Here is a 288,358-nt window from a genome sequence, read left to right on the forward strand (position 1 = left end):
TCAGTTCTGCGGGTCTGCTAAACTCGATCCAAACAGGGGATTTCAAACCGTCGTGATCTATGGATAGTGTCAAGCGATCGTCTTCTTTGGCTTGACATTGTCGCTTGAGTGCGGTGAGCAAAGAATCCCACATCTCGGTGATAAACCCTTCTGCTTTCTCCAAGGGTACGTCGGACTTGAAATCTTTAAACTTCACCGTGTAGGTGTAAGCCGTGGTTCTAAATTTTCTAGAGGAGCGCTTTTCCGTCTCTCGAATGGAATAGTACTTTTCAGGGTTGACTAAGGGTGGTGAACTTGGTTTAGAGGGTTCGGATTCTGGTTCACTCATGTCCTCTTCAAAATCACTGGCATGAATTTGTGCCAAGATTTCAGCCCTGGTACGAGGCGATAGATCACGTTTCTGCCTCTTACTTTCTTCTTCTTCTTTCTTCTCGAATGAATGGGATCGTTTCATCTTGAGTGCAAAACGTCAAATGACTCAAGTTTAAACACCATAGACTAATTTATAGTCTTGGCAAACCAGCGTATATAAAAAGGGTGTGTGTCTTGTCCTTTCACTATTCATTTCACTCTCAAGCTGAGCACAACGATGGAAGAGACTACCCAGATGGAACGTTTCGTCAGAGCTTTGCGAGGGGTCATTAGAAAATTCTCTTCAGACCAGCCGACAGACTACTCTCCTTCCTTTCGAGATAAAAGTCAAGATACTTGCTATATCTGTCAGAAGAAAGGGCATTGGTCTTCAGAGTGTCCAGACCGTCAAAAAAGAACAAAAACAGGGGCTAAAAAAGACAAAAGTCAAGATACCTGTTATTATTGTAAAGAAAAAGGACATTGGTCTCCAGATTGCCCAAAAAAGAAACAAGAGGAGTCAGAAGAAAAGAAGGATTCTTCAAAAGAAGAGAGGGATTCTTCGGAAGAAGAGAGGGATTCTTCAGAGGAAGAAGAGGAAGAAAGAAGACAATTCTATTTAAAAGAGGCAAAGAAACAGGAGAAGAAAAGAAGAAGGGAACAAAATGAGGAAAAAACGGTGAAGAAATTAAAAAAAACAGAGAGACTAAATAATGAAAAAGAAGAAGTGTACGAACTTTTTAAAGTGTTCTGTGGTGAATTGTGAATTGGATTGTAAAAAAATGGATAAAAGAATACATGAATGATATAAGGTAAGTGTCTTTGAGTTTTGATTTTAAAATAAGAAGCTACACTCACGCACTCATACACAGACACGTACTATAAGGGTAAAATGGGTGGGTTTATTTTTGAGTTATTGGCAAATTGAAATTGTATTTCTTTTCGAGAAATATGGCTGGCCCTGAAAAGGGCCTTTTTCTTTATGGTGTAGGAGTGAGTTTAACCAATCAACTTTAACTGCCTTAAGCCTTTGCCACGGCCAAGGCCTACTTCTGATGATTGGGTTGAAATCACTAAGGGTGGTACGACAGGCTTAGTCACAGGGTTGGCGTGTTTAGCTCGGGAAGGTCGTATTCTCTTCGGTCGTGATAAAGAAGTCTGATACATTTGTTTCAGACTTCTTAACTCCGCTAAAATGTCCAACAGTACCGTAACCGTTTGATTTTCACCCTCTTGTTTCTTTGCTGCTACTTCTTCTTGCTGTTGTTGCTGTTGTTTTTTTCTTACCTCTTCTTGTTGCTGTTGCTGTTGCTGTAGGAGAAAAACTTGTTCCGCTTCCTTTTGTCGTTGCATAAATTTCTCCAATTCTTCTTTCTGTCTCTGTCTAAAATTCTCCACTTGCGGTAATGAAGAAGGTAACGAAGGTTCCGGAACAAATTCTTGCGAGGTAAGAAAATCCACAAAATCCCAATGTACCTCTTCTGAAAGTAAGTCCGGGTTCCCTTGGGCAGTCTCCCCTGCTGGTGCACCCCAATGGATCGTTTTCTGAGTTTCCGTCATGTTGAATCACTGTCGCATAGATTGACTGCACGCAAGCGCTAGCGAATCTATATAGACCAACTGACGTCACAGACTACTCTCTTCCGATTGGATGTGGGCTGACTGAATTTTGTAACGCGTGTTTGGATTGGTGAATGAACTCAATCCGTTTCAATCCTGCCTCTACCTATAAATAAGCGCAGTTCAGTGCATTGATTCACCTGTTCTCGTCGCTTCAAGATGTGGACCGATGTGCAATCTTCTACGCTTGTGTCTTCCATGATGTTCCGGACGGACATACCCATGTATGTCCGATCCAAGTGGGCCGTTGTCCACAGGACAAACACCAGCCTGTGGATACGTAGGATCTACGTAGAAAGACAAGGATGCCTGAAAAGAGTGCTGATTTACGGACCAACAGTGAGACGTAGCCTAAGGACAAGAAGAAGACCAATGCGGTACCATTTATGTTAATGAATACATTAACATAAACCCAAAGGCCCTTTTCAGGGCCAGCCATATTTCTCGAAAAGAGATAGCTTTTCCATTGCCTACCCCTTTTTTTAAATTTAAATTTAAATTTAAATTTCAAAAAACTTTAAAAAAAAAAAAAAAAAAATCCCAAAAGCCCAAACTCTATTCCCCATGTTAATTTCCCTTGTCCCTAGACAGACCCAAACTCTATGTTAAATTCCCATTGTCCCTAGAGTTGCCCACGATTTTTCTCCATGTTAAATTTCCCTTGACGCTAGAGTTGCCCAAGGGGTCTTGTAATGCTAATTCCCATTGACGGTAAAGTGGCCCACTTAACTACTAATATATAATTAATAAAGCAATATTTTAGCATGGGTGTGTAGGTACAGATGTACAAAGGCAATAGCTTAAGAAATACATTGCTTAAGAAATATTTTTTCATAAATAACATGTAAATGTATCTGCCAAATGGAAATTTAATATTGATCGCAGTGTTATATGTATTCAATGTCTAGTATCCTATCTGACTTAACTGAGCCTATGCCCGACTTCATACAAATTATCAAAAGCTTGAAACTTTAGACAGATCCGGAAAAAACATGTATTGGTTACGGCCATTGTGTAACCCTATTGCCCAGAGGAAATAAAACAAAACCCTCATATTTTAGTAATGTTGAATAAATGAAACTTTCCAATTAAGGACGGGGAGAGATTGTATGGACTGGTTAACCGTAATGTTTATCTTGCAGGATGGGTACAGCTTTTTAATGTCGACATTCATTTATGCAAACATTTGCACGTTTCAGTTGCATCCACTGATCAAACTGATCATGAATCATAAATCATATATTAATCAAAATTACCTTGAAAGATGAACTCATAATGAAGTTCTTGTCATAGGTTTTTGAACATTGGTTTGAGAGGCTGGAAGCAATGAGAAATGTGCAATTGATCACATATTTCTCTTCCGGATCAGCACCAATGATTTATTACTCACTGTGCACTGTAGCCAAACAACACACAGCCAACTACAACATAATGATCATATTCTAAAGGATAATCAGTTACCTTTATATCAGTACCTCTTATGCCTAAATCGAACTATTTTAGCACCATCAAAATTAAATTAGAGAGTGAAAACTGCCCTGAAACAAGCTGTGACTACGTTAGGACTGGACTAGATGTAATAAACTTTACCTCTATATGGTTATAACATTCCCCTTCTTCTGACAGGTTATGAGAGATTTGGTTACTCGCATCGTCAGGTTTACAGTCAGCTCAGCAGATGCTAGGTCAAGACCTCATGGCAATCCTGCCCTTTCGTTTTCAAAATATGCCGGTCTTCTTGTCAGTACGCTGACAGTAGGCATATGCCGCACTTGTCATATGATGCTAAATCATGAAGTTTTCACAAACTTAGCTCACTAACTTTGACACGAGTGGTTATGGTATTTCACATTATTTCTTAGAACAATTTAATATGTAACAATTATGATAATGATAAATAAAAACGTTCTAAAACGCACCAGAGCGTTGTAAATATATACCAGGTCAACATAGTTATATGCACAGAAAACGTGATGTAGCAAATGTTTGCATACGCTGTAAAAAAACGGAACAATTTACTAATTCGTTCTAATAAAGGTGGTTTGCAAAAAAAATTCAACCTTTCAATCATGGCATTCATGCTCATGAAACAGCTGACGAATTTAGCTAATAGCAATCATGGTTGGAAATACGGTTATTTTATTGGATGACATTAAACATTTCCTCCGGGAGACAGTAATGTGTCAGTTGATGTCTAGGTAACGTGTATATCATTGCATTAAGTTGGACATGTACTTTGATAATCATTGCAAAGTCGAAAACAGTCTCATTACTGTATGCATAAGTACAAAGATCTCACCATTTATAGCCCATTAGTACATTTTCTGTGATCCAGAACTGTAATATAATGTGTTTAATGACACCATCACGTGTCTTGAAGAACCATGCAGTTAGAGTGCTCCGACACAATCCTGTTAGTAGTCTTTTGAAATGTTCATGAAAACAGAATCATGACTTAGATGAACTGTCAATATATTAAAATATTTTAATTACCTCTTGCTGGTTCGTCATTTCGCTTAGTTTCTATTCCACGGTAATTTTCATACGCCAGTACGTGAATGTCTGACAGTTTAGGTTCAGTGTACAAGAAGCTAACCATGTTTGTAGTGCACAACTTTTTTTCAAAAAAACTATAGATCTTGTTTAAATCATGAGTGTGTCTTATATTGATTTAATAAATGTGAATAAAAATAGAAACTCAAAAATAAAAAGCAATCGATTTATCAATTTGTATATGTGATTGTAAACAACAAGAAAAATCGTAGAACTATATTTTGTAGCGGGCATACTCGCAGGGATATGTGGAGTTCATTCACTCGGTCAATACACGGTTATCAGGAGTATATCATAACTCCATTCAAAGTGTAAATATGTGTATTTGTATGTGATATAAATAAAATATATGTATAGTATGTACGCCGTATCAATGATATACCAATCGTGTATATATTTTTCATTAAAAGGAAACTCGGCAAGCCCCGTTTCCTTTTGATGAAAAATATATATATTTCGTGGTATATCATTAATACAGCGTACATACCATTTATTAATTCCGATTTGGATTTTTCACATTATTTCAGTCTTAATGTCATTTTATAGCGAGACCAGTTTTCAAAAATTCCGATTTACAATGTAAAAATCATCCTATGATTTTGACACACATTGGGAATAAACTCCTGCATTTATCTAGTTTATTCATTCATCTTGAGGGTACCCCCATTGTTTGGAAGGGTACAATATGAATATATATTATTCGAGGTCTGTTCATTTATGTATTCCACTATAGATAGGATCTAGTTTGTCTGTTTACTGGAACTCCGATCATTTATAAACATCATATGATCAATTTAGACACAATTAAGAGCATAAAATATAAACCTTCCACCCCTACCTTGAATATATACGTACTGAAAAGATAAATCTTCCTATTTGTTGGTCTGCATGCACTTGTTTTTCATATCAGTATATAAATCAACTGTGCCGAGATCTAATTAGACTGACACAATAATACTTTAAAGTGACCTTCATTATTATTATGAGTAGAAGTAGTAAAAATAAAAATAATATTTTCCGATTTTGAATTTTGTAGGATTGGGAGATTCATTTAGTACAAAACACAATAATCATTTTTACTATTTACTTATCCCTAATCTGTCTTACGGGTGGTAGCTAACGATCTTTGTTGAGTTTATGTTCCAATTTTAATATGCGGTTTTCAGACACATTGCACTTTTTGCTTGTTTCTTTCTTTTCTTTAATAACAAACTCATCAGCTTACAAAATAATTATGTAGTGTCCTTTTGATAGGTAATATATTTGCTTCGAGTTTGCGGAATGTTTTAAAATCTGCTATATTAATATACACTTTATAATTAAACAATGTTCCTATGAAGCTACGACCATTGTGTTTGCTATAGAGAGTATAGCGCACATGAATAGTATGATTGGTGTCAACTGAATACATTTTCGTGGTTTCAATCAATCAACAAACGTTTATACCAACCCTAAAAGGTATTATATTTTAAAAGGAAAAAGTTAGTCACACTCGCAGAAATAGCCCCATATTTCTTGGCACAAGCTATGATCTGATAAATTTGTATCATAAAATAAAGGCTACTTTACAACAGATGAGTATGCAAGTAAAATGGAGAGGATACGTCGAAAACAGCAGAAAAAAATCATTAAGCTAAATTAAATAGTAGAATCACAATACATATTTACAAGCGAAACTAAATGGTCTGATCACAATATATATGCACCAGTATCAAAGAGAATGAAGATTCTAAGTGTTTAAAAGACAGTCAGTTTCTGGAATGTGACACATGTGGTAAAAACAGTGCATTAGAAAAAGAGGGCGTTAAAACGTACGTCATGCGAATGTGCACTGATAAAACCGTTAGAAAGGGAAATTAAATTACCTTCACATCCACCCCCGGTTTAACAATAAAATGGTAAAAATGAAAAACGTGATAATAAGACGACTGAAGTGTAAGCAGCGTTCGGCTTGGTAATAAACAACATCACATAAAAAATGAAAAGAGGTAAGTTAGAAATATGACGTCGATTTACAATATACTTGTAACCAGAGATAAAAAAAATAATACCATGTATAAGATTGCAATCTGGCCTCCATGATTTTGAACAACATAGTGAACAAAGAGAATCACATAGACGTTGATTCAAGCATTAAAACATTTATATTTCTTTCAAATGTCCTTCAAATAACTCATAGCAGTGATTCACACCAGTGCTAGAGCAAATATGCCTTTTCCCTGGACAAAGTATGTGCCAATTTCCGATTTCACACATTCATAAAACATTCAGTCATGAAAAATTACCCAAAAGATCAACCAAAATGAGTTGATATGTAAAATAAATTATGTGCCTTTTTGATAAAGTAACAACCAATACAACAACTGTAACAGTATGTGGATATACTGATTTTGAAGATTGTTTTGTCACAGACACGCAGTAATTAAATTCAATTATTCAGATAAATGGTTCAATCAATTGCAATTGCAGTAAACCCTGTCGGCAGGGAACATCTGTAAAATGGAAAATACATAAACAGGAAATGGATATACGAGATACAAAATACAAGGGATGAAAAGATTCAGCGACAGTAACAAGATTAACTTGGTATTGCAGTGAGGGAAAACAGTAAAGAGATATTCCACTCTATTTGCACAAGAAAAGCCAATTTCATAGCTAAGTTTGGATTAACAAAGCGAACGTTTGTATGGTAGATAAATTGACTCACTATCGGAAAATAAAATCAAGCCAGTACAGCACTTTACCAATAATCCCCAACTCGGTTTATCGCATTAAAGTGGTTGACTCACCATAATCAAGTAAGTCAAATGAATTTAGCGAGATAACAATTATTATTCGAAAACATTTTTTTTAGAAGAAGCTATGAAACACTTTTCAAAAGTACACTTCAAACTATTGTAGTGCTGAAAGGAATTGTATGACTTTGCCGCTTAGTGACAAATACCATCCCATAGGGATGCCAACAGACAAGGAAGAACGGACAGGTGGGATATATTGCTTTCTGCAAGATAGCACTGCTCTAACAAGTATTCAAGATCGAAAGAAAGCATTAGATCATTTGTATTATGTATTTTTGGTGCTGAGTTTCAAAACAGGAGATCTAATAAACAGTTAGTTTGCACGGTATCAGATAGCTAATCGATTTGTTAATTTAAGGACAGCAATGCTATGATACAGACGAAAACGTTATAAAATTTCGGTAATATACAAAATATGTAAAAGTGAAAATGTACTATGCTTTTAGTGGTAATGATGTTTTTTGTTACCGCGGTGTCATTGTACTGAAAATGGATAATATCGTCGCATAAACAACAATTTCCACAAATGCAGGGGCTTGTTTAAACTGGGATCAAATCCTAACATTAATACGGAGGTAGTAAAAATGGGTATTTCAAAGGATGAAAAACAATCTGTGACAGTAGGAGAAGAAAGGGCGGAGGACAACAGAAAAGGATATAAATGGATAAAGAATATGTGGAGAAAAAGTACATATCTGTGCGAAAATGCTTGTCCAGCTTTACTGGTGTTCGTCGGATCACCTAGCTTTTCGTATTGTTTTGAAGCATTACGACTCATTCCTACTGCAACAAGTCTCCGATTTCTTTTCAGAACCAAGCCATTCCAATGGTCAGGTCTGTCAATTGTGTCGTGTCTCCAATAAGCATATTGTATCTTACACGATGGCACGCAGTAATCAGAAAGTGAGAAAAAGTTCGATTTAGAAACGCCAAGTCCCCCAGAAAACAATCTCGAGCATGAAATAAGGAAATAAACAAAACTGAATTGAGCACGGACATTTTGCATCAAAATTATTAGATTGCTTGTAAAAAGAAATAATAGATCAAATAGATAAAAACTAAAGGTTGTTTGATGAAAAGATTAAACTAATGCAGGACTATAATTTGCATTGTACATAGTGAGGAGTATCATCGAGGTATTGAGTTAATTACATACTGAAAAGGGGACACAAAATTGTACCCGTAGTCTCTTCATGCCATTTAATATGAAAGTGAAAGTGTATGCTAACAATGACGTTGAAAACAAGTTAGGTAGATTGCTCGTGAATAATATCATTGTATCATAGAGAAGCTAGTTACTTGGCTTCAATATATTCATGGAATACAAAAGATTTGTAGTTACTTATTTCTGTTAGAGCAAATATTATTGATAAATTAACAAAGTTGAAATAAGGAGCCGCTAATGCGCAGAACACAGGTACAGGTTTTGGTACATGGAAAGAAGTTTAGAATACCACTCAACTTCCATATATTAACAAAACATTGTCAATTACATTCCTGTGCTCTTACTATGTGTCTCAGATTTTCAACATTACACTTGTTAAAGCAGCTGAAGCGACAGAATGAGAAAATTATGAATGTGAACTTGAAAATATTTGCCAACAGTACGATACTATTATTTCCCAATAATTGTATGAAAAGTACAGCGATGAACTCGATTTATATTATTACTACGTCACTACGGAGATTAATCAACGTAATATGTTTAAGAAACCTCATTATTGACTTTCTGAGAGTGAGCCTAAAAGATAAGAAGATTGAAATAAGCGATCCTGAAAAGCTTGACAATATAGCAATAGAAAAGATTTCGGTGCCGATAGTTCGTTCAGACAATTTATTCCCAGATGTTTTTAAATGATACATTTTACAGAAGTCGCTAGATATTTTTTCGACTAGCATTACAATCACACAGACACTAGGAGTCGACTAGCATTACAATCACACATACACTAGGAGCACGAGTCTTAACTTCTTCCCTGATATTCATTGCAGCTTGTGTAAGAAGTATGCATGATAACAGATTCCATGGTAGTGAGCATCAACTTGTTAACATACAACAAGGTAGTCATATTAGCGTCAGCAGAAAAGAAAATGTACATGATTACAAAATGCATATTTATTTCGTGATGATCAGGTCAGCATTCAAACAATCAGCCCAAAACATTTGTTTTAGCCGTGCATAAATCTATTTGAAAGAATTACATGATCATTTGTAGAGTGACTAATTTCGGAAAACATGGTTTGCACTAAGTCTGCTACAGACTGAATACAAAGACTTTTTAATTACATTACATCTGCACAAACTCTTTATAGAACAAAACATACAGCAGTAAGTGGTCATCCACAGATTAATCGGTTATCATGATACATCCCTATCCCCAGATATTAAACTGGATAAGTGGTTAGAACTACTAGTTGACATGTACAAAGTAATGAATATTTTGGCTTATGATTGATGACTGTGGAAATCTTTAGGACATAACATAAGAAAGAAACTCCATTAACGAAACAAGCTTTTAGTGGTAGACATTGTGAAATATCAGCATTGGTGAAATTCAGACGTACAGTTCTGTAATCTTAAGGCTCACGAAAATGTATGGCTGATGGAAGTCTTATTTAGCAAAAGCAATTAAACGATGGAAACGGTTTTTAAAGGGAATCATTTAGAAAGACGAAATGAAAAGTGAAATTATAATTGCTTTCAAACAAAATTAAAGAAACAAACTTTTGATCAAGCTCAGTTCTCCTTGTTCTGCTGAAGGTACTAAAATAACCGTAAGGAAACGTGTTAACTTTGTCAAACAAAAATGTTTTTCCATCATGCCTAGACACCAATACATTGTACCATCATGCCTAGACACCAATAAGTTTTACCATAATGCCTAGACACAAATACGTTGTACCATCATGCCTAGACACAAATACATTTTACCATCATGTCTAGACACAAATGCGTTTTACCATCATGCCTGGACACAAATACATTTTACCATCATGCCTAGACACAAATACGTTTTACCATCATACCTAGGCACAAATACGTTGTGTATAATGCCTAGACACCAATACGTTTTACCGTCATGCCTAGACACTGTTATGTGTTTACTATGATGACGTAACTCTGAAGATTCTTGGCAAATGCATTTCCAGGTAATATTCTTTATGCTCACAAAGACAATTTCGAATTTGAAATCTGCATTTGCAAGCTTTATTTGTCATTGATATCAAGTTAAGTTTTGCCCTTAACTCACACTACTCTCTGAATGACGTGACATTTAATTCGTCCTTGAAAAGTCCGGGAACTCTATAGTTCAAATTCCATTGTCTTCTGTATATTAACTATTGTCATAGACCTTGATGTAATCCTTCATGCCTCTGTAAATGGCTTCATTCATAATATAGATACACAATGAATCTGTCTCAGTCACGAGTAGACTTATTCTACCACCGTATTCGTTTTTATTTCTTCTTTCAAACTTGCTCTAATAGAATTCATACATAAACCATCTGGATAGGTCTAACACTGTATAACAACTATCTAACTTCACTACTGGCCCTTATCTGGCATTTCTTTAGCAAACATAATTCTGATAAAATGGGAAATATACATCACATGGCATTAAATGTGGTGTTTGATTACTTTATTAATTAATATGGCTCACTTTTAAGAAAAGGAAACTTTCAAGTTAAAGATATATGGCTACTGAAGTGTACAAGATACTGCACAAGGAAACACCTAATCATTAGACTAATCTGGTAACATTCATCTATAGATACAAAAATCGGGCAACATTAAAAGACCTTCTAATACATACCACTGATATGTTCATACCAATGATATGTTCATACCACTGATATATTCATACCACTGATATGTTCATACCACTGATATTTTCATACCAATGATATGTTCATACCACTGATATTTTCATACCACTGATATGTTCATACCAATGATATGTTCATACCACTGATATGTTCATACCACTGATATGTTCATACGTATTGGTATCACTTTTAACTGTGACATGCTACATGTGTCTTTTTCCGTGATGTGTTAAATATGTTAAAACACTAAAATAAAAAAATAAACATAACAAAATAAAAAATAAAAAATAAAAATATTTCATACTAAACACTTGTCGTGCAATCTAGTGTTAAAGTTGGCATTGTCCATTTCTTTTAAAAACTCAGTCTTCATATATTGTACATTAATTTTTTAATGTATTCCATTCTGTGTCGCGTTCATTAACTTCATACGTGTATCTTAAAGTTAGCATTGTGCGTGTTATGACAATACAATGTTCATATTTCTTACCTAAATTATTAAATGAACATCTATCTATAACGTGTTAAATATGTTCATACATTTTAATTGGCCGTTCCCCTTTGGCATTGAAATGTTTAGATGTGTATTATTTTATTGTAAATATGTACTATCTCTGTACATGTCTGATACATTAAGGAATATTTTTGTTATATCATGATGGTAAAATAGCTCGCTCAAAGCTAGTGTTCAATGCATTTTACTCAGACTACCTACGTTAAATACAATTTATTGTATCTTGTATCTCTCTTGGTATTCAGATCCATATATGTTTTAGACAAGATAATTTTGTGTATTGTTTTCAGTTTTAGATGAAATTCATTTCCATGTTTAATGTTCAAGCGGACAGTCCTTGAAATATTCGCGAAAAAGTGTTGATATCTCCACTTTTAAAATCCACCCTTTATCACGAACATCTGATAGTTTGAGTAGGTTTTCTTCAACCATGAAAGTAAATTGACGATTCGCTTCTAGTAATTTAATGTGCCCCCTCGCTAATCTGAAATATTTAACTGCTATGTATGTCACATATCGTTATTGTTTCCTTTTTTGACTTAGTTGTCGTGAACGTCAATTTAAATTTAACGTAGACACCGTATACATATTGACGATCATCGTCTGATATGTTAGAATTACTCAGACATCTCTGAAACGTTTAGTGTTACAAGTATTGTCTCAACGAATTGCATCGTTTAAATATTTAGCCAGCTGATCTTTAGATTGGTCAGAAATCGAAAGCTATTGACGAATGTAACGGTTCTCTTTACAGTTATTTCCTTACCACATTTTATAATCTATCGGTGACTCATTATCTGGTCATTTTTCACAAGCGTTTTGATGAACGGATGGCTGTCATAACTGGACACGTTTGACTTCATCTCTGAATGCAATAGGTCTCACATTAATCAGTTCTTGTACGTAGTCTCGCTCTCTTATCCAAACAGTAATAAAACACGTGAATGCAATTATTACCTCTAGTAACTATTGGCCTCAGGCATGTATGAGTTAACTTTTGAGGTAAAAAGCAGAAACAAACTTAAGGAATATGCTTATTTGTTTTGACTGGCATTGCACCATTGGTTAAAACTGTCATCGTCGCAACAGGACGAGTCGAACTGAGTTATATAAAAACTCATGGAATATGCTTATCAGAATTATTTGTAAAGGCCGTCATCGGGACAAAGATACAGTCCTGGATTGTGATGATGTTCATGCTTCATCTGTTTTTACCAGTACACTTTCAAAGTCACTGTAAATGAGATATGGTACTTCTAACCGATAATTTGCAAATTTGACAACTGATCCGTCTTCACTAAAACTGTTACAGTCTTATGTCATTTGATAGCATGTCTAATGTATTAATAAAATTTAAGTATTTGTTGCAGATATATTTTTTGCACCTGACCTTTGATAGCATAATATGTTTCCATGCCATAAAAACGAATCGGCATCTTAATATGCATGTCTTGCTATTTTTCCTGCCAGTCTAAATGGTCCAATTTATTTGTCCTCACTTTTTTTCAGTCAGATTTACCGAGACATGAACTTTTCCGGTAGAGATGCTACACAATGCATCCTAAAGTTTGGGATATAGTTTATTTGTATAGGACACCTGTCAAACCAGTGGTTGCATAAAGCCAAACCGTATTTGATTGTATCTAATCAAACTATATTTCATGGTCTATCTACGTAAACACTTGGTGCATTTAGTATAGATAGTTTCGAACGCATAGAAAAAACATCTGTTATCCGTTGTTTTGTTTTTTACATTGATTGAAGCAATTTTGTGTTCAAACCGTTCAGGCAAATCTACACGAGTTTCCTTTTAGTGATTGACGCTTATATACGTACAATGTTAAATATTCAATCCTGCCAAGCAGCCATCTAGTGCTTTCGCATACCTACTGTTCAGGTTTGATATGTAAATTATCAAATAAACATTTAATGATAAATTCCATGTCATCTCTGATCATAATGATTAGTAGTATTACATTTGGATTAAATGTTCTGTACCCAGCTTTCTCTATTTCCTGTGTCTCTTTGTAAGTCTGATCGTTAAGTCGAGCTGCACAAAAACTGAACCAGATTATCAAATGATTTTGTAAAACAATGTTTCCATGTCATTGATACAAACCTTGACGGTTACGGGTATATATGTACTCATTCTACTTTCCTCTTAAATAAATCTCAGAATCCTTTAGTGATCATTCTGTTTAGCTTATTTAGACGTATCGGTACTTTCCTAATGGGAGGACTATTAACTGAATTTTCAGTTTTTAAAAATTGTTGTGAAATGGATAAATCAAGAATCATTTTCTTCGTCACTGATTTATTTAAGAAGCAAAATTTTAATATTTATCTTAAACAGGTATTTGAACAAAATAATTACATTATTTTACTTATTTGATAAATTTGTAGCAAGACCCTAGGCTATGGGTGCTTGGTCCTGCTAAAAAAGTTTCTCAGCAGATAACAGATAAAGAACATGACCGAATCAGTAATATACGCTTCTCACCCTGTCGCAAGTGTGAACGAATTCTTAGGCGGGTCTACCTGTGACCTTTTCGAGTCGTTGTGACCACTGAGGCCCTGTCCGCAATGCACGCTAAGCGGAAGCCTCTAACTGTATGCGAAATTTCACCAAGACAAGACATGTGACCAACCCAAAAAACCGCCAGAAACATTTCTCTCTCTCTCTCTCTCTCTCTCTCTCTCTCTCTCTCTCTCTCTCTATATATATATATATATATATATATATATATATATATATATATATATATATATATATATATATATATATATATGCAGTTAAGTATTTCACAATTGTTTGCAATCTACTACGCATCATTCCATTTATTGTGTACTAGCAGCACACTAGTGTTGATATTAGCACGACTGTACTGATGATCGGCAGCTCCATGGTCAAGGAACTCGAGAGTATTTGTTTTGTTTTCACGCAGTAGTACTAAAATTGTTGCAGCTCTGAATGCCACTTTGGTTCAAAAACATCGGAGAGCAATGTAGAGCAGTAATGAAAAGCTGGCACTTGAATCCGTCAGTAGATCATTTTTATTTTACTGTGGTTCCAACATTTAACCATGGTCCAGCTCTCTTCTCAGATGCTTCGTCTATTATAATTTGTTACATGTAATTTAATGGAAGAAAGATCTTATTTTAGGACTCTTGATGGCCAAAAGTGACTGACTATAGTTTTAGCTGTACCTTGTTAGCCAGTGCATCGGAAAGGTAAGTAAATACAGGTGTAGCGACCGCATCATTAAATGTAGGGGTTGTGATCCGGCAGCAGGATAATCCCACCCATACTTAATTTTCAAGTAGCATAATTCTTTAAGTGTGAATAAATAACTAATGCGAAAAGAAGCAATTTGATTTGTAGATATATGTGTAACTGTAGTCAGATAGAACTTGCTCGTTTCATTTGTCGGACTGATGTGAGTTATGTAAAATGTGATTTCTTCTATGCAAGGATATGTTTGGTGTGTGTGTGTGTGTGTGTGTGTGAATGCAAGGAGCTGACAAACCTACCATATCAAGCATTTCATTTCGATTACCGTCGGCTTATGTACCGATCACGGTCATCGCAAGGTTCAACATGGTAGATTCTGGCCTTGTTTGACCTAAAATTGGCCAAAGCAAATAGAAGTGTCATTGTGGAATAAATTACTTTTTACTTGGTTAAAATCGACGGAGAAATACCATATAGCTAGTCTCAAATGCCTAAAAACCGGAATCGTGCAACTCTGCTGAAAATGTATATGCATTTGACAACGGCTCTGTGTCCCTCACCACCTCTATAGCTTGGGATTTATAGAGCTGTGGTCAGTTATTGCATTTGATGCTTGTCAAAAAATATAACGAGTAGGTGAAGCATTCTCCATTCTTGCGGTAGGTTTAATGACAAAGCAACAATTTTCGTAAATGTTTTAGTTACAACAAAAGCGCACGACAAATGTTACCATAGTACCCACCCACCTACCTACTCGACTCTAAAGAGTAATATATTTACTGTACAAAATACATTTAGCAGTATTAACTTCATAGTGGTTCAAAATACTTCTGTTTTCGTATATTTCAGATGTGTAACTAGGTGACCGTCGAAGGAGTGAAAGCATCGGAAGCTTCTTCGTTTTAAGCGTTTACAAGGCATACTTTTAACAATGAATTTAGAAAAAATATACTCGAGAAGACGTTTTATTTGCTTAACATTCATGGGGGGCAGGGGGAAATCAGTTTCGACTCCACCCCACCCCTCCCACCCTTCTTAGATCCACCCTATTTAATAGTTAATACAGAATTAAAAGGAATATGAAAATAATGATTTTTTAAATAAAAAAAGCCTATTGTGGATATTTTCTAAATATTCTTTGTTTATGAACATAAAGTTTTTGAACTTCCACCATAGATGTAGGTGGTTCTCAGGGCCTAGCCAAGTGCAACGCAAAAGGCAATGGTCCTAAAAGATATCATTTAATTTGATCAAATCGATATCTCAGAAGATCCGACAAACATCGGTTCAATTTTATGGTTTGCTGACGTTTTGAAATTCCCTATCCACCTTTTTGCAGCCTATCCGATAAAGCACTGCATTTCACGTAGGAGAGTTATCGTTGGCAACGACATATTCCGAATGATATTTTTCTCTTTTAGCACTACAGAAGCTGTAATTTGGTTGGTGAAACGAAAAGTCAACATAACATTACCTCTTAGCATTGCCTATCATATCTACATATTGCTAAGTGGAACTCGATTTTCATGATATATCTCTAAAAGCAAAACATGACCGTGGAGTACAACGAAGATAAACATGAACAGTTCTGATATAAAACTACATCTTCAGTATTTCGTATTGTAAAAAAAAAATATTGTTGACAAAAATACATTTTGGAATCTTTTTATTTTTTTTATTCCTGAAATGTTTGATATAAAAGCGAATCATGTTTCCATTTATATTCACTAATGTGAAACTTCCTTTTGAATGCTTTTTATGTATTATTTTTTGTGTAGCCCTAGATTATCTTCAATAGTGTCATGGCCCGAATGTTGTAAGTTAGATTAGTAAATCAAAATATATAGCAGTCAACATAACGCACCAACAAACTAATACTGGTATGTAACAATCAACAAATTACATTTAAAGAGCGTGATATACATAATATAAGCATTGTTCATATTAAAGAATTTATAAACTGATGTACTATCTTATCCAACAAAAATCGCGATAGAGTGAAGTGAATGAGTGTACTGTCTGAATTCAAGTAGGTAAAGAATTTGTTCGTTCTTAACCTAATGCACCGGTATGAAAGTCAAGGTCAGACACATCACTTCCAAGTTACTAGCACTTGAGCATTTAAACAGGCTAAGACATTTGATGTGATGTCTGAACATTCGTCGTCAAATTATGTAAATATTTACTTTAATCTACATAATGTATCTTTCAATATGACCTTTAACCCATCGTTTCGTGATGAAGTATAATTTTGCACTAAAACAAAGAACACATCCAAACCAATGTACGCGTGCACACTCTCGAGCATGGACTGATAAACGTAATATATGTTACAGTTAATGCGATTACACCTTTACATTGTAAGATCATCATTGGTATGAATGTACGGGAAGATACACTCAAGTGCTGCAAAAGCACACATATTCATAACCCAATAGAATTATTAGCAGCGCAATATATTTTTCACCAACGACACATACCAGACAAACCACGCTGCACAAGTCTACTGATTTGTGAACACTAAACAAATAATAATGGATGTTTCTGCCGAAAATAAAATTTACCGGTGATAATGCACCATTTCCAAGATAGTGAAAAATTCTCACCAAAAAAAAGAAGAAAAAAAAAAGTAACCCAAATGACATTCCCGAAGCTGAATTGCTGCAATCCACTGTGATGGCGTAAAGCGACAGGTATATATTGAGCGTCCTTTTGGAAGTTCCATCATGTGACATTTTCCTGGTTTAGAAATGGTGCATCTTAGGGTAGACTAGATCACAGACCTTTCATAATAAATATGGAACAGGAACGAGCAGATTGTCAAACATAGTGACAAGCGATCCACAGAAGCGGCAGAATCAGATCCATGGGCACCCACATTCTGACGATCTGAAAATGTCAAAATGTAACTTTCATTTATTTAAATGATTGTTAATGAAATGATATATAGAGCAGAGCAGATTAAAAATAATATAAAAGTAGGTAAATACTCTTTAATAATGTTAAATTATTTAAATATTACCGAAAATATGTATATGAGAATCACAATTTAACGTGCAGTTCAAGAAGTAAAATTTTCTTCCCATTTTGAAAACTATAAGAAAGAATATGTATAGCTTAAACGGTACAATTAGAGCATTTCGTATATGTTATCTTTTCACGACTACGACAATAGTTGTCAAAAAGACAAGGTAGCACAAAAAACGGTAGCAAACCCTTATATTAAGTAACCATAACTTGCTTTTTTATGTCTAGATAATGTGTTTATGTAACGAAATTTATTTGAAAGTTATAACCAAAGCAGTTTGAAAACAGTGGATGTTAAAGTTGGAATTACCCGTGCTGCGGTAAGTACCAAAAACATTTTCTGCAATTCTGTAATGTTCTTTTAGCTCTGACATCTTTATTCTCCTATCCCGCAACGTTGTTGTGGTGAGATATCATACCGAGAAAAACGTTCGCAAATTAATTTCTTTTCGTTTGGTCAAGGAAATACACTGAAAACATTTTTCAGCAATTGCCTCGGCAAATTATTATCAGGAATAATAGACCAGTTTACAATTCTCAATTGTGCATACTCTGGACGATGATCTATGACATTCGAAAAAGAGACAGTCTAAAGATGCAAGTGAAGAAAGAGTTGTAGAATTTCGTTAATTGTATCTAAGTAATGCATTCTTCATTTATACTTCCTTTCCTTAACTCTTTTATCTCTGAAAAAAGGAAATAAAGATTGGTGATGATGTAAGGCATGATCAAGGCGAAAGTGTAAACTTGTATAATCCTTTGCAGATGCTGACAACAAAACACACCGTACAATTTGCCACGTCTGCATAATGCTTCGCCCACTCGTAGGCTTTATCTATTACATTTGACATCTGAAAAGTAAGCCAAATAAATTGTAAATATTATATAATGTGCTTCAAGTTGCCATGTGAATTTAAAACTATTGGGCACTTACTAGCTCCAAATGGGCCATCGAGAGCTCTAATATAAACTCGTAACAACTTGGTTCACTGTAGAAGGTCGATGTAAATACAGAACGTTAATTCGCGTAATAATTTCGTTAATGACTGTTTCAAAATAACATATGATCACTTTGTAACTGTAGTTCTCTCTCTCTCTCTCTCTCTCTCTCTCTCTCTCTCTCTCTCTCTCTCTCTCTCACACACACACACACACACACACACACACACACATCTATCTATCTATCTATCTATCTCTTTCTCTATCTATCTATCTTCGTTCGTTCGTTCATTCGTTATATCCATCTTACCTGGTAATATACTATTGTGCCCGTTTGGTTGCAGAGGGCGCATTTTGTTCTTGTTGATAGGGATACAGTTTGGACCGGAAATATCAACATTAACCTTGCTGATTGGTGGTCTCGTATGTATCACTTGGACTTCCAAAGATCGTGTAGCGATTGGCAGGTACAAATAAGCATATATTATCTCGTACACGGTATAAATATGTGCCTTATTTGTTTGGATACAACACAATATTATACTTTGAATGCCTTTTCCTCGTAATGAATTTGAAGATATTACAAATTTGTGTTCATACAATATTGAATATCTACAAACAAAAAAGAATCTACACAAGAACCACGAGACTAAAGAAAATGTCGTGAGTGTGAGACAGAAAGACAGTCTTACATAAGACTTCAACCTTCATATGGCGGGCAACTGCTGGTTCTATACCGTTGTATGCCTCACATTCGTATATTCCACCACATTCACGAGTAATATTATGGATTAACAAAACCTCTCCCGGTGTACCGATTTCTGAAGAAAAAATAAAATAACAAATGATCAGCTCTGTCATACTTGTACTTTCTAATTCAACAGGACAAAAACTCCGAAACTAGCATTTTAAAAATTGGTTTTGGTGTTTGCAAAAGATTGTGCGGAATAAATATGTATAAACTCAATCAAGGATAGAAACTATTATACAACGAAGAGAATTTCTTCCGCTGTCGATAAACTACAAAATATGTTGACTTGAGCAGAACAAATCGTCACTTTGAACGAGAGTTATGGTTCAAAACGCAAAAAAAAAAATATTATAAAAATCCAGTTTAACTGGCTCGCTGATGATTAATTTTCAGTTGATCTTCCACACCGTGTAACCATAATTTCAGACATATAATAATGTTTACTAAAAGTCTACATTACTAGAAGTAGAGCCACAGACGTGTTTTCATGCTCTACCATTCCCCAGTAAACACTGATGTGTGGTGTGATTGAAGCATAATTTAAACGATTCATTTACCCTGCAAAATGGAAGCGTATATTGAGAAGGTTTAAACTATGTTCATTTTAAGTCGGTCATAAAGTTCACAGGATGAGAATGGTGGTCTGCACCACCGGCCTGGAAATCTTGCGGTTTCCTGGTGGTATAGTTTGATCCTGCAAGTTCGTGCAACTAACACAGCTTACTCTAGCAATCAGCAGATCAGAAGAAATATGAGGTTATCACTGAGGTAGCGGAAAAAGGAAAACCAAAAGGAAATCACATATTTACATTGGGCGACGACTAGACTGCTTCCCTGTCTCTGTTGTTATAAAGTAAAAACTGTTACACAAGCAAACAACAGGTCAAGGGTCATACTCCTTACTATGGGTTATCTCACCTTGTTACGATAATACCACCGCACAATACTGTACATATGGTGTAAAACATCACAGGGAGAAACGTTTACTTATCTGTTAACATGACGACACTTAACTCAGATTATATTTACTGTCTTTATTTGCTCTTTTACGTCTTTGGCGCAGAATCTGAAGATTTTGTATAACAAGTTGGAGCAAAAATTCATTTGATTTATTATTTTCCATGATGAAATAGAAGGCCGATACCTTATAAGGTTGCACATGACCAGACCTCGTGATATATCAAACACGTCACAATGTAACAAGTCTGAACCGCAACATTGAGTCTGGTTCCTTGATATACTTCAGTGGCTGTATTGGGAACAACAAAATAAAGACGAGCCGAGCTTCCTGTGTACTTATCCACAGGGACAACGAACTCTGGCTTTGACGGACAGCGTGAGCTCCGCGGCATTTTCCTTCGCACGCAGGAGTATGACCTTGGATGTAAATAGTGGATAATTTTAAACTGCCTTCAATCCAGAAGTTGTTAATACTGATAACTGATTGATATCCATGCTATTTTCAACATTTATCATTTTTAAGGATCTATTCTACACACATGTAGCCGGATGTTCGTCCGCCAAAAAATTACCAATTTCTGAAATATCACTACGATTAACCCCAGTCTGTTTCAGTCTTGGCCTGCTGTGCCCAGACTGCAGGTGCATAAAAAAATTGGACATATCAGTATGGGGAAAATACGGTAAATTTACCCTCCCTTGTTTACATCATGGGGATACGTTTAGATTTTATCACATTATTATAATGATGCCTGAAATGGCACAAGGCAATTACGCAACTAGATTGGTATTAAAGCATTCTTTCTGACTGACATATACGTTAGTTGCACTTACCTTGGAAGTGTGTATTGACAAGCGTCGTTTTCATTATTAAATTACATTAAATGTCCTTTGGTTTAAACTCACTGCGCCGTCAAGCGCCCCAAAATTAGTTAAGTCGTAGATGATTTGAAAGCCGTGATGTGGTTGGAAGTACAGTATTCCAGTCTATAAACACCTCACCCAAAAGTGAATACAAAACGACGTTTAATAATTGGTTTAACAGACTGAGAAGGTGTGTAGATGCGTACTTTGAGGGGATGCACTGATGTACTATTCACTAACAGCGCTTTGTTGCATATTAGTAACAGCTGGAATTTGCTAACTTGATACAGTATAGTCCGATATATGACGACCACCCACCACCCAAATCTGTATTGATTCTGATGGACAATATGTGGGCTTGATGTCCGCTGTTAATTAAAATGTGCAATTTTGCATGCAAATCTGTCCGGAACAGGGTAATTAGTAACAGCCGGAATTTGCTAACTTGATACAGTGTAGTCCGATAAATGACCACCCCCTCCCAAATCTGCATTGATATGTGGGCCTGATGTCCGCTGTTGATTAAAATGTGCAATTTTGCATGCAAATCTTTCCGGAACAGGGTAATCAGTAACAGCCATATCAAGCACGAAATTCAAAATGTCCATAGGACCGATGGTTGTGCTATTCCACATGGATTTACAAGTCACCAAAAAATAAGATTTGCTCCGGAAATATAATGCACATATCACCAAAAGAACCTTTTAGCCGACGATAGCTCCACAGCCGCGAGAAATACCGGTAAGTGTATACAATGTACACCGATGTGTACAGCCAAAATTTTCTGCATATTTTTGCAGCTTTTAATGAATAGGCGATATCAGCCCCTAAACCGAAAATCAATATCATCACAGGGGAGGGGCTGGCTTGTCGGCCTAGATGCAGTGCAAAGTGAAGAAATAAAAATGTTAAGGACGAAGACGATCAAAGCTGTTTTGTTAATTTAACCGGCGGGAAAACCTGACTTTATTTTATTAACAAAATCGAAAAAATTATTCCTTATGTATATGACCGACCCCAAATTTTTATCCTTTAATACGATTTTTTTTTTACTGCACAAATTGAGGATATTGATTTTTATTTATTCATTGTCAACATTGTCAGTACGGTGACTAGGCCGGCGCTGATTTCTTTTTTCATGACAAGCGGATCTCCAGAATGAGGGGAGCGTAAAATACAAGATACCTATCCCTATATATAATCATGAAACGATGCTAGATTTTGCTTTTATGAGAAATTCGCACTTAATTTATATATTTGTTTCCCCGATTCTTTACTTCATATAAAATGACTTGCAAATTAAAGACTGCCCACCATAAATATCGTAGCACGTATTTTATATTACCAAACCTTTGTACTTCAAAATAAAACAAAATGGCGTCGAAATTGAAATTGACTGCTGATATTTGTCTGACAGTATGACATTTGTCTTCTAGTAAATGTTCGAACACAGAACTAAGACTCGAAAAGAACTACACGTCTTTTAATAATACTAGATTAAATTATTAAACAGGGAGATGAACAACCTTCAATACAAATGACAAATGCCATGTAAATATCAGTTAGCTTTAAAGAAAAAGAAAAATGACATTTTTGTGATAGTGTGACGTAGATTTTCCAGAGGGATTTGGCGACAAAGATTTCAAAAGATAAACTGAGAACACTGCCTTCATATTTTACGCTCGCTATGTATGAGCTCCAATGAAAACAGGTAAGAAATTGTTATATGTGTCAGATGGTTACATACAAAAACACGTATGAAATATGTATACGTGTCAGATGGTTACAAACAAGAACGCGTATGAAATATATATATATATATATATATATATATATATATATATATATATATATATATATATATATATATATATATATATATATATATATATATATATATATATATATCATATGTTTACAAACGAGAACACTTAAGAAATCTACATATGTGTTACATGGTTACAAAAAGTATCGTCGGGAAAAATCAAACACGTTCTCCAATGCGCTGGTGGGTTTTTTTCAGGGGTGGTGGTGGTGGTTTTGAGGAATTTTAAGATGCGGAAATCTGGTATAATTTGATATATTGTAAGAACGCACGTATATTTAGGAAGAAAATTAACTATTCATGCCTCAGTGTCTCATTATCTATCATATGCATTTATGCTGCAGTAGGCATGTATTGATAACGGTATAAAATATTCTTACACATTAATTTATAGCTAATTTGGTGGATAGAATCGGACCTTATCCAACTTTGTTCTTTAATAGCTCCTAATCACTTCACTGTTTCCAAGGCTCACGTCGCAGATTTTATCTGCCCATTGGTACCGATTTGAAACAATAATGATATTTTATCTTCCAAAGTGTTTTTGGCCCGTGGTGTTCAGCACACTTCCATTAAGATCCATTAAAAATGAGACATATTCTCGATCTTCATTTTTCGTTAATGCCACATTTTTGTGTTAAATGCTTGTACAGAGCTGAACCTAAATAGTATTAGATTAATTACTATTAATTAAATTTATATTTGAAAAGTTGGCTTTAAAATTTCTAAAATTCCATGGTAGCAACAAGCCTAGTGACAGTCAGTTCTGTATAGAAAAAAATATAACACAGAAAAAATTACACAGCTTTACTAAATTTTTATTGTCCTCATTTGTTTCTTTTTTTACCTTTCTTTCCACTGTAATTACGATGTTATAATCCCCGTTTTTATTTTGGTAACGTCTAACAACTGCGTGTTATGCACACGTGAATGCGCACAGTGGACGTGTGCATTTCTGTCGACGTGGACGTCGACAGAAATTTTTCGGGGACGGGGGATGGGGCGAAGTCCAAATCAAAGGGATGAGCCTTCAAAGCGATACCAATAGGGTCATGAGGAGATACAACTTCCCATAGTGGGATTTGGTTGGTTTAATATTCGGGGACTTTGTTTAACATTCTTTTCAGGTAAAATATGCTTCTTTTTATATTCTAATCTATGTATATTTTGCAGAATCCAAATTTCTTGTTGAATTATTCCTGTATAAGCACGTTTTCGAGGTGATGTAACAAGCGACTGTATTTTACTTGCGGGTGGAAAGAACTATCATAGAAATATTAATACAGCTCCGCTAAAACAAAAAAAAAAAAAAAACAATCAGCGTGAAGGGAAAAACTCAGTTGCGGTACTACACTGTAGTTAATGAGGCAGTACACTACAGAGTAACCTTTCTAAAGCGCCACCAAATGGACTGAAAAAATAGTGTATGGTTAAAACGGGTAACTCTTGAGAAAAGGTTTAACATTGAAAAGAAACTCACTTGATACGAGAGGTGTTAGTCCAAGGGAGATAACTGTTACAGTACATTGCACTGCCAGAAAAGTAGCGAGAAAATTAAAATCCTTGCAATATGACGTTATGCTTTTTGACAGCTTCGTCAAAATGCTACAAGTCAGGTGCTCTGCAGAACTACTTACTGATATTTGTGATATCAGTAAATTGGCCAACAAGAAAGATGAAATTGTTCATCATGTCAACAACATGGTTTGTTCCGAGGTTATCTGCAGCAGCAGGGAGGGCGAACAGACCATTTTGTAGGAACGTCCAAATGTTGAAAATAAGCCTTCCTACGAATAATCGAAATATAAAAAAACGTCGACAGATTTTTTAAAAAGCGTTGATACTTTACTGAGAAAATCTCTATGAAATTTCCAATTAATATTACTCCATTGTCGTTGGTGATTTTTTCTAGTTTATTATGCACGCGCTTTACGCAATTAAGTTTTCGCGAGGTCCCGCCCCCCTTGCTGCTATATTAATTAAATCATTATGTCATAATAAAATGGTATATCCGGAATCTCATACTGCAAGGATAGCTCGAGAACGATTAGAACCAATCAAAAAATTTCTTCCTGTCAGAGATTCATTTAGAAGACACTGAAAAACTATTTAAAACCGTCACTACAGCTACTAAGAAAGCTGCAGCGGCTGTTGAAAAAACTATATGGGGAGATATGACGGAGGATGATGAGAAGAGGAAAAAGGGTATTTTTCCAGTATTAGAACAAACTGCAGTGCAGACTGAAAAAATAGCAAGAAGAACCAAACAAACAAAAAAGATTTTACGAGATCTTCCAAATGATATAGCTGCGAATCAACCTCCACCTGCTGGTGAAGATATTGGAAAACTTCGTACTGAAGTCGCCGACGTGAGAAAAGAACTTGCATCTGAACCCAAACCAGTAGGAGAAAACTTAGAATTAATTGCAAAATTTAACGAAGGGTTTATCGAAGATATTAGAGACACTCAAAAAGTTGATTTACCTGAAATAATGTTATTTGGTATATTTAATAAATCTAATATTTTAAAATCCCGTCATAAAAAAGCAAGTAATGATAATCTTATTAGATGGATATATCGCGTATATAGAAACAAAAAACAAGCTAGAGGTACAGAATACAAAAATATTGATAAAGAAGTAAAAAGACTTTATAAAGAGAGAATGAAACAACTAGAGCAAGAACAACTTTCCCAGCAGGAACCTTAATATCAACTTCCTCCACCGCAGCAGGAACCTTCATATCAGCTTCCTCCACCTTTACAACGTAGAACAATTTCTGCGCCGGTAATGACATTTACACCGACAGATTCACCACATGGATTTCGAAGTGATTCACCTGACACACCCCCGGTCACCACTGAATCATTTTCTCCGGTAATGCAACCACCAGTATTTAAAACACCTCAAGATGAACCTACAAAAGGTTCTGGTTTATGTCCTGATAATATCCTCAATGATGTGTCACGGTTAGAAGTTCTCATAGGGGGAAAACGTGCCGGAAATAACTCACCAGAAATAACCAATGAAGCAGCTGATATTTGTCGGCGATTATTTCAGGGTGGTATCATGGATATCGGTGTTTACCGATTACTTATCGATGAACTTGTTGATGATTACAGTGACTAGTTGTTAGATAAATGATAAATAAGATAACATGATCATACACAATAATCATCGTAAATCCGTACAGGTCAGAGCGGTAAACTCACGATTACCAATCCATAGAGCAATTTACGGAGATGGACTTGGTGATGTTATTCAGGGATTATTTACAAGGTTAGCCCCAAAAGCAGCGCCTATTGCAAAACAATTATCGATGAAAGCTATTGATATTTTTCGTGAAAAAGCTCCTGGTGCAACTGTCAATGTTGCTGGTAAGGCGCTCTCGGCGATCAAAGATAGACTAGCACGATTAATAAGACGAAAATGACAACCAGTAAAATTACCAAGTACTGAAATTATGCCCGCAGATGTCAGTAAAATAATTAATCAAGCTGCAAATCAAAAACTAGCAGCGTTAGCAGATCGGGGACTCAGTGAATCGGGAAATAATATTTCAAGTTTAATATCAGGAAGTGGAACTTCCCGAAGTGGAATTTTCCGAACGCGGTAATCAACGTGTTAGACGAAAATAATTACAATAAAATGTTCAAGCGCGTATCCGACACAGCATTTGACATGGAAGCACCTGTCCTTAAAGATGAGTCTGTACGCGATTATCAGTTTTATTCTTATGACGCACGATCACCAGATCAACGTGGATGAAGAATTGGACTACAAGTTCATGACACAAGTAGATATTTTCTACCCGCTGAGGCTTTTATTGAGGTAGAAGGTACAATTGTAAGAACAAACGATGCTAATTACGCAGATGCAGTAAAAGTTGGTTTTGTCAACAACGGGATCATGGCATTGTTTAGTAACGCCACATACATGATTGATGGAAAAAATATTGAATCGATTGAGAATAATGTCGACGTTGCTACAACAATAATAGGATTAGCGAGATAGTATGATGATTATATAAGATCAGCAGGTCCCACAATGATGTTTGTAAAAGATAGTTCTAGTCACCCTGAAAGCGATCCGTATAATATAAGACGACCAAGAAATTTTGCCGGAAACGCTTATGCTGATGTGATGCCAGTAGTTCATGGTGCTAATCCAGATTTCAACCTGGGATTTTCAACACGTAAAAATATGTTGCTAGGAGCCGATAGAAGTTTTTCATGTACAATTCCACTATCGCATATTTTTGGATTTTGTAGGAATGTTGAAAAGGTTATTTTTGGAGCTAGACACACGGTTGTTCTTGTAAGAAAGGGTGATGATAACGATGCTCTGTGGAGACCCGCTGGTGATGCTGGTAAAGTAGTATTATCGAAACTTTCACTGTGGATGCCGGTAATGACTCCAACGATCGCAGAAGAACAGCGATTAATTTCTTTCATGGACACAGGTGGTAAATGCTTGTTGTCATGGTTAACAACAAGCACAGATAGTATACAAACTGGTATTAACGATCAGTTTACATGGCATATAGCATCACAACAAGGTGTTTCTGCACCAAGGCATATTTTTATTGCGTTTCAGAACTATGATCGTATAGGTAATCAAGAACGTACTCATATGATATTTGATAAACTAGGTATCACAAATATTTCCTTACGGATAAAGGGACAACAAGAACCAACAGAGAATATACAACTAAATTATGAACAAAATCATATAGGACGTGTATATCATCGTTTGATGTCATTCATGGGATGTGATCAAAATGTAGATACTGGGTTGCAAATATCACAGCATGATTTCAGAACTTTGTATCCGATTTATTATTTTTCACTGGAGCATCTTGATCTATCAAAACAATCTGTCATTGATATACATCTTAAAGCAATGTTAAATACAGGTGGTGTTGATTATAGAGCAATCGCGGTTATACTCAGCGATAAAGCAATGTTACTTGAAGGTGGTAGTGGTCGAATGAGAGTCGTTGATGCACCAGTGGAAAATCTTTAATCATTATTTGGAACGTGGTAAGTATTTATCATAAAATGTCATACAGTCATGTTAATGTTGTTCTGACTCCCGGTCAGGTAAAAAAATTACAATAAAAAAACGCCAGCAAATGCGGAACAAAAATATCACTAAAGCGAGATCAGATTTCTAGTGGCGGTCCAAACAAATTATCGTTGACAAATGACCAGATTAAACATCTTAATAAAGCCCTAGAATCAAAAACCGGGGTTCAATTTCATCTTTCTCCGAGCGCCATCAAGGACATGGTTAAAACAGGTGGTACTTTTCCACTTCTCGCGGCTATTCCAGCGTTAATAGCTGCTGCCGCTCCAGCCGTAGCAAAAGCAGCCGCGTTAGGTGCTGTTGGAACAGCTGCTGGAATGGCTCTAAAGAAAGCAACAGGAAAGGGACACAAAAAAAGGGCGCGGCGTAAGATTGCCAGGATCTCGTTGGGGAAGACGTCTGAGGCTTCCAGGAATACGTTAGACGTTCCAGCATCAAATTTTGATTTACCTGATGCTGCTAAACGATTAAAAATAAAAAACCTCAGAGGTGTTTTTATGCGAGATCAATTACCGAAACAACCGAACAAACTCGAAACAGGTATTATTAATCTTGAATCGAATTCAGGACCTGGTACTCATTGGGTATCATAACCGGTTGATCCACGTGGAATCGTTTATTTTGATTCATACGGGTTAGCTCCACCCATTGAATTTATCAAGTATGTCGAGCCACTTCACGCGCAAGTTTGGTATTCAACGCTACCCACACAAACAATGACAGATCCACTAATATCCGGCCGTGAGGTAATTAATGTACTTAACGCTATATCAAAATCATCCAAACCACCAAATAAAGTCGTGCATGATTATACAAGCAACCGCTTCGTTGCGCGTAAAGCGTTTTAAACAGATCTTAGATCTTATATAATGGTTGATATTTACGGAAGAAGATCTTCCCGCGTTAAGAAAAAACCCGGCGACGTTGATCTCTCGAAGTACGCGACTAAAGATGAACTCGCTGCTATTATGAACCTGGCTGGAGTTGACCCAGATGAGGTTGTTATTTTTCAGGATCGACATGGTAAACTAAAAACCAGCAATATCAAATGGAATGATATAATTCGACGAGTACTAGGTGCGGTCACGGATAATATCCCTGTTTTTACTGACAGCAGAAAAATCAGGGATTCGAGTATATCGTTTACAACCATCAGAGATCAAATTACAGCAAGTGTCGCTAATCGCGTGAAAAATACCGGTGACACAATGATGGGAGAACTCAACATGAACGGGAATAAGATAGTAGTTTTAGCGGATCCAACATCCGACGAAGACGCAGCAACAAAAAAGTACGTTGACGTCAACTACAACACCGCAGATGGTAAATTATCCACGTTGCGGGCCGAGTATGACGTTCACGTACACGCGTTCACAAGATTTCGAAGAAACCATAAAAAAAACCGATGAATCCATAGATAAATTCTTCGGTACTCCGCATACCGTTGACGTAAAACTCGTTGATATCAAGACGAACATCGACACGATCAGACAAACACAGCAAAACATCGTAGCGGGGATTCCTGAGATCGTTAATAAAACCAGTTTGATTAAAATTCCCAGCGGTGTTACTCCCGGGCATGTTACCAACATAGCATACACAGTATCATCTGGATTCGCAACATGGCGTCATTCAACTGATAAGTTTTCTGGAGTTGTATCTGTTGCATTAAATAGCGGAAACGAAGAAACATTTATTCTGGAAGCAGCTGATAAGAAATTAACCGCAACATCTTACTGGTGGTGTTTGGAATTTGTAGCTGAAACACCTCAATTGGTTACTGCATAAAATATAATGAGTGCCTCAATCGACGTTCAGAAATTTAGGTATAACCAAACGTGTGAATGGCAGGCATCGTTAAAAGATCGAGTCGAACAATATACGATAAAAGTAAAGAAATATCGACTACGACTAGTTATCTTTGACGTGATCGTTTATTCAGTATCCGCTGTTGATGCTGAAACCGGTGTGATATTATCAGCGGTGACAATGATGGCACCAGTAGCCGTAACTGTTTGTATTTCAGCAGCAACAACTATTGCAGGTATGCTTAATATCATTACAAAAAAAAATATGCACCTGCATGAATGAAAAATTATCCGATTACATGATACAATTACACACAGCGACGGTCGCATACTCGAAGTTATCTTCGTTGTTATCAGCAAGTCTCAGTGGTGGAATTATATCTGATTTTGAGTTTTCAGAGATGATTAAAATATACAACTGCGCTGGTATTAAAGGTACGAGTATTAATAATGACGGAATTACTCCAGCAGATCGTGACAAACACAACCCCGCACAAGACCACGATGATCTCGGTAAGCTCGACTAATCCCGAATTTAGTGTTAATTTTCCAACTGCGATTCGCGCGAATGAAATCGCGTTAGCACAATTACAAGTACATTACAGCTGGCCAAACATCAAATCGAAATCATTTGATGGTACACCAGCAAATAATTCACTTGTATTTGCTAATAAAAACAAACCAGATGGAACACCTGACTGGAACGTTGTTGGAATACCAACTGGTAGTTATGAGATTGAAGAGATCAGTGAGGAATTTCAACGTAGAATAAAATCAATAACAGAAAAGAATCAAAAATATCGATCAATGTTCATGAGCCGACGCTATATTCTGCGGTTGAAATAAACTCGCCTGATTACGTCGTTGATATTTATCAGTCCAGGATAAGATTCTTACTAAGTTGGCCTGATATTGCTCCAGTGCATGAAGGACCACCAGAACCAAAATTAAATGAATTTCTCACTGACGATGCCAAGTTTATAGCAACTCCAGAATACCGAAATTCGTATCCATGGATTGGTAGGGATATTTACACTGAAAAAGATGGTAAAACATATCCTATGGTACCGTTTCCTATCATTGATCTTGATATAAAAACTTCAACTAATATTGTTTATGAAATAATTTTTAAATCATCAGCTAACGAAATTAAAACCGAATACACAACTACATTAACGACATTAGCACGTTTATTTAAAAACTATATCCTGGAGTATCCAAATATCAATCTAAAACATCAGGTCATTGCAACGATACAACATTTAAATCAAATTGTATTAGATCTTACATATTTTAATCAGACTATTATTGAAGTAATAAATGCTAGTACTTATATAGATACAGGAGACAAAAATAGTATCAAACAAACATATATTGATCATTATAAAATAACTGAAACAGATTTATTAAAATTTACACTATCAGGATTTGAAACCGGCGAATTAATAAGATCACTCAACGATAGTATCAATAAAAACTTTCATGAAATATTAGCTGTGTGGAGAAAAATAGCCCCACCAGCAACCGTTTTTAGATATAATAATGATCCATATGGAAGCGGCAGGCATGTATCCCCCGGAATCGTTAATATAACATCGACAATCGCGGTTAATCTTGCTTGTGACGTAATCAATGGCAGCTATCAAATAAATCTGAGAAAATCAAATCAGGCTCAACAAGGATACATCTTATACACGTTCACACCACAAGTTCCCCCTGGCGATTTGATCGTGCAAGTACCAACCAATCCTGTTTATCTACGTACACATAATCAGTATTTGTCACGAATAAATTTCAAACTCACAGACCACATAGGACGATTAATTGACCTGCGTAATGAGGATTTGATTGTCAATGTACATGTAAGATCTTAAATGCTTTTATCGTAATGATTTTTGATCATAGATCATTGATCAGAAACACTTTATTTTATCATAGATCTTTGATCTTAATATTTTATTTTTTCTGAAATATTTTTACTTTTCTGACATATTTTTATTTTATCATAAATCTTTGATCTTAATATTTTATTTTTTCTGAAAATTTGATCATTTTACATAGTTCTGAGTACCAACTAGCCCATCAAAATTACGAAAAAATAAAATAAAGATCAAAGATCTAAGATAAAATAAAAATATTTCAGAAACAATAAAATATTTCTGATAAAATAAAGATCAAAGATCTAAATGTTTCTGAAAATTTGATCATTTTACATAGTTCTGAGTACCAACTAGCCCATCAAAATTATGAAATTGATTGGTTTGCATGATTCTGAGCACCAACTAACCCATCAAAATTACAAAATTGATTGGTTTGCATGATTCTGAGTACCAACTAACTCATCAAAATTACGAAATTGATCATTTTACATGATTCTGAGTGCCAACTAGCCCATAAATTTCAGAAAAAATAAAATATTTCAGAATAAATATATAATATTTCAGAAAAAATAAAATATTTCAGAAAAATAAAATATTTCAGAATAAATATAATTTCAGAATAAATAAAATATTAAGATCAAAGATCTCCACGTGGTCAGCGTTGACAGGGACCCCAGTTACCGAAACTTTCATTTTCACCAGAATTATTTTGTACTGCTTCACCAACAATGTTACTCGCTAACATAATTTGTCTTAATTGTTTTATACAAGTACAAATTATTTTTTGCCTCGTATTCGTGGGATAACTCCAATCTATTTTTTTCTACTGCGGCAGAGAGAGGGACTAGTTCCTTCACTTGATCTTCTTCTACGTTAGCTAGCGACTGAAACATCGCCGCTTGAATCTGTTTCATAATCTTGTATTCAGATGATAGTGTGTGTATTCCCTGGTTCCTGCGTTCTTGTAAAATTTCAAAATCAGAAACTACTTTTTCAAGATTTAGTTCATTAGATATATTAATTCCATCTTTTTCCAATTTTTTAATAGCAACAATTACATCATTAATATTTTCGTAGTTCATTATTTAGCATATATTTATTTAAATAAAAAAATATATCCTCGTGTTAGCCCCAAATCGAGTATTTTAGCGAGCTCACGAGGATGTTTCAAGGACAGCACAAACATATATGGTGAATGATTGAACTTCTATTCGAGTGTTTTAGCAAGTTCAGTAAGTATACAATGAATGAATGACAGCAGAAATATATACAATGAATGACGACCTATGAACTTCTATTCGAGTGTTTTAGCAAGTTCAGTAAGTATACAATGAATTAAGGACGGCACAAACATATACAATAAATAAATGAAATTAAATATATACAATGAATGAAATATTAATTAAGGACGGCACAAACATATATGAGGACATTTTCTACGCATAACAGAACACCCCCCCCCAATAATCAGCCCGTGGGTGATACAAAACATGTATCAACCACCAGTGACGTGGTTGGAGGGGTTCTGTTATGCGTAGAAGGGCTGGCGGTGCCCCAATTAATTATAAAAATCGCTAATATGCGTAACCACCGACGGTTGTCAGTCATGAGATTCGATCCTGATACCGTGAGTATCACGGCCAGATACGTTATCAATTGAGCTATCAAACCATTTTAACAACATACGTTTCATAAGTTATTATATAGCTACAGATCGGTTTCTGAATAGATTGTAAATATTTCTGCATTAAAACAGCGGTTCGTAAATATGTAAATGAGAGCAGCGTGTCCTGCCAAGATTTATCGTAATAAATTGTAAATATCTGCATTAAAACAGCGTGTTCTGCCTATTTACAATACTACCACGGCACCATCAAACGTTTTACCACCTGCAGATCGGTTTAAATATTTCTGTATTATAACAGATTGTAAATATCTGCATTAAAAATAGCGTGTTTTGCCTCGATTTCTCATAACAGGTTTAAAAATAGCTCGCTATATTGTAAGATGGGAAATACGTTTATTTTTTTATTTTGTTAGTTAGAAACCATAAATATCTTTCTTTGGCATTAATTACGACGTAGATGATTAATTAACTAATTACGACCATAAAAATCGGAAATCTACGAAGAAAACTATATATAACAGAAGTAATCTCCCTTTCGCATGATCGAAAAATGAGTAGTATAAAAATGGTAATTTCTGCCTAAAAGGATAAATAATTAAAAAATAGTTAATAAATATAATTCTACGTAATTACTTCATAGTGATGATAGTTTATCTCACTAACAATATTGGAATATGATTTTCTGTTCATATTTACTGGAAAAAGCGAATTTGGTTATATTTTCCGCGACGAATTTTACCACACGAGAGTTAATATCAAAGAATTTGGCGCTGAATACATCGATTGAAACGTTTTTTCTTCGCCAGTTTCTATGTTTGTGGATTTTACAGCCCTCCTTACAATTGTTCTGTCAAATTTACCAGTGTGTAACAGCTTGAAGATTAGATAAATTATTGTCAATTTTCACCCCGTTGATATGATCGATCACAAGACCGTCTTTGATCAACCCAAAGAAACACTCGTATGTGAAACGATGACAAAGATAAGTTTTCTTCCTAACAGTAACTTTAGATATCCAGTATTACTAATAATACCAACTGATTTCTTCAACCTGCAATTTCTAATCATACCATCAATATTTGATTCGTAGTCTGTTATTATAGGATGCGGGACAAATCTATTTTGCTCCATTATATAATAATATCATTTGTTTAAATCATAATTTGTCTAAAAACTTAGTTAGATAATCCTCCATGGATTTTATAGCTCCGTCAATGACATCATTTTTTTATCATAATATCTTTTAAGCTCTCTATATTGTTTACCACCACAACACGCACACAACTCTGTTTTACCTCGTACTCCAACACCACATCGCAGACATGGTATTGGTCCTAAGCTTCCACGGTGAACGTTTTGCATGTGTTGTCCGCAAAATTCCCTTTTACAGGATTTATTGCAACGAGTCAATGAACCCACCATGAGCCATTTGCATCGAGACATTGTATACATAATATTTTAATTTAAATACTTGTTTGAAATATAATATTTTAATTTAAATACTTGTTTGAAATATAATATGAACGAATTTGATAGATTATCCCGAATAAAGCCCCTGAGCGCAGATAAATTTAATCTCGACAGAATATCTCCTGATTTACCAATAAAACATCTAGTTGATAAGAAAAACAAAAGTTTGATTAATAAAATTCACGACGCCAAGAAAGAATTTCACGCAGATGGTGCATCTCATATCTGGTCAACGTTCAAGATTATACGCGACAAAAATATCATCGACGCTACGATGAATGACAAACGAGCAGCAATTATCATTAACTATCTTGATAATCGCAAATATCTTGTCAGAATAAAATTCGTCGTGTTGACAGAAACAGATGATTGGATTATCCGTGACAAATATGATCCTGTCCACGGTGATAAAAAGACTGTCATACTAAGTAGAGATTCCAAACCAGGTCTCGTGACCGGTATTGACAAACCGTATTATGAACGAGCATATCCTGTGTCCGTGGTTATTTATGGAATCTATGTGATAAATGAAAAACCTAACGTTGATAAACTGGCGCCGATGAAATTTTCGAAAATAAATTGTGTGGCTGAACGAGTAATAGAACATTTTACAAACGCGGCCGAAGGAAACGGTCTAACGGATAAAAGACGTAAAATAATAAACACGTGGGGAGAAACGGTTAAAGATACCGGGTGGTCTATTAAAGATGTCGCTGAGTTAGGAAAAAGATTAAAATTTCCAATAACCGTAACGACGATAACAGGAGAGATTTTGTATGAATCGAAATATAAATCAAAAGCAGCTTCGATCGAAATTATTGATCATAACGCACACGCGTGGACTAACGCAGTAACAGTGTTTCCACGAGATCGAACTGTTAAATATTATCCCATAGACAATTCTGATGGAGGTATGTTTGATTTTATTAACGAAATAAGTAAAATCGATCCTGTGTCAGTATGGTTATTTCAGAGTTTTAGCGACGAATCATGCATAGAGGAAAAGAATAAATTTGATCAGTTTGTAAGACCAAATGGTGTTATTTATCGAACAGATCTTCTCCACGAAAAAATGAAAAATCTTGCACTGCAATATACTGATGACACTGACGAACTACTGAGCAACTGTTTTACTATTCCGTCAGTTGCGGCTCATTTTGCTAGAAAGAAAAATTTGTGGAAGCCAACTCGGTCTGATTTTCTCAATGACATAATATCTAGTTGTGTCGAATACGGACACGGCGGACTACGATCATAAAGATGTTATTTCAGTTGATATGGTTGCATGTTATCCGGGAAGTTTTCTTGGATACAGAGATTGTTCTGTGTACTTTGAGCGATTCGGTCATCCGACGCACGAGATGACACGACTATAGATAAATGGACCATTACCGGATTTTGACCTAACTGGATTTGCTTGTATCGAGTCATTTGAAATGTCTAAAGAGCTCCATACGATTTGTTATACCTGGTTTGGAAAACATTTTTCAGAAAAAATGTGGGCACCAATAGTACTGTTACGGTATATGCTCGATTGTGCGATGTTAACACGGTTGATTGTAAGTGAAGCAATTATATCATACCGGAAACAAACCGAAGTTTGGTTACCACATTCGGATGAAACCGATTACGAGAATAAAATTACAAAAGATCTTGGTAGAAAAATAATTAGCAAGTTTACCCAAGGAGGAGCATATGATCACAGACGACATTGTACAAGATTGATCATGGACGATGCTGAATTAGATTTTATAATCGCTGACACAACGAACAGAAATACGTTTATAAGTCGAGAAATAGCTTTCTTGTCAAATGGAACTAAATTAGGTACAATTGTAAGTTACATGGACGGTGAGTCACCTGAGTATACTCATTTAAAATCATCGATGCTCGCGTACGTTTCGATAAACCTATTATCGATGATAAAGTTTCTGCACTCGCTGTCAGAGTTGCTACTGATTCGTTTTATATAAGTAAAAATTATTCAATACTGTTAGAAAAATTAAGCATAGGCACTTGTGCATCGTGGGGTTCGTGGAGAATAAAAAAGGAATATATACTCGATTATTCCGAATCCGCTGATGTTGCGGTTAAAGATATTTACCTGATAAAATCAGGCAGAAATAATCAGATATCTTCTGCACCATCGGTATACGATCCAATAACTAGACACAAAACAGTTTATCTAAACGGACCTGACGGTTCTAGTAAAACCACTCGAGCTCTCGAACTATTTCAGAATTCAGATATGATTGTGCTGACACCTACACACAGACTCGCGCGAGAAATGAAACAGCGAGGAGTACAATCGTGTACTTATCATAGCTTCTTCCGATGGAAGGGTGATGCATGGACATCTTTAAAGATGGGCGAGAAATACATTACAAGGATTATAATATGGGTGAAATATGCACGGTGCCGTTAGAAACATTACAAACGTTTCTAGATTGGTTGTTAACAAGAAATACTGCTGTGATAATGTGCGGCGATCACGGTCAACCACCACCGTTTGTTGGACCATCTCTACATGATTGGGTGAAAAATTTCGCTGATTACTATGAAGAAGTATCTGATGATCATAGAGCACTTGATGCAACGTTGAAGGAGTTTAAAAAATTAATCAGACTACAACCGAATAAAATTCAGCGTGAAGTAATGCGTGGAATAATTCCAGAAACACCCATGAACGACTTTCTACAAACGTGGCGACCAAATGATCTGGTAGTTGCAAGTAGAAAGATAGTTCGTGATACACTTCAACAAGAGTTATTTCAGTTACAATGAGAAAAGTTTCCGACGCTGCCAGTGTCGTTGTGTTATCGACCAGCTGATACACGGCGGCAAAATATTGACGTTGATATACCAGGACAGACCGAGAAACAGAATTTAGTATTAAATAATAGTATCACAGTTGATGTTGATGTTGTTGAAGATGCATTATCGTTGAACAAATCTCCGTGGACACTAGGATATGCAATGACAATACATTCATCTCAGGGATTAACTATTACCGATACAGTTGTTTTGGATTATAGATGATCGTATCGAGTGGTCAAACTTAGTTTATCTCGCAGTGTCTAGAGTCAGAAAAATATCTCAGTTGAGACGAATTGTCCTGGACGAATCAATGACTAGTGATGATGTTGACGGTGACATAATAAGAAAAAAATTAGCTGGTTATAAACAGTGCGATAAAAAAAATAATTGAGAAATTGATCTAGAAACTGACGTTGTCATTGCGCTGAAACAACAACAGAATAATAATTGTGCAAGTTGTAATTGTGTGATGTTATGGAGATATTCGAGTAATAATCCAAGTCAATTTACCGTAGATAGAAAAGATAACAGTCGCGGTCATGCACGCGAAAATATCATGTTGACCTGTCTTGAGTGTAATAGACGTAGAGGAGCTAGTTAAGTGATCGCGGTGGTAATTGCGTGTCCTCGGGAATTACTTGTAATTGTTCACGTACAAATCCACGTTGAGGAGCAGTTGAATCTAATCTGTAGATTGCGGGTCTACCTGAGGATCTTGTTATGTTAGATATCTTATGTGTGGTAACACTCCAAATAGGATCAGTCGCTCTTTTTTTACCGCCTTCAAGTTCACCGGGCTCGTATAAATACCTGACAGTGATGTTACCTAATACTGGTTGCGCTGAAAAATCACGCCGTTGTGTAGTTATACTTTTTTTGTGACTGCGTTAATAGGTTTCATATTGGTTGTTCGAGTAATCTCATTATTTAATGCAGTTATCACACTTGGTAATCTTGCAACCCATTCACGAGATCTCGTATCCTGAATAAATTCCTTCGCATATTGATATCCAAATAACCGCTCAGCGAGTGTTCGATTAAATCGTTCAACAATTGCCTGATCACGATGAATCGCAGTATGTCCTCGTCGTATTTTGGTATTATGTTGTTTCATCAGCGATGATACTGGACCAAGAAATTCCTTGCCAGGATCAACCTGTAGCAGCTGTGGCCATCGTAAACCACCTCGTTGATAAATTCGTTTAAAAGCATCGGCTACCTCAGATGCTGTTTTCGTTGATAGCGGTTCTGCATCTTTGTATCTACTTACAACGTCAATGACAGTTAACGCGTATTTGTACGTTTTTCTACGTACAGTATCATGTGGTAAAAACAGAATATCAGCTTGATGAACTTCATTTGGAACACTGACACTGAAATGTGCAAATCGAATTTGCTTAGGTGGCGGTAGGTAATTTGCTATATTGCCTGTTTGGATAACCACGCTTTAGCAGTAGAATATTTAACCGCTGCTGCATCAGCGAGTTTACTAATTGCTGCTTTACCCTTCCAGTATCCAATTGGTGAATAATAAATCGATTCCATTTATATATTACCAGCCCCTAGTGCTAATTTACCTTTCATCGCGGATCTTACTAACCAATTAGCTAATTTTTCTTTGATATTTTTATTTTTTATGGAATTTAACGCATGAATTAATTTCACATCTGCAATATGCCTACGTTGTAGATCATTACTTTTATACGCAACATCATGAGCATGACATGCTTTATCAATAGCATTTATTGGTTCCTCGCCTGGTTTTGGTTGATCTTGATTATCAAGCCTGATATCGAGTCGAGTACTAGGACCGCAATAATTATATCCTGGTAGATGTTTTTCTCCTGGGTATTTAGCCCACGGAGTTCCCGGTAATTGTGTTAATTTTGCTGCAATATCACCTCCTCGTTGCTTTTTTTTTATCGTTGACTTTGCCCCTGAATTATCACCAGGAATAAATTTAAACTTCTTTGTACCACACCGCGTACACTTACCCGTAACCGCTGATCTATTATTTTTTGTGGTAATAGTTGTTAGTGTATCCGTCGGGGTACGCGTCCTGCACTTCACACAATATAAATCCATGGATATTTTATACAGCATGGATATAATTGATTTCTCAGCGACAAGAAAACGAGAACCTGTCAAGCACCATCCTGCGTTACCGAATTCCATCAGAATGATAATAATAGGACCATCTGGAAGTGGAAAGACACAGTTGTTACTCAATCTTATAATGAGATGGTTCAAGTGGGATAAATTGTATTTGGTAGCCCCGTCAGTTGATGATCAACGATGTTATAATGTGCTTAAGGATTTTAATGAAAACGCGCAAATAGATAAATATAACGATGTTATCGAGTTTATAACCGATATTGATGAAGCACCATCAGCAGATTCCATAGACGGATTTATTAATAATTTAGTTGTATATGATGATGTAATGCTGGACAAACAATCAAATAAAGCCAGGATTTTTTCTCGAGGTAGACATAAAACACCGATGTTATTTATGTTACTCAACGATACACACAAAATACCAAAAGTGATCAGAGATAACTGTAATATTTTAGTTGTGTTTAATGGAGTTGATACACATACGTTGCGAATATTCATCAAACTTGGTGTAGCGGTGACATGGATATAATTAAATTTAAAAACTTCTTTTCACAAGCGCAAGCTACTCCGCATGGATTTATAACAATAAATTTGCACGATCCTAGAACAAGATATCGTATTGGACTTGATAAAATATTTGGATAAATTAATATAGCAGCAGGGAGGGCGGGACCTCGCGAAGACGTAATTGCGTAAAGCGCGTGCATAATAAACTAGAAAAAATCACCAACGACAATGGAGTAATATTAATTGGAATTTCCGTAGAGATTTTCTCGGTAAAGTATCAACGCTTTTTTTAAATCTGTCGACGTTTTTTATATTTCGATTGTTCGTAGGAAGGCTTATTTTCAATATTTGGACGTTCCTACAAAATGGTCTGTTCGCCCTCCCTGCTGCTTCTGCCATTAAGTGAAGAAAATTTACAAATTCTATTGAACGTCATTTATCCTGCAGTTTTTCTCATCAAGGTTTTAAAGCCATTTATGTTTTGAATTATCTATGTCTATGAGATAATATTAGAGTATACAGTATGCACTGTAACAACTCTACCGTTGATTTTCTTCACTGTATCCCAGTCATAACAAGTTGAGACGAAAATTATGAGTTTGAGAAGTCAATGTTCTCTTATTACATACATTTCAGTGTAACTTTCAACTTTGCTGCAGACGTAAACCTAAGTAAGCGTCTAGCTTGTATAGACTGTTAGATACAGGCCCCGCCAAATTTAAACTAATTCTCAACTGTTATTAAAAATTTAAACTAAAGTTTTATTTATATGGATATGAAAGAGTACACACTCTTTTAGGTATTTTCTTGTTGCAGTTTTCTTGTTTTCCAGTTCTTACCCATTTTTTACCTAACATAATAATTTTCTGCGTATTCCATACTTTGACTGGTTTTGAACAAATTATAAAATGTTGCTTTGTTAACGAGTAGAGCTCAGGATCAGTCTAATTCATTCCGTTCCTTACACAGAAAAAAAAACCTCAAGCGTGTTCCAATTACACAACACAATTCCGTTTAGCGAATATTTTTCAGAACATATACTATCTATGGAAAAAATGTATATTTATACCCGTTATCGTAGCAGCTTTACTTATAGAGATATGGCGACAAGTGGAACGCATCCGAGATATTCCTGGCCCTTCTGCGAGCAGAGAAACACGTATTTTATTTCATTCAATGAGATCTGGTGTATTCCCAAACTGGTAAATTGCTAAGTAATACATTATGTGAAATTTAAATTACTATCGACTGTGAGGTCTTAATCTTTAGCAAAAAAGCCCCCACTCCCGAAAAACAATATCTTATGGGAAAACGAAGCTTTAAATGCTATAAATTAAATTGTACAAAATTTGAAACTGGTGTATATGGTCTTCAATTTTATTCGATATATTTTCGAACATTATTTATATAGCTACACTGTGACGTTTTGGGAAAAGACAAAAAGAAAGAATGATCTCGCTGCAGACTAGACTATCGACGGCGGTAATTGACACGTACACACACACACACACACTAACGCGTGTGAAAACTTAAAGTTGAACAGTGCCTTCCGGAGATGCGTGTGTTTAGAAGAAAAAAATCAAATCCCAAATTATCCACATAAATAATTACCGGGTATATGCAGACATGTCTGCTGCGTGAAAATAAGACATAAGAAATGTAAATAATATGAATCGGTAACAGGGGAAAAAGGCACATTTTAAAAAATTTCAAAAAGAAAAAATCTTAATCACCATCTGAAGAACAAGCATTTCCTACCATTTCATCATTATTATTACAAGTAATGTCCATGGCGAAATGGAGCAGCAAAATCACAAAATAGATGTAATACTGATACTGCAATTCACTGCAATTTATATATATGTATGCATAAATTCCAAAGACTATTGACATCTATGCTGTGAACTGTTTTTTTTAATTTCTTCTAACCAGAGTCACCTCTTTGTCCTTACATATGAATAGAGGAAAATCCGTTGTTCCTATTCTTACGTGAAGTTCTGTTGACGCCTTTTCTGGACTTAAAAGAAGAAAACCTATTTGAAAAATGCAAGCAATTTTTTAAAAAAAATATTTATAAAATGTACTGTTCTGTGAATTTAGTGTGCGCCTTCATTGCGGATAATATTTGAGTGGTAAATACAAACCCTTAGTCCTGTCATGTAATCATACAGTGGCACACAAAACGATCTATCATACTATTATAGACGATGGCCATTCACGAGTTTGGTTAAAATTTGAAAACCAACTAACCAACTCTCTCTCTCTCTCTCTCTCTCTCTCTCTCTCTCAGCTGTAATGATTTTTAATCTCTTGGCGAAAAGTATCGTTCCATGTAAAGAAATAATATATCCTACTAGGCGAAAAATGCGTTTCATAATACATCATTTCAGACAATACAAGTCGAAACGATGCACTTGTCTTCATATGAAAAAGATCTTGACATGATACGTGTTTGTTGATCCAATTAAGATGTCGAGAGCAATGTCCTCTGAGAATTAGAGTTGCATAAATGCCGATATAAACTATAATATGAAATGGAAAACTATAGATTTGTTATATGTCTCCTATATATCGTCTGGGTAATGTTGACCACAAGGTCTGACAGATGCTTTGAGGTTTTCTAGCTACATGTATTATGAGCTGTGAGTGGGGGTGGGGTGAATATAATCCATCTTATGCATCAGTGTGGGATAGGAACATTCCGCCAGAGAGTAGAATTTGGATTCTTGATGTGAAATGTTCCTGTCCGATACTGAAGCATTATGAATGATCCCTTTTCTCTCATTTCTGAACAAAAAATGATGGTCGAAGTCAAAATGGCATTTCGTGAATACTGATTAAAGTTTCAACAGAAAATATCCACTGAAAATTCCTTTACCTTAAGATGGAGCATAAAATGTTAGCAATAATATAACAAAAAACATTTACAACAATGGCGTTTTTCTTTTAAAACTCGAAACTTCTAGTTTTAGTCCGTAAATGTGTTACATATCATGTTTATCTTAATTATTGCGAATGAATGATAAGTGAGGATGGAATTCGGGAAGCTTTTGCTAATTTGTGTGCACTATGCTCGCAGTAGAAGGTTAAAAATAGTTACACTGAAGTTAAGATAGAGCTATCCTGCACCGGTGTTCTGCCCTGGAAAACACAAGTATAAACATAATCGGAATGCGAGAAAAGGTCAGCTTTACTTTTCTACCTATTGTCTTATTTTGTTTTGAAAACTTCCAGATTGGTGATATATACAAAAAATGTAAGCATTGGGAAACTTATTTTTTAAATATGTATGTATGTATGTATGTATGTATGTATGTATGCATGCATGCATGCATACATGTATGTATGTATGTATGTATGTATATATGTATGTATGCATGCATGTATGTATGTATGTATGAACCAACTTTGTTCAGAGATGGGTATACAAAATATGGCAGCCTACCACAGTGCTTAGTTCACCCGATTGTAAAGACAAGCTATCTAATGGTATCGATCATCATTCATATTACGTTGTCCGTCTGCCAAAATTTGCTGTTATCAGAATTTTCTTAAAACTGACTTTTCAAAGTTAATCTAAATTATGCAGGTAGCATTTTGGCATCAAGGCTTTTTACTTTGTTCAAATGATACCCCGCTGCCATAAAATAAAACGACAGCTTTTACTGTATAAATTTTTTTTAAAAACTTTAACATAACTTCTTTTCTAGAACTGCGCGATCAGTAACATAACAACATTTAAGATATAGCATCCTGACCTTTGAAACAACAACTAATGCCGATCGCTCTCAAATATGACCGGTCTTGCTAGACTTTGGAAAAATAAAAACAGCATTTGAAATGAAGTATTTTCCTAACGCATGACACCATTCTGAACCAAATTTGACGCAAAACTTTCTAAAGTCAAAACGCGGATTATAGTACAAGCCACATGGGTCATATATGTGCATTTACTCATTTTAAATCAAATATAAATTGTTCTTTTAAAATCTAACACTAATTTTCTTTAACGAAAGTCTATCCAATCCTGATTATTGAATCTCTGCACCTTAACTGTCACGAGGAAACTTCCTGATTATTGAATCTCTGCACCTTAACTGTCACAAAGAAACTTCCAGACGAAAAATATCTATCGCTATGGTGGCCATGTACTAAACTTGGGTCAAAACAAGAGCGCGTCGAGTAGAATCGTTACAACTGAGGGTAGTATGAATTTGTTTATCAATAAGCGTAGCTTTCATTGTGACATCACAACGCCCGATATTCGGATTGCACTGGATCACACCTTTAGGTTCATTTCGTCCAAAACTATCTACGTACTTTAACATCGATTTTGCGGTATCGGGGAGTCTAAATAATGACCTTCCAAAGGAATATGAATGTATACGAACCAAAAGGAAGTGAATACTTGCCACTTAAAGGTATGTAGAACCAAATTCTAAAAAACGACACCCATTATTAAAAGAGTCGATGTTGAGTACCTACATGACTCGTGTGACTTGTACTATAAAAGAAATCCATTTAAACGACTTCTTGTTCTGGACCATTCCGCAAATTTAAGCTCAGTCCAGCATCACAATCCTCTAAGTTTCTGTAAATGATGATGATTCGCTATCAAATATAGCACGTTGTACGTCAAATAAATATAAAAACATATACATGACGACTTCCTCAACATCCCTCCACTAATTTAGACCAACTTTGAGGAGAAGCTTCCGAGTCTCAGCACATTTTAATTTCTTACACGTGATGGCCATCTACAATATAGCATGTGTTTATATTATATATATATATATATATATATATATATATATATATATATATATATATATATATATATATATATATATATATCCAAACAGAGCTTTATTGCTGCATAAATACTTACGCTGTCTTGTCCTATTTTGATTTGACAAGTCGTTTAAAATCTTGTACCATGTGATTTCAGGGGGAGGTACTCCAGTTGCATTGCAGGTCAATGCCACCTTCTCGTTCTCTCGAACACTGACATCCCCACTAGAATATTCCTCTATTATTCTTGGTGGCACTGTGAAAGTGAAGATATAAAAACCGATATAGAAATAAAAAATGTAAAAGGATCGCAAGGTCTTTGCACCTAAGTAAGATGTTGTAAAGGAGACTGGAGTCATCGAACACATAGGTATCAAAATGGAAGCAAATACAAAACAATTTGGGAAGGCACACTGATGATACTTACTGGAAAAGGGCGTCAAAAACGAATGTCCTTAAGGATGATTGTTGTGAAATTACGGAGTACTTAACATTAAAAGAAATGAAAGCATAGTAGTAGTTAATGGGGATCTTATAGGGTCAATGGGATTTATCATTACAAACACCCTTGGGAACATATAGGGTCTATGTAAATTTAACATGGAGAAAAATCGTGGGAACATATAGGGTCTATGGGAATTAACATGGCCAAAAACCCTGGGACAATATAGGGTCTATGTAAATTTAACATGGTCAAAAAACCTTTGGGACTGTATAGGGTCTATGTAAAATTGAAACAGGGAGGGTCTCTATTTTTTTTTTAAAAAATAAAAAAATAAAATAAAAAAGGGGTAGGCAATTCAAAGACTATCTCTTTTCGAGAAATATGGCTGGCCCTGAAAAGGGCCTTTGGTTTATGTTAATATGCCCTTAACATAAAGGGCATTTGCGACATCTTCTTGTCCTCAAACTTCGTCTTACAGCAGGGCCATACATCAGAGTCCTCTTGAGGCAACCTTGTCTCTCTATATAGACTCTTCTTATCCACAGGCTGCTGCTGGTCCTGTGGACAACGGTCCACTTGGATCGGACATACATGAGCATGTCCGTCCTGAACATCATTGTTGACACAAGGGTTGAAGATTCAACGTCGGTCCACATGTTGAGGCTCCTACAATAGGTGAATCAATGCAGTGAACTGCGCTTATTTATAGGGACAGAAAGGATTGAAACGGATTGAGTTCATTCACCAATCCGAACACGCGTTACAGAATTCAGTCAGCCCGCATCCAATCCGAAGAGAGCAGTCTGTGACGTCACGTAGTCTATATAGATTCGCTAGCGCTTGTGTACAGTCAATCTATGCGACAGTGATTCAACATGACGGAAACTCAGAAAACGATCCAATGGGGTGCACCAGCAGGGGAGACCGCCCAAGGGAACCCGGACTTACTTTCAGAAGAGGTGAATTGGGATTTTGTCGATTTTCTCTCCTCGCAAGAATTTGTTCCGGAACCTTCGTTACCTTCTTCATTACCGCAAGTGGAGAATTTTAGACAGAGACAGAAAGAAGAATTGGAGAAATTTATACAACGACAAAAGGAAGCGGAACAGGCTTTTCTCTTACAGCAACAGCAACAAGAAGAAGAGGTAAGAAAAAAACAACAGCAAGAAGAAGTAGCAGCAAAGAAACAAGAGGGTGAAAATCAAACGGTCACGGTACTGTTGGACATTTTAGCGGAGTTAAGAAGTCTGAAACAAATGTATCAGACTTCTTTATCACGACCGAAGAGAATACGACCTTCCCGAGCTAAACACGTCAACCCTGTGACTAAGCCTACCGTACCACCCTTAGTGATTTCAACCCAATCATTATCATCATTACGCAGTCCAGAAGTAGGCCTTGGCCGTGGCAAAGGCTTAAGGCAGTTAAAATTGATTGCTTAAACTCACCCCTGCACCATAAAGAAAAAAGGCCCTTTTCAGGGCCACCCACATTTCTCGAAAAGAAATACAATTTCAATTTGCCAATAACTCAAAAATAAACCCCACCCATTTTTACCCTTATAGTACGTGTCTGTGTATGAGTGCATGAGTGTAGCTTCTTATTTTAAAATCAAAACTCAAAGACTCTTACCTTATATCATTCATTTATTCTTTTCTCCATTTTTTACAATCCAATTCACAATTCACAATTCACAACACTTTAATAAAAAGTTCATTGATTTCTTCTTTTCTCCTTGTTTAGTCTCTCTGTTTTTTGAATTTCTTCACCGTCACACTCTTTTCCTCTTCTTCCTCCTCGCTTTCTTCCCTTCTTCTTTTTATCTCCTGTTTCTTTTTCTTCACCTGTCTTCTTTCTTCCTCAGAAGAATCCCTCTCTTCCTCTGAAGAATCCCTCTCTTCTTCTGAAGAATCCTTCTTTTCTTCTGACTCCTCTTGTTTCTTTTTTGGGCAATCTGGAGACCAATGTCCTTTTTCTTTACAATAATAACAGGTATCTTTACTTTTGTCTTTTTTAGCTCCTGTTTTTTGACGGTCTGGACACTCTGAAGACCAATGCCCTTTCTTCTGACAGATATAGCAAGTATCTTGACTTTTATCTCGAAAGGAAGGAGAGTAGTCCGTAGGCTGGTCTGAAGAGAATTTTCTAATGACCCCTCGCAAAGCTCTGACGAAACGTTCCATCTGGTTAGTCTCTTCCATCGTTGTGCTCGGCTTGAGAGTGAAATGAATAGTGAAAGGACAAGACACACACCCTTTTATATACGCTGGTCTGCTATGACTATAAAGTAGTTCATGGTGTTTGAACTTGAGTCATTTGACTTTTTGCTTTCAAGATGAAACGATCCCATTCATTCGAGAAGAAAGAAGAAGAAAGTAAGAGGCAGAAACGTGATCTATCGCCTCGTACCAGGGCTGAAATATTGGCACAAATTCATGCCAGTGATTTTGAAGAGGACATGAGTGAACCAGAATCCGAACCCTCTAAACCAAGTCCACCACCCTTTGTCAACCCTGAAAAGTACTATTCCATTCGAGAGACGGAAAAGCGCTCCTCTAGAAAATTTAGAACCACGGCTTACAAATACACGGTGAAGTTTAAAGATTTCAAGTCCGAAGTACCGTTAGAGAAAGCAGAAGGGTTCATCACCGGAGTGTGGGATTCTCTGCTCACTGCACTCAAGCGACAATGTCAACCCAAAGAAGACGATCGCTTGAGACTTTCCATACAACACGATGGTTTGAAATCCCCTGTTTGGATCGAGTTTAGCACCCCTGCAGAATTGACCGCTTCCAAAGTCATGGACAAGATTCAACACGTGCAACAATCTAATGACCAGTTTGACATCACCGATGGAAAAGCCACATTGGACATGACCCACGTCTCTCCTCCTCAAGGGACCGGACGCAAAAAGATGTTATTGGTGAACGACCTTCGCAGCATTAAGCGTAGCCTTGTCCAAATTCACAATCCTCATGACCAGATGTGTTTAGCCCGTGCCATCGTGGTGGGACGAACCTATGCCAACAAGAACGACACGGTAGAATGGAAAAGAGACTGGGAGAACATTCGACAATCGGACCGAGCCAAACAACGAAGTGAAGCAGAACTCCTGTTACGAAAAGCTGGCATGTCCAAAGACACACCCTGTGGCATTCCTGAGATGCAAAAATTGCAAGATGCCCTAGCTCCACGATACACTTTGAAAGTGCACCCTCAAGAAGTGCGCGGGTCTCTGTTGTTTCGAGGGCAAGATTTTAAGGACGGAAAATACATTCATGTTTATCATCACGATGACCATTTCGATACCATTACCAGTATCACCGGATTCCTGGGATACGGTTATTACTGTGAGAAATGTGACCATGGTTATAATAATCGAGAGCAACACAAGCATTGTGGATCGAAATGCTCAGGATGTTTGGCCTCTTCACCCTGTCTGAGCGAAGAACCAGTGCCTTGTTCAACTTGTCTGCGCACGTTTGTCAGCCCTACCTGTTACCAACAACATCTGAAAACGCAAGGTTCACAGAAGAAATGTGCTTGTCAACTCCTGAGATTGTGCCCTACGTGTGGACAAGGCATACGTACCAATAGTACCAAGGCACACGTATGTTCAGGAAAAAAGAAATGTCACATTTGTCACCACATCGTGGACTTGGAACACCAATGTTACGTGCAAAAATACCAACCCCCACCAGAGAAAGAGGACGGTCACAAGAAGAAAGGCAATTTCATCTTTTTCGATTTCGAATGCATGCAAGAGACTGGCATTCACATTCCTAATTTCTGCGTGGCTCATCGAGCGTGCGAGACGTGCATTCAAGAACCTATCTTCAGTCATTGCCCTCACTGCAGCAAGATTCCTGGAGGGCGTGAAAAAATCTTTCGGGGGCCAAACACGTTAGCCGATTTTGCCCAATGGGTCTTAGACCCCATCGACAAGACGTGGAGCCAAGAGGACATCGGACTTTACGGAGATTGTCATCGTCATGCCACGGTGATGGCTCACAATTTCTCCGGATACGATGGACAGTTTCTTCTCAGATACTATACGGAACATGGCACAAAACGTCCTAAAGTGACTTTGAACGGAGCCAAAATCATTTTCATGCAAGTGGGACAAGTGCAGTTTAAAGATTCGATGAGTTACTTGGCCATGCCTTTGAGTCGAATGCCTAAAACGTTTGGAATGACAGAAATGGCTAAAGGGTACTTTCCACACTTTTTCAATACGGAAGCCAATCAACATGCCGTTCTACCCCATTTGCCTGAGTCTCACTATTACGACCCCGACAACATGCGTACCGAACAACGAGAAGCTTTCTACGCTTGGTACCAGGCTCATGCCTCTGACCCCTTCGACTTTCAGGAAGAAATGCTAAAGTATTGTCGTTCCGACGTGGACATTTTACGGCGTTGCTGTGGAAAATTTCGAGAACTGTTCATGGAACACGGAGGGGTCGATCCTTTGAAAGAAGCTTGCACCATTGCCAAAGCGTGTTCCTTAGTGTATCGACAACGATTCATGCCTGAAAACACCGTGGCTGTCATCAGTCCTCAAACGACCCACTATGTCAAGCGTCAATACTCGGTCAAAGCCCTACGTTGGTTACATTACTTGTGCGACAAGGAAGACAAGTGGATTCAGCATGCCCGCAACGGAGGGGGCGAAAAGACCATCGGAACGTATTCGGTCGATGGCTGGGACTTAGAAAACCCCAAGATCGTGTACGAGTTTAACGGTTGCTTATTTCACGGATGTCCCGTTTGTTATCCTGACCGTGGCACTAAAAATCAGTTTTTGCAACGAACCATGGAAGACTTGTACCAGGACACTTGTCAGCGACGCCTAAAGTTAGAACAGCAAGGATACCAAGTGGTGGAAATGTGGGAACACGAGTACGATCACCGTATGAAAACCGATCCCGAGTTTAAACGCCTCGTGGAAAGTTACCAGTTCATGGACCCGCTGAACCCGAGGGATAGTTTGTACGGAGGAAGGACCAATGCCACCTGTTTGCTGTACCAAGCCGACGAAGAGAACGGAGAAGAAATCAAATACTTGGACGTGTGTTCGCTGTATCCCTACGTGTGCAAATATTGTCGCTTTCCTGTAGGGCACCCGCAATTGTTCACGGAACACATCGACCTGGTCAACATTCGACAATACGAAGGCTTGATCAAGTGTAAAGTTTTGCCTCCCACGAACCTATACCATCCCGTCTTACCTCACCATTGTCAAGGCAAACTGATGTTTCCTTTGTGCCGTACTTGTGCCGAAACGTGCAACCAAGACCAGCCTTGTCATCACAGCCAGGAAGAACGGGTCTTGACGGGAACCTGGGTCAGCGTAGAATTGTTCAAAGCTATGGACATGGGATACCAACTGTTAGAAGTGTACGAAATTTGCCACTTTCCCAAGACACAACAATACCACAAGGGTGACCCTACTCAGAAAAGCATTTTCGCCGACTACGTGGATGCCTTTTTGAAACTGAAGCAAGAAGCCAGCGGCTATCCTTCCTGGTGTCACACTCCCGAAGACCAAATACAATTCAAAGAGAAATACTACGAACAAGAAGGCATCACTTTAGGCCACATCGAGAAAAACGAAGGCAGGCGATCGTTTGCCAAAGTGATGTTAAATTGCTTGTGGGGTAAAATGGCACAACGCCCGTGTTTACCCAAGACGGAATATTTGACAGAACCTTCCCGCTACTTTCAGATGATTCACGACAAAACCAAATTCATGAAACACGTGGACGTCGTTCGCGAGGATTTGATCTTAGTCAATTACGAAGAAGATCTGGACTTTGTACAAGACGACCCCTTTGGAAATGTCATCATTGCGGCTTACGTGACAGCCCATGCTCGCTTAAAATTGTACGAAGCTTTAGAACTGTTAGAAGAACGCGTCCTGTACTTTGACACGGACAGTTGCATTTACATCCATCACCCGATTCAACATCACCCTGACATCGAAGGAGACCGTTTAGGAGCCTGGACAGACGAGCATCCCGACGACAAGATTCTAAGTTTCGTCAGTGGCGGTCCCAAAAATTACGGCTACGAATACCGGGACAAACAAGGAGAAGTGCACACGACGTGCAAAGTGAAAGGACTGACTCTGAATCATCGTACCAGTCGTGTGGTCAACTTTGGGGTATTGAAAGAAGCCTTGCAATTGGAAGAGGATGGAAACTTTAAAGTGACCACTTACCAACCGAACAAGATTGTACGTTTACCCACTCACCACATCGTCAGTCGACCTTTGGAAAAAGTTTATCAAATCGTGTACCAGAAGCGAGTTCGACTTCCCAATCATTTCACCTTACCGTACGGTCACGTCGGTATTGGTCTGTATATAAAAAGGAACCCTAGGCAAGATCGATAGTTCATTGTGACTACCAAGACCGAGCAAACAAGATGAATACTTTGAAAGAGACATCGTTCCAGTTTGGGGATTGTAAAAAAGTTGTATCTTCCTCTAGTGTGACTAATATTGGATGGATAAGACCCAGGCATTGCGACGGAAAATGTCCGGAAGGAAACTGCGATTGTCCATGTGGTTACCATTGTAATTGCGTAACGGAGTTTGCAGACGAGTGCGATTGTGAGCCTTGCGATGGATACGATGCTGTACGTTGTGACCTGAGCGATGCCGTAAAGCATCATGGGAACTTTAGTGCCCCTACCCCTATCATGGAAAGTGATGCTGTGCGTGTCAAACCTGTCGGATGCGAAAGTGATGCCGCTCGTCCTCTTGGACATTTTACTGGGTTTCGTTTTAAAGGGGAATGTTCACCTTCACGTCTACCCCCCTACGGATGTCATCCAGCCTTGAGCAAACTCCTACCCATGTCACTCAACCCTCATCGAAACGAACCTGTGAAAAACGAATATTCGTTTCCTGTGCGTTTGTCGGAATACTGCGACTTTGAAAATCGTCTTCAATCGTTCAAAGGAAAATGGCCAAAGTATCTGGGAGGACCGACCCCCGAAGAATTAGCCAGAGCCGGATTTTTCTACTTGGGCGAAGGAGATAAAGTCAGGTGCTTCAGTTGCGATGTGACACTTCACCACTGGGAACCGCAAGATTCGGCCTACGTAGAACATGCTCGATGGTCACCGAATTGTCATTACTTACCCTTAGTGGGACCGAGACATTGAAGTAACTTCTTACCATAATAATCTGTTCATGGATACTTTACAAGAGAACATTCGTGCTTTGCCTGTGGAGTTGAGAGAACGCATTTACCGAGAGCTGGTCAAAATACAAGTGAAACGTAAAGAACAATTGCATCCGTTACGTCACCGGTGTTTGAACCACTGGTACCTGAAGGCTATACAAGGATTGATTCAATTGAAAGTGTTCCATCGGACAGACATTGATCAACGATCCTCTAGTTTTAAAAAGGATTGGTTTGGTATGGACGATTCTACCTACATCATTGTAAACGTACTGCATCGAATTCCAGAGGAAGAGTTAACGAATTACCAACATCTTGAACACAATGTCAACTTAGTGGAAGAGGAAACTTCTGAACGAATTGTAATGTGTAGATTAGTGACTCAACGATTTAAATTTGACACTGAAGTGAAACCATGTTTGTGCAAAGAGTACATTTCTTGTGTCAGACCAAAGAGGATTTAGTATGACCTATTCATGGATACTTTGCTAGAGAACATTCGTGCTTTGCCTGTGGAGTTGAGAGAACGCATTTACCGAGAGCTGGTGAAAATACAAGTCAAACGTAAAGAACAATTGCATCCGTTACGTCACCAGATCTTTAACCACTGGTACCTGAATGGTATAAGAGAACTGATTCGTCAGAAATTGTTTCAGTGGTCAGACCTTGTTCAACACTTTGAGTTAGTGAATGATCGAAATGTTCATTATTTTGGTTACTTCGAGATTCACCTACAGCAATACATTGAGGAAGACAAGTTAAAGGATTATCAACATATTTTACGTGGAATCTACTTAGAGGAAGAGGAAACTTCTAAACGAACTCTGAAGTTTCGGTTACAGTATGCAAGATTTAGATTCCCTACTGGAGAACGAAGATCTCTGGCTAGAAAGTACGTGTATTGTTTCCGAAACAAAGAGACTATAAAAACAGGCTGCCATGCCACGACTTATGTCACATGTCATCCAACAGATTCCGTGGAAGGAACTCGATGACCATATTCAAACCGTGGATCATTACCATCGATTATTACAAGAACTGTATCCATTCAATTTGGGACGACAAGTGGTGTGTGTCTTAGTGACTTGTTTTTTGGGATTTCGTTTACCAGCCGATTCTTTGTGGACTCTTTACGATCAGTACTTACCACCTCCATGGCCTTAAATGGTCACGAAAAACTCCTTTTGCTCAAAGCCTTGCGTTTTCATCTGGATACTTCTCGACCTCTACGGGAAAAAAAGATTCGTCAACTTTTAGCTACCCAAGACGTGTATGACGATGTGTGTGTAGCTTGTGACTTACATCCCCATTGGACAGATGTCCGTGCCTGGAAAGAATGGGATTTTGAGGCTTGGACCCAAGAAGTGGCCCAGTATGCACGAGAGTTGTTCAAGGAAAAAAGTTACTTTTCAACCCGTGTTAGTGACGATGCCAGAAGAACCCGTCACCCAGGACAGGACTGTCGTGGACAGACCTGAAAGACCCTTTCGAGAGGACACTTGTGTGACCTTACCCCCTGTTGAACTGGTTAGAACATTACCCAAAAGATGTGATTGTTGTACAGACACTTGTGTTTATTCCACGTTCATCGTTATCATGTGCCTTTTATCCTTGTACTTAAGCCTTTGGCTTTTATCTATTTTTGTCTTTCGTATTCATGTTTGATAAAAAAACATGCAATAAACGTGTTCTGAAAAAGTATATAAACTCTTGTCTTGTTCGTTTTCGTGTCACAAGTGACATTTCTCACACCATGGCTACCTCTGCTGTCTCTGCTCCCTCTTCCTCTACTGTCAAAGTCATCGACGAACACTTAGATCGTGCCAGTTGGGAGGCTTTGTATCTTCGTCATCCCTTTAACATGCTCATTGCTGGACCTAGCGGTTCAGGCAAAACCGAATTCGTCAAACGTTTGATCGAACATAAACATCATTTGATCGATCGGCCACCTCAACGGATCGTGTGGTGTTACAAAGAGTGGCAATCGGCGTACAGCCTCTTGCGAGAAAGTCAAGGCGATTCCATCGTGTTTGTGGAAGGCATTCCTAAAGAAGACGACGGCATCGTCTCTGACTCCCGTCAAACCCATTTGGTCATTTTCGACGACATGTTAGGAGAAGACGAAGAAGAAATTAAATTGTGGTTCACGCGCAAAGGGCATCACCGTAATGCCAGTGTCATTTACATCACCCAAAATTTGTTTCAACAAAGTAAAGCCCATCGCACCATCAGTCTCAATGCGCATTACGTGGTCTTGTTTAAAAGCCCTCGAGATAAATCGCAAGTGCAAGTCTTAGCCAAACAGTTAGGAACGCCTTGGCTGACTCAGGCGTACGACGATGCCACTCAAACGCCACACGCCTATTTACTCGTCGATTTGAAACCTACGACCCCCGAGGATTTGCGATTTCGTACCCACTTGTTTCACCACTGGTGCCAAGACGGAGGGCCTGTCCTGTACACGTCTCCGTCCTCGACTTCATTTCACTCCCCATCAAAAAATCTATAAAAACCTCAGACCCTTTTTCGTCTGTCTCACACAGTGTGAACATGACGTCCCTTCAGTCGCATCTTCCCGTCAAATTGATTCGTGCCTTGTATGGCATCAGTCGAGAAAAAGATCCACAAACACGAGCCCGTGTCTTAGAAGCTAGTCTCAAAGAAGTCTTACGATGGTTCACGGTGACGGCACGTCAATTACTCCAAGGAATCATTCAGATTCCTCATCAAACCCAACGCTTTTTCGATCGAAACAAAGTCGCTTTGGTCCAACTGGCCGATCCCCGCATCGACACTCAAACCAAAAAACAAATCATTTTGAAACCTGGAGGGAGCGGTACTCTAGAAGGGGTCATCATTCGCTCACTCTTAAGATGGGATCCTAATGCCCCCAAAGTTATCCCCAAGACAAAAGTCCAACGAAGCCCCAAAAAGAAAAAGAAAAAGACCAGGTCCCCAAGAAGAATAACTTCTCCAGTGGCAGGACCCTCCTCTTACCAGACACCACCACCCCGGAAAAAGAAAAGAAGCCCCCAGAAAAAGAAACAGAGAAAAAGTCCCCAGAAAAAGAAAAGTCCACAGAAGAAAACTAGTCGCAAGAGAGGCACTTCGGCCAGGACGCAACCTTACACTCGCAAACCACGACCTGCCACGGCAGTGACTGCGTCTCCGGCATCCTCACGTTCATCCACTTCTCCGTTGATGACACCCAGAACTGAAGAGTACTTGGAGACGTTGATCACACCAAGAACATCTCCGTTGATGACCCCCAAAAGAACTTCCCCAGTGGCAGGACCCTCCAATTTAGTGGCAGTGGCTGCTGCTCACAAAGTACCTTCTCCCAAAATCAAAGTCCAAGAAAGATCGGGCATGTTACAAAGTTTACTGGATTTGTCCAAGCAAGAACTGGCTCGATTTAGTCCGTTGCGTACCCCTGCACGACGTGTCATGCCTGTCCTCAAACTGATAAAACGTAAAGACAATCAGTGGCGACGCGTTCCAGTATAAAAAGAGCCTGTGACCAAGTCGGGGTATCAGTGAACTTGTAAAAGATGTCACCTCCAAGAAGCCACAAAAGAAAGAGACAAAGGCAGACGCGTCATCCGACAAAGCGCTTAGCCAAGCATCGACATTACCCTAAGAAAAGACACAGTCGTTCCAAGAAAAAGAGGCGTCAACAAAGGGGAGGATTCCTTGGTGATTTTGGGAAAAACATTGTCACCTTTATGACAAAGCGATAGTCCCAAAAAAAAGATAAAAGGGTGTGCGTTAAGTCATCGACGTTAGTGTCTGTTCGGTGAATGTCCCGGAACCCACAAGCAAAAATGTCACCCTCCAGAAAACCCCAAGGAAAGAAAAGGAAAGGACTGCCACCACGTTTAGCCAAACATGGGGACATGTTATCTGTCCTGTCCAAAGCTTCTTCACCCCTACGAAAAAAACTCATTCAAACGGCCTCCAAAGAGGTCATCGATACCGTGTGCGAATGTTGTTTGAACGTTTTGAAAGGCACGATCCCTTTGTCCAAACACCAGAAACAATGCTTAGGCAAACATCGTCACGTTCTTCGCCAAATGGTTCGAAAGAAAATTCCCATTCGTCAAAAAAAGAAGATGTTGGTCCAACGTGGAGGCATTTTACCTCTCTTGTTAGGCCCCATACTGAAAGGAGTCTTGGGAACCATGTTGGGAGGACTGGTGGGAGCAAGATAAAAAGGCCTCGGAAGTTCCAAGATCTCAGAATCGACCCCTGACAACCCCATGGAAGGACGAAAACTAGCTTTAGTGCCTTACAAACGATGGATGGAATACCATCGGTGGCAAGAACAACGCACCCCGCATTTACCTCCCAATCCCAATTTGAGCGAGATGTCCCAGTTACAACACGAATTGCAATCCTTGATGGATCGCCAAGATTTGTCCGAAACAGAAAAATCGCAAAAGTACGGTCAACTCTTGCAAAGACTGCAACTCTTTCACCAGAAAGCTTTAGACGAAACAGCTTTACCCACTCTAAAAGATTTTAAGACCTTGATGAAAAGTCCAGCACCATCATCATCATTACCACCACCACTACCATCCCCATGGGTCACCAGAGATGCTACCCCACAAAGACCTGAGGAAGAAGAGATGCGCGAAGTGTTTCAAACACCGTCAGCAGCTCCCATTTCGAGTAAGATTGCAGCATCCTTGTTGACCCCGTCCCCCACACCCCAACGAGAAGAAATGAAAGCTTGGGTTAAAAAGATGATGTCCACGCCTCCTTCGACAGAAGTGAAAAAGAAAGAAGGGAAACCAGAAGCGAAAAAAGAAAAGAAAACCAAAGCCATTCCATTGCCTCCTCCACCTCCACCACCACTACCTTCGACTTCTACTCCCGTAGCCCATCGGACACGTAAATCCGTTTCCAAACCACCCTTTCGTCCCACCCAAAGTAGCATCACCGAAGAGTGGGTGACTTATTAACACACAAAAAAATGGAAAAAGTCTTAGCCAGCATTTACTACGATCCCTCCCATCCTGCAGGTTACGCAGGAGTTCAAAAATTGTATCGTGCTGCCAAAACGCAACTGAAAAGTCTCCGTTTACCTCAAGTGCAACGATGGTTACAAGAACAAGCTACCTACACTTTACACAAACCCATTCGACGCAAGTTTGCCAGAAGTCGCACCCGAGTGGAAGGCATCGATCATCAATGGCAAGCCGATTTAGCCGATGTCTCTCATTTGGCCAGCTACAATCGTGGCTACAAATATTTGTTTTGTGTCATCGACGTCTTTTCCAAATTTGCCTCGGTCGTGCCCTTGACTTCGAAATCGAGCAGCGAGTTAGTGCGAGCCCTGCAACGGGTGTTGAAACAAAGCGGTCGTCACCCTCTTCGATGGCAAACGGACAAAGGCACCGAATTTCTGAACCAAGCTTTCCAAAAAGAATTAAAGAAACGTGACATTCATTTTTTTACCACCGAGAATCCCGAAACCAAAGCCAACATCGTGGAACGTTTTCAACGCACTTTGAAAGAACGCATGTGGAAATATTTTACGCATCACCACACTCTGAAGTACATCGACATCTTACCGCACCTGGTGCAAGCGTACAACCAATCTTACCATCGAAGCATCGGACGTGCCCCGCAAGACGTGACTCCCGACAACGAAGTGCTGGTGTTTGAGCGCCTGTTCGGTACGTCCCCGACGAGGGCTGTCCCCAAGAAAAGTGGAGAGTTGGTCGTAGGAGATTGGGTGCGCATTGGCAAAACCAAAAGCACTTTCGACAAAGGTTACTTACCTAACTGGACGACCGAATTGTTTCGCGTCACTGGACGAGTGCATGGCCGTCATCCTGCCGTCTATAAATTGGAAGACATGAACGGAGAAGTACTCAAAGGAACGTTTTATTTGCCCGAGTTACAACGTGTCACCAAAAAAGAAGACGACGTGTACGACATCGAAAGCATTCTCGAACGCAGAACCCGTAAAGTGGGCAAACGACGTGTCAAAGAAGTCAAAGTACGTTGGAAAGGATATCCACCCAGTTTCGATTCTTGGATCGACGCTTCGCAAGTCATCGACTATAAAAAGAAGTGACCATCATGCCCTTTCACACAGCAGACGCAGCTACGTCGACCACTCCTCCTTCTTCACCCAGTTCTTCTGTGCAAGATTTACAAAAACAACCCTTGTGGGTGTGGTGTGGAGAACGTGTGCCTAAAACGCAAATCGTCTTTTTCTGCCAAATCTTCGTGGTGTATTGTGTCATCGGGGCAGCCATCGCCAATTTGAGTTTGCAACAAGGAGACAAACAATTGTGGACCATTTTATTGAGCAGTTGCATCGGTTACCTGCTTCCCAATCCCTCCCTGAAATTCTCCTCGAACGGGAACGTTGTGTCCAGTGCCAGTGCCAGTCACCACTCCAACAACAACCACAACCAGAACCCCATTTTGGGCGGAGACACGCCTCTGACGTTCACTAACCCCTCGGACAGCCACAGAACTCTGGAATTATGAGTCACCAAAACCAATTTTACTTAACCTTACCCAGTGACAGTTCCATGGAGGTGTTTCCCAATAACACGTTGTGCTGTTACACGGCTAAATTACCTCAGGCCATCCCCTTAGATCACGAAGCCCATTGGGAAGTGGCTTTAGTAGAAATGATTCACCCTACACAAATCCAAAACATCACCGAAAAACAAAACTTTTTTGAGGTCGAAATCCTGAACGAACAATTACAAAAGACCATAAATGAAATCGGCGGGTTTTCAGGGATCACAACACAAGCCAGCAATCCAGCCTTCAAAATCTACACCTTGAAAATTCCACCAGGGTTTTATTTTAGTGGCCAACATTTGGTGGACACTATTGCGGACAGGTTCGAGTTAGCCTTTGGCAAAGCCCTGAACAAAGTAAATAAACGTGTCATCCTGGAGTACCATAAAGTGGCTCGTCGCTTACTGATGAAATTTCAGGACACCCAAATATTGTCCCTCAGGTTCAATGGTAGTTTGTTTGAAATTTTGGGTGGACATCCAACAATGGTCGCAAACAATTGGAGCCCCAAGATCAACAGTAATATGGATTTTTACAGAGCTTTTGGAAACCCGGTAGAACTGAACCAAGGACTGAATTTGATCTTTGTGTACTCCGATGTGGTGGAGTACAACGTGGTGGGACACACCTCTGTGCCATTACTGCGTGTCATTCCTTTCAAAGTGGATTCTACTACGAACACTGACGAGGAAGGTGGAAACACTTACCACGTCCACCGCGAATTTGTACATCCTCATTATTTACCCGTCAGCAAGTCGTATTTGGACACGGTCAACATTACTATAAAAGGAGATTTGGGACAAAATATTCCATTCACCAAAGGAAAAGTCACGGTGAAACTCCATTTTCGAAAACGGTTCTCTCACGACTCGTAAGTAAGTCATGTATCCAGTGTACCAAGGGGTTGCTCGACAGCGAGGACACGGTTTAGGAGATATGTTAAAATCGGCCTTTCGTTCGGTGGTCCCGGTGTTGAAACCGATGGTGACACGCGGATTGCACGCCTTGAAAGATGCGGCACTGACGCAAGGCAAAGAATTTCTCCAAAATGTCATCATCGACAAACAAAACCCTAAAGAAGCCTTCATGAGGGCAGGCAAAAATGTCTTGCTGCAAACGGGCAAAGACATTTTGGGCCGACGAGACACACCTATAAATGCCCTGCACGCTACCGAATCAGGCATTCAGCAAGGACAAGGCAGAAAGAGACGACGACGAAGAAAACACCCTTTCACCAGACTTCAAGCTAGAAAGGCCAAGAAAAGAAGAACCGTTCGAGACTTAGACGTTTTCGATTATTGAGACACAGCAACAAAAAAATGATGCACCGAGAGTCTTGCGCTTGTTCCAAGACGGAACTGGATATGTTTGCCATGCCCCCCACCATGATGACCATGCAAGAATCCCAGTGGGTGGAATTTCATCCCGTCTCCTCATTGACCGATTCCGCTCCCATCGAGTTTGAAATCAAAGGACAGCCCGAAGATTACATCGATCTGAATAGCAGTTATTTGTACTTGAAAGTCAAAGTAACCGAAGTGGACGGTGACCCTCTCATTGATACGTCCAGAGTAGCTCCCGTCAACAATTTCATGCATTCCTTGTTCAGTGGAGTGGACTTGTATTTAAATAACAAACTTGTCAGCAGCAGCATGGATACTTACCCTTACCGAGCGTACTTGGAAAATCTCTTGACGTACGGAAAAGAAGCCAAAAACACTCATCTGGATGCTTGCGTAGTATGGAAGCCTGACGCATTAGGTGCAAAGTTCGACAGCAATACAATTGATGGGGATGCTCAAAATTTATCGGGATTCATAGAACGAAGAAAGAAAATTGCACTAAGTCGTAGTTTAGAACTGATGGATCGTTTACATTTGGACATGTGGTTGCAAGAAAAGTATTTGCTGAACGGAGTGGATGTCCGCTTGAGACTGAATCGCAGCAGTGCCGCTTTCCATCTGTTGTCTAATACTAACGATTACAAAACTGTCATCCAAGAAGCCAGACTCTACGTGCGACGTGTGGAAGTGTTACCTAAAGTAGGTAACGACATCAGTCAGACGTTGAGCAGAACGACCGCCAAGTATCCGATCCGACGAGTGGAAGTGAAAACCTTCACCATTCCTAGGGGACAGCGATCTATGATCGAAGATCATCTGTTCCAAGGACAGCTACCCAAACGTTTGATCCTTGGTATCGTGGAGAATACAGCCTTCAACGGAGCTGTCGATAAAAATCCTTTCAACTTTCGACACTTTGGCGTGTCCAAGATCGAAGTCAGTCGCGATGGCAAGACCTTGTGTACCCGACCTTTCGAGCCTAACTTTACCCAGAACAATTACTTGAGATCGTACTTGTCCCTGTACGAAGCCACGGGACAGTTAGGGACCAACACCAGTCACGGCATTACGTACGACGATTATGCAGGAGGCTATGCTTTGTGGGCTTTCGATTTCACTCCAGACCAAGGCAGCGACGAGGGACATTTCCACCCTATAAAATCCGGCCAGATTCGTGTGGAAATTCAATTTGCAAACCGAATCCCTGATGAAACGGTGAACGTCCTCCTGTATGCAGAATTCGATAATACCATAGAAATCAACAGTTTGAGAGAAGTCATTCTAGATTACTAGAAGCCATGGAAGACTGTTATCCCTCTTTACCTAGTGGAGAAACTTTGGACATGAAATGTGAGGAGACCATGGAAGGAGAATCTCAAGACAAAGACGAAGAAGTTGTCATAATGAAATCGAGATGGCCAGAACAAGAAGCCCATTTAGTCTCCTGTTTTGCCAAACACTTGATCGACAAAATGACGGAATTGATCAAGAAAAATTGTTATGGATGTCAAAACGATCATCCCAGTCAAATTCAACACGATAAATGCCTGATGTTGAGTCAAGAAGAAAAATTGGACGAGTATCTGGACGAAGCTTGGAGTCTCATCTCGAACAAAGACGTGTTGCACCAGTGGTATAAAGACTTGCGTGAATATTCTTGTCCACCATTAACCACTCAAGAGATCCATCGTATCGAAGCTCTCCTGAATCAGAGTGAGGAAACAGAACGAATAACCGTTTATTCGTCAGACATTTTCAAGCAAAAAGTCAGGATCGAATTGACGACTTATTATTACCTGTGAAGAAGAAAAAAACACAAATCAATGGATACCTGGGAACTTTATTACCTTTTGAACCATAGTTCGTATACGGCTTCTTGGAATCCTGTCGTCTGTGCTAAAGATGAACTCCCTCATCGCAAACCTAAAGACCATCAAGCTTACGTGATCAACACGGACGACAGTCATCTCCCAGGAACCCACTGGGTAGCCGTCTACTTTCCTCAAGAAGGATGTGTGGAATATTTCGATTCGTACGGATTGCCCCCTTTGGAAGACGATATCATCGACTTTATGAGAAGAAATGCTCAAACCACCCGATTCAATAACGTGAAATTACAAGGCACAGATTCCTTGGTGTGTGGACAGTACTGTGTGTATTTTCTGCATCATCGCAGCCTGGGCTATTCCTTAGAACATTTAGTGACTCATTTCGATCCTCGTTCTTCTGCTAGAAACGATGTGAAAGTAGATCGATGGTTTTGTGACCATTATGCTTATCTTTTGTCTCAAGCTAGGAAACGTAGTGTCCATCAATGGCCTAATGATTTCCAACAGTGGAAATCACAATTTCATTCACAACGTTGTCAGCCCTGTTTAAAGTAGATTGTCCATTGAGAAAAAAAATGTTTGTGATTTGAAAAAATTGTTTGATGTTATAGTGTTGGATTATTGTTAAAAATGTTAGAGTTGTTGTTTAGTGTTAAGTGATTTTTGAATAAAAAATGTTGTGTTTTGAAAAAATTGTTTGATGTTATAGTGTTGGATTATTGTTAAAAATGTTAGAGTTGTTGTTTAGTGTTAAGTGATTTTTGAATAAAAAATGTTGTGTTTTGAAAAAATGCTTTTGTCTTTTGTTTAGCTATAAGAAATGTTGAATTGATGCTCTTTCATTTCTTACTATCCCTCTCATGACAATCACTGAACGTTGCGAATCGAAAACCGTGTGGGGGATGTTTTCCTTCACGTCGCGCTTTCACTATAATAACCGGGGTTGTTTCCAGTCTAGCCATCCATTGTCGACTCATCCTCCTAAGAAGATGTGCTCCAAACTAGCTAAGCTCAACGAAGCCTACGTGAATTTGCATAGGGTCAGACACAGTCTGATACCGAAGCCTGAAGAAATAGAGAATGTGAGAATGTTAAAAATCACTGAAGACCTGATAGAAGAGCTCTTCAGAGAAGAAGTGAACAGGGAAAAAGAAGAATGGACGGAAAAGTACAGACTTCAGAGACAGCAGCAACAGCAGCAACAACATCAACAGCAGCAACAACCTGAAGCTGACAGAGGCTTTGTCGATTGTCGTATCGACACCAAAGAGTTCTTCTTCTCTTTCCGAAGAAGCAGACCTATCGCCAGAAAGTCTATCCTCAGAGGACATCGCATTCTTAGAAACTAAAAAAGAATGCCATAGCAAACAAAAAAAACAGCCCTTTTCAGGGCTACCCCAATACTCTAGAAAAGAAGTAACGATCGATTTGCCAATGTGTGTAGGTAGAGTAGTGTGAAAATAAACACTAACTCTTTTTTAAAATGTGAGGGTATGTGTTGGTGTGTTTGTGTTTGTAAGAGCTCAAGTAAGTTGGTGTGGATAGTAGATTAAAATGATATCTTTTCTTAGTGTTTGAGGTGTAAATTTGGAGTTAGATTGAATTGCTTTGCGTATGTGGATAGTCTATTGAAGTGATTTATAAAAAAATTTTAAAATAGTGATGGGTAGCATAAAAAGTGAGTGAGTGTTTCTTTTAGGTCCGCGCGTTGTTGTTTTTTTTGGTCATGATCTAGGTAAGATGAATTTTATGTTATTAGGGGGATGTTTTCCTTCACGTCCGCGCTTTCAGTATAAATTGAAACTCGTTCGGCAGTCCAGCTACCCTTGTTGATTGATCAACACCAAAAAATGAACACGAGACTTGAGAAACTGTTGGAGCTTCATGTGCATCTGGAATATGCCAGGCGCATATTAAATGAACTGGCCGCGGAAGCCATTGTTGAGGAGGGAAGGATAAGAGAGGAGGAAAGAAGAAACAAAGAAGAGGAGGAGAGAAGATATAAAGAAGAAGAAGAAAGAAGATATAAAGAGGAAAGAAGAAACAAAGAAGAGGAGGAGGAAAAGGAGAGAAGAAATTTCAAAATCCCAGAGAGCGAAAATTGGGATTCTGAAGCGACATATCCTGCCTCTGCTCTCTCCCCCCAAAAGGTAAAAAGTAACTGGGGGATAAGATGTGTATGTGGCGCTAGGCCTGGAAGGTGCCACCATTAACCAGGTGTCCATGAAGTTCCAAACAAAACAGCCCTTTTCAGGGCTACCCAATACTCTAGAAAAGAAATAACGATCGATTTGCCAATGTGTGTAGGTAGAGTAGTGTGAAAATAAACACTAACTCTTTATTAATAGTGGAAGTGTATGTGATTGTGTGTTTGTGTTAGTAACTAATAAAGTAAGTTTGTGTGAATAGTAGATTATGGGTTTCTTTATTGTTTCTTAGCGTACGTGGAGAGTATAGTTTGGGTTATATTATATGAAATGAGAAAAGTGGGGATGTTTTCCTTCACGTTCGCGCGTTGTTGGGTCATGATCTAGGTAAGATCCATTTTATGTTTTTTAGGGGGATGTTTTCCATCACGTCCGCGCTTTCACTATAAGAACCCACAGTGTTCGTTGTTCAAACCATTCTGCAAAGAATAAAAAGAAGATGGCGTCAAACCAAATCGACAAAATACAAACCTTGCAAGACGTTTTAGACAACTTAGGAATAATGGAACAGATGCTATTAAGACTGGTTGAAGACCATTATTCCTATAGTCCCCATCGTGTGAAGATGGAAATTAATAACTTAAGGAAAGCAAAGGACAAGATTAGTGGTGTCATGAAAGAGATCAAGGAGGAGAAGGAGGATGAAGAGGAAAGAATAAGAATACGCAATTGGAACGAAAAAATTGAAAAAGAAGAAGAAAATGAAAAGAGGAAGAAAGAAGAGGAGGAAGAGAAGAAGAAGAAAGAAGAGGAGAAGAAAAAAAAGAAAGAGAAGAAGAGTGTAGGAGATAAAATAAGAACTTGGTGGAGGAAAAGAAGAAATTAGAAGAAGAAGAAGAAAACCCAAAGGCCCTTTTCAGGGCCAGCCATATTTCTCGAAAAGAGATAGTCTTTGAATTGCCTACCCCTTTTTTATTTTATTTTTTTATTTTTTAAAAAAAAAATAGAGACCCTCCCTGTTTCAATTTTACATAGACCCTATACAGTCCCAAGGGTTTTTTGACCATGTTAAATTTACATAGACCCTATATTGTCCCAGGGTTTTTGGCCATGTTAATTCCCATAGACCCTATATGTTCCCACGATTTTTCTCCATGTTAAATTTACATAGACCCTATATGTTCCCAAGGGTGTTTGTAATGATAAATCCCATTGACCCTATAAGATCCCCATTAACTACTCATAGTTGAGGTTAAGGTGATTCAAATATTCTCAAACATATATCAGGTTGGTTTGCATTATATTTTGCTATTCCTGGTAAATCTTTCAACAAGGGGATAGGGGAACAAGTATGCTGACACTAACTGTAATAAAAACAGCTGTATGACTGTTTACAAAATCATCAAGTTTTCAAACATTGAAGGTCATAGACTTCTCTTATCAAATGCACAACAGAGGTATGTTGGTCAGATACGATCTCTTATCAAATGCACAACAAGTGTATGTTAGTCGGAACAGTTGCATCAGCACCACATAATTACTGAGCTCGCATCGATTTTCCTTAAAAGGAAGCAAAGGAAGCCGATTTACGTCAGGTCGCAATCGCTAAGGATTTCCTTCGGTCTCATATACTTTTCGTTGACTTAATCATTTTCTTTCACAGATGTGTCACTGCATATATGATGAATGCAAATCATATGGAGAATAACAATCCTTTCAAGTGCACTGCATCCAGTAAGGGATCACGTGTGTCCGGGATTGATTAAGATAAATGCAATAAACTGACAGCAAACAGTGCGAAACTAGTATCTAACTAGCTTGAGCGCTTTCGACTCGTTAATGAGTTTTTTCAAAGGCAAATACAAAACTTAGATAAGACATACAAATAGAACAGAAAAAACGGTTATGTTTGCAAAACTTCATATGGCTTTTACTACAGGAAATAAACCTTTAAATTTATTATGTTTCAACTAGTTTATTTCAACTTGTTGCTGATACTGGACAATATTTTTATTGACCTAGAAATCGATGAGCCATAACAACATCTGTTATTTTATGTAAATGTATGCAAGCGCAAATTATATCCCGGATATTTCATTGTTATAGTAGTCATTATAGGATATGAAGCAAATTTAGAGAATTATTTTTTTTAAAAATGTGTCGGCTACAAAAGATAATTGTATTTGCGCATGGCCGTCTTTATCTAGTCTTCTTGGTTTAAACCACTTGGTTTCAGTGCTCTAAGGTGGCGTATCCAGTAAGATTCCTTTTCGTTATTGGTTTGAAGAGAAAAATATTTGGAGGTGTGGGTATTTAAACCGAAAAGGCTGATGTCATACATTTGTCATCTACATGGAAGGACCCAACAGGTAATATGCATGTAAAATAGAATTACGGTTCATCAGAATATTTTATTAAAGTTATTTCCATTTCAGTGGGAATAACGGGACCTATCGTCTAGCTTTAATGCACCAAAGCCCTAATCCACTAGGTCATAAGCTCATCCCCAATAATAGAAGGGATTAAGGGTGAATATATCGATTCCAGGTACACGAGAAACCACTTGCAATGCAAGCGGAATTTACCACTTATCTATATGCAGCTATCAACACTTTATCAAAGCGAGAAATATTCATTCAGTTTTTTTTAGAAATTATAATTTATGTGCCAAAAGGAGAGGAACCGGCTTATTTCTGAATTCCACATTTTGTGTCCAGAGATATAAATAATATATAAGGACATATGAACTCTTCTTTTTATGTAGAAAGTGAACTAGTGAGAAACATGAATTTTATTTACCATGTACGGTTAAAGAGACGGCTTTCGTCTTGAGTGGTGTTGTGTTGATTTGACAAATGTATTTTCCGGTATCATTGTAGGTGACCTTCCTGATATGTAGGTTCCAGTCCTTGATGAAGGGCCTCTCAACACTGAAGCGATCATCGTCTATAATTCGTCTGTCCTCCAGTGTCAGAATGAAGGTGTCGGCTCTTCTCCACAAGACCTACATCAAAAGTGGACGCAGAAGTTATATTACTCACATCATCATAATTTACATCATCGTCACTGTAATTATTATTAACAATAATTATAGTCGTCATCGTCATCTTTCTTGTCCTCCCCCTCATCATAATCCTCATTTTACATCACCACAAACATTACGAACTTATAAAATATTTTAAAAAACATTGTTATTCATTTTAACTGATAAGACATTGTAATTCATTTTAACTGATAGGACATTGTAATTCATTTTAACTGATAGGACATTGTAATTCATTTTAACTGATAGGACATTGTTATTCATTTTAACTGACAGGACATGGTAATTCATTTTAACTGATAGGACATGGTAATTCATTTTAACTGATAGGACATTGTAATTCATTTTAACTGATAGGACATTGTTATTCATTTTAACTGATAGGACATTGTTATTCATTTTAACTGACAGGACATGGTAATTCATTTTAACTGATAGGACATTGTAATTCATTTTAACTGATAGGACATTGTAATTCATTTTAACTGATAGGACATTGTTATTCATTTTAACTGATAGGACATTGTAATTCATTTTAACTGATAGGACATTGTAACTCATTTTAACTGATAGGACATTGTTATTCATTTTAACTGACAGGACATTGTAATTCATTTTAACTGATAGGACATTGTTATTCATTTTAACTGACAGGACATGGTAATTCATTTTAACTGATAGGACATTGTAATTCATTTTAACTGATAGGACATTGTTATTCATTTTAACTGATAGGACATTGTTATTCATTTTAACTGACAGGACATGGTAATTCATTTTAACTGATAGGACATTGTAATTCATTTTAACTGATAGGACATTGTAATTCATTTTAACTGATAGGACATTGTTATTCATTTTAACTGATAGGACATTGTAATTCATTTTAACTGATAGGACATTGTAACTCATTTTAACTGATAGGACATTGTTATTCATTTTAACTGACAGAATATTGTAATTCATTTTAACTGATAGGACATTGTTATTCATTTTAACTGACAGGACATGGTAATTCATTTTAACTGATAGGACATTGTAATTCATTTTAACTGATAGGACATTGTAATTCATTTTAACTGATAGGGCATTGTTATTCATTTTAACTGATAGGACATTGTTATTCATTTTAACTGATAGGACATTGTAATTCATTTTAACTGATAGGACATTGTAATTCATTTTAACTGATAGGACTTTGTTTTTCATTTTAACTGTTAGAATACCTAGATTACAGTATTGCAATATATACAAATAAATACAAACATTTAATAAACTGCCACTTAAACAATGAAATGCACTTTTTTAGTTTTTAAACCTTCGCTAAAAATGACAGTTGACAACGTATCAAATCTATTTCAAACATCCCCTATACACATGAACGGCGTTTGGGGGTGGCAAGTGGAGCGACCGCCCCAGGCCCCGCTCTTGAGGGGGCCCTGCGCTTCAGGCCTAAGGTCGTCCTTATGAGTTTGTCAAGCTATATTCTCCGCCACATCGCGAAAGTTGATCTAGTCAAGACATAATCAGTGTTTGCAGTAGCATACCAATCGAGATACCGATACTCTGGCCCCGCGCGGTCATGGTCGGTCCTAGGCCCCGCGTACTCCTAACGCCGCCTCTGCCTATACATTTCTATGAGAGCACATAAACAGGTGTCTTTACACGGCAGTGTTCATTATTTATGGAGGAGGATTTTCGCCATAATTATATGCGTGTGTTTTCTAATCTTCCTTGATAAATTATTGTAAATGGCTGCTTGCAAGTGCTACATTCATAATTCTAGTCATGAATTTTCTATTCATCATTGATGCAAGCTGTAAATGGCTGCTTGCAAGTTCTTTGATCTACTTTCCTTCTGCGTCATTGTATCTTGCAAATTGCCAATTACTGAATGGATTCTGTAGTTTGTCGTATTGCAAATGCTGTCAGTTATTACAAGTTTTAATGTTCTATTTATAAACTTGCTATATCACAAGTTACACAGATTGCGTCTTTTAAAATTGTGATTATAATGTAGCATCAAGCACGTTGCAAGTTAGCAGCACGGAAATAGCATAAAATAATGCCTCATTATGACAACAGATGGCGCTGTGACGCGTCAATTTCTTACAATGTGACTATTCCCCTGACCCTAGCAACAAGAGGTTATACCACTTTACGGCATATTTGGTCGTCTTATTTCAAATATCATTCGAATTATATTACCGCATTTCAGTCAGCTGTTCTAAGAGTATTCACATTCAGAAAAGAGGTGGCCTGCAAGAAGCACAAAATAAATTAAATGTATCAAATTGTATACAATTAGATGTATTTACACAATGTTATAATTCCGCTGACCCTTCCCACCCGATTTTTATTTGGACATTTTGTGGGTGTAGCATGTAATACTGTACTTTAACCGCACGGAGGCAGAATAGGGTAGCCGCTTCCAAGAAAGGGTTAAGGACCTTATTTGTTTATATATTCTCATTCACAATGTTATCAATTTAGAACATGTTTATTATTTTAGAATGCAGTGCAAATTCTGCTTTTTGTATCAGTAAAGACCTCATAAGATTTGAAAATATTGCAGATAATTGCACCTCAAGGCCGTACTTTCTCTTTCATGTTTATTCATGAGAGAGAGAGAGAGAGAGAGAGAGAGAGAGAGAGAGAGAGAGAAAATACATTACAGAGATGATGATTCTGTTTGTTCTCTCCTTCCTATGAAATTAATTTTTACTTTTAATCTGCAGTATACAGTGGTAGTATATATATATATATATATATATATATATATATATATATATATATATATATATATATATATATACCAGTACGGTAAATATTCAAATTATACAGAATTCTTATATTTGTATGGCATGGATTATAATGCAATAGCCAGCAAGTATTGTCACTAGTTGTCTGCGACAAGTATCCTCATATCTCCAGTTTCATTTTAATCTCCAAATCCAATACAATAGCAAGAGGCAAATGACTTGAAACAAGGACATCACATGCACAGTATATCCTGTAGCATGGCTATATGATACAAAAATATGAACTTATTTCATTATATAAGAAAATAAATTATAACAGTATGAAATATATTTTCTATATCTGAACATAAAGAACATTTCCATACAATTATGAGATGCTTTGTTTCCACATATATCAAACTGGAATCTACGTTTTTTATTATTTAAAATCGTATTAATCCATTTATGAAGCGATATTTATAGTACAGATAAGATGATTGATTATACATTGATTATACACTGAGGTACCTCACTGATAAAATATCAGACTCCTTTGGTAGGAATTATAAAAATATTATATACTGAATATAAATAATGTTGCTACCGCTACCAGTAAGCAGCTCACTTTTATTACTACCGCTACAATACAGTACCAAACTTGCTTGATACACTTGGATATGAAATTAATGTAGTAGTTAAAAAAATTAATACAAATATTTACATGTGTCTTCCACAGATGTGATTGTTTTCTGTTAGAAGAGTACGAAACCCCCTCCACACACACACAAATTAAAAAAAAAAACACTTTACAAGTTTTTAAGGCTACTCACAGCTCAAGCTGTTGTAGCATCCATCCTCCCCCGCCCCGCATAAACATCTTCATTCGTCTGTGATTTTATCATTATTTTTTCCTGTTTACAATATAAGTTAATATTGTCACGATACAAAAAATATCAGCACAATACAACTATGCAATAAAGCAAAATAAATACATTAAAACTATATATAGTCCTGTGTTTAACTTTTCATAGGAAATATTAGAAGAAAAAAATATTTAATGTAAACCGGCGTTCATAAAAACAATATTGTTAGAAGATTTAGTCTAAAACAAAAATTATCATACAGGTAGGCAATTATAATGAACAAATACTTGGATTGTCTTGTTACATTGTTCTTATAGATTTATTTGCCAATCCGTTTTGTTTTTCACTTTGACATGAATAAGATATGAATAAAGACAAACTTTTCACACAATCTGGCTTTTGGATTGGACATACACTCATACTTGCAAATTCTGAGGAATTCAAACGGTAAATTCTGGATTGGCAAAGACACATTTACTTTTGTATACCACATACGTTTGTAAATCATGCCTCAAGAACAGTCAGGTTATATTCTGTAGGGACTTTTTCAAGAACTAACCCAAAAACATTCCATTACTGGATTTTTATTCAATATATAGACTGTACAAAAATGCTCACTTTTTGGAGAATTTTTTTGTTGCGGGCAATAAAATAAGTTGTTTGCACTTGCTATGAGCACAAAAAAAGCATGAGAAGCATTATATTTTATTTGCAAATTTGTTATTTTTGCTGCTTCACAAAACTATTATATTTATGAACTTGAAATGAAATTTTAAGGTAAATTCCATCATTTAAATGACTTAATCACTCAACAGAGAGAGAGAGAGAGAGAGAGAGAGAGAGAGAGAGATTCATAAGCTAGTTTCTTCACAGAATAATAGAAACCACTAGCCAATTTCTGACTGCAGTTGTAAGATATCTGAGCAGAAAGTAATAGCTACTTTATAAGCATGCAAGACATTTTAATGTGGGTTATAGGCCTCCAAGTACTATGGGGAATCGAAGACACAAGACTGCATTTCAGAAATCGAAGCCACACAAGTACGAGTTTGTTACTTTGTGAAAAATGGGGTCATTATGAGAAAATGAAGACCACCTGATGTACCTGCTGATGATGAGTGGTCAGTGAGCAATCAAATTGTTGTTCCTAAGTCGTATAGACAGGAAATTCATAGTCTAGCCCATAAAACTCCTTAAGCTGGTCATTTTGGTGTCAATAAGACTTATCACAAGATCCTGAATCATTTTTACTGGCCTAAAATTAAATGTGATGTTTATAGGTACCAAAGATCGTTTCACACTTGTCAAATGGTAGGAAATCCCAATCAGAAGATATATAAGGCACATCTGGAAACTATTCCTTCATTTGTCTATTTGGCAAACCATTTAGCAGAAAAATGGTAGACTGTCTGTCCTTACCTAATATCAAGTTACTCAATCAATATTTGTTGACCATAATGTGTGCGTCCTCAAGATTTCCATAGGCTATTCCTTTGAAGAATATTAAAGCAAAAACTGTTCTAAAAGTTTAGCAACGTTTTTTAACAATTGTTTGCCTCCCCAAAAATCTGTCCAGCAATTTTATGTTTGATTATTTTCAACAATTTATGCGTGAATTAAACATCCAACACTTAAATTTTTCTGCCTATCACCCTGAAAATCATGGAGACAGCACAAGACTGTTCGAAAACACTCTCACCTACCCAGGATACATGTAAACAGTTATATTGAATCAAACCTTAAAAAAGACATTGATCAGTAAAATCCTGCATTGTATAATTATCGAGTAAGATCAGGAGAGTTTTTTCCCCATGCTGGTAATTATCACCAAATGAAAGAACCCATGACTACCCTAAAACACCAAAATGCTGTCCCAAACCAGCCTCAATTAATCGTGATACCTATAGGCAATTAAATAAAATCAAACCAAATAGAAAGACAGTGATCAGTAAAATTCTACCCTGTATAATTATTCAGTAAGATAAGTGGAGGTTTTTTTTCTCTTGTTGAAGGAAAGATCCTAAGACTGTCCCACAACACGCTCATTGACCAAGGATCCATGTATTTACAATAACTTAATGAAATATGCAGTTATGGTGCATTCTCTCTCTCTCTCTCTCTCTCTCTCTCTCTCTCTTTGATCATATATAATTCACTAAACTACTTTAATATTGCAAAGAGCACCACATTTAATAAGTCGGAATCAAGCGTCACTGCATTCATATTTCAAAAATTCTTTTAAAGTTTTTTTTTAAATCTTTAATGTGACAAAGGGCAGCTGAATAATTAGAACATAAAGGTGCTAACTGTATAATTTTAAAATTCTTGAACGAACTTATTACTTTTAATTGGTTTGATAATGGTAAGAATTACAATAAATAAAAGTAAAATCTCCTGTAACATTTTGTCTTTTGTCTCTGATTGCAAACCAGTTTTAAAGCTGGTTGTTTTTATCTATTTATTATTTTGTTTTATAAATACATTGAAAGGTTGAGGTTCTGTACATTAAAAATACAAATTAAGTATTGGAAAACAATCGTACACAAAATGTAATACTTCTAATCACAAGTAAACATTTTTATCTTGATACGAACATGATTTTCCACAGTTTGATTGTTTCGGCTTTTGCGACAAAATATGTTCCAAAATGAAGATTGTGATAAGAATAAGAAAACCTTTATGAATACTTTTTTTTTAATGTCATTTTACCTATAAACTTTTTTTAATGTTAATATTGATGTTGCTTTGAAATATATTGTATTCGCCGGAGCTTCTGTACAACAGTATATAACAGGAAAAGACAGACGTATGTGAGGTGCGTCAAAATGGGTGACGTACAATAAGATCCTTTCAACCAGGGGTCCTCTGATGAAAGCTCGTTAAGAAGAGTACGAGGGAATAAAATAATTGTCGTTTCTGATCCCCACTTTGTTGAAATAACTAAGGTTTCCAAAGTAATAGAGATATCACTAAAAAGTAGATTTTTTAAACGGTAAAACTAAATACTTAAATGCGTCAAAATTGGGGTTGAAAAAGATGGACTACCCTGCTGTAGTGTATGCATTTTTGTTTCATAAGGTGTTTGATATTCGAGAAAGCGCACGGTTTTAGAAAACGATAAAAACTTCGTTGCCAACGTACACCTTCAAAAGAGGACTGAAAGAGGTACAATGTTTATAGACACAAAATGAATGCCGTAACGTTCCGTGGGGAGCATTAATTATTTCTGGTAAAGGAAAAACTTTAGAAATTTTGAGCGCCGTCTGTTGTCATAATGTCATGCTAATCTCCAGTATGCCATTATGACAACAGATGGCGACACGAGTTGGACAACAAAGACGATACTGATAAAACTGAGTATTTACATTATTGTAAGGCCAAACCTGTATGAAAACAGCAGTTGGAATGATGTAATATGGCGAGTTTATAAACAGAATATACAAAACTTGTAATTGTAATATGGCGTGTTTATAAACACAATATACAAAACTTGTAATAACTGACATAGCTTTTGCCATACGACAAAATTACAGAATCAGTTCAGTAGTTGGCAAACTGCAAGATACAGTGATGCAGGAGGAAAGTAGATTAAACACCTGCAAGCACCCATTTACAGCTTGCATTAATAAAAAATAGAAAATTCATGACTAGAATTATGAATGTAGCAATTGCAAGCAGCCATCGACAATAAGCAGAAGGAAAGTAGCAGTTGCAAACTGCAACATACAATTAGCATCAATGAAGAATACAATATACATGGATAGAATTATGAAAGTGGCACTTGCAAGCAGCCATTTACAATAATGCATCAAGGAAGATTAGAAAATACACGCATAGAATTATGGCGGTAATCCCCTTCCATACATTTCACTCGCAACCTTGAGGCCAATGTTAGGATCACACATCGAATGTATGCCGATAGCTGCAATTACCAACCGTTCGGATCATCTCGGTTATTTATGAAACATCGATCAGGCCAAAATGTTGCGAATGCATCGAGCTATTTTTTAATCGCAACTTCCCGTCAATTCTACGGTCAATCCAATCGTAGGAAGAGTGTAAGACTCTAAGTAGTCCAAACAGATTGCGTTTTTTTTTTTGGTTACGAAGATATTTCTGTCGAACTAAATGATTTTGCTTTAAATTACTGTGCCTTCAAACGGACTAAGGTGACAATTATTACTTCCGGGTCTGTACCCAAGACTAGTTCTGAGCTATTATCATAACATTTTTTCCTTTTACTTCAGTGGTGATCCTGGACTAAGATTGAGACATTTTTGGCGATGTTTTGAAGGACATTGTGTATTCTCTGGAATAAGAACATTATGGTTTGATTGTATGTAATTTGGTGACAGTGTCCAGTGAGTAATTTGGCACTGATGATTGCCCAGATGTGAAATCTCTGACCCTAGGCACATTGCTTTGTTTACCTTTCATCTTCAACAAAAATAACAGTTAACTATGAAAAGAACTTCATCGTAAGTTCTTCTTTGAAGATGCTTTAAAGTAACACATGATTTATTAAGATGTGGACTCGATGGAAAGTTCCACATTAACAACAAATGCGGAGATTTTATGGGGAATATATCAGAGACATGTTTTTGTCCGATGTGGTCCGAATGTGTTCAGCTTCAACTTTACAGCTAGACGTTTAAGAGGAAATTCTGAACTAAATGTGTTTTTTTTTTAATTTCGTAAATATTTGGTGAAGTTTTGAAAACGAAAAATAAATACATTCTTTGTTCTAGTGGCAGTTGATTAACTGTTTACAGCTATTTGTAATTAAAATAATGTAATTTAAGTACTCTTGTCACTCTGACAATTTAAAGTTTTCTTCTGTACTCATCTGAAGTTATATCGCAAACCACCACCCACCCACCCCACACACACACGCACACCAAAATAAAAATAAAAACATCGTGCAGTGACCAAGAAGGGCACATACATCTAAATATACAGTATAACAAGATCTAACATAGGTGTCTTGAAAATTTTTAAATAGCAAGATTAGAATATGTGATTTTGATTGTTTTGTTGTTGTTGTTGTTGTTGTTGTTGTTATAATCTGTTCTTACGTGCATCAGTAAAACGGGATGCCCATTCACGAAGAACAGCCTATAACAACGGTTACCGTGTCCTTTAATACAAACCACGTGATGAGAGTAGGTGAATCAGTGCCATGATTAGCATCGGCGAAATAGTTTTATACTCATCATAACAGGTGTACCCAAGGTAACAGCAACTCATATTGTGACCTTACACTGCTAAACTTTTAGCATTCGTGTAATAATTCATTAAGGTTTATGTGCCCTTCCCGGTTATTATACAATAACTTTTGGCCACAGGACTTCAAACAAGCACATACTTTTGGCCATAGGATTTCAAATAACCAAAACAGAAACTATATATTGCAATTAATTCTGACTGATATGAATACTTATATCATATACGTTATTGAATGTACCAATAGGTATAAATAGTATGACATGCATCATCATATGAACCAATAGGTATAAATAGTATGACATGCGTTATTGTAGGAACCAACAGGTATAAATAGTATGATATGCGTTATTGTAGGTACCAACAGGTATAAATAGTATGACATGCGTCATTGTAGGAACCAATATGTATAAATAGCATGACATGCATTATTGTAGGTACCAATAGGTATAAATAGTATGAATACATCACTGTATGCACCAACAGGTATAAATAGTATGACATGCGTTATTGTCTGCACCAACAGGTATAAATAGCATGACATGTATTATTGTTGGTACCAATAGGTGTAAATAGTATGATCTGCATTACTGTAGGTACCAATAGGTAAAAATAGTATGAAATACATCATTGTACGCACCAACATGTATAAATAGTATGGTTTGCTTTACTGTATGTATCAGTAGATATAAATAGTATGCCATGCATTATGTACCAATAGATATAAATAGTATGACATGCATTATTATTGGTACAAATAGGTATAATTGGTATGACATATATTATTGCATGTACCGACAGGTATAAATAATATGACATGCTTTATGTACCAATAGATACAAATTGCATAACTTGCATTATTGTTTTTACCTATAGAAATAAATAGTTAATCAGCTGCCACTAGAACAAAGTCATTTGTTTTAGTTTTCAAAACTTTATAAAAATTGACAAGTCCAAAAGATTGACATTTACAATTGTGAGTTAACCCCTAAACATGTAGTTGTAAAGTGAAGGTTACTAATCAGTTGGGTCATTGACCACTGTGGTGAGAATAAGATGAATACTATGGGTTGAAGACATCAGTGCAAGTGTAAAATATATAGAGGATGTTTTGAACTAATTTTTACACGTTTTTACGACAATATCATTTGCTGATGAATTTATAGAACTGTCAAAATACACACAAAAAGTAAATTGCTTGTTTAAATGGCAGTTGATTAAATCTTTTTTTTAATTCTTATTTGTAATTACAATGATATAAGCTAGATGCTCATATGAGTTAACATTAATTACAATGCAGAGTTTCTGCTTTGTTTTTTTTTTTTTAAATCATATGGATAAATTATACGGTGTCACGACCAAGAAGGGTGCATAAGCCTTAACGCCTAAAGTTCCTAATTATAGTATTATCAAAAGTGTAACTCATACTTTTACAAAATCTAAAACATTTTTCAAGAGTTCATCTAAGGATAACTTAACAACAGAGATGACTCGCAATATAACATGAAAAAAACGAGAATATTTATAGTCCATCGAGGGACACCAAAAAGTGGACTATGCAGACGTAGGGCTGACATATTAATAGGCAGTTTTGACAAGAACCTATCGCTTTTCCCTGGGCATAGAATTTTAACATGATCCGGACCATTATCGCATTTGAGACTTTTGACATTTAAAGAGCTCCACAAATTATGGCATTTGCTGAGCGTGCTTTCTACGTTTTTTGTTTGACATCTGTAGATGATTCAGCCTGCGTTCTAGAAGTTCAGAATATCCTATCGGCGCCACTTATGACCTACCAGCTGTCAACAACAAATGGTGCAAAATCAAAACTTTCTTGCATTTCTTTTAAAAATGTACCGTGCCATTTGTCTGTTCAAAAAACAGTCAGCTACCCAATTAGTCACACGACGAATGTGTCGACAAATCAGGTTTAGAGTCATCTAAATGTATATGGATGAGATGTGAAGCGTTGCAAACAGGCGGTGTCTCGGGAAAAGACAATTTTAGCCTATGATTTATTTTGTACGAGTCAGTGTGGGGAAAATGCATTTATTCTGACATTTCAATAGCGTGTTCCCGTACATTTCTCAGTGGGGGAGTGATAAAAAGCTTTTGCAGTTTGAACGGGATTTCTTTATTGATCGATGAAAAGCATAAGCTATCAAGAATAAGTATCGAAACGAAATTGAACCAAACGATCGCAGGCGATCCCAAGCCCAAGAGAATTATAGTGGTCATTGGATGCAGCCAGGCACGGGTGAGAGCTTTGAAAACACAAAAAGGCACTCTAGAAAGAAGATATAACTTAAATTACGAAAACAACGGGAAAATAAAAGTGCAACTATAAGCACGAGGAAAAACATCAGTCTTTAAGAGGTCAATTTATTGCTTCTATATCAGGCGGTAATTGACAAATTAACTGAATATAATTTGCAATGTTATTATTGCTCGTTGCCTTATTTTTTTTTAAAGCAACATAGTTCTTTTTAAGTAACATAGCTTTTTTCTGACGATGAAACTTGGCTTTTGAAAACATACGAGCAATAATGTTTACTTGGTACATCCAATAGCGTCACATCGTTTGTTCATCATCCCGTGTGGTCACTTAGTGACCCCATTGTCATAAAAATGATTTCTTTCAAATAATGGCTAGTTTGCACTATATCTGGAAACTGTCTCCTATCTGGACTGTAGTGATTGGTGGGTAGCCTCCTATCTGGAATGTAGTGACTGGTGGGTAGCCTCCTATCTGGAATGTAGTGACTGGTGGGTAGCCTCCTATCTGGAATGTAGTGATTGGTGGGTAGCCTCCTATCTGGAATGTAGTGACTGGTGGGTAGCCTCCTATCTGGAATGTAGTGACTGGTGGGTAGCCTTCTATCTGGAATGTAGTGACTGGTGTGTAGCCTCCTATCTGGAATGTAGTGATTGGTGGGTAGCCTCCTATCTGTAATGTAGTGACTGGTGGGTAGCCTCCTATCTGGAATGTAGTGACTGGTGGGCAGCCTCCTATCTGGAATGTAGTGATTGGTGGGTGGCCTCACATATATGACAAGGTGTGTGATGGGTGAAACAGTATGCTTTGCTTGATATTTCATGCTACAGTACTCCAAGAATACTGGATGAGATCTGAACCAAAAAACTGTTTTCGACGATATCTAGGGGAAAAATAACTTGAAATAAAAATTAAAATCTCAAGTGCTATCCACTCAAAGGTTTATTATTGACAAATTTAATTGCTAAATGATTAATTTATTTATTGATTGAATGGCCTAATCAATAGCTAAGCAGGTAGTGAAAGGAAGGTTGTAACAAATTTGTAAGCTAACAAATAATTTTCAATTCTGGACATGCACTCTCTTGAGCAAATGTATGACATTAGATTTCTTCAACGTAGTGGCAAAGTTAAGAAATGTACATTTTTTCCCTTCTCCAATATCACTAAACTGTACATCTACAATTACAAACATCACCATAAAACTCTCCACACAAGCGTTGAATCGATGATACATCGTCGAATTTAATCTGAAACTGTAGTTAATGTCTCATTTATGACCACCTCTATTCGTGCGCTGAATAGATTTTAAATTATTGCAGCTCAAATTTCAGGACAATACAGACATTTTCAAACCGACTGACTTCCACTTAACACATTGGATTTACATCATGGGAGTAGAAGCGTTGATCTTATGACTTTGTTCGAATATCAAACGGCATTTCTTTTCTTTTCCTACACGTATTATCAAATTATTGGATCAATATTAAGTACAAGATGATAGCAATAAACTAAGAAAAATCGTACCAAATTTCTTCGAGATATTATTCTAGAAAGCCTGTATGACGTATGCAGTGATGCAAAACTTTGCATATATAATTTCACAGTACCTTCTGTTGTGATCAGCTTGACACGTAACCATAAAGATTGACATCTGGGCTGGGCTCGCAATAAATTAATTTTATCTGCTCTATTTCGGGCTTAATTTGAATTTAAATTAAAGTCTGTTCGATAATGGTCAGACATATGGAAGAGAACAGTGTTAACGTAAGGTCAATAGCGTAAAATAACAAGAGCTGAGACGAACCAGAGAAAATTTTGGGAAAAATTGGGCCATTTGAAACAGGTGTCATAAAATGATATTTTCCAGAATAGTTATTAATATGCGTTAGAGGAAGTACTTCTGACTGGCTAAGCTTAACGAGGGGTTTATTTCCCAGTCCAAATTCAAGGTAGTAATGTAATCTCCTCGCGAAAGTAGACAGTCATAGTTTCTGATGCAAGCCATAATTTAGCTCAGGATGAAAAACAAGGTACTTTTCTCGTTAAATTGTTAGAGGGATGAGCATCGGGTGTGAGAGACACGTAAGGAGAGAGAGAGAGAAAGACAGAGAGAGAGAGACAGACAGACAGACAGAGAAAAGGGTAGTCTCCGTTGCATAAATTATATGTTCACTGATGTAAGTTTTGTAATTATTTACTGCATTTATTCATTTTAAATTAATACATCAATTTTTCCCTGAGTTCATAAGTAATTGTTTGCATGCATTTTGTCTCAAATGTTATATGACGCATGTATTATATGAATGAGTTCGGATTTAGTTTTCTCGTATGTAACAGAAGTCATGTGTCATAAAGATTTCATGCATTTATTCTGATAAGAATTGTGAGAAGTAAATTTTCTGTCTTGAATGATTTGTCGATTTTTTTTCTGTCTGGCAATGTATGTCAATTATTCGCTAATTAGCAAAGTAACGTAGTTATGACGATACCTAAAGTACATTAATTCATTTGTATACTTTAGTCGTGAATTCTTTCTACCGAGAATCGAGGATTTTAGCATTAGGGACGTGTGTAGACAGAGTTCAGCTAGTGATTTACAGCCCACAGCGGCGGAGTAATAGTTATATGAGAGGTTTAGTTTTGTCATGGTTCTCGGTTCGGAAAGCTAGAAAATACATTAAATTATGATAATAGGGCCGTGGGCGTGTATTAGGTGGCGTACCGACCACACTAGCTTAGTTCTGTTGATTTGCGATAAGACAATATCTGACGTAACGAGTGGGAATATTGTTGATCCCAGGAAGAAACAAACAAACAAACAAACTGACACTATTTAGGTTCGGTATTATATTTTTATTTGAAGAAAACATAGCTGTATACCTGTATTGCACAGTGGCAAAGACAACAGTATACAACCAAGACTGCTGATTACCCGAAAAGGCTAGAGAGAGAGAGAGAGAGAGAGAGAGAGAGAGACACGGAGATAGAGGGAGGGTGGATGGGGGGGAGGGAATAACTGGATTATATGATGAAATTCGTTCTTTCAGTTTAACAAAATGGTTAATGGAATTTCGCATATATTTTGTAACTCTATTTCTAAGATCTAAGAGAAAGTGAATCATTCAAATGAATAATTCAATTTCATTTTGTTTATGTAATTAAATTGTTTTATTTTCCATGGGGGGGGGGGAGCGGCGAGTGACCTAACATTCTGAAGCGCTCACCGTTACGGATCACTGCCATTTCACCTGTCTGAGTGGGTTCGGGTCTCGGGCTCGGCCAATGTGGATACGTGAGAAAGCTTGCCAGTAGCTTCTCGTGGGCCGGTGGTTCTTTCTGGGATATTTCCGGATTCTTCCTCCGCCATTTATACTGGATGCCATGTATAGCCTATCTTGTGTTGAAAAATGGCTTTTAGCTCCATAACAACAACACCATACATACGGGCGCTCGTGTTATTCTAATCTTTGCTCAGATCTCTGTTATTCCACCCATTAATTTAATATTTTATATTATTAATTGCTGGAACCGGGCAATAACACCGTAGTTGATTATCTCCTAGATAACAGTAACCAAAAACCATAAGGAGTGGGGATATTATCTCCCACCTTCTGACAACGTTAAAAAAAAAAAAAAAAAAAAAAACGATTTAGGCATATCTGTACTAACATCTGTATGCAGCGAGCGTTCTTGCAGATCTACATACGAGTCAAACTGCAAACGACAAAGATCCAGATCTGCCATAGCATAATGCGCCTACAGATCAAAGTACATGTTTTTGTTCTATTGATTACTCCTCACATAATGCACAAACCCTGATCTGCCTGCGCATAATGCGGGTCTGTGCAGTTTGCAGTTTCACTCATCTTGTAAGTGAGTATATAAGATACTCTTATTATACTTGAAGCTTTCGCTTTTGTTGTTGTTACTACTCTACAACGAGAATCAGATGACTTACTGGGTCACTATGGTCTATTTGTTGAAGCCTTTCAGAGTACTCCCTCCAAGCCAATAGAGGTCAACGTAACCCAGCTTTGAGTAATTAGTATAATTTATGAGTGCTACCTCTGGCACACGGATATTTTATTTGGTCATGTGATTTGATCTCTGTGACCAAACGCTACCAGGGCTACAGTGAAGCAACCTAACATTTTGTTTCTGTAGCCTGGCTGTGAGGTGTGAAACTTTCAAAGTGAGGATATGCTTCCGTCATTTTTTAATTTATGTGGTATTAATAATTTTCCTGGCGATTGTAATTATCTGTAATTATTGAAACTGTTATAAACCGGGTATATGCAAATCACGTATGCCATCACCGTTTCCACGTTTACTAAAATATCCATGCATGCTTGGTTTTTAATGGTTAGTCTACAAACATTTTTGTTTTATTATGTATATAGAATCTTAAGTTTATTAATGTCCAGTCTGAAAGTATCGCTTAGAATAAATGTTTTCTGTTTTGGGCTGAAGTTGGGGAAGGGGTGGGGACTGCAGTGCATACAGTGATTGCAAAATAGAACAAACTGTGAGACAAATATATTTTGCAAATAATGTCTATGTTAACTGAAAATTGTTTTTGTTGTTGTTGTTGTTGATTATCTTCTTCTTCTTCTGATTATTATTATTATTATTATTATTATTATTATTTCTTCACCACCGTTAAGCAGCAGCATAGTAGCCGAAGGACTAGTAACAACATAGTTGTTGATTTTGTTCTTGTTGTCGTTTGTTGCTGCTGCTTCTGTCGATTTTGCAACCATCCTTTAATCGTAATTGAAGTTTCTGATGATGGCGATGACAGTGATCACAAGAATACGAAGACGATTACAACGATAAGGGAGTTTATGGTAGTAATCATATAAATTGTTTCAATTACAAGTCCACGACAGATTAAAGAGGTTCTAGAAACAGGTTTTCCTACCGCCCTGTACTAGTTAAACTAAATGACTTGATGAATTTGATGCATTCTTCCAGTATGTAACTTGAGTACTAGTTTATTATTTACATGTATGGGTGAGAGCCAGACTACACAAAAGAAGAAGGCAAGATGCAGAATGAATTTCAATTATTTAAACTTGTGTGTGTATATATATATATATATATATATATATATATATATATATATATATATATATATATATATATATATATATATATATGTATTGATGCTGTAAAGATTACTATGAGATAATATGAAATATTTAAATTAATTAAAATCGTACAAAATAAAATCTTCATTTTATGAAATGAGAGGTGTTAATTGCTACCTGCAATATTTTCATCATTTATGTTCGTATGAATTCGATTACCTCATTTAAAAGCTATGCATCAATTAGATTAGAACTGCCAATCTTTGCTTGAACCAGAGAACGTTCCCAAAACTGCTGCATTGTTCTTTTATGTTAAATCAACTATGATCTTCATGGTCCCAAAATGGTGATTCTCAGACTAACCATCTTCCCTTCATTCAAACCTTGCTGTTTTACTACTATATAACCTTTGTAACCAATTATCCTTCAATAATCACACTTGTCTTTGGTTTGCTCTCTGAAATTTAGTCATTCATTCACATGTGAAAATATATCATTTCTTCTTTAAACTACTTTACATGTTAAGTTTCTAAGCTGTTGCTTGGATTAGTTTTCAACGGTCACGCCAGTTAGATTTTATCTATTCGTTTCAACACCACCCCACCCTACCCCCTCTCTCTCTCTCTCTCTCTCTCTCTCTCTCCATGTTAGATTTGTAGACCCGGCCGACATTGCTCCGAATTCGCTGAATCCATGGAAAGGGCGGTGTGGCCATCTTATATAATAAAATATATTAGATATATAATATGACCTTAGACTACGATTAGCTTGTAATACGTCTGTAATTTTCATTTAGGTCTAGTCAGGTTTTATAACTAATCTGAACTGTCTTTACATTATTTATTCACAGTATAGTATTATTATCCTATGGGTGATTTTGATTTTAAATCCATTTTCGTACACAATGGGCATGAAAAATAAAATGCTGCATTCCCTTTATGGCTCGCAACAGTTTATTTTCTTTGGGTCCTGTTGATTTTTGCAAAGTTCCCTGCTACTCTTACGTTACTTAATCTGGTGCTGGAGAGTCTCGAACTAGTCACACCATTTTTAACACCTCTAATATCAATTAGGTCTATAACCGATCATACCATTTCGACACGTCTAAGATCGATATGGTCTCTAACTGATCACATCATTATCGACACGTCTAAGATCAATATGGTCTCTCTAACTGATCATACCATTTTGACACGTCTAAGATCTATATGGTCTCTAACTGATCACATCATTATCGACACGCCTAAGATCGTAATGGTGTCTAACTGATCACATCAGTTTTGACGGGCCTAAGATCGAGATGGTCTCTAACAGATCATATAATTTTTGACGTGCCTAAGTTCGATATGGTCTCTCAAAGATCACATAATTTTTGACAGGCCTAAGATCTATATGGTCTCTAATAGATCATATCATTTTTGACGTGTCTAAGATCGATATGAATAGTTAAGTGGGGCACATTAGGGACAATGGGACTTAGCATTAAAAAGACCCCTGGGTCAGATTAGGGACAATGGAAATTTAACATGGAGAGAAATCGTGGGTCACTTTAGGGACAATGGGAATTTAACATAGAGTTTGGGTCTGTCTAGGGACAAGGGAAATTAACATGGGGAATAGAGTTTGGGCTTTTGGGCTTTTTTTTTTTGTTTTTAAATTTTTTTAAATTTAAATTTAAATTTAAATTTAAATTTTAAAAAAAGGGGTAGGCAATGGAAAGGCTATCTCTTTTCGAGAAATATGGCTGGCCCTGAAAAGGGCCTTTGGGTTTTCTTCTTCTTCTTCTGCTTCTAGTTTCTTCTTTTTCTCCACCAAGTTCTTATTTTATCTCCAACACTCTTTCTCTTCTTTTCTTTCTTTTTTTTCTCCTGCTCTTCTTTCTTCTTCTCTTCCTCCTCTTCTTTCTTCCTCTTTTCATTTTCTTCTTCTTTTTCAATTTTTTCATTCCATGCTCCCATCCTTATCCTTTCCTCTTCATCCTCCTTCTCCTCCTTTATTTCTTTCAACAGATCACTGATGATTACCTTCATTTTTCGTAAATTGTTTATCTCCATCTTCACTCGATGGGGACTATAAGAATAGTGATCCTCGGTTAGGTTAACCAACATTTGCTCTATCATTCCTAAATTGTCGAGGACGTTTTGCAATTTTTCCATTTTGTCCATTTGGTTAGAAGCCATCTTCTTTTTTTATTCTTTGCAGAATGGTTTGAACGACGAATACTGTGGGTTCTTATACGAAAAGCGCGGACGTGAAGGAAAACATCCCCCTACTTTTTCATTTCATATAATAAAACCCAAACTATACTTTCTCATTTCATATAATAAAAACCCAAACTATACTCTCCACATACGCTAAGAAACAATAAACAAAATCCATAATCTACTATCCACACAATCTTACTTGAGCGCTTACAAAACCCAAACTATACTCTTCACATACGCTAAGAACAATAAACAAATCCATAATCTACTATTCACACAATCGTACGTGAGCGGGTACAAACACAAACACAAACACACAAACACAAACACACAAACACATACGCTAAGAAACAATAAACGAATCCATAATCTACTATCCACACAATCGTACGTGAGCGGTTACAAAACCCAAACTATACTCTCCACATACGCTAAGAACAATAAACTAATCCATAATCTACTATCCACACAATCGTACGTGAGCGCTTACAGAACCCTAACTATACTCTTCACCTACGCTAAGAAACAATAAAGAAACCCATAATCTACTATTCCCACAAACATACCTTAGCTCTTACAAGCACCAACACACAAACACATACCCTCACACTATCTTAAAAAAGAGTTAGTGTTTATAATCACACTACTCTACCTACACACACTGGCAAATCGATCGTTATTTCTTTTCTAGAGTATTGGGTAGCCCTGAAACGGGCTGTTTTTTTTGTTTGGAACTTCATGGACACCTGGTTAATGGTGGCACCTTCCAGGCCTGGCGCCGCATACACATCTTGTCCCCCAGTTACTTTTTACCTTTTTGGGGGAGAGAGCAGAGGCAGGATATGTCGCTTCAGAATCCCAATTTTCGCTCTCTGGGATTCTGAAATTTCTTCTTCTTCTCTCCTTTTCCTCCTCCTCCTCTTCTTTGTATCTTCTCTCTTCCTCTTTGTATCTTCTTTCCTCTTCTTCTTTATATCTTCTCTCCTCCTTTTCTTTGTTTCTTCTTTCCTCCTCCTCTCTTATCCTTCCCTCCTCCACAATGGCTTCCGCGGCCAGTTCATTTAATATGCGCCTGGCATATTCCAGATGCACATGAAGTTCCAACAGTTTCTCCAGTCTCGTGTTCATTTTTGGTGTTGATCAATCAACAAGGGTAGCTGGACTGCCGAACGAGTTTCAATTTATAGTGAAAGCGCGGACGTGAAGGAAAACATCCCCAAAAAACATAAAATTGATCTTACCTACATCATGACCAAAAAACAACAACGCGTGGACCTAAAAGAAACACTCACTCACTTTTTATGCTACCCATCACTATTTTAAAATTTTTTATAAATCACTTCAATAGACTATCCACATACGCAAAGCAATCCAATCTAACCCCAAATTTACACCTCAAACACCAAAAAAAAACCAAAAAAGACATCATTTTAATCTACTATCCATACCAACTTACTTAACCACTTACAAACACAAACACACAAACACATACCCTCACATTTTTTTTAAAAAAGAGTTAGTGTTTATTTTCACACTACTCTACCTACACACATTGGCAAATCTATTGTTATTTCTTTTCTAGAGTATTGGGTAGCCCTGAAAAGGGCTGTTTTTTTTTTTTGTTTGCTATGGCATTCTTTTTAGTTTCTAAGAATGCGATGTCCTCTGAGGATAGACTTTCTGGCGATAGGTCTGCTTCTTCGGAAAGAGAAGAAGAACTCTTTGGTGTCGATACGACAATCGACAAAGCCTCTGTCAGCTTCAGGTTGCTGCTGCTGCTCTTGTTGTTGTTGTTGCTGCTGTCTCTGAAGTCTGTACTTCTCTGTCCATTCTTCTTTTTCCCTGTTCATTTCTTCTCTGAAGAGCTCTTCTATCAGGTCTTCAGTGATTTTTAACATTCTCACATTCTCTATTTCTTCTGGCTTCGGTATCAGACTGTGTCTGACCCTATGCAAATTCACGTAGGCTTCGTTGAGTTTAGCTAGTTTGGAGCACATCTTCTTAGGAGGATGAGTCGACAATGGATGGTTAGACTGGAAACAACCCGGTTCTTAAAGTCAAAGCGCGGACGTGAAGGAAAACATCCCCCACACGGTTTTTGAGTCGCAACGTTTAGTGAGTGTCATGAGAGGGATAGTAAGAAATGAAAGAGCATCAATCCAACATTCTTATAGCTAAACAAAAGACAAAGGCATTTTTTTTCAAAACACAACATTTTTTATTCAAAAATCACTTAACACTAAACAACAACTCTAACATTTTTAACAATAATCCAACAATATATCATCAAACAATTTTTTCAAAACACAACATTTTTTATTCAAAAATCACTTAACACTAAACAACAACAACTCTAACATTTTTTAACAACAATGCAACACTAAAAGTTTCTCCACTAGGTAAAGAGGGATAACAGTCTTCCATGGTTTCTAGTAATCTAGGATGACTTCTCTCAAACTGTTGATTTCTATGGTATTATCGAATTCTGCATACAGGATGACGTTCACCGTTTCATCAGGGTCTCGGTCTTTAAACTGAATTTCCACACGAATCTGGCCGGATTTTATAGGGTGGAAATGTCCCTCGTCGCTGCCTTGGTCTGGAGTGAAATCGAAAGCCCACAAAGCGTAGCCTCCTGCATAATCCTCGTACGTAATACCGTGACTGGTATTGGTTCCTAACTGTCCGGTGGCTTCGTACAAGGACAAGTACGATCTCAAGTAATTCTTCTTTTTAAAGTCAGGTTCGAAAGGTCGGGTACACAAGGTCTTGCCATCGCGACTGACTTCGATTTTGGACACGCCAAAGTGTTGAAAGTAGAAAGGATTTTTTTCGGCAGTTCCGTTGAAGGCTGTATTCTCGACGATACCAACGATCAAACGTTTGGGTAACTGTCCTTGGAACAGATGATCTTCGATCATGGATCGCTGTCCCTTGGGAATGGTGAAGGTTTTCACTTCCACGCGTCGTATGGGATACTTGGCAGTCGTTCTGCTCAACGTCTGACTGATGTCGTTTCCCACTTTAGGTAACACTTCCACACGGCGTACGTAGAGTCTGGCTTCTAGGATTTTGGTTTTGTAACCGTCACTATCAGCCATCAAATGGAAAGCGGCACTGCTACGATTCAGTCTCAGGCGGACATCCACCCCGTTCAGCAAATACTTTTCTTGCAACCACATGTCCAAATGCAAACGATCCATCAGTTCTAAACTTGTGTCGGCTCCCGTGATTCTCTTTCTTCGTTCTACAAATCCATCATTGTTGTCTTTCTTTTCATCAGTTTCCAATATTTCAAACTTGGTAGGTTCGTCAGCTTCCCATACCACACAGGCATTGAGATGAGTGTTCTTGGCATCTATTCCGTACGTCAAGAGATTTTCCAGGTAGGCACGATAAGGGTAAGTATCCATGCTGCTACTGACCAGTTTGTTATTCAAATACAAGTCCACTCGACTGAACAAGGAATGCATGAAATTGTTGACGGGAGCTACTGCTTCATCGTCTATAGCACCTCCAGTCTTATCTAGAATTTTGACTTTCAGGTACAAGTAACTGCTATTCAGATCGATGTAATCTTCTGGCTGTCCTTTGATTTCAAACTCGATGGGAGCGGAATCGGTCAGTGAGGAGACGGGGTGAAATTCCACCCACTGGGATTCTTGCATCGTCATCATCGTGGGGGGCATGGCAAACAGATCCAGTTCCGTCTTGGAACAAGCGCAAGATTCTCGGTGCATCATTTTTTTGTCTCTTTTCTCAATAATCGAAAACGTCTAAGTCTCGAACGGTTCTTCTTTTCTTGGCCTTTCTCGCTTGAAGTCTGGTGAAAGGGTGTTTTCTTCGTCGTCTCTTTCTGCCTTGTCCTTGCTGAATGCCTGACTCGGTAGCGTGCAGGGCATTTATAGGTGTTTCTCGTTGGCCTAAAATGTCTTTGCCCGTTTGCAGCAAGACATTTTTGCCTGCCCTCAAGAAGGCTTCTTTAGGGTTTTGTTTGTCGATGATGACATTTTGGAGAAATTCTTTGCCTTGCGTCAGTGCCGCATCTTTCAAGGCGTGCAATCCGCGTGTCAGCATCGGTTTCAACACCGGGGCCACCGAACGAAAGGCCGATTTTAACATATCTCCTAAGCCGTGTCCTCGCTGTCGAGCAACCCCTCGGTACACTGGATACATGACTTAAGAGTCGTGAGAGAACCGTTTTCGAAAATGGAGTTTCACCGTGACTTTTCCTTTGGTGAATGGAATATTTTGTCCCAGATCTCCTTTTATAGCAATGTTGACCGTGTCCAAATAAGACTTACTGACAGGCAAATAGTGAGGATGGACAAATTCGCGGTGGACGTGGTAAGTGTTTCCACCTTCCTCGTCAGTGTTCGTGGCAGAATCCACTTTGAAAGGAATGACACGCAGTAACGGTACGGAGGTGTGTCCCACCACGTTGTACTCCACCACATCGGAATACACGAACATCAAATTCAGTCCTTGGTTCAGTTCTACCGGGGCACGAAATAACTTGCTAAAAGACTCGTTGTCGTAAACGATGGGTAATTCGTTTTTCTTGATCATGGTCTTTCTCATGTCCATGTCTCCGCCCAACATGTCAAACAATTCAGGACAAAATAAAATGGACAGGATTTTACTCCGTTCAAATTTCATCAAGAAGCGACGAGCTGCTTTGTGGTACTCCATGGTGACATTTTTGTTGACATGCTCCAAAGCTTTCAGAAACACGACATTAAACCTGGAGGTTATGGTGCTGACCAAATGTTGACCACTAAAATAATAGCCTGGGGGAATGAACAAGTGATAGGTGGTGTACTTTTGTGTACGGGTTTTCTTGTCATATTTGACATTGCTATCCATCCACTGTTGCATTTGCTCGTCATGAACTTCCACATCAAAAAAATTTTGATTGGGAAGGACATTGAGGACTTGGGTCGGGTGAATCATTTCTACTAAAGCCACTTCCCAATGGGCTTCGTGATCTAACTGGATGGCTTGAAGTAATTTGGCCGTGTAACAGCACATCGTGTTCTTGGGAAACACCTCCATGGAACTGTCACTGGGTAAGGTTAAGTAAAATTGGTTTTGGTGACTCATAATTCCAGAGTTCTGTGGCTGTCCGAGGGGTTACTGGACGTCAGAGGCGTGTCTCCGTCTAAAATGGGGTTCTGGTTGTGATTGAAGTGGTGACTGGCACTGGCACTGGACACAAGGTTCCCGGGGTTCCCGTTCGAGGTGAATTTCAGGGAGGGATTAGGAAGCAGGTAACCGATGCAACTGCTCAATAAAATGGTCCACAATTGTTTGTCTCCTTGTTGCAAACTCAAATTGGCGATGGCTGCCCCGATGACACAATACACCACGAAGATTTGGCAGAAAAAGACGATTTGCGTTTTAGGCACACGTTCTCCACACCACAGCCACAAGGGTTGTTTTTGTAAATCTTGCACAGAAGAACTAGGTGAAGGAGGAGTGGTCCACGTAGCTGCGTCTGCTGTGTGAAAGGGCATGATGGTCACTTCTTTTTATAGTCGATGACTTGCGAAGCGTCGATCCAAGAATCAAAACTGGGTGGATATCCTTTCCAACGTACTTTGACTTCTTTGATACGTCGTTTGCCCACTTTACGGGTTCTGCGTTCGAGAATGCTTTCGATGTCGTACACGTCGTCTTCTTTTTTGGTGACACGTTGTAACTCGGGCAAATAAAACGTTCCTTTGAGCACTTCTCCGTTCATGTCTTCCAATTTATAGACGGCAGGATGACGGCCATGCACTCGTCCAGTGACGCGAAACAATTCGGTCGTCCAGTTAGGTAAGTAACCTTTGTCGAAAGTGCGTTTGGTTTTGCCAATGCGCACCCAATCTCCTGTGGCCAACACTCCACTTTTCTTGGGGACAGCCCTCGTCGGGGACGTACCAAACAGGCGCTCAAACACCAGCACTTTCGTTGTCGGGAGTCACGTCTTGCGGGGCACGTCCGATGCTTCGATGGTAAGATTGGTTGTACGCTTGCACCAGGTGCGGTAAGATGTCGATGTACTTCAGAGTGTGGTGATGCGTAAAATATTTCCACATGCGTTCTTTCAAAGTGCGTTGAAAACGTTCCACGATGCTGGCTTTGGTTTCGGGATTCTCGGTGGTAAAAAAATGAATGTCACGTTTCTTTAATTCTTTTTGGAAAGCTTGGTTCAGAAATTCGGTGCCTTTGTCCGTTTGCCATCGAAGAGGGTGACGACCGCTTTGTTTCAACACCCGTTGCAGGGCTCGCACTAACTCGCTGCTCGATTTGGAAGTCAAGGGTACGACCCAAGCAAATTTGGAAAAGACGTCGATGACACAAAACAAATATTTGTAGCCACGATTGTAGCTGACCAAATGAGAGACATCGGCTAAATCGGCTTGCCATTGATGATCGATGCCTTCCACTCGGGTGCGACTTCTGGCAAACTTGCGTCGAATGGGTTTGTGTAAAGTGTAGGTAGCTTGTTCTTGTAACCATCGTTGCACTTGAGGTAAACGGAGACTTTTCAGTCGCGTTTTGGCAGCACGATACAATTTTTGAACTCCTGCGTAACCTGCAGGATTGGAGGGATCGTAGTAAATGCTGGCTAAGACTTTTTCCATTTTTTTTGTGTTGGTTGGTGTGTTAATAAGACACCCACTCTTGGAGGATGCTACTCTTTTCCTCTTGGGGTACTTTCTTGGATTGCAATGCTTTGCGTGTGCGGGCAGCAATAGGTGTCGAAGAGGAGAAGGATGTCTGAGCGGGGGATATCGGTTCTTGTTTCACTTCTGTCTTCACTTCTGTCTTCACTTTCTTTTTCTCTTGTGAGGAAGAAGGGGTGGCCATCATCTTTTTAATCCATCCAATTCTGGAGGTAGGTGGTGTTGTTAACTTGCGTACTTTTTCTGGTGGAGTTTGAAACCCTTCCTCTTCTTCTCCTTTTTCTGTCTTGGTCACGGGTACTGGTGGTACTGGTACTGGTACTGGTACTGGTGCTGGACTTTTCATCAAGGTCTTAAAATCTTTCAGAGTGGGTAGAGCTGTTTCGTCTAAAGCTTTCTGGTGAAAGAGTTGCAGTCGTTGCAAGAGTTGACCGTACTTTTGCGATTTTTCTGTTTCGGACAAATCTTGGCGATCCATCAAGGACTGCAATTCGTGTTGTAACTGGGACATCTCGCTCAAATGGGGATTGGGAGGTAAATGCGGGGTGTGTTGTTCTTGCCACCGATGGTATTCCATCCATCGTTTGTAAGGCACTAAAGCTAGTTTTCGTCCTTCCATGGGGTTGTCAGGGGTCGATTCTGAGATCTTGGAACTTCCGAGGCCTTTTTATCTTGCTCCCACCAGTCCTCCCAACATGGTTCCCAAGACTCCTTTCAGTATGGGGCCTAACAAGAGAGGTAAAATACCTCCACGTTGCACTAACATCTTCTTTTTTTGACGAATGGGAATTTTCTTTTGAACCATTTGGCGAAGAACGTGACGATGTTTGCCTAAGCATTGTTTCTGGTGTTTGGACAAAGGGATCGTGCCTTTCAAAACGTTCAAACAACATTCGCACACGGTATCGATGACCTCTTTGGAGGCTGTTTGAATAAGTTTTTTTCGTAGGGGTGGAGAAGCTTTGGACAGGACAGATAACATGTCCCCATGTTTGGCTAAACGTGGTGGAAGTCCTTTCCTTTTCTTTCCTTGGGGTTTTCTGGATGGTGACATCTTTGAGTCTTCAGGAGCACCAAAAAACACTCATACCCGACTTGGTCACAGGCCTTTTTTATACTGGAACGCGTCGCCACTGATTGTCTTGACGTCGTATTAGTTTGAGGACAGGCATGACACGTCGTGCAGGGGTACGTAACGGACTAAATCGAGCCAGTTCTTGCTTGGACAAATCCAGTAAACTTTGTAACATGCCCGATCTTTCTTGAACTTTGATTTTGGGAGAAGGTACTTTGTGAGCAGCAGCGACTGCCACTAAATTGGAAGGTCCTGCCACTGGGGAAGTTCTTTTGGGGGTCATCAACGGAGAAGTTCTTGGTGTGATCAACGTCTCCAAGTACTCTTCAGTTCTGGGTGTCATTAACGGAGAAGTGGACAAACGTGAAGCTGCTGGAGACGCAGTCACTGCCGTGGCAGGTCGTGGTTTGCGAGTGTAAGGTTGCGTCCGGGCCGAAGTGCCTCTCTTGCGGCTAGTTTTCTGTGGACTTTTTTTTTTTCTGGGGGCTTCTTTTCTTTTTCCGGGGTGGTGGTGGTGTCTGGTCAGAGGAGGGTCCTGCCACTGGAGAAGTTCTCCTTGGGGACCTGGTCTTTTTCTTCTTGGGGATTCGTTGGACTTTTGTCTTGGGTATAACTTTGGGGGCATTAGGATCCCATCTTAAGAGTGAGCGAATGATGACCCCTCCTAGAGTACCGCTCCCTCCAGGTTTCAAAATGATTTGTTTTTTGGTTTGAGTGTCGATGCGGGGATCGGCCAGTTGGACCAAAGCGACTTTGTTTCGATCGAAAAAGCGTTTGGTTTGATGAGGAATCTGAATGATTCCTTGGAGTAATTGACGTGCCGTCACCGTGAACCATCGTAAGACTTCTTTGAGACTAGCTTCTAAGACACGAGCTCGTGTTTGTGGATCTTTTTCTCGACTGATGCCATACAAGGCACGAATCAATTTGACGGGAAGATGCGACTGAAGGGACGTCATGTTCGCACTGAGAGTGAGACAGACGAAAAAGGGTCTGAGGTTTTTATAGATTTTTTTATGGGGAGTGAAGTGAAGTCGAGGACGGAGACGTGTACAGGACAGGCCCTCCGTCTTGGCACCAGTGGTGAAACAAGTGGGTACGAAATCGCAAATCCTCGGGAGTCGTAGGTTTCAAATCGACGAGTAAATAGGCGTGTGGAGTTTGAGTGGCATCGTCGTACGCCTGAGTCAGCCAAGGCGTTCCTAACTGTTTGGCTAAGACTTGCACTTGCGATTTATCTCGAGGGCTTTTAAACAAGACCACGTAATGCGCATTGAGACTGATGGTGCGATGGGCTTTACTTTGTTGAAACAAATTTTGGGTGATGTAAACGACACTGGCATTACGGTGATGCCCTTTGCGCGTGAACCACAGTTTAATTTCTTCTTCGTCTTCTCCTAACATGTCGTCGAAAATGACCAAATGGGTTAGACGGGAGTCAGAGACGATGCCGTCGTCTTCTTTAGGAATGCCTTCCACAAACACGATGGAATCGCCTTGACTTTCTCGCAAGAGGCTCTACGCCGATTGCCACTCTTTGTAACACCACACGATTCGTTGAGGGGGTCGATCGATCAAATGATGTTTATGTTCGATCAAACGTTTGACGAATTCGGTTTTGCCTGAACCGCTAGGACCAGCAATGAGCATGTTAAAGGGATGGCGAAGATACAAAGCCTCCCAACTGGCACGATCTAAGTGTTCGTCGATGACTTTGACAGTAGAGGAAGAGGGAGCAGAGACAGCAGAGGTAGCCATGGTGTGAGAAATGTCACTTGTGACACGAAAAACAAACAAGACAAGAGTTTATATACTTTTTCAGAACACGTTTATTGAATGTTTCAAACATGAATACGAAAGACAAAAATACATAAAAGCCAAAGGCTTAAGTACAAGAATAAAAGGCACATGATAACCATGAACGTGGAATAAACACAAGTGTCTGTACAACATGTTTTGGGTAAAGTTCTAACCAGTTCTATAGTAGGGGTAAGGTCACACAAGTGTCCTCCCGAAAGGGTCTTTCAGGCCTGTCCACGACAGTCCTGTCCTGGGTGACGGGTTCTTCTGGCACCGTCACTAACACAGGTTGAAAAGTAACTTTTTTCCTTGAATAACTCTCGTGCATACTGGGCCACCTCTTGTGTCCAAGCCTCAAAACCCTGGTCTCGGTGATGTCCAACATTTGACTCCTAACCAATCTGGTTTCTTCTTCGTCAACGACATGGTAAGTTACTTCAATGAACAATGAACTATCGATCTTGCCTAGGGTTCCTTTTCATATACAGACCAATACCGACGTGACCGTACGGTAAGATGAAGTGATTGGGAAGTCGCACTCGCTTCTGGTATACAATTTGATAGACTTTTTCCAAGGGTCGACTGACGATGTGGTGAGTGGGTAAACGTACAATCTTGTTCGGTTGATAGGTGGTCACTTTAAAGTTTCCATCCTCTCCCGATTGCAAGGCTTCTTTCAATACCCCAAAGTTGACCACTCGACTGGTACGATGATTCAGAGTCAGTCCTTTCACTTTGCACGTCGTGTGCACTTCTCCTTGTTTGTCCCGGTATTCGTAGCCGTAATTTTTGGGACCACCACTGACGAAAGTTAGAATCTTGTCGTCGGGATGCTCGTCTGTCCAGGCTCCTAAACGGTCTCCTTCGATGTCAGGGTGCTGTTGAATCGGGTGATGGATGTAAATGCAACTGTCCGTGTCAAAGTACAGGACGCGTTCTTCTAACAGTTCTAAAGCTTCGTACAATTTTAAGCGAGCATGAGCTGTCACGTAAGCCGCAATGATGACATTTCCAAAAGGGTCGTCTTGTACAAAGTCCAGATCTTCTTCGTAATTGACCAAGATCAAATCCTCTCGAACGACGTCCACGTGTTTCATGTATTTGGTTTTGTCGTGAATCATCTGGAAGTAGCGGGAAGGTTCTGTCAAATATTCCGTCTTGGGTAAACACGGTCGTTGTGCCATTTTACCCCACAAGCAATTTAACATCACTTTGGCAAACGATCGCCTGCCTTCGTTTTTTTCGATGTGGTCTAAAGAGATGCCTTCTTGTGCGTAGTATTTCTCTTTGAATTGTATTTGGTCTTCGGGAGTGTGACACCAGGAAGGATAGCCGCTGGCTTCTTGTTTCAGTTTCAAAAAGGCATCCACGTAGTCGGCGAAAATGCCTTTCTGAGTAGGGTCACCCTTGTGGTACTGTTGTGTCTTGGGAAAGTGGCAAATTTCGTACACTTCTAACAGTTGGTATCCCATGTCCAGAGCTTTGAACAATTCCACGCTCACCCAGGTTCCCGTCAAGGCACGTTCTTCCTGGCTGTGATGGCAAGGTTGGTCCTGGTTGCACGTTTCGGCACAAGTACGGCACAAGGGAAACATCAGTTTGCCTTGACAATGGTGAGGTAAGACGGGATGGTATAGGTTCGTGGGAGGCAAAACTTTACACTTGATCAAGCCTTCGTATTGTCGAATGTTTTTCAGGTCGATGTGTTCCGTGAACAATTGCGGGTGCCCTACAGGAAAGCGACAATATTTGCACACGTAGGGATACAGCGAACACACGTCCAAGTATTTGATTTCTTCTCCTTTCTCTTCGTCGGCTTGGTACAGCAAACAGGTGGCATTGGTCCTTCCTCCGTACAAACTATCCCTCGGGTTCAGCGGGTCCATGAACTGGTAACTTTCCACGAGGCGTTTAAACTCGGGATCGGTTTTCAAACGGTGATCGTACTCGTGTTCCCACATTTCCACCACTTGGTATCCTTGCTGTTCTAACTTTAGGCGTCGCTGACACGTGTCCTGGTACAAGTCTTCCATGGTTCGTTGCAAAAACTGATTTTTAGTAAACGGTCAGGGTAACAGACGGGACATCCGTGAAATAAGCAACCGTTAAACTCGTACACGATCTTGGGGTTTTCTAAGTCCCAGCCATCTACCGAATACGTTCCGATGGTCTTTTCGCCTCCTCCGTTGCGGGCATGCTGAATCCATTTGTCTTCCTTGTCGCACAAGTAATGTAACCAACGTAGGGCTTTGACCGAGTATTGACGCTTGACATAGTGGGTCGTTTGAGGACTGATGACAGCCACGGTGTTTTCAGGCATGAATCGTTGGCGGTACACTAAGGAACACGCTTTGGCAATGGTGCAAGCTTCGTTCAAAGGATCGACCCCTCCGTGTTCCATGAACAGTTCTCGAAATTTTCCATAGCAACGTCGTAAAATGTCCACGTCGGAACGACAATACTTTAACATTTCTTCCTGAAAGTCGAAGGGGTCAGAGGCATGAGCCTGGTACCAAGCGTAGAAAGCTTCTCGTTGTTCGGTACGCATGTTGTCGGGGTCGTAATAGTGAGCCTCAGGCAAATGGGGTAGAACGGCGTGTTGATTGGCTTCCGTATTGAAAAAGTGTGGAAAGTACCCTTTAGCCATTTCTGTCATTCCAAACGTTTTAGGCATTCGACTCAAAGGCATGGCCAAGTAACTCATTGAATCTTTAAACTGCACTTGTCCCACTTGCATGAAAATGATTTTGGCTCCGTTCAAAATCACTTTAGGACGTTCGGTGCCATGTTCCGTATAGTACCTCAAAAGAAACTGTCCATCGTATCCGGAGAAATTGTGAGCCATCACCGTGGCATGACGATGACAATCTCCGTAACGTTCGATGTCCTCTTGGCTCCACGTCTTGTCGATGGGGTTTAAGACCCATTGGGCAAAATCGGCTAACGTGTTCGGTCCCCGAAAGATTTTTTCACGCCCTCCAGGAATCTTGCTGCAGTGAGGGCAATGACTGAAGATAGGTTCTTGAATGCACTTCTCGCACGCTCGATGAGCCACGCAGAAATTAGGAATGTGAATGCCAGTCTCTTGCATGCATTCGAAATCGAAAAAGATGAAATTGCCTTTCTTCTTGTGTCCATCCTCTTTCTCTGGTGGGGGTTGGTATTTTTGCACGTAACATTCGTGTTCCAAGTCCACGATGTGGTGACAAATGTGACATTTTTTCTTTCCTCGACATACGTGTGCCTTGGCATTGTTGGTAAGTATGCCTTGTCCACAGGTAGGGCACAATCTCAGGAGTTGACAAGCACATTTCTTCTGTGAACCTTGTGTTTTCAAATGTTGCTGGTAACAGGCAGGGCTGACAAACGTGCGCAGACAAGTCGAACAAGGCACTGGTTCTTCGCTCAGACAGGGTGGAGAGGCCAAACATCCTGGGCATTTCAATCCACAATTCTTGTGTTGCTCTCGATTGTTATAACCATAATCACATTTCTCACAATAATAACTGTATCCCAGGAATCCGGTGATACTGGTAATGGTATCGAAATGGTCATCGTGATAATAAAGGTGAATGTATTTTCCGTCCTTAAAATCCTGGCGTCGAAACAATAGAGACCCGCACATTTCTTGAGGGTGCACTTTCAAGGTGTAGCGTGGAGCTAGGGCATCTTGCAATTTTTGCATCTCAGGAATGCCACAGGGTGTGTCTTTGGACAGGCCAGCTTGTTGCAACAGGAGTTCTGCTTCGTTTCGTTGTTTGGTTCGGTTCGATTTTCGAATGTTCTCCCAGGTTCTTTTCCATTCTACCGTGTCGTTCTTGTTGGCATAGGTTCGTCCCACCACGATGGCACGGGCTAAGCACATCTGGTCTTGAGGGTTGTTAATTCGGACGAGACTCTTTTTGGTGTTGCGAAGGTCGTTCACCAGTAGGACCTTTTTGCGTCCTGTCCCTTGAGGAAGAGAGACGTGAGCCATTTTCAGTGTGGCTTTACCATCGGTGATGTCAAACTGGTCATTAGATTGTTGTACGTGTTGAATCTTGTCCATGACTTTGGAAGGGGTTAGTTCTGCGGGTCTGCTAAACTCGATCCAAACAGGGGATTTCAAACCGTCGTGATCTATGGATAGTGTCAAGCGATCGTCTTCTTTGGGTTGACATTGTCGCTTGAGTGCGGTGAGCAAAGAATCCCACATCTCGGTGATAAACCCTTCTGCTTTCTCCAAGGGTACGTCGGCCTTGAAATCTTTAAACTTCACCGTGTAGGTGTAAGCCGTGGTTCTAAATTTTCTAGAGGAGCGCTTTTCCGTCTCTCGAATGGAATAGTACTTTTCAGGGTTGACTAAGGGTGGTGAACTTGGTTTAGATGGTTCGGATTCTGGTTCACTCATGTCCTCTTCAAAATCACTGGCATGAATTTGTGCCAAGATTTCGGCCCTGGTACGAGGCGATAGATCACGTTTCTGCCTCTTACTTTCTTCTTCTTCTTCTTTCTTCTCGAATGAATGGGATCGTTTCATCTTGAGTGCAAAACGTCAAATGACTCAAGTTTAAACACCATAGACTAATTTATAGTCATGGCAAACCAGCGTATATAAAAAGTTTGTGTCTTGTCCTTTCACTATTCATTTCACTCTCAAACCGAGGAGAACGATGGAAGAGACTACCCAGATGGAACGTTTCGTCAGAGCTTTGCGAGGGGTCATTAGAAAATTCTCTTCAGACCAGCCGACGGACTACTCTCCTTCCTTTCGAGATAAGAGTCAGGATACTTGCTATATCTGTCAGAAGAAAGGGCATTGGTCTTCAGAGTGTCCAGACCGTCAAAAAAGAAAAAAAAAACAGGGGCTAAAAAAGACAAAAGTCAAGATACCTGTTATTATTGTAAAGAAAAAGGACATTGGTCTCCAGATTGCCCAAAAAAGAAACAAGAGGAGTCAGAAGAAAAGAAGGATTCTTCAGAAGAAGAGAGGGATTCTTCGGAAGAAGAGAGGGATTCTTCGAAAAAAGAAGAGAGGGATTCTTCAGAGGAAGAAGAGGAAGAAAGAAGACAATTCTATTTAAAAGAAGCAAAGAAACAGGAGAAGAAAAGAAGAAGGGAAGAAAATGAGGAAAAAACGGTGAAGAAATTCAAAAAACAGAGAGACTAAACAAGGAGAAAGAAGAAGTCAATGAACTTTTAATTAAAGTGTTCTGTGGTGAATTGTGAATTGGATTGTAAAAAATGGATAAAAGAATACATGAATGATATAAGGTAAGTGTCTTTGAGTTTTGATTTTAAAATAAGAAGCTACACTCACGCACTCATACACAGACACGTACTATAAGGGTAAAATGGGTGGGGTTTATTTTTGAGTTATTGGCAAATTGAAATTGTATTTCTTTTCGAGAAATGTGGGTGGCCCTGAAAAGGGCCTTTTTATTTTGGTGTAGGGGTGAGTTTAACCAATCAACTTTAACTGCCTTAAGCCTTTGCCACGGCCAAGGCCTACTTCTGATGATTGGGTTGAAATCACTAAGGGTGGTACGACAGGCTTAGTCACAGGGTTGGCGTGTTTAGCTAGGGAAGGTCGTATTCTCTTCGGTCGTGATAAAGAAGTCTGATACATTTGTTTCAGACTTCTTAACTCCGCTAAAATGTCCAACAGTACCGTAGCCGTTTGATTTTCACCCTCTTGTTTCTTTGCTGCTACTTCTTCTTGCTGTTGTTGCTGTTGTTTTTTTCTTACCTCTTCTTGTTGCTGTTGCTGTTGCTGTAGGAGAAAAGCTTGTTCCGCTTCCTTTTGTCGTTGCATAAATTTCTCCAATTCTTCTTTCTGTCTCTGTCTAAAATTCTCCACTTGCGGTAATGAAGAAGGTAACGAAGGTTCCGGAACAAATTCTTGCGAGGTAAGAAAATCCACAAAATCCCAATGTACCTCTTCTGAAAGTAAGTCCGGGTTCCCTTGGGCAGTCTCCCCTGCTGGTGCACCCCAATGGATCGTTTTCTGAGTTTCCGTCATGTTGAATCACTGTCGCATAGATTGACTGCACACAAGCGCTAGCGAATCTATATAGACCAACTGACGTCACAGACTACTCTCTTCGGATTGGATGCGGGCTGACTGAATTTTGTAACGCGTGTTTGGATTGGTGAATGAACTCAATCCGTTTCAATCCTGCCTCTACCTATAAATAAGCGCAGTTCAGTGCATTGATTCACTTGTTCTCGTTGCTTCAAGATGTGGACCGATGTGCAATCTTCTACGCTTGTGTCTTCCATGATGTTCCGGACGGACATACCCATGTATGTCCGATCCAAGTGGACCGTTGTCCACAGGACAAACACCAGCCTGTGGATACGTAGGATCTACGTAGAAAGACAAGGATGCCTGAAAAGAGTGCTGATTTACGGACCAACAGTGAGACGTAGCCTAAGGACAAGAAGAAGACCAATGCGGTACCATTTATGTTAATGAATACATTAACATAAACCCAAAGGCCCTTTTCAGGGCCAGCCATATTTCTCGAAAAGAGATAGCCTTTCCATTGCCTACCCCTTTTTTTAAAATTTAAATTTAAATTTAAATTTAAATTTAAAAAAATTTAAAAAAAAAAAATCCCAAAAGCCCAAACTCTATTCCCCATGTTAATTTCCCTTGTCCCTAGACAGACCCAAACTCTATGTTAAATTCCCATTGTCCCTAAAGTGACCCACGATTTCTCTCCATGTTAAATTTCCATTGTCCCTAATCTGACCCAGGGGTCTTTTTAATGCTAAGTCCCATTGTCCCTAATGTGCCCCACTTAACTACTGATATGGTCTCTAAAAGATCACATCATTTTTGACAGGCCTAAGATCAATATCATCTCTAACTGATCACATAATATTTTACACGTCTAAGATCGATATAGTCAAAGAGGCAATGATGATTGGTCACAATAATTTAAAGTTTTCAAATCTCAGACCTATGCATGGCTCTTTTGAATTTCTTTCTTAAAAGACGTGCGATCAAACATTTATCGTTTGAAGTATACTTGGATAATAACAAAAATGCTGGCTAGAGAAAAATATAGAAAAAAGTGCAATAATTAGAGCGCTGTAAGACACTGTTTCCAATCCACAAGAAGCAAATTGATTTATTGCATAGAAAAATAGTTTATGACATAGCTCTTGCGAACAGAAACACCCTCCCCACTTTACAATTCAGACCCTGTTTAAAGCCCTGCTTGAATAACGTTTAGATGACATTGTCTTATGCCATGATTAGAAAAGAAAAGTGTGGGTTCAGAAAGGAGATATGAAAATGTGAAAAAAGTCATTCAAAAACTCCAAAGGAAACATGCATCATATTATTTTAATTAGCAGAATAAGTCTGCAGAAGTAGATCAAAACCAGTTTTGGAGACCTACAAATTTACGAAAAAAATGTTAAATATCTTTTGAAATGAAACTCAGCGATATTGCTTTTTATGATTCTGCATATATTGTAGGTCAGTGTTCAGTACAAACGTACTTTGAAATAATGTCTTTGACAGTAATTATAGGGATCACAATCAGGAATTTATTGAAATCATCAGATCATGGAGAGGGTCTTTTTGTAGTAGAGAGTTAGATTACATAACACATGATAAGCTTACTTTATTTTCTGATGCTGAACCTGAAAAGGCAGGTGGAATTGATAACATAATTGATGAATACCTTAAGAACGGTGGAATTAAACTTAGGTTTGTTTTGGTTACTCTTTTTGGGTTACTCTTTTTTTTTTTATTGTGTGTTGACATTTGTGCATATTCCTGATCAAGTGAATTAAGAAGGTCTGATAGTAATTCTTGTAAGGGAGGAAATACAGTACACCGTGAGAGGAATAATTGTTTGGTAATAACTCTTCTACCAGTTATTTGTTAAGTTTTGTAAAGATTTCATTAAAATATGATGCATAATGACCTGAATTACTGCGATGGGACTTTAGAAATACAACGCAAGTTGTATGCAGCTTTTCTTGACAGAAAACTTTCGACAACATAAGGCATGGCGGCTTATTTAACAAATGATAATACTAATTCCAGAATGTGAAAAGTGATTGTCAAAGTATACTTATATAAGTATAACTGACTTTCTAAAATAACTTCTCGAATATTTCCTGTTTTAAGAGGAACACTTCAAGGCGGGATACTAATTCCTTGGACTTACATTATGTTTCTAAGGCTTTCTTACTATGTTCGCATGGTTTTGTTTTATTTTATTATTATTGAAGATTAATGTGTAAACAAGTCTAGACATAGCAGTATAGATACCAGTTTCAAAGAGCTAAAGATAAACTTGTAAGTACATTATTCGGTTTTATTGATATTAGGATAATTAAGAATTGATTTAATCCGCTCATAGCTCAGAGTTTAGTATGAAACTACTGCAATACCACGATCGTTGTGCGAGAGACATATGAAAATGATCTACTGGATCAATGAAGAATCTTTGAAGAACTAGACAAAAAATTAAAAGGGAATGAAAATACAAAAGCGATACAAAATCTCAAAACAACTTCGAAACAACACGGCAATGATTGCCTTTTCAATGAGTATTTCAGAAACGAAGCGGAGATGGTTAAGCCATATATGTATCAAATATTGAATGTAATATTGGATAACGATGGTGTTCCTAAGTAATGGAGTGAGGGAGAAATTGTACCTATTTTCAAGTCTAGTGACACTTGTAATACAGGCAATTGAAGAGGTATTACTTTACCTAGCTGCTTTTCACATCACTTACCAGTATATTATATGAAAGACTTGAATTCGGTGGAGGAAAAGGACAGACTATCGTGTGCACAATTTGGTTTCAAGAAATGATTGAGAGCTACTGACGATATGTTTGTTTTACATTGTTTGATGAATAAGTATTTAAGTCAAGGTAAATGGTTTCATGGAGCTTTTATTGATTTTAACAATGCATTTGATAGTGTTTACAGAAATTTTTTTTTTTTGTTGTTGAAGGTTTTCAGACAAGGTGTACATGTAAGAGCGCAAATTTCTGTTGATCAATAAAGAGCACATTAATTTGGGCATGAGAACAATTAATTAAATTTATGGGGACAGGTGCGTGTTAAATCGCTATAGTACAGTGATTGTTAATGTCTGTGTCGTGAGAGGAAGTGATTCTTAATTAAGCCTCTGTTTATTTAACCGTCAGACAGACTCGAAGGAAAGGGTTAACTTGGATCTTTGTATCGAACATGTCAGAGTTGATATTGTCTAGGATCAGTTATTTGGAAATCTAGAAGTCATGCTGACCGCAATTTGGCGTCTAGACATAAAAGGCGGTAGATATATTTAATCCTGATTGGTTACACTAAATAATGGGCGTGTTTCCCGCACAACATTTTTTGGGTTTCATATGCCCCATCGCAAAAATATAGTCAGTCTACGTTTTCCTGCAAGAGGAAAAAAAGACATAGGAGACTCCGAGATTGAATTTAGAAAAAATTCTCTCGTAAAACATTTATCCGAGAGTCCGGATGTCTGAAAAGTCGACGGACACAATTCCGGCGGTAGAAGCGAACAAAAGATGAAGGCGCAAGGCATTTGCGTCAATCTCATGTAATTTGTTGATACCAATATAATGATTTGCTTGAATTTATTTGCTTAAATTTGCATGAATTTATTTGTTTAAATCCGTTGATTAATTTTATTGATATGAGTATAACTGTGTTTGAGTTCTTCTCTCTGAATTCATCCAATGATCTTCTTTAAACAAGTTTGACGAATTGTTTGAATTTGTCGTCTTGATTGTTATAGGAAGAATTTCATGCATTACTTTTAGTTGATATGAGTTACGAGAATCCGAGTGAATCCTCCGATCTTAAATGATTTCACGTATGATAAAGACTTGAGTGCGTATTGACTGAAATTAACGTTGTAAGCAATGAAATGAGATTTCATGTATGCTAAAGACTTGAATGTATGTATTCGCTGAAAATAACATAGTTAAGTTATATAATGAATTTCATTCATTCATTTGTGTAATTGAGACGAGAACGGAACTGTTATGTCTCTTGTGATGTTAATGTGAGTATGTGATGAAATAGGCGTTAGGAAGTACATTAATCTTATGAATCAAGGTTTGTGTATGGTCTGCCATGTTTGGCTTGACCAGATAACCTTTGGTATCTGTTTGAATTCCGATAGGACGATATCTGACATAACGAGAGGGGAGTGATGCTCTATCTATAGGATATCTGACAGAAGATTTAGGTTGCTTCTCTGTTTATTTTGAAAGGGCAAATAGCTCGAATGACGTATCCACGTACCTACTTATCCAAGTATCTACGTATCTACGGAATTTCGTATCCACCTAACCACACAAAGTTTGAGGGCCAAAAGAGGCGACACAATTGAGAGTTTGGAGAAGAAAACAGCGAAAGGACCGAGAAGAACAGGAACAGTGAAGTTGGAGTGAGCCAGAACTAAGCAGGTTATGAAGTTGTACAATGCAATGACTTCGATTGTTCAATCGAGTCTATGATGAACCAATTCTATCTTTTAAAACAGATCGGTTATTTATATAAGTATATTTGTGTTTGGAATTCGGTGAATGTTTTATTTCAAAAAGGAAGTGTATGTTCCAAATGTAACGTATTATCAAAGTTGTTTATGTAATTGACTAAATTGTTGTATTTCATGTACGGGGGCTTGTGTCATTCTGTTCTATATATCTGCTCAGATCTCTATTTCATCTATAAGTTTCACACTTTATATTTACTCGATCCAGGCAACAACACTGAGGCGATCACCCTCTAGATAACGATAAGCAAATAAAACGGACACGTTGTAAGAAGGCACAATGCGCCAATCAACCCCACAAGCACCTTCTAGCCCCCACAGTACATGACAAAATGTTACATGTTCTCAGTTTTTATATTTGCATGAATTTATTTGTTTAAATCCGTAGATCAATTTTCTAGATATGAGTATAAATGTGTTTGAGTTCATGTATCTGAATTCGTACAATGATCTTCTTTACATAAGTTTGACGAATTGTTTGAATTTGTCGTCTTGATTGTTATAGGAAGAATTGTATGCATTACTTTAGTTGATACGAGTTACGAGAATCCGTGTGAATTCTCCGATCTTAGATGAATTCGCGTATGATAAAGACTTGAGTGCGTATTGACTGAAATTAACGTTGTAAGCAATGAAATGAGATTTCATGTATGCTAAAGACTTGAATGTATGTATTCGCTGAAAATAACTTAGTTAAAGCATTTAATTAATTTCATTCATTCATTTGTGTAATTGAGACGAGATCGGAACTGTTATGTCTCGTGTAATGTTAATGTGTGTCTGTGATGAAATAGCCGTTAGGAAGTACATGGTCTGCAATGTTTGGCTTGACCAGTTTAACCTTTGGTATATGTTTGAATTCCGATATATCTGACATAACGAGAGGGGAGTAATGATCTTTTCCCAGTAGGATATCTGACAGAAGTTTTAGGTTGCTTCTGTATTTATTTTGAAAGGGGAAATAACTCAGCTGACGTATCCACGTACCTACTTATCCAAATACATACGTATCTACTTAGTTTCGTATCCACCTATCCACACAAAATTTGAGGGTCAAAAGAGGCGAGACAAGAGAGAGTTTGGAGAAGAATAAAGCGAAAGGACCAAGAACAGGCACAGTAAAGTTGGAGTGAGCCGGAACTAAGCAGGTTATGAAGTTGTGAAATGCAATGACTTCGATTGTTCAGTCGATTCTATGATGAACTAATTCTACATTTTAAAACAGAACGGATATTGATATAAATATATTTGTGTTTGGAATTCGGTGAATGATTTATTTCAAAAGGGAAGTGTATCTTCCTAATGTAACGTATTATCAAGGCTGTTTATGTAATTGACTAAATTGTTTTATTTCATGTACGGGGGCTCTTGTCATTCTGTTCTATATATCTGCTCAGATCACTATTCCAGCTATAAGTTTCACACTTTATATTAATATTTACTCGATCCAGGCAACAACACCGAGGACGATCACCCTCTAGATAAAGATGAGAAAATAAAACGGACGCCTTGTAATAAAGCACAATGCGCCAATCAACCCCACCAGCACCTTCTAGCCCCCACAGTGCATGACGAAATGTTACATGTTCTCAGTTCTGTAGCTAGATCTTGTTACGCAATTGATACAAGGTGAATTGTTATCAGTAATTCTATTTTCTTTACTTTTTGAAGGTCTGGAAATATCATTACAATCTATGGGAGATACCTGTATAGGGTTTGAGTAGACTGACTACATTTTTGCGATGGGACATATAAAACCCAAGAAATTTCGTGTCTTTATTTTTTACGCTTTTGGCTGACGATTTAGTTTTTTTTTCAGGAAACATTGTTGGTCTACAAATGTTCATGAATAATTTGCACGACCACTGTCATAATTGGACTATTGTACTGAATTCTGCAAATAGACAGTTATGAATTGAAAATCAATCAAATAATAGTATAAAATGATATAAACTTCTACATGATGCTTTAAAAAGATTTTGTTTTGGTGAAATGTGGCAGTTTCCTGTTTCTCTAAATTGCTTCCAGTTTATTCCAGATTTTAAGCAAGGAGTTTTATGTACATGGACTTCAGCCCTGAAGGCTATTTCAAATTCTTGTTTAACCATAAACATCAATGGGTTTTGACAAAATTAAATCTGGAGATATGGAAGCAATAGAATCAACAGAAGTGAAATATACTACATGTTCTGTGACAACCATGATATTGAAGATTAATGCCATTTTCTTTCAGTATCCCTGTGTATACTAGCTTGCGTGTAAATCTAATTCAAATAATTTCTTTTTGAACAAGTCATCCATGTACCAAGAAATTGAATTGTTTACTTCTAGTACTAAGACAATAATACGTACATTGAATACAGTTGTTTACAAAGCGTTTAAAATAAGATATAGATCAATATTGATAGAATAATTTGCAATAAATATTGTGTATAATGCCAGTTCTTGGTGATTACCGTTTTTAATTTCTGTTTTACAGGTGTGCGTGTGTGTGTGTGTGTGTGTGTGTGTGTGTGTGTGTGTGTGATTTAGATTTTTATCGTAGCTTTAACAATTTTTCAGTGATATCGCTACGATGTCTGCAGTGTAACAGTTTATAGCGATGTCTAGCACTGGGGCATCATGCCGCAGACATGTATCATGATGTCCCACCCAGTCACATTATCCTGACACCAGGCCGACCAGTCTTAACACTAACCTTTTAATGCCGAGCTCCAAGCGAGGCAGCTGTTAGTACCATTTTTGTAAGTCTTTGGTATGACTCGGCCGGGGTTCGAACCCGCGATCTCCCGCGTCCGAGTTTTACAGTTGTGAATAAAGCATATGATAATCACGCAAAGTTTGTATTAATTATTCTACAAGCTTGTAAATGCTTATGATAATGAACAATTGAAATGAATTACATTGTGTAGCTGTGAAACCTGGTTTAACAAAAACTCTCAGCATACACTTTTACTAGAGAAGTCATAATGTTTGCTCTAAGTATATACAAGGTATCTCTAGATACACACGAGTTGACGTTGTGTTAAGCTTATCAGACATTGTAGCAGTTGTAGCTCACATGGATTCTTTTTAAAAAAAAATATCTGAACAATTTTCGAAGCTTTCTGCAGTTTATCTTGCAAGCAAGTATTTTAATCCACTTTTCCAGCTATCAGATCTCACAATTACAACTAAAAATAAACGCTTTATTCCAGAAATGTATAAACCGCTTGATATATTTGATCTTAATAACATTTTAGAATCGTTCACTCGACAAGTTCAATTCCTGGTTAAAATATCTGACCGCAAAAGTATTCTTACATCCTAAGTTCGTTTGTTATAAGAAACTGTTATGAAATGTAGAATTTATGAAGATATTTCTCTTAGTCGATTCCTGAACGTTATTGCCTGATAGCAGTTTGATTTCCTCTGTAATATGGAAAGTAGGAAAACAAATTCCAGGATCTTTTAGTCATGTCGGCTCGTTGCCAGTATTGTGACTAAATGTTTGTCATCTCTGGAAAAAGCTGTGCGTGTGTCTTGTCACACGGTCATTGATCATTTTTTATCTAGTTTTCTTACAGAAGACCATGAAACGTTTTGTTATCATAGCATTGATAAATTTCGGGTGCATGTTTACGCGTACTTAGATTCAATGTCCAATATTGGTTTTTGTAAATACTCACTTGTTATTTGTTGTCAGTATTTCCATTTTATATGCAATATAACTGTTCCGTCCATGTATGGAAGATATAAAAGAAATTTTCGATTGTATCATTGCTGATGAATAAAATATTTGCATGTAACCCTCTACTTTAGTTTATTACCATCATATATTCGGTGTGGTTCATTACTAGTATTATCAATCTCATGGATAAATGCCGCAGTATTTTTATATGAAAAAGTAATGGCTGCTTTTGGTAAAGAAGTTTGAAATAAGTATATTGTGTTTTACCCCGAATGCTATTGATATTTGCTGTAACTAACTTGTGTGCTAACTTTAAGGGTTTAGTAATACTAGTCGAATAATTTCATAAAGTTTTGAAATTATACGAGAAAATATTAAAAGTCACTTAACATCCTTGCCAGTTGTGTTCACTCAAATGGTAATCCCACTATAATTAATGTGTAGAAAACAAAATGAAAACGAAATATGCGCCGACGTTATATCAAGTTATATTTCCTCAGTCCTCATTGTAAATTTTCATTGTATATGCATTTATTTCTGTACGACCATTTTTATATGTATGGTATTTTTCTCCTTTAAACCATGTTACTTCCATACTGTTTCATGCCTGTATTTTTTATATTGCTGATTATACTCTTCCCAATAAACAAAATCAATCAATCAATCAATCAATCAATCAATCAATCAATCAATCCGTCCATGCATGCATGCATGCATGCATCCATCCATCCATCCATCTCTCTGTCTCTTGCATGTAGGTATTATGGAAGTCTCATTATATATACAGCTTGATAGCTGTTATCTGGACGGTAATTCAGTTTTCATAAACACTTGCCCATTGTGTACGCGGCAATGCACGAGAGCAGGAAGCCAACACGTACAACAACCGTTACAATTTATATCTAAACTTTGGTAGCTTCGCAGCCATGTGACGAAACGGATCTTCATCTAAATCTTTTACCAGCGACATTTTACACAGAGCAAGTATTTAATTATTACATATACATTTAGATTCACGAAAATCATTTATCTGCATGCTTTTTTAACACCTGATCGTAGCTAGTATACGCCAAATACAATTCAGCCGAAAAATAACGTAACAGTTTGGAGATTAAAGATCAAAGCAAATAATTGTTCATGCAGATTTTTCTAGGTACATGTATAGATTCCCTGCACGCACTAGGTAGTCCTGGAACTACATCATGCATACATTTGTATACATGGCAGCAACAGACTCCTACATGCGACTTTGGAGCTCAACAATACGTATGGCCGTATAATGTTTTGAGATTAGATTCATAAATATATAGATCTCTACATGCGCTCTTATTTTCGGGATACGCACACAAGACGAGAGCTGCTTTTACTTGTAAAATGTTAACAGGCTGGAATGGAATTGAGTAGTATGGAGTGGAGTGAAGTGGAGTGGAGCAGAGCGTAATGTGATGACATAAATAAGTGGATACCTTATAGTTGCTGAGAGAGAGAACTGAGCAGGGCAGGACGGCTGTTTCTCCCTCTACCACTGTAACGTTCATTTCTGGGACCCGAAAGCTTGGTTCAACTGCAACAACTGTAATGAGATTTACAAACACGTTTTAACTGGATACATTTTTTTGTATACACAGGTTTGTTTGGTTGATGTGTGTGTGTGTGTGTGTGTGTGTTGTATATGTATACAAATGAAAAAGACCGAAACAGAGAGGGTTGTTGGTAACTAATTGGATAAACATTTAACGAATGATAATGACCCCATCTAATATAGTTAAAATATGCAGTTAAGCGTGTTCATTGATCTCATTGATGTAATGCGAACTAAAGCTGCTTTTAAAAAAAGTATTTTACTGTTGTTCGAATAAAGAAATGGCTGTGCAACAACGGAGAACCGTTCTCATTGGCACAGAGCCAAAAGCTGAAAAAGAAAAATCGAATTAGGAAGCTTTTTAAGATTGCAGGTCGTAGTAATTCCTTCAATATATATTCATTAATATGTTCTAACGTATTACAGTAAGTTTAGACCAGACGATATGTAGGCCAAACACAAACACGCACATACTAATTCAATAAGTAAATATTGATAGTACACGAGGAGCTAACTCAGAGTGGTATTAATAGAAGGATAAGAGTCAATTTATAGATTTATAGTTAAAAAAACTTTTGGGGCAGGTGGTGGTAAAATAATTGTCATCTGTAAAACCTTTTTGGTACACGTGGTACTTCATTCCAAATCTTCCATAGTCAGAATGCAGTTAATGAAAACAAGAAGCGAATTCGTTATGGAGATTTTTTTTCCATGACAAAAGTCACCAGTGCTGTAAAAAAGCAACCATCAAAATCTACCGTGAAATTGTTAAAATAAATTTCCTTCATGGCATGGCAAGGCAGTTAAACCAATGATGGAAAATAGTTTGCCAAAAATAAAATCTAAAAAAATTTAAAAACTTTTCAGTACTGTTTTGGCAGATAATTAATATCGATAATGGTGTTACATATCATAGTTCCTTTTCTATTGTATTCTTAGGATGACTCTGTGACAATCAATCACAGACATGTTACTCGTTGATCTTTGTCTTGTCAAAACTATTAGTCAGACATTTTTTGAGACAGTTCGAAATAAGGCGTCTAGCCATTAACATTTTGTTTATGTTTCTTTGCGACTTACTATTCACAGAAGTAAATTATTAATCTTTGTGCTGTCAAAATCTTAACAGAACCGGATGAATGCATGTAAGTTCTTTCTTAGATAGCATTGCTTAGTTTTCTATTTTATCCCACACAAAACACCATTATATAGCGCTTCTTCTCCGTGTGACCGTGTCCATTTCAGGTGTGATTTTAATTTTATATTCTCTAGGAGTTTCAGTGCGTTACATTCTAAGTAATACGACATTCCTAAAACGTTTGATACAGTTTCAGTTAATGTGTTAATACGAATTAATGCCGGTAGCGATCATGTAGAAACGGTAATACCATTAAGATAAAAAGAGAACAAAACTTCCGTATTCTTCTTTTGAAGTAACAATTCGAGGAGACAAAGCTTCTAGTTTCTACAAATTCTAAATTAGATACATTAAAATATGTCGTTTATAAGTTTTAGCGATCTCTATCTCTTAGTAAAACATTTGATGATTGCAATTGGTTCTGATTAAGTTGATAAATCTCATTCGCATGGAAATCAAATATTTTCAGATAGAATATATGTACCGATAACTCTTATCTGTTCTAGATATATCACTTCAAAAAACCTCTAACTTTAATGCAGATTATGCCAAATGATTTCATCTTTATCAAATCCTTGACAACAGTGAAATGTATTCAACACTTGTGATTCCTAAGTAGGAACCCAGATATCAATACGATCATTGTTATAATCATGTTTGTAAAGAAAATACAATTTTATTTCATCCTTACGCTCACCAGCAAGAGGGTCCTCTTAAATGCATCTGCCCAAATATATTCTCAATCCAAACATGATTAAGTTAAAATGTCACATTTACCCGATAGCATCACTCGTTGCCTTCATGCATTATTCAGCACCTAGGCATGAATTTGCAGCATGCATATTCTAAGAAGGCTCTGCACAACCTAACCAGGGTATTGCGCTATTTAGGCAACATGCCAAAGCGGAATCAACATTGCAAATACCAAGGTATAGGCGGTACATCTCTGATGCACTCAAATGACCCGACGATGAATCGATAGATTAGCAAAATGAAAAACAAGTAATTTGAGTACGATGATTGGTCACCATGATAATCGTCTGATTCTGACTGGTCACCATGTTAATAGTCTATTTATGATTGGTCACCATGTTAATCTTCTGATTCTGGTTGGTCACCAGTAAATCTTCTGATTCTGAGTGGTCACCATGTTAATCTTTTGATTCTGATTGGTCACCATTTTGACTTTCTGATTCTGATTGGTCACCATGTTGACCTTCTGATTATGAGCATAATATTTCACAGAAATGCAACGAAAACAACAAGTCAAAGTAAAATGAGCAATAACTCGAAAACAATTAGGAGGATCACAGTGCATCTTCAGATGATGGACATGTGTCAACTTCAACAGTAAATCATTGTGGGACTGTCTGAGTTTATGATTCTGCCATATGCTGTATTCATATACCAGACAAAACGGCACTAAATCTAAACATAACTGCAGGAAAACATTTAGCATATATACGTATCATGAAGTGAAGACCTATGTTTCATGGCGATCCATTAAAAACTGAGATTAGCTGCATTCACAACATTGTGTTATACATTGTATTTAAATGCAGTAGCTCTTACTCAGTAGTAGCTATAAGTTTCACGGCAATAAGACTGCATGTTGTGTTACGCTCACAAGATTGTTTAATAGACATAAGGACGAAGGGTCGGACGGACACGAGAATACAAATACAAAAGGGACGAAGAAAGTTGCCAAAGCACTGATTAATGTACACTTTAGTAAAGATTTTCATACTCCAGAAATGACATAATAATGTGATGTGTGTGTGTACCATGATGTGTAAGTTTCGGAGTATACTGAAATCTGCTTAGAAGATTTTCATTGAGGACGAATCTCAACAATAACAAAATTATCCTTGGTATTCCCAATCAAGCTTGTAAAAATACGGACTGCAATATCCACGTCAGTCTCTGCCTCAGCTTTACTAATAGTAATGTATCACACTACTTTCTAAATAGTATGTCCCAGTCGAAAATTTATAGTGTTCTCAATAAAATAAATGTGACGCCAATTCTTTTGAAATAAGCGTTAGTTCTACTTTGGCAAAAGCACGTGGACTTAAGTAAAAACTTAGCTGTAGTTGAATATTTCAAGCTGACATAACATAAATAACCACTGAGTATAACTGGTGCTACAGTTTGAAATCCATTCTCTTTCTGTCTTAAAAGTTGAATGAAATGTTTGGGTCTTGTGCGAGGCCAAATATTACACGAGCACTATTAGTACCAAAATATAAAGGTATCAAAGACAATAACAATAACTGAAAATTCTAACAGTTAGGGCATTTCCGTGTGACATTTATTTTATTATTAGTTATTTATTTGCGATTATTTCCATAGGGGAATTGCTGCCCACGAGCAACCAACGGTAAACAAAACTGATGCATATTGTCATTTTCAATCATTGCCATTATTTGTCATTGCGGGAATATAGCGATTATCCTGACGTTTATTGTGTGGATAATTTGGTTTAATCGTCCATATGGAAAAATGATCTCTTGGTTTCATCGTAGATGTAGATAGTTTCATCCGGATTGACTTGCTCTGGAAAACATGAGCTCCGTCCATCGGGACAGCCGCTTAGAGCATTATTATTGATGGAAACAAAATCACGAATTACAAGATCGGACCAGAGGAAAATGCCTCACTCATATCTTCGGTTATACTGGTATAAATATTAATTATTATTTCAAAATATGTCGCTTCTGGATGATACTATATTATTCATCGAATCGGCTTCTCTCATTCGTGTCTTGACAGATGATGATGGCGGACGGCAATGTCATGGAAATATATAATAAAATTTTACGAGGTTATATATATAGTTTTTCTCCAGGTGCCGAGCTAAAAACATTTTTGTTTTACCTTTTTTACATGTATTATACATCTGCAGTATGACTGATCGAGTAAATGGAACTTAATTACCTACACGTATCAAACAAGCAGTTATAAGAAAACACCCACTGGTCACTCTCGTAGTGCACTGAATAGCAAGCCATTTAGCTTATCTCTGTAGCCAGTTAACATTGGCAGGTGGTCAGTTAGGTGTATATATTTATCTGTCAATCCCTGTTTCTGGTTGTTGCAAATGTCTAACTGCCAATCGGACCACGATAAAGAGTAAATTTACTCGACGACGGCCACCCTCAGACAGGAGGTAAGTATATGACACGCGGTACTAATTGTATAGAAAAATGGGAACCAGCCTGGAAATAGGTAAACATAAAATAGACTATATATGTTTTTGGCTGGCCAGGATTGGTTAATAATGCAGGTTATGTTTTAGAAAAAGGAATCTTTTGAGAGCCCATCCTAGTTGTAAGTGAAAAAATTAGAGACATATGGAATTTCAGTCCTTTAACAGTCTTGAGTTTGAAACACTCATTACTAAGATTAGCACCTGACTCTTTGGTGCGGAATGGCGCTTGTACTGAATTAAACGTTTTGCTAAAAATAGACCATGACATCACTGTGCCCGGCAGCCGCCATATTGTTTTCGGACAAAACACGGAGAGATGCTTTGAAACATGTTGTAATTCACAACGTATAGTCACAAAAAAGTTGTCTTTATTTGCTCTTCCCTCGCTATGTCATGTTTTGATATATTCTAATATAATATATGACTGTGTACAATAATAATTTTTTATATTTTATTTCTTTGTCATCCTTTTGTATTGTTTTCAATCTACATTGAGTAAAGTTGTTGTATATACACATTAAAAGTATATATATATATATATATATATATATATATATATATATATATATATATATATATATATATATATATATATATATATATATATATATATATATATATATATATATATATATATATATATATATATATTAAGGGTGGCTGTCGTCATTAGGGACAGCAATTTTTGTATTTCCGACAAAATGTAATTGTATATATCTTTTAGTTAAGGAAATGTATTATACACTTAGTAATACCCACGTAGTATAACTATAATCCACCAGTGCTGTTCTTTTCAACACCATAACTGTAATGAACATATAATGCATTCTTTTATGTTTTAAACTGTATTTCAAAATTACGATTTGTTTGTAAAGCAGACATTGAAATAAACGTATCAATTTTCTCTCCTTTTTTCTGCACTTTGTTACCGATTAATACATCAGAATCAGAAAAGGTTAATAAAATCTCTAATGCATAGTAATAAAAAACCAACATTGTTTTTAAACTTATGGATTATATATGCAACATTTATAGATTCTACATGCACAATATCACATCAACTAAGCCGAGCGTAATTTTATGCGCTAAACAAAATATAAGAAATAGTCACTTTCCTACATACATCCCTTTCTATTTGTATGTTAAAATATGAATCACATATAAGAATACTTCATCGACATTATTTAAGGGGGGGGGGGAGGGCGGGCTGGCAGTTCCTTTGGAATTTCATCCCAAAATATTCAAGGTATATCAATCGGTGATGAAATACAAGGAATTTGCATATTATACTGTTCTAGAAGATTCATCAAATTTGATTATATGATTTATAGTCTGCAGGCTTAAGCACCACTGCAACTAAATATTGGAATGCACATATATATTCAGATGAACAAATTTAACGCCTGGTACATGGTTTTCAATACTAAACGCCATTTCGCCGGTTCGCCTTGTCCGAATGGCTATTTTTAGAAACTGATATCACTGCTTGTGACGTTTCACAGAGGTAAGAAGTACAAGCGCCATTGAAAACACATTTCAAACACATGCAGCTCCAGAAAATGCCACGGCTCATATCATACACAGACGCTGACATCCAGGTTTCATCTATACTGATATAATTCCAATTTTTATAAATGAAACAGATTTTCTGCAATACGATTGGCTGCAAACGGTAACGTGATACTGATCTGGATTTTTTTTACACATCGATAAATTCTGGGACTACTTTCGGTTTTTGTACTGTTTGCAATATAAATAAACATTGCAGACACGTCATTGTGAAAAGATTGTTTCATCTCTTACATTTTTTTATTAAGCAAATAAATATAAATTATACCCTTTTTATTCTTTTTCAAATATTCTTTGATTGAAATGCATAGTTTACAATTTGGCGTTCGTTCGTCTGCTACATAGTCGCGTAAAATGGCCGATTACGGTATTTTTTTCACTGCAATTTTCTGCGGAATTTTTTTAACAATTAGATGACAAGGAGTTAAAAGAAATAATAGCAGCGATTGAAACAGATGAAGATGGATTTGACGTTAATGCAATGGATGTTACAAACGCTGAAAATGTAACAGAACAAAAGAGATTGATAAATTCCCTCGCACATCACCCCATGACCTCAGTCACTCTAGCCATACACAACAACAACAATTATAGCGTGGGAACTGGGCCAGTCAATTTTGAGGCCGCTGAGGGATTTAAACGAAGATTCAAGAAATTATGAGGAGGAATTAAAAGCTATTGAAATAAATCAGTATTCAGAGGCTACTAAACGAAATACAAAATGGGATATTGGCGTTTTCAGTGGTAAATATTTACAAAATTTTATTTTAATTTTGTTTCTTATTTTAAAAAACGTGCGTGGCTGTTGGTGGCATGGTGTGAATATGATCACTTACACAAAAATAAAAACAATTATTTACGAGACCATTATTCAAAGACTGAATAAAGTTTTAAAATGGTAAAACTACCATCTCCACCAATGTGACTCAACACTATTGAAAAATGTATATATAATCCATAAAGGTGATTGTTTTGCTAACTTAAATCATTTTGGATGTGTAGTCATTAATTCCTTCCAGCACTCTACTATGCAACCAAACAAAACATATGGCTGGTTTTGCGAGCAACTCTACATTTCACAACTGCACATTTAATTTTAAATTAGATAACTGAAAGGGTCTTATTAAGTAATAACGCTGATGAAAAAGATATAAAATGTTATTCCTGTTTAGGACATACTAAAATTAAAAAAGAATGTTATTTTTTTTAATATGAGAAGAAATGTGCTGACACCAGGGGTAGCCATTGCCTAAGATGTAAAGTATGAAGCTGCCGAATAAACGTAACTGTGACAGAAGTTACATGTCATTTGACTTGTGGACGTGGACGTCGGCATCAGTGGAACTTTGCTGCGAAAGTTAATGTAAAGGTAAGTGCTATTTCATCTTGGAATAACCGGCTCAAATCAAACTCAAGTTTTGACACTTTATTAATTCTTATGTATATTGGTTTTATCAAAGACGGATGAAGCAGTGGGCTATTCTCATCTTAACGAGGTCATCTATTTTTAGAGCTCATCAGTTAACAAAGGATTTAGGTCAGCCTATCGACCCATGACTACGTTGTGTACAAAGTAGCCAAGTTTGAACAGCGCAAATTACCGTATATACGCTACTAACTACTCGTCTATATTGTATATTCTGTGCAAAGCTTCTTTAAGTGCATTCAAGTGCAACTTAACTACAAACCCTTAATAGTGAATCTGCGACATTCACTCTGTACCAGTTAAAATGGATCCAGATCTTGCAAAAGTTGACACGGAATTACGAGAAAAATACACATTCTTGATCAGTGATCTCTCTCTTGAAGAATTATGCTGCTTCAACAAATTTCAATACAGAGATATGATTTGTGCCGACATGTGTATTTATTTACCCAATCATAACAAGACGTCTCTTGAAAGCGCAGCACATTACATCAGTAACATGCTCAACAATGAGGTACAGCGTTTAAAAGCTTGAAAACGGAGGCAACAATCAACAAAATCAATACGCCAGAAAGAAAAAGAATCAATCCCAGCCAAAAATCTTTCTTGCACTTTCAAAGACAGTGGTGACCCTAATTTAGAACAGGAAGAAGACGAACCAGATGAAAATAGCATTGTTGCATATTGCGATACCCTGAACGAAGAACAGAACGAACCAAGCACTGGAGACGATAGTATAACACATTTGAAACAGACATATAAAACCTCAAGCAGTGTCTCGACGAACCCGGATGAAAAAAAACACAGAAGCTGTGACTAATAATGAGTATAAGTGTAGTTCTGACTGTAAAGCAATAGGCAAGTCAAAAACAAAATTTAAAAATATGACAAGGTGTAACATTTGCATGTCTGACAAGGTATAACATTTGCATGTCTTGTTATCATGATACTTGTGTTGGTATTAGCAGAACAGACACAATAGGATTCTGGCTCTGTACTCTATGTAGAAAAATACCTAAAGACCTTAGAACGATTCAGGCTTTGGTAAATGAAATGCATGCTTGTACAACGGTCATTTTAAACCAAATACAAATTATGTCAAACAGAATGGAATCAAAATTTGCAAACATAAACGACCAAATATCCAGCATCACAAAATGCATGGCTACAAATCAACCTCACTACAACTTGAAGAAATCAAACAGCAAACACCAGATGCCAAGTTTGAAACAAATAAGAAGACAGATTTATTGTTGAACAAAACACAAAATGTAATCGAACTGATAAAAACTAATACAAAATACCCAAAGTCAGGTAATGAAACGGCCAACAGCCAGACCGACAGGAGTCAACCAAGAAGTGATAAACCAACACGAGCTAATGAAAGATTCGAACACCCTCAAACAGATCAAAATCGACTTAGTCGTTCTCTTCCAAAATCAACAAAGACATTGATTACATGATCATCTCTCCTGAAAGGTATCAACACCAGAGGACTTTTACGTGAGGTACATGTGAAGTCATACCTTGGTACCACCACTGACAGTCTCAAAAGAGAACTGAACAAACTTGACCTAAATAATTACCATACGATTGTTGTACAAATAGGTGAAAATGACGCCGATAGAGATCTGGAAATAAACGAGTCTGAAGTCAAATACATGATCATCATCAACCAGTTGTTAGACCAGGTAGACAATGTCGTTATATCTGGCCTTATTCCAAGACCTGACGTGGATATGACGCAATATCCTTATTCCAAGACCTGACGTGGATATGACGCAATATGATGACATGCTCATAAAATATTAGCAGATCCTTCAACCTGCCATACGTATCAAACCATGACAGCATTAAACGATCAAAACAACCAGAATGCTATACTAACGAAATCGCAGGGGCACAACGCAAACGAAACTACTACTATAAATATAAAGACTTTACAAACTATCGTTTGTGGCAGAACAAAGTCAAATCAATCATTGTAAAACACAAACGCTCCTTTTTCAAAGAAGCCATCACATCAGACTCCGATAACAGATCCATCTGGAATCACTTACGAAATCTAACTTCAACGAAACCTGCGCCTGTAGCTCCATGTGAAATTATAGTTGAAGGCACTAATTATACTGATGAGCTCGATATTGCAAACCAGCTGAACCATTTTCTTTACTAATATCTCCCAAACGCTTGACAGGTCAAATAATACAGAGCCTAATTTAGACAAACTTACTAAATTCGTGAACGAAAGGGTACCCGATCATATTAGTTTCAACATTCTCTTAATAACAATAAATGACACTTTTTATATTCTAAATAAACTTGACACAAACAAATCAGCTGGTCTAGATGGAATTCACCCCAAAACTCTGAAAATATCGGCTTTATCAATCTCAGAGTCGTTGAAAGAAATAATTAACTGTAGTATCACTTCCTGTAAATTCCCGGAATCATTGAAGTTAGCAAAAGTATTCGCAATTTATAAGGGAAATGAAAAGAATGACCCATCCAACTATCGACCCGTATCTGTTCTATCCGTATTTTCAAAAATTATTGAAAAACATGTGAGCAAGCATATTTTCAGATATCTTGACAAGTACCAACTCCTCCATAGATCACAATCAGGTTTTCGAAAGAATCATTCATGTCAAACTGCAATGACAAATCTTATAGACCAATGGCTACTAGCAGTAGAATCAGACGAACTTACTGGCGCAATCTTCATTGATTTTAAAAAAGCATTCGATTTGGTTGACCATTCGGTGCTCATTAAAAAACTTTCAGTCTACAAGTTTTCTCCAAACTCAGTTGCCTGGTTCACGTCGTATCTCACAAACAGACACCATGTTGTTTGCACGGGTAAATATATATCCGAACCAAGTCATATCTTAGGTGGTGTTCCTCAAGGATCTATATTAGGGCCTCTTCTTTTTCTACTATTTATCAATGACTTAGCCTTGTATCCAGCGCACGCTAACACAGATCTTTTCGCTGACGATTCTACATTGCCTTTATCTGGTAAATCTCTAGACTCCATTAAAAATAAACTTCAAATCGACCTCAGCAATATATCAGTTTGGTGTCATCGAAACAAAATGCATATTAACATCTCTAAAAACGAAATGTATGACAATTGGAACAAGGCAGCGTCTATCTACTAACATGGATTTACTTCTAACTCAAAATTTCTTAGACGTATCTATTGTCAAAAATCAAAATCTTCTTGGTATCTACATTGAACAACACCTCAGCTGGAATGCGCATATCGATCACCTATGAACAATGGTAGTTAAAAGAATAACTCTGTTAAAATTGCTTTCGAAATTTCTACCTCCACAATCACTTGAAATTTATTTTTCGGGTTATGTACTACCACTGATAGATTACGGCTGTACCATATGGGGAAACACATCAAATTATAATCTGTCCAGAACTGACTGACTCCAAAACAGGGCAGCCCGAATAATACTGAAACCTCCTGTTATGACTTCCTCAAATGTTTTCACGTCTGCAATGGCTGCCTATACAAAAACGTATTCTTTATTTTAAAGGAATCATGACATACAAGTCTTTAAACGATCTTTCTCCAGATTATATCTCTAACATAATTGAACTAAGATCATCGAATACTGAGCGTAATCTCCGATCGACGACTAACAACGATCTCCAGATTCCTTGGTCTAAAACCAATCATTACAAAAGCTCATTTACTGTATTTGCACCTACTGTATGGAATTCCTTACCAATGAGGATACGAGGATACGTAATTCAACTTCCCTTGCTTCTTTTAAAATATCATTAAAGAAATTCTTTCTAGACCAGCTGGAATGACATATTAAAAGCTCTGAATAGAAAACATTATAATCATATCCATAATTGATATATCCAGATCTTATTCGATATATATATATATATATATATATATATATATATATATATATATATATATAGTAAGTAAGACTTATGCTATATGTATATACCTGTGTATTGAATATTGTTCATATTTGTATGTTTCCAAGTATAGTCACACATAGTCATTCATGTTAAATATGTACGAATGAGTGTGCCACGATACCTGGTTATGTGCATGGTCTTCTATTTTTATTTTGTGTATTTTTTTATATATTTTTTTCTTTCTTATTTTGTATTAAAATTTTTTTTTAACATAGCCGATTACAAAAACTGAGGACCACATGGCAGATGGGTCAGCCATGACCAGATGTATTATCCTCGTTAAAGATAGTTTATTATTATTATTATTATTATTATTAAATCATTGAACGGGGTCTTCACAAGAATTAATGCTGTTGAGAATGATATAAAATGTTATTTCTGTATACAATTTATTTCATTGTTACCTTTATGTTAGTAAGGGATTAAATCATCTTGTTCAGATTTCCATGTTGTTCATTGATAAAATCCATTATGATTTAAGGTTTGATTGGAAATTTAATACAGCACACTTGTTCATTCCGTATCGGCTGTTATTATGTAAGGTCATGGTCACTTGACGTAGCAGATGGGACTGACTAAAATTGAACAGAACTGTTTTGTAAATGAACTAAATGTGTTGAAACCATCGGTAGCCATTGGCTAAGGTGTAAAGCATGAAGTTTCTGAATAAACGTAACTGTGACGGTAGTCAATATGTTCGTGTGATTCTGTACAGGTTATGTATTATCGGGCGATGTGAAGCGGCGAATGAAAGGAAAGTACGCGCTACTTAAATTGGAATGCATTGTTGATGGAATAAGTTGATTTGCTGAAAGAAAGGACGAAATTGGAATTATAAGGATTAAATGATCATGGTTGGGTATCTATTGATGTGTAAATTTTGCCTAATCTCTCGCAAAGTATATAAAGTCCTTCTTCGGACTTTATTTACTTTGTGAGATAATAGGTAAAATTTACACATCGATAAATACCCAACCATGATCATTTAATCCTATAATATATATAGGTTTGATCATGAGCACTCAGAAATTTTAAGTTATTGAATTTTTAATATCATAGTGTTTGCATAGGTTTACTATGGGAACTAAATTAGTACCGTGAGTCCTATAGCCCGCTCCATTTTATAGCGGGATTGCGGCCTTTATATCTTATCTCTTTATTAAATCGCCATTGCTCATTCGCACACTTAATACCTATACTATAATTCATTCTTAAAAAGTCGACCTTTAATAGCTATATTTCAGATTGACTTATTTGCCATCCTTTCTTTCTCCATCCCACTTGGAGTAAGGTGACTTTTCTTGGAAAACCAGGTAGAGCAAGCTCATTGTTCTACTGTGCAGTGATATACTCTCGATCTAGGTATTTCCACCTGATTCAGATTTAGATTATTAGACGAATATTAATAATGTATTATTTATGGATTTAGTCTTTTTTTTTTAAAGATTTCCCATAATGGGGTGGGTGGTATGGTTGGGTGGGTGTTGTATCTGTTCATTCAGGAGACATAGAAATTATCATCATCCTCATGCTAGGGAAACGTTTTAAAACATAACCAATTTGGAATTCTAATTTAAAGTTTTTCAGGATCATGTTACAATGTTTTTGATGATATACATTTTGACACATCTCCATCGTTTTGAAGAAACTGTGCATTCACTGGTATCGTAAATGAGGCGTTCTGGATCCAACCTATCTTTTAGAATGAAAGGAACGAGACAGATTGCGGAATCCCTCTAGAAAATAAGAGGATTAGTATTTCGAGGTTTGTCTGTCACAAATCACGTCCTTTCCTGTCAAAGTTAGCATCTCATATTTAGCTGTAGTCAATATGCCATGACAAGTTAAATCAGATTGTCTTTTCTTTTGGGATTCTCTGGCAGACCGAGTTCATCAAGTTATTGAATGACCCTCCTTAAATGATGTTCATATAAATGACTTCAAAATGAACCAGAGAGCTCAATTGGCTGAGCTTGGAACTCATCTAATGGCCCCGGGGCCGATACCTGCTCAGGTCAGTGCAGGTTGAGTAACGGTGTGTTCTTGCGAAAGGCTCTCTATTTCCTAGGCATGAAATGGCCAAAAAGCGACCTTAAAACCCAGAAAACCCAAAATCAATACGAGTCTCCTTTGTATATTGACTCAAACGAATAAAGACAACATTCTTCCAAAGTCTAAACCAGATTGAAACTTCGCGCTAAAATAAAATCAAAATAATGGAATAAAATATTTATTATAATTCACAAGTCTTTCTGTTATATATTTTTCTTCGGATATTAAGAGGTACAAGGGCAATACCGGCAGAAAGTGTTTATAACACATTACTTTCGGTAAAATAAATGAATCGTCCAAAACAATGTTTAGTTTTGGTCAGAATATGTGGATTCATGAACGAATATAAAAGAAAGATGTATTCCAAAAAAAGTGCGGAGGCTAAGGTAATATTAATATTATCAAGAAACGCAACGATTCAATGTAATAGGTACATCAAACACTGGTATAGTTTACAAAACGGAGTACATGTAAATCGTTATGTTGAATACAAGCATGTTCAAATATACTATCGTCAACAGAACAAGACTTTGACATTTGCCCAGCATGGCTCTAGAGTTGTATAATCAAATAACGATTGCACAAATGTCTCGCCACAAATATTTGTTCAACATGGCTCCAATTTTGTATAATTAAATGCATATCTCAGTATCTCCATAATAAGTCCTTCTTAGGATATATAATTACGCAGGAACTGTTCTGCATATAATATATAAATATAGTTGCTAACTTTAATAACCAGCCGTGAAAAGAATTAACAACAAAAATAACAAGAAAACTGTATTTAAATGTAACTTTAATTCGTATGTTTAATCTAAAGCAAAGCAGGAATACTCCCTTTATGAAAGATAGACAAGTGAGTAAATATTTTTTCTTTAGTTGTATAATATCTGGGGTTTTTACATGTGACACTGAGTGGGCTATAAATATATTTTATGCTGCAAACCAACTTTTAATCAATCTTGTATTACCTTGATGTTTTCGATGGTTATACTGTACCTCAGCTGAACGCGTTCTCACTGAACCCGGCTATATTGTTTATGTTGGAATAACTCGTTAACTCACAGACACAAACAACTAACTGCCTAGCTTGTTCCATACATGCATGCATGCATGAATACACGCATACATATATGCAAACATACATACATACACACACGTACGTACATACATACATACATGCATGCATGCATGCATGCGTGCATACATACATACATACATACATACATACAGTGTGTGTGATTTGGATTTTTGGCGTAGCTTTAAAATGTTTTCGGTCATATTGCTATGATGTCTGCAGTATGACAATTTATAGTGATGTCTTGCACTGAGCATCATGCCGCAGACATGTAGTATCATGTCCCACCCAGTCACATTATCCTGACACCAAGCCGACCAGTCCTAACACGAACCTCTTAATGCTTAGCGCCAAGCGAAGCAGCTGCTCGTAACATAAGTCTTTGGTATGACTTGGCCGGTGTTCCAACCCGCTACCTCCCGCGTCCGAGACGGACGCTCTAACCACTTAGGCCACCGGAGCGGTCATACGGTAAGAAAATGTAGACGTCGAGTAATATACATACACTTTGATGTAAGACAAAAATATGAATGAATTGGGAGACGAATATATTTACAGCTTTATAGATAACTTAGTAAACATTTGCCGTATGACACGCCAAGATGGAAACTTTAAAGGTCAAAGAATGTAGAGAACATGCCTAAAAAAATCAATGCCATGGTTTTCACGGAATCAGTTATAATATGAGCACCAAATTACTTTCTTTAAAAATGTGCCAGTTGTCATGATTATTTTGTACCCGTACCGACTCAGCTCCTGCCAGAATGTTAAATTAACATGTCTGAAGAACAATGATTAATCACTCTGAGTTCAAGCATCCTCAGCTATCTCATTCCGACGTCCAGAAAACAACGAGCTGAAACAAATGAAAGTAAATCGAGGAAAAACTAATCTATTTCGAGAGTTTGTCTCAGTTGGTTCTTGCAACAAATGGTCTTTCTGATCGATGTTTGCCAATACTACTTATATCATGATTCCGAAAATTTGACAACGGTTCGAGCTTATTTATTGACTTCAGTATATCATAAGTTTGCAGCTGAGGGATTTATCTAAGTATAACACGTTTTCCAGTTCTGAATGTATTTACTAAGTACTTAATTTTGAAAGATACAGCAATATGTTCTAGATAAACCAAACACATCGTTTTAGACTCGCAATATTTATATATAATCCTTATAAAAAGCCGTTTTCATGTCATATTTGTTCATCTTGTTGGCATTATAATGAAAAGTGCGATTGAGTTATCATAGCTGACATCTTCGCCGTTGTAGTGCTAGTTATCATTGTCTTCTCTGTCTTCCCCTTCTTCACTTCCTCCAAATCATCGTCACCCATAGGTCTTTTCTAGCTCACCTTTAGAAGAACTTTAATTCTTTGTAGATTTGAACAAAATCGAATTTTCTGAAACATTTTGCCACTAAGAATGAAAAGCATGTTACAAAGTATAAGTGCATGGTTAAGTTGTCACGGGAAATAACCAGGTATCACTTCTGGCCTGTTATTCTCTAAATCATTTAAATGCAAAGCTCTGAAGCTGACGCTGTATTGCCCCAAGTCCCAGCGGTCCTCGCGCGGCCCCATAAGAAAGACGTGTTTCCTTGAATAAATGAATGTAAAGGAAACGAAGTAGTTAAAGAGATTAGTAAACGTTAAGATGATCTTCAACGGTCCAAGATTAAAACTTGATTATAATTAAAGTTATAGAACATCTAGTTTTGGTTTAGTACACGAAATGTATCGTTCGAGGTATGGTTTCTCGATGTGCAACGTAACGAAAGTGCAGTATCAATGAAACGGTTTCATTATATGTGGAAAGCAACAGCAGACCAGGATTTTCTAAACAGTCACAAGTGTGAGTATATACTCAACAAAATTTTTTAAAGCGTTTCTATAATATATACATTCACATTTGATCAATATATCCTAGCTAGATAGTCCATATGAGTCGTGTCCTAACGAAGTTCTCTGTAAGTCTGATACAAACTGAAGAAACAAGTACAGGTCTTTTAGTCGTAGCAAAAGCTACATCATTTAAAACCACAACTGGTTACATGAAATCTATGTGTTGAATCGTCTCATACGTAGAGTTCAAATTTCTAGGTATGCAAAATAACACCTATGATGAAATTCATTGGAATATGAACGACTATCGATATTACGTTCCAGAATATAATTTGTTCTTCAAATATATTATAATCAACTCCAGACCCAGTCTGAATCGTACTCCATTTTGTATCTAGGAAACAGTTACCTGGCAAAACTACAATCAAGCTCGGGATTTTTTTAAAATCCCTCTTCACGCCATGCAATTTTCAAACCATATATTCCTTCGTCTGCACAGACTTTCGTGATTGGGAAAAATGTAATTGTCAACAGCAAGTGCAATGTTACATGCTAATTTTATAATGTGTACTCTTAAAGCATGATACCGGTTCTGATGATATGTCCTTAGACATACAGGGCCATTTGACCTAATATTAGCGGGACCCTTATATCATCCAGTCTAGCTTAGTCATTATGAATACTTATACCCAAGCTAACCGACTATGGGTACGGTGATCCCCGTTTCCGAAAGACCCGGTCCCGGATATTTGAAGTAAAAGACATCCAACACCTGGACACGCCGTTTCCATCCCCTGTATTGTCACAGATTGACAGAACATCTGGCTCCAAATTTTGTTGACCTTCCAACGCTGTTTGGTATCGGACCGACGAATGAATCGTATATTGGCACCAGGCTATTCAATCATCCGTCCCTAATCGTGTTATGGTCTAACTTATCCTCGATAAAGCAAAGGAATAAGTTACCAAGTTTTAGATGGGACATTTTAAAGGAGTGATGATTGCCTGTCTGTACTACTTTGAGAAGAATGTTTATTTCCCATATAGCCTTTCAAAATAGTGGACATTTTCGGTGGAAAGATTCTGTCCACCACTGGTTCGCAGAAATGTTTCTTTCTGGGAGCTATTTGATATGAGCTAATTGTGAAGGTCAAATATATCTGGGTCTTGACGTCGTTCAACAAGTCACAGAACCACTGTCCGAATCCTTTCTGATTCACAATTTGTATGAGCACTGATTCCTTAGCAGGATGCAGAAGTGAAATTAATGCGTTGTCGATGGACCGGAAATATTTGCACTTCTGCTCTACGAAGATGATTCTGTTTTTCTCATGACGGCCATTGGCTTAGTTGCGTAGAACAGGCTCCTATTCATAGGAAATCAGCCTATTGTTTAAAAACCTTTGCCTGCAACTGACCATTCTTCGCAATGGCCTCTTCAGCACCCCGTCAGGATGTTTAAGTGGTACACGAAATGCACCGATCCAGTCAGAGGTGGAAAGTGAACCATTCTTTGCAATTGCGTCTCCAGTTCCCCGTCAGAATGTTGCAGTGGTACGTGAAACGTACCGAGCTAATCAAACGTCAGAGCTCTCTCTTGTTCTTTCCTCTCAGAGAAAGAAATAATGATATCTCCTTTCCGGCTCTTTCATCCGTTCACTGATTATCCTCTCGGCCTACACAGAATTAACCCAATAACTTATGAATTTATTACGAACTTCAAGCCGTTGCTACTGGCCTTATTTTGGAGCGACACTGCAGCCTGCCTGACACTATTCAGTTCGTCGGATGGAGATGTAATACGAATTTCCCCAGTTTCCGTCTGATAGAGAACTAATTTAAAAAGACTAAATTCCACCTGTTGGGGTCTATATCAGCAGCACAACAGGCTACCTTCCCAGGTTCATCAACAGTTTCGTAAATGATTTGCAGGAATGAAAACATCGCCCCTTTAAGGCAGCGTCTTTTGCATGAACGATCACTGATTCCTTGCCGCCTCGGTCTCTTCATCAATGTATTCCATCTTTTCTCCGTATTTCATACAAGAGTCCAATCTGCCCTTTTCATGCTAGGAGACCGGATCCAAAACCAACTCCGGAATTAGTGGATATAATTGTGTCTACATTTCGCGCATTCTCTTAACGTATTTTGATCAGTTCGTGTATTTAAAAAATAAACCAATTCGTGAAGGAAAATATGTTTCTTCGATGACACTTGATTACAATATGGAAACTCCTTCCCAGACCCTCCGCCAAATCACATTCCTCGAAGAGCGCGCACTTCCGCTTAAGTAGTAACTTAGAATGACAGGATTTGGCGAAACACCTTCTATGCAAGGGGAATCCACTCAGGTCTAACTTCTGTCTCGAGAAGCAGACGACGATTTAACAGTAGTGAATGGGGTGAGATTAGCGACAATGGGAATTAGCATTAAAAACACCCCCTGGGTAAGATTAGCGACAATGGAAATTTAACATTAACCACCCTGGGTAAGATTAGCGACAACGGAAATTTAACATGGGCAAAAAACCCTGGGTAAGATTAGCGACAATGGAATTTAACATTGGAGAAAGGAAAAAAAAGGAAATATCCATTTTAGCGACAAAGGCATTCGAACAATGGAAAAAAATATCGATTCTAGGGACAAAGGCAATTGAACATGGGGAATAGAGTTTGGGTCTGTCTAGGGACAAGGGGAATTGAACATGGGAATAGAGTTTGGGTTTGTCTAGGGACAAAGGCGAATTGAACATGTTAGAAAAAAAAAACTACTTTAGGTACAAGGGGAATTGAACATGGGATTTTTTTTTTAAACAATTAAAAAAAGGGGTAGGCAATCGAAAGGCTATCTCTTTTCGAGAAATGTGGGTCGCCCTGAAAAGGGCCTTTGGGTTTATGCTAATATTAATATTAACATAGACGGCATCTGTCACATCTTCTTCTTCTTAAACTCCTTCTAACTGCAGGTCCATACACAAGTACCCTCTTGAGGCATCCTTGTCTTTCTATGTAAACTCTTCTCATCCATAGACTAGTATCTGTCCTATCAACAACAGTCCACTTGGACCGGACATACATGAGCATGTCCGTCCTAAACATCATTGAAGACACAAGGGTGGATGATTCAACTGTGGTCCACATCGTGAGGCGACGAGAACAGGTAAATCAATGCAGTGAACTGCGCTTACTTATAGGTAGAGGAAGGATTGAAACGGATTGAGTTCATTCACCAATCCGAACACGCGTTACAAAATTCAGTCAGTCCGCATCCAATCCGAAGAGAGCAGTCTGTGACGTCATGTGGTCTATATAGATTCGCTAACGCCTGTGTGCTGTCAATCTATGCGACAGTGATTCAACATGACGGAAACTCAGAAAACGATCCATTGGGGTGCACCAGCAGTGGAGACCGCCCAAGGGAACCCGGACTTACTTTCAGAAGAGGTACATTGGGATTTTGTGGATTTTCTTACCTCGCAAGAATTTGTTCTGGAACCTTCGTCTCATTCTTCATTACCGCAAATGGAGAATTTTAGACAGAGACAGAAAGAAGAATTGGAGAAATTTATGCAACGACAAAAGGAAGCGGAACAAGCTTTTCTCCCACAGCAACAGCAACAGCAACAAGAAGAGGTAAGAAAAAAACAACAACAAGAAGAAGTAGCAGCAAAGAAACAAGAGGGTGAAAATCAAACGGTCACGGTACTGTTGGACATTTTAGCGGAGTTAAGAAGTCTGAAACAAATGTATCAGACTTCTTTATCACGACCGAAGAGAATACGACCTTCCCGAGCTAAACACGCCAACCCTGTGACTAAGCCTATCGTACCACCCTTAGTGATTTCAACCCAATCATCATCGTCAGAAGTAGGCCTCGGCCGTGGCAAAGGCTTAAGGCAATTAAACTTGATTGCTTAAACTCACCCCTACACCAAAAAAGGCCCTTTTCAGGGCCACCCACTTCTCTCGAAAAGAGATAGCCTTTCAATTTGCCAATAACTCAAAAATCAACAAAAAAAAACATTTTACCCTTATAGTACATGTCTGTGTATGAGTGCGTGAGTGTAGCTTCTTATTTAAAATCAAAACTCAAAGACACTTACCTTATATAATTAATGTATTCTTTTCTCCATAGTTACAATCCAATTCACAATTCACAACAGAACACTTTATAAATTACATTCACTTCTTCTGTTTCTTTTTTTACTCTCTCTTTTTTTTTCAATTTCTTCACCGTCACAGTCTTTTCCTCCTCTTCCTCCTCACTTTCTTCCCTTCTTCTTTTCTTCTCCTGTTTCTTTTTCTTAACCTGGCTGCTTTCTTCCTCTGAAGAATCTCTCTCTTCTTCTGAAGAATCCCTCTTTTCTTCCGACTCCTCTTGTTTCTTTTTTGGGCAATCTGGAGACCAATGTCCTTTTTCTTGACAATAATAACAGGTATCTTGACTTTTGTCTTTTCTAGCCCCTGTTTTTGTTCTTTTTTGACGGTCTGGACACTCTGAAGACCAATGCCCTTCTTCTGACAGATAAAGCAAGTATCTTGACTTTTATCTCGAAAGGAAGGAGAGTAGTCCGTCGGCTGGTCTGAAGAGAATTTTCTAATGACCCCTCGCAAAGCTCTGACGAAACGTTCCATCTGGGTAGTCTCTTCCATCGTTGTGCTCGGTTTGAGAGTGAAATGAATAGTGAAAGGACAAGACACACACCCATTTTATATACGCTGGTTTGCCATGACTATAAATTAGTCTATGGTGTTTAAACTTGAGTCATTTGACGTTTTGCACTCAAGATGAAACGATCCCATTCATTCGAGAAGAAAGAAGAAGAAGAAGAAAGTAAGAGGCAGAAACGTGATCTATCGCCTCGTACCAGAGCTGAAGTCTTGGCACAAATTCATGCCAGTGATTTTGAAGAGGACATGAGTGAACCAGAATCCGAACCCTCTAAACCAAGTTCACCACCCTTAGACAACCCTGAAAAGTACTATTCCATTCGAGAGACGGAAAAGCGCTCCTCTAGAAAATTTAGAACCACGGCTTACACCTACACAGTGAAGTTTAAAGATTTCAAGTCCGACGTACCATTGGAGAAAGCAGAAGGGTTTATCACCGAGATGTGGGATTCTTTGCTCACCGCACTCAAGCGACAATGTCAACCCAAAGAAGACGATCGCTTGACACTATCCACAGATCACGACAGCTTGAAATCCCCTGTTTGGATCGAGTTTAGCAGACCCGCAGAACTAACCCCTTCCAAAGTCATGGACAAGATTCAACACGTACAACAATCTAATGACCAGTTTGACATCACCGATGGTAAAGCCACACTAAAAATGGCCCACGTCTCTCCTCCTCAAGGGACCGGACAACGCAATAAGGTGTTACTGGTGAACGACCTTCGCAACACCAAAAAGAGTCTCGTCCAAATTCACAATTCTCAAGACCAGATGTGTTTAGCCCGAGCCATCGTTGTGGGACGAACCTATGCCAACAAGAACGACACGGTAGAATGGAAAAGAGCCTGGAAAACTATTCAACGATCGGACCGAGCCAAACAACGAAACGAAGCAGAACTCCTGTTACAACAAGCCGGACTGTCCAAAGACACACCCTGTGGCATTCCTGAGATGCAGAAATTGCAAGATGTCCTAGCTCCACTCTACACCTTGAAAGTGCACCCTCAAGAAATGCGCGGACCTCTGTTGTTTCGAGGGAAAGACTTTAAGGACGGAAAATACATTCATGTCTATTATCACGATGACCATTTCGATACCATTACCACTATCACTGGATTCCTGGGATACAGTTATTACTGTGAGAAATGTGACTATGGCTATAACAATCGAGAGCAACACAAACATTGCGGATGGAAATACCCAGGATGTTTGGCCTCTCCACCCTGTCTGAGCGAAGGACAAGAAAGAGTACATTGTCCTGGTTGTCTGCGCACGTTTGTCAGCCCTGCCGGTTACCAACAACATCTGAAGACGCAAGGTTCACAGCAGAAATGTGCTTGTCAACTGCTGAGATTGTGCCCTACGTGTCGACAAGGCCTACCTACCAACAGTACCAAGACACACGTATGTTCAGGAAAAAAAAATGTCACATTTGTCACCACATCGTGGACCTGCAACACGAATGCTACGTGCAAAAATACCAACCCCCACCAGAGAAAGAGCACGGTCACAAGAAGAAAGGCAATTTCATCTTTTTCGATTTCGAATGCATGCAAGAGACTGGCATTCACATTCCTAATTTCTGCGTGGCTCATCGAGCGTGCGAGAAGTGCATTCAAGAACCTATCTTCAGTCATTGCCCTCACTGCAGCAAGATTCCCGGAGGGCGTGAAAAAATCTCTCGAGGGCCGAACACGTTAGCCGATTTTGCCCAATGGGTCTTAGATCCCATCGACAAGACGTGGAGCCAAGAGGACATCGAACGTTACGGAGATTGTCATCGTCATGCCACAGTGATGGCTCACAATTTCTCCGGATACGATGGACAGTTTCTTCTCAGATACTATACGGAACAAGGCACCGAACGTCCTAAAGTCACTTTGAACGGAGCCAAAATCATTTTCATGCAAGTGGGACAAGTGCAGTTTAAAGATTTGATGAGCTATTTGGCCATGCCTTTGAGTCGAATGCCTAAAACGTTTGGAATGACAGAAATGGCTAAAGGGTACTTTCCACACTTTTTCAATACGGAAGCCAATCAACACACCGTTCTACCCCATTTGCCTGAGGCTCACTATTACGACCCCGACAACATGCGTACCGAACAACGAGAAGCTTTCTACGCTTGGTACCAGACTCACGCCTCCGACCCTTTCGACTTTCAGGAAGAAATGCTAAAGTATTGTCGTTCTGACGTGGACATTTTACGGCGTTGCTGTGGAAAATTTCGAGAACTGTTCATGGAACACGGAGGGGTCGATCCTTTGAAAGAAGCTTGCACCATTGCCAAAGCGTGTTCCTTAGTGTATCGACAACGATTCATGCCTGAATACACCGTGGCTGTCATCAGTCCTCAAACGACCCATTATGTCAAACGTCAATACTCGGTCAAAGCCCTACGTTGGTTACATTACTTGTGCGACAAGGAAGACAAATGGATTCAGCATGCCCGCAACGGAGGAGGCGAAAAGACCATCGGAACGTATTCGGTCGATGGCTGAGACTTAGAAAACCTCAAGATCGTGTACGAGTTTAACGGTTGCTTATTTCACGGATGTCCCGTCTGTTACCCTGATCGTAGCACTAAAAATCAGTTTTTACAACGAACCATGGAAGACTTGTACCAGGACACTTGTCAGCGACGCCTAAAGTTAGAACAGCAAGGATACCAAGTGGTGGAAATGTGGGAACACGAGTACGATCACCGTATGAAAACCGATCCCGAGTTTAAACGTGCCGTGGAAAGTTACAAGCTGATGGACCCCCTAAACCCGAGGGATAGTTTGTACGGAGGAAGGACCAATGCCACCTGTTTGCTGTACCAAGCCGACGAAGAGAAAGGAGAAGAAATCAAATACTTGGACGTGTGTTCGCTGTATCCTTACGTGTGCAAATATTGTCCCTTTCCTGCAGGGCACCCACAATTGTTCACGGAACACATAGACCTGATAAACATTCGACAATACGAAGGCTTGATCAAGTGTAAAGTTTTGCCTCCCACGAACCTATACCATCCCGTCTTACCTCACCATTGTCAAGGCAAACTGATGTTTCCATTGTGCCGTACTTGTGCCGAGACGTGCAACCAAGACCAACCTTGTCAGCACACCCAGGAAGAACGGGCCTTGACGGGAACCTGGGTCAGCGTAGAATTGTTCAAAGCTCTGGACATGGGATACCAACTGTTAGAAGTGTACGAAATTTGCCACTTTCCCAAGACACAACAATACCACAAGGGTGACCCCAGTCAGAAAGGCATTTTCGCCGACTACGTGGATGCCTTTTTGAAACTGAAGCAAGAAGCCAGCGGCTATCCTTCCTGGTGTCACACTTCCGAAGACGAAAAGACATTCAAAGAGAAATACTATGAACAAGAAGGCATCTCTTTAGACCACAACGAGAAAAACGAAGGCAGGCGGTCGTTTGCCAAAGTGATGTTAAATTGCTTGTGGGGTAAAATGGCACAACGACCGTGTTTACCCAAGACGGAATATTTGACAGAACCTTCCCGCTACTTTCAGATGATTCACGACAAAACCAAATACATGAAACACGTGGACGTCGTTCGCGAGGATTTGATCTTGGTCAATTACGAAGAAGATCTGGACTTTGTACAAGACGACCCCTTTGGAAATGTCATCATTGCGGCTTACGTGACAGCTCATGCTCGCTTAAAATTGTACGAAGCTTTAGAACTGTTAGGGGAACGTGTCCTTTACCTTGACACGGACAGTTGCATTTACATCCATCACCCGAGTCAATAGCACCCTGACATCGAAGGAGACCGTTTAGGAGCCTGGACAGACGAACATCCCGACGACAAGATTCTAAGTTTCGCCAGTGGTGGTCCCAAAAATTACGGCTACGAATACCGGGACCCACAAGGAGAATTGTACACGACGTGTAAAGTGAAAGGATTGACTCTGAATTATCGTACCAGTCGTGTGGTGAACTTTGGGGTATTGAAAGAAGCCTTGCAATCGGGAGAGGATGCAAACTTTAAAGTGACCACCTATCAACCGAACAAAATTGTACGTTTACCCACTCACCACATCGTCAGTCGACCCTTGGAAAAAGTCTATCAAATCGTGTACCAGAAGCGAGTGCGATGTCCCAGTCATTTCACCTTACCGTATGGACACGTCGGTATTGGTCTGTATATAAAAAGGAACCCTAGGCAAGATCGATAGTTCATTGTGACTACCAAGACCGAGCGAACAAGATGAATACTTTCAGAGAAACACAAAACATGTTTAGACAGGAACAATTCAAGTGTGGGGCTTCTGAAGTGGAATGCGATTGTGAGCCTTGCGACTTTTCAACCTGTGTTAGTGACGGTGCCAGAAGAACCCGTCACCCAGGACAGGACTGTCATTTTTGACGACATGTTAGGAGAAGACGAAGAAGAAATTAAACTGTGGTTCACGCGCAAAGGGCATCACCGTAATGCCAGTGTCGTTTACATCACCCAAAATTTGTTTCAACAAAGTAAAGCCCATCGCACCATCAGTCTCAATGCACATTACGTGGTCTTGTTTAAAAGCCCTCGAGATAAATCGCAAGTGCAAGTCTTAGCCAAACAGTTAGGGACGCCTTGGCTGACTCAGGCGTACGACGATGCCACTCAAACTCCACACGCCTATTTACTCGTCGATTTGAAACCTACGACCCCCGATGATTTGCGATTTCGTACCCACTTCTTTCACCACTGGTGCCAAGACGGAGGGCCTGTCCTGTACACGTCTCCGTCCTCGACTTAATTTCACTCCACAAAAAAAATCTATAAAAACCTCAGACCCTTTTCGTCTGTCTCACACACATTTTGAACATGACGTCCCTTCAGTCGCATCTTCCCGTCAAATTGATTCGTGCCTTGTATGGCATCAGTCGAGAAAAAAATCCACAAATACGAGCTCGTGTCTTAGAAGCTAGTCTCAAAGAAGTCTTACGATGGTTCACGGTGACGGCACGTCAATTACTCCAAGGGATCATTCAGATTCCTCATCAAACCAAACGCTTTTTTGATCGAAACAAAGTCTCTTTTGTCCAACTGGCCGATCCCCGCATCGACACTCAAACCAAAAAACAAATCATTTTGAAACCTGGAGGAAGCGGTACTCTAGGAGGGGTCATCATTCGCTCTCTCTTAAGATGGGATCCTAATGTCCCCAAACTTCTCCCCAAGAAAAAAGTCAAACGAAGCTCCAAGAAGAAGAAAAAGACCAGGTCCCCAAGGAGAACTTCTCCAGTGGCGGGACCCTCCTCTTACCAGACACCACCACCCCGGAAAAAGAAAAGAAGCCCCCAGAAAAAGAAAAGTCCACAGAAGAAAACTAGTCGCAAGAGAGGCACTTCTTCGGCCAGGACGCAACTTTACACTCGAAACCACGACCTGCCACGGTGGTGACTGCGTCTCCGGCAGTCTCACGTTCATCCACTTCTCCGTTGATGACACCAAGAACTGAAGAGTACTTGCAGACGTTGATCACACCAAGAACATCTCCGTTGATGACCCCGAAAAGAACTTCCCCAGTGGCAGGACCCTCCAATTTAGTGGCAGTGGCTGCTGCTCACAAAGTACCTTCTCCCAAAATCAAAGTCCAAGAAAGATCGGGCATGTTACAAAGTTTACTGGATTTGTCCAAGCAAGAACTGGCTCGATTTAGTCCGTTACGTACCCCTGCACCACGTGTCATGCCTGTCCTCAAACTGATACGACGTAAAGACAATCAGTGGCGACGCGTTCCAGTATAAAAAAGGTCTGTGACCACGTAGGGGTATCAGTGTTTTTGGTGCTGAAGACTCAAAGATGTCACCCTCCAGAAAACATCCCTCTTCTAAACAGCCCCAAGGAAAGAAAAGAAAAGGCCTGCCTCCTCGTTTAGTTAAACATGGGGACATGTTATCTGTCCTGTCCAAAGCTTCTCCACCCCTACGAAAAAAACTCATTCAGTCGACCTCCAAAGAGGTCATCGATACCGTGTGCGAATGCTGTTTGAACGTCTTGAAAGGCACGATCCCTTTGTCCAAACACCAGAAACAATGCTTAGGTAAACATCGTCACGTTCTTCGCCAAATGGTTCAAAAGAAAATTCCCATTCGTCAAAAGAAGATGTTGGTCCAACGTGGAGGCATTTTACCCCTCTTGTTAGGTCCCTTACTGAAAGGAGTCTTGGGAACCATGTTGGGAGGACTGGTGGGAGCAAGATAAAAAGGCCCTCGGAAGTCCCAAGATCTCAGAATCGACCCCTGACAACCCCATGGAAGGACTAAAACTAGCTTTAGTGCCTTACAAACGATGGATAGAATACCATCGTTGGCAAGAACAACGCACCTCGCATTTACCTCCCAATCCCCATTTGAGCGAGATGTCCCAGTTACAACACGAATTGCAGTCCTTGATGGATCGCCAAGATTTGTCCGAAACAGAAAAATCGCAAAAGTACGGTCAACTCTTGCAACGACTGCAACTCTTTCACCAGAAAGCTTTAGACGAAACAGCTCTACCCACTCTGAAAGATTTTAAGACCTTGATGAGAAGTCCAGCACCATCACCAGTACCAGTACCAGTACCACCACTACCAGTGACCAAGACAGAAAAAGGAGAAGAAGAAGAAGAAGGGTTTCAAACTGCACCAGAAAAAGTACGCAAGTTAACAACACCACCTACCTCCAGAATTGGATGGATTAAAAAGATGATGACCACCCCTTCTTCATCACAAGAGAAAAAGAAAGTGAAGACAGAAGTGAAGACAGAAGTGAAACAAGAACCGATATCCCCCGCTCAGACATCCTCCTCTTCAACACCTATTGCCGGTCGCACACGCAAAGCATTGCAATCCAAGAAAGTACCCCAAAAGAAAAAGAGTAGCATCCTCCAAGAGTGGGTGTCTTATTAACACACAAACACAAAAAAAAAATGGAAAAAGTCTTAGCCAGCATTTACTACGATCCCTCTCATCCTGCAGGTTACGCAGGAGTTCAAAAATTCTATCGTGCTGCCAAAACTCGATTGAAAAGTCTCCGTTTACCTCAAGTGCAACGATGGTTACAAGAACAAGCTACCTACACTTTACACAAACCCATTCGACGCAAGTTTGCCAGAAGTCGCACCCGAGTGGAAGGCATCGATCATCAATGGCAAGCCGATTTAGCCGATGTCTCTCATTTGGCCAGCTACAATCGTGGCTACAAATATTTGTTTTGTGTCATCGACGTCTTTTCCAAATTTGCCTGGGTCGTGCCCTTGACTTCCAAATCTAGCAGCGAGTTAGTGCGAGCCCTGCAACGAGTGTTGAAACAAAGCGGCCGTCACCCTCTTCGATGGCAAACGGACAAAGGCACCGAATTTCTGAACCAAGCTTTCCAAAAAGAATTAAAGAAACGTGACATTCATTTTTTTACCGCCGAGAATCCTGAAACCAAAGCCAGCATCGTGGAACGTTTTCAACGCACTTTGAAAGAACGCATGTGGAAATATTTTACGCATCACCACACTCTGAAGTACATCGACATCTTACCGCACCTGGTGCAAGCGTGCAACCAATCTTACCATCGAAGCATCGGACGTGCCCCGCAAGAAGTGACTCCCGACAACGAAGTGCTGGTGTTTGAGCGTCTGTTTGGTACGTCCCCGACGAGGACTGTCCCGAAGAAAAGTGGAGAGTTGGCCGTAGGAGATTGGGTGCGCATTGGCAAAACCAAACGCACTTTCGACAAAGGTTACTTACCTAACTGGACGACCGAATTGTTTCGTGTCACTGGACGAGTGCATGGCCGTCAACCTGCCGTCTATAAATTGGAAGACATGAACGGAGAAGTGCTCAAAGGAACGTTTTATTTGCCGGAGTTACAACGTGTCACCAAAAAAGAAGACGACGTGTACGACATCGAAAGCATTCTCGAACGCAGAACCCGTAAAGTGGGCAAACGACGTGTCAAAGAAGTCAAAGTACGTTGGAAAGGATATCCACCCAGTTTTGATTCTTGGATCGACGCTTCGCAAGTCATCGACTATTAAAAGAAGTGACCATCATGCCCTTTCACACAGACGCAGCTACGTCGATCACTCCTTCACCTAGTTCTTCTGTGCAAGATTTACAAAAACAACCCTTGTGGGTGTGGTGTGGAGAACGTGTGCCTAAAACGCAAATCGTCTTTTTCTGCCAAATCTTCGTGGTGTATTGTGTCATCGGGGCAGCCATTGCCAATTTGAGTTTGCAACAATGAGACAAACAATTGTGGACCATTTTATTGAGCAGTTGCATCGGTTACCTGCTTCCCAATCCCTCCCTGAAATTCTCCTCGAACGGAAACCACGGGAACCTTGTGTCCAGTGCCAGTGCCAGTCACCACTCCAACCACAACCAGAACCCCATTTTGAGCGGAGACACGGCTCTGACGTCCAGTAACCCCTCGGACAGCCACAGAACTCTGGAATTATGAGTCACCAAAACCAATTTTACTTAACCTTACCCAGTGACAGTTCCATGGAGGTGTTTCCCCACAACACGTTGTGCTGTTACACAGCCAAATTACTTCAGGCCATCCCCTTAGATCACGAAGCCCATTGGGAAGTGGCTTTGGTAGAAATGATTCACCCAACACAAATCAAAAACATCACTGAAACTCAAAACACTTTTGACGTCGAAATTCTGGACCCAACAGTGCAGCAAACCATGACGACCACTTCTCAACATAAATCACTTCCCAAGACCCCAATACCCCGCAGCAGCAGTGACACCTCTCCTCCTTTTTACATTTATCACTTTAAAATTAATTCAGGCCATTATTTTAGTGGTCAACATCTGGTGGAGGCCATCGCTGACAAATTCTATGCAGCCTTTGACAAAGTTCTGACCGGACTAAAAAAACGTGTCACCATTGAGTACCACAAACTGTCTCACCGTCTACTCATCAAATCTGAAAGTGAGGAAAAAAGTATACGTATTAAACTTTGCCCTGAATTGTATGACATTTTGGGTGGAGACCTCAATATGGTCACGGATAAGCAGACCAAAAAGATTCACATAGCAGACATTAACAACAACGGGCATTTTGCGAGGTATTTTCGTTTCCCGGTAGAACTGAACCAGGGTCTGAATTTGATCTTCGTGTACTCCGATGTGGTGGAGTACAACTTGGTGGGACACACCTCCGTGCCGTTACTTCGTGTCATTCCTTTCAAAGTAAATTCTGCCACGGCCACTGACGAGGAAGGTGGAAACACTTATCACGTCCACCGCGAATTTGTCCATCCTCACTATTTGCCTGTCAGCAAGTCGTATTTGGACACGGTCAACATTGCTATAAAAGGAGATTTGGGACAAAATATTCCATTCACCAAAGGAAAAGTCACGGTGAAACTCCATTTTCGAAAACGGTTCTCTCACGACTCGTAAGTCATGTATCCAGTGTACCGAGGGGTTGCTCGACAGCGAGGACACGGTTTAGGAGATATGTTAAAATCGGCCTTTCGTTCGGTGGCTCCGGTGTTGAAGCCGATGGTGACACGCGGATTGCACGCCTTGAAAGATGCGGCACTGACGCAAGGCAAAGAATTTTTCTCCAAAATGTCATCATCGACAAACAAAACCCTAAAGAAGCCTTCATGAGGGCAGGCAAAAATGTCTTGCTGCAAACGGGTAAAGACCTTTTGGGCCAACGATACACACCTATAAATGCCCTGCACGCTACCGAGTCAGGCATTCAGCAAGGACAAGGCAGAAAGAGACGACGAAGAAAACATCCTTTCACCAGACTTCACACGTCTAAAGCGAGAAAGATCAAGAACAGAAGAACCGTTTGAGACTTAGACGTTTTCGATTATTGAGACACAGCAACAAAAAAAAAATGATGCACCGAGAGTCATGCGCCTGTTCCAAGTCGGAACTGGATCTGTTTGCCATGCCCCCCACCATGATGACGATGCAAGAATCCCAGTGGGTGGAATTTCATCCCGTCTCCTCATTGACGGATTCCGCTCCCATCGAGTTTGAAATCAAGGGACAGCCCGAAGATTACATCGATCTGAATAGTAGTTACTTGTACTTGAAAGTCAAAGTTCTAGATAAGGGAAGAGATTCTATAAGCGGCGAAGAGAAAGTAGCTCCCGTCAACAATTTCATGCATTCCTTGTTCAGCTCAGTGGACTTGTACTTGAATAACAAACTGGTCAGCAGCAGCATGGATACTTACCCTTACCGTGCCTACCTGGAAAATCTTTTGACGTACGGAATAGATGCCAAGAACACCCATCTCAATGCTTGCGTGCTATGGGAACCTGACGAAGCGGGCGATTTTGATAAAACAGGTATTAGTGAAGACCCCAAAAAAAGCAGACACCAATGAGGGATTTGTAGAACGAAGAAACAAAATATTAAATGGAAAGAGTTTAGAACTGATGGATCGTTTGCATTTGGACATGTGGTTGCAAGAGAAATATTTGCTGAACGGTGTAAATGTCCGCTTGAGACTGAATCGCAGCAGTGCCGCTTTCCATTTGTTGGCTGATGGTGATGCTAATACTGGTGGCAATCCCAAAAGCAAAATCGAGGAGGCCAAACTCTACGTACGACGCGTGGAAGTGTTACCTAAAGTGGGAAACGACATCAGTCAGACGTTGAGCAGAACGACCGCCAAGTATCCCATACGACGTGTGGAAGTAAAAACGTTCACCATTCCCGCTAACCAACAATCCATGATCGAAGATCATGTGTTTCAATAACAGTTACACAAACGTTTAATCCTTGGTATGGTCTTGAATTCAGCCTTCAACGGAGCCTTCACTCAAAATCCTTTCAACTTTCAACACTTCGACGTGAAGAAAGTCGAAGTCAGTCGCGATGGCAAGACCTTGTGTACCCGACCTTTCGAACCTAACTTTAACAAGAAGAATTACTTGAGTACTTGTCTCTGTACGAAGCCACCGGACAGTTAGGAACCAACACCAGTCACGGCATTACGTACGAAGATTACGCAGAAGGCTATGCTTTGTGGGCTTTCGATTTCACTCCAGACCAGGGCAGCGACGAGGGACATTTCCACCCTATAAAATCCGGCCAGATTCGTGTGGAACTTCAGTTTACAGAACCACTGAAAGAGACAGTGAACGTCATCCTGTATGCAGAATTCGATAATACCATAGAAATCAACAGTTTGAGAGAAGTCATTCTAGGCTATTAGAAGCTATGGAAGACTGTTCTCCCTCTTTACCTAGTGGAGAAGCTTTGAAGATGGAATGTGAGGAGACCGTGGAAGGAGAATCCCAACACAAAGACGAAAAGGACATCGTGATCAAGTCGAGATGTCCAGAACAAGAACAGCAATTGGTCTCCTACTGTGCTACATACCTGGCAGACACAATTACGATATGGATGAAGCATGGTTACTATGGATGTCAAAACATCAAGCAAGAAGAAAAATTCAACGAATATCTGGACGAAGCTTGGAGTCTGTTTAAAAAAGACGTGTTACGTTGGTGGTATAAAGACTTGCGTGAACATTTCTGTCCTCCATTAACGACTCGAGACATCCATTACATCAATGCCCTCTTTGACAAATTCAAAGAGAAAGTCGAGATCGAAATTGATCACTTATTATCAGCAAAAGAACATTTAGTGACTTATTTTGATCGTGATTTTTCTAGAAACGATGAGAAAGTAAATCGTTGATTTTGTGACTAGTATGCTTATTTTGTTGTCTTCAGCTAGGAAACGTAATGTCCATCCATGACTCAATGACTTGCAATAGTGGAAATCACAATTTCATTCACAACGTTGCCAACCCTGTTCAAAGTAGAGTGTAAATTGAAAAAAATGTTTGTCATTTGAAAAAAATGTTTGATGTTATATTGTTGGATTATTGTTAAAAAATGTTAGAGTTCTTGGTTAATGTTAAGTGATTTTGAATAAAAAAATGTTGTGTTTTGAAAAAAATGCCTTTGTTTTATGTTTGGCTATAAGAATGTTGATTCATGCTCTTTGACTTCTTACTATCCCTCTCATGACACTCATTGAACGTTGCGGCTCGAAAACCGTGGAGGGATGTTTTCCTTCAAGTCAGCGCTTTGACTTTAAGAACCGGGTTGTTTCCAGTCTAACCATCCATTGTCGACTCATCCTCCTACGAAGATGTGCTCCAAACTAGCTAAGCTAAACGAAGCCTACGTGAATTTGCATAGGGTCAGACACAGTCTGATACCGAAGCCAGAAGAGATAGAGAATGTGAGAATGTTAAAAGTTACTGAAGACCTGATAGAAGAGCTCTTCAGAGAAGAAGTGAACAGGGAGAAAGAAGAATGGACAGAGAAGTACAGACTTCAGAGACATCAGCAGCAACAGCAACAACAACAGCAACAGCAGCAGCAGCAGCAACAACCTGAACCTGACAGAGGCTTTGTCGATTGTCGTATCGACACCAAAGAGTTCTTCTTCTCTTTCCGAAGAAGCAGACCTATCGCCAGAAAGTCTATCCTCAGACGACATCGCATTCTTAGAAACTAAAAGATTGCCATAGCAAACAAAAAAAAAACAAAAAAAAACAGCCCTTTTCAGGGCTACCCCAATACTCTAGAAAAGAAATAACCATCAATTTGCCAATGTGTGTAGGTAGAGTAGTGTGAATATAAACACTGACTCTTTTTTTTAATAGTGCGAGTGTATGTGTTTGTGTGTTTGTGTTTGTAACATCTCACGTACGTTGGTGTGGATAGTAGATTAAGATCATGTTTTTTTGGCTGTTTGAGGTGTGGGGAGAGTAGATTTGGGGGGTTTGATTGGATTGCTTTGCGTATAAGAATAGTATATTGAAGTGATTAATGAAAAAAAATTTTAGAATAGGAATGGGTAGTATAAAAAAGTGAGTGAGTGTTTCTTTTAGGTCCGCGCGTTGTTTGGTCATGATTTAGGTAAAATCAATTTTATGTTTTTAGGGGGATGTTTTCCTTCACGTCCGCACTTTTAGTATAAATTGAAACTCGTTCGGCAGTCCAGCTACCCTTGTTGATTGATCAACACCAGAATGAGCACCAGACTAGCGAAACTGTTGGAACTTCATGTGCATCTGGATTATGCCAGGCGCCTGTTGAACGAACTGGCCGCGGAAGCCATTGTGGAAGAGGGAAGGATGAAAGAGGAGGAGAGAAGAAACAAAGAAGAGGAGGAGAGAAGATACAAAGAAGAGGTGGAGAGAAGATACAAAGAAGAGGAGGAGGAGAGAAGAAATAAAGAAGAGGAGGAAAAGGAGAGAAGAAGAAGAAATTTCAGAATCCCAGAGACAGAAAATTGGATTCTGAAGCTATTTATCCTCCTTCTGCTCTCTCCCCAAAAAAAGTAAAAAGCAACTGGAGAACAAGATGTGTATGTGGCGCCAGGCCAGGAAGGTGCCATCATTAACCAGGTGTCCATGAAGTTCCAAAAAACAGCCCTTTTCAGGGCTACCCAATACTCTAGAAAAGAAATAACCATCAATTTGCCAATGTGTGTAGGTAGAGTAGTGTGAATATAAACACTGACTCTTTTTTCATAGTGCGAGTGTATGTGTTTGTGTGTTTGTGTTTGTAACCGCTCACGTAAGTTTGTGTGAATAGTAGATTATGGGTTTGTTTATTGTTTCTTAGCGTATGTGGAGAGTATAGTTTGGGTTTTGTAACCGCTCACGTACGATTGTGTGGATAGTAGATTATGGATTTTGTTTATTGTTTCTTAGCGTATGTGGAGAGTATAGTTTGGGTTTTGTAACCGCTCACGTACGATTGTGTGGATAGTAGATTATGGATTTTGTTTTAATGATTTGCGTGTGTAAATAGTAGATTTGGGGTTTGTTTATTGTTTCTTAGCGTATGTGGAGAGTATAGTTTGGGTTTTGTAACCGCTCACGTACGATTGTGTGGATAGTAGATTATGGATTTTGTTTATTGTTTCTTAGCGTATGTGGAGAGTATAGTTTGGGTTTTGTAACCGCTCACGTACGATTGTGTGGATAGTAGATTATGGATTTTGTTTTAATGATTTGCGTGTGTAAATAGTAGATTTGGGGTTTGTTTATTGTTGCTTCACTTATGTGGATAGTATATTATATGAAATGAGAAAAGTAGGGGATGTTTTCCTTCACGTCCGCGCGTTGTTTGGTCATGATCTAGGTAAGATCAATTTTATGTTTTTAGGGGATGTTTTCCTTCACGTCCGTACATTAACTATAAGAACCCACAAGGTTTGATGTTCGAACCATTCTACGGAATAATAAAAACGAAGATGGTGGTTGCAAGTGAGTTGTTCAACAATTTGGTACATATATACAATTGGATAATGGATGGTATCTATGTAGTGGAGAGACTAGAAAAAGAATGGAAGATAGCAGAGTATCTGGACTACGCTAAATGCCTAAACGTAGCAAAAGAAGTGATAGCAGAAATGATAGAAGAGGAGGAAAAGAGATTGAGAGGTATGATAAATCCCACCTATGTCAGAGTGGGAAGCCTAAAGGAAGAACTTGACAATGCAAGCAAAGTCAGGTGCTTTCTTGAAAATATGTCACATGGGACAGAGTGCTCTTTTGTGGAGAGAGGTCAGGAAAGACTGAGGAAAGGAGAGGAGTTGATGAGAAAAGTGATGGAGGTAGAGGTAAAGAAGATTAAAGAGAGATGGAATAAAGAAAGAAAAGATCAGGAAAACAAAAAGAAACAGGCTGATTTTGAAAGGCTAAATCAGAATTGGATCAAAGTCCAGGAAAAGTTTAGAGCCTTGGGCCATCCAGACTGGATGCCAGAGGAGAAAAAGAAGAAGAAAGGAATAATGGAAAAAGTGAGGACTTGGTGGAAGAAGTGGAGGAGTTAGAAGAAGAAGAAGAAGAAACCCAAAGGCCCTTTTCAGGACCACCCACATTTCTCGAAAAGAGATAGCCTTTCGATTGCCTACCCCTTTTTTAAATTTTTTTTTTTTTTAAAAATCCCATGTTCAATTCCCCTTGTCCCTAAAGTAGTTTTTTTTTCTAACATGTTCAATTCCCCTTTGTCCCTAGACAAACCCAAACTCTATTCCCATGTTCAATTCCCCTTGTCCCTAGACAGACCCAAACTCTATTCCCCATGTTCAATTGCCTTCGTCCCTAGAATCGATATTGTTTTCCATTGTTCGAATGCCTTTGTCGCTAAAATGGATATTTCCTTTTTTTCCTTTCTCCAATGTTAAATTCCATTGTCGCTAATCTTACCCAGGGTTTTTTGCCCATGTTAAATTTCCGTTGTCGCTAATCTTACCCAGGGTGGTTAATGTTAAATTTCCATTGTCGCTAATCTTACCCAGGGGGTGTTTTTAATGCTAATTCCCATTGTCGCTAATCTCACCCCATTCACTACTTTTAACACATTTATAGTGATTAAATAAGCCAAAGACCCATTCACTGCTTGGTAGGGCTGGGTTTGCGATCAAGTGTAAGGACCATTTACATATTATAAAACAGTATGTAACATAGAAGAAATATGTTTACAAATATCTTTTATAGTCCTTTTGTCACTCTTCATTTCTATTCTTCAAGGAAATATACAGATACAGACATTAACAGATAACTTCAAGGTCCGCAGAATTATCATCCCAGGCCCTATATCGCCCTTTGAATGCTTTCTGCCCGTTTGCAATACATTTCTAAATTGTGATTGGCCCTGGACAATCACAACTGAGATCCTGCATTTCTAATTCCATTTGTTTATACAGAACAAGGAATATTACTTAACGCGTCAGCTGAAAAACATTTCTTTCCCAAAGTACTAGTGTATGATTTCCTGACAATGACTGACTTGCCATTTCAACTCAAGATGTCGTCCCTAACCTGCAGCTACGCATTTTGCTATTTACAAAAAAAATAGAAATAAAAAGTATTTCTTCAAGGCAAAGTAATTTCCCGTCAAACCATTCTGCTAATATGGCAACAGAGCACAAACGATTACAAAGCTACAATGATTAATTCCTTCGGCACACCGTGTTTCTGATTGAAGTTTTAGTATTGTTTAATAAGGATGCAGCAACTGCAGAAACATTTGTATTCAATGAAGGAGGACTTCTATTGTTATCGATCTGACCGAAAGGTAACGATCATGTCGCGTCCAAAAACAACTCCGTGTTCTGATTGTTTAAAGAAATTTTCATTTTGCCTTGAAATACTAAAGGAAGTAAACTAGATAGCACCAAACACAACCAGAAGACTGCAATAAATATTTCTATTACTGCAAAGATTCCTATAAAGAAAGAAAGTTCAGATCAGGGATCTGATTTTCCGACCTCATTGGAAAAATCACATCAATGGCTGTCTCTGTCGAACAGCTACGTAAAATATTCGGTCCTATTTTACACCGAAAGTGTCCTCCATCCATGTTGTTGCTATGATCACATTGATATGCTTTTCTGATGACTCTATTTTAGCCCCCATATTACTGCTACATGCATAATTCAATTATACAAACTATTGGCCTTTCTCCCGGATATGAGAATCTTCTGTTTACTTAGGTCTCGTGGTGAATTATTTTTAAATTGTAGAATTTCCCAAATTTTATCCTGTTTATATATTAACATGCTCTTAGCAGTACTTTTGATGTACTTTAATAAAATTCCTGGTTGCTTGGATTTTATTCATCAAAGTCAATTATACTTAAGAGATAAAAACAGAGTCAATCACCTCTTCAAATGAACAAGCAAATCCAGATAGCGGTATCTCATTGGTTAAATGCCGAAGATAGTAAAAATTATGGATACTGTTGACCTCTTTAATCATTTAAAACTCATATCCCCACTTTCCTCATTTTATTATCACGTTTTAATTAGAATTTAACTCGGCACGAACAGGATTCGTTACGACATTGCAAAAGAATCAATAGAGAAATGTTGATCGGTTGAAGTTGGACTTAATCGGGCTAAAAACCAGTGAAGATTTTTTCAGAAATTTCACTGATGCTGCTCAAAAGAGTGTGCAAAATAATAGTCCCAAGATAAAGGTATATATTAAAGAGAACAGTTTTGAAGATGTTGTTGCTGATGGAGCAAATGTTCATCAATCACATGTAAAGTGGATGACATAATCATATATGCATGAATATGATGATAGAAGAAGCCATTAACTGCAATAAATGATTGGACAAACGTCAAACATCTAGCTGGTGACTAAAGCTAATTATTTATGTATCGATTTATGTCAAGATGAGGAGACAGGTTTGTTACACAAATAGTCTGAAAATCAAACATTTCGTCCTCGTCCTAATCCTCATCTGTGATGCCTTTCTTTTAGGAAGGTTCACATTTTTGTGGTGGAACAACAGAAAACAGTGCAAAAAGATTAATTATAACGAATCACGATAAGATCGTTACACGATCGTCAAAGGGCATGACATTAAAAACAACTAGGAAACGCGCTGCAATGCATCTCCACGCGAGGCTAATATTTACTTCCGGTTTTTAATGCACCAGTCTGCACAGTTTTAAAGCCTTAAAAGTTTGTCGTATTCAATATTGCAAACGATTTCACGCGGATCACGCATGCTTTGTAACTGTGTTAAGCAATCATCGTACAGAGGCAGTTTTATGAGAAACACTGTAAAAAAAGATATATTTGAAAGAACTCTGACCGACGTCGGATTTGAAAATATTATCATTCTTGAGAACCGATCGAACAACTACTTGTTTCTAAGAGACAATATAGATTCCATTCAGCTAACAATAAGCTAAGATATGGGACTTTAGCTTCAACTGGTATTTGAGTAAAGTGTGTGTGTGTGTGTGTGTGTGTGTGTGTGTGTGTGTGTGTGATTTGGATTTTTAACGTAGCTTTAACAATTGTAAGTCATATCGCTACGATGTCTGCAGTGTGGCAGTTTGTAGTGATGTCTAGCACTGAGGCATCATGCCGCAGACAGGTAGCACGATGTCCCACCTAGTCACATTATCCTGACACCAGGTCGACCAGTCCTAACACTGACTTCTTAATGCTGAGCGTCTAGCGAGGCAGGTGCTAGTACCATTTTTATAAGTCTTTGGTATGACTCGGACGGGGTTCAAACACACGACCTCCCGTATCTGAGGCGGACGCTCTAACCACTAGACCACTGGGGCGGTGAATACAGTCAGAAGTAATGTTTTATTACATAATAGGGGTCACGTTACAGTGATTACCATAATGCAACACAGCCAAATAATTGTCAAATAATTTACAATTATCCAAGAGAGCTCATTGCCACTCGTTGTATCAACTGCGTACATGTGGTTTCAAGTCGAGTTATATGTCAATGAAAATATTTCATTCATATTCGGGAGGCCTCCTAATAGTATGTCAGCTTGATAATGATGTGAATGATGACTAATAAGAAGTACTGAATCAAAACATGTTTAATAGGAAACATGGATTTTACTCAACAGGCTGGTTTTATAGGAAACATGGATTTTACTCAACAGACTGGTTTTATAGGAAACATGGATTTTACTCAACAGACTGGTTTTATAGAAACAATGGATTTATCTCAAGTTTTACTTAACAGACTGCCGTTTAAACCTGAGTAGTTCATACCAATATTATCTTTTGAGGAAAAGATCCTCTGTCATTATATACGACTGCTTACTTGTAGGAAATCTCATTTAGGTGAAGGAATTAATAAAACAACTATTTTTTGGTTTCACTATCTTTCTATACATTTACCTCTTTAGGCAGAACATAAACTTAATCTGAACACACCCAGCCATCATATAATATTATATTCAACATTTAGAAAAATATTTATGATGAGATTGAAAGTCGAATGTGTCAGTCCGTCAATGAAAATGAAGTTGTCCGTTTTATTAACAATACAGTATACTATTTAAAACTTGTGTATATACCTCCATGTGAAAATTTGAACATGTCCATCAACGCATGCATATATATGTAACTGGACGCAGATGCATGTGTATGCGTGTATGAAAATGCATTTAGATGTGCGAAAGTAAACTTACCAGCGATTTGCAAAGACACACCGACAACAAAGAAAGGAATTATCAGTTTCACATTATTTCGGGTACTCATCGCTTCCTCTGTCCGATCACGGCATTGATTCCTGATCCTGACTTTATCAAATTCTTCATACGGTCTTTAATATCACCTCATTTCAGTTTCTAAATCCTTTGGGAAAACACTTCTCCGACAGCTCAAATACCGTATATACCTGAAACAAATCAATTCCTTCTAAATATGTTAATGATCACATGTATCCTGGATTCATGGCGTGTTAATCTATGATGGACACCCAAATAAATAAATAATTACTGCTACGAAATAGTCGTCTGCTTCCTCTCTCAGTCTGATTCGGTACGTGGCAGTTTCCCTCTCGCAGAGGAGCTCTAAGAGCATCCCTCGCGGATCGAATGGAAAACAATCATTGGGGCTTGTACTTTTTTCCTCTGTGAAACGTCACAAGCAGTGATATCAGTTTCCAAAAATAGCCATTCGGACAAGGCGAACCGGCGAAATGGCGTTTAGTCTTGTTTTCCGTGTTATTATTCCTATTATTGTTCTTACTGAAAACCATGTACCAGGCATTAAATTTGTTCATCTGAATATATATGTGCATTCCAATATTTAGTTGCAGTGGTGATTAAGCCTGCAGACTATAAATCATATAATCAAATTTGATGAATCTTCTAGAACAGTATAATACGCAAATTCCTTGTATTTCATCACCGATAGATATACCCTGAATATTTTGGGATGAAATTCCAAAGGAACTGCCAGCCAGCACCCCCCCCCCCTTAAATAATGTCGATGAAGTATTCTTATATGTGATTCATGTTTTAACATACAAATAGAGAGGGATTGTAACATTATACAAGTGTAACTGACTAATCAGAACCCTCTGTGCATGAGTCATGGCTTCAATGGTACTATCTACAGGCGTCCGCCTCTTTGATAGTTAGCAAGCTTTACACTTCCCCATTAATGATCTGTATTTAAACTATTAGAGTTTAATGAACATTGTAGAATTCATAAAGAAATAAAGATCACCAAACTGTATTATCCGCCACCCAAACGTTTCCTTAGCGAATACAAGCTGATAAACAGCCAGATATCAAATAAAATGACAAGGAAAAAAGGTACTTTGTATACTCTTGGCAGAGGACATTTCCACAAATGACATCAATGTTTTACGTTCAGATTGCCCAATTCGATATTAAAAGAAGATAAAACAAGCATAATGGAATGGCAGGATAACAACATTTGGTATTGTTAAAATCTTGACGAATGCGTATATTTTGTTAGCAGGATGCTGTGATGAAGTATTCTTGTGCAATAGGAATAAGATCAAGCAATGTTGAAATGGAATAAAGAACAAACACTGAAATAACAAACTGAACTAAAGCTACAGCAGGTACATGCTGTCCAAAAGTAATATCGTGGCAAACAGAGAAGGATCCATTCAGCACTACATTAGTAGTCTTTTATATTTCTAAGCTGAATACCCCGAATAACATACAGAAATCATGATTAGTGTCAGTTCTAAGAAGGCGATATAGAATCACACATCGTCTAAGAAGTCACGGCCCAAAGGGATTTGTACGATGGGTTAGGCCTTAGAGAGAACTTGCAGTCAAAAGGCCAGAAATTCTTTTTTGAAGAATTATACAACCCTACTTTTTTCTATCCAATCTGTTATTTGTTATAAAAAGGAATTTTATTAAAAGAAAAATAATATTGTTTCTTTCAGTTCATGGATTGGTAATGTTAACACGTACAATACCGCGAAGGCAATGTACACATGACTGAAAGGAGGAATATTGAAAACGCTAAATTGTAAGGTTTATTCTCACTAATTGCTACCGGTTGCAATGCATTATGAAATTTTGTAGAAGTTACTAATTACGATTTTCTGTATTAGCTTTCTTACAATCCCTTCCCAAAAGCTGGCAATGCAAAAGTGTTGTCATCGTCCGACTAAAAAGTGTTTAAGATATATAAATGGATATAAAGATCGTAATTTTTCTCTCGATTATAGTACATTCCGTGTTGAACTATTACGAAAACCTTGTTCTGTTCTGATCTCTACTGATAAATATGCATGGGGACTGATGTTTTGTTTTTCAGTTCCTGTATTTAACTGAATCCAGAAATATAACAAAAGGATTAGCATTTAATTGTCTCTTTACTGTGGAAGCGATCAAGATATAAGTGTGGTTTTTAAACTTTTTCAATTTAGCATATATTTTCCACTATAAGGAAATTTATAAACACAGGACTGCTCTTCATATTTTTATGTCAGTGGCAGTGATATATTTGGCTAAGCCATACAAAAATGGACCGCTACACGACTACGAAAGGTACAATTATTGTTTTTCAACAGAATGTTATTTCGCATAAACAAACTAATATCTTGTTAAACTGAAATATTATATGACCTTATTTAAGGAGAAATACTATCTTGTTTAAACAAAGCTGTTTGTTTGTTTGAAAGAATTAATGAATTAGGAATGAAGAAGAATGAATGTGACAAAAAGAATGTCTCTAATATAGCTGTTAACTCTTTTATTCTTATTGTTAGACAATGCAAAAATAGACCGCTACACGACTACAAAAGCTACAGTTAAACGGCAGATTGGGGTTAATTAGTTTTCAGTGATTACCGTGTGTCGTGTTGCTGACAAAAGATAGCTCATGGCTATCAGATATTAAGCTTTAGAAGAAATACGGGGGATATTTTCCGGCACATACATTTTTACAGCGTTATTTTTGAGAAATGTTGAAAGAAATGTATTTTACCGATTGTATCCACAAATACTGATATACACATCTTGTAGGAATAAAAAAACTGAAATTAACTTGTATTGTATAGACTGTCAAGGAAATGTGAAAGATCTCTGGTTTTATGGCCTTATAAACTTGTATTCTATAGACTGTCAAGGAAATGTGAAAGATCTCTGGTTTTATGGCCTTATAAACTTGTATTCTATAGACTGTCAAAGAAATGTGAAAGATCCCTGGTTTTATGGCCTTATAAACTTGTATTCTATAGACTGTCAAGGAAATGTGAAAGATCCCTGGTTTTATGGCCTTATAAACTTGCATTCGATCAGTGAATCAACACATGCTTTGGAAAATTATTGAACCAAACTGCTTTGTGCGTAAATGAAAATGAATTTCAGATGTAATGAATTAAATTTCTGTCGCTACTTTGTATGTATTTCGCGAATTTCGCTGGAAGTTTTGAATAATCAGATGTTTACTACTGCCAATAACTTGAATATTTTTAATCTGTTGAAACATTTGTAATTGTCTAATAGAAAGATAACACGATGCTGCAAATCGTATGGCTCTTGACACTCGTTCGTTTCTCCAAGCTCCTCTTTTCCAACTCCCATCGACTGCTTAAAGAAAAGCAACAGTTCCATTAATTATATATATACACAAACACTGCAATTTTAATAGAAAATGAGTTTCATCGTCAATAACTCAAACATAGCAGTATATATGTATCCTTAATTGATGATCACTGCCTTGATATATATATATATATATATATATATATATATATATATATATATATATATATATATATATATATATATATATATTTTTTTTTTTGATTTAACTATATCTGATCTAATATATATTTATTTCAATTTGATTGTTTGTTTGTCAGTTTACATGTTTTCTTTCTTTACATGCTATTGTAATATATATATATATATATATATATATATATATATATATATATATATATATATATATATATATATATATATATATATATATATATATATATATATATATATATATATATATAATTCAAGCAACAGTTCCATTAATTTTCAGCTGAACTAAGTATTAATGATGATAAAGTGACACTTTAGTCTAGTAATAAGCATATCATAATAGATACATGCATTGATTGCACAGAATAGTCCTTTAATATGAAAAAAAAAACAATTTTTGAGTAATTTATTTCTGAGCATTTTTAGGGAAGCTAATTGTTTTCAAGATGATGAGAGAATACAAGAAAGTAAATGTGTTTTGAATAAATATAGTCTCCAAACATGAAACGTTTTGTAAATTTATGTTGCTGTATTAAAATTATAATATATACAAATTAGTGATACACGTTTGCGAAAATTTTGAATAAACTACAAATATTAAAATTTAAGGCTTATATGATTTTAACATATTTTAAATTGCTTAAAATCTAAAGTCATATCACGTATTTTTCATAGTTAGAACTTTAAAACTGTTTTACTGGTTTCAAATAAGGCCATTGATTTATGTACCAAACTGTACAATGAAGAAAATATATAATTGTAATAAAATCGGAATTCATCTTCAACTTCTCCGGTTTCACATAAGTAACGTAATCAAGATGCACTATCGACATTCTTTTTGTCTACCTGTAACTATTTGAAGTGGAAGTTCTCCTAATCATAAGAGTGCATAGCCGTCTTATTTCTTTATTTGCAACAACATATAGGTATATTTCACATTCTATAAGACTTTCGTAAATCTTATACTTATTTAAATGGGGTGATCTCTTAATGCTATTCTTGCAAGATGATGCAATCCGTAACCGATGCACAATAAATAAATCAACATCGCCAGTGGCTTGAAATATCCACAACAATCAGCGATTTACACCAATATTTTACATATTTAATAAAATAGTCAATATGAATATTATAATGTTAACATTCAACAAGGACTCCCATGTTTGAAGTTTTTATTCCAAGTGACAAATAAATTTTACAGAACTGCTGATGGAGTTTCTCTGCAGATATACTATTCTCGTATACTCAGATCTCTGATGAAGAGACGTGAATGGGCTTAACACGAATATCAAGTAATTTGCAAATAATGTTCGGAGATGGATATTCGAGTTTTCTTATAAAGTTCTTGGCTGGAATTAAAGCTTTATAAGCTTGTATAACAAGTCCTTCGATTGCTTTTTATCAGTTCATCTGTTAGAAAACATTGCTTCCAAATAGTTCTAACAAATTAAATTTTGACACTTTCATTACGATAAGTACACTTTTCAGACTTTCTCAGTTTTCTTGAGCAAGCATGTCACCGGACACTTTTCAAACTTTGTACTTAAAACAGATGCACGCATACTAGAAGATTGACAAAGCAACTTTAATTTCTCCTGGAAGCACAAAGTTTAGACCGTTGGTGTTATAGAAACGATAGGTTTGTATGTCTCAATTCATGAGAAAATTTGAAGTGAACACTATGTATCTAAGAATATAGCACTAAATAAGCGTCTTCAACGTTGATAAATAGTTGTACCATTAAAAGATTTCCAAGAATCCGTGTCCTTAAATGGAGTTTGGCAACATCAATAAAAACGCATTTAAAAAAATTTCTCGTTCCATATGGTCATACGTAAGAAGTTCACGAGAAGTGAAATCCCCGACCGGTTATGGATGAAGAGTTACAACAACTGCGAGTGTTCACAAACTTTTGGTTGTTGTTCTCGTTGTGGGGTTTAACGCCATTTTCCAGCACACGATAGGCTATACATGGCGGCCAGTATTTTGGCTTCTCCCGGAATTAAATGACACTTATATGAATGCATTTTAAGGACCTTTTCATTGTATGATATCATCACACAAGGCTATTAATTAAATGAACTTATAACATGCATGTAAAGTGTTGAGAAGTTTATATCAGTGGTACTACTAGAGTATTTTGTAACCAAAGTTGCATTTAAAGGCAAATGTCTTCTTGGTGATAGTTTTGTTTTAATATAGTGATTTCAAAATAGCGTCGTAATGTTATATAGGTATGAAGCTACGATGATGATATCGGTATGTATTTTGCATATAGTTTTCTTTCATTAAATTAGTTAATTACATATTTTGAAAACATTTACCATTAATTTCATTAACTTCTATGTTAAAATACAAGAAGTAGGTAAATAGGTCCGCATGTCAGACCATATATAGAATATTTGTTTTCTTTCAACAGGTAATCAGATATATAACCATACTTTATTCCTTCTAGCGCCTTCGAATGAATACTCATTTGATAGGTGCATTATGTTTTAAAACAATAGTTTTGTATGTAAACCAACTGACATTGTTATGTAAACTACATCATTCCTGATAGGGCAAGATAACTGACATTGTTTAATGACATCATCATTGGTATGGCGAGATATAAACAACTGACATTGTTATATTAACTACAGCATTGTTGGTAGGACAAGATAAAAACAACCACGCTACATTTCTATGCAACCCGTTTGCAACACATACAGAAACATGTACCGCTGTCTTAGGTATAAACAAACCCAAGATAAACTGGTTAGCAAAATCAGTCACAAATAATGACCAAGCAATATTAACATAATAACACATCAGTTAGAATATCTAAATAAATCTGATAGCCAACATCTATCATTGTTTTATATGCTTGAATTCATTCATGGCATGTCCATCATGCTTATTTACAATAGAAACTCCAGTAGGTTTGTGATGCAGGCAGGTTTGTTTTCATAGTTTCCATAGTTTGAAAGATTTCTGCTGTTTACCAATACCTGCTTGTTGTATCTCATGTATTTTGTTTTGCATTGCAGCTTAATCATTTACATATAGGCTTTTAGTGGTGTCTTCAGAAATAGCTATAGAATAATACAAACACATTAAAACCTAGCCTCTACATTATTTAATATCTGCAAAGGTCAATCGTACATTGAATGAGTGTAAGGACATAGCCAGGGAAAAGTACCGATTTACACTGCCAGCATTGGAGAAAGAAGACAAGCATCCACAACTCTTAAGAATGCAAATCTTGTTATTACTGGGGTGTTTTGGGGCTTTTATTTATAAGCATCATAAAGTAATACTTAACGTTACATTCGTGATTTGATTTCGTGGTTGTTGATAGATAGTAAGGGGTGCTGGTTTGATACAACCGCCGTTTATGAATTGTTCGACGGTGTCTCCGAAAGATTACCTGATTTATAACGCAACTAAATAAAACATTAAAGGTGTTGACAAATCATGATCGTAGTTGATTTGTTGATGTGTTGGAAAATACTTATGTTAAACAGAATATTTATGAAGAACATGGAACTATGAAAAAAAATTATTTACAGTCTGTTTGCTGATGTCGGTGATATATAACAGCGGGATAATTAACTACCGGCCCATTTCCGTTTCCTTAGCTCCATATCAATGGGATCTCGCTTAGTAAAGGAAGACGGAATATAAGACTTTTCGCACAGTTATATGTGGTACGAAATTGCATGTAGATATGTTCTGTTGTTTGAAGGTTACAGCATCATGTCTCTAAAGCAATTACATTTACTGTTAAAATGTACATCAATTAAAAGAACGTTCTAGTTTTTATTTTTCTAACTATTAACCTGTTTACAATAAACGCTTTGTTGATCCTAGTTCATTTTTATCTAACATCAGTACCTTGATCACTGCGAGAAATACAAACCCGATCAATAGACTGCAAAGAATAAATAAGACAAAAAGTACGTTAAATTCTGAATATAGACTACAGCTGTTCATATCAATAACTTAATTTAGTAACGAACTGTGGCATTATCTGTGAAAGAAAACACGAAAGGATGGTTACATATGACGTTCACATTATTAAGCAAACTTTCAACAGTCAGACATTAATTCATTCATCGTATTAGCTATCCGACCACATGGTGATTACGTATGCTATTATTTTCAAAATTACGTACTTCTTCCCTCTTGTAAGTCTTAATATCAATTATATATTTTTGTTGAATAATATATAAGAAGAGGCAGCAAATTAACCTTCGTGAATTTCTTTCTGGAAGTACAGCCATCACATCTGTCGCTGAAAAATGTCACTCAAAGAATTGATTAGCAAATTACTTTCTAGAGGTACAGTCATGGCCTCTATCGCTAAAAATATCACTCAAAGACGGATAATGCATGATTAAAATATGAATAAGCAAATCGTTGCTAGCACGAAATGGGTCGTCTCCTTTGCATCAGTGTTTGCTGCTGAGAGTATGAATTATGTGGCAGAGGAGCTTCATCTAATGCTCTCCGGTATAAGATGGAAACAAGTCTGATGCAACTGAAACAGGCAAGAATTGAGAGCAAATTTGTTTTACGTAACATTGAAAGTAGCATGGTTAGTTAATTTTATCCCAGAGGAAAACAATTGCTCTATTAAGGGTTCGTAATTTGACATTTGACATCACGAATGCAACATAATGCTGTCATGCTTGACTTCCCTGAAGCTATTATTGTATAATTGTACCAATGAGCTTAATCAGACGCTCAAGCTTCGTCATTGTGTCGGGTTCTATTGTGTTTTATTGCATTGAGTTCAACTGCATTATGTTGTGTTGTACTGCATCGCATAAGATTGTATTACTTTGTATCATATTACATTGTATTGTATTGTATCGTATTGCAGTGTAATTTATTAAAGAGTTTGGTACTGACGTGTGTTTTATTTTGTCGAATTGCACAGCGTTGTAAACCTTTCTCTAGGACACGATCATCCGGTTTTAGGTTTTGACTACTCCATGCCAAAATATACTAATATTTGCAATTTTGAAGCACTTAAAAATGAATTATTGATAATTACTCAAATTCTTTTGAGCTTCCACTTCTGTAAAAGCTCTAGAATTATTAAAAACGCCATGCAGAGATTGATGTATAGATAGAGTGCAGTTTGAATAGATGGATGGATTATGCCTTTGAATATGACATGCAATTTCAGCAGGAAAGCAAACATCATTGCCGACTGTTTAATCGAAGTAAATTAAAACTCTGGGAACGTTTTACTTGTTGCGAAAGTATTTTGCGATTTAATAAACTGATTGTATCTTCTTCAATTTTGGTTTGAAATTAAACCAGAGAACACCGAACACGCAATGACTATATCTGTACTACAATCAAGACTGATAGCAGCTTAGGAAATAACGAAACAATGTCGAATTTAAAAATATAAAATGGTGTAGTACTGATTGGTGGCATTATACATCCACAAATATACGTAGATTCAGACATATGAAGTTGTTCTACCTTTTGTTACTATACATACTGATTCTGATAACGGTGATGATTCACTTTGACGACCTACGCGTATGCCATGATAATCAACCTATCTCCCCGCAGCGATGATTATATATAGTCACGTTATACATTGGCTACTTCACAACTTAACGGATTGTTAAATAAGTGTTTCTCCCCTACTGACAAACAATAATATTAAATCGGATCAATAACCTTTTTTCTTTCAAAAACGATTTCTGCGATGAGTTGAAATAACATCTAATTGATTATATCATCGATCGTGAAATGAATTGAATTGAACACGTTTGATTATGTTTAGGTCTGAATGTGTTTTCCTATAATTTAGTGTGGCTTGATGCTGCCTGATTGAGCATATCAATTGTTGCTATATAATGCGTGTGCGTTATTCCTGAGCGTGCGCTATCCCTGTGCATTTGCGTTGTTTCCTAATGTTGAAGCCTAATGTGTTCTCAATCCAATGAGTGAGCCAAATGCCTCTATTGACAGCAAATGTTTAACTTCTTCATGATCATTCCTGGAATCGTTATTGCAGTATTGACCTCGGCTTTTAACATCACAATCCCTGAGAACTGTTAGTAATTCAAGGGTATTATTAACCAGCAGGTTAAGACCGCCACAACTGAACTAAGATCTCAAGTTTAAAAACTTAAGTAACAAAACCAATGGTTCACTGCAAAAACTGAAGATCTAAATCAACTATATTGATCATTACAACTGCCGAAATCAATGAAGAAGTGCCAGTGATGCCGGTGGAGAACTCTCATAAAATAGTGTTGGCGATGGCAAATGATTTCCACGTTTATCTGAGAGAGAGAGAGAGAGAGAGAGAGAGAAAGTAATGCGTCATGGAAAACACGGCAAATGTTTGCAAATTTGCAACATACCTTGCCAAAGTCAAGCATTGAAGGCCCTCGTCACTGAAGGAAAACCAGATAATGGAAAGCGACCTACATAAATGATGATCTGACCGGTAGCACTATATTGTATGAGGCTCGAAAGTCTGTGAAATTCAAAAACATCAATATATGGAAAGCTTCGATGATAGAAAACTCAAAAGACAAGATAACTATTAAGAGTGACATGTGTCCATACAATTATAATTGAGGACAGAAAAGACGAAGATGCGGACGACATGGAGTGCCAATAAGTGTCTTATTATTATGTTATATAAGTCGTTTTCACAACTAGTTTAACTTACTCATGGTATGTGATTTCTATCTTTTATATCACACGTTTTATTCTAAGTTGGTTTGAAAAGGATCAAAGGAATTATATATATATATATATATATATATATATATATATATATATATATATATATATATATATATATATATATATATATATATATATATATATATATATATATATATATATATATATTGCAAATATGCTGTATAGCGAGATAGAGCTACTGAATTATTGTGTCAGTTGTACATTTAGATAGGATTTTGCCGACATTTCATTCAATAATTTTGACGCATTATACGTGGATGTATGAAACAGATGTATGTTATATATCATTTGAAGAATCCTAACATAGGACAAGGAATTAAGTCATAGTACGAGTAACGGGGATACTGAAATTCCGTTGAAATCATAGATGATAATTGCTGTCCTAGACACTGATGTCTGTGTCATATAGTAAATTGCACGGAGTCATGCCAAGATACTACAATTGTCCAGAGTATATGAATGTGTTTAATATTCAGTCTCAAACTGAAATCGTTTAATCGTGATACATATCAATCCTGTACAAACTAATTATATATGCAATTAACTAATTGACCTTTTTTGAGTATTTGTGTATCATTTAGTTTCACTAAATACTTGTGTGATAACGACTTGGTTGTTACTGATATAATTCTTCTTATGATATCATAACTAATGCTCATTTTTATTGATTAAATATAATCAAATGTCGTTGTTGTTCTTAGTTGTGAACCATTCAATAGATTGATGCGTGACTGTTGTTTAAATAACTGACAATCTATCTAGTGGTATACGACAAACTAGTTTCCTTGAAATTTGTTATCCTCAGGTCAGCACTTCATTTTAGAACTGCTGCCTAGTAATTCAAATTACATGTGGCAATTTACTGTCTGGTTCTGTGCGCGTCTTGTACATGTAAATGAATATGTCATTCTAAACCTTTATGCCAATAACAGGGTTTTCTCGCTGTTTTTCTCAACATCCGCGCGTGTCACCTGGGGTCCAAAATGCTAACATGTATACAACCGTTTTACGGTCCTTAATTGTTTGAATTTTGACCTTAACAGCTAATGACATAATGGCACGATATCTTAGTGGAGATAAATAGTCATACCTATTTGTTTAGCCTTGGTGATATGAAGTACCTAATCAAGATATATGGAATGGCAATGCCATTATTCAGTCAGCTTAGTGAAGTTACAAATAATGAAGGTATGCTGCTGGACGGATACAAAGAACCTGACATAAGTGTTCGAGAATTCATGGGGAAGGAGTTATTGTACATAGAAGGGAACATACATTCTTCCATTAAAGAGGTGATTTTGAAATTGAGGACTATGAATGCTCATAGAGCGAAACTCTAAATCAGTCCTGTATAGAATTGTATATGGTTGCATAATTTTATTGGATTTCATCTAACATTCAATTGAAAATGGTACTATCGAAATAACAATGACATTATTACAGTTTGTGATTTTGAACAGAATCGTATCTACTTATCTAACCAAAACGTGTGTAAAATTAAATGTTTACTATCTTTCAGTCATTTGTTAGATAGGCCAAGGCATTTTAGTGGAACCTCTGCCATCCGCTTTGATCTTAATCAAGTTGTTAACGTAACTCCGATATACCTTGTGTAGTAGCTGCTAACTTCTCCCCAAATAATATTCACTGTGACTTCATTGCTTTACTTCCTTTACCCAAATGCAATGTACATACCTACCAGACGTATCTGGAAGTATACTGATACAGAATATGACAGTTTAACACCAGTAGCTGACTAAAACCGATTGGGAAAAAATTATTTCTGACATCTTTGAGTAGTATTATAACGCTATCAATAAATTGCTGCCTCAATTGCTATTCCTTTGAAATTTGAAACAATTAGGCACAAAGACTACATCTGGCTATCCACACCATTTCATAGACTAATTAGATCCCGCAAGCGTTGGCACACGGAAAGAAAGCAAACAACAATGAAGAAAATCGGGCTCCATCCAAGTACTATAGCGACCTCTTTGCTGAATAAACAAGCAAAATCGTAAGGATACTTCCTAATTTTGTTTATTTTTGACATGTTAGAAGGAGACCTAGAAATTTCATCACAGTTCCTTGTTCTTGACATATGTGAGATGAATATATTTTAACTGCCACTGAAGCCCTTTGATGATGTAACCAAAATGATTATATTACGACTCTATGGTCTTAAACTAAGTAATAGAAAAGAGCACAAACCAGCAAGACCTGTAAGCTTCAACACATAATTTAATTCCTTAGAATGCAAAGTGACAATTTAAAAAGAACTTACAGTATTATGAATTAAATCCCAAATAGTAGGAAACGTTTTATCACCGGTCTTAATGAATAAATTTCTAAATAACATTTTCAGTAATTGAAGTACAATGCAACGCTGGAGGTGATGACGTGCCTGTAGTGTCCTGTACTCTCGAATATACTAATGTACTAATGACCTTATATGTAATGATATACCAACAGTCTTTTGATTAATCACAATAATATAATCCAAGAAGTCGCTTTTTGAATTCAATGTAATTCCAAGTCAATGTCTCTGTCCAAGAATATTATTCCAGAGAATAATAATTTGGAATAAATAATATGTTGACCAAATAAAATATTGAACACAAAAATAAGACAGATTCTGCTTCAAGATCTTAAAGCACTAATGTTTCCAATAAATATTATATAAAAGGTAAGACGCAAAATAATAATCCAGGAGAAAGGCCAAAAGTTCATTTCTCTAACAATCCACGTTATAATTAGAAAGTCTGTTACTAAATGTATGCTAAAACATGGTAAACAAATTAAACTTCACTTAGACTAAGATAATAATGCTAATATTTATCCTACACTCAAAGATAAATATAAACTAGGTATTTGTTGCTTACGGAATAAAATAATAACAAAAAATAATGATTCTGGTCATATAGACAATAAACCTGATTTTGGCCAAGGTCAGCTACAAAATATAATTTTACATACTCACATGATCTAATGGATAAACAGAACTAACAAACAATGCAGATTAAATATGCATAGTACCACTTTTAAATCTTGAACCAAACATTTATTCAGGCATTGATTTTGTAAGCCTAAAACTCTCGAAGGAATCAGCTGACCAGTTTTATGAAGCGCTCGTTAATTAATACAAGTATTCACTGACTATTTCTAAATTTACGCCACAGTGGAAACTGGCAAATGTAAGAACCATTTCCAAGAACAAGTAATATAAAAACTGTAGATCGATATATTTACATAATTTCATTGGAAATGTGTTTGAAAGAATGATACATAAAACACCGTTTAGAGTTCTTTATTATGTAATAATGTTGACTCAGCTTTAGTCTAGATTATTACTGGGAGATCTGAATGTTAGTTAATTGCTACATACTCATTGTTCATGCTGTAAACCATTAGACGATGTCAATGAGGTTAGAAAATTGTGGCATCAGTAGGGGATTTGATAAGTTGTCACACTTTAGTGTGATTTCGTAACAAACTACGCACTGTTGGAGTTTTCGGAAGACTTATCGGCTAGTACTGAAATTATTATTTTTAACAAAAACATAAAAAGAGTGGCCAGTGCCGGTGGATAGTCTGACTGGAGACTTATGCAGGCGGATGAGTTAGAATTCTAAACAATATCTCGATTATATTCACAATTCTTCTCAAAAATGGCTAGTCAAATGTTAATCCCATTAAAACTGAATAAATGCTGATTTCTAGATATCAGAAAAAACTATTTCATGATTGTCTATAGACAAAAAATAATTTATGCATGGGAAGTTGATTTTGTTACCCTTCTAGGCCTGCCATTATATACAGATGACATAGATGAACGAGTTGTTGCTTTTGTTCTCAATGCCATTTGGCAAATTCATTTGGTGAGAAATATGTTTTATTTAAATTGTCGGTATCAAGATCTCATTTGTATCCTTGTCCTTTGAAAGGAAATGCAATGGGAAAAACTACAAGAACAATAGTAGATGTAGCCTTTCTTTAAGACTTTGGAAAGCAACTAATCAATTTGGAAAATGAGATGCGTTGCTACTAAAGGACATTGATTTTCATAATATTGGCTTGGTGAAAAGGACAGTATCCTTTAAGATAAATTAACTTACAGTTTTGGAGTTCTTAGAAACCGCTGTGTACATGGATCCAAATACTATGAAAGGTTTTAGTACAAATTTTGATTGTTGGTGACAATGGGAAATTTTTTCTCTCACGAAAGATGACGCGTGCGACGTGTTAAGTGTGACGTCTATATAGTCTGTAATGATACGAGGAACCGATCATCATCTTTTTGGGCAATCAGCAAAGCGCGTTTAAAAGTCGAGAAAAGACGTACTCATCTGTATGAATGATTCGGCAAGAATTGTTAGCTACTGCATAAGGCATCGGCATTCATAGTATCTATGTAATAGGAATTTCTTTTTGCCATTTTATACCACGAGCTACTTTTTCCCACACGATGTCCTCACTCAACCCAAACCATGCTATTATTCGATGAAAAAACATCCGGGATACGTCAATGAAGGCCCACGTTCCGCTATAGCTTCAGATAGTAAGAGATTTATAACAGTGAGGGACAGCAACAATTGTTGACGCCCTATGTCGAGAAATCGGTCTCCTTTATTAGTCTTTTGATTTAACTTTTTCCAGCCAATGAACATGAAAGAATTTACAATTATTGCGATCAGCACATTTGATAAAACTGTGTTTTGAAAGAAATTGTGTGATTTTTGTACATTTTTGCCATAAAAAGAATGGCAGCACCTTGATTCATAGAACAATGGCATAATTTGTATCTTGCTTATGTAATTATAACATATCTCCTTCTGAGAAATATATACACCGAATATCTTCAAGTTTGTGATCTTGAAATTTATTGTATCAAATAAATTATCGCAACATAATACCTTCTTAAAGTGGCAAAACTATACATATTCAGTAATCACTGAAGATATTGCTTAACCTTTTCTAACCAATTTGATTTAACTTAACTCGATTTCTGATGCACATGGTTCTTGAACCATGTTTCAGGTTACATTTGCCACCATTAAATTTATGGTCCAAATCTGTCTAGCTGATTAAGCAGGCCATAGACCTTCTGAATTATGTAAAGTTGGTTATGAGCCACACAAGTTTAAGACTCACTCAGTGCATTGTCTCTCTTTCTGAAAGAAGTCACTTCAACGATTGATGATAAAAATGAATCGAAGATGATAGTTGTGGACCCGAAGGGGTGGGTATAAGGGATCAAACAAATATGGAGATATTTACTGGATTCTGCATAGGAACATGGTATGGTATGATACATTTACAATATGGCATAATTATACATTTAGACTTAAGGACTTCATTGGTCATTTATCTTCCGATTAGACGGTGCATCAGAAAAAGTCGGTCAATGTCATTCGGTTTAACTCTACTTTTACCCCAGAATAATTACTAAACACCAAACACCGTTTTTATTTTCGTAATTTTGCCAGTAATTGAAATACGAATGTTTACTATAAACATTCGGAGTAGTGTTGATTTCTACTTTCGTTAATAAAAACAATCGGATTTCCTCTCCTTTTTTAAAGCTGCTCTCCATTTGAATTGTACGTAACAATATTTACAAAGAGTTCCATTTTAATCATAACATAGATAAAATAAAAGAATTTAGAAACAACAATCACCGGCATCCTCTAGAAATCATTTTCATATAAAGACGTATTTTTTTAGATGTGAGAAGGTCGACACTTGTATGGGAAACGATTTACAAATAATTAAAATAATATTTTACGAATCAATTATCTGAGATCATACAATAATTAGTTTTACGCCAGTTAAGGTTGAAATTCTGGAAAAGAGCCTAAGTGTTTTGGTCATAAATTTGGCGATAAAGTGTAAATATAGTGCAACATTCTTCCCACATGACGATACAGTATGGAAAAGTGTTAGTGACACATTATTCCACAATAATAGCAGAACAATTTTATGACGTAAGCAGAATATGGAATCATTTGCAAACACAGTCGATATGTTGCAATGAAATCTGATTAGCACTGACTCTAAAACCTTTCATGGATAACAGATAACTTATTTCTTTCAAGGATGATTTGGTAACATATTTTGTTAAATGCGACTGATAAGTGGCGTTGGCGATGTTTTATGCACATGATATTATCTGGTTTTATCACATTTGGCTGTTATGTTATAATGACAGTCGTATTTGGGTATACGCGATATATATGATATAACCATATAAAATCAGGTTTAAGTGAAATTCAGATCAATTTGTGACCGCACTAATTCATACCGGGTGCATATAGGATATTAGAAATTTTCTATTCTATATTTTCTAACTTTGACACAAAGGGACTGTGAAAAATATCTTCATAGTAGAAAGCATTGACCGCCAATGGATTGGACAATAAGGAAGGGCAATGCTGATGGAAGTAGAATCAACATGGAAATAATTTGAAACATATTATTCATTAACTGATAGATGAAAGTGTTTCAGAAAAGTGTTGTGTAATTTGAGAAAGATATTTTGTACAAGTAAATGGATTTGTAAGGAATGAAATATTAAAATTATTTTTAAAAAATGTTAAAAACTAACAAGATAAACAGATTGGATTTCGGATTTATAACAGAACACTTTTGATGGTGATACAAATACAATGTTTAATTATGAATGACTTGAATGAGAAAAGAATTATGATTAATGCGTGATTGTATAAGATCTAAATATTAGACAAATTAACATAATCTGCACGAACCTAATAATGCAACAAATGAATATACAAATACATGAACTTACACAGCACAAGGACAAAGGTAAATGAATCACAGTAATTTCACACGACGAAAATAATGAAGTGTTTTACTGAAATAGTAAAAATCAATTCACTCAAATAGTGAAAAATTAGGTATTTTACTCAAATAGTAAAATGATGAAAACAAAGGGACAGATATCATACAAAATATCTTTCCAATCCCAAGACACTGGGTATTACAAATCCCCAAAAGAGCCCACGGCTCAAAGGTTACATGTATGCAGTTACACACTCCGTCACCAGCACACTTAGCTACCAGTCACACTGGTCAATCAAGCAGTCAATATTCCAGGACGTCACCGACCACCATTCAATTCTTTGGTCAATCAAGTAATCAGCACCCACCAATGGGTCAGCAAAGCCCGATCAAATGCTACTCGACTTATTACGAGTATCTTTGGAGTATATCTATCTCTCTCTCTCTCTCTCTCTCTCTCTCTCTCTCTCTCTCTCTCTCTCTCTCTCTATATATATATATATATATATATATATATATATATATATATATATATATATATATATATATATATATATATATATATATATATAAACCAAACACTAGTTGCAAAAGAAGTGTAAACTACATTATTTGTTTATAAAAGGGTGTTGCATAAATGACCACAAACACATAGAACAGAGGAATAACTCTTTAAAGGTTTGTCTAACAAATGCATATAACAAATTTTACCCTCCAAAGTGTTCACATTGTTACCTATATTTGATATAATTTCTATTTGATTTAATTTAATTGTTTGTAAGGTTTAAAATCTTTTTCTTTTTAATTTCATTATATGTCAACGTAATGTAATTTTGTTTACTAGAAATTCGATATTTTCCAGAAAATTCAGTTTGACCTGAATCTTTTCATAAAAACCTAATAATAGAAACACTGCTTGTATTTTTGACTTTGTTCCTGACCTTAGTTCAGAAATCACCGAGACAAGTAAACAACGTTTTATTTTTATCTTATTCTTAGAGTAAAATGATTGGTCTTTGTCAAGGTCATCCTGTGACTACGTGCTTTTAGACGTAAATACTTCTCCAAAATTCTGGAGAGTTTACCCTCATCCGGTAATCTGTTTTGCGTTTCAAGTTACTGTATAACCTTTGTTTATAAAGAAATTTGGCAGTTGGGCTTCTAAACACTGGGACGTAAAGGCGTTTCTTTTGTTGTGTCATTTCGGAGTTATGTTTTAATTTTTATTCAAATTATTTGGATTCAAAAGGAATAATTTTTTGTCCTGGAAATATTTGAGTGATCATACAAAATTCTTGGACAAAGACATTTTATTCAATTTTATTCGGAAATTCAAACACCGGATTATTGTTTGTGAATAACACAGAACTGTAGACTTTACAACAGAATAAAGGCTACAATATACGTCATCGTCTTCCATCTTGGATTTTCGTCGGGACTCGAACTTGAATTCTTTAGAACATCTCATTACTTGGACTTCTAAAATTTAATTTGTGGACTGTTCTTGGATTATTTTTGGATTTGGTTCTTAATACCTGCAAGTTCTTATTTTTTTCATTTTTTTATAGTGTTTCTTCCAGGAAAATAAATTATTTGTTATATTTTTAAAAGCTTGTTGTTTTCACTCCTTCTTTTGTTGCTGTTTATTCGAGCCTAAACACGTAACAATATAGCTTGCGCGTTTGCGTAAAATTAGACGAGTGCATCATCTGTGATATTTCCCTTTCAAAACGTCCACAAAATATATGCGTTTATGAGCACATTCCTACACAGGCAATATATAATCCTTTGTTTTGGTGTCCAAAGAGGCCGAGTTGTTTCAGAAATATGTTTGCATTTAGGTTTGTAAAACAGTTCTCACTGACGACACATCACACAAAACAGCATTCCATGTTCGTGCAAATAATCTTTCAAAAAGCATTGAATGACTTTGCAACGGATTTAATCAAGGGAAAAGTTAAGTTGCATTGCTGGTATGAACATATACTATTGACTGTGATACTAATAAGAAATAGTTTACTGAACAAATATTGACTTTGCAAAGCAATCGATCCATTTAAATTCTTGTCTTCATAACATTAGATTAAAGAAAGGTGCGCCATTCTCCCAGGGTTCCATTCATGCAATTAATTGACAAATTGTGCAGGTTTGAGGTCTGGATACGGGTTTACTCATTTGTCATTGCTAGAATATTAACATGCCTCAGCTCAGTTGGTAAAGCGTCGAACACTTTAATTAAACTCACCAGCATGATGCCAACCCAGGTCAGCTCAGGTTACTTTCCTCCGTGTGCCTTTGAAAAATGCATTCCAATTTCTGCTGCATCATATAGCAACACAACTTTTACAGAATTTGGAAAGCTAGCAACAATAAAACAAATTACAATTTATTCTGAAATAGTATGCCATGATACATTTGCTAGAGAAGTTCGAGTTGATTATATGTCACAATTCAGGTAAAACATCGTTATGATCATTGTGATATTGCTCCATACTGTCAGTGCATCATGAATGTATTAATAATGCAACCGGAAAAATTGCGTGGATATGCGCATCGGGTATTACTCCATGTACCTCATCCAATATCATGTCAATAATTAAGAAAATACAGCTGTTTAATCGCAAAACATAATTTAAAATTTGTTTTAGTTTTAAAGCATTTAACGCTGTGAACACTGGGATACCAAACAAATTGTGATCATTCACAAATCCGTGTCCTGGGGAAGGATGTACATACTGAGAAACTAAAACAATCATTTTTGCTATCAATTCCAAATAACACTGGACAACAAATTTTTACAAAAGTCATGTTACTGAAATAAAATTAGTCAGTTCTTATCAATTTTTATGTGCTGAACACGAATATGACAGTCAAATTGCAAAATTGGCTCTAGTTTTTTTGTAATCTGCAAGAAATTAATGTTTACATAACGAAATGCATTCCAATAGTAAAAGGTCAACTGTAATAGCCTACCTATAAAAAATCAAGTCATTGACTACATCTTAGATTTCTTCGCCTGTCTCTTGTACAGCTGTTCGGGAGCATCTCTGAGGAGTGTCCAGCAGTAGTCAGCCAGCATTGTAGTGGACCATTTTCCCTGGTATCTTTGTTCCATTGTTGCGATATCTTGATGAAAACGTTCGCCGTGTTCATCACTAACAATACCACAGTTGCTAGGAAAGAAATCCAAATGGGAATGAAGGAAGTGAATCTTTAGAGACATATTGCAGCCAAGTTTCTTATACTTCATCAACATGTCTTCTACTAGTTCCTTATAGTTTTCTGCCCTAACATTTCCGAGGAAGTTTGTAGAAACTAGGCGAAAAGCATTCCATGCTTGTTTCGCGTCACCTTCCAGCAAGTTGTTGAACCGGTCATCTTTGAAAAGCTCTCGAATCTGAGGACCCACAAAAACTCCCTCTTTAATCTTTGCTTCGCTGAGTCGAGGGAATTTTTCATGCAGGTATCGGAATGCTGGCAAAGTCCGGTCAATGGCTTTCACGAAGTTCTTCATCAAACCTAGTTTGATGTGAAGGGGTGGTAGCAAGATTTTCTGAGCCTCAACCAGAGCTGGGTGTTGGATATTCTTCTCTCCAATGGCTACATTCTGCCTGTGAGTCCATTCCTTCCTCATGTAGTGCATTTCCCTTGCTCGGCTATCCCACTCACATAAGAAACACATGTATTTTGTATATCCTTGCTGCAGTCCCATTAAAAGGGCAACTACCTTCAAATCACCACAGAGGTGCCAGCTGTATTTGTTATACTCAATGGAATTCAGTAGCTGCCTTAAGTTATCGTATGTCTCTTTCATGTGGACAGCATACGCTACTGGAATAGATGGAAGAATGTTTCCATTGTGCAAAAGCACAGCCTTGAGACTCAGTTTCGAAGAGTCCACAAATAGTCTCCATTCTTGTGGGTCATGAGTGATTTTTAAAGCATTCATGAGGCCCTCAATATCGGAACAGAATATCAGATTACTTTCCTTTCTGAAGAAAGGCTCCAATTGCTGGTGGCGCTTTCGATATGCAGTAATTGTGACATCTTCTTCTAGAAGATTCCATTGTTGGAGTCTTGATCCTAGCAATTCTGCCTTGTTCTTTGATAAGTCCAAATCACGAATCATGTCATTTAGTTCTTCCTGTGTTATTCTGTGTGGGGTTGATGATGCACCACAGTGAAAATCTGGATCACTGCATGCTGATGGACCAGGAGAAGAACAGGTCGACTCACCTTTGTCTTCGTCAGATGAATCAAGAGAATATTCTGCTGGAGGTTCTGGAATACGAAGTCCCTCACCATGTGGAACTGGTCTCAATGCAGACGGAATGTTTGGGTAGACTATTCTCGACTTCTTTCGCTTCGTTATTCCGCCGGAAAGAGGAGGAACCAAGCAGAAGTAACAGTCATTTAGGTGGTTGCTTGGCTCTCTCCACACCATTGGGACTGCAAACGGCATTGATGACCTTTTGCAATTCAACCACTGTGAAAGCTGTGTTGTACATGTAGCACAGCATATATGCGGAGCCCAAGGCTTGTCTTGGTCACCAACCTTGCATCCGAAGTAAAGATGATATGCCTTCTTCACTTGAGAATTGATACTTTTCTTCTGGTTGGCAAATGTCACTTCCCCACAAATATAGCAAAAATTGTCCGCGGTATTAACACACTTTCGAGGCATTACTGTTCTTTATTGTACGTAAATGGATAAAATAATAAGTTTTATGTAACAGTAGCTTGAACTGTCTCGCACAACGTCTAAAATATTTTAAATGCTGAACCTATCTGATTGGGCTTTATATAGTACACTGCTTACGTCAGCTTCAGCAGCCGCCTGGCATTAGTATAATAGGCCTACACATGTATAGTACACTGCTGACGTCAACTTACTTCAGCAGCCGCATGGCATTAGTATTGCATTGCATCAGAAAATGATGCAATCAACTGTGGATGATGTGAGCATGATGGCATTATGCAATGTTACATCATTATTCCGGATGTTGCTGCAGTCCTACTGGAGAAATTTACACAGTGAAACATAGAAAATGAGGTATATGAATATCTTCAAAACGAGAGCCAATACAAATTTTTCACGGTTATATTCGTGTTCGGCACACCAAAATACTACAGATTAGGGCCTTTTCAAGTCAGTAATGATTTCACTGTTGACCAGTGTAATCATAGTATCAAAATATTAATATGTTTGATAAGCATAAACACAGAATATTGAACGCACAAAGTATCATTTGTATAATTTGGATTAGATATTGTTTTTCTCTCCCTCTCATAAATGTGAAACAATGAGTTACTAATTTAGTATCCTTTGAAAAAAGGAAAAGCAGTGAAACAGCTACAAAACCTAAATAATGGAGCGCTTATGAAGTAAGTAAAATACCTGTTCCGCCTCTCTGGTTCCATTGGACTCCAGACAATCGGCATAGCCTCTACTCACACGACTTTCTTCGCCAATAAGCGACCCACGCATGTTTAGCAATTTAATCGTTCATGCATGTGACTAGTAATTGAAGTAGAGTCTACGACGGATGTCAAAGCGCAAAGAGCTCAAAAGGGACAAAACAGCCATGTATTACTTCCCGTGATTGTTATGGGTGTTGTTGCGTACGGTACCGATCGATACACTGCAGACCCAGTCTACACACACAAAGCAGTGCCATTTCAATATATAAACCATGATTTATTTTTGTCCACGGATATGTATGCATTACTCCTCGCTGTTATTTATTTCAGCTCGTCAAAGTTTGTGATTTTCCATTTATGCCCGCACTATCTCAATATCACACACACTGATTATTGTATCCTCGATTGCAGTTGGATGTAGTTTACTGATCGTATTTAGACGGCTCTGTGTTGTTGCTAGAAATTCTGAACAGACGCGTACTCATGAATATAATCGCATCGAAATCAATCTGCTAGCACCACCAGATATTCGGTTACTCATGATAGAGCCCCGATAATAACAATGGGTGGTGCACCTACAATGGTTGTTGTTACTGTGATTTCAATCACACCGAGATCAACAGTCGTTGCTGCAGCAGAACCACAAACAGCTTCTAAGATCCAACAAGTGCTATTGTAATATACGATCAGTTCTTTTGGTAATTTCATCTCGCAGCTGTTATTCCGCTTCGACAATTGTCAAGTCGGTAAAACTAAGGGTCCATAAAATGAGTTTTCAAAATACCTCACATTTCAACTACCATTTCAACTACCATGCAAACAAAGACACAAACAACAAAACAACGCATACAACACCAGAAATACTATTCTTCAATTCTAAATAACTATGTATATTTTTCCGTCTCACCCTTCCCCAAAAAACCACTGAAAGAAAAAACAAACACAAACACCAATTATAAATTCTACAATTCCAAACAACCGTGCCTATTTGTTCGCCCCCTCTAGAAACAGTAACATCCAGTAGTCGAAATGTTTTACAATTCGAGACACAAAATTGCACATATATAAAGAAACCCAAAGCAAGTTTGTACTACCAAAAAACTCGAGCGAAACGACAACACATATATCGATGAACATGTACGCAAGCACAAACGATATGGGTATCGAATCCTTCGGTGAACGAACCGATATTCACGTGTTGCTACAAAATACATGGAAACCTTGCGTCAGATATAGCAAACGTCGGCTATCGTCCGCAAGGACGACCCAAAAATATTCAAACAGAATTTCAACCAGTATCCGCAATATATGTGGACGATCTATAACTGGACTCTTCTTTCCGGTGGCCAAATATTGCGTACACGAACAGGAGGAGCTTCTCCAGCTGCCGCTAGACCTGTAACAAAAACAACGGTCTCGCACATGCATGCACAAACGCTTGGCCAGATGCCCTACATGTTCATATTGTATCTACTAATCCGACCAATGGAACAGCGCCATAGTTGTACCGATCTGCAATTGTATCGATGAGCCTCTGAATGTACCAGAAACTCCGACCATGGAAAATGCCACACACGTTATATAAGATATATAAACTATCGAAATATTCCAATCCTCCATTATTTTGGATACAAACGTTACTAAACCAAAGAAAAGCACTAGCAGTGGCTATACATTGAAACCTGGTGTTGCTATCGATTTCAACCAAACTTTTCATCCATTATACTGGGAAATACCAAAACCAAAAGACTTTGTGGAGTTTCGAAACAATATTCCGAACAAAAAGCCTACCAACGCTCGAACATACAACACTTCCGTTGTGAATATCCTCGTTTGCTTTGGTAGGTGTGTCACTCCATTCTCTGGTACTCGACCAAAACCAGAAGGTGTGCATGCAAATCTTTGACCATAGAAAGGCTAATGGAAACTGCACAAAAGAGGTCCACTAAGAACGACACACCAAAATCCCATTGAGAACACCAGCAAACCAATGGGGTCTACAACCAAAAGCAAAAGACTGAAGCACCCTGGATATGCTTGAGCCAGTCAAACACATTTTGTCCGTAGAATAATCGACAGAGATGTTCGGTGGAATGTTCCAGCATTTGCAGATGCAGACAAGTTGCATATTTCCAGAGCGTTTTTAGAAAACCAATTGCAAGTGAATCCCTCTGTGCTGGAAATACCATTTCTTCCACGTAATTTGCAAATGACCACTACCAACATCAAAAACAAATTAATGTGAGTTGTCCTTAAACGTGCTGCACCAGATCGAAATAACAACGGACCAAGAGCTATCCAGCAATAATGGTTCGACAGTACCCTGTATTGCACAAACCGGCCAAGGATATGTATCCACATATTTGGATGTCAGCGAGTTTGCTATATCGTCCTCGTTTTTGATACACAATTGCCGGCAAACATTTTTTTGTAGCCCAGAAACAAACGAACCAATCTGTCCCTTGTTCCCAAGATACCATAGTATTGGTCCTAGCAGCAAATCCAAGCGATTTTCCTTTCGCCTGCTCGTCTGAACGAAATAGATAGACATATTTTCAAACAAGAAAAGAAACATATATACATATTTTCAAGCACAATCTATATCTACAACCGCTTTATTGTTGTTTAGAGACTAAACAAGGCATGTTCTAGTGTATGCTTTGTGTCTCGGATGGTATAGTTGGCATCGTGCATAGTAAGTGTGTCTTATTTAATTTAATTTTTTAAACTCTATGCTAACAAGGCGTTTTGGATTGTGTGTATGGTGTGTTGGATGGTATAGTTTATGTGGGGGATAGTATGCTTGAGAGATTTCATCTAGTTCTGATAGTAGATGTTGGAGTTTAGACCTTAAACAAGGCGTTTCTGGATTGTGTTTATGGGTTGTTACATGTTACAGGTATGTTTGGATAGTATGTTTGTATTAATTCATCTCCTGCTTTTACACAGTAACATATCCTCTGCAGTCAAAATGGGATTTTAGGAACTTTACAAGTCGTGTTTGGATTGTGTGTATGGGGTGTTGGATGGTATAAGTGGTGTGTGATTGTATGTTTGTGAGATTTCTTCTCCTGCTCTTACACTCTAGCTAACACGATGTGTTTTGGATATTGAGTGAATGGGATGCTGGATTGTAAATAAGGTGTGTGAGAGTATTTTTGTTAGATTTTATATTCTTTGCTTATACTCTAAGCTAACATAAGGTGGTTTGGATAGCGTGTGTATGGGATGATGGATGGTATATGATGTGTGTGTATTTTTGTTGGATTCCATCTTTCATCGTCTTCACGTACACTCTGTGCTAACACATATAGTTTGTGTAATGGATGTGGCATCCTACAGTTGATATTTTGGGTATTATGTTTGTGAGATTTCTTCCCACTCTCTTATACTCTAAGCTAACACAATGCGTTTTTGATAGCGTGTATTTAGGGTGTTGGATGATATATGACGAGTGTGAGAGTATTTATAGGGGATTTCATCTTCTCTTAAACTCTAAGTTAACACAAAACGTTGTGTTTGTGTGTGCGCGTATTTGTCTAGTTTGACAATTAAAAATTAAAACCCTTTAAAATTACCCTTTCCTTTGACCCTATAAATCCTTTTGTCCCTATATACCCGTTTTAGGCCGTAGAGTCCCGTGCATATTAACTATATGGCCCATTTAACATTTTCCCACACTTACCTATACCAGTGCGTATTGAGGTCAACTCGAACACTGTTACTATGTCACCGCCTGATTGAGATCAGTCACTTATAAGACTGCTGTGTTTTGGGGCTATACATATATACTTGGGTTATTCCATGGGATTTTTCCACACGTTGTAGTTACAAATATATACCAGGGCGTTTCCATGGCCTTCTATACCATGTAACTTAACACTTGAGTCACAAGCGAGTGCATGATTTTTTCAAGCGCTCACGAGCCCTTAAAGCATAGTTACCAAGAGGCGCCCCTGCAAGAGGGAAGTCATGGAGGAATGACCTGTGATACATTGTTGTATAAAAGTAAGGTCAAGTTGGAACAGCTCAGAGACAGTGGAACATGGACTCCAAGGTGAGGTTTTCAGGGTTTATCGTTGCTACGCTAAGGCTAACAATCTGATAGTGGATGGATACGACCTAGCTGTCCCAAACAGTTGTATCGAGCATCTTACACCAACAATTTGTGTATGTGGGCGATGATGCAGCCAATGCCCTTAGTCGAGTTTTAGTGAATCAATACTACACATATGGATGTCAACAAACAGGTACATGAGTACACAAGCAACAGCGACAAAGACAATCTGATCCAATCGATTGTTGCTACGGCATTTGAGTCACGCAAAGTTATCGATTTAAGTTTCGTTGCTATACATGGCGATGAAGCCAAGCTGGAGGTTGCAAAGCTCTTCAACGTTGCATACAGATACCAAAATAAATTGTTTCCAAGTGGGTTTAACGCTGTTGGTTGTGAAGTTGTTGTGTAGATAACGGTGACAGTCTTCGGCCGAATCGTCTCGGCGGATTTAACTCAGTCGTGCGTGTGGTTTCATTATTTGCACTTCTATGACTGAGGTAAGTCGCAAAACGTCACTTTACGGTTCATTAAAGATTCATGCACTTACTGTAGTCCAAAAAATCTTTCCGCAAGTGTACGCTTAAATCCACAATAGCTTCGTTGCGATGCATGTTTTATTAAGAACCCAGCAACGGCCCCGAGAAGTTCTTTGCCCAGGTGCAACTTCATCATCGCTGGCTATGTTGGTAATGAACGTGTGTAAATACGTTTAAGCGCATCTGCGTCACTGAATATTTAAACGCCTATAGCTTCGTTTTCTACAATGATTAACGAGTTATTATATGTGCGTCCGCGCACACGATCATACAGAAGAGATATGGTGGGTACGTTTGCCTGAATGCTTGCTTGGCAAGCCACTCGAAAGTGAACTCGTTGGCGACTTTTGCTTTGGTAGCTAACTTTTCAATTGCACCGTCACCCACCAATAACCACGTACTTGACAAATCGGGTCCATGTTTATTATATCAATATGCTTTACCTCTAATGAATATTATGCTAGCGACAAGAAAGTGCAAATTTTGCCTTCATACCCGCTTTGATGATCCCTCTAATGATTATTTCTCCAACACATGACGGTGCAACGTGATCGCGTTGAAGTCGTGGATGACATCTATATAAGTAGGTTGAGGCACAAGGATATCACTTGATGCTTTGTACGTGAGATCATGTCGGTAACATGTTGCTTTGCGTTTAACATCATTTTCAGTACAAAATAAGCTATACATGGCAGCCAAAATAACTGGTGGAGAAAGAACTTGGGAAAATACCGGTAAGAATCACCAACCCATGGGAAACTACTGACAGCTTACTCACAAACCCACATTGGCCAAGCCTGAGACTTGAACCTACGCGGACAGGTGAGATGACAGTGATCGATACAGGCGAGTACTTTAGACGAGTGTGTAACATGCAGCATCGACGCGATATATAGGCTTTTCTCAATGTCCACAATAATTGTAAATAGGTCATAGAAGGAGCCAAATATATTTGCTCCATGGTGTCCGGACTATCTTCATTAACGTACAGCGCCGGCACCGACACTTATTTTAAACCCCATTTACGTCACCAGTAGACATGGAAATCCCGACACACGTAAACTTCTTTGCTCCCAATCGAACACTTGGAAAAGATCCGAAACTTTTACAGTCGGCTGTAAGCGTGTCAATGATGTGTTCTAGTCGCGACAGACTGCACGGGAAGATCCCACATTGGGCTTTGAAGAAACGTTTGCATCTGTATTCAAAACCACGCGGAACAGGTAAAAGTGTCACTTAAACCACCGATTTCCTGATGGGAACAGAAAAATAAACTGGTCCGATTGTCAAAACAACTCAATCCATTGAACACTTGCCAGATGTGATTATCGGAATCTTAGTATGAATCGAAGTCATTTGAGAACAGTTGTTGCAATCAGAGAAGACACACTTCGCTTTGAGGAAGATATCAGAGAGGCACTTGATAATCTTCCACTGCCACCACCAACCGTGTACGACCGTATGCTTAAAACAAAGAATCTAAAATATAATGAACAAGATCGCCAGTTTATCTTTTAAAATCCTAAATGAGGCAATTCTATTCTACCCTCCCCCCCAGCCACCATTAAAAATAGATTGTTTTGAAATTGCCATCGAATGTAAGTCATGCATGGACCAAGCTGGTATGCAGGGAAATGAATGGGCATAAACAAGTCACTGACGAGCCATGGTACAATTTTAATAAAATACTTTATACATTTTACGCTGGAGGCAGTCTCCAAGGCAGCGTAATGTTTATAGATATTATAAGACGAGTAGAGGAGGGGAAGATATGAAGGCGACCACTTCAATCCGAACCCGGACTATCATATAAGCCTCATCCACATCAAGACGCTGCTGATGGCAAACATACAGAAGTCTAGGAGCGTCAACAAAGACGTGCAGTTACACCCCCTCCATCCCATCTGCACTCACACTGGTAAAACAGCAACATTAAAAAAGACGTGCAATTACACCCCCATATGTACCGAAACAAAACCCAAGAGAAAAGAAGACCTGTTGACATACGGTAAGAAAGGGAAAAATAAATAGGGCAGATTTCGAAGAGAACAAAACGAATATGCCAGTAGAAAACAAAAAGAACAGGCTGCTAGCGGAACAAAGACGTGCATATAAACAGAAGCAATAAGCAGAACTTAAACAACTAAAGGAAGAAAAAGACATTCGAGGACTGTGTGGCCTCATGATCTTGTTTATCGTTTTTAAACATTCGTGTGATTGATTTGCGGTGGCAGCAACGCACCAATAGTCATTAATGAGATCGGATCGGTTTATTAGCAGTTGCTGACCAATGACTAAGTTTCGCGCGTTGATATAGGAACTTACTGAAGACATTGATGCTGTATGTAACACGATTGATGAATTTTGAGGGGATTATTTGCGAAATCAAAGCTGCTATGCAATGTGTTGTTGTAAATACAACCTCGACGATCTCAGCAACGATACATTTATTTGATGTGATTTATCAACGATACCATGATTTGCTGTGATTCTCTCTTTACCAATCCCGCACTCTAGCGTCGCTGCGTGTTTATTACAGGTGCCATATTATTCGTTCGTAGCCATTCGAGGGGTGTCTTCCCACGAATAACACTTTTGTGGGGGCGGGTTTACATCTTGTCGAGCTTTCCCCAAATGTCGAACAGAGTGATCTATTATTGATTACTCTAGCAAAGCATATGCATCATTCATGCACAATGGCCGGTTGACACATTTTTGTTTTACGATTGTTGACCCGGACTGACACATGTTGGATCTGCACGGGTACAGTATCGGATTTGTTGTTGGAGCTGTATCGATAGCAGTCGCTTGGGTGGCGGTCCTGGTACAGTAATCTCGCTGAGGCTGCATAGGAGAATACGTATTTATTTGGAACTTCTCTCGGCAGCACAAAGGAGTCGCAATACAATACGTAAACTGTACTAGTTGATAACAGACGGTAAAACGATTATAATGGCTGAGCTTGGAATTATGCCAGTCGAAATGGAAAACCATCAGCTCCGTGCATAGACACGGAACCGGGGCGTTAGCGACCAAAAACAAGTACAGTGTTTATAAATGGCAGTACCGAAGCTCCTTATAAGATTTTCACTTATAAGGCTACACTAGTACGGTTGCCTGATTAAGAACAATAATCATCAATCGTATGGTTTCGTAATCGTTTGTTTGGTTACTGAACTAGGTTAATGTCTTCTATCCCACACACCTTTTTAGAGAGACCTCTGAGTAACTTTGCTCGCGGGCTCACGCGCACTCGCTTAAATCATGCAATCGATTGTTATTAGTATTCGAGGGTAAAGTCATGGGGTACATAAGACTTTGACCTGTATCGGTAACAAAGGTTCAAAAGCCCCATAATGATACAACTCGCCCGATCTAATGTGCGGTTTAGAAGTAGTGCTTGACTGGAGAAAAGGTACATTATTGATAGGCATCTTCACATCTTCATGTGCCTTGTCTGACCCTTTGTCATTTTGCAACTACTTCGGCTTTTGGGGAACGTATATGTTCATTACATCTTGTATGGTCCATAAGGCCTGACTTTCAATACAAATTGTATACCTTTGCTTACAGAAGTGTTCTTTGACTCGTGCTTGTGAAATACCGCGCAAAACATCATAATCAATGTTTCCTGTCTATATCTGAGCTATGAAAACAGATTTGATCATTAAGAGTTGAAACGTTTTGATTCTTTCATCCCGATCGCATCTCTTTCCCGTATCCATGAGGGTTAATGTTGTTTTTGATGTTATTAATTGCTAAATAGTTACTCAGTGACGATTTACACTATCAACTTTATTTTATTGGCCTTCATTGTTTGTTTGTTTTACTACTGAATAATAAATGAACAAGCTCGTCTGTTTTAGTAACTTGACTGATTTTACTTTCATATTGACCTATCCGTAAATACATGTTTTAATCAAAGCCGCAACGGTGTTTATTGTTATTACTCAAAGTAATATATAGCTAGATATGCGTCGTCGATAAGAGACGATCGACCACATTTGGCTAGGTATGATATGCTGGCAGTTTAAAATAGAGACTTTGATGACTGAAAATGTGTGTATCAGTGTAGATAGGATCACAAGTAGTGAATGGGGACGATTCAGCGTCAATGGGAATTAGCATTACAGACAACCCTGGGTCTGTTTAGCGTCAATGGAAATTTAACATGGAGAAAAATCGTGGGACTGTTTAGCGTCAAGGGAAATTAACATGGGAAATAGATTTTGAGACTGTTGAGCGTCAAGGGGAATTGAACATGGGAATATGGGACTGTATAGCGTCAAGGGAATTTAAACAGGGTTGGACTGTATAGCGTCAAGGGAAATTTAACATGGGAATTTTTTTTTTTAAAAATAAAAAATAAAATAACAAAGGGGGTAGGCAATTGAAAGTCGATCTCTTTTCGAGAAATTGGAGTGGCCCTTTGGGTTTATATATGCCCTTAACATAAAGGGCATCTGTGACTTCTTCTTGTCCTTAGGCTTCGTCTCACTGTAGGACCGTAAATCAGGATTCTTTTGAGGCATCCTTGCCTCTCCACGTAAATCCTACGTATCCATAGGTTCCTGGCGGTCCTATGGACAACTGTCCATTCGGATCGGGCATACATCGGTATGTCCGTCCTGAAAATCAATGTTGACACAAGGGTGGAAGATTCAACGTCAGTCCACATGCTGAGGCGACGAGAACAGGTAAATCAATGCAGTGAACTGCGCTTATTTATAGGTAGAGGAAGGATTGAAACGGATTGAGTTCATTGACCAATCCAAACACGCGTTACAAAATTCAGTCAGCTCGCATCCAATCCGAAGAGAACAGTCTGTGACGTCACGTGGTCTATATAGATTCGCTAGCGCCTGTGCGATGTCAATCCATGCGACAGTGATTCAACATGACGGAAACTCAGAAAACGATCCATTGGGGTGCACCAGCAGTGGAGACTACACAAGGGAACCCGGACTTACTTTCAGAAGAGGTGAATTGGGATTTTGTGGATTTTCTTACCTCGCAAGAATTTGTTCCGGAGCCTTCGTCACCTTCATTACCACACGTGGAGAATTTTAGACAGAGACAGAAAGAAGAATTGGAGAAATTTATACAACGACAAAAGGAAGCGGAACAAGCTTTTCTTTTACAGCAACAACAGCAAGAAGAGGTAAGAAAAAAACAAGAAGAAGAAGCAGCAAAGAAACAAGAGGGTGAAAATCAAACGGTCACGGTACTGTTAGACATTTTAGCGGAGTTAAGAAGTCTGAAACAAATGTATCAGACTTCTTTATCACGACCGAAGAGAATACGACCTTCCCGAGCTAAACACGCCAACCCTGTGACTAAGCCTACCGTACCACCCTTAGTGATTTCAACCAAATCATCATCATCAGAAGTAGGCCTCGGCCGTAGCAAAGGCTTAAGGCAGCTAAAGTTGATTGCTTAAACTCACCCCTACACCAAAAACCAAACGCCCTTTTCAGGGCCACCCACTTCTCTCGAAAAGAGATAGACTTTCAATTGCCAATAACTAAAAAAAAAAAAAACATTTTACCCCTATAGTACGTGTATATGAGTGCGTGAGTGTAGCTTCTTATTTAAAAATCAAAACTCAAAGACACTTACCTTTTTATACCTAATTTATTCTTTTATAAATAGTTACAATCCAATTCACAATTCACAACAGAGCACTTTAAAAAGTACATTCACTTCTTCTGTCTCACTGTTTAGTCTCTTTCGTTTTAATTTCTTCACCGTCACAGTCTTTTCCTCCTCTTCCTCCTCACTTTCTTCCCTTCTTCTTTTCTTCTCCTGTTTCTTTTTCTTCACCTGTCTGCTATCTTCCTCCTCTTCTTCTTCCTCTGAAGAATCCCTCTCTTCTTCTGACTCCTCTTGTTTCTTTTTTGGGCAATCTGGAGACCAATGTCCTTTTTCTTGACAATAATAACAGGTATCTTGACTTTTGTCTCTTTTAACCCCTGTTTTTCTTTTTTGACGGTCTGGACACTCTGAAGACCAATGCCCTTTCTTCTGACAGATATAGCAAGTATCTTCACTTTTATCTCGAAAAGAAGGAGAGTAGTCCGAAGGCTGGTCTGAAGAAAATTTTCTAATGACCCCTCGCAAAGCTCTGATGAAACGTTCGATTTGGCTAGTCTCTTAAACCGTTGTGCTCGGTTAGAGAGTGAAATGAATAGTGAAAGGACAAGGCACACACCCTTTTATATACGCTGGTCTGTCATGACTATAAATTAGTCCATGCTGTTTAAATTTTAGTCATTTGACGTTTTTCACTCAAGATGAAACGATCCAATTCATTTGAGAAGAAAGAAGAAGAAAGTAAGAGGCAGAAACGTGATCTATCGCCTCGTACCAGGGCTGAAGTCTTGGCACAAATTCATGCCAGTGATTTTGAAGAGGACTTGAGTGAACCAGAATCCAAACCCTCTAAACAAAGTTCACCACCTTTAGTTAACCCTGAAAAGTACTATTCCATTCGAGAGACAGAAAAGCGCTCCTCTAGAAAATTTAGAAACACGGCTTACAAATACACGGTGAAGTTTAAAGATTTCAAGGCCGAAGTACCGTTAGAGAAAGCAGAAGGGTTCATCACCGGGGTGTGGATTCTTTACTTACCACACTCAAGCAACAATGTCAACCCAAAGAAAACGATCGCTCGAGACTTTCCATAGAACACGATGGTTTGAAATCCCCAGTTTGAATCGAGTTTAGCACCCCTGCAGAATTGACCGCTTCCAAAGTCATGGACAAAATTCAACACGTGCAACAAACCAATGACCAGTTTGACATCACCGATGGATAAGCCACACTGGACATGACACACGTCTCTCCTCCTCAAGGGACCGGACAATGCAATAAGGTGTTATTGGTGAAAGACCTTCGCAGCACCAAAAATAGCCTCATCCAAATTCACAACCCTTAAGACCAGATGTGTTTAGCCCGTGCCATCGTGGTGGGACGAACCTATGCGAACAAGAACGACACGGTAGAATGGAAAAGAACCTGGAAAACTATTCAACAATCCGACCGAGCCAAACAACGAAATGAATCAGAACTCCTGTTACAGCAAGCCGGACTGTCCAAAGACACCCCCTGTGGCATTCCTGAGATGCAAAAATTACAAGATGCCCTAGCTCCACGATACACCTTGAAAGTGCACTCTCAAGAAGTGCGCGGACCTCTGTTGTTTCGAGGGCAAGATTTTAAGGACGGAAAATACATTCATGTTTATCATCACGATGACCATTTCGATACCATTACCAGTATCACCGGATTCCTGGGATACGGTTATTACTGTGAGAAATGTGACCATGGTTATAATAATCGAGAGCAACACAAGCATTGTGGATCGAAATGCTCAGATGTTTGGCCTCTCCCCCCTGTCTGAGCGAAGGACCAGTGCATTGTTCAACTTGTCTGCGCACGTTTGTCAGCCCTACCTGTTACCAACAACATTTGAAAATACAAGGTTCACAGAAGAAATGCTCTTGTCAACTGTTGCGGTTGTGCCCCGCGTGTGGACAAGGCCTACGTACCAATAGTGCCAAGGCACACGTATGTTCAGGAAAGAAAAAATGTCACATTTGTCACCACATCGTGGACTTAGAACACGAATGTTACGTGCAAAAATACCAACCCCAACCAGAGAAAGAGGACGGTCACAAGAAGAAGAAGAAAGGCAATTTCATCTTTTTTGATTTCGAATGCATGCAAGAGACTGGCATTCACATTACTAATTTCTGCGTGGCTCATCGAGCGTGCGAGAAGTGCATTCAAGAACCTATCTTTAGTCATTGCCCTCACTGCAGCAAGATTCCTGGAGGGCGTGAAAAAATCTTTCGAGGACCGAACAAGCTAGCTGATTTTGCACAATGGGTCTTAGACCCCATCGACAAGACGTGGAGCCAAGAGGACATCGAACGTTACGGAGATTGTCATCGTCATGCCGCAGTGATGGCTCACAATTTCTCCGGATACGATGGACAGTTTCTTTTGAGGTACTATACGGAACAGGCACCGAACGTCCTAAAGTCACCTTGAACGGAGCCAAAATCATTTTCATGCAAGTGGGACAAGTGCAGTTTAAAGATTTGATGAGTTACTTAGCTATGCCTTTGAGTCGAATGCCTAAAACGTTTGGAATGACAGAAATGGCTAAAGGGTACTTTCCACACTTTTTCAATACGGAAGCCAATCAACACGCCCTTCTACCCCATTTGCCTGAGGCTCACTATTACGACCCTGACAACATGCGTACCGAACAACGAGAAGCTTTCTACGCTTGGTACCAGGCTCACGCCTCCGACCCTTTCGACTTTCAGGAAGAAATGCTAAAGTATTGTCGTTCCGACGTGGACATTTTACGGCGATGCTGTGGAAAATTTCGAGAACTGTTCATGGAACACGGAGGGGTCGATCCTTTGAAAGAAGCTTGCACCATTGCCAAAGCGTGTTCCTTAGTGTACCGGCAACGACTCATGCCTGAAAACACCATGGCTGTCATCAGTCCTCAAACGACCAACTATGTCAAACGTCAATACTCGGTCAAAGCCCTACGTTGGTTACATTACTTGTGCGACAAGGAAGACAAATGGATTCAGCATGCCCGCAACGGAGGGGGCGAAAAGACCATTGGAACGCATTCGGTCGATGGCTGGGACTTAGAAAATCCCAAGATCGTGTACGAGTTTAACGGTTGCTTATTTCACGGATGTCCCGTCTGTTACCCTGACCGCGACACTAAAAATCAGTTTTTACAACGAACCATGGAAGACTTGTACCAGGCCACTTGTCAGCTACGCCTAAAGTTAGAACAGGAAGGATACCAAGTGGTGGAAATGTGGGAACACGAATACGATCACCGTTTGAAAACTGATCCCGAATTTAAACGCCTCGTGGAAAGTTACCAGTTCATGGACCCGCTGAACCCAAGGGATAGTTTGTACGGAGGAAGGACCAATGCCACCTGTTTGCTGTACCAAGCCGACGAAGAGAAAGGAGAAGAAATGAAATACTTGGACACTTGGACGTGTGTTCGCTGTATCCCTACGTGTGCAAATATTGTCGCTTTCCTGTAGGGCACCTACAATTGTTGACGGAACACATAGACCTGAAAAACATTCGACAATACGAAGGTCTGATCAAGTGTAAAGTTTTGCCTCCCACGGACTTGTACCATCCCGTGTTACCTCACCATTGCCAAGGCAAACTGATGTTTCCTTTGTGCCGTACTTGTGCAGAAACGTGCAACCAAGATCAACCTTGCCAGCACACCCAGGAAGAACGGGCCTTGACGGGGACGTGGGTCAGCGTAGAATTGTTCAAAGCTCTGGACATGGGATATCAACTGTTAGAAGTGTACGAAATTTGTCACTTTCCCAAGACACAACAATATCACAAGGGTGACGCCACTCAGAAAGTCATTTTCTCCGACTACGTGGATGCCTTTTTGAAACTGAAGCAAGAAGCCAGTGGCTATCCGTCCTGGTGTCACACTCCCGAAAACCAAAAGACATTCAAAGAGAAGTACTGGGCACAAGAAGGTATCCTTTTAGAACACATCGAGAAAAATGAAGGCAGGCGATCGTTTGCCAAAGTGATGTTAAATTGTTTGTGGGGCAAAAATGGCACAACGCCCGTGTTTACCCAAGATGGAATATTTGACAGAACCTTCCCGCTACTTTCAGATGATTCACGACAAAACCAAATACATGAAACACGTGGACGTCGTTCGTGAGGATTTGATCTTGGTCAATTACGAAGAACATCTGGACGTTGTACAAGACGACCCCTTTGGAAATGTCATCATTGCGGCTTACGTGACAGCTCATGCTCGCTTAAAATTGTACGAAGCTTTAGAACTGTTAGGGGAACGTGTCCTGTACTTTGACACGGACAGTTGTATTTACATCCATCACCCGATTCAACAGCACCCTGACATCGAAGGAGACCGTTTAGGAACCTGGACAGACGAGCACCCCGACGACAAGATTCTAAGTTTCGCCAGTGGTGGCCCTAAACATTACGGCTACGAATACCGGGACAAACAAGGAGAAGTGCACACGACGTGTAAAGTGAAAGGATTGACTCTGAATTATCGTACCAGTCGAGTGGTCAACTTTGGGGTACTGAAAGAAGCCTTGCAGTCTGGAAAAGATCAACACTTTAAAGTGACCACCTATCAACCCAACAAGATTGTACGTTTACCCACTCACCACATCGTCAGTCGACCCTTGGAAAAAGTATATCAAGTCGTGTACCAGAAGCGAGTGCGACTTCCCAATCATTTCACCTTACCGTATGGACATGTCGGTATAAAACATTGGTTGTAAGAGGATAGTCACCCACCAGAAGCATGACTTCGCCACAGCAAGAATCGAGTGAGAAACCCGATGTTTCAACAAAGTAAAGCCCATCGCACCATCAGTCTCAATGCGCATTACGTGGTCTTGTTTAAAAGCCCTCGAGATAAATCGCAAGTGCAAGTCTTAGCCAAACGGTTATGGACGCCTTGGCTGACTCAGGCGTACGACGATGCCACTCAAACTCCACACGCCTATTTACTCGTCGATTTGAAACCTACGACCCCCGATGATTTGCGATTTCGTACCACTGGTGCCAAGACGGAGGGCCTGTCCTATACACGTCTCCGTCCTCGACTTAACTTCATTCCACAAAAAAATCTATAAAAACCTCAGACACTTTTCGTCTGTCTCACACACATTTTGAACATGACGTCCCTTCAGTCGCATCTTCCCGTCAAATTGATTCGTGCCTTGTATGGCATCAGTCGAGAAAAAAATCCACAAACACGAGCTCGTGTCTTAGAAGCTAGTCTCAAAGAAGTCTTACGATGGTTCACGGTGACGGCACGTCAGTTACTACAAGGGATCATTCAGATTCCTCATCAAACCAAACGCTTTTTTGATCGAAACAAAGTCGCTTTGACCCAACTGGCCGATCCTCGCATCGACACTCAAACCAAACAAAAAATCATTTTGAAACCTGGAGGGAGAGGTACTCTTGGAGAGGTCATCATTCGCTCTCTCTTAAGATGGGATCCTAATGCTCCCAAACTTCTCCCCAAGAAAAAAGTCAAACGAAGCTCCAAGAAGAAGAAAAAGAGCCACGGTGCCAAGGCCAAGTCCCCAAGGAGACCCGTGTCTCCAGGAACTTCTCCAGTGGCGGGACCCTCCTCTTACCAGTCACCACCCCGGTAAAAGAAAAGCCCCCAGAAAAAGAAACAGAGAAAAAGTCCCCAGAAAAGAAAAGTCCACAGAAGAAAACTAATCGCAAGAGAGGCACTTCGGCCAGGACGCAACCTCACACTCGCAAACCACGACCTGCAAAGGCGGTGACCGCGTCTCCGGTAGCCTTAGGTTCATTCACTTCCCCGTTGATGTCACCAAGAACTGAAGAGTACTTGGAGACGTTGATCACACCAAGAACTTCTCCGTTGATGACCCCAAGAACTTCCCTAGTGGCAGGACCCTCCAATTTAGTGGCAGTGGCCGCTGCTCACAAAGTACCTTCTCCCAAAATCAAAGTTCAAGAATGATCGGGCATGTTACAAAGTTTACTGGATTTGTCCAAGCAAGAACTGGCTCGATTTAGTCCGTTGCGTACCCCTGCACGACGTGTCATGCCTGTCCTGAAGTTGATACGCCGTAAAGACAACCAGTGGCGACGCGTTCCGGTATAAAAAAGGCCTGTGACTAAGTAGGGGTATCAGTGTTTTTGGTGCTGAAGACTCAAACATCCCTCTTCTAAGCAACACCAAGGAAAGAAAAGGAAAGGACTGCCTCCTCGTTTAGTCAAACATGGGGACATGTTATCTGTCCTGTCCAAAGCTTCTCCACCCCTACGAAAAAATCTCATTCAATCAGCCTCCAAAGAGGTCATCGATACCGTGTGCGAATGTTGTTTGAACGTCTTGAAAGGCACGATCCCTTTGTCCAAACACCAGAAACAATGCTTAGGCAAACATCGTCACGTTCTTCCCCAAATGGTTCAAAAGAAAATCCCCCTTCGTCAAAAGAAGAAGATGTTGGTCCAACGTGGAGGCATTTTACCCCTCTTGTTAGGTCCATTGCTGAAAGGAGTCTTGGGAACCATGTTGGGAGGACTGGTGGGAGCAAGATAAAAAGGCCCTCTGAAGTCCCAAGATCTCAGAATCGACCCCTGACAACCCCATGGAAGGACGAAAACTAGCTTTAGTGCCTTACAAACGATGGATGGAATACCATCGTTGGCAAGAACAACGCACCTCGCATTTACCTCCCAATCCCCATTTGAGCGAGATGTCCCAGTTACAACACGAATTGCAGTCCTTGATGGATCGCCAAGATTTGTCCGAAACAGAAAAATCGCAAAAGTACGGTCAACTCTTGCAACGACTGTAACTCTTTCACCAGAAAGCTTTAGACGAAACAGCTCTTCCCACTCTGAAAGATTTTAAGACCTTGATGAAAAGTCCAGCACCATCACCAGTACCCCCACTACCAGTGACCAAGACAGAAAAAGGAGAAGAAGAAGAAGAAGAAGGGTTTCAAACTGCACCAGAAAAAGTACGCAAGTTAACAACACCACCTACCTCCAGAATTGGATGGATTAAAAAGATGATGACCACCCCTTCTTCATCGCAAGAGAAAAAGAAAGTAAAGACAGAAGTGAAGACAGAAGTGAAACAAGAACTGATATCCCCTGTTCCAACATCCTCCTCTGCGACACCTATTGCCGGTCGCACACGCAAAGCATTGCAATCCAAGAAAGTACCCCAAAATAAAAAGAGTAGCATCTTCCAAGAGTGGGTGCCTTATTAACACACAAACGCAAAATGGAAAAAGTGTTAGCCAGCATTTACTACGATCCCTCTCATCCTGCAGGTTACGCAGGAGTTCAAAAATTTTATCGTGCTGCCAAAATGCGACTGAAAAGTCTCCGTTTACCTCAAGTGCAACGATGGTTACAAGAACAAGCTACGTACACTTTACACAAACCCATTCGACGCAAGTTTGCCAGAAGTCGCACCCGAGTGGAAGGCATCGATCATCAATGGCAAGCCGATTTAGCCGATGTCTCTCATTTGGCCAGCTACAATCGCGGCTACAAATATTTGTTTTGTGTCATCGACGTCTTTTCCAAATTTGCCTGGGTCGTACCCTTGACTTCCAAATCTAGCAGCGAGTTAGTGCGAGCCCTGCAACGAGTGTTGAAACAAAGCCTCTTCGATGACAAAGGCACCGAATTTCTGAACCAAGCTTTCCAAAAAGAATTAAAGAAACGTGACATTCACTTTTTTACCACCGAGAATCCCGAAACCAAAGCCAGCATCGTGGAACGTTTTCAACGCACTTTGAAAGAACGTATGTGGAAATATTTTACGCATCACCACATTCTGAAGTACATCGACATCTTACCTCACCTGGTGCAAGCGTACAACCAATCTTACCATCGAAGCATCGGACGTGCCCCGCAAGAAGTGACTCCCGAAAACAAAGTGCTGGTGTTTGAGCGCCTGTTTGGTACGTGCCCGACGATGGCTGCCCCCAAGAAAAGTGGAGTGTTGACCGTAGGAGATTGGGTACGCATTGGCAAAACCAAACGCACTTTCGACAAAGGATTCTTACCTAACTGGACGACCGAATTGTTTCGTGTCACTGGACGAGTGCATGGCCGTGATCCTGAAGTCTTTAAATTGGAAGACATGAACGGAGAAGTGCTCAAAGGAACGTTTTACTTACCCGAGTTACAACGTGTCACCAAAAAAGAAGACTACTTGTACGACATCGAAAGCATTCTCGAACGCAGAACCCGTAAAGTGGGTAAACGACGTGTCAAAGAAGTCAAAGTACGTTGGAAAGGATATCCACCCAGTTTTGATTCTTGGATCGACGCTTCGCAAGTCATCGACTATAAAAGGAAGTGACCATCATGCCCTTTCACACAGACGCAGCTACGTCGACCACTTCTTCACCCAGTTCTTCTCTACAAGATTTACAAAAACAACCTTTGTGGGTGTGGTGTGGAGAACGTGTGCCTAAAACGCAAATCGTCTTTTTCAGCCAAATCTTCGTGGAGTATTGTGTCATCAGGGCAGCCATCCCCAATTTAAGTTTGCAACAAGAAGACAAACAATTGTGGACCATTTTATTGAGCAGCTGCATCGGTTACCTGCTTCATAATCCCACCCTGAAATTCTCCTCGAACGGGAACCACGGGAACCTTGTGTCCAGTGCCAGTGTCAGTCACCACTCCAATTACAACAACAACAACAACCCTATTTTGGGCGGAGACACGCCTCTGACGTCCAGTAACCCCTCGGACAGCCACAGAACTCTGGAATTATGAGTCACCAGAACCAATTTTACTTAACCTTACCCAGTGACAGTTCCATAGAGGTGTTTCCCAAGAACACGTTGTGCTGTTACACGGCCAAATTACCTCAGACCATCCCATTAGATCACGAAGCCCATTGGGAAGTGGCTTTAGTAGAAATCATTCACCCGACCCAAGTCATCAATGTCCTTCCCAATCAAAATTTTTTTGATGTGGAAGTTCCTGACGAACAATTGCAACAGTACTTGGATACACTTTTTCGTTCCCCCATGCTATTATTTTAGTGGTCAACATTTGGTGAGCACCATAACCTCCAGGTTTAATGTCGTGTTTCTGAAAGCTTTGGAAAGTGTCAAAAAAGTGTCACCATGGAATACCACAAAGCAGCTCGTCGCTTCTTGATGAAATATGACGGGAGTAAAATCGTGTCCATTTTATTTTGTCCTGAATTGTTTGACATGTTGGGCGGAGACATGGACATGAGAAAGGCTATGCTCAAGAAAAACGAATTACCAATCATTTACGATAACGAGTCTTTTAGCAAGTTATTTCGTGCCCTGGTAGAACTGAATAAAGGACTGAATTTGATGTTTGTGTATTCCGATGTGGTGGAGTACAACGTGATGGGACACACCTCCGTACCGTTACTGCGTGTCATTCCTTTCAAAGTGGATTCTGCCAAGGCCGCTGACGAAGAAGGTGGAAACACTTACCACGTTCACCGCGAATTTGTACATCCTCACTATTTGCCTGTCAGCAAGTCGTATTTGGACACGGTCAACATTGCTATAAAAGGAGATCTGGGACAAATTATTCCATTCACCAAAGGAAAAGTCACGGTGAAACTCCATTTTCGAAAACGGTTCTCTCACGATTCGTAAGTCATGTATCTAGTGTACCGAGGGGTTGCTCGACAGCGAGGACACGGTTTAGGACATATGTTAAAATCGGCCTTTCGTTCGGTGGCTCCGGTGTTGAAACCGATGATGACACGCGGATTGCACGCCTTGAAAGATGCGGCATTGACACAAGGCAAAGAATTTCTCCAAAATGTCATCATCGACAAACAAAATGCTAAAGAAGCCTAAATGAGGGCAGGCAAAAATGTCTTGCTGCAAACGGGTAAAGACCTTTTGGGCCGACGAGACACACCTACAAATGCCCTGCACGCTACCGAGTCAGGCATTCAGCAAGGACAAGGCAGAAAGAGACGACGAAGAAAACACCCTTTCACCAGACTTCACACTTCTAAAGCTAGAAAGGCAAAGAAGAGAAGAACCGTTCGAGACTTAGACGTTTTCGATTATTGAGAAAGAGAAAAAAAAATGATGCACCGAGAGTCTTGCGCTTGTTCCAATTCGGAACTGGATCTGTTTGCCATGCCCCCCACCATGATGACCATGCAAGAATCCCAGTGGGTGGAATTTCATCCCGTCTCCTCATTGACCGATTCCGCTCCCATCGAGTTTGAAATCAAAGGACAGCCCGAAGATTAGATCGATCTGAATAGCAGCTAAATGTACTTGAAAGTCAAAGTGATCAAAACTGACAACACCAATCCAGGAGGCGATGCTAGAGTAGCTCCTGTCAACAATTTCATGCATTCCTTGTTCAGCGAAGTGGACTTGTACTTGAATAACAAACTGGTCAGCAGCAGCATGGATACTTACCCATATCGTGCCTACCTGGAAAATCTCTTGACGTACGGAAAAGAAGCCAAGAATACTCATCTGGATGCTTGCGTGGTATGGAAACCTGACACGGCAGGTGAAGCCACGTTTAACGACACAGTCCTAACAGAAGATGAAAATCCTCACAATGTCGGGTTTAACGACCGTCGTAAGAAATTTCTGCAAGGGCGAAGTTTAGAACTGATGGATCGTTTGCATTTGGACATGTGGTTACAAGAAACGTATTTGCTGAACGGGGTGGATATCCGTCTGAGACTGAATCGTAGCAGTGCCGCTTTCCATTTGATGGCCCATGCCAACGAATACAAAACTATCATTCAAGAAGCCCGACAATACGTGCGTCGTGTGGAAGTGTTACCTAAAGAGGGAAACGACGTCAGTCAGACGTTGAGCAGAACGACCGCCAAGTATCCGATACGACGCGTAGAAGTGAAAACGTTCACCATTCCCGCTGGACAGCGATCTATGATCCAAGATCATCTGTTCCAAGGACAGTTACCCAAGCGTTTGATTGTTGGTATCGTCAGGAATTCAGCCTTCAACGGAACCCACGATCAAAATCCTTTTGAGTTTCAACATTACAATGTGTCCAAGATCGAAGTCAGTCGCGACGGCAAGACCTTGTGTACCCGATCCTTTGAGCCCAACTTTGGTGTCGCGAAGAATTATTTGAGATCGTACTTGTCCCTGTACGAAGCCACGGGACAGTTAGGAACCAACACCAGTCACAGCATTTCGTACGACGATTATGCAGGAGGCTATGCTTTGTGGGGTTTTGATTTCACTCCAGACCAAGGCAGCGACGAGGGACATTTCCACCCTATAAAATCGGGTCAGATTCGTGTGGAACTTCAGTTTGCAAATCCATCTCCAGATCACACAGTGAACGTCCTCCTGTGTGCAGAATTTGACAATACCATAGAAATCAACAGTTTGAGAGAAGTCATTCTAGATTATTAGAAGCCATGGAAGACTGTTATCCCTCTTTGCCTAGTGGAGAAACTTTGAAGATGGAATGTGAGGAGACCATGGAAGAAGAAGAAGAATCCCAAGACAAAGAAGTTATCATGACGAAGTCAAGATGGCCAGAACAAGAAGCCCATTTAGACTCCTGTTTTGCTACAGTCCTGGCAGATATAATGAATGAATTGATCAAGGAAGAGTGCTATGGATGTCACAACGATCATCCCAGTCAAATTCAACACGACAAATGACTGATGTTAAGTCAAGAAGAAAAATTGGACGAATATCTGGACAAAGCTTGGGGTCACATCGAGATAGAATTCGTGTTGAACGAGTGGTATAAAGGCTTGGATAAACATTCTTCTCCTCCATTTACGTCTCTGGAGTGCCGTCGCATCGAATCTCTCTTGGACCAGAGTAAGAAGTCGGATCTAACATTTTCAGACATTTTCAAGAAAAAGGTCAGGATCGAATTGATCACTTATCATTACCTGTGAAGAAGAAAACCACACAAATCAATGGATACCTGGGAACTTTATCACCTTTTGAACCACAGCTCGTACACGGCTTCTTGGAATCCTGTCGTCTGTGCTAAAGATGAACTCCCTCATCGCAAACATCAAGACCATCTAACTTATGTGATCAACACGGACGACAGTCATCTCCCAGGAACCCACTGGGTAGCCGTCTACTTTCCTCAAGAAGGATGTGTGGAATATTTCGATTCGTACGGATTGCCTCCTTTGGAAGACGATATCATCGACTTTATGAGAAGAAATGCTCAGACCACCCGATTCAATAATGTGAAATTACAAGGCACAGATTCATTGGTGTGTGGACAGTACTGTGTGTATTTTCTGCATCATCGCAGCCTGGGTTATTCCTTAGAACATTTATTGACTCATTTTGATCCTCGTTCTTCTTCTAGAAACGATGTGAAAGTAGATCGATGGTTTTGTGACCATTATGCTTATCTTTTGTCTCAAGCTAGGAAACGTAGTGTCCATCAATGGCCTAATGACTTCCAACAGTGGAAATCACAATTTTATTCACAACGTTGTCAGCCCTGTTTAAAGTAGAGTGTTAGTTGAAAAAATGTTTGTGATTTGAAAAAAATGTTTGATGTTATATTGTTGGATTATTGTTAAAAAATGTTAGAGTTGTTTGTTAGTGATTTTGAATAAAAAATTTTGTTTTGAAAAAAATGCCTTTGTCTTTTGTTAGGCTATAAGAATTTTGATTCATGCTCTTTGACTTCTTACTATCCCTCTCATGGCACTCATTGAACGTTCCGGCTCGAAAACCGTGTAGGGATGTTTTCCTTCACGTCCGCGCTTTGACTTTAAAGCCGGGGGTAGCCTCCAGTCTAACCATCCATTGTCGACTCATCCTCCTACGAAGATGTGCTCCAAACTAGCTAAGCAAAACGAAGCCTACGTGAATTTGCATAGGGTCAGACACAGTCTGATACCGAAGCCAGAAGAGATAGAGAATGTGAGAATGCTAAAAGTCACTGAAGACCTGATAGAAGAGCTCTTCAGAGAAGAAGTGAACAGTGAGAAAGAAGAATGGACAGAGAAGTACAGACTTCAGAAACAGCAGAGAGAGCAGCAACAGCAGCAGCAACCTGAACCTGACAGAGGCTTTGTCGATTGTCATATCGACACCAAAGAGTTCTTCTTCTCTTTCCGAAGAAGCAGACCTATCGTCAGAAAGTCTATCGTCAGAGGACATCGCATTGTTAGAAACTAAAAGATTGCCGTAGCAAACAAAAAAACAGCCCTTTTCAGGGCTACCCAATACTCTAGAAAAGAAATAGTAATCCATTTGCCAATGTGTGTAAGTAGAGTAGTGTGAATATAAACACTGACTCTTTTGTGGTGTGAGTGTATGTGTTTGTGTATATGATTGTGTGTTTGTAAGTGCTCACGTACGTTTGTGTGGATAGTAGATTATGATCATGGTTTTTTTGCTGTTTGTGGGGAGAGTAGATTTGGGGTTTGATTGGAATGCTTTGCGTATGTGGATAGTATATTATTGGTTTAATGAAAATTTTTAAATTAGTAATGGGTAGTATAAAAAAGTGAGTGAGTGTTTCTTTTAGGTCTGCGTTGTTTGGTCATGATCTAAGTAATATCAATTTTGTTTTAGGGGATGTTTTCCTGCACGTCCGCGCTTTTAGTTTAAATTAAAAATCGCTCGGCAGTCTAGCTACCCTTGTTGATTGATCAACACCAGCATGAACACCAGACTAGCAAAACTTCTAGAACTCCAGATGCACCTGGAATATGCCAGGCGCATACTAAATGAACTGGCCGCGGAGGCCCTCGTCGAAGAGGGAAGGATGAAAGAGGAGGAAAGAAGAAAAAAAGAAGAGGAGGAAAAGGAGAGAGAAAATTTCAGAATCCCATAGACAGAAGATTGGGGTTCTGAAGCCACTTATCCCGCCTCTGCTCTCCCCCCCAAAAAAGAGTGAAAAGAGACTGGGGAAGAAGATGTGTGTGTGGTGCCAGGCCTGGAAGGTGCCATCATTAACCAGGTGCCCTGGAGTTCGAAAACAAACAGCCCTTTTCAATGCTACCCAATACTCTAGAAAAGAAATAGTAATCGATTTGCCAATGTGTGTATGTAGAGTAGTGTGAATATAAACACTGACTCTTTTTTTCTTGGGTGTGTGTGTGTGTGTGTGTGTGTGTGTGTGTGTGTGTTTGTAAGCGCTCACGTAAGTTTGTGTGGATAGTAGATTTGGGTTTAATTTTAATGCTTTGTGTGTGTGAATAATAGATTAAGGGTTTGTTTATTGATGCTTCACGTATGTGGATAGTAGATCATATGAAATGAGAAAAGTAGGGGATGTTTTCCTTCACGTCCGCGCTTTAACTATAAACTAAGTGTTTGCCATTGGAGCCCATTTCACGGAATAAGCAAACAAGAAGATGCCAGCTGCTTCAGCTTTGTATAACAACCTTATGGGAAATTGGTACTGGATGGTGGATGGATTGAATGTAGCAGAAAGGCTTGAACAGGAATGGAGGCATGCAGTGACAAAAGACTTCGTCTCAAGACAAGTAACCAGCCTCCACTTAGCAATCGATATTGTGAAAGAAATGATAGATGATGAGGAGAAGAGAATCAGAGGTTCCATTAACCCACCGTATGTGAAAGTGGGCAAGTTGAAAGAAGCCATAGTTTATGTGACGAGTGTAAGGTGTTTTTTAGAAGACATTGTAGAATGGACAGACTGGTCTTTTGTGAAGTGGGGCTTAGACAAGCTTAAGAAAGCGGAAGAAGTAATGAGGAAAGTGCTGACCGAAGAGGTCAAGAACATCAAAGAAAAGTGGTCAAAGGAAAGAAAAGAAGAAGAAAATAGAAAGATAAAGGAAGAACTAGAGAAACTAAACGCTAACTGGATGAAAATCCAACAGAAGTTCCGAGCCATGGGTCACCCGGACTGGATACCGGAACAGAAAAGAAGAAGAAGAAGAAAGGAATGATGGAAAAAATAAGGGGATGGATAAAAAAGTTAAGGAGTTAGAAGAAGAAGAAGAAACCCAAAGGCCCTTTTCAGGGCCACTCCAGTTTCTCGAAAAGAGATCGACTTTCAATTACCTACCCCCTTTTTTATTTTATTTTTTTATTTAAAAAAAAAAATCCCATGTTAAATTTCCCTTGACGCTATACAGTCCAACCCTGTTTAAATTCCCTTGACGCTATACAGTCCCATATTCCCATGTTCAATTCCCCTTGACGCTCAACAGTCCCAAAATCTATTTCCCATGTTAATTTCCCTTGACGCTAAACAGTCCCACGATTTTTCTCCATGTTAAATTTCCATTGACGCTAAACAGTCCCAGGGTTGTCTGTAATGCTAATTCCCATTGACGCTGAATCGTCCCCATTCACTACTATCACATGTGCGCAACAGTATAAACTTTAACCAGTTTTCATGACGGAAGGACTAAGCTGGGTAATCCCGAGTGCTTTGTCGTTAAGGGTCTAACGCCAATTTTCAGCACACGATAGGCGGCACATAGCGGCCTTATTTGACTAGTGGAGGGAAGCCCGAAAAAAAAACGACCAACGGGAAGCTACTGGCAAGCTTTCTCACATACCCGAGCCCGAAACTCGAACCCACGCGGATAGAAATGAGGTGCCATTGAGATGCCACCTGGAGCTCCAATTAGAGTGCAGTTATGACGGACACTCAAGACAATCTGACACCTGTGATATGAACATTTGCTTTAACATGCTTGTTTTGCCAGACAAATGGTTTGAAATTATTTGATTTTTCAGTTGAGGTTAAATATAAACAAAGATATAGTTTGTGCATTTTGCAGTTTATTAAAATAATACATATCTTCAAATCACAAAAAAAATGAATCGTAATGAAAACTTTAGGCGTATGCATCAGATTATGAATCATAATATTGTTTGAATATGTGCTAATTACCACAAACGAACTAACAAACTGGAGAAAACAACAATAAAAAAAATCAAGAAAAGATGCAAAAATACAATCACATGAAAAGAAAACAGCAGGTGAGTACATTATTAGCAACAAACAGTTAAAGCAACAAATTGAAAACATTAATTATTTGTATGGAAATTGATTGGGTAAGAAAGGGTACTTAAAAAGCTGTTTAATAAATTCATTGAAGGATGTTAGTTCCGACTTAAAAATAATTTGTTGAGAAATTGAAAAGATCATAAAAAAAGCCTAAATTTGATATGATCTCCTGATTAATACTTGAAATATCTATAAATGTTGCCACATTTGGCTGTCTCAGGTAATATTAAAGGTCTATACTTGCGTATGTATCCCATGTAACACTGATATTTGAATAGAAACTGAAATTCATTCTCTATTGTATTACCAAAACTTCATATTCAATTTCAAATTATATCGCTTGTGCCATCTTCCTGTTTCAACGTGGCGTCTACGAGATGGTACTATGAATTTAGTTCACAGTCTTACCCAGAAAGATATGGGGGGGGGGGTAGTTTTTAAACCATGTCGCTGTTTTACATCTAGTCCCAGTCAAATCTAAGATTTGACCAGTCTGCTGATGTCAGCGTTTTGCTGACCAATTAAACAATCTGAGCAAGTCCAAAAGAGCTGGTCGTTGTCAATACACGTTATTTTTATTCATTTGCAGATTTGATAAATTATTATTATTATTATTATTATTATTATTATTATTATTATTATTATTATTATTATTATTATTTAATATCCTTTTATGTGTTACGTATATCTGATTTAATTTATATTTGATTTAATTCATTTGCTTGTAAGTTTTAAAATCTTTTATTTCTAATTTCATTATATGTCAAAGTAATGTAATCTTGTTTACTAGGAATTTGATATTTTCCAGAAAATTAGTTTGACCTGATTGTCAGTTGTAAACACCGAACTTTATATTTTATGCTGACCTAGTTCCTGGCCAAGCAGCAGAGGGGGCGAACAGACCACTTGTCTGAAACCTAATTTGCTTAAAGTATAAGCTTCTTCCGAAATAAAAAAAATGAGGTCACTCATAACCTGACCGAGAGTTGAGTTTACATACCGGAGGTCCCGCCCCCTCTGCTGCTATCAATTAAAAAATTATCATATTAATAATGCCACCAGCCAAGGAATCTCACACTGCAAGATTAGCTCGAGAAAGACTAGAAGCAATCAAAACATTTCTTCCTGTTCGTGATTCTGTTAGACAAAAATTGCAAGAACGTCAAGAAGCCCAAGTTGAATTTGCAGAAGGCACAGAACAGTTATTTAAACCGGTTACAAAAATTACTGAAAGAGTTGCAGAGGCTACTGAAGATTTACTTCCACCAGTAAAACAAACCGCTGAGCAAACTGAAAAAATAGCGGCGATAACTAAGAAAACAAAAAAGATTTTAAGAGATCTTCCAGTTGATATAGCTGCAGCTCAACCTTCACCCGTCGGCGAAGAAATACTTGAAGGCATTGGTAAAATTCGTACTGAATTTTCCGACGTGAAAAAAGAACTTGCATCTAAACCAATAAAAGAAAATGTTGAACTGATTAAAAAATTTAAGAAAGAGGCTATTGAAGATATTAAAAATACTAAAGAATATGATTTACCTGCAAAAATACTAATTGGTATGTATGATAAATCAAAAATGTTAAAACCCGGTTATGAAACCGTAAATAATGGCATTTTTATTAAATGGATATATCGTGTATATTACAACAAAAAAAAAAACATGTCAGACGTGATGAATTCGATGCACTTTGAAAAAAATAGAAATACTTAATAGAGAGTTTAATAAACAACAACAATCTTCTCCACCGCCATCCCCCCAGCAAGCGCCTTCCTAGCAGCTTCCTCCACCTCTGCAACAAATAGAACAACAACAATCTTCTCCATCGAGGTGGGAGTCAATTGAAGAGTTAAAAAGAGAAAGGGAACGGGCGCTGGCAAAAATGGAACAAGAAAAAGAAAAAGCGAGACAAAAAAAGAAGAATTGGGTGAGAGAGAGACTGAGCGGAAAAAGAAATTGTCTCTTTCATTAAGTAAAAAAGATTCTAATAAAGAAGATCTTGATGATGATCCTCCTGGCGCTACTGGAAGCGGTTTGGGGAGTGGTCTTATTGCTTGTCCTAACAGTGTTCTTTCTGACGTAGAACGACTAGAAATACTGATTGGAGGAAAACGTGCAGGAAACAATTCTTCAGAAATTGTTAATGAAATATCTGATATTTGTCGAAGATTATTTCAAGGCGGTATTATGGATCGTAGCATTTATCGTTCTCTTATTGATGAAATTGCTGATGATTATCACAGCGACTAAACAATTAATTAATCAGTATATAAAAACGATTATACACACTGCTCAACGTGGACCAATCATAGTCAGGGTAGTAAACTCACGACTGCCAAATTACAAAACAATTTACGGAGATGGACTTTGTGATGTTGTTCAGGGTCTATTTAGAAGGATGGCTCCAAAAGCAATACCAATTGCAAAACAATTAGGGATGAAGGCTATTGAGGCTGTTCGTGATAAAATTCCTGGCGCTATTGGCAATCTTGCCAGTAAAGCGTTCTCGACAGTCAAGGACAGACTATCTCGATTAGTACGAAGAAAACAGCAGCAAGCAATGAAACTGGCCAGCACTGAAGTTATGCCGGCAAATGTCAGTAAAATAATAAATCAGGCCGCAAATGAAAAACTAGCGGAATTATCTGAAGAAGCAGAAAGAAATATAACTGCAAATGGCGGGAAGTGGTCTTCGGTGATAATTTAGATCACCATTTGGAAAATTGATAATTATAATAAAATGTTCAAGCGTATGTCCGACCCAGCATTTGACATGGATGCACCGGTCCTCAAAGATGAATCAGTACGTGATTATCAATTTTATTCCTATGACGCAAGACAACCAAATCAGCGGGGGAGAATCGAATTACAGGTTCAGGATATAAGTAGATATTTCTTGCCCGCTGAGGCGTTTATTGAACTAGAAGGTGAACTTGTAAAGGCGGATGATACTAACTACGGCGTCAATGACCGAGTTGGTTTTGTCAACAACGGGATTATGGCACTGTGATGATTACACAAGATCAGCTGGTCCAACAATGATGTTTGCTAAGGATATTACCGACAACGCTGATCATGTTCAATATATTAAAATACGGACACCAGTAGGTACTGCAGTTGATCCACAACCAGTTGCTGATGGTCCTGAATATGCAGCCAGACCAGGTGCTGCTTTTGATATCATGGGATATCATGGGAAAAGTTAATGCAACTTACAACTTAGGATTTGCAACACGTCGAGCAGCGTTGTCAGGAGATAATAGAAATTTTTCATGTGCAATTCCACTGTCTCACATCTTTGGATTTTGCAGAAATGTTAGAAAGGTCATCTTTGGAGCTAAACACACAGTTGTGCTCGCAAGAAAAAGTGATGATAATGATGCAGTCTGGCGAGGTTTGGTGTTGCTGATGCTGGTAAAGTAAATATAACGAAGCTTTCATTGTGGATGCCAGTAATGATCCCATCTATTGCTGAAGAACAAAACTTACTCTCTTTAACGGATCAAGTCGGTAAATCATTGCTATCATGGTTAACAGTAACCACAGATGCTGCTCAGAATAATGCTAATGGTTTATTTACATGGAATATAGCATCACAACAAGGTGTTTCTGCGCCATGACATATTTTTATTGCGCTGCAAAATAATGATCGGACGAATAGTCAAGAACATTCAAATATGATATTTGACAAACTTGGAGTTGATGAAGTCTCCTTGCGGATAAATGGACATCAAGAACCAGCTGAAGATATATTGTTAAATTTTGGTCAAAATCACGTAGCGCGTGCATATCATCGTCTGATGTCATTTATGGGACGTGATCAAAACGTGGATACTGGGTTGCAAATATCACAGTTAGATTTTATAAATCTGTATCCGATTTATTACTTTTCGCTGGAGCATCTTGATTTATCCAAGCAATCTGTCGTTGATATATACTTTCGAGCTCGTGTTACTGACCTGCCAGGTGGTGCCGCCTACAGAGCAATCGCGGTTATACTCAGTGACAAAGCGATGTTACTTGAAGGTGGTAGTGGTCGAATGAGGGTTATTGATGCACCAGTGGAAAATCTTTAATCATGTTATTTAAAAACACGAGTATTATCATAAAATGCCATATGATCACGTTAGTGTCAGTCTGACTCCTGGTCAGAGTATAAACCTTCAATCAAATTCAGCAAAAAACTGCGGAATGAAATTATAACTAAGGCGAGATCAGATCACGGGCGGTCAAAATAAATTATCATTATCAGAACGTCAACTTAAACAGCGCTAAACAATCAAAAACAGGCGTCAAACTTAATCTCTCTGCGGGTGCGGTTAAAGACTCAATTAAAACAGGCGGTATTTTTCCACTTCTCGCGGCTATTCCAGCATTAATTGACGCAGCCGCACCTGCCGTAGCAAAAGCAGCCACATTAGGTGCTGCTGGAACTGCTGCTGGAATGGCTGTAAAGAAAGCAACAGGACGAGGATTAAAAAAGAGGGACCGGATTAAGATTGCCGGGATCTCGTTGGGGAAAAGGTCTGAGGCTTCCAGGATCACTTCGTTAATTATTTCAGCATCAAATTTTGATTTACTTGATGCTGTTAAACAACTAAAAATGAAAAACTTCAGAGGTGTTTTTATGCGAGATCAATTGCCGGACCGACCAAACAGCGCTGAAACAGGTATTATTAATCTCGATGATAATTCAGGACCTGGTACTCATTGGACCGCATACGCAATTGATCCACGTGGAATCGTTTATTTCGATTCGTACGGGTTAGCTCCACCTCGTGAGTTTGTCAAGTATGTCGCGCCACTTCACGCAGCGGTTTGGTTTTCAACGCTACCAACAACACAAACAATGACGGATCCGCCAATATGCGGCAGTGAAGTAATAAATGTACTCGACGCTATATCAAAGTCCTCCGCGGCACCGGATAAAGTCGTGCATGATTATACAAGTAACCAAGTAACCGCTTCGTTTTGAACAGATCTTAAATTATAATGTTTGATATTTACGGAAGATCTTCTTCTACCAGTAAGAAAAAAAATCCGACATTGATTTGTCGAAGTACGCGACTAAAGATGAACTCGCTGATATTATGAACCTGGGTGGAGTTGACCGAGATGAAGTTGTTGTTTTTCAGGACCGATACGGAAAACTAAAAACGAGCAATATCAAATGGAATGATATAGTTCGACGAGTACTCGGTGCGGTCACGGATAACATTCCTGTGTTTACTGACGGCGGTAGAATCAGGGATTCAAGTATATCGTTTATAACCATCAGACATGAAATTGCGAAAAGTGTTGCTAATCGTGTAAGAAACACCGGCGACATAATGACAGGTGAACTCAGCATGAACGGAAACAAGATAGTAGTTTTAAGAGATCCAACATCCGACGAAGATTGGAAGATTTCGAAGAAATTTTCAAAAAACCAATGCAGCCATCGATAAATTCTTCGGCACTCCGCACGCCGTTGACATAAAACTTTCTGATATCAAAACTAACCTAGACGCAACTAAAAAAACATTAGAAGATGTCGTAAGTGGATTTCCTGATATCGTTAACAAAATTAGTCTGATTAAAATTCCAGCCGGAATAATTCCCGGGCATATTACCAATATTGCATGCACGGTGTCATCTTGATTCGCAACATGGTCACAACAAAATAAAACTATTAAATATACCGCAACAGTCACTGGCGTGTACAGGCTGTCTGTGTTTAGTGCTGCAAAATTTGAGATTTTTACAATGTACCCATGGCGTCATTCCACCGACAAGTTTTCTGGAGTTGTGTCTATCATATTAAATAGAGGAAACGAAGAAATATTTATTCTGGAAGCAGCTGCTGAGAAATTAACCGCAGCATCTTTCTGGTGGTGTCTAGAATTTGTAGCTGAAACACCTCAATTGGTTACTGTACAAAATATAATGAGTATCTCAGCATCGCAACATTACAGGTACAATTAAGCAGGTGAATGGCAAACAAACTTAAAAAATCGAGTCGAACAATACACGGTAAAAATAAAGAAATATCGACGACAACTAGTTATCGTTGACGTAATCGTTTATTCAGTATCCGCTGTTGTTGTGTCCACCGGCGTATTATTATCAACGATAACAATGATGGCGCCAGTAGCCGTAACAATCTGTATTTCAGCTACAACATCAGTTGAAGGTGTGCTCAATATCATTGCAAAAAAGATAAGTACTTGCACGAATAAAAAATTATCCGATTACATGATAAAGTTGCACACGGCGACGGTAGCATACTCGAAGTTATCTTCGTTGTTATCAACAGTTCTTAATGATGCAATTATATCTGATTTTGAGTTTACAGAAATGATTAAAATATACAACTGTGCTGGTTTTAAAGGCACAAATATATTAAATAATGACATCACTAGAGCTACTCCAGCAGATCGTGACAAACACAACTCCGCTGAAAACAGCGATGATCACAGTAAGTTCGATTAATCCTGAATTTAACGTCAGTTTTCCAACTGCGATTCCAGTAAAAGAAATTGCACTAGCACAATTGCGACTATATCACAGTTGGCCAAATATCAGATCGAAATTATTTAATGGTACATCAGCAAATAATTCGCTTGTATTTGCTAATAAAAATAAAGATGATGGAACACCTGACTGCGTCGTTGTTGGAATACCAACTGGCAGTTATGAGATTGAAGAGATTAATTAAGAATTTGCGCGTACAATAAAATCAATAACGGGAAAAGAAGCAAAAATATCAATTAACGTTCATGAGCCAACTTTATCAGCAACGATTGAAATACATTCACCTGATTACGCCGTTGATATTTATCAATCATCGATAAGACCAGTACTAGGTTGGCCTGAAATCCCGCCAGAATATCATGAACCACCAGAACCACGTCGGGATGATTTTACAATAAATGAAAAGAAATTTATAATAACTCCAAAATATCGAGGCAAATACCCGTGGAGACAGACTGGAATTATCCTAATTACTGTTGCTCCTGATGGTGAACAGCTTCCTAAAATAATACAGCATTTGTATACCTATGATGATAAAATGAATCCAATCATCGATGAAGGATTTATTCAGTCATTTTCCGATCCTGTTCATTCTGAATTTAGACAATCAATCAACAAACTACGAAAAAAGTTTCTGACATCACAAAATACTACAGTGATGATGTGAAACAACAAATCGTTGAGACGATAAAACATCTAAATCAGGTTATATCAGATCTTAGATACGTCAATAAAACTATCATTTGGAATATATTTTACCATAGTGATGCTGATCATTATACAGAACCACTTACAACAACGACCCCATAACGGTTGTTTCTCAATCATTACAAAATAACTAAACAACAATTACCAACATCTGTAATACCAGGGATTAATGCTGACAAACTAGTAAAATCACTGAACGATATTATCAATGAGAACTTTCCTAAAATCATCGAATCATGGAGAAAAATAGCCCCACCTCCGCTTGTTTTCAAACATGATACCGATCCATACGGCGGCGGCAGACATGTTTCACCAGGAATTGTTAATATAACATCGACAATCGCGGTTAATCTCGTTTGTGATGTGACCGATGGCAGCTATCAAATAGATCTTGGAAAATCAAATCAGGCTCAACGAGGATACATTTTATACACGTTCACACCACAAGTACCCCCTGGGGATTTGATCGTGCAAGTACCAACTGATCCTGTTTATCTGCGGTGTCATAATAACATGTTAACACGAATAAATTTTAAACTAACTGACCACCTTGGACACTTAATTTACCTGAGGGGAAAGGAATTGATTGTGAATCTATCTGTGAAATCTTAATGATTTTTCAGAAATATTTTATTTATTCTGAAATATTTTATTTCTTCAGAAATATTTTATTTATTCAGAAATTGATGGGGTGGTTTGGTACAAATCGATCGGTTTGTTCATTGTGATGGGGTGGTTGGTACTCAAACTCATGTAAATCAATCAGTTTGTTGATTTTGATGGGGTAAATGATACTTAAAATTGTGTAAATCAATCAGATTGCTTGTTCTGATGGGGTGGTTGGTACTTAAAAGTGTGCAAATCAATCAGATTGTTTGTTTTGATGGGGTGGTTGGTACTTAAAATTGTGCAAATCAATCAGATTGCTTGTTCGGATGGGGTAAACGGTACTTAAAATTATGCAAAATCAATCAGTGCTGCAATAATTATTATGATCTGAAATATTTTATTCTGAAATAGTTATTATAAACTGAAATATTTTATTCTGAAATATTTTCTTTATTCAGAAATTGATGGGGTGGTTGGTACTTAAAATCGTGTAAATCAATCAGTTTGTTAATTCTGATGGGGTAAAATGGTACTTAAAATCATGTAAATCAATCAGTTTGTTAATTCTGATTGGGTGGTTGGTACTCAAATCGATCAAATAAAAAAAATTCAGAATAAAACAAATATTTCAGAATAAAAAATGTATATATTTCAGAATAAATAAATTTTAACAAAAATAAACAGTAGCAATGATGAGCGGTTATCCTTCATGGGTTTTCCTGCACTATCCTGTGTGTCTCCATGGGATCCTTTGTTTGAGACTTTTTTGTGGTCTTTTCTCGGCATCCCATGATGGTTTCTTTTAGCCAAACATTTTTTCTAAATTTTTTTGTGGGTACCCATGTGACTCAGAGCTTATACATCCACGCTACTGTTTATTTTGGGGGTGTCATCTCCGGAGAATTTTTCTAACCGAAACGAAGAGCGCCATGTAACCCCCAGGAGAAAACCCGGGGCTGCTAAAACGCACCCGCACTACGTGGTTTCGTAGTGTGAGATGTACATGGGCTGCTGTCGCCCCCATTTTTATATAGGAAAAACCCTACCATAGGTACCGTCGACAGTATGTCCGTTACGAGATTCGAACCTCAGAAACCCAGAATGAGAGTCATCTGCGCTACCATTTGCGCCATTGTTCCTAATCTGATTGAATACGCTTTAAAAGTTATTATATAGTTAACCATCACTGAAGAAATCAGTACTGGGTATTTATCTCTACATTTCTTATTGCAAGAAAACGTAATATTAAATCATTCGATAAAACAAATGAACTCAGTATAACTAATTTTTCAGTTCTGAACACAGATAAAACGCATTTCTGCTTAATTAGTCAGATTTAAAAAGTTAGTTATTTTTCAGGATAATATATGTACCTGAAAAACGTTCTGGCTACTTGGTACTTGTTTTACTATCGCAGAAGACATACATCACTATAAACTGCCACACTGTTGACATCGTAGCGAACCAGAAAAACCGAAAGAAATTTAATTAAAAAAATATATTGTTTGTGCAAAATACAGTCACTCTGATATAAAATAAGGAAGATAATTGATACTATTCCTGTAAGACTTTTCAGTTCTGAATACAGATAAAACGTGCAAGTCAGATTAAAAAGTTAGTTATTTTTCGGGATAATATATGTACCGGAAAAACGTTCTGGCTACTTGTTATTGTCGCAGAAGACATATAACACGAGTATCGATAAATGGACCATTACCGATTTTAACTGCCACACTGTAGACATCGTAGCGAACCAGGAAAACATAACGAATTTAATAATAAAAAATATATTGTTTATTTACAAGTTTATATTTATGTGCAACAATTTTCCGCTTACGATTGTAAACACGTCTGCGTGGTCAAAGGGAAGTAACTCAATTACATGAGTATGCTCAACGGAGTTATCCCCCTTCTTCAGGTATGTAGTGTACTCGTATACTACAGACCCAAATATTAAATAAATAGTTAATAAATATAATTCGAGGTAATTTGACGATTTATCTCCATCATTGATATTGGAAGATGATTCTTTGATCATATTTTTTAGAGAAAGCGGATCTGGTTATATTTTCCGTGACAGAATGCATTGAAAACCTTTCAATATTAAAATATTTGCCAGCTGCATACATCGATTTAAATATTCTCTCTTCACCCGTCTCTAAATTTATAGATAAGACTGCTTTGGCACTCTTATTATTACAACCGGTGTTTCCAAGTCTGCAATTCTGACTTTGCGTGACAATTCTCAGATTGGATAAATTATTATTAAGTTTGATTCCATCAATATGATCAATCACAAGACCATTTTTAATTATCCCAAAGAAACATTCGAAAATAAATCTGTGACAATAATATCTTTTCTTCCGATCAACAGTAAACTGGAGATAACCAGTATTACTAATAACACCAACTGGTCTCTTAAACCTGCAATTTCGGATCACACCATTACGATTTGCCTCGTAATTCTTGATGATAGGATGCTTCACAAACTCGTTCATATTTTGCTCCATTTATATAATAATAGTATTTGTTTAAATCATAATTTGCCTGAAAACTTAGTTAGATAGTCCTCTACGGATTTTATAGATCTGTCACTGTCATTATTTTTTATTATAATATCTTTTAAATTCCCTGAATCGCCTACCACCACAACGAGCACATCACTGTGTTTTTCCTCGTACTCCAACACCACATCGCAGGCACGGTATTGGTCCCAAGCTTCCATGGTGAACGTTCTGCAAGTGTTGTCCGCAAAATTCGTTTTCACAGGATTTATTACAGTGAGCTAATGAAATGATAATAAACTATTTGCAGCGAGACATTATACATAATATTTTTCATTTAAATACTTGTTTGAAATATAATATGAGCGAGTTCGATAGATTGTCCCGAATCAAGCCCTGGGGCGCAGATAAATGTAATCTCGACAGAATATTTTCCGACCTACCGATGCGAGATCTGGTTGACCCGAAAAATAAAAGTTTGATTAATAAAATTCACGGCGCCAAGAAAGAATTTCACACAGATGGTGCATCTCATGTATGGTCAACGTTCAAGATTATACGTAACGGTGTCATCAACGCTACGATGAATGACGAACAAGCAGCAACTATCATTAACTATATTGATAATCGCAAATATCTTTTCAGAATAAAATTTGTCGTGTTAACAGAAACAGGTAATTGGATTATCCGTGACAAATATGAGCCTGTACACAAGGGTGCAAAAACTGTCGTATTAAGTAAAGATTCTAAACCAGGTCTATTGACTGGCATTGACAGACCGTATTATGAGCGAGCGTATCCTGTGACCGCGGTTATTTATGGAATCTATGTGATAAATGAAAATCCCAACGTTGATAAACTGGCGCCGATGAAATTTTCAAAAATAAACTGTGTGGCTGAACGAGTAACAGAACATTTTACTGTTTCGACTCGTGGAAACGGCTTAACGGATAAAAGACGTAAAATAATAAACACGTGGGGAGAAATGGTTAAAGATACCGGGGCGTCTATCAAAGATGTCGCTGAACTAGGGAAAAAACTAAAGTTCCCAATAACCGTAGCGACGATAACAGGAGAAATATTGTTTGAATCAAAATATAAATCAAAAGGTGCTTCGATCGAAATTATTGATCATAACGCACACGCATGGACTAGCGCAGTAACAGTGTTTCCACGAAATCGAACTGTTAAAATTTACCGCGGAGACATGTTTGATTTTATTAACGAAATAAGTAAAGACGATCCTGTGTCAGTAGGGTTATTTCAGAGTTCTAACGACGAATCATGCGTGGAAGAAAAAAATAAATTTGATCAGTTTGTACGACCTAATGGCGTTATTTATCGAAAAGATCTTCTCCATGAGAAAATGAAAAACCTTGCACTGCAATATACTGATGATACTGACGAACTATTGCGCAACTGTTTTTCTGTTCCGTCGGTTGCGGATCATTTTCCTAGAAAGAAAAATTCGTGGAAACCAACTAGATTTGATTTTCTCAATGACTTAATATCCAGTTGTGTCGAATACGGACACGGTGGATTATGGAATACTAAATACGATCACAGAGATGTTATTTCGGTTGATATGGTCGCGTGTTATCCCGGAAGTTTTCTCGGGTACGGAGATTGTTCTGTGTACGGATGAGCGATTCGGTCATCCGACGCATGAAATGACACGAGTATCAATAAATGGACCATTACCGGATTTTGACCTGACTGGATTCTCTCGTATCGAGTCATTCGAGTTTGCTATGGGACTTCATCCAATTTGTTATATTTGGTTTGGAAAACATTTTTCAGAAAAAATGTGGGTACCAATAGTACTGTTACGATATATGCTTGATTGTTAATATCGTTGACGATCAGCGAAGCAATTATATCGTATCGGAAACAAACTGAAGTTTGGTTACCACAACAAAAACAATATTCTGATGATGAAAACCCGAATAAAACAGATTACGAGAATAAAATTACGAAAGATCTTGGCAGAAAAATAATTGGCAAGTTCACTCAAGGAGGATCATGCGATCATAAACGACATTGTGCAAGACTGATCATGGACGATGCTGAGTTAGATTTTATAATCGCTGATACAACGAAGAAAAACACGTTTATAAGTCGAGAAATAGCTTTCTTGTCAAATGGAACTAAACTAGGTACAATTGTGAGCTATATTGACGATGAGTCACCTCAGTATACTCATTTAAGATCATCGATGCTCGCATATGTTTCAATAAATCTATTATCGGTGATAAATACGGTTTCTAAGTTTGCTGTCAGAGTTGCCACGGACTAGTTTTATATCAATAAAGAATATTCAGGATTGCTAGAACAACTATATATCGATACTTGTGCACAGTGGGGTTCGTGGAGAATAAAAAAAGAAAACATACTCGATTATTCCGAATCTGCTGATGTTGCGATTAAAGATTTTTATTGTAAAAAGTATCAAACATTAAAGTTATCTTCTGCACCATCGGTATACGATCCAATAACCAGAAATAAAACGGTTTATCTGAACGGACGAGGGGATTCTGGTAAGACGACTCGAGTAATCGAATTATTTCAGAACTCAGATATGATTGTTTTAACGCCTACACATAGACTCGCGCGAGAGATGAAACAACGAGGAGTGCAGTCGTGTACCTATCACAGCTTCTTTCGATGGAAGGATGATGAATGGACTTCTTCGAGAATGGGTGAGAAATATATTCTGAGGATTATCGTTTGGGATGAAATATGTACAGTACCGTTAGAAACATTAAAAACGTTTCTTGATTGGTTATTAACAAAAAATACTGCTGTGATAATGTGTGGCGATCACGGTCAACCACCACCTTTTGGTGGACCATCTCCACATGATTGGCTGAAAGATTTTATTGACCACTTCGAAGAAGTGACTGATGATCATAGAGCACTTGATCCAGAATTAAGGGAGTTTAAAATATTAATCAGACTGCGACCAAATAAAATTCAATGTGAAGTAATGCGTGAAGTGATTTCAGAAACACCCATGAACGACTTTTTGCGCGCGTGGAGACCAAACGATTTGATAGTTGCAAGCAGAAAGATAGTCAGAGACACACTTCAGCAGCGGTTGTTTCAGTTACAACGAGAAAAGTTTCCAACGTTGCCAGTTCCGTTATGCTATCGACCAGCAGATACACGACGACAAAATATTGATGTTGATATACCAGGACAGACCGAGAAACATAATTTAGTGTTGAATGATATTGTCGCAGTTGATGTCAATGTTGTTGAAGATGCGCTAAAAACAAATAAATCCCCGTGGACGCTAGGATACGCGATGACAATTCATTCATCTCAAAGATTAACTATTACTGATACAGTTGTTTGGATCGTCGATGATCGTATCGAGTGGTCAAATTTGGTTTATCTCGCAGTGTCTAGAGTCAGAAGAATATCTCAACTACGAAAGATTATCCTGGACGAGTCAGTGATCAATGATGATGATGTTGACGGTGACATAATAAGAAAAAAATTAGCTGGTTATAAACAGTGTGATTAAAAAAATAAACGCGACTTTGATCTTGACGTTGAATTTATTAATACGCTGAAACAGCAGCAGAATAATCACTGTGCAAGTTGTAATTGTATAATGTTATGTCGGTATCTGAAAAATGATCCAAGACAATTTACCGTAGATAGGAAAGATAACCATCTTGGCCATACACGCGAAAACACGATGTTGACCTGTCTTGAATGTAATCGACGTAGGGGTGCTAGTTAAGTGATTGCGGTGGTAATTGTGTATCTTCAGGAATCACCTGCAATTGTTCACGTGTAAAACCACGTTGAGGAGCAGTTGAATCTAGTCTGTAGATTGCGGGTCTACCAGTAGATCTTGTTACGCTAGATATATTGTGAGTCGTAATACTCCAAATAGGATCAGTCGCTCTTTTTTAACACCTTCAAGTTCACCTCGTTCATATAAATATCTTACGGTCACATTACCTAATACTGGCTGTGTTGAAAAATCACGTCGTTGTACGGGTATATGTATTTTTTGTGAATGCGCTAATAGGTTTCATGTTGGTCGTTCGAGTAATCTCATTATTTAACGAGGCTATCACACTTGGTAATCTTGCAACCCATTCGCGAGATCTTTTATCTTGAATGAATTCCTTCGCATATTGATATCCAAATAACCGCTCAGCAAGTGTTCGATTAAATCGTTCAACAATTGCCTGATCACGATGAATTGCAGTGTGTCCTCGTCGTATTTTGACATTATGTTGCTTCATCAACGATGATACTGGACCAAGAAATTCTTTGCCAGGATCAACCTGTAATAGTTGTGGCCATCGTAATGGTCCTCGTTGATAAATTCGTTCAAACGCATCGGCTACTTCAGATGATGTTTTCGTTGATAATGGTTCCGCTTCTTTATATCTACTTGCAACGTCGATGACAGTTAACGCGTATTTGCATGTTATTTGACGTCTACGTACTTTAATCGTATCATAAGGTAAAAACAGAATATCTGCTTGACGAACTTCATTAGGAACACTAAAATACGCGTACTGAATTCGTTTCGATGATGGTAGGTAAATTTGCCATATTGCTTGTTTGGATAGCCACGCTTTAGCAGTAGACTGTTTAACCGCTGCTGCATCAGCGAGTTTACTAATTGCTGCTTTACCCCTCCAGTATCCCCTTGGACTATAATAAATTGATTCCATTTATAATTAATTACCAGCCCCTAATACGAGTTTACCTTTCATTGCAGATTTCACTAACCAATTAGCTAATGATCCTCTGACATTTTTATTTTTTATGGAATCTAGCGAATGAATCAACTTCACATCTGCAATATGCCTATGTTGTAGTACTTTATTTTTATAAGCCACATCATGAACGTGACATGCTTTATCAATATCATCTATGGGATACTCACCTGGTTTTGGTTGATCCTGATTGTCAAGCCTGATATCAAGTCGAGTACCAGGACCACAATAATTATATCTGGTAGATGTTTATCTCCAGGGTATTTAGCCCATGGGGTTCCTGGGAAATTTGACATTAATTTAGCAATATCACCACCATCTTTTCTGGGTAAAAAAGAAAACTTTTTTCTGTTACATACTGCACATCTTCCACCATATGCTATTCTCGCATTTTTTGTTGTAACCGTAGATAGATCATTAGTTGGAGTTTTAACTCTACAACGTAAACAATATAGATTCATATTATTTATATATGGATATATAATTGATTTCTCAGCGACACGAAAACAAGAGCCAGTTAAACACCACCCTGCGTTGCCAAATTCGATCAGAATGATAATAATATGTCCATCTTTATCGGGTAAGACGCAATTATTACTTAATCTGATGAGATGGCTAAAATGGGATAAGTTGTATTTGGTAGCACCATCAGTTGATGATCAACGACGTTATGATGTACTTAAAGATTTCAATGAAAACGCAAGATTACTGGACGAAGATAAGGATGTTATAGAGTTTATAACCGATATTGATGAAGCGCCGAGCGTTGATGTTTTAGACAGATTTATTAATTATTTAGTTGTATACGATGATGTGATGCTGGACAAACAATCAAATCCTGCCAGAATTTTTTCACGTGGCAGACATAAAAACACTGATGTGATTTATGTTACTCAACGATACACATAAATACCAAAAGTGATCAGAGATAACTGTAATATTTTAGTTATGTTTAATGGAGTTGATACGCACACGTTGCGAAATATTCATCAAACTTGGTGTAGCGGTGACATGGATATAATTAAATTCAAAAATTTATTTTCACAAGCACAATCAACCCAGCACGGGTTTATGACAATAAATTTGCATGATCCTAGAACAAGATATCGTATTGGACTTGATAACATTTTTGGATAAATTGATAGCAGCAGGGGAGGCGAGACCTCCGGTATGTAAACACAACTCTCGGTCAGGTTAGTAGTGACCTCATTTTTTTATTTTGGAAGAAGTTTATACTTTAAGCAAATTAGGTTTCAGACAAGTGGTCTGTTCGCCCCCTTTGCTGCTGGCCAAGATTGAGAATCAAGTAAACAACTTCATTTCTTTAAATTCATTTTGAATGTGTGAATGACAATAGTGAAATCGAGGCTGTACTGGACTACGTGCCATTAGACTTGTAGATACCGTCTAAACCAATCTAGAATGTGATCACCTGGCCCTCATCCGGGTAACTATTTTGCGTCTCAAGTTACTGTATAACCTTTGTGAGTAGAGAAATTAGGCAGTTGGGCTTCAAAATACTAGGACGTAAAGGCGTTCCTTTTGTTGTAATCAGTTTGGAGTTACATTTTAATTATTATTCAGACCATTTGGATTCTTAATGAATAATTCTTCTTCCTTGAAATATTTGAGTGCTTATACAGAATTCTTGGATAAAGACATTTATTTAAATTTTATTCGGAAATTCAAACACCGGAATATTATTGTCTGTGAAACAATAAAGAACTGTAGACGCTACAGCACCATAAAGGCTACAGTATACGTGATCGCCTTCTATTTTGGATTTTTCGTCGGGACTCGAACTTGAATTCATTAGAATATTTCATTACTAGGACTTCTAAAATTTAATTCGTGTATTATTATTGGATTATTTTTGGATTTGATTCTTAAAACCGTATGTTTTTATTTTGTCATTTTTTTAAAAGTGTTTTCCAGGGAAATAAATTGTTTGTTAAATTTTGTCAAGCTGGTTGTTTTCACTCTTTCTTTTGTTACTGTTTATTAGAGCCTAAACACGTAACATGTGTATTATCAATAAAAGCACATTCAAATTTTAATTTCATTGTCAATTATTATTGACATTATATATATATATATATATATATATATATATATATATATATATATATATATATATATATATATATATATATATATATATATATATATATATATATATAAGAGAGAGAGGTTCTTCTTTTGTTTTTATATGATAGTTATATACTTTAATGTGCCATACATTTGGAACTTCATGGAAGTAACATGCAATTTTTTCTTATTTGGTGTTAAATCGGATATTTGAAAAAGACGTGTACTCTTATTATTCTATAAAGTAATGTAGGTATAATATTTAAAAAATTTACAAATTACTTTCTAGGCAGTTATGACACTTTATATTGCCGTTAAACAGTCGGTTATAATGACACCCGTTATCGCGGACTAATCGGCGTGTTCCGGTATGAATATTTCAGAAACAGCGTTTGAAACTTAGTTACGTTATCAATATGTTATTGAAAAACGGCAAGACAAAGGTCAAGCCCTTCTTTTTTATCTCGAAAATATACAAATGATGGATGAAAAAAGAACTGACATTTACAACTGTCAGGAATTTGATTAATATTTAAGCTAGTCCGATAAATCAACCCCCCCCCCAATATGTTGATATTGATGGACGATATATCGGTCTGATGTCACCTGGTCATTAAATTGTTTAAACCTTCATACACTTTAGACACATACCGGTAATTGGTAACAGCCATATCCCATATCTAGTACGAAATTCAAAATTGCCACAGTTGAGAGGGTTATGCTATCAATCAATATCATCACGGGTGAGGGGCTGTTTTTTTGGCGCACATTTAATGGTGACCTTTATTAAAGTAATGCATATATAGGAACGCACCAATTCAATCATCTTGATTATTTATTGCATTATATTGCTGTGTTCTAAGATGATTTGCTTCATGCCCCAGTTTCAAGTGAGTGTTTTCGGACCCCATTTCGGGTGCGAGAGGTTATCACGTGATTAGTGACTTCCAGGTCCCCAATTCCCAGGACTACTGACAAAATTGTCAAGAGCTATTATTTTATAAAATACGAATACTATCTTTAAAGTTAATTTTGTGTCTAATTTCAGACGACCATGTTTTTGTTCTGTTTGACTGTATTTTGCAGATACGACAATGAGAAACACAGGACCCCAGTTTCAGAGATATTTGTCAAAGACGCCACCTTTACGTTAAAAGATGTGTGTGTGTGTGTGTGTGAAATTAAAATAATCGAGCTAACCATAACATTGTCAAATCTGCACTCAGCTATCTAATGTTGTATATATTCTATAAGTTTCAAGACATACAACAAAATCTTTTTTTTAATCCATAGTGCTGATATTAAATAGGTTAGCATTGATCGTTGTTGTCTGCCTTTTTATCTCGCTGATAACGTACGTATCAGAACCGTCAGGTGTCAAACAAAATAAATCATTATGCTATGCGATCAGAGTAAACAGAAAGCGAAAACCAAATTTAAAAAATTCCGGTCTTGGAGAATGTTTGCATTCCGTGTTCATTACATCAGTGTGCCTCGGAATATTCCATCTTTCAGAGATATAAAATGTTTCTTAGCTTTTGTTATGTGCTTCTAACCCACCAACAATAAACAGCCTTTCATCCTTTGATTCAATTGTGGTTGTAACACGTGATATGTGACGGATCTAACTTTGGACAAGAAAGATATGAAGACAGTAGATTGTACTCAGACGTAACCTAGCGTACGCGCTGATAACATTATTGGCGTGCAACAGTGATTGAAAAAATTAGGGCTTGTTGAGCTACGCCAGCTTTAAGGTATGTAAACGTTTTCAAATTTCAAACTTTTCCTTCTTTGATTGCAACGTTTGAATCTAAAATTGACATTAATTTTATAAACATTAGATAAGAGTTTGCTATGCATTTGGGCGCAGACGGTTTTGAAAGCAAATGTCGGGAGGATCCGCGAAAGACGACAATAAGTATCATGGAGTGGGATTACCGCCATAATTATATGCGTGTATTTTCTAATCTTCCTTGATGCATTATCGTCGGATGGCAATGCTATGTCACTTATTACAAGTTTTATATATTCTATTTATAAACTTGCTATATCACAAGTTACACAGATTGCACCTTCTAAAATCATGATTATAAAGTAGCATCAAGCACGTAGCAAGTTAGCATCGCAGAAGCGAGGATAAAATAATGCCTCAATATGACAACAGATGGCGCTGTGACACATCAATTTCTTACAATACGACTACTCCCCTGACCCAAGCAACAAGAGGTTATAACACCTTACGGCATGTTTGGGCGTCTTTTTTTAAAATATCATTCGAATTATATTACCGTATTACAATCAGCTTATTTCTCAGAGTATTAACATTCAGAACAGAGGTGGCTTGCAAGAAGCGCAAAACAAATTAAATGTATAAAATTGTATAAAATTAGATGTATTTACACAATGTTTTATTTCCGCTGACCCTTCCCACCCATTTTTATTTCAACAGTTCGTGGGTGTAATTTACCGCTACCGAACGGTGGCAGAATAGGGTAGCCCCTTACAACCAAGGTTTATGGTCATAATTTGTTTATATATTCTCATTTACAATGCTATCAATTTAGAGCATATTTTTTTTTTAGAGTGCAGTGCAAAGTCTGCTTTTTGTATCAGTAAACACCTCATAAGGTTTGAGCAAATTGCTGATAGCTGCACCTCAAGGCCATATTTTCTCTTCCTTGTTCATTCGCGAGAGTGAGAGAGAGAGTGGGGAGTACATCACAGAGATGAAGATTCTGTTTATTCTCTCATCTCTATGAACTTAATCTGTAGTTTACAGTGGCAGTTTATTTATAAGAAAGATTAGAAAATACATGCATATAATTATGGCGGTACTCCCCCTCCATACAGTATAGATTTTCCTTTGAACCTCGAGAGTTTCGAACAAACTGTATATGTAATCTGAATTATATATGCACTTTAGTGTACCTGTTAGAGATACATTTAGGCGATGTTTATGCATATTTAATATGCTCTTTATATGCACTGTAAGCGTACGTGTCAGAGATAAATCTAGGTGTTTATTATTTAGTAATGGGTTGTTGTTCCCTATAAATCGACCTGAAGTTACAACTGTACTTTTTAACATTAAAACCAAGATTATGTTTACGTACTCTACTAGTTTTGGTGTACATAGATAATTACTGAGAGTTGCACGCGAGATTCAGTTTGCAGCACATTGATAAATATATTTCACAAAATGATCTGGCCTGATCTACCTATTATTATTTTATACTTAGAGACGTAGTAATCGATTTTTAGGATAGCAAGAAAAATAGCAGAATCTACTATTCTTCTTTGTGGTGAAATGATATTTGTACGGTACAGATGTAAATAGCGCCACTAAACATAAAATGTAGGGAGTAGTGTGCTAATGGCGCGTTTGGATTTTCGGTAAAGATATAGGTCAGGCCTTCTATCCTCCATGACTTTGTTCTTATACTATAAACAGCCTCGTGTAAATAAGGAAACCCGTTGATTTTAATCAGTGAAAGTTGTCAAGACGTGTCCATACAAGATGTTAAAGAATGATGTGAACTTTATCAGTAACCAACCAAACCATAATTAGCACAATATTATGGTATATTTGACAAATATAATGATTTTGGGGTGGTATCTATAATTTAATTGTACTCGACCTTTTACAGTGCGTAAATCCGCTTGTTATGTGTATCTAAATTTTCTGTAACTCATGGGACATGATTTTATTTAATTTTCGTAATTTTTATTCATGGTTGTAAATTGTATAAATTGTCCTTTGTTATAAATTTGTGTACGTGACCTGACTCTGTTTAGAATGCAAATTACTTAGGACATATACATAGATATTTACTTAAGGGTTAACAATTATTAATAATAATCTTAATAATAACACTTAAATGATTACTGTGGCTTAATTTCTCAGTAGCTGATTGTGTTTAGACGTTTCTAGAATAGTTATGTAACTTCCCATTGGTTGGGTTAGGTCACGTGCATAGTCAAATTGATGTCAAATGAATGGTGTATGCTGTCACGTGGTGTCTATTGCAAAATACAGACACAATATACGGCGCATGTAAGGAGAGAATTAAGCAACCAGTTTCATTCCGATTATGGAGTCTTTCACAGTTATTATGTTTCTGTTTTAAGTCTTCAGACGTGTTTTATTTCGTATTTATATCATATTCAAGAGGAAAAATATTTGTTTGGACCGTTCAGTTCAAATAGAAAGAGCTCATTATTTGGAATATACTAATAATCTAGAACTGTTGTAAGTTATCCGACAGAATTCTGGCAAACGCCATCTTGACGACGTCACGGTTCTTGGAGGACCAGTACGTTTCCGATTTTGAAATTGAGAAGGAGCTTTTCTTTCATTTAGGACTTTTGTGGACCTTTATAAGGATTAGTTTTTGTTCACTTCATAATACCATAAGATCCTCTCACATTTTCATTTATAACTTTGATAAATGAATTGTTTAAAGTTTTACAAAACTTGTTGGGGCCCCGAGCAGTCGATTGGTCGAAAGCGCTTACCGTTACGGATTACTGCCATCGGACCTCTGTCTGCGTGGCTTCGAGTCTTGTGCGTACGTGAGAAAGCTTGCCATCAGCTTCTCGTGTGTCGATGTTCTTTCTGAGGTTTTCTCTGGTTCTTCCTCCACCATTTATACTAGCCGCTATGCTTAGCCTATCTTGTGCTGAAAATGACGTCAAGCCATACAACAACAACAACAACAACAACAACAAAACTTGTTGGTTTTGCTCCTTTTATGTTACTTAAAGGTCACTGACCTCCTATTTTGTTCAAACGTGTGATATTATTATAGTCATAAAAGAACGCGTTTGTTATGTATGCAAACCATAATAATGTTTAATCAGATTTAAAAATCGGCTTTTTTAAATGAAATTATTTTGTCGGCAATCTCCGTAAACAATCGGTAGTTTCCGCGTGCCAAAACGGATATGACGTACATTTATCCCTTCTATTCAACCTAGCTATTCAAATGTTTAATTTCCCTACGTAAATGTCTATGTGACATATCATGCGACCGTGATTTTGTGCAGCAAATATGGTGCACTGCGTTGCATATGGGTGTAACCAAAGATATATATATATATATATATATATATATATATATATATATATATATATATATATATATATATATATATATATATATATATATATTATTTATTTATTTATTTATTTATTTATTTATTTATATCTTATTTACCGTATATATGGGGACACGATAAAATAAACGAAATGATTTTGTTTTGAATTTGTGCCCCACACACACACATACACAGTGCAATACAATAGATAAACAAAACACTTATTTGAAAATAAAAGGAAAAAACTAACCTTGCATTGTTATCATTTATTCTTTCCTTTCCCATCATGCGAAAGTTATTAAAGAAAAATATATATCCATGAGCACCGTATAAATAGCAGATGACGGCTGGCGTATGCATCCTTGCTATAGTGTGTAGCGCTTATGTCAGATAATAAAATCGCAAATGAGACGGGAATATCACCCGATTGCTTGAAGGCACCATCCATTCACGCATGATAGGTTATAAGGTGCAAAATGACCAAGATTGTAATGCATCACTGTTAACTATCCGACAGTATCTCACAACTCAAAATCATTCTTTGAGAATACATTCACTGTGAGTGCGAATGATAATTGTTTCGCTATCTTGAGTGGCAAAATTGTAATTAAAGCATGTCATTGATATGTATACTATTTGCCTAAAAAATGAATTAAGGTTTGTATCAATTATGATTACATATGGCAAACAAATAGAAGCCAGGGTGATGAATAAACACAACTGGCAGCGAGCAATGAACTCATTGCATAAACTTACCGACAGTTTATCAAATACAAAGGTTATTTTACTACAAGACAACCCCGGAAACTGCCTTTGAATTATTTTAAGTATGTCAATTTCTTTGTCTTACAAAGCCGGCTGACATAGGGGAGCCAGCATTGATTATTTTTTTACCTGTATTAACGGGAATTAACAAATAAATTGAAACAATGAAACAGTTTTGAAAGCGACACGATCTAGTGCGTCGTGCACGCATATCGATATAAGCCTGAACAGTAAATTAGTTTTCTATAGTTTCATCTAAATGTTTCCTATCCATAGTTTATAGTGTTTTATTTTTCGACAACAAGAAGCAAGTACTTCGTTTTGTGGGAATCAATGTACGTCTTTTCCGGTTGGCGTCCTCTATACGTGGGAAATCGTAGCTAAGGGGAAGTGACAGCGTTGTATACTTCTATTTAGAGTAATTAAATTAATAATTCTTCTTTACACTTGATATTTTCTTTATTCTTTTTGTGCTAGTATAACTACTTTTAATCATGTAATGCAAATCTGTTGTGAAAAGAAAGATGTCAGAGTGTGGCCGGTGACCTATAAGCTTGAGACTAGAGATTTGTTACACAGCTGCCGCACAGTTTCTTAATTGTGCTCAAAGATGTCAATGATTTCCTATTTCTGTCAACAAAGTCTCGAATTCGACCATGAATACAATTAACTAGTGGTAATAGGACTACTTTATACTGCCGCGATAAGTTTTGAATAAATATGTATTCGTGAATGTAGTCTTATCAAAATTATTTTGCTAGCACCACCAGAGACACCAGTTACTATTGATATAGCACCAACAATAATGCCGAGAGGAGCACAAATGATGGTTGTCGTAATGCGACTCCTGACACACCCAGGTCAACATATGGTGCCTTGACAAGCCCACAAGTCGCATCTACGACAACACATATGCGTGTTTGTTTCATCATTAATGCAGTTCTCTTGGTGATTTCATTTTACAGTTGTTTTACCGCATCAGTTATTTGTTTCGGATCGGTTACATTTAGAGCCCATTATAGTTCTTTTGTCGATGAAATTGCTGGGTACAGGTGTTCGATGGGTAGACACTGTCCAAACTATCACGTCAAGGTTCAATATATAAGCTACTCTTAACCAATTACCCTTTTTTCTGATCCAACTACCATACAATCATAACAATTCTTTGACCTAAAAATTATTGTTTTCAAACATTCCAGGATTCTGGGGCCTAGCATTACGGTCATTTATAAATATATGTTTCCACCCGTGTCCGCGGAATGTAACCGGGGCGGAATCATCGGTGAATTTTACTACCCGTTGTGGTGCGCTCACATCTTTATTCGTTCATCCACATAGCCTTTGATAAATGCAATTGAATAGTACGAGACAGTTTCTGGCTGCCTCGTTTTCAGTGATTATTTCGGACAAATTCTTTCTAATAATATATTGAATTTCCTTGTTAGATATTTGCCCTTTTCCCGTTTAATCTTGAACATGCACATGCTCGCCTGGGTTAAAACTAACCCGGTTGATAAAGTAGACAATTTCAATTTTTACACGAGCTCACCTGGGTCAACAGCAGTAACAACCGGACTGGCAAACTCTACTTAATGGCAAACCTGTTAAGATCCACATCATCATCGCGTTGGACTGAGCAACATCCGTAAGTTTTCTGCCACAATATTGCTAACCAACATGTATAGTAACAAATTTAAAAATTGATACGAATCGATAGACTATAGCTGGCCGAGTTTAAACGATATGTATTTTTCGATGTTGTATGGACTGACACTTATTCGTGCCTTTGACTCTGATGCTGCTTGCACTATTAAATAGCCATCGTATGCACGTAGGTCCTGAAACACTAAAGGAATTCTTGCTTTGTTGGTTAAATTCGTAACTGTAAATTACATGTGCTGTTTAGACCTCATCTATAAGAACCAGTGATATGACATTGATCTCGTACATACGAAGCTTCGTGTCCATTTTCAGTTCCATCGAAAGGACCATCACAGATACATTATAGAGTGGCAATATAAAAGTGAGTAATGACATCATTGCTTATAATCATATCGGCAGGAAAATTAAGTTATTGTCGAACCCATGCCGCTGTAACTTCCAGCGATTAAGAAACACCTCAATGGATTCCTTTGCATGATATAACATTGGTAGTTCAGTTTGTCTGTCACATCTGCAAACAGTTTAACAAAACCCGCATGGAACTTGTTCAGCAACTTTTGTTATATTTGTTTGGATGGAATCTTTTGAGGTCCTATTCAAGTACTTTTAAGCATCCAAAATCAGCATAGATGGTATTGGACACTTTCATTTTTCGTGACACCACTGCAAACTTTAAAATATTTTACCAGATTATGACATAATCGTACGCTTAGGTTTCTTATTAATTCCAGCACAATGCAAATCATGTTCGTCAAGCGGATGTTAGATATTAAATACATGAATGCAAAGTTCGCTTGGAAATTTCTTCCTCTAGTATTTGCTGTATCGGCATACAATTCTTTGACAATTTTCGATCCACACATAATGGTACCTCGACTCTGAATCATGCAATAATAACAAATACATATTTAATAGCCTGTTTTGTGTACGTAGGTATATTAGAATCGGTTGCAAACCTTTTTTCTACGCAATACATTGATGGCGATATCAGGGTCTAGTTGTTCAAACTTATTAATGTCAATAACATGTGCAGGAAATTCGATATTACTCAAAGCTAGATCGCCAATATGTTGTTTGTATTTTCCAGACTGATCTATTTTATCAGTCGCTGGGTGCAAAATCAACAATAAAATTGGCTATCATAGTTATTACAATTATCACTGACCTCGGGAGCAGACACGCTTGCGTTGGACTAAAAATCAATCCGCGAAACGGTTGGTACAAGGAATATGCAATTCAAAACTTGCACATATATATCAAGAGTCCATACTGAACCTGCATTGGTGTATATTTCCTACGTCACAAGAATCTTTGCAATGCCTTTATTTATTTTGTGATTGATTGACTGTGTCTAAAATTGTACGAGCACTGCATTGAATCCACGGGTTTGCTAATTTGATTCTGTCCTTGTCTGATGACTTTCGATCAAGCGGCATCAGTCAGTTTGGCTTAACAACAATAGCTGATTTAACTCATGAGAGTGTTTTGCAACTAATACTATTCCAGAAATCATATTTGGTTAAAGTTGTCTTCCTCACTAACGTACTCAACATCTTCGGTAGTAATAGCAGATGTATTAGGACAGATTTTTTTAGTACAAGTAATAAGATTGAAATTTCCTCTAAATAGTATTAAAAGTAATTTTTGATTACATTATATTGAAAGTAATTTTCTATTAAAATATATTGAGATTAAATCCATTTATTTTGGTATTACAATTATATACTATTTAATAAAGATTGCGCCCGTATGAGCAAAGGCAAAACTCTTTATACATTTCCCTTGTATCATAAGTCAGCATAAACTACACTCGCTAAGTTGTGTAAGTTACCGCATTGCGGAAGCCTAAAATTCCTGACTAAGCTATAAGCTCCACGCGCTGACGTGGTAAAATTGTCTAATGACGTACATAGACAAAGGCGATAGTCTGTAAGAAACTATGAAGCCTCACTTCGAGATTCTGGCGGACACAAGAACCTGACGTATATCCATATTTGGCTTTATCCTAAGAAACTGATATAAAAAGCGTCAATGCACGGGCATGACAGTGCCTTCGCCAAATAACTCAAAGAGACTTCTGTCTTTACAGTCGATCCCGTACCTTCGCTTGCCAAAATTCCCAGATGTAGCCATATCTTCGTTGTCAAAGTGACACCTCTTTCAAGAGGATTAAACTTCTCCTTCTTTCTCTCTCTCTCTCTCCCTCTGTCGGGTCATGAAAACGGCTTGACCAAGAGTTTATGAGACAAACAATCCGTCTCATAAAAGCTGATACGTAAATCTTTTTTCATAACAGATGCAATAAGACGACGATTTTAGATATCCCCAACCCACGCGGTTTAACTGTAATGCATAATTTTGTAACTATGTCAGCTTTTCTTGTTACACTTGGTATTCGTATATTACGCTGGCGTGCAATTTGTGTTAGTTGTTATACTGTAACCGGTCGTGGATTATCCGTGGGTAGTTTTTGCACAACTATGGGTCCTAATAACGCAAGTATTTCGGCTTTTCAATTAAGGCTTGGTGATCTATTCCATGCAGTCGTCTTAGCTGAATCACATTCAGCATTCTTATATGTGAGGGAGATAGCATTCTCAAACTAAAACTACTTGAATAGTTTGTTTTAATTTTTTCACTTTACCATGATCAAATATGAAATCGCCTCATTCCTGTTTTTTATATGTTTTGTTCTGAATTGAACTGATCCAAGGCGTCGGGTGTTTCTACAGTTATCGGTCAACAAAACTTTGTCGAATGAATCCGCATGGCCTACGAAGGGAATTATGTGGTTTAACTCCGATACCATATTTGAGACATGGTCCACCAATTGGACCAACACGTAACGCGAGTAAAGGTGATTTACAGCAGTAATTATAACATATTTTGTTGCATAGTTCATGTTTTCCAAGGTTTACAGTTATTACGCCTCAATGTCATTGAACTTCTGATATATAAAGTTTAGACTTTTAATGCAATTACTTTGATCTCTAGTCTTTTTCTTCTTAGCTCTTCAATCTCTTGTTAGCTCTTACAACAAATTAGTTGCTTCAGTTTCTGTCTTTTTCTTCTTTACTCTTCAAAGAAATTAATTGCTGTAAACTCTTCTCTTTTTCTTGTTAGAGCCTCATTCTCAGCCTCAATCGCTTCTCTGTATCTTCTTTGTTTATCTTGTAGCTGAAACATTTTATTCCGAGTCCAGTACCTTCTTTTGCTCAATCTTAAATGGTGTCTTTTCAAATTTTGTGTTCTGATAATATTGGTCAAGTTTACATCGATATTGCTCCAAGATAATTCCTAAATTGATTAATTTATCAATATGCTGAAGTTTTACGGACAAAAAATCACATAACATCTGTTGGGCCTCATTTACAAATCTACAAATCTGTATGATGCATTAAAACAAGACAAAGATTTAATATTTTTTATAACTATTATATATATATATATATATATATATATATATATATATATATATATATATATATATATATATATATATATATATATATATATATATATATATCACGGCAATTCTTTAATACAAAATATTTTTTCCAAAATTGGTATAAGATATTCTCTAATTCTCGGCAACAAAATGTTTTCTCCGCTACAGAAAATATCCACACTGTGTAATGGCGATCAGTAATCCTCTTTCTGTAGCAGTGTAGAAATGTTAGAATAGACACAATCAATGACATAGACATGGCTCAAAATTTTACCATGCGGATAATCATCGTCAGAAACAAATGTGACTATGATAGTTGTGTGCAATTTATGGTTTTGTTCGGTGCTGATATAGGTCACAGCATTCTTCGTCCTCTTGTATAGACACATATATATCACTTTCACTTATTATAATCGACAGGATTGCGCATACACAAGTTGCTTTTTATGATAAAAGCACAAAGTCAAGGGTGATATTTGGCCATGACTTATATCAATACCCAATATGCAAAACTAACATTAACACACACCGTATGGAGAACTCAAAGCTTCATAACATTCTAATGTCATACATTTTTCAAAGTTAAAATATCAACATATTTTGCAGCATGCTCACTTGCACCCTTAATGTTGACTTTGAAGTTGTTAACACTAATCGCATTTTGGAAGCTAATCACGTTAGAGCATCCTAACCAACCCGAGCAGAAAAATAAAGTGTAAGTACGGGTCAAAGTGAATGGGAAGCGAAAGTCAGAAATGAAGGTCTTGGATACTGTGTGAATTGTGTGCTCGCAATATGAATGTTCCTCAATTAACAATATTTTAGTGATATACAAATTTTCTTGGCTTGTTCATTTTCTTCCGACAAATAAAGCTAACACACTTTGAGCTTAAAATATCTGAGATAATATTGGACCTAATCTTTTCAATCGGACGGACGAGAAAGACCATTTGTTCTGTATATATATCTTTTTTACAATTTTAGTTCATGACTCTAAATTGTAGTTATTACATGTAAACAAGATATCACATAGTATTACGACTCTATGGTCTTAAAATAAGTAATATAAAAGAGTGAGTAGCAACAAGCTTTGTACAATTCAACAAATAATTTGTTTCCCTAGAATACAAAGGGAAACTATCAAAAAAGAACTTACCGTATTGCGACTTAAATCCCAAACAATCATACAATTACAGACAGTCTTGATGATTAACTCTAGTGGAAATCCAAGTTAATTCCAACGCTGAACGTGCTGATGTGCATGTGGTGGACCATGTAAAGGTGATGTGCCAACATTCTTTTGTTAGATCACAATAATACAATCCAAGTATATATCCTTGTTTGAAATTTCAGTATAAATTCAAGTCTCTGTTTCCGAGAACACTATCTTTGAAGAGCACTTTGTATTTCCAATGAATAAATAATTTGAATAAATGAAATTCGAGCCAAATAATCTTCTGGACACATCAATAATACAATTGATTCTGCTAAGATCTTAAGCGCGAATACTTAATTTCTATAAAAACAAGATTATATGGTCATCTACCTGATTTCAGATCACAATCAGCATTTTCTATTAAACAAACTATTTACTTTATGGAAAGTTTTATTCTTAAAGGCTTAAAATGTTTACAAGATTAAACTTGATTATAATTAGAAGTCTATCTCTAATATTATATTATAAGATGTAGTAAATAACAGGTGGACCTGGCAATTTATAGGGATTTGCAAAGTGCTAGACTCCGAATGAGATAAACATGAAGTTTGCTAAACCAAAATAAATGATTCGGGTCAGGTAGAAAATAAATTTGATTTTGGACAAGATCAAGTCTAAAATACAATTATTCGTTACCAATAGCATATAATGAAATAATAAAAACTAACAAGCGAATAATGCAAATTAAATAAGCACAACAATAATTAATTTTAAACACGGGTATAGGTTCTATTTTCAGATATTTAGAGTACTGTAGAACTATAAATATATGTCAAGTTTCTAATAATAAACATGTTTTCGAATCTGGAGTTTCTTATGGTTGGCTATTTGAAGTCGGGTGGTTGAATACTGCAACATAGGGATGTGAATAGGTATTGCGAAATATTAGATTGAGAAGTGAGGTCTGTTACGTGGGGTCTATTGCCATATATAGTCGTAATAGACTCTATGAGGTTTATATAAGGAGAGAACTGTGCAACTGATTCATTCCTATTTTAGATTCATTTCTATTTCGGATTCTTATTTCTTATGTTTGAATCAAACTGCGGATGTTTTTAATGTTGTCTTTTGAGATAATTTGAGAAGAAACATTTGTTTTGATTATTAGTGAAAATTATCAAGTGCTCATTGGACAAACGTATCATTCTGGACTATTGCGAATTTATTCAAAGGAATTCTTGACAATGCCAGTTTGATGCATCAGAAGTGTTGGCATACTAGTACATTCGATGATCTTAAATTCATTAGGAACATCCTATTATTTTTGGACTTGTGTAGAACTTTTTTTAAGAAACCTTTGTATTATAGTCATAATACTGTAAGTTCCTCTTAAATTTTCGTTTTTAAACTTTGATTACTCAAATATTTGTTAAATTTTATAACACTTGTTGATGTTGCTTCTTTCTGTTACTTAGCTTATGACCATAGAGTTGAAACAAACTTTAAGGAATATAGTATTATCATAATGTGCATTCTATGAATGTAACTTTAAAGAGTAATCAAACGAGAATCAATGTATGAAAAATTATAAACAAATATGATTGTCACCGTGGATGATCAATTTATAGGATTTATATTTATGCACAAATATGAATAATGTATGATTCTATCACCAAGGATATTAAAGTATAGAATTATTACCAAAATATGAATACAGTATGTTTCATCTACCAGTATGACGTATGTATTCTTGATTTTCACTCAGATCGCTATGTTGAATTATTGATTTTACTCATATTGTAATATTTGAATAATACTGATTAAAAATGGAACAATGTAGTTCGTGACGTCTCATTGACGGCCACGATGTATTTCTGGTTCCACAGCTCTCTTCGACTGGTCAAGGAGCCACCAGGCATGGTCCGCCACTGCTAATCTGCCGAAAGATCTTTTGTGAGCCTATTTATTCCCTCCAGATCCGTTGGTCTCGAAGTTTTGGTCCTTCACTACGTGTAAACCAATACCGTCCTCAGTACCAATGTCACCATCAACGCAGCATACGGGTTACACGAAAGTTCTATGACTCCCCATCACAAAACAGCTCTACAGTTAAAGATTACTTTAGTTAAGGTTATGGGTGTACATATTTTTCAACACATAATCAATACCTTGCTAGGTTCAACAGGGCCCGCTGTAAGATATTTTGCCTTATATGGCGTAAAATGGGTATCTTCCTGACAAAACTCGTGGTACTGTGATAAACAACCAGAATTTACTCTGTATGTACCCTGATTATGGCGAAAGTCCACTGGCAGAGAACAGGATGTAATCGGGTTCCACATTCCATGTACTGTGCGCGTGCAGCAATCGATAACCCGATAAAAATAAACCACCCTCGTGGAACGCTTTCAGCGGCAATGAAAACACGAGTACATTTTGTTCAAAAATACTGCATACATTTTTTCTTTACACATTTCCGGGACAGGTAGGAAATCCAAGTCCCCCTCCCCAGGGACCCATAATATAATGTAGAAAATGTTTTAAAAAACAAAACAAAATATTTTGTTTATGAGGTTAGAATTAATTTGTCATAGTAATTTTAAAATCAAATTACTAAAATACATAGTTGCTGGAAAAGATAAAGGGTTAAAATGGTTACTAAGGAGGATATTAGAAACAAAATTGAATAGAATATGTTCACACTAAAGATTTCCTATAAGTTTGAAATCATCAGGTAACGTGGTTCAGACAAGAGGTATAAAATATGTTTTCAAATGATTGTCATTGGGACCAGGGTACAAACATTTGCTTGTAGATCATGTTATGTTCGAATATTTCTTACAATTCTTTGTTTACAATTCTACAAGTGTATATCTATGATGTGAAAAATGTTTATTATATCTGCTTGCTGTGGAGGCTGAATTCTTGCATAGGAGCCATCAAAAACAAAACGGTACCTAAAATATGATTAGTAACTGACAAAATATGGCTATTTTCTTACATATCAAAACATAACTTTTGATCTGGCTCTTATGGGAAAGAAATTCTTTCACTTCTTGGTTTATGGTGGATAGATGATAAATGATAAAATTTTATCGAACTCTCTGAAGTGGTTTAAAGGTTACTTCCAAGATAAAGAAATAAGCAACTAACAGCATTGCTTTAACCGTAGAGGATATGACTTCTCACGTGGCACTCTCGAGGTCAGATACATATCATACTAGTGTTCCATAAAAAATATATTTATTAGTTCGAACGTTATACCTATACAAGGATATAGATCACTGATATATAACCCCTGGCTGTGACCTTAATCTTGTGACTGGTATTTTACTGGCAATTGCTTTAGTTATGATAAGTAAGTGGTTAATAAGTAAGTGGTTAAAGTTTCATTAAGATATGTTTGGTAGTATAAACGCAATCCTCCGTACAATTTAACTTGTTCCCATAATGCCTTGCTGTCAAAGGAACATTGTGGCAAGGGGCCTGGCTATGAACGTGAGGTATCATCAAGTCATGATATATATATGTATATATATATATATATATATATATATATATATATATATATATATATATATATATATATATATATATATATATATATATATATATATGGCAGAATTTCATGACAGTCTCTCAGACTATTACAAAGCTGTGGGCTGGGCAATTTAATGTATACAGAAGGATGGGCGGATAAGGCGTGACCATAATATGATTAATATAAGATGAGTATAATAAAATACAGCAATATTGCTATTGTAATTAAACTTGACACCTGAGTTACATGTGACCAGTAGTGTTCATACATTGGCACTGAACTTGAGAAATGACATAGACAATGATATGAAACACATTCCCAAGTCATTATATATCAATATACACACATTCTTCTCAATATCTTAAATTGTATATGAAACACTGTCAGGCCATCATAGATATAACTATATTAAGTTTCATCACACTAAATACAGGTTGTTAGTTCAACACTTGACACAAAAAATATCATTGAAACAAAGATTACAAAAGTCACAAAAAGTTTACATGTACATTTTTCATGTTTGATACTACTACAGTTAATGGCTTCATATATATATTGCAATGCCAGGGAGCGTAATCAAAAGAACCCTCTCTATGACCTATGACAGATTAATTCTGATACAAGTTCTCTCGACGCACATTTTGTAAAATATGGAGCATACAACTAATTTCAGCTAAATAGGTCTGGTGTTTCTCAATGTCAATAGATACTACTACAGTTAATGGCTTCATAGTTACAGCCAAGACATTAGAAGAGAGTAACCTTGAGATGACCCTTACCTTACCTTTACAGATTGTATCTTGATAGTAGTACAAAACACATCATCCAAAATATTATACTGCACCAACAAGACCATCCGTTTATTTTCAAAAGATGTATGCCACTAAATATTATCACTATTATATCACAGACTTTTTTTTTATTTCACTGTAATAGATTTTAACCAATCATTGCCCAGGACCAGAATCGTACTCTATCTGCCCTTATAACATTTCAACATGCTCAAAGAAGCAGGATAAATATCTCAGTTGTGTGATGATCAAAATTACAAATTCTGTAGTAAAACAAAAAAGATTTGAGCCTCTTTGATTTAAATCCACAGTTTATAGTTGAAAAAAATGACAATTGCTATGACAAAAAATTGATAGTGTTCCCTACGTTACCTAAGACCCAGAAGATGAAGAGGTATTAATTACAAACTGTTATGACGTTAAACTTTCTTTCAGTAGATAGTTTAAAAACTTATACTTTAAAATATATAACTTTCCAATGCAGAACACTTGATTTAAAAGGCAAAGGATGAACATCCCCCAAATCCTTCACCCACCCAGAAAACCCCCAAAACAAAACACAAACTGCAGTGGCCGGGTGTTTCTCATTGCAACAATAGATTTTACAGTTACAGTTACAGTGTAAAGGTGTGTGGGTTCCAGCTAGACCGCTTTCCTCACAAATACGGTTATCAACAAGCAGACGTCTGCTTTTATTCACCGTACTTATTTCTAAAGTGAAAAGACTTGTTATGGAGCATTACAAGCACAATTGATATTCCTTTAGTAAAGTATCACCTACAAATGTTGCGTTAATGAAAAACAACGTTCCTGTCAGTTTACATTGTACAGTAGTATTGACCCTACACTACGTCGTCACATGATTAGGAGAGAAGCTTTTTAATCTTCTTACAAGTACATTAATATGGTAACTTTACCATGTTCTGTTTCTTTTCTTTTTGTTCCAACTGGTAGAAAATATGCTATACATAACTGAGAATAACAAAATGACGTTTTCGATAATGTTTAATTACAAACCTCCGTTTCTGGGGGATATAATTAAAATCCTGGAACTTGAAATCAGAATCACCAATTTTGTATATGATTTCATGTATGGAAAATGTCATGCCCTTTACATCTTTTGTTTGTTTTAGAAGATCATTTTACCGGTTGCGGATAATGGAATGAACTGTTTCACATTGTAAATTTGTATCTTGTGTGTTCAACATTGACCTCTTATTTGTATCAATAGAATGATACTGTCAGCAAGATCAGTCATGTGCGATGCCTACGCACCTTTGTTTATTAGCACTGTAACTATAAAGCAAATTAATCAAACGTGTTATTGATTTTAATGGTATTATCATATACAAATATTTTCTATTTTTGTGTCTGGGCTCAGATTTCTGAAGATAATATTCATGCATTATGACCCAAGGTCATGGTCCAATTTTCAAGGTCAATATTTTTTTGTGGTTGGGCTGTACTTCATAAGTTGTTTCAGTAGAAAAATGAAATATTTTGGATGATGTGTTTTGTACTACTATCAAGATACAATCTGTAAAGGTAAGGTAAGGGTCATCTCAAGGTTACTCTCTTCTAATGTCTTGGCTGTAACTATGAAGCCATTAACTGTAGTAGTATCTATTGACATTGAGAAACACCAGACCTATTTAGCTGAAATTAGTTGTATGCTCCATATTTTACAAAATGTGCGTCGAGAGAACTTGTATCAGAATTAATCTGTCATAGGTCATAGAGAGGGTTCTTTTGATTACGCTCCCTGGCATTGCAATATATATATATATATATATATATATATATATATATATATATATATATATATATATATATATATATATATATATATATATATATATATATATATATATATATATATATATATATATATATATATATATATGTATATGTATATATATGTATATGTATATATATGTATATGTATATATATGTATATATATGTATATGTAGATGTATATATATATATATATATATATATATATATATATATCTATATATATATATATATATATATATATATATATATATATATATATATATATATATATATATATATATATATATATATATATATATATATATATATATATATATATATATATATATATATATATATATCAATCATAAGCGTTATCATCATAATCAGAAAGTCGTATCCTAAAAACGACAGCGATTAACAGGTGTTTTAATAATGGCTAATATAACCATTCTTTCATGCCGACTCCTCCGTCGTTAGATACAAAATGATCGTCAGCTAAAACGGCAGGGTAATAATAAAGGGACATCTGGGTTAATGAAGAACATTTAAATTGGGAAAAGAAATCTTGCATAATATCTACAAGATCTGTACAAGGTATAGTTCCAACTGTAGCATTTTGACAAACTGATTCAATACAGTGACAAATTTACTATTCCCATTAGTTTATTATGATTACATTGTGAGATTAATAGACGGTGCACATATATTTGTGTTCCTCATATTGGAATCAGACATTTGGACAATAATTAATCAAAACTGTAAATATTGTGACTTAGAAACATTGCTTTACCTAAGAAAAACTGGGAAAATATTTTTTATAGCAAATTACAAGCTGTCTCTGTATACACAAGGCAAAATTTGACTATAGAGTGGAATGTGTATGGTATCATTAGTTGAAATAATTTTAAACCAGTTAAAATACTAATGTCCAAATGTATACAGATGCCTGTTCACTCGAGCACACACATTTCTGGTAATATTCAAACAGTGTCGGAAACTAGCAGCCATACGAACAGATGAAACTGTGTTCATAATTTCAGTTATATTTAAAGATTAAATACAGTATTGTCATGCCTATATTTCGAGTTTGTAGCTGTCTGCAAAAGAATATTGTTTCTAATAATAATTATTATATGCTTAGCATATTAAATGAATAAAAGTGTGTCTTTTAAAATTAGATCGTACGTTTTTTCAAACAGGGCATTCAGACATCTCAAAACAGTAGCTTTTGACCCTTTCCTTAATTCATGGAGCTGTAATGAGGCATCGGATCTTATTATCAACTTTCCTTCAAGTGCGCTGGTTTACACAGATAAATATTAACTGTTACGTGTTTAGGCTGTTACAAGAAAAAGGTGAAGATAAAAAATTTGTAAAATTTAACAATTTTTTTTCCCTAGAAAAACAAGGTAAAAGTGAGAAAAAGAACCTACGGTGTTACGAATCAAATCCAAATATAATCCAAGAATTAAAAAATATAAGTCCTAATGAAACTGAGTTCGAATCCCGATGAAATCCAAAATAGAAGGTGATGACGTATGCTGTGATCAGCGTCGTACTGACGTGTCAACAGTTCTTTGTTGAATCACAGAAAATAAAATTACAGTTTTTGAATTCTGTGTAAATTTCGATAAATTTCTTTGTCCAAGAATTAATTTAGAGCACTAGCATTTCCAGGGAAAACAACCTTGAAATCCAAATAATTTGAAGAAAATAAAATATTATACCAAAACTGGTCGCAACATAAAACACTTTAAAGTGTTAAGGCAAGAATGACAATTTTTTCTCAAAACATTATTAATAAATCTAACTACAACGCAAACAGATTCCCGGATGGAGGTCAAGAGTTTATCCTTCAAGGAAAACCAAAGGTTTTTAACAATAAACACATGTTATTTGTCACGTACTCCAAGTATGGCCTCTAATCCATTTTATGAATCTTACTCTGAGAAAGATTTTTTTTGAAAATTGTTTACTACAACTTTTACTGGTTCTGAATCAAGGTCAGGAACTAGGTCGGTGATAGATGCAAAGTTTCTCTTGTTAGTTGTTTACTTTGAAAAAAATTCAGTCACAACTGAAATCTATACCAGTAAATGAAGTTATATTACAATAGCATGTAGTGGAATATAAAAAAATTAAAACTAACAAACAATTGAATTAAATCAAATATACATAACATAGCCAAAACAAAAACGAAAGAAAGAAAAAAGAAGGAAAAAATGAAATTGTATGATATCCAAACAAACACAATAATACTCAATCAATGGAAAAATGTACACACTTTGTGGGGTTTAAATGCTGGTAAAAATATAGAAAATATTGAAACGATTATTTTTTCCTAGGAGCTTATATGTTTCTAGATCTATTGTGCAGGAAGAGTAGAATCGCTACTTTCACTAATTTGTTTACTTATCTTTTTATCTATTTACAGTATCGGCTTTTTCAGAGAGAAATATGAAAAAGCGGGGCATTTATTTTCATTTTTCAACCTTATGTGCTATTTGCTGAATCGTTCTAACAAGGTTTTCGTTCAATAAATAGAAGTCCAGAAAGTTCAAAAATGTGTCATTAAATAAATAAAAATGGAATTTTTAGATTATTTGATTAGGTCATCTATATAAAATAGAAATATGCTATTAAATGGAATTGTTCTACTTCAAGCGCTTTATATTTCCTATTGCTAATAATGTTTTAGTTGTAAACAAAAAAGTCCAATTCCAAATAGTTTTAAAATAACATAAAATAAAGATTGCTCTAGTGACCTGAAAATCTAATCGGCTCATCAACATAATGCAAGCAAAAAGCAAAAATTCACTCATATACATCGAATGGTTATTAACCAGTATGGCTAAAAGTTCTTCTCCAGACAGACAGACTTGCACAAGTCCGGACGTACGTATAGGTTAGATCCAATGAATATGCCACCGCTTTCTGACGTAGGCAAGTGAAATCCAGATGACATGTTTATATACATATGTGCCTAGTTCGATCAAACTTCATTATCATTTAATTATTTTGATAGCATTAATCAGTGGATGCAATACGCGTTTTACAACATAAATAGCACTTTTATAGTTTAAGTCTTGTACTAAAATTTTCAGAATTTGTTGAGCTTAGTGGAATCAATAAATAGGAAGATAAAAACGACTTAGTGTTTGTTCAAAAGGATATGAACCTAATAATTGGAGACATGAGTCATACATAGTTCTTGACTTAACTTAATCCTGGTGTTGAGAGAATTTATGAAGTGTTTGTGTTCGTGTTTTTGTCTGTGTGTATGCAATGCAGTTTATTCCGCTGTGTGATGAACCTATGCACAGAAGGGAGTGTTAAAACACAAATTAATGATGCATCTTTTCCTCTGAATACATTCCCCAATCACATTAATGTTAGGCATATAAGCCCTGCCGTCTTTCCTGTCTATACTATATAGACAAGGGGCAATAAATCTTGCAAAATTACCTCCCCTTGCCGCCCACAGGTGGCGCCAGTTTTAATCTTTCCCAGGTGAGCTGAAAACATAGTTCACATCACTACCCAACATCCAATGGAAATTTGTGTTGCTTTTCATTACATCCATTACATCCATTGAGGAGTTTGTTCTTTTCGGTTGTATTAAGGATTATTCTACAGGTAGTATTAAAAAAATTGTAACTATAATTACTTTATTTTTTCACATATGCGGACTTAGTTTATGCTTTCTCTGACCACATTGCTGTACACGGATAGATTGTAAATGAACGTCTTGAAGTTCGTGTTCGCGCACAGTGTCAATTTATTTATCACCCCTTGACTAGCGGCTGTCTCTGGAGTGCGTAAAGCAGTTAATTATGCATCTCTGTTTTCTTTTCTTTTCTTACTTTGTCGTTTCAGACTTAACTATGACGACTATGTAAGATAAATGCAAGAATGGCGAAAAGTCTCATGACTCTTGTCTCACGTGTGCAAATCGTCTACTATGTATTCCCACTTAGTCGGGGAATACATAGTAGACGATTCTAAGGAAAACCGCAAGAAACATTGAGAGAAGTAGGAAATAAAAGTACCAATATGGTTAACATTCCCCTTACAATGAGTCTTTGGCAAGCCTGATGGGCGACGCTGTTACATCTGGGAAATGGAGAGGAAGCTGCGACATCACCGTTCTACAATGTATCGGGAGTTACAGGTGCGACGTTTGGTATGACATGCAGCAATATTGTTTATTAGTCTCACCAATATCTCCCCGATCTTAAGGCTTCATCTTTTTTAGTAGAGAAGTTATATATTGTGGGGAAGATTGCACCCAGTTATCGGCATCCGAGGGGGGCGTAAGTCACACACTTTCCTCCGCATGTCGAACATGGCTTTCGGGCCTATAAATCAGGGAGCGTGAGGTTTATAAATAACTTTAATGAGACATGCCTTCTATCCTCACCTACGTTTTTGTGCCATCTCCGCTACCTACCGTACCGTTCAGTAGTCCAGCTCTCGATCCATACAATTCAGTGAATGTATTGCTTCCTTTACATATCGTTTAATTCCTCGTCAACCTGAGCCATGAGAACGTTAAAATTATCGGGGATCTTTATGAAAGATCCGTTCGTTCGCCTTTTCAGGCAGTACATTCGCCTACACTGCCGACCGTACGCCCGACAACCGTACTGACTGGTTTGATTTCCACAAGTCGTATGTACCTATTCCACGACTAAGTAATGTTTACTAACAGCTTACCCTCTATGATGGTACCGTGACAGTCTTAGAGACCACGGCCACGCCTCGTCTATGCCTCCTGGAATGTATTATACAGATATCGATGTCGATGCCGACCAGGACATTCCGCACACTGAATGTGGGGATAAACCTGATGATAGTCCGTGTTCAAATCCCAACATAAATACAGCTTTAAGGCGGCAATAGAGGATTTAAGGGAAGTTGCCGAGCTCAGAATATCCGCCCCAAACCCCACCCCTCTTCTACACTGGCATACAGGGTCAAGGTCTCGGGGCACCAAATCACCCGACCTGTATGCTCTGATTTGACATTTTCTACGTTGTTGCGACAACCTCCATATCAACGTACAAATCAGACACATTCCAAGAGGACTCAGTGTCTTGCTCCACACTCTATCCAGGAAAGGTCAAATTATGAACCAGAAATGGTCTATCCATCAGTCGGTCTTTATTCGGATCTGCGCACTTTAGGGCGTCCAATGAACGATCTGTTTGCTGTATGGGAAAATCAAAATTTTCCGACCTTTGTCTCTCCAATTTTAGACCCAGAAGCTTGGGCTGTGGATGCTCTGTCAAACATTTACGAGGAGTTGTGGGCATTTGCCTACCATACCATGGTATAAAGAATAATCCAGAAGTTACGGGGTAAGAAATGCAAAATGATTCTGAAATCTCCTATCAGATGTGACAAGTCAAGTCCTGGGTTACCGATCTATTCGATCTAGCGATAGATTTGCCTCGGAAGATTCCATCCAACCCGAATCTCCTCAAGCATCTGCGGCCACTGGTGCTCCTTAACTACCCAGACCGCCTTCTTCTTCACGCTTTGCCTCTTGTCCGAATAGCCTTGCGAGACAAATAATTTAAACCTTCGATTGTGGAGAGAATCTCGAGAACATGAAGGCACTCACCTCTGAAGGCTTACCAGGGAATGTGGCGTGTTTTCAGGGACTGGTGCCATATCAAAAACATTGTCCATCTGAGTGACTCTATCCCTCAACTGGGAGAATTTTGTCTATCGCTCTTCCAGGAGAAATAGTTGACCCCATTACTATCTAAGGCAACCGCTCCATGATATCAGACACGTTCTGCCATCATGGTATGCGTGATGTCTGGCATGATAAAGATCTATCGGATCTTTTGGACAATTTTGATCTCAGTTGAACAAAATTCTCAACTCCAAATCGGAATCAATCTGTCTTGGGTTTTAACGGGTCTCAGTTCTAATAATTCAAGTTTTTAACCCACACGTCGTTAAAGCTACTATCATACAAAACATGTTTTCTGATACCTTGAGCTTCAGCATTTAATGTGAGCGAATTACATGCCCTTTCCGTCGACCCAAATTATCATCAATTCAGATTGGACGCTTCGGTGTTCATCTTTACAAAACCAAGCTTTGTAGCCAAAAATAGAATAGCTCTCTTCCAATAAACAGATCAAGAACAGCGGCCATGCAAGATCCTGTTTACGCACGTAAGCACTACTTGAAACACACAAAGACGAGTCGTGGCACACTCAAGCGCCTCTTTTTCCTGGTCAAAGCCGGGAAACAGTATAACACCCCTCAAATCCTTGCTTCGTGACTGGAATGGGTCATGCGCTCGGCATACTCGGATGTCCCACAAGATCAGAGTCGCCTCATGAAGATTATGGCTCAAGATGTTTCCAAGATATAGTAGAATCTGTTGGCTTTCATACAGAGTCAACCTTCTTGGGTTTTTATTTAGATTTCGGTTAGCTGAAGCAAACACTGAATTTAATTGTTCGTGTGGCGTCTGCCCAGATGACCACCTAACCCAGTTAAAACAATCAACACAGCCTATCATCTTCTCTGGATGCGCCAGTGAAATCTTGTAGTATAGTATATCGCTGAGCCTAACAACTTGCAATGCCTGTCGGTGCCAAGGGTAGGTAATGGGTAAGATTTATTACCATTTGAACAAAGTTAAAAAGCGAACTGGAAAAAAAAAAACAGTCAGCTGCTTGTGCTACAGTGGCACTGAAATGGACCACGTTTTAACTTCTTTTCTTTTTTTATACAATGCGAAACACATCGACCATTTGAGTGCCATTGTCGCACAAGCAGCTGACGTTTTTCTTTCTCAATTCGAGGAGAAAAGGCTGGCTCCGATTACTATTAAACAAACGTCTCGTCGTGGTAAAGGAGGATCTTGGTCATAACAAAGACCTCTCTAACTTCTGTTCCAATTTTGACTTAATAGGCCTAAAGTACTTGCTCCTTAAATACAAAACCTGGCATTGTTCGCCTCGGCTTTTAGAGTCAGTGAATTGGATGATCTCTCTATTGACCCAGACTTCAGTTTCGATCAGATGGCTCTGTGGTCCTTATAACACAACCAGGGTTTCTCGCCAGGAATTGGGTGTCGTCAGTGGGTAATTAAAAAGTCATAATACGACCTCTCTCCTGTATTGGCACAACCCAAGAGTCAGTCAAACAGGACCTGTTACGTTTGCTTAAACTTAATCTGAAGAGGTCTGAATCAGGTTGTGGAGCTGAAAGACATCACTTTCTATCAGTTAAACCCTGGAAAGAAGGCATAACCACTCAAGCACTCTCATCATGGTTGAATTGGGCAATATGCACGGAATATCAATAGAACAGAGTCGCCTCATGGTGATCTTTGTTCTTGGGATAAGAATAATATCTGCATGTCTTGACCGACATATCTCTATCAAAGACATTATCTAGGCTATTGGTTGGCATGCGCAAAGTTGAGTTTTATCTACGAGAATTAGCTCCATAGCAAGAAACTGTGGATCTGGTAGACCCAGTCTCAGTCGTAAAGGCGGTTACCAGACCCAGTTGACATTAGCACAACCTCTGGATGGGTACTCTGTGAAACTTTCGCTGGAGTCTCACGGAAATGGGAAGACGATCTCGTTTTTCTTCTTCCCAGACTTAAAACGTCACCTCTGTGCTGTTCGCAAGTGTGGAGAGTGGGTTAACCTTCATACGGGGATCCAATCCTTTTCTCTCAGAGGTTAATCGAGGTATAGGTAGGATGCTTAACTTTTCCTCCGCCTATTACCTATTCTTCTAACGTTAGTGTGATCTAGGAAGGTATTCGAAGAGCAAGAAATATTTTGGCAAATTATGTTTCTCCTAGAATATTTAACCGGTCACATTTCTTTAATACCCTCCCATCCCCCATGCAAGTCAAGCATCCTGTTAAACGATTACTGCTTAAAACTAGCACCACCTGTAGGCGGCACTGGAGATAATGGACAAGAGTTATTGTCTTTTTTTTATAAAATATAGACAGAAAAGAGACATGTTTGTCTTTGGGAGGGCTGAATTCGGGAGGTAATATGGCTTATATTCCTAACGTTTATGTGATCGGGTAGGTATTCTAAGAGAAACATAACTGATTCTAAAATTTGCATTTTTCACGTTGTCTTAGCCTTGTGCTGAATATCAAATACTTTCAAGAGCTTCTAGATGATGCAAAACATTGCATCAACTTCACATTTTTATTCCAGTTTAAATAATTAGAAACGACGGTCTGATGACATCCAGTACTTTCATGCATTCAGAGATAATATAAATCGATAAAAATATTAAAGTGATTAGGTAAATATTTTGATATATATAAATAAAGAAGTATGGCTTAACCGTTTCTCTCTCTCTCTCTCTCTCTCTCTCTCTCTCTCACACACACACACACACACACACACACACACACACACATATTTTTCATTCCTACGACAAGGCAGCTGCTTAAGGTGGTAAAATTCTGGCGTGGCAAATTTTAAAGTATGCAAACCTGACTTTTTTCAAGAATTATTTATTTTGTCAAGAAAGGTTCTGGTTAAATGTTTCGATTATTTATGAGCGCAACAAGCCTTTCAGGGCTCTAGTGTCAAGGCTGGGGGAGGGGGAACTCTGACAGTGGCTAGAAGCGGGACCATAAATCCATCACTGCACACAATCCGCACGTACACACTCAAGCACCCCTACATTCTTTAATTAGAAATGATACATATATTTCATTGAATATGGTCAATAAATCATCTGCTCGATCTCTTCCCTTACGACTTGTTGTTTCGTGTGGGGCAAGGAGTAGGGTTTCCGCTGCACTGACCGGTCGTCCACCAGCTTTAACCCCAACTCGACAAGTGACGTTCTCCCGGGTATTTCCGTAAGCACATCGGAATACCCGGCCAGCAACGTCTATATCTCTTCACGCTGTCCGGCAGTCAACATGGTGTCACACTCCACGTCCGAGGGTGTCTCAGTCCTCGTTAACGGACAGCTCGGGACAGTATTCGCTCCTTCCATATCGCCTTCGGCGTCCTCGTTGACGATCGTGGCGACGACAAAATAGCTGACGCCCTCTCTTTCCCGGTATCGCTTAAGGAGATTGGCATGGTATAGCTTCTCCTTAGTCGGTAGTCGTATCCGATAGGTTTGACCTCCGACTTTCCCGGTTATGACGTACGGACCTCTCCAAGAAACTTGCAACTTGTGTTCTTGGGGCAACAGTAACAACACCTTGTCCCCTACCTCATACTAGCGTGGTTTTGCGCGCTTGTTATAATTCTTCGCCTGACGCGCCTTCGCTCGCTTGAGGTTCTCCTGTGCGAGGGAACAAATGTCCTCCAATTTGTTTCGCAAAGCCGCGACGTACTGATAGGTAGTACGTACCTCTTCGACAGCGTGATCGTCCGTCCACAGCTGTCTCAGTACGGCGATAGGGTCACATACAGTCCTCCCGTACAAGAGTTCAAAGGGAGAAAATCCTAAACTCGCTTGGGGTACTTCCCGATATGCGAAAAGCATTGCAGGAATGTACCGATCCCAATCCTTGGGGGCGGCCTTCGCACAGCTTCTTAAGCGTGTTCTTCAATGTCCCGTTAAACCGTTCGACCAGTCCGTTACATTGAAGGTGATAAGGTGTAGTCGTAAGGTGTTTAATCGACATCAGTCGGTCTACCTCTGCCATCACGCGACTCATGAATTGTGTCCCTTGATCGGTCAGGATCTAGTCGGGCACTCCGACTCTTGAACAAATTCCAAACAGCGCTTCCGCGACGGTTTCCGAATCAATATTACGCAACGCGACGATCTCCGGGTAGCGGGTAGCGTAATCTACGACCGTTAGAATATAACAATTTCCGTTCGACGACGCGGAATTTATCTGTCCGATTAAGTCCATCGCGACGCGTCGAAATGGTTCATCGATAAGGGGGGTACTCCCCAAAGGGACGGGTCGATGATCCGTTTTCGGTGCCATTCTCTGACACTTGTCACAGGAGAGACAGAACCACTTGACATCTCACTGGACCCCTGGCTAGTAGAATTCTTTGATAAGACGGTCACGCGTCTTAGCAATTCCCATGTGTCATCCCATGAGACTTTCGTGCGCGAGTTTTAACACTTCCCCTCGCTTCTCTTTCGGCACGACGACGTGCTTAAAGTGTTCGCTGCCTTTCCTGGCGTGGCGATACAAGATCCCCTTCTTGTACGCAAACTTCACCGCGCCATTCGGAGTTTCTTTCTCCGTTCCTTCTGCAGCGTATTTGTGCAACTGCGCCATAGTTGCGTCCTCCTGCTTCAGCTTCCTCAATTTGGCTGGAAGAACGTTACTGACTGGTGTCGACGTAACTTCTATCGGCATCGCTTTCGTCTGTCGACTCTTGGACCTGGTTTCCATAGCACTCACCGGCATCGGTGTGCAGGTTTCGGGATTCAGTTGTGGCAACACATAACGACATCCCAGTATGACGTCATGTGATAATCCAGCCAAGCACGCAGGTTCAATTTTCAACTTCATGTACGGCGAATCGAGGTCGATGACAGCCACTGCCAATGAGTCACGCGCGCTGTTCGCGTACTGAACTTCGATTACCTCCCCTGTATAATCCTCGGGCTTAACGTACTTCTTGTCGACAAGGACGGGAACGCTACACCCAGTGTCATACAAGATGGTGGCACCTTCTCCGTTGACAGTAGCAGACGCAAGGTTTGCTGGTTTACAGCTTGCTTCCGGCGCGCACTCCTTTCTAGCTACGGCATTCACCTGGGTCTGCCTGCCATTGGGACAGTCCCTGGCAAAATTCCTCGGGAGTTTGCAGTTGTCACACGTCGGCGACCCTCGCAGACCTGCAAGGCCCGTTCTCGTGGGTGAGGCCTGTCCTGGTCTATGGGTAGCATCCTTGCCTGTGGATCCCCCTAGGACCTTCCCGTCGCTCTGACGGTTACGGACAGCCGGCTCTCCCTCACCCATCCGGCGCAACTCAGTGGGTAGGGGTCGGTCCGCACCTCCGGAACCTCCACTCTTTGAGTGAGCCTGCTTGTATCTCTCCGCCATGCTAGAGATCTCTCTTCGAGCGTCCGGTGTTCTCTCTCTCTCTGCTAGAAAGACTGTCAACTCGCGACGGTAAGTACACAGGACATGCTCCTTGAGTATGACCTCGCGTAGCCCGTTGTACGATCGTTCGACGTCGGCCATCTTCATCCACTTCTCAAATAACCCTCGAGAACGGGTGTGGAATTGAGAGTGCGTTTCCGTTGTCTTTTTCGTCGAATCCCGAAATAGTTTACGGTACGTATCGGCGGTTAGCCGATAATGGCAAAGGAGGGCCTTCTTGAGTGCGTCGTAGTCGTCAGCATCATCTGCAGCTAAGCTGTGTTAATCTTCCCGAGCTGCACCTTGCAAAAAGGCTGAGACATTAATCGCCCAATGCTGCGATCGAATTTTATGAGCGGCCGCGAGTTTCTCAAATTGCACGAGGAAATCGTCAATGGACTCTTCTTTGTCACTGAACCGCGGCATACTTATCTGTACCATTCGGTGATCGATAAATGGTCGTACGCTTCCTCCAGAAATCGTACTGGGGTCGTCCATATCGGTGTCCCTAGCCGCTAACCTTACCTTCTCCATTTCGAAAGTGTGAGCCAGTCTGGCTAGCTCTAGCTCTTTCTGTGTTTCTCTGTCCGCTGCTATCTTGGCCAGCTTCAGCTCTCTGTCCGCTGCTATCTTGGCCAGCTCTCTGTCCGCTGATTTTTCTGCCTTCCATTCCTTAATTCTTTCCTCTATAAACGCTACCAGGCGATCTCCCTCGTACCCGAGATCTTCCGAGCCTATGGCACGGTACTCCTTATTCATCTGTCTTTCTGTAGCCATTTTATGATATACTAACAGTAAGTGATACCTTGTCTCGACTCACTAACAATTGACAGATGTTACACGTTTCTAACCAAATACTTACCTGTTAACACCACTAACTTCGCTCAGGTAAGATAATTTGCTCGATATTTGCTTCAAAATTACTGCAAGTAATAAAAAATCTACCAAGCATGCAAATATCAAAATATAACATACACAAGATGAAAAATCAAAAAAATTCAAAATACACAGGATGGAAAATATCTCACACTGTTCACTAATACTTCCTAACAAATAAAACTTTAGGTCGTAAAGATAATACTTTTGTCTAATTCATATCCCGGACGAAGCCCCCACTGTGGGGTTCTATGAACGTTCTGTTATGAGTTGGGGTGGGGTGCTCCCAATATTTATTTGAATTACTATGGAATTCCCACCCTGGCTAGTTTTTGTAGGAAGTGAAATTAGTGATAGAGAGAGGCAAAGCTCCGAGCCCCAGTCAGCAATACCGACAATTAAATTATTAAGAACACAAAGGTGAAATTCAAAAGAATAACAATTTAATACAATTTAAACGATATTAATTTCTCAACCAATCTTCTTCCTCTCGACCATGTAACAACCTATTTCATCACGTGATTATAGTGTGAGATGGCTTTCCCCTGTACTTGGTTTCTATTCATCTGTGCTCTACTCTGCCAATCCCTTTCCTCCTTCCGGCGTTCTCCGTACTGCGATTCTTCCTATCCTCTTCCCCTTTTGTCTCCTTTTTCTCCTCCCCCTTCTCTCTCTTTTTCTCTAGTAACTAGGCTTGTTCTCTGCCTACTGCCTTGTTCTATCCTGTCTCTCTGAGACTCGGGACTTGACTACCCGGTAGTTCTGTCCCCAAAAGCTTCCTTTACGAAGCTTTCTGTCCTTGAATGTACGAAGGTTTCTTTTCCCGCCAATTCACGAGTGGCTTCCTCGGAGTTATTGCTACAACTTCTCAGCACGATGCTTCACAATGACTAATTCGTTCCCAGCCCAAATGACTGTTAAATTCTGGTTCGAATTGATGGCCCCACCCTTCCTCAGTTCCGATTGGATATCAATTTTACCCCAGTCGGTTCAGTTTAACAGACGAGCCTCAGGCCATCTGTCAAAGCGGGGAGATTTACAACAGCATCGAGGGTCCTTTGTTCTAGAACAAAGTTTCCAACGTCTACATGTTAGTTTTGACACCTAACGATGTGGGCTCTTGTACAACACGAATCGCTACGATAGACGCAGGGTCTACATATACATGGTGCTAACCCATTCCATTGTTCCTGACTTACGTAATCGCGGGCAGGCAAACGTGACAATGGTATACAAATTATCGGTACAAGGTATATAAATTATAGGTACTAGGAATGCAAATTCTAGTTACTAGTTATACAAATTATAGGTACAAGGCCTACGAGACCTAGGTATTATGGGTATAAAAATTCTAGGTAGTTGGTATACAAATTATAAATACTAGGTATTCAAGTTTTAGGTTCTATGTATACAAATTATAGGTAGTTAGTAGAGAAATTCTAGGTACTTGGTATACAAATTCTAGGTACAAAGTACAGTAAACAAATTCTAGGTGTTTGGTATACTAATTCTAGGTAGTAGGTATAGAAATTCTAAGTGTTATGTATACAAATTATAGGAACAATATACAGTATACAAATTCAAAGTGCTAGGTATGCATATTCTATGCAGTAGATACAAAAATTCTAGGTGATAAGTATACAAAATTCTAAGTAAGAGGTATACATATTGCAGGTACGAGATACACAAATTCTATGAAGTAGGTATACAAATTCTACCTACTATGTATACAAATTCAAGGTACTAGGTATACAAATTCTAGGCACTAAGTTTTACTTTTCTAGGTACAAAGTATAGAAATTGTACCTCCTCGGTATACAAATACTGAGTACTAGGTATGCAAATTCGAAGTACAAGGTATACAAATTCTAGGTAGTAGGTATACAAATTTCAGATAGTTGGAATACAAGGTCTAGGTAGTAGGTATATAAAATTCTAGTTACCAGGTATACAAATTCTAAGCATATGATATACAAATTCTACGTACTAGGTACACATATTCTAGATGATATAAATGCTAGGCATATGGTATACAAATTCTAGGTACAAGGTATGCAAATTCTAGTTAATAAGTATACAAATTCTAGTTACAAGGCCTACGAGTCCTAGGCATTAGGGGTTTACAAAGTCCAGGTAATTGGTATACAAAATTTTTAAATACTAGGTATTCAAATTTTAGGTTGAATGTATACAAATTCCAGGTGGTTAATATAGAAATTCTAGGTATTAGGTATATAAATTCTAGGTACAATATGCGGAATACAAATTCAAAGTGCTAAGTATGCATATTCCAGGTATTAGGTAAAACAATTCTAGGTGGTAAGTATACAAAATTCTAGTAAGAGGCATACAAATTCCAGGTACAAGATATACAAATTCTAGGTAGTAGGTATGCAAATTATACGTACTAGATATACAAATTCTAGGTACTAGGTATGCAAATGCTAGGCAGTAAATTTAAATATTCTACGTACAAAGTATAGAAATTCTACCTGTTACGTATGCAAATTATGAGTAATAGTTATAACAATTATAGGTACTAGGTATACAAATTCGAAGTACAAGGTATGCAAATTCTAGGTAATAGGTATAGAAATTATAGGTAGTAGGTATACGAATTTTAGGTAGTTGGGATATAAATTCTACGCAGTAGTTAAGCAAAATTCTAGGTACTAGGTATTCAAATTGAAGGTACCATGTATACGAATTATATGGACTAGATATACAAATTCTAGGTACTGGGTAAACAATTTCTGGGTAGTAGGTATATAACATTCTAGGTACATGGTATACAAATTCTAGGTACAAGGTTAACAAAGTCTAGGCGCTAGGAAAAATATTGTAGATAGTAGGTAAAAAGTTCTTGGTAGTAGGTGTATAATTCTAAGTAGTATGTATACAAATTCTAAGTAGTAGTTGTTCAAATTCTTGGAGATACGTATAAAAATTCTAGGTACTAGATATAAAAGTTATTCGTACTAGATATACAAATTCTAGGTAGTGAATATACAAATTCTCGGTGGAAGTTATACAAATTCGAGGATGTAGGTACACAAAATTGTAAGAACCAGATATTCAAATTTTATGTACTAGGTACACAAACTTTAGGTAGTAGGTATGCAAATTCTAGGTGGTAGGTATGCAAATTCTATGTACTAGGTATACAATTTCTATGTACATGGTATACAAATTCTAGGCACAAGGTATACAAATTCTGTGCACTAGGTATACGAATTCTAGGTACCATGTCTACAAATTCTGGGTAGTAAGTATGTAAATTCTAGGTAGTTGGTATAAAAATTCTAGGTAGTAGTTATGCAAAATTCTAGGTACTAGGTATACAAATTCTAGGTGAAATGTATATAAGTTCTACCTACTAGGCATACAAATACAAGGTAGTAGGTGTACAAATTCTGGGTAGAAGGCATACAAAATATTTGGTACTAGATATACAAATTGTAGGTAAACAAAAATTCTAGGTAAACATTATGTAAATTCTAGGTGGTAGGTATACAAAATCTAAGAGGTATGCGTTCAAATTCTAGGTACGAGGTATACAAAGTCTTGGTAAAGGGTATTCAAATTATAGGTATTAGTTATACGGATTCTTGGTAATAGTTATACAAATTCTAGGTGCTTTGTAAATGAATTATAGGTAATAGATAAATAAATTCAAGGAAATAAGTTTACAAATTGTGTCTTTCACGTATACAAATTCTAGGTGTTAGGTACAAAAATTCCAAGTAATAGAAAATAGGTATTTAAATTCTAGGTAGTAGGTATACAAATTCTAGGTAGTAGGAATACAACATTTCAGGTAATATGTATACAGATCGTAGGTATTTTAAATTATATGATTTTATGCATCTCTTTGTATTACACCAATGCCCCATAAAGCTCACTATGGCCTATATTTCACATTTACTACCTCAACTTAAGTTTGATTTCTTTGTGTGAGATTTGATTATAATTTATTGCAGGAGGTGCGTCTATTTTATGATTATATATGTTTTTGGCATGCAGTTTTCATACTTTCATTTCTTCAATCATGAAACCTTGGACAATGTCATAACAATCGATGCTCTGAATGGTGTCTTAGTAATGCATGCACTTATATTGATTGAATCAATCGCCTAGATTAGGAAAGCATAAAAACATAAAGTTGTGCTCATTGCTGATCTTATCAAATTTCTAGTCTGCGTAGTATAACGATACGATAGCATAACGATAAGATAATATGACGACAAGATTATATCTCGATACTATAATATCACGATACGATGGCATGACGATAAGATAATATCACGACAATATTATATCACGATAATATAGTATCACGATAAGATATCATTACGCGAAGAATCAAATAAACATGATATGTTATGAAGCTAGCTTAATGGCATGATTTGTTAGGACATGTTATAGTTATGAATTTTTGTATTTGTCATATATTTAGGGCAGATAGCAGCCTTAACTCAGATGATACAGATCCATCTCTTGGAACAAAGCAGTTTTTGTTGACCAGCATGGGGTACGGAAAGTGTGGATCCAGATGGTGTTGCAGAACTTATATTGGTAACCAATAATCTAACCGCCTAGTTCTTTCGTTGCTCTCAGATCACTGAGCCACAACATTCCAAATAAACTATTACATGCCCTAGATATATTGTGTCCAATTAATTGCAAAATTCAGTGCGTATTTATCACAAGTAATGGACTTTTCAAAACCAGAGTGTCTATAATGTTCACTGAGCATTAGATTTTCTTGAAAGAAGCATAGTTTAAAGAAGATAATATACCAAATATTGTTTTGATGAGGATTGAACCACGACTTTAGGGTGTATTTCGCACTTAATTTCAACAATTTCTTCATGTACTAGTCAGACCAAACTGATAATCGTCCCTGACCCAAATATGTGTTCTCTCTTCTTTTCAATCTTAGTGGTTGGAGGAAGTGAGGTGAAGGCGAAAGTAATATATTAAAATGTGGACTCTGAACCAAGTGCACGAAACAATGGTATGTTTATGTCATGAGGGGTTCTTGACCAAGTTTAGAGGAAAACTATGTTTAGGCCATGGATGGTTCTGGACCAAGTTTGAGACCCATGTGTTTGTAACAAGTTTATGAAGCCGATGTTGGTTCTAGACTAAATAAAAAAATGATGATATGATAGTGAGAAAACACGGTTACATCACAGGACCTAACCTCTTACTAATGTTTAATGTCCAAACGCCAGGGTTGAAACGACATCTGGGCAGTATCTTTTATCATCATAGGTGCAAAAACCTTTTTTGCTGATAAGCAGCGTGGTGATCATGTTTCTGTCAGATTTGAAGGTTCTCATCGTATAATATTTGAGACCACCAGCCAGTGCCTCCCTGTAATGGTCGATCGTGTAAATTTTACTGACGACGGTTTTTATAATTCATTTGGCCATTTTCTTCACCGCGCCAGTGTACAGTACATACAGTACATTTTGGAACGCAGACCGATAAACTCCGCCATGGAAGTTCCGTTACACTGGTCTTTGAACATTACTGTGACCATTTTATTGTCGGCGCAGTAAAACGGACTTAAATCGACAAGCTCCCTCTGGTCGAACATATCCTGATAAAGATCCTCCGTCTGAACCTCGTGGACGAGCGAATCATTGTCGTTCATGAGAAGATGAGCGCGATCACCATTCAACGACTTGATAAAGCCGTAATGAAAATCCAGCATGAGCATTGTGGAAAAATCGAGTATGGCATCTCAAATGTATACATTCTTGTTGAGTTTCATATGTTTTTCTGGACTCGACGGCCACTGAATTTTCGTCAAAGATTTTCGTGTGGATAAAAGCATCTGACGCAACTTATCACGGCGGCGCACATCGTTGACGATTTCAAATTTTTTTTCCGTTTTCTGATGTTTTCCATGGTCTTGCCGTACACGCTTTTGTTCATGAGCTTGAAGAAATCTTTTTCAAAGTCCGTGATGGCCAACGTGCGCTGCTACGTGTTCAAATCAATATAACCTTTCATCCACAGGACCTGATTAAACTTTAACGCAACGATGATGTAAGATGTACTTTGATTTGTTCATAAGATTCGGCAAAACATTTTTACTTTGGTGTCACTCCTCCAGCTGCTCCGGAGACAGGATCTCATTGGAGACCAGAAGTTTTTCAGAACAGAATGGATAATCGTTGTGGAGCTCGTGCAGGTGTTAAGGATAGACAAGTCATTCCCGATGAAATAACCCACGTCGTCAGCTTGACCGGCTTCTCGTTCATGTAGAAACTGTTCTATGGTGATCCAATAGAAACCGCCCAGGGGAAGTGGTTGCGACATGGCCCAGCCTTACAGATTATTTATGTTTAGATAAATAATATAAACTGGTGGTCTAGTGGGATCGCAGCTGGACAGGTATTTGTTGTAAGCCACGGCGAGTTTTTCCTGATGATGGAGATTCCGCCTCGTACCAGCTGCTCGGTAAACAAAAACATGTCCGGGTCTGTGAACAGTTTTAGCTGTGATCCACTCGTCTTCAGTAGCGCATCCCATGCCAACCATGGCGATTTTAAGAGTTCTCTAACTTGCTGCTGGTTCAACGCCGCCATGATAAAGAGTTCATCGTATCATCGTAGGTTATGCACGATCACTGAAATCAAGAATGGATCCTTGATACTGAAGTTGAATTGGGCATGGGCACGCACTGTGATAGCGCTCAGTCACATGATAATGGTCCCTAACTTTCTTATCGTGCGGTTTGAAATAATTGTCGCAGATATGGCAATGATCTGCTGACCTCTACTGCTGAGGATGATCTGGTGTGAGCTGAATCCTCGGAGCTGGATTTGTTCTACTGTAGGTGGTGCGATTGTACTCCGACACGAGCTACTCAAAGAACCAGAGGACGTAATCAGATATGGTGTAGACAAACTTTCATGGGCATAACATGTTTTGTAAGCGATTGTTCATGGCACGTGCTACTGCTCAACCTTAGTGAAAGATTGAATAGGATAAGAATGAGGCCCTTCCTCTTTTTCAAGTATCGCTTCAGAGTCAAACACGATATTAAAAGTCTGAGCAAATTTTCTGTTTGAATTTTCTGGTATCTGAATGGCTTGTGCTTCTTGATAGTAACCAGATGCCACATGTTCATCCAGCTTTTTTTCCTGCCGTGGGAAACACTGCAAACATCTGTAGCAAAAGTGCGCCCTGTTGTAATGTTTAGTGTACTGCAAGCTGCACAGGCAACTAAAATTCTTGATCCAGTTGAAATGTGATTGATAGTAAAGTAAATTGATGCTGTTTTGACTGGCCTATTTTGAAATCATCAGCCTGTAAACCGTATAATATTTTTTTCAGAGTCTTGTTTTTTTTTATAAGCCAAGGACTTTAATTGACAGATTATTTTGTGATCACAATTTTTAAGACATATTTAACCTCCGCTGAAAACCGGATATTGTGTTTTTTTGATGTTATGGAAATACGGCTTTTTGTTGGAGACGTGATCCACATGATCCGCAGCAGGATACAGCACAGAAAGTACCACCCAGACCAGACAGTGGTCATCGTTGTTTTTCACATTCACACACGCATTGTGCATAAAATTTTTCAGTAAGTTTGACATATTTACTTCCGTTCAACGGTTGAAATCTCGGTATTTAAAACTCAACCGAGTTTACTCCGGCAAAGATCCACGCCGATCCGTCCTCCGATTAATCTGCTATCCTGTGCTGGATAAACAATCAGACGATGTCAACGATCTCACTGAAATCGTCACTGCAAAAAACAATGACTGATTTTGATTTCAGCCTGACGCAGGCGGTTTTATTCTGTTCTACCCGCGTGAAATGAACGCTAAAAGCAATACCTAGTTTAATAGCTGTGAATGTTTGCAGCTCACGTTAAACGGTTGGTCTTAGCAGTAGGTGTAGCAATTCTTTATCATCATCTCTAGCAAAAACGTATGGATTGTCGTAAACAAAACCTTTGCCAGCGCCTTCGTACGCCTTTTCTGTTTGTCAAGGTACCAGTAACCCGTCAGAGGTGACCTTGGCGCGTTGACGTTGGAATGCCTGTCGACCGATCTTTTCAATTTCGGCTAGACGCCATCGACTCACGATCTCATTTTCAAGCTCGAGCAATGCAGTCCTAGCTTTTGGATACTTTTGGGTTTACCAGTAAGTGTCTTGTACTCATCATTTAGTTGTTTTGCATACCGCTGTGGAGTGATGATTTCTCTAATGATGAGATGGTTAAAATCTGTGATGATTTAACCTCCAGGGAAAGCCCGCAGCAGCTCACGAACCTGTGCGATGAGTTCACCAGGTGCGATATTCTACCTTTGATAACTTGATCGTCGCTGGGTGATGGAGAAGTATATCTCTCTCTCAGATGACGAATAAGTTCATTTCGAAGAATGACGTTCTGTCCAGGGCTGAAAATAATAGACATGCCTTGTCTCTTTTTCACCATCCTTATAATAATGATTTAGATTAAAAAATTATCTTATATTATCTACATATAAAAACTTATATTTAATTGATTGTACTATTTTCGGAGTTAAAGATAAAAAAAATTATCTTATATAGTATATAGTGCCACCGCGAGGAAAGAGCATATGTCAATGTTTATTTTTGTGCACCACGGAGAGATGCAATAGAACCTGCAGAGGCTAATACTATGTACAACACAACGCGATTGTCAAATAATGAATATCAGTACCTTAGCCCTGTCTGGGATGTGACGTAGGAGTTGGTGGACATTTACAAGTGTGTAACAACTGTGGCAGCCGAAACATCAGGTCAATCAAACATTATTACTAGAAGGCGAGACAATAACAGAGTCAGGAAAACCACAACGATCATCGAAGACTATCAAACTAAGATTAAAATGCTAAGATTAATAAACGATTCCATCTGTCACCGAGACGTAAATATAATTATGTCAGTCGGAAATCTGACTGTAAATATAGGTTGATTTAAATCAGGGAAGAGTTCGACGACATCCTACGACGAATACATGTGTATGAGATTACATGATGAGTTATTCTCGAGTGATGCATTAGATGCTGTATTTCATGATGAGATCGATGTCGTTGATGATGTTGAGCGTACCATTGTTGCACAGCACTTTTTGTTGCTGTGCTATGGGTTAAACAAGATATGTTCCTATACACACCACCTTTTTAAGTGTGAACCGTATAGTAATGTCAATGTTGAGCAAGTACGTGTTAACGATAACATCTTCGATATCCTTACGATGTTCGATAGTGACGTATGTGAAGTATCTGGTGTTGTCCGTCATATCTATACCCTCCTGACTGTGATGCTTTCAAGAGTCGATTAAGGTAGTCCGTTCCCACAGTGTTTTTTGTGATCAGGTCTGCGTCGTAGGTGATCTTAAGGATGCCATGATCCGCCAACTCTTTCCGCTGCTTCCGTGTGAGCATCATTTGCCTGTCTGCTACGCCAATAGATCTTGTTGCAGTAAGTTTTAAGGTGACAGGCATGTTGTTTCTGATCACCGTAGATTCAACCTCGTTAAGCGATTCTGGGTTTTGTAAAATGACGTCAACGATGAAGACTTCCTCGTCGGACATGTTTTATGATAAGAGAATAGCATATAAAAAAAATGTCCACAACCCTCAGGAATCTGTAGCATTAAAATAAAACATAATGGATCTCCAACAGCAGGTCGATGATTTTATTGCACAATACAGAGTCAAACAAAAGTCTACGGAATGGTTTAGTCTTATCGAAATTATCCTAGGCGAATCCGAACTTGCTACCGTAATGTGTTTTGTCCTTTGTGCGATGTGAATTAGATCGTCTCTAAAAGATATCTTTTCCAGGCGGTAAAATCGTCTCGAAGCCTCCGTGATTTTGAGGATCTTTGTTTGAGCCTGTATTACATCAATATGTAGAACAGCTGCTGGGAGGTAAAATCCTGTGTAACGACATCTGCATTGACAACGTGATTCCTGGCTTTCGTTATTCCCCTGAGAGGTACATCGTGACAGACGACCAAATTTTAGTGCTCGAGTTTAAGAGCCTTTTGTGAGTCACGTTGGAGCTTACTCGAGTATTATTAACCACAGATGGTATCTGGTTTAGAGGTATCTCCGCCTACTTTATTGCTGAATGCGGTGTTTCTCAAATGCGCTTACCCCTATCTAGATTTCAAGCTGCGTTACGATAATAAATTTCCACCGTCGCGGTTTTGGTCGTTACAGACACCTTCCGCTGTCCATCGCTGTGATTTTATTTTATAGGGAAAACGACGATCATATCGATTACGATGATGCCGACAAAAAAATCACTGTTAAATTACTTCAGTATGGCTTGAAAACGAAAGCGTTTTATTTCCAGATATCTCGTCGACCTAATATACTAGGATAAAAGCATCGTGGCCTGATGCCGTTGAAGCTGATGGCGCTGCAGATACATTACATCCCACAAGGAAAATTATCACCGTGTGATCGACCAAGCCGTGTCTCAAGTTCACGAAAAAATACGCTAAATTAGACATACTATAACAGAATAAATAATGGCAAACTTGCGAGTACACCCGGTGTTTACCAAGTATGAAACTAACGAACAAGAAGAGATACATCACATGTGTACGAGAAGATTATTAGCCATAAACATCAGCAACATGGGTTACTCTCAAATTGGTGTGTCTAGAGGAGGTGTCAGAGAGCGGATGTGCCGTCATCGCTTTGTGTTTGTAGCTTACCCCGTCATGATTCCCATCAATTACGTGGTAAATCACATCAACGGTAATAAACTCTATAACCGCCTGGACAATATGGCGATTTTGACAAGTTTGAAAATGTTCGTCGTGGTCGTGTGTTAATTTTGGTCCGCTTGTGCCGTGATCGCGACTCATACCGGGGAACAGACCGAATACATTTCTCTCACGCAAGCAGCTGAAACCTTAGGAATTCATCCCAGAGCGACCAGTTTTGTGGCTGATGGTGTCATACGATAGGCTTTTCCAAGTACATCCACGTGCGTTTTTCTTTTTGCTGGATATGAAAACCTTTAACGTGCTTTTCTCTTTTGATGCCATGATATGAAAAAATTGTATCGTACGCCTTTTCGAATCGGCTAAAATTCATTGAAACCATATCGATGAGGGTATCGTCCACCGTTCTCATTTCGTGAATCAAAATGGGCATGTCAAATTTGGATCCTCTCAAATACGACCTGATTTTGTTGAGCACATTTTGGTAAGCTAAAAAGCCTTTTTAGGATGATTTTGTGGCTTCCAGTTTGAGTTCCATGCGCTTGACCATCGTTTGTAAAGCTAACCCGGCATCGGATAAAATCAACATGAAAGGATTCTCCGTGGCTCACGTAGACGCGATCCCGTCTGCGGTCAAGGCGAGCGGCTCCGCTGTTACCACCCTTAACACACTCCAGGAATGCCGATACGCGCGTTTGTACAAGTAGACTTTTCGGTGGTAATAACGGTAATACGATTCGAGTTAGAGTCGGTCTACCACAGACAAATGCTCTGAGTCAACAAAACTCTGAAATAAAACATCTGGTTCCCGCAAACGCTCCGTCAGGAATTTCATGTATTATTCCACGCTATACCTCTGAGACATGAATTATAATCCTGACCCTGAGCCGGTTATATCCACAACAACAAAATCTAACCCCTGGTGATTCTGGTTAACTGATTGAGTTTGACAAGATCGCCCTGCATATCTGGAGTTGCCTGCAGAATAATAGTCTCTAAGTAGCTGTAAGCTGCAAGCATATCAGAAAATTCTGAAGCAGTGCTGAGCTTACGGTGGTATATGCAAAGGTAATAAATACAAGGGCTTTTTTCCACGTTGCATTTTGGTAATCTGTTATGTCACGAGTGAGAGCTGTGAAGAAGTCAGCACCAGCATGCCAAGTCATTTATTTGTGTATTTAGAAACGTAGAGTTTTCTGTTAGCGACCGTGGGTCTTTTTTGCACTTCGGGTTCTGCCGCTAGGAACTCTCGTTATACCTGCGAATTCAGGCTCCGACAGGTTAAGACTTTCCAGATAATGTTACAACCAGGCGCAACCAGGTCTGAGTAGAATTTTCCATTGTGGTCATACACTGCAAGATAGAATGATGCTTCTGTGAATTTTTTGGGTTCGAAAACCGTATCCGGTTTGTTTTTTTCAGGGATGTTGTCAGGTCAGGTTTCATTTGTTTATCGGGGAGCGCCATGATTTTTATCATGATGTGATACCTTCGTAATATACACCGGTCTCCTCAAAAACTTTTGCTTTGCCATCATGTGGCGCAGCGCGCGACGGTTTCTAAAATTCTTTTTGGCCATGGATTTTTTCATGTGTATTCGTCCCTAAGAATTTCTTACCCCACGACTTTCATACTACTCCGCCGTATTTTACCCATGGCCATGATGGCTCTCGGTGATCGCGTGATCTAATTCGGCTATGATACAATTAAAGATGTCTTCGATTTACCTGGTCAAAACGCTATATTCTCTGTCATTAAAGAATGTCATCACAGCGTTTCATTTCTCGAGAGCTTCTTGCAGGTGAGACTGTCTGAGTTCGGCCACATCCAACCAGGACATTTTTTAGGATAGAGAGAATCATTTCTAATATAGATGAAAATATCTCGTCAAATAGTTTGGTTATCCTGAAAAATTCAGCTCGTAGATCCCGACGGCGGCGTTGGAGATATTGACTCATGCGTCATTGGCGACAGTCACTCGCGTCTTAGAGACGCTAGATGCCAGAGTCAGGTGCACAATAAATGCATCCTAAACAATTTTATATGACGCTGCTGACACGTTTTTAGCATCGAGTGGTTTACATCTCGCTGAGCGCGCTGAAAACACCATCACCTCAAAAATACGCTTAAATATGTAATTGAACTTAATACAAACTGTAAGTGAAGCCCGCGCAACCATATTAAGTAACTGAAAAAATCGATCTCGTTGTTGTGCCGTCAGATTAAAACGCTTGAGCTCATTTTGGGTGTAATATTGCTGCTTATACCTCTGTGTGGTTCTCTGGTGACCAAGGCACCGTCTCCTCCGCTTGTCTTCCTCATACTCATATTTGTCTTCCGAAAAAAAATCATCTCTGGGATATAACTCAGATCCTTATTGACAGTCGCCACCGTCTCATCGAAACGTCTCAGAATATTTGCTGTCTCCGTCAGCTCTGCTACGCGAACGGACGCCGCTGCAAATGTCCATGGCCATGGAGGCAGCGCTGGCGTCTGTGTAAATCCCCGTCTGTTTGTACCCCCCTAAGAATTTCAATAACGAAATTCTTTAATGTGATAACATGTACACAGAGTTTAGTTAATTCATTTATTGATTTATAATTTCTAACCTGACTGTGACTAGAGTGGCCCTAACACTGGCATCATCTGCGCCTTTCGTGCTTAACGAACGTTCCATACTAACGCGGCACCATATTGCGTACAGTAAGGGCGAGTCTATTTTCATCAGATAACAAAGTGACGGAGCTTATCCTTTCCGGTAACTGCCCGAGATTTCTCTAAATTATCATAATGTTGAGAGTTCAGGGTTATATTCCTTTGCACACATGAACATAGAAATTACACCACTTGTTAAATCCACGTCAAACGCAAATTTGCAGTTGTCATTCTTTTCGTTTGCCTGATTGGACATTGTAAATATCAGATGCAGCGACATAGTATTTTCCTTCTAAGTACATGTATATGCAGTTGTGCATTCACCTCATTCGCTGAAAATGGACTTGTCCATGAACTGGAAATGATTGGCGAGCAGTGTCATCTTTTACAATGAAAATTTCATTTTTTGAATGAAACGCGCAGACGATAACGGTGTTTGAATCCCGCTGGTCATAATCATTTTTGAAATTATAAATTAATAAATGAACTAAGTTCGGTGGATTTTCTTTATCTCATTTGTGTTTTTCGTTTTTTAAATCGGTAGAGGGGTACAAACAAACAGGGAGGTACATTCAGGCTATAGCTTATTACACACCCCGATACTCAGTTACAAACGATTTTTATGGAATGTATACCTTAAAAAAATTCAGAGGCCAGGGTTTGCGGTCTACGCACTTTCAAAGCCACATCTAATATAGTTGGAAATGCTACAGGGTTTGCGGTCTATGTACATTCAATGCCACACCAAATACATTTGGAAAGATGGGGTTTGCGGTCATGTACCTTCAAAGCCACGCCGAATTTAGTTGGAAAAGCTACAAACGTATTGCATTCAATTTATGATGCATCTCTGTATGTTCTTTTCTTTTTTGTATTAGAGAGCACTTAGAAAATCATACATTGACTTCTGCTGCTGATGATGTTCTGGCGTGGAAAACATCATTTTGCGATCGGTTACTAATATTCGCTACGGAAAGATAAAAAAGTATATGTTTTTATCAAGTATGTTCAAATCTGCTGTCTTATTCTCATTCCTTTTAGTTAGAAAAAGTTAAATGGCAACTTGCTTTGCATAAGTGACCAATCAGATTCACTGAACTTGCAACTTAGGTGTGAATTTAAAGGACCGATCAGTTAGATTCGCTGCAGTTAGAAATTACGTGTGGGTTTGTAGAATTGACCAGTCAGATTCGCTATAGTTGGAATTTAGGTGTCGGTTTGTATTACTGATCAGTCAGATTTGCTGTAGTTGGAATTTAGGTGTGGGTTTGTTAAAGCTTAACTAATGCCGAGTGAAACTGCCACAAACTTAAAAGAATGAAACTTGAATGACAATTTTTCCGATGTTAGCGAGCAGCAGTGATAAACAGACAAATATGTGATAAATATGTGACTATATGATCGACGTAAGTCATATCTTGATCAGATTTTATTATGTTTGCTAATATTTATGTATGGTTATATTTTTTAATGCTTGTTTTACAGATAATGCGCTGGTATTTAAATCATAAAGAGAACAATATAAATTATTAATATCAGCATTTCCCGCAGTATTTAACGACTGAATAATAATAATAATAATAATAATAATAATAATAATTTATTTTAAATTGATAACAGGGACTACCTTAGTTTTATATTTTGAGATTTCTTGGCATCGCATGTTTCCAACCTTAACTTTGCACTGATTTATCTGTCTCGCTTGATAGGTAGATTATCATATGACACAAACCAATCTTCTGCCATGATAAGTATAAATACATACATACATACATACATACATACATACATACATACATACATACATACATACATACACACATGATGTTCGTCCATCGGTGACGATGAGGACCATTCAATGTCATCGATTCACTGAGTGTGTATCCGGAGATGGCTGATCAGTCCGATCCAGGCCCGGGAGAGTCTGCTGCAGTGGGGACATGGCTGTACAGGTTGCTGACTGGGAATTGCGGAACGGCTGTTCCTGGATTTGCGCAGATCACGTTTCTCAGCTGCGTCCACCAGTTTTTCTGCTCAAAGGCTGCCGCACCGGCATTGACTTGACTGCGCCAAGCAGATCGGTTAGCAGTGACACTCTCTCAGCTGTCAGCATCAATGCCTAGGTTCTTCAGCGCGGCCTTGGGGGTGTCCTTTTGCCTCTTTTTTGACCACTGTGAGATCTCTTGCCTTTCTGTAGCTCTCCATAGAAGACATTCTTAGGAAGGCGTTCTGCTGGCATGCGAGCAGCATGGTCAGCCCATTGTAGCTGTGCCATGCACAGCATGGTGTGGCTGCTTGTCATGACGGTTTGAGTGAGCACCTCTGTGTTCCGTACCTTGTCCTGCCATCTGATTTTCGGTCGTATTCTCAGAGAACTCCTATGGAAGTGGCTCAGTTTTTTTACATGGCGGCTATACACAGTCCATGTCTCGCAAGCATAGAGGAGGGTGGGGAGAACAACCACTGCGTAAACTTTGAGCTTGGTGGCAAGCTTGATGCCTCTCCTATCCCAGACATTTTAGTCTGCCAAATGCTACACTGACTGTGGCAATAGTGTTGTTGACATCATCGTCTATGTTGACTGCTTGTAAAAGGGTGTTACTGAGGTATGTGAACCTGTCTACATTTTTCAGCTTTTGGTCATGACAGTGATGGATGGTTCCGGGTAATCTTCTCCAGGAGCTGGCTGATGCAGAACCTCGTTCTTGCTGGTAGAAATGGTGAGTCCGAAGTTGGTGCACGCTATGGAAAAGGTCCATTCTCTGTTGCATGCCTGCCTCCGTTGAGTTGAGGGCACAGTTATCTGCAAACAGGAGGTCGCGAATGTTTTCTAATGTTACATTGGTTTTGGCTTGAAGCCTTCTCAGATTAAACAACTTCTCATCCAGACAGTATCGGTGATATACTCCCACATCATTGTCCTTGAAAGCATCCATCAACATTGCGGAGAACATGAGGCTGAAAATAGTGGGAACTAAGACGCATCCTTGTTTTACACAACTCATAACTGCAAAAGGTTTGGAATAATTACCCTGGTCATGGACTCTGGCAAGCATGCCATCATGAAAATGCCTCACCATTTAAATGAAGACTTCTGGACATCCAAAAATTCGGCCATGATTGTCCAAAGGCCTTCCCGGCTGACAGTGTCGAATGCCTTAGTCAGGTCCACGAAGGTGGTGTATAGCTGGACATTTTGTTCAAGACACTTTTCTTGCATCTGCCTGGCAGCAAAAATCATGTCGATAGTGCCTCTCTCCTTTCTGAAACTACACTGACTTTCTGGCAGTATGCCATGATAAAGATGGTTTTTGAGTCTGCTCGGCATTAGCCTGGCGATGACCTTGCCTGCGATGCAGAGTAGAGAGATTCCTCAATGGTTGTCACAGGATTTGCGATTGCCTTTGCGTTTGTAAATGTGGATGATGGATGCGTCTTTGAATTCCTGGTTTATGCGTTTCTGCTTCCACATCCCATAGAACATCTCTGTTAGTTTTTCCACTAGCTTAAGCCAACCCGACTTGTAGATCTCAGCTGGAATGGAGGCTGCTCCTGGAGCTTTCCCACTAGACAGGAGCTCAATGGTCTTATGAGTTTCCGGCACTGCTGGATGGTCAGCCAGTCTCTCGTTAATTTCCACCTGGGGTAGACGGTTGATCGCTTCATCGTTGATGGAAGAGGATCTATTGAGGACACCGTCAAAGGGTTCCGTCCAGCAATTCAATATCTTCTCCTTCTTGGTTATGAGACTGCTGCCTTCGGAGCTCAAGAATGGGGTTGTGCCTGATGTTACAGGGCCATAAACATCACGAAGAGCACTATCGAAATTCATCATGTCGTGTTTGTCGGCAAAGGATTGAATAACATCAGCATTTCGGCTCAGCTATGTGTCCTGCATCTGGAGCAGTTTCTTCTGTTCAGCATGGCGGACTCTGCTGAAGGCAGCTTTCGTTGCAGCTGACTTGGGGTCGATGTTGTACGCACGATGGAGACAATACTTCTCCTCAGGCAGGGACTATATTTCTTCACAGTTCTCGTCGAACCAGTCTTGGTGCTTTCGTACAGTGATGCTAAGGGCTTTAGATGCAGTAGACTACACCAGATGTTTGAAGGCCGTCTAGCATTTTTCTACGTTGTTGGTATCAGAGTTTGTGGTTTCTAGCTGGCTTGTCAGAGTTTCAGACAGAGCTTGCTCAGTGTTGCAGACTTTCAGCCTGGTGACGTTGAGTCGCTTCGGGACTTTAATTCCCTGTGGACATCTGGGAGGTTGGATTCTAAGATTCATCTTGGAAATCAGTAACCTGTGGTCTGTCCAATAGTCAGCACCACACATAGACTTGGTCACACGGACATCCTTCCTGTCATTCCTACGGACTCAGATGCCAATGCTTAGACCGTGGGTGCATCCAAGTTGTTTAATTACGGTTAGGCAGACAGAAGACGGTGTTTGTGACCAGGATATCATATGTTGCGCACATCCTCAAAAGCAGATGTACATTGCTGTTACATTTGCCAATGCCATGTCTAGCAATAATTCCCTCCCACAAGATGTGGTCCACGCCAACTCTGGCGTTAAAATCACCATGACTGATCAACTTTTCTGACTTTGGTACTGAAGCAATCAGAGCTTCCAGATCCTGGTAGAACTTGTCTTTGGCTTCCTCCGAGTTGGTCATGGTTGGTGCATAAGTACTAATGAGAGTGGCTTGTTTCTCTCCATGTAAGGGTAGCTTCAGCATTATAAGCCGGTCTTTAATTCCCTTTGGTAAGATGGCGAGCTTATTCACCAAACTAGACTTGACAGCGAAACCAACTCCAGACTCACGACGTTCATCGGTGCCACGTCCACTCGAGAAAAAGGTGTAGCCAGCTCCAAGTTCAGTCAACTGACCCTCGTCGGCCAAGCGAGTTTCACTCAGGGCTTCTATCTCTATCTTGTAGCGAGCAAGTTCTCTCGCAATCAGGGCAGTTCTTCTCTCCGGTCTGTCAGCCTCTGCATGATCCAGTAGAATACGTATGTTCCACGCACCAAGAGTGAGTGGAACCTTTCGGGTTTTCTTTGTGTTTCGACCGCAAGATTGGGATTCCCTCCAGCCGCGGTAACCTAGTCGGGGTAGTCGAAACAGGCTTATTTTAGGGCACCATTTCTAGCCCTTTCCTCGGGTACTGAAGAGGTCTGCTTAGACGCTCAGACGGCTGCCGATATCAATTTCTGCTTCGTGTCAATGGAAAACGACCCTATGGCCTGAGCCGCCTGTGTACAGGTCCACCAATACGGCTGCCAGTGCATCCACACATGCTGCGTCGCAGCGCGTCCATCACCGTAGGACTTGGCCAACGGTGATGACATAGATGACTTGCACGCGTGAGTTGGATTAAGGTTAGGAAAAGTTGATCTGCATCAACCTCACTCTCTCGTCCAGGCCCCACTTTGTCCAGCTGCAAGACGTAGTCAAGGAGGCTGGAATGGAGACTGGATGCAGTGGATGACCAAGGCGTCTTATATGTCTTACCGTGTTCTTAGCGCTCCACATCCCTTTGCTGGGTCCGCCTTTCTGCCCGTTGACCAACTGGTGATTCCTCTGCGCAGTCCGCCGGGTCCAGTCTTCACATGTAATCGTTGAAAATCCCTAACTCACTGAGGGTTTGAGACCCGCCGGTTACCCTCAACCTGGTTTAGCCAGCAAATTGATGCCGTTGCCCGTGGTGTGGCCGCTGCGCATACTACAGCTTCTAGGAGCCACAGGTGATAGCTGAGCGCCAAGTGGGAACCAAAGGTGGACTAGCTACCCCCACCATAGGTACAACCCATCCATGAGCACCCCTTACACCACACACACATACATACACACATACACACACACATACACACACACATACACACACATACATACATACATACATACATACATACATACATACATACATACATACATACATACATACATACATACATACATACATACATACATGCATGCATACATGCATACATACATACATACATACATACATACATACATACAAACATCCAGAAAGACAGACAGACAAACACATATTTTAATGGAGATAATATTTGTTTCCTTGCAGTTCTCAGTTTAGTTGGATTGGGGACTGTTCATTTCATTTTAACAAACTTAATGGAATTTTCGAGTTTGAAGGCAACATATGGATCCACTACGCAGAAGCAGACAAATGGACAGACAGAAACAAGTATGCATGGTGCCTCAAACCAAATCATTAACTGCAGTAATACAGATATAGGTGTATATAGCCATGTACATTTTAGTAACAGTTCAAAGACAGAAAATAAGTCACAATTGGTAAATGGACGCATTTGTAAGGAACAAAAACTCATCTCAAATGTAAATTATTGTGCACTTAATGAAGAAGGCCGGAACATCTGTAATATTAATTTAACGAATGCTGGTCTGTTACACATTTATTCACCCAAGAAAAGATTTCATGTAAACCAGACTAGTGCAACGAATTGCATCCCTACCAGGACGAGTCCTTCTTTTAAAATCTGTATCTACCCAAAAGAAAAGGATATATTTATATCAGCATCTTTGATGACGCAGGGCGTATGGGATGGTGGACAAACGAATTTAATCCTAAAAGCGTTAAAAAATTTCCCAGAAGCGATTTTCATCGACATTGGGGCCAATATTGGATACTTTTCACTTCTTGCCAGGGCCATGGATCGAGCCGTAATTGCCATCGAACCGATCAATGAAAACTTCCTCCATCTTGAAGAAAGTGTGGCTAGCAACAATTTCTCTGACAATATTCTTCTTTTGAGACATGCAATAACGGACAGACGGACATCTGTAATTATGGGTCAAAATAAACAAAACCAAGGAGGTGTTCCCATCATCAAAGAGGGGAATAGTGATGCCATTGATCGAAACAGTTTGACATCAGTAACGATGGATGACCTTTTAAACCTTCTTCTTTCCAATGAGGTCATCATCAAAATGGACATAGGTAAGGCATTTCCCATGAAAGACGGCATGGAAAAGATCCGTTATCAAACAAGAGATTACTTTTATTATCATTTGGCAAATTTTTTTCTTAAGTATACATGGTAAAGAGAAGAATGCATAGGATTGTGTGTGTGTGTGTGTGTGTGTGTGTGTGTGTGGTATTGAAAGTAATGATATCTAAAAAAAAGCAAGAAATGCTTTGAATTATAGCACATTTGAAATGCAGACCGGTACATGCAAAATGTCATTATTTAATTATTAATGTAAAAGTTAACAAGAGAAATGCAGACAGATACATGCAAAACGTCCCTATTTCATTATTAATGTTAAAAAATTAAACAAGTGGATGTTACAGCAAAATGCTTCCACAACACACTGTTTATGCACACGGAACGCTTATGGGCATTATAAAGAGATTGTACCCTATTATTTAACTCCTGTTGAATTTTATTCATAAATGAAATATCACAGATAACATTTGCGTCACAATGTCAAATAATACATGTTCATTTAAATACCTCTTCTATATAAATGAATGAATAAGTATATAGCTAAACATAGGTGACAGTTTTACGCAAATGAGACCAACATTTGTGAAGATCCTTAAGCAGTGTCATTTTACATGAACTGATAATTCATTCTAAATACGCTTTTTTTTAAGAATTACATGTAAGTAGCTGCGAGTGCAGCATCGGCAGAAACAATCTAGCCATCTTAGATAATAGACATGTTGGATGTTTTGCGATCTCTGCATTAGCTTCGGATCTCAATCGAATACATTTGTTTATTGAAGTATTTTATGATAACGATACCAACTGATATAAACATATGAAACATTATTATCTTTAGTTGTTGATGCGCAAAACTTACTTTGAATTGGATGAGTATTCAAGATGGTAGCCTTCAGTTTGAAACAAGCTCCCCCCCACCCCATTTTCACTCTAAGCAATGTTTTGTAAAAATGAAAACTGACGTTTGTAACGCGCACAGCAAAAACTCGTATAAATGCTATTTATTTTGGCCGATTTTCTTGTTTGATAGCCTCTGGTTTCATCAAACACTCTGACCGATCGCCGCGATTGGTTGTGACATACGGTCAATGCGATTGGTTGTGACATACGGCCAATGCGATTGGTTGTGACATACGGCCAATACGAGCAGGCTTTAAGTAGTCCGCACGCTGGCAGTCTGTAAACGGACAAATGGGCGAACCCAGTACTTCCATTATTCTTCGTTTATTACTATCCAACGACAGTGAATCTTACTGGAATAAATGTAAAATTAATTTTCAAAAACTTAAAAAGTCCAATATGAGAAATAATAATACTCTATAGGCTAATAACATGTTTACGAGAATGTGTTCATGGAACACGATTTTGCTGCCACAGTATTCAAATTGACTTAACAGGACGAACAAATGTAACGTGGCAGGCAGTCAATTAGCATAAAGGCAAACCAGTCTGATTTCTATTTCACTGTTTTTCATGCACACTAATCACTTGGACGATGTTAATAAAGGACCCAATGGCACATGCAGCCAACTCATATTTCCATCAAGGATTGACCTAACAAAATGTTCAGCATTCATTGTAGTTGTCCCTTTTAACCATCAGACGATTTGCAAAACAATTAAGCACTTAAAACGTATAATGACTTAATTAAATTAAAACTATATGTACACAGTGCATGTTTCCAATCTAGTACCTATGAAAGAAAGTGAGGCTCACTAACAAAATTGTTTATTCGCGTATTTCGACCATTTTTCGACTCTAGTCACGATAGGGAATTGGGGGAAAATGGTTTCGTCTTTGCGAATATGGACAATTTACCCCCACGTAAGCTTGTTATATCATGTATAACATATTATCATATGAAAAATGGCGTAAACCATCCAAGACAAGAACAACAACAAATGAAATTAAAGGTAGTACTAGGTTTATAGCAGGTTTGTGTGGTGGGGGTAGAGATGGCGGTATATCTGTAACATGGAATCCATCCTTTATGCTTCAACTGTTAACTTAAAGAAGTAAATAAACTCGGCTCTGTTCACAGAAGAATATGGACATAAAACTGTCTTCAACTGACAGAACTTTTTCCAATCACATCATATTTACGCGGTAAATATGTCATGCAATTCCGACTCAAAATGAAATTTGTTTACGTCTTCTGTAGTCTAATGTTCCAAATCAAATACTGCAAAAAACCGGTCACAAATAAGTATAGTAAATATGGGAATTTCTGCATCCATGAATATGGCAGCAATGTAATTTTTAGTTATAAAATTGACAATTTATGGTAAACATGGTTTATCTAATGTACTCTAACAGGCACTGTCTCAAAACAGTGTGACATCATACGAATTGCACATTCTGTGTTGAAAAATGATTTTGTCTGTGTAAAATATTATATTTGTTTGGAAGGACACTTGTTCTTTGATTTACAATTTGCTTCAATACTGGTCCAACTTTGTTTGGGACTATTTTTTTACGCACAACAAATGAAAGGTGCAGCGACTGTCAGAATGAACGAAATTATTCATTCTACTTTCTATCTAAATAGATTCCACTGAAATAAAAACCATGTGATAAGAAGAATCTCAGATGGGTAATAATTTAATATTAATTTATGAAAGTCGTTGAATAATGTCCAGCTTTGTTCGCCAGGGCTCGCATATTGCAAGCCACGAACGACAGAGATTTTAACGGCACATCAGCACATTACTGTCTATATGTGAGAAATGAAAGCAAAATTCGAAAATTTTAAAAGTGAAGAATTTCACCAAACAAAAACCCCATTTGGAATATAAGCCACTCCAAAACAAATATAAACTTGACATACGACAAGATAATGGTATTAACATTCTTCAAAATGTCTACAAAACAAAATATTACATTACGATTACACAAATCAGATCCTTGAAAAATGGTGCAATTGGCAAAGTTATTCATTTTCAAAACAGCGCAAGCTTTTTTTTATTATTCTGTTTTAATTATACTTTCGGTCATACGTAACGTGCAGGTGCTACAAAAAGGTGTGCCTTAAAACTGCGGATGAAAGTACGTAAGATTATTATATGCTAATTTTTTTCCCCGTTAACTTTACATTGTCAGATTCGTTCAATATTCCCCGATACTGAACGCGCGCGACAATACACATATAGCATTCACGTGAATAAAGGTACTACTTTCTATTGTAAAGAAACAATGATGCAGACGCCAGCACTTTTGATTTGTAAACAAATCATATACACTCGCGTAAGAGGCTCTTTACGTTGTGGTTGTTTAAATTTGTTTCTGAATGAACTAAAACATGTTTCGTGGACTGCAAAAAAACCATCTGTTTTAGCACATTCCGCGTTGATACAATGTTACGGATTTAGGCTAGCTACATTATATAAAAGAAGGAAGATTAGGTCCTTACAAATAACATGCAAGTGACAAGGCATATACTGTCTTCATTATCTGGTGATAAGAATGGCAAAATAAAATATACTTACAGTTTTACATCCTGAATTTCCTCAAAATGTTATTTCTTAATTCTGCAAATCCGAATTACATGAGCCATGTCACAGGTTTTCAATCTGGATTACACATTTCGAAATTGTGCTGTAATTTCGATGATAAGTGCAATTGCATCCTCCTTACTGCACTCAGAATGAAATAAGCATTAAATTCCATAGCGTCTTTTTATAATTGCAATTGAAAGACTTCATATTTTCCCCACGTTATGATTTCAAACATTCAATGACAGAAACAGAAACACATTTGCAGACGAAACACGCTTCAATCCGATGTATTTCATGTATAATTTTGCACAGATGAATCCAGTCCAAAATCACAAACTTTCGTCGTATCGAAACAAAATACCACAATATATTCATTCCAGATCAAATGGAAAAGTTGTTGCAATGCGCATTCATTCACATTATGACTGCAAATTTCAATTTTAACTAGACACGCCATTTTCTTTCGAAAGTTATTCGCGCGACTAAGTTCAAATTTTTCTGGGCGGAATTATGTGCGCATTAATAATGATGTCATTGTGAAATGACAAATCTGCGCTTGTGTATTTAGTTTGGAATACGGCATTCATTCATTTACGTTGTTTCTTGTAGTTTATTTTGTTTATATAATTAAACCTTAGGTAGAATAAAAAAATGAGCATATAATAAAATGGTTACTGCATTTGTATGGGAAAATATGAACTCGTTTTGTCGGAAGGATGTACTGCACTCACAAGTTCGTGCAGTATTCCATCCCAAAACTCGTTCATATTTTCCCATACAAATGCAGTAACCTATAAATATAAAGCTTGTCATGCGGCTCATATCTCATAAATTATTAAATAAAAGAAGGCCTTTCTAAAAATATTGTAAGAAATTGATCTAAAAAAACATTTCTAAAACGTTGAAAGAAATTGACCAAGTTTTTCATGCACATAGACGGCAGGTTGTATTTCTATTATAAGTAGGTAAAATGGGATTGACATGTGGAATTTCAGAACTAAGGAAAGGCAGGTAAGCTTGTAAAGCAAGTTTAGCTGCCATGCTTCCTAAAAGTCTTTTTACAGTGCTTCTCAAGACGTTTGCTAATAAATTCTGACTAAAAGTAGGGCTTCTTTTCAATACGGGATCTCTGGCTTTGGAAAGCATAGGTTACATTCCATGTGGACATTTCTTTGTCCTTAATTGTATTGTAAAATAAGCAATAACACGAAAATGAATCGTATCACATTATGCATATCTTCCATGTATTAAAATTTAGGTCAGTGGAATTTCAACACTTTTCATAATGTTTCCCCTTTTAACAAGTGGTCTCTTTCTCTTATGGTTCACCGTCGTTGTCGTCTTCTTGTCCCCTTCAATTATCGTCACCATTATCATAGTTATCATCATAATCATTTTCACCGTCGTCGTTCTCGTCCTAAAGCGTCGGGTCTATATAATCATATTCGTATGTGTAAGCGTGTGCGTACATCTGCTTGATATGCCTTGCTCTTCCTCCTTCACCTTTAGAGACGGACGTTTAAAAATGTAAATAATAAATGTTTTGTGTTACAACATTGAATAATTATCAAACTACAGTAAGTTCCTTTGTAAAGTACAAACTCTGTATACTATGCTTGGAATAATTAAAAAAAATGCAAGTAAAGAGATAAAAACCACACATATATTTCCCTGTAAAATCGGGATAATAGATAACAACCACACATATTTTCCTGTAAAATCGGGATAGGGGATAACAACCACACATATTTACCTGTAATATCGGGATAGGGGATAACAACCACACATATTTCCCTGTAAAACCGGGATAGGGGATAACAACCACACCTATTTCCCTGTAAAACAAGGATAGTTGACAACAACCATACATATTTCCCTGTAAAGCCTGGATAGGGGATAACAACCACACACATTTCCATGTAAAACCGGGATAGGGGATAACAACCACACACATTACCCTGTAAAACCGGGATAGGGTATAACAAACACATATTTCCCTGTAAAACTGGGATAGCGGATAACAACCAAACATATTTCTCTGTAAAACCGGGATGGGGGATAACAAACATATATTTCCATGTAAAACCGGGATAAGGAATAACAACCACACATATTTCTCTGTAAAAAAAATTCGATGGAGGATCCAAATAAGCAGATATTTCAAATATACGCCTCGTTTCGACTTTTATTTCTTCAAGAACTCTATGGCACTTTGACTCTTTGTATGATTAATCTGTTTGCTGTTTTTATTTATAGTTTAGTTTCACAGAGTGAGATAGTTGTATAATGTCGATTCATTTCCATCTTGGGGTGGGGAAGATAGGGAGTGGCTTAGGCTGGATGGATCGACAGGGGCTTGAGGTTCAAGGGAAAGAGTGATTGAAATCATAGGGGAGATAAAACTTTGAACGAAGATTACTACTTCTGGGCAGAACTCTAGCTTTTGATTGCATGTTATATAAGTAGTTAAAGTAATTGCGTTAATATTTATTATTATTATTATTATTATTATTATTATTTTATTAACTATATTGAATAATTTGACATACTAGACTTTGTTAAAATACGGGCAAAAACTGTCGATATGTTTCATATTAACAGTTACAAAAACTTTGATGTAAGAATTAAATCACAATCAGCCAAAAGAAATTCAGGGGGATCTCGGTGTTTATTCTTGAACCCCTCTTCAAGCATTTTAATGTATTTAGAGAAAAGAGTGCCTCAAAAATATTATTTGTTTCAGCTAAGGCTAGCATACCGAAAAGGAACTTAATTTTTGGTTTTGCCTATTTGTCTGTTTGTCTATTTGTCATCCGAATAATGTTTCCTCCAAAGAAAATGTACATTCATTGGTAGAAAATGAGTTAGCTCATCTAAAAATGAAATATGCTAACTAAAAAATAAAAATTGCAGGTGATTTTAATGCCCATTCCGGTACGGAACCAGATTTTATCAAATGTGGTAGTATTACATACCTTCTTCAAGAATTTAATTATATAGAAGACGAAGAAATGTATGATCGGGCTAATCAAGACATAAGGGAGATAAATCACTATGGAGAAAAAATTCTACAAATATGCCAAATGACTGGATTGAGAATTGCCATTGGTAGAGGTGGATCAGATAAAGGGATAGAAACATTTACATGCATCCATTGGAACTCGGCCTCAACGATAGATTATGTTTTAGCTGACGTATCTGTTTTAAATAATGTATCATCCTTTGATATATAGGATATATTGGAATCAGTACATATGCCCATTGTCTTTTTTTCCATGTCTACATCGGTAACCTAGAGCAAAAGTCTGTAATAGTCTCTGGGGGTAAATAAATAAATATATATATATACATATGGAACAAAGTAGAAGGTCTGTCCTTTATCCAAAATTGCAAAGATCTATTATCTCAAACTATGGATAAGATTTTAAATAATATAAACAATAAAAAAATTAATGAATACGTTGAAACAATTACTGATATTTACCATGATGCAGCAAGCACAGTGAAGACAAGCAATGGAGAGCAAAGCCTAGCTGTGACATCTCCAAGAAGAACTGTTACATGTCAGTTTGAGTTTGACACATACTGTACAACCGCCAAAAACAAAGCCTTAAGATATCTAAGACAGTTCAGATTAAAAGGTACTAGTGAATCACTTGAGGATTATAAATTTTATTGAAATACGCATAAATCTTTTACAAAAAGCAAGCTAAAGCAATATTAATTAAAACAATTTTTTCAAAAAAATCTGCATTATGATCTAAAAATACACAACTTTTCTGGCGTCTTTTAAAGAACCTAAATACTGGCATGACAAGCAGTATCACGTCTGCAACTTGGTATGAACATTTTTCAGAATTATTTAATTTTGCCAGTTCTGTTGACCAGCTACAGGAAATTGTAAACATTGATACTAGTAAAATTAGGATGACTAATTTAGCCATATTTACTATTAAAAAAAAGCCTTAAAGATTAGAGAAACCATTTTATCAATGACTCCTGATACGTAAGATTCTAGATCAATATCAAAAGCCTGCTCCATGCAGGATCTAGGGTTACCCTTAAATTCGTTTGTGTGATTACTGTGTAATATGTACTTGTATCTCATCCAGTTCGAAAAATGCAATAATGATCACTTTCATTTATATCACTTCCAGTGGAAATGATGTTCATTTATTACGCAATTAAATATCTTATTGTACCGCATGATGTATCGATATGTATCATGGGCCAGTGGCTGTATTACAAATAAACACTATTATTAAAATTATTATTATTATTATTATTATTATTATTATTATTATTATTTTTATGAGGAGAAGGATAATAACATAATATATCAAATGCATCGTTTGCTATATACTTGTAAAATTGCTGTTTTTGTCTCTACTGAGTACCGATGTAGGGAGAAGTGCTATAACCATTCGTAATATATTTGCAGTCGCTTGTTGGCAGCAGCAACAACACAATAATAATAATAATAATAATAATAATAACAACAACAATAATGATAATAATAATAATATTAATGATAATAATAATAATAATGATAATAATAATAAATCTACGTAAAAGAGAAAAATGACGAGGATGATGATGAAAGTATAGAACTGGGCGTGCGTGTGCTGTGCAACTAGCGAACCCGGGTTTGATTATCCTACTCAGAAGGGTCGAGATATCATTTCTAACCAAATGATAATATTATCTTTCTGACATATATATATATATATATATATATATATATATATATATATATATATATATATATATATATATATATATATATATTCTTCATTAGGTGTTTTTACATCTATTAAATCTATTAAATCGATGATATTATTTATCCAGCGTTGTTCTATTTACATACAGAGGGCTACGAATGCAGAGCTCTACGAACTTCAAATGCGTTTTTCAAGCATGTGAAAGTCCGATACTTGTTCATGGAATGGTTCATCATGGCTGAATACAGGAACCGCTCAGAAACAGCATGTACAACAGAGTTGATTCTTGACACCTTGCAAAATATGGTTAATCTCGGCTTTTCTCCCTACTCGGAAGCAAACGGAGAAAGACTGGATATTGCCAGCTGTTGGTCATGGAAGACTAATGATATATTCTGGGCACCTCAAGACTCTCCAAAGCTGTTTTAAGACCAAGCATAATGTTGTAAATATACTGACGACGTAGTTGCCTCCCTTTCAAATTCTACTCCATTTTCGACATAACTGCATTGGTTAAAAGTCACTTATAAGATTGCGTATTTATGTTTGTAACAAGTAGGTTATTTAGTACATAGGCAGTTGTGAACTTTTGAATTGTTACTAGTTGCTATTAGGGGTTTAATTTAGTAGCATGTATGTATAGAATTTAATTCCGTACCTGCTATTATGACCAGTTTGGTTTTATTGTAGCTGTCTGTACGTATGTCTGTGCGCATGGTGGATCCATGAAGGGTGGGTGTGGCCAATACAAGTGTGGGCCAACCCAGTTCAGGAGAACTGTGCTGTCTGTACGTATGTGTGCGGGTATATCAGGCAGTCTGTCTGGCCGTCTGTGTGTCTATATGGACATGGAAGATGATGTAACCATCAAGGCCATACAAAGACTAAACCGCTAATTTGTAAACTTGTGTGCATGGTGTATCCATGAAGGGTGTGTGCGGCCGACACAAGTGTGGGCCAACCTAAGAATTCGGGAGAATTGTGTGGTTTGTCAGTGGACACATTTGCAAGTTTTACAAATATTTGCGAATCATTTGGCTGTACAAATGACCGAGTCATATGTTTGTTCCATTTGATTGTTGTTTCGGTTGAGTACAATTGAGCCATTTTGATTACATGAGACTATTTGAAGGTTACTTTTATTTTTGTTTTCTTTTTTGTGAATGTTTGGATAAACTAATTGAATGAGACGCATGTTTCGAGCGTGAAAGAATCGCTGTATTTGTAGAATATATATTTTTATTAATTCATTTCATAAATTTCTATCTTTTGTCACATTCTGGTGTGTTGTCATTTGATCCAAGCATCCATTCAGGTCTATCCTCTTACAACGTCATATTCATTCAAATGTACAATGAAGGTGACTAAAACAACAGAATGTTTCTGATTCTTAATATGAATCATGTGTGCTAGAATGAAGCTCAACTCTACGAACTAGAGGAGAGTTAATATACTTTTCCAAGCGCATGGTCGCCATCGGAGTCGAAAAGTTTATATTTATATACGCTTTTCGACTCCGACGGCGACCATACGCTTGGAATCAAATGACAACACACACAGAATGTGATGAAAGATGGAATAACTATATCTATTCAATAATAAACTGTCCATATTGATTACTATATATGTTAATTCTGTATAATACATGAGAATAAGGTTTGGAATTCTCGACCTCATTTTTTTCATGTAAGACCTCGTCTATAGCGGCTAATCAAGGTAATTATTGATGTACCACTGGCTGTCACCTCAAGGTTATTTAAATTCTGTATTTCGCCTGTCAAATTGGTGAACAATTATAACACTTATCTTAAGCAGAGTTTAAGAGCAATGACTTTAAAAAACGTATTGCGGAAACAGTATTAAACTCCAGTTCTTAACTCTTCATAGCACCCAAACTTTGATATCGTTGGTAGATAGGTTAGTTTGATGTCCTGACTGCTTGTTATGTATGTTTAATATTATTTGTTGAGCTTTTCATCATTATATATTATGTATAATTCTAATTTGTAATTTGACCTTGTCTAAAATCAAATTCATCGTGTACCTAACTAGGGCCTTTCGATTCGGCGAGCAACATGATATATAGCACAAAGTTTGGCTATAAATGCGCACTAAACATTCGGATCAATTTTAATATAAACGTGTTTATCTGAGTCTGGGACAATGGAATTCCCCCATGGAGTAACCTGGTCTACCTGATGTTTACCATGTTTTTATTATAATTGTAGTAACGGATTTTGTCTTAATGACAACTTGAAGTTTCTAGAAATGGGTTTTTGACCCTCGTCCTGGTTCTGTTTTTGTGTCTTAGCTTTTTAAATAATGGTGTTTACTTGAGAAATTACTCACTCTTACGATAGCATCTGAAGCAGGATCATTTGTATTGCTGTGTTTAGTTTTTATCTCTATTTAGTCAAAGTATTATTCACTAGTATTACAAACTGCTCAACAATATTCTTGGACAAAGACATGAACTTGGAATTATGGTAAATTCAGACAAGGACATCTTGGATTATGTTGTGAATTATCAAAAGACAGTTGGCACCTCTCCACGTCACAGGCCACTACAAACACGTCAACACATTCAGTGTTGAAGTTTCTTTTTGGAACACCACTGGAATTTAATTAGAATTTTATTCATTAGGACCTGTGATAGAACTTTATGGACTACTTGGGATTTGATTCCTCATACGGTTAAGTTCTTTTTAAATTTGACAGTATGGTATGATGGTTATAACAGTACGAAATGATGGTTATAACAGTACGGTATAATGGTTATAACAGTAAGGTATGATGTTTATAACAGTACGGTATGATGGTTATAACAGTACGAAATGATGGTTATAACAGTACGGTATGATGGTTATAACAGTACGGTATGATGATGGTTATAACAGTACGGTATCATGGTTATAACCGTACGGTATGATGGCTAGAACATTATAGCATGATAGTTATAACAGGATGGTATCATCGTTCTAACAGGACGGTACGATAAAGAATTAAATGACGCATCTAATTGGAGTAAACATATCAGTTTGTATTAGAGCAAGCTTGCAGTACAAAATGAAGATTTTGTAAATCACAATGACAATCCATAATGAAAGCTATGGATGTCATCCAAGATGGAGAATAAAACATAACGATCTTAATATTACTTATTCCTTTTTTATCATCTAGTCGGGGCCCCGAGTGGCCGAGTGGTCTAAAGCGCTCTCCGTTACGGATCACTGCCATCTCACCTCTGTCTGCGTGGGTTCGAGTCTCGGATTCGGCTAATGTGGGTATGTGAGAAAGCATGCCAGTAGCTTTTTGTGGGTCGGTGGTTCTTTCCGGGGTTTTCCCGGGTTCTTCCTCCACCATTAATACTGGCCGCCATGTATAGCCTATCGTGTGCTGAAAAATGGCGTTAAACCCTACAACAACAACAATATCATATAGTCTGTACACTTTACATATATTACGGGCAGTTTAATATTTTTTATATTGCCAAACGTTAATATATCACTTCGTATGATTTTGATCGGTCCAAAAAAGCCCATGAAATTATTGTGCAGTATTCATTTTACTAATTGGCTGCGATCGTCGGAAAACTTTTTTTAATCCCGCCTTCTGGAATTTTTTTTTTTCAATCAACATTTTGCGGCCATTTGTCGACTCGGCTCAAGAAAGAACTTGAGAAAAATGGTCTCGTCTGTCTGTTAATTGGTAATGTACCCCACATGTGCTTGTTATGTCAAGTATAACATATCATAACATGAATAATGGCTAAAACCCCCAAGACAAGAAAAAAGCAACAAGTAAAACTAAGGGCATTGCTCAGTTGATCGTGGGGGGGGGGGGGCAATATAACTGTAGCATGGAATCCCCCCATGTATAAGCGTGGTTTAAATGTTAACTTACAGAAGAAAATAGACTCAGCTCTATTCACAGAATGTGGACATAAACCGGTCTCAAACTTGCAGAACTTTATCCAACCACTGCATATTTACGTGGCAAATAGGTATATGTGATGCAATTCCTACTTAAAATCATAAAATGAAATTTGTTTACATCTGTAGTCTACTGTTCCATTCAAATACTGAAAATATCTGGCCACAAATTCATTAAACGTTAATACCAGTTCAACGTTGTTGCTTATTTGGAACTATTTTAACGCACAACACATGAAAGGTGCAACGTCTCTCAGAATGTACGAAATTATTCGTTCTTCTTTCAAAATAGTTTCCACTGAAATAAAAACTGTGATATAAAGAATTTCAAATGTGTAATGGTTTAAGATTTATGTAACTCGCTTAATAAGGTCCAGCTTTTGACCGCTTGGAAAAGCTAGACATAATTCAACTCATTTCATAAATTCATTATTAGATCAATTCCCATTTGGATGCTCTATACCAGAGATAAATTGTTAAACAATAGTTGGGCATCAAGTTCCAGAAGGTTATAATCTTCATGATCCCTATTGTAATATTTATCATTTAGAAAATATATTTTTTAAATAAATAAATAGAAATCTTCAATCTTTATTTTTCTAAAATTAATAATAACCCTTTCCGATTTTACCTACTTGATAATTTACAAAAGTGTAATACCCACAACAAATAAACTACTTCTTGATAATTGTGCAACTTTGAAAAGATGAAACAAATGTTCAATCTAGCGAGTAATCAGGGAAACAAATAATGTAGGTATATATCTCGACATGTATTAGAATTATATCCCTTTGTACTATCAACTCCTAAAGGGGCGCTCACCAATTATGTACTTTTGAAAGAGTGACGTATGTAAGGTGAAGTTGTTTGCATTTAAAACATGCACAGTGGAGAGAATGTTGGCATACCTATATGCTACTTTAATGTAATGTGGCTGATATTTCTTTGGATATTGTACTTTTGGAAATTGTTCATGATCCAAGCACACTGCTAACTTAAATGACTGCTCCCTTGTGCTAAAAAAATCAGCCTGAAATAGTCTAAAGTACAATATCCGTAGCAGCTATTAAAATGGGGAAAATGAATTTTGCCAGACTAGACAATACCAGCTTCTGAAAGTGCAATGAATGAATTACCGAATATATAAAATGTAAAAAGAAGTTATCAGCTCATTTTTATACAATTTACCTTTGAAGTCCAGGAAGTGACAATGACCAAGTGGAGCTATCACATTTTTGAAAGCTACACATCTGGAGTAAGGCCAAGCTGTATACTCTATAACCCATATTTTTAAAGCCAGTATAGCCAGTGAGAAAACCGGGGAAATTCTTTTTCTTTAAAATTAAAAATACGAAACTGTAGAACGCCACCTAAAGAGAAGAAACAAAAACTAACAAAAACCAATTATTTAATTGCAGTTTCGATATGAAAGAGTCCAGATTTTGTATCATATTGTGATTCATATGAAATATTTCTCAGGAAATTAGACTTTGAAAGGAAAGTAAGGTTTAACTTTCGTTTAATCTTGTACTGCAAAGCTAGCTAAAGCTTAATTACAGTACACGATATAACCAAAAACGCTATAGTGGAATTACGGTTTAATCCTCATATAGTAAACACTGTTTTGCAGATTGTTATTAAGTTTAACCTCTCGTTTTCAACCCAGGACCTTGTGCTGGCCATTGCATACAATTGATATTAGCATGTTCCCAATATTCCCTCACGATGCGTGCTCTCACCACTGGTGCATTATTATCCTTGACAATGTATATTCATTGTAGAAAGTATCTGGTAATTACAGGTCATATATTATTTTAAAGTGCTCAATCTATTTCTGTGCATTCACATTTCCTTTTATGATTGATAGTGTCCCAGTACCACTGTTGCTACACATCTCAAGACCATGAAACCACATTTAGGTACAGGTGATTGCCTGTCTGTTACACATCCCCAGGCGATGAAACCAGATTTAGGCAATGGTGGATTGTATGTTGCACATTCCCAAACCTATTTCAGGCTAAGGTGATGGACTGCATGTTAGTAAGAGAAATCCTGTTTACCCGGTATATTCCGGACCTAATCTTGGAGATGTTCTTCGTGGATTATTCACAGGATTGCCAATGGGTTATTGCGGATCTGGCTTTGCGTGCTGCACCAATCACCACACAAGCAGCAATGCATGTGTTTGATGCATTCAAAAAGAGCTGCAATGGATCGGTTGAAAATTCCGGGACTTTAAGCGGTCCAATCGTTTTGAGGTCGACTGCGACGAATAGTGAATCGAGCACCGTGAGCATAACGAAAAGCGATTACACTTCCATCGAAAGAAGCAATGCCTGCTCCGATTGATAAAATCATCAACGAAGACATTCAACTATGTCTGGCTCATTCAGTTATTGCAAATGCGGCAATGGGAAGCGGGATATGATTGTTAACTAAGTCTGAATCGCGTATGAGACAAAACCGACAGTGAATAAACAATGCCAAAATAAATGCAACCGATCGCAACTGACGCGCCGGTGTTAGTAGTATTAGGACAGAATTTTTTAGTACAAGTAACAAGATTGAAATTTTCTCTAAACTGTATTAAGAGTAAGTTTTGATTATATTATATTGAATGTAATTTTCTATTAAAATATATTGAAATTGAATATATTTATTTCGGTATTATGATTGTGTACTATTTAATAATGATCGCGCCCTTATGATCAAGTACGAACCGTCTTATACATACATTGCCCTGTATCTCAAGTCAGAAAAAAGTACATTCACTAGGTTACGTAAATAGATGAACTAGACAGATTCCTCTAGAGGGCAAATGTGCTGATCTTGCAGAAGTACCTACGTAATAATGTACATAGACCTAGACAATAATCTGTAAGAGACTACGAAGCCTCACTTTGAGATTCTGGCCATCGCAAAGAGCAAGGCGCGCGCCATATTTGGCGTTGTCTTATGAAACTGGTATATAATCCCCCAGCCACGGGCTCACACCAGTTTTGCTGGCCAGAAGCTCAAGCAGACTTTTGTCTTTACAGGTAAGATTATGATCTATGTACAATTTTTCATAGTATAAGACTTTTAGTGTTATAAGAATTTTTAGTGTTAAGATGTTAACCTAACATCAGTATGTTTAAACATTAGATTATTTTAATATTTCTTTGCTATTCTTTAATATAATGTATCGGAAAGTTTAATTGTTTGAAGAACTTATATTTACTTATAATTATATTATCGATTATAGTAAAAGTAATGTTCGCTACCAACTTCATACTCAGTAATAGTTAATTTAGAAATAAAATACTCTTTAAATAATAGAGTTTAATATGTTGACATTTTAGAATAAATTCAGTAAAATATATTTCAATTACGGTATTAGTCTGAAATATTGAATCTTAGATTCTTTTGCTATCGTGAATTTATTCGACATTTAATTATCTGTATTACATTCTAAACGACAGATATTATACAAGTATGATATTGGTAAGTGAAAGAATATCGTAGTTTTATATGTATTTCTTATATCCGCAAGTTGAGCTTGTTGTAGTTTGATATTGAACTGTAAGTTTATATGTTGAGTATTTCAATAAAGTTTTGCTGGCCAGAAGCTCAAACAGACTTTTGCCTTTGCAGCTCGACCCCGAGTACTCTCGCATGCAAAGATTCCCCAACATGTAGCTGTATTTACAACATCATCAAGTGACACCTCTTTTAATAGCAGTGGCGTCTTTAGGGCTGGTGTCACCCAGTGCGGTAACTCATGATGAGCAGCAGAGAGGGCGAACAGACAAAAGCATTCCGACAAAAAAATAAAACCTTCATGGAAATCTAATCCGCAGAAAGGTCCAGATTTTTACAAATAAACTCTTCCTTGAGATTATTTATTTTTGTAATGGCCGATTATATTAATAAAACCTTAGTTCGAAATAGTAGCTGAAAAATAAAGTACTCTACGTGTTTATTTATTTTTGTTTATTTTTTTGACGACAAATATTGGTAGGCACCCTCTCTGCTGCTATATTAATTTTAATTTTGTTTAAAAATCAGAAACGTTAAAAGATTTTATCAAGACCTACACGATATCTTGTTCTAGGATCGTGCAAATTTATTGTTATAAATCCATGCGGAGTAGCTTGCGCTCGTGAAAAGAAGTTTTTAAATTTAATTATATCCATGTCACCGCTGCACTAAGTTTGATGAATATTTTTCATCGTGTGTTTATCAACTCCATTAAAAGCAACTAAAATATTACAGTTGTCTCTGATCACTTTCGGAATTTGTGTATACCGCTGAGTAACAGAGATCACATCTGTATTTTTATGTCTACCTCGAGAAAATATTCTGGCTGGGTTTGTTTGTTTATCTAGCATCACATCATCATACACAACTAAATTATTAATAAATCCGTCTAAAACATCAACGCTCGGCGCTTCATCAATATCGGTTATAAACTCTATAACATCATTATCTTCGTCCAGTAATCTGGCATTTTCGTTAAAATCTTTTAATACTTAATAACACCTCTGATCATCAACGGATGGTGCTACCAAAAATAATTTATCCCATTTCAACCATCTCATTATCAAATTAAGTAATAATTGCGTCTTACCCGATCCAGATGGTCCTATGATAATCATTCTGATGGAATTGGATAACGCAGAGTGGTGTTTAACTTTCTCTCGTCGCCGAGTTGCTGAGAAATCAATTATATCCATATATTTTATATCATGAATTTATATTGTTTACGTTGCAGATCTAAAACTCCAACTACTGATATAGCTACGGTTACAACAAAAAATAAAAAAATAACGTATGGTGGAAAATGTTCTGTATGCGGTAGAAAGAAATTTTCATTTTTACCTAATAAGCGCGGTGGTGATATTGCTAATTTGATGTCAAAGTTTCCAGGTGCTCCATGGGCTAAATACCTAGGGGAAAAACATCTACCAGGATATAATTATTGCGCTCCTGGTACCAGACTTGATATCAGGCTTGATAATCAGGATCAACCAAAACCAGGCGAGGAACCAATAAACGCTATTGATCGAGCTTGTCACGCTCATGATGTAGCTTATAAAAGTAAAAATCTACAAGATAGGCATATTGCAGATGTGAAATTAATTAATGCGCTAGATTCTATAAAAAATAAAAATATGAAAGAAAAATTAGCTAATTGGTTGGTAAGATCTGCGATGAAAGGTAAACTCGTATTAGGGGCTGGTAATATATAATGGAATCAATTTATTATTTACCAAGAGGATACTGGAGAAGCAAAGCAGCAATTAGTAAACTTGCTGATGCAGCAGCGGTTAAACACTGCTAAAGTGCAGTTATCCAAACAAGCAATATGGCAAATTTATCTACCACCACCGAAACTAATTCAGTACGCATATTTCGATGTTAGTGTTCCTAATGAAGTTCATCAAGCAGATATTCTGTTTTTACCACATGATACCGTACGTAGAAAAACGTACAAGTACGCGTTGACTGTTGTTGATGTTGCAAGTAGGTATAAAGAGGCAGAACCGCTATCAACGAAAACATCATCTGAAGTAGTCGATGCGTTTGAACGAATTTATCAACGAGGGCCATTACGATGGCCACAGCTGCTACAGGTTGATCCTGGTAAGGAATTTCTTGGTCCAGTATCATCGCTGATGAAACGACATAATACCAAAATACGACGAGGGCATACTTCAATTCATCGTGATCAGGCAATTGTTGAGCGATTCAATCGAACACTTGCTGAGCGGTTATTTGGGTATCAATACGCGAAGGAATTTATTCAGGATACGAGATCTCGCGAATGGGTTGCAAGATTACCAACTGTGATAGCTGCATTAAATAATGACATCACACGAACAACCAACATGAAACCCATTAATGCAATTACAAAAAAATATACCAATACAACGAAAGGATATTGAAAAATAAAAAATACTGGATGATGTTACAGTTAGATATTTATATGAACCGGGTGAACTTGAAGGTGGTAAAAAAAAAGAGCTACTGATCCTATTTGGAATGTACCACACACAAAATATCCACCGTGACAAGATCCTCAGGTAGACCTGCAATCTACAGACTAGATTCAACTGCTCCTCAACGTGGATTTGTACGTGAACAAGTACAAATAATTCCAGAGGATACACAACTACCACCGCGATCACTTAACTAGCGCCAAGGGTGCCAGCACCCCGACGTCGATTACACTCAAGACAGGTCAACGTCACATTTTCTCGTGTATGACCGCGACTATTATCTTTTCTGTCTACGGTAAATTGTCTTGAATCATTACTCGAATACCTCCACAGCATTATACAATTACAACTTGCGCAATGATTATTCTGCTGCTGTTTTAACTCAATAATAAATTCAACATCAAGATCAAAGTCGCGTTTATTTTTTTTATCAGATTGTTTGTATCCGATTAATTTTTTTCTTATTATATCACTGTCGATGATGATGTTGAATTTATTGACGATTTCAGGAATTATAATTCTACGTAATTGAGATATTTTTCTAACCCTTGATACCGCTAAATAGACTAAATTTGACCACTCGATACGATCGTCTACAATCCAGACTCGTGTATCAGAAATAGTTAATCCCTGAGACGAGTGGATCGTCATAGCGTATCCCAACATCCATAGAGATTTGTCAGCGCGTAATGCATCTTCGATCACACTGATATCAACAGCGACAATATCATTCAATACGAGATTTTGTTTCTCAGTCTGTCCTGGAATAGCAACATTAATATTCTGTTTTCGTGTATCTGATGGTCTATAACATAGCGGTACGAGCAATTCTGAATATTTTTCTTTATGCAGCTGAAATAACTGCTGTTGTAAAGCGTCTCTGGTTATTTTTCTGCTTGCTACTATCAAATCGTTGGGTCTCCATAAATTCAGAAAATCACTCATTGAGGTCTCTGAGATTACTCCGCGTATTATTTCACACTAAATTTTGTTTGATTAATTTTTTTAATTCCTTTAAATTTGCATCGAGAGCTCTATGATCATCATCTATTTCTTCGTAATAATCAACGAAATTTTTTAACCAATCATGTAGAGATGGTCCAATAAAAGGCGGCGGCTGACCATGATCGCCACACATTATTATAGCGGTATTTTTCGTCAACAACCAATCAAGAAACGTTTTTAATGTATTCAATGACACCGTACATATCTCGTCCCAAATAATTATTTTAGGTATATATTTTTCTCCCATTCTTTCAGGAGTCCATGTATCCCCGCGCCACCGAAAGAAACTATGATACGTGCATGATTGTACTTGCCGTTGTTTCATCTCTCGTGAAAGTCTGTGTGTGGGTGTCAGCACGATCATATCTGAATTTCTAAAAACATTAATTGCTCGAGTCGTCTTGCCGCATCCACCAGGTCCATTGAGATATACTGTCTTATATCTAGTTATTGGATCACTCACTGAAGGCGCTTTCGACATTTCTGATATTTTATTACTTTTATGATAAAAATTTCTCATCGGAACATCTGCTGATTCTGTATAATTGTGCAATATTTCTTTTTTTATTCTCCACGAACTCCATCGTTCATCATTACTTCCATAACAGATTCTAAATATTTACTCGAAATATAAAACGAATCTGTTGCGACTCTGACTGCGGTCTCAGGAAATCTATTAATTATCGATAATAAATTTATTGAAACATAAGCCAACATAGAAGATCTTAGATGAGTATACTGTGGGGAGACATCATTTATGTAACTAACAATCGTACCCAATTTTGTTCCGTCGGATAAATAAACACTTTCTCGATTTACAAATATATTTCTAAATGTTGTATCAGCATTTATAAAATCGTACTCGGCATCATCTAGAATTAATCGTGCGTGATGTCTTTTATGATCATATGCACCACCCTGAGTAAATTTACCTATAATTTTTCTACCGAAATCTTTTGCGGTTTTTTCGTTATTTTTAAGTTTAATCTCGAGAATTTTAGGAGCTTCTTTGATAATATCATCTTCGGAAACACCAGGACATTTTTCCTTAAATTCCTTAATGACTTCATCAAAACTGATAGAATCTGGCATGGGTAACCAAACTTCGTTCTGCGCTTGATATGATATAATTGCTTCACTGACAACCAACGATGTCAGTACCGCACAATCTAGCATATATCGTAATAAAACTATAGGCGCCCAACGT

At 37.9% G+C, this 288,358-nt stretch overlaps 2 protein-coding genes across 5 annotated transcripts; one reads left to right on the forward strand and one right to left on the reverse strand.

Moving 5' to 3' along the window:
* Positions 1-13,961: 13,961 nt before the first annotated feature.
* On the reverse strand, positions 13,962-152,358 carry LOC149774886 (limbic system-associated membrane protein-like). 2 transcript variants are annotated; one of them, XM_089944642.1, is made up of 7 exons: positions 151,569-152,358; positions 111,541-111,647; positions 67,673-67,877; positions 45,465-45,623; positions 19,555-19,683; positions 18,709-18,774; positions 13,962-17,785 (listed from the first exon to the last, which is right to left on the reverse strand). In XM_089944642.1, exons 1-6 carry the CDS (start codon positions 151,636-151,638, stop codon positions 18,755-18,757), a joined length of 690 nt encoding a protein of 229 aa, XP_089800768.1. In that variant the 5' UTR covers positions 151,639-152,358; the 3' UTR covers positions 13,962-17,785; positions 18,709-18,754. The 2 variants fall into 2 exon arrangements, with proteins under 2 accessions (XP_089800768.1, XP_089800767.1); XM_089944641.1 differs by lacking the exon at positions 18,709-18,774 and having other exon boundaries at positions 151,569-152,354.
* A 66,486-nt stretch (positions 152,359-218,844) lies between these two features.
* Positions 218,845-278,142, forward strand: LOC149774887 (uncharacterized). Of its 3 annotated transcripts, none has more exons than XM_089944634.1 (4): positions 218,845-219,178; positions 252,086-252,204; positions 267,112-268,008; positions 276,382-278,142. In XM_089944634.1, the coding sequence occupies exons 2-4, from the start codon at positions 252,156-252,158 to the stop codon at positions 276,660-276,662; spliced, it is 1,227 nt and encodes a 408-aa protein (XP_089800760.1). In that variant the 5' UTR covers positions 218,845-219,178; positions 252,086-252,155; the 3' UTR covers positions 276,663-278,142. The 3 variants fall into 3 exon arrangements, with proteins under 3 accessions (XP_089800760.1, XP_089800762.1, XP_089800759.1); XM_089944636.1 differs by lacking the exon at positions 218,845-219,178 and adding an exon at positions 225,255-225,309; XM_089944633.1 differs by lacking the exon at positions 218,845-219,178 and adding an exon at positions 239,598-239,835.
* The last annotated feature ends 10,216 nt before the right edge of the window (positions 278,143-288,358 follow it).

The sequence above is a fragment of the Sinohyriopsis cumingii genome, unplaced genomic scaffold (genome assembly GCF_028554795.1).
Source record: "Sinohyriopsis cumingii isolate HCF-2022 unplaced genomic scaffold, ASM2855479v2 utg000088l, whole genome shotgun sequence".
Taxonomy (NCBI): Eukaryota; Metazoa; Mollusca; class Bivalvia; order Unionida; family Unionidae; genus Sinohyriopsis; species Sinohyriopsis cumingii.

Coding starts and splice junctions, on each gene's coding strand:
- LOC149774886 (XM_089944641.1), bottom strand. CDS start 151,638: ATGAGTACCCGAAATAATGTGAAACTGATAATTCCTTTCTTTGTTGTC. Junction 111,648..151,568: donor TGTGTCTTTGCAAATCGCTG/GTAAGTTTACTT, acceptor ATCTCATTACAG/TTGTTGCAGTTGAACCAAGC. Junction 17,786..19,554: donor TATGAAGGTTGAAGTCTTAT/GTAAGACTGTCT, acceptor TGACATTTTCAG/ATCGTCAGAATGTGGGTGCC.
- LOC149774887 (XM_089944633.1), top strand. CDS start 239,759: ATGGGCGACGCTGTTACATCTGGGAAATGGAGAGGAAGCTGCGACATC. Junction 239,836..252,085: donor CAATGTATCGGGAGTTACAG/GTGCGACGTTTG, acceptor TCATATATTTAG/GGCAGATAGCAGCCTTAACT. Junction 268,009..276,381: donor CATCATCAAAATGGACATAG/GTAAGGCATTTC, acceptor ATTTACATACAG/AGGGCTACGAATGCAGAGCT.